The sequence below is a fragment of the Cuculus canorus genome, chromosome 25 (assembly GCF_017976375.1).
Source record: "Cuculus canorus isolate bCucCan1 chromosome 25, bCucCan1.pri, whole genome shotgun sequence".
NCBI lineage: Eukaryota > Metazoa > Chordata > Aves > Cuculiformes > Cuculidae > Cuculus > Cuculus canorus.
In genome coordinates this window covers 4,048,271-4,315,359 of record NC_071425.1, presented here as the reverse complement: position 1 = coordinate 4,315,359, position 267,089 = coordinate 4,048,271, and the positions used below count along the sequence as shown (strand labels likewise).

Below are 267,089 nucleotides of genomic sequence, written 5' to 3'. Positions count from 1 at the left end.
GCAGCTGACGGGCGTCCGTCAGGACTAATAGTGGGTCAATGTTAGGCTGGAAAGTTGGACATGTCACACTGTGCCAGGTTTTACTGAGCAGAAAACCCTCATGAGCTGAGTGGTGAGCCAACGATGGAAAAGCCGTCGGTATGTGGCTGTATCCTGCTAAGGAATCCTGCTGGACTATGGTTTGTAAGAGAGATAAAAGCACCGTTTCAGCTCAAGCTGGTGTTAGTGCACAGCACTGTCCTGTACGCTTGCTGTTAAACTTGAAGCCGGCTCCTTTGCTTAGCGCGGGGTTGCCAACAATGTTAGCAGGGTCTGGCTTAGCTCTTCATAGAATGCTTTGAGTTGGAAGAGACCTTTACAGAGCATGCAGTCCAACTCCTGCAGGAGCAGGGACGTTTTCAACTCCATCAGGATGCTCAAAGCCCCATCCAACCTAACCTTGAATGTTTCCAGGGATGGGGCAGCTGCTATCTCCCTGTGCAACCTGTGCCAGTGCCTCCCCACCCTCGCAATAAAGAAGTCCTTCCTTATATCCTGTCTAAATCGGCTCAAATCTACCAGCCAAGCCAGGATATGGAAGCCCATTTGGTGGAGAGCTACAGGACAGGAGGAAACCCTGCAGTAAGCCCGAGCCTCCTCCTGGAGCTGGCAGAGCTGCTGCCGAGATGCTTCTCAAGCATTTACCAGGCAGGATTTGATAAAGGGCAGACTGATCCAATGCGAATGCAGTGAATCAGGGCAGCTATTTATACTGCTCCTGCAGCGATGCTGGGTCAACCATTTCCCACGAGCTCTTAATTCCTTTGTTCATTTTCTCCTACTCATAAGAACATCTCCAGAAACTTTCTTACAAGATGTGCAAAGGCTTCCACCTCTGCTTGCCCCTTCACACGTTACTGGCTTAGAACACTTTGTAATTCACTGAGGCTCTATTGCTTAAATAATCTTTTGGGGGAAAATCATCAGTGCTGGTGAGAGAAACATCTCAAACCTGTTTGGGTTTAGATAGAGATCAAGAGCTTGGTGCCCAAACTTTCATCAACCAAGCACTGACAGGCTGTCCCTGGGGCTAGAACTGAGTGTGTGTGAGGGGAACCTGCCAAGAATGTTCTATAACCTGTTTCTCATCTTGTGATTATTTGTCACGGCAGGAAACTAGAACTCTTCCTTGGACTGGAGGTCTTGAGCCTACAGGGAACTCCAGAGTCTGATGGTTTCCTTGTCCCTTTATTCAAAGCATCACCTCTAGCCTCGCCTTCTTGATAGTGGTCTGGGGAGCTAAGTTCTGATGTCCAGTGCACCAGAGCGTAGAGCCTGTTTGGATGCCCTTCTGCCTCACCAGGCTTTTGCTTTAGATTAGCAGATGAAGAAAACCTGTTTTCCTTTGTCCCAGGAAGCAAACTCAGTTCTCAGTCCCTAAAAAGGATGCAGACTTCAGATTGTTCAGTGTACCATAGTTCTATGTCCCTGCTCTTGTAGGGGGGTTGAACTGGATGACCTACAAAGGTCCCTTCCAACCCAAAGCATTCTATGAGTCCTTGCTGAGCACAGAAATATTTTTTTTAATTATTTTAATGATTTTTTTTTTTAATTTTCGTATGCTCAGTGACCTGTAGAGAAGTTTGTGCGACATGTCCTTCAGTTCATGCTCCTCTTGAGAGTTGCAAAGGAGGGGGGAAGAAGCCTGAATTGTCTCTCCTCTTTGCCAAGCAACCAGACATGCATCTGTGCAAGTGTGTGCTGGCAATACTAATCACGGAACCGTTGGCAGAGCCTGGCCAGCAAACTCCATTTTACAGTAGCAGCTCATTATTTGGCTGATCACTATGCAGTTTTCTAAAAACCACTGATCCCTTCTTAATCTTAATTTGACTCTGGCAACCAGACCACAGGGGCTGCCGTTTCCCCTGCCCAGTCCCATAGTACACGTAATGCCTTGTGCTGCAGTGCAGGGATAAGAGGAGGGAGAAGGTTTGAAGCTGAAAGACAGGAGATGAAGGTGAGATCTTAGGAAGAAATGTTTTCCTATGAAGGTGGGACTGAGGCTGGCTGAGGAAATTGTGGCTGCCCCACTCCTGGAGGTGTTCAAGGCCAGGTTGGATGGGGCTTGGAGCAACCGGATCCAGTGGGAGATGTCCATGCCCATGGCAGGGGGTTGGAACTGGATGAGCTTTGAAGTCCCTTCTAACCCAAACCATTCTACAATCTCTACATGAACTGTCTGTAACTGATCCTCTAACTCCAAAAGAACAAAGGACAGAGTAGTTGGACCCAGAGCTCACTGCTGGGAGCAACTGGGAGAAAGGGCCCACTGGATCACAGAGGTGAGCATCCCTGATGAGGCGCTTGGGGACGTTGGCTGTTGCAGACCGTGGCGTGGTGTAGAGGTGAAGGAAGAGGTCAGTGCAGCAGCACAGCTTGGTTCAACTGCCTGCAGCATCGACAGAGCCACAAGCATGCACGGACCCTCACCAAACGGAGGGTAACGCTTACCCTGAGAGCAGAGGTTCCTCTCATCCCAGAGCTCAGCGTCACAGCAGTGCCAGGAGGACTGTTTGCACCTTGTGCTTCAAGCTCAGTCCTGCTGCTTGCATTTGGGCCAGACTTCCCTTGGAAAGGCTTGCGGGGATGTATTGCAAAGAGGGCTCAAAACTACCCTACCCTACTGCTGATTGTCATAACCTATCCATGCAAGACCTTACTACCAGGCAGCAGGAGCCGCTCTTCAGTTTCGGTTACAATTTCAAAGCAGTCTGCCGGGCTTGTTCCACTACCTCGATATTAACAAGCTGACTCAGAAAGAAGGAGGAAATTTCATCAGTGTCTTTTGCACATCGTTATCTCTCCTATCTGACTGCCTTTGTGCCTCCTCTTCCCACCGTTCTGTGGAGATAAATCAAGGTCCATGAATATATTCCTGCAGCACAAGGCAATAGCAAGAGACTGGGGGAGGAGGTTCGGCTTACAGAGCCTCCCCAGGCTAGGGAGGTAATAAATATAAGCATGTTTAATTGCCTGCATTAATATTCAGGCCATGAAGTCATCAGCATTTGTATTTATTCATTTATAGAAATGGAACGAGCTTTGCGGAGCGCTGCTGCTGACGGCACAGTCCCTCAAGGCCCTGCCGGAGAGAAGCATTTGCCGTTTTGCATACATACATTTCAATTAATTACGATGAGTTGATTGATTAAATGAAATAAGATGATTAATTAAGTGGCAGTTGTAGAAATCAGCTGGGGTCAGAGTAAACCCATGGAAAAGGCAAGTGGTTCGCTTTCCGTTTGATTCTCACGGCAGATCCGTGGTTCTTTGTCATTTCTTGGATGTGGAGGTTTTGAGCACTTTATTGGAACAGAACATTGATAAAATGAGAAAGAACATTATGACTGAGGCTGCAAAAAAGCAGCACTGCTGTCAGTACCCTGGTATCTTCTCCTGCCTCAGATCTCTGCTCTGAACCAGGCGTTTCTTTCTCCTGTTATCTATTCGCCATGACTGCAAAAGGTTAATTGTGTCGGGCTGAGCTGAGAACAGTGCTGGATTCTGACATTCATCTCTTCCCATCCATACGCACGCAGAAATTGCAGCCCCACCCTGCAATCCCAGCGTTGCTCCAGTCTCGCTTCCGATCACGCTGCTGCGGTGTTACATCAGCCTGCAGACTCCTAAGCCATGGGCTGCTTTCCTCCCTGTGCACCTCCTGGTCTCCTAATCCTCCTCTTCCTCTGAGCACAAAATAGATGAAACCAGTTCTGTGCTTAGAGGGGAGATTGAGATGAGATTTTGGGAAGAAATGTTTTCCTGGGAAGCTGGAGAGGCTCTGGCCCAGGTTACCCAGAGCAGTGGTGGCTGCCCCATCCCTGGAGGGGTTCAAGGCCAGGTTGGATGGGGCTTGGAGCAACCGGATCCAGTGGAGGTTGGAACTGGATGGGCTTTGAGGTCCCTTCCAACCCAAACCATTCCATATTCTGACTCAGTAATAGATGGACGACATTCCTGAGGTAGGGATAGAATCACCTAAAGGATAGGGGCAGCCTAGTGGAGTTGTCTGAGGGTCCAACCTTTCAGTAAAGTATGTTTAAAAAAGCAACCACCAAAGCGGTGATCTGAACTTACAAACTCAGCCTGTACTCGTATCAAATCCCTCCTGGGAGTGAGTCTGTAGTCCAGTGTGCCAAAATGTGGAGATTGCTCTGGTCTGCCTTATTGCCCTTGACATTTTGACCGGAATGCTAAGCTTGCTGTGAAGAGCTAGGAAATGCCAAGTGATCCTTGGGCTGTGAGATACGAGTGAAGTGGATTAAACCACACCCGGGGAGTGCACAAAATCCCACAGGACCTGAGAGTTCAGCTAATACTCCCAGTATTGCTGATAGAGGACAGGAACACTGAAACCATAGAATGGTTTGGGTTGGAAGGGACCTCAAAGCCCATCCAGTTCCACCCCTGCCATGGGCAGGGACACCTCCCACTGGATCCGGTTGCTCCAAGCCCCATCCAACCTTGAACCTCTCCAGGGATGGGGCAGCCACCACTGCTCTGGGCAACCTGGGCCAGGGCCTCCCCATCTTATCATGAAGAATTTCTTCCTAATATCTAATCTACATCTTCCCCCTTCCAATTTAAAGCCATTCCCCTTTGTTCTATCACTTTGTGCCCTTGTAAAAAGTTCCTCCCCAGCTTTCCTGGAGCCCCTTTCAGCGCTGGAAGCTGCTCTAAGGTCTCCACTGGAGACCTTCTCTTCTCCAGTCTGAACAACCCCAACTCTCTCAGCCTGTCCTCACAGCAGGGGGGCTCCAGCCCTTGGATCATCTTTGTAGCCTCCTCTGGACCCATTCTAACATTTCCATCTCCTCCATACGTTGGGGATCACGACAGCTTCTGAGAACCGTGGCTGTCAGCAATGTTTGCAGAATCATCTCTCTACAGCAAAGCTGAGGCGACAGCACCGCTGTTCCCGTGGGCGCAGATGGGTCCGTGTCTCTTCGCGTGTTGTTTCTCTGGGTGGAAAGTACTGGGAGAAAAGCAGTGAAAACCACCCAGCACTCAAAGAGCCCATGAAGTGAATTGTTAGAGTTGGAACCTCAGCAGTGCCCATCTTTGCCTGCAGAGATTTCCTACCGCTAGAGTGGAATAGAAACGTTTTCTTTCTGAATTTGGCATTTTTAATGTAAATGTCAAATTAGTGCTGGCTAATTAGAGACCTAAACCCCAGAATTAAGTCCTAGGATAGGCTGGGTGGAAAGGTAAAAGCCCAGCTTGAGGAACCGCCTAGTGAGCAAACATTAACGATCGGGCACAAACCTAGAGGAGGCAGAGGGCAGTGGAAGAGTGCTTGATAATCTCACAGATAAATATACGGGTAGGCACATTAATATGTAGGTAAACACTGCTGTGTTCTATATACTCAGTAATTATCTCAGAGATCACCGAAGCTGTGTCAGAATTCTCTTTGATTTAGCTCTCATCCAAGATACTGTATAAAACCATTCCGCAGGTCATTCCCGAGTGTCGGATCCAATACCACATCTCTGAGTTTACAGGTAACCATTAGAGGTTGTGCTCTCTGGTTACTGGGTCAGGCACACGGGCGTCTGCACAGTCGAGGAACATCCCTGGGGCTGGTGAGCATCACGGGTACCAGAGAAGGCACGAGCTCTTCTTATCCCAAGAGATTTCAAACGCGCTGTTCAAGACTTGCAGGGGGACTGGTGGTGTCTGACATCTTCGTCACAGACATGGACAGTGAGATTGAGGGCACCCTCAGCAAGTTTGCCAACAACACCAAGCTGTGTGGTGCGGTCATAGAATTACCAGGTTGGAATAGACCTCTTGGATCATCGAGTCCAACCATTCCTGTCTGCTACTAAACAATGTCCCTGAGCACCTCATCCACTCATCTTTTAAACCCCTCCAGGGATGGGGACTCCCCCTCTCCCTGGGCAGCCTCTGGAGCGCCCCATGACCCTTACTGTGAAAATCTTTTCCTGATATCCAGCCTGACCCTCCCCTGGTGGAGTTTGAGGCCATTCCCTCTTGTCCTGTCCTCTGTCACTTGGGAGAAGAGCCCAGCTCCCTCCTCTCCACATCCTCCTTTCAGGCAGCTGTAGAGAGCAATAAGGTCTCCCCTCAGCCTCCTCTTCTCCAGGGTCAACAGATGGAAGGAAGGGATGCCATCCAGAGAGTCCTGGAGAGGTGGAACCATGCAAACCTCAGGAAGTTCAACCATGCCAAGGGCAAGGTCCTTCACCTGGGTTTGGGCAATCCCAAACACTAATACAGCCAGCATGGAGAATGGATTGGGAGCAGCCTTGAGGAGAAGCCCAACAGGAGCCAGCAATGTGCACTTTGCAGCCCAGAAAGCCAACCGTGTCCTGGGCTGCACCCAGAGCAGTGGGACCAGCAGGGTGAGGGAGAGGATTCTGCCCCACTATTCTGCTCTCTGTGAAGGAGTTCTTTGTCAAGACATTAAGAGATAGGATGATGGGGAATGGTTTTCATCTGAAAGAGGGGAGATTGAGATGAGATCTTAGGAAGAAGTGTTTTGCTGTGAGGGTGGGGAGGCCCTGGCCCAGGTTGCCCAGAGCAGTGGTGGCTGCCCCATCCCTGGAGGTGTTCAAGGCCAGGTTGAATGGGGCTTGGAGCAACCTGATCCAGTGGGAGGTGTCCCATGGCAGAGGGTGGAACTGGATGGGCTTCATGATTCTTCATAATGAAGAAGCACTGAGTCTGCTCACACCTGAGTAATTCCTGTGTGGTCTTCACCCAGAGGATGAGAGTGTCTCTGCCAGGACTCTGCCATACAAATCACATCAACAGCAATACCACCTCCTTCTTCTGTGTCTATGCTCAAAACTCCCACATTAACACTTCCACCGCGTATAAATTCCAGCGCTGGAGAATTTGTGGGTGAGGACAGATACGGGATTTGAAGTCAGAGAACACAGGCATGAAAGGAGTTGGCTCCTAAAGGAGAAGACATGCTAACAGGGGAATGGATTGTCAGAGATTATTTTCTCCTGTTACTTGTAGAAATATGTGATAGAGGCAACGATTGCTGTGATTATCCATTTCTCACTTGTGAGCTCACGGGCAGCTGAGCATGAAGCACGCCTGTGTTCTGTGCTGGATCATTTGTTTTCCTGTCTCTGTGTTGATTCTTTCAAATACTGTGGGAATTCAACATTTCCAGTCTATTTACCCTTTCTAAGAGCACTGTATATCTGTCTGTTAAACAGCAGAAGTAGTCAATTTGTACACAGCCAGAGAATGCCCTATCCAAAGGAAATCGGATCATTTAGGCAGGGAGCAAAGGGCAGAGCTGAAATGTGACGTTTCCTGACACAATCCCTTACAAAGTGTGAATCCAAATGGTACTTTGCAAGGCAGGGAGCCCGTGGCCGCTGGAAAACGTGATGGTTTTTCAGATTCCTTCGGTTAAGGGAACCTGGAGATTTGTAGATTTAGAAATGTTTCATTCCAAATCAGCACAGGAAAGAAACGAAGCTGTCAGAGCGAGTCCAGAGGAGGCGGTGAAGATGATCCAAGGGCTGGAGCATCTCTGCTATGAGGACAGGCTGGGAGAGTTGGGGTTGTTCAGCCTGGAGAAGAGAAGGCTCCAGGGAGACCTTAGAGCAGCTTCCAGCACTAAACGGGGCTCCAGGAAAGCTGAGGATCAGGGAGTGCAGGAATAGGGTGAGGGGGAACAGTTTTCAGCTGAAAGAGGGGAGATTGAGATGAGATCTTAGGAAGAAATGTTCTCCTGTGAGGGTGGGGAGGCCCTGAGGTTGCCCAGAGCAGTGGTGGCTGCTCCATCCCTGGAGGGGTTCCAGGCCAGGTTGGATGGGGCTTGGAGCAACCGGATCCGGTGGGAGGTGTCCCTGTCCACGGCATGAGGTTGGAACTGGATGGGCTTTGACTTCCCTTCCAACCCAAACCATTCTGGGATTCTATGAAAATTGCATGAGTGTTCCCTAAAAGGTAGAATGCACAGTAGAGGCAGAGCAACAACTGTGAACACTAAGCACACCAAACAGGAAAGATTGAGGCCCTTTTACTTTTATCTAGAGACCACACAGCTCTAAAGAAATAACAATAATTTTAGGAAATATATGCTCTTTGGCATGCAATAAATTGAAAAGCTGTTGGTTGACATAACAAGACTGTAATTTGCCCAGATATTTCAATAACTCGGCTAATAAAAGCAAAGTTACGTTAGTCATGGAATCATAGAATAGTTTGGGTTGGAAGGGACCTTAAAGATCATCCAGTTCCAACAGGTATCCAGAAGTGTGTGGGCATCTGCTCACACTGTCGATGCTGAAAAATACAGTATTAAATAACAGAGTTTAGAGGTTACAAGGTCATATTGGAGCAAAAGATGTGAGGCTGATGGTTGTGTAGCAAATGATCTCATTTCATTCCTGGAAGGGTGGAGGTCTAAACAGTCTGAAAGTGGATATAAACATTACAAAAGACACTGAAGGCAAATGGATTCTTCTACCGAAAGAACAGTGTGTCTAAAACACAAGATCTGCGATTAAGAGTTTTGTGTGTGATGTCAGAGGGACGACATCCATTTGACGTTCATTCTGGACCCCCGCGGCTGCAGTTGAATTAGAGTTTGAGAGCTGGCGTCGTAAGGAAAGCAGAAAGCTGCTTGATTCATCTCGAGCCGGTCAAACCAGCCGGTAAGAGCCCTGCTGGTGCCCCACCTGCACGAGCTTCCAGGATCATCCTGGGCACGTAGGAAGGGAGCAGAATTTTTGGACTCCCACAGGTGACAGTTTTGAATAGCAACACGTTGTTTGTATGATACCAAAGCTTCTTCCAGCACAGCTGTGCAAGGCTACGAGGAAGCACCGTGCAACCCTTCCCTTTCACACGATGCCATCCTTCTTGGCAAGACCACCTGGGAATTCCAGCTGATAACCAGCAGCTGCACTGGCCCCTGCCTGGTTCAAAACCCCTGGGTGACCACAGAGAACCTTCCTGTCGGTCCCTTATGAATGTTACACGCAGTGAGCTGTGATGGATTTCCTTTTCAGATGGTCCATTTGAAGAGTTTTTAATGTGTTTCACTTCACTGTCAGAAAGCAAAAAGATGTGCTGCGCATCCCAGTGGTCGTCCTGCGGCCCCTCCTTCTGGTGCAGTACGACCCTAACTTCATGGTCAAATTTGGGAAGACTTTACGCCCCTATTGCAGTTCACGAGCTTGAAAGTAAATTGCAACAGAAGAAATGAACTCTTCAAATGCTTTTGATTTCTTTCTATTTGATCATCCATCCTATTTCCTTTCCCCTTGGGTCTTCTGACTGTTAATCTTACAGGTCATGGAACTTTATTAAAATAAAATACCAAGAAGATGCTATTAATGATTAATAAGGGCTTTATATATTTCTTTTCAATAATTTAAGTTCATTATGGTCAATGCTATTACACTGAATACCAGATTAATTAGTGAAGATGGGATTGCTGACAAAAAATGGTCACTGTAACATCATCCTGCCTTGGAAGGTGCCCATTAATTAACACTTAAAAACCAACTTGGAATCATAGTAGAGTTTTATTATAGCTCTTGCCATTCTCACAGATACTGATTAATTCTCTCTCGTCAGCAATGTTACTGGAAGGGCTGTTGCAGAGCAGATGATCCAGTGCTACCTGCACACGGGCGTTTCATCAGCGCTCGCAGGAGGGGTCCGAAGCCCCTCGAAGCCCCATCCCGTCTCCTGGCAGCATCGTCCCACGTGGGGCTCCGGTAACTGCTTGATCCTCACAGGCAGTCAAGCGGAAGAGGATCTCGTGGCCCCAGGCAGCAAGACCACCGAGGCAGGGTTTCGATAGCTCAAGGAACCTTTATCTCATGCGGCTTTTCTTTGACTTAAATCACCATTTTCCATCAGAAGTGAAGATCTCTTGAGGATCCTCCGTTGAGGAAAGCTTTGAAGAAGGGCCTGGGGATGTTGATCGACAGCGACTGACCAGGAGCCAGCAGTGTGCCCAGGGGGCCAAGAAGGCCAACGGCATCTTGGCTTGGATCAGAAACAGTGTGACCAGCAGGGCCAGGGAGGGGGTTCTCCCTCTGTACTCGGCACTGGTGAGACCGCACCTTGAGTACTGTGTTCAGTTCTGGGCCCCTCACCACAAGAAGGATGTTGAGGCTCTGGAGTGTGTCCAGAGAAGAGCAACGAAGCTGCTGAGGGGCTGGAGAACAAGGGTTACGAGGAGCGGCTGAGAGAGCTGGGGGTGTTCAGCCTGGAGAAGAGGAGGCTGAGGGGAGACCTTATTGCTCTCTATAACTGCCTGAAAGGAGGTTGTGGAGAGGAGGGAGCTGGGCTCTTCTCCCCAGTGACAGAGGACAGGACAAGAGGGAATGGCCTGAAGCTCCGCCAGGGGAGGTTCAGGTTGGATATCAGGAAAAGATTTTTCACAGCAAGGGCCATGGGGCGCTGGCAGAGGCTGCCCAGGGAAGGGGTGGATTCGCCATCCCAGAGGGGTTTAAAAGACGGGTGGATGAGATGCTCAGGGACATGGTTTAGTGGTTGATAGGAATGGTTGGACTCAATGATCCAAGAGGTCTTTTCCAACCTGTTGATTCTGTGAGTCCTTAGGAAGCTCACAGTGGTCTTGCACTGACTTTCTTGATGATGGACTTCCAGTTGGTCTCAGAGGGCTTCCAGAGTAACGAGGGCTTATTAAAGCAAACCTTAACATCGCATTCACACCCATTCAGACTAACCAGCAAGAATTGCTTTTTTTTCCCCCCCCCACTATTTTTCCTCTAATTTCCACTGGAGAAATCATTTACATGGCATTTGTGGCCAAACATAAATCCTGTAGGATTCATTGACCATTGCACTGGGTACACAGACAGCGAATGAATCTGAGTGAGCGTGGCAGCTCAAGAGCTGCTCTGACATTAAAATTCACATTCTAGACAAGAGCCAGAAAAATGTTGCCGTACAAGAAACTCTCAAGCGAGTGGGGCCCTGCAGATAAAACCCATCGCTCACATGGAATGTGATTATTCACAGATTGTGCTTAACCTCGACCTCAAAGAAGCTATTACATTTATAAGATATTTTTTTTTAACAAGTATCCAGAACTATTAGAAATGGTTTTCAGCTGAAAGAGGGGAAATTGAGATGAGATCTTAGGAAGAAATGTTTTCCCGTGAGGATGGGGAGCCCCTGGCCCAGGTTGCCCAGAGCAGTGGTGGCTGCCCCATCCCTGGAGGGGTTCAAGACCAGGTTGGATGGTGCTTGGAGCAACCGGATCCAGTGGGAGGTGTCCCTGCCCATGGCAGGGGGTGGAACTGGATGGGTTTGGAGGTCCCTTCCTACCAATGGGAGATCTAAGTTCACTTCACTGGGTAAGACTGCTGATGTATTTTATACTATCGCTCAATATTGGCAACTGGAAACTGGAACCAAAAGATTAATTGAGACACTTCTTTTCTGGACTGCAAGGAAATGGTATTTCTTTTAGTATTTTCCTCCAAAATGCTTCAGTAATTCACTAAAGGTATGATGTCCCTGCCATTTATTACCATTTTCTAGTAGTATCTTTCCTGATGACTCATGTGCTGTGTCTTTATAATCCGATAATAGTTTTCAATTTCCACATTGTGTCAGATTTAATTATATCTCTGGTGTTTAATCCAGTGATTTAAGTCTTTCTCTTTGGAATCTCTATTTTCATTATTATTTAGAGGCAGATTTAGATGTGCGGCGTGTATCATAGATCTTTAATATTGAAGAAAATATACATTATTTTTTATTTGGAGCTTCCTAATAATCAATTGGGCTGTGGATGTCAGCCAGAATTATGGGTTTCTCCTTACAGTATCATCTGACATGTTATTAAAGAGGTTTGGTGGGTTTGCGTCAGGAATACACAATGTCCGTATGACCTTTCATTTACTAGTCCTAATCAGAGGGATCAAACCCCCTCTTTGTTGATTGTTCATAATATCTTGCTGTTTTTCCTGTAAGATAAAAATAATTTTGTGTTACTCTGAACCGTACTGGCAGTCCTTCAGGGTTTCTGGTAGAAGAAAGATACTTTGAAAGCTCGTGCACAGCAAAGATACTCCTGGAAAAAGGCTTGTGGATGCTGTGCAGGTGTTGATGCAGAAGCCTTACAGGCACAACTACAGATGAAGTGCCCGCTTTCCATTGCTCGTCAGTGGAGCGATAGGCTGCAGCCTTTGGGAATTCCTCAAAAAAATGCTCTATTCTAGATGGAAAACTTAAGATTGAGCCCAGAGTTGCCTGGAATTGGATGAGGATAAAATCATAGAATAGAATCCTAGAATAGTTTGAGTTGGAAGGGATCTTAAAGATCATCCAGTTCCAACCCCGCTGCCATGGGCAGGGACACCTCCCACTGGCTCAGGCTGCCCAAGGGCCATCCAACCTGGCCTGGAACCCCTCCAGGGATGGGGCAGCCACAGCTTCCCTGGGCAACATTGGCCAACGTCTCACCACTCTCACGGTGAAGAAATTCCTCCTTATATCCAGTCTAAATCTGCCCCTCATCCTATCCCCACAAGCCTTTGTGAACAGTCCCTCTCCAGCTTTCCTGTAGCCCCTTCAGGTACTGGAAGGTCACTCTAAGGTCTCCTGGGAGTCTTCTCTTCTCCAGACTGAACAACCCCAACTCTCTCAGCCTGTCAATGATGATCCAAATATTTGTAAAGCCGTAGGAATCCTGGGTTTTGAGGTTCTGAGAAAATGAGTGTCACTTGATTTTGCAGTTAGAATGTCTTGCAGCTGTTCTGACTTATTAATAGATGGGTATAGACCTTCTGGGAGCTGTTAATGTGTCCTTCTAATACTTGTGGGCCCTTGTGGGAAGGAGTGGTTGGTATAGGGAACTTCAGAAATGTTATGTTAATGGAAAGGGTCAGAGTTAGATAAAAGACCACCCTAATGTTTGAACGAAGCTCCAGGTTTCTTAGTTTGGAGAGGTTTAAGAGCTTCTCTTTTTCAGAAGAAAAAAACCCTTTTCTTCCTACATTCCCTGTTTTCAGTCTTTCTAGGAAGTACAAATCCTATGGAAACGGGCAGATGTGTTTTTCTTGTGACCTCGCCAGCTTCTGAATCCAATGGGAAGCTTATATGGGTGATGGGATGCTTTGTCAACTTTCTTTTTGGGATCTCTGCATCCCTAAGCAGAGGCAAAATAAGCAGAATGCAGTTAGGATTAAAGGGAAACCTATTTGGGCAGCCTATCAGGGCCCTTCTAATGTCCGATAAGAGTTGGGATATCAACGGTAGTGGACTGACAAAGGGAAAATAAGAGTCAGAGGTTCCCTGTTTGTATCGCTTGCTCCAGGGTGTGTTCTGGGTCAGTGTCTGGGCAGCAGCTCTGGTGCTTTGTGATCCTCTGGCACTGAGGCACCAGCGGCTTGTCCTAATCGACCCGCTTCTAACGTGCGTGAGGAGCTCCTGTGTTGTGTCAGGGGTATAAATCCAAGAAACCCTGCACAAATACAGGGAGAAAAGCCCTCTTTCCCTGTTCGGGGCAGGCACGGTGTTGGGAAACTGCTTGGCAGTGTATCTCCCTTCCCTGGGTGATGTGAGGGGTAGAGCAAGAACGCTGATTTCTACATGTTAATTAGCTACAGCAGCCTGGGCTCAGGGGCTGCGGACAATGGTGCCGTTGTGAATGAATCCAGCACACACAAATGCGCTTTTCTCAGCATGGGAGATAACTTAGCAGCCTTTGCTCATCAGCAGCCAAATGTCCCTCCCGGGCTGTTATCAGCTTTAGAGGGGTGCACTCTGCTCCCTTTGAGGGGAGACCTTATTGAGGGGAGACCTTATTGCTCTCTACAACTGCCTGAAAGGAGGTTGTGGAGAGGAGGGAGCTGGGCTCTTCTCCCAAGGTACAGGGGACAGGACAAGAGGGAATGGCCTGAAGCTCCACCAGGGGAGGGTCAGGCTGGATATCAGGAAAAAATTCTTCACGGAAAGAGTCGTGGGGCACTGGAACAGCTGCCCAGGGAGGGGGTCGAGTCACCTTCCCTGGAGGTGTTTAAGGAACGGGTGGATGAAGTGCTGAGGGACATGGTTTAGGGAGTGTTAGGAATGGTTGGACTCGATGATCCAATGGGTTCTTCCCAACCTGGTGATTCTGTGATTCTGTGTAGGAGGGACCAAAGCAGCTCTGCCTGCCAGCTTTCAGGCTCCCCACTACTCTCAAGAATTAACTATTTATATCCCTTATAAACAGTTATATTCATATAACTATAGCCAGTCTTATACCATGAGGAGACAGAAGCAACACACTGCATCGGGTAAAAGCACTTCAGTGATGAACCCTATGGGTTTCGTGGCCAAGTGCTACGTCTGTCCTTGGGGTGAGCCACAACCTTGAGGCTTCCAAGTCTGCCCAGCTGGGACAGGAGGAGCAGTGCCACCCCAGCGCTTGGTCCATGCTCTAAAGAACGGTGGTGGATGTCCAACTGGAGCTCCGATTTCCCAGACAAGCACACCACTGATCGAGCTAAAATTCACCCATCTCATTCTCGCTCACCGGTGCCTGCTGGAGTCTGGGCACGCAGTCAGAGGACTCAGGAGTAAGAAATGCCAAGGTGTTGCACTAGATGGGGACAGCTGACCCTGGGGACAGAGTTTCTTATCCTGGCTCTGCCATACACATGCTTGTGCCCTGAAATGAGATTTTTCTCTGTGCAACTATTAATTTATTGCCACGTGCTGAAATCCCCCTCCTTTGCGTTAAGCACCTTTGACTTGCCTGCATTCCAGCAGCTCTGAGAAGCTGAAGGACCCATCTCTGTCCCGACACAAAAGGCACCAGAAGAGAACATTCACCCAGATCTATCAAGAAAGATAAGACCTTCAGGGTTCTGTTACCTCAGCTTAAAACTCCTCCAAGTCTCTATACATCTATAAAAGAGAACGGCTTCTGGGGAAGAGACCTGTTTCCGTGTATAGAGCTGCACACGATGACTGATTTACAGGCTTGGGACTGTGAAAATTCCAGAGATCAATACTGCTGCTCAGTAATAGAAGGTAGCAGTACCTAAGGAGGAGGAAGGAATCCATTCACCTCCCAGGTGCTCTTAATAATGGGATATTAATAGTTATGCGACGTTAGTTGGTATAGATGTCCTTTCCTTTCCTAAAGGTAGGATCTTGCCTTTTCTTTAGCAGACCTAATTGGCTTTATTTTTCTGAGATGTGACTATTCCCTCTAGTAAGATCCTGATGAAAAGAGTAATGAGAGAGTTACGTGCGTAGGGTATAAATATATTTTGTGAAGAAGCTAATTTACCCCGAGATACAGTGACTATCCAGAGATCACCTCAACAGGGAAACAAACCTCTGTGGAGATGGGCAGGTAGCTGAGGACATGAGGGCAAGAAGCACCCATCCCTCCACAGCGCTGCGGTTATTGCAGTGAGCCGTGGTGGTGCAGGATGCAGAAGCAGCTGCTCTGCCACTCCTCGCATCTGTGCTTCGCCTCAGTCATCGAGTTATCCCTCTGCTGAACCCATTCAGCCTTGGGATCAGACCACATCCTTCCCACACCGTATCATTCCTACTGGGTCACGGACACCTGCATCCTCCCTCGGAAGCTGCAGCTCCTATAGCAGGCACCATCCCCACAGAAGCAGCTGGTGCAGAGCTCTTCTGGAAGAGAGATGGGCTTTAAGAGAATTATCGAGTTACCGCTCTCGGGAGCAGAACATTCTCTGTCGTGATCCACACTGAAGAGGTTGTCTGTCCCAATCAGCAAAGCTGCTCATCACACCCCATGGAGGTGGAACGCTTTTTAGGCATGACACCTGCACTGGCAGTGTTGCTCATTAATTTTTCTACAGCGCTAATTAGGGGCCTCAAGTCCTCCTCGCTTGCTATGTCTTTCATGTGTCAGTTCCCCTCCTTCCATCTGCTGGGTTTTGTTTCTCTCTTCTGTGCTGAAGCTGCTGCCGAAGCGAGCCTGTGCGTGTCAGGAGCCCCTCAGGTGGCCTTTGTCCCGCAGCGAGCTCTGGATGCAGCCACTCCTGTTCTGTATTTGAGGTGACAATTTGCACCGCGTCCGAAGGGGCAGACAAGGTGTGAAACTACATTCAGGCAGCCTGGAGGGAGCGGAGAGTTTTCACCAGCTTTCACAAGGTCCAGCACTCGCAGTTGACCAAGAGCTCTCCAGGCTGTGATTTAGACTAGAAGGCAGATTTGGTGACCAGGAGTCACACTTTCCGGGATCCTGATTCCCTCCATGGGTGATGCAGCAGTTGGGTACGCTGGGTCCTGCACTTGGGGCACAGCAACCCTGTGCAGCTCCAGACCAGGGGAAGAGTGGCTGGAGAGCTGCATGGAGGAGAAGGACCTGGGGGTAATGGTTGACAGCAACTGACCATGGGCCAGCAGTGTGCCCAGGGGGCCAAGAAGGCCAATGGCATCTTGGCTTGGATCAGAAACGGTGTGACCAGCAGGGCCAGGGAGGGGATTCTCCCTCTGTACTCGGCACTGGTGAGACCGCACCTCGAGTACTGTGTTCAGTTCTGGGCCCCTCACCACAAGAAGGATGTTGAGGCTCTGGAGTGTGTCCAGAGAAGAGCAACGAAGCTGCTGAGGGGCTGGAGAACAAGGGTTACGAGGAGCGGCTGAGAGAGCTGGGGGTGTTCAGCCTGGAGAAGAGGAGGCTGAGGGGAGACCTTATTGCTCTCTACAACTGCCTGAAAGGAGGTTGTGGAGAGGAGGGAGCTGGGCTCTGCTCCCAAGGGACAGAGGACAGGACAAGGGGGAATGGCCTCAAGCTCCACCAGGGGAGGGTCAGGCTGGATATCTGGAAAAGATTTTCACCGCAAGGGTCATGGGGCGCTGGCAGAGGCTGCCCAGGGAGGGGGGGGAGTCCCCTTCCCTGGAAGGGTTTAAAAGATGGGCAGATGAGGTGCTCAGGGACATGGTTTAGTGGTTGATAGGAATGGTTGGACTCGATGATCCAAGAGGTCTTTTCCAACCTGGTGATTCTATGATCTCCTAAGCTAACCCCCATCCCCACCTGACCGTGAGGTTTGCAGTCAGCCCCTGCCCTCCTCGTACACGCCGGATCCTCCTTTTGCTCCCAGATGAAGGCAGAGACATGCACGCCTTCCCTGCTTCTGGAAGTCTGAGGTTAGGTCTGTCTGCGCTTCTCCTGGCTGCAGAAGCAGACGATTTGAATCCCGCACCGTGGGATCCAGCTGCTCCCTGCAGGTGATGCACTCGGGGGTTGGATGAGTTATGTGGTTTTTAATACAAACACATCACGTGGCGCTCTGACCTTGGGGTAGGCAGAGCCACTTACATCCCTCACACAGGTATATCATTGCACTTCATTTATTTCAAAATTACCTGCCATTATCTTCAGAGTCTTCCTCGGACCTGTCCCCGTACAGAGGGGGAATCCACTTCCATTGTCTATTTTTTCATCTACTCCCTTATATATAAAAAAAACCCTCTCCCAAACAGCTCCCAGGCAGGCTGTTAGCTTAGTTGGGAAGAGTAGGGATGCAACAATGGATTTATTTTGTCTATTCTGTGTCCGCAATTCTGCTTAACTCCTACATTTTACTCTTTTGTTTGCCTTTTCTCTCCTTCTTTTGATTTTGCTTCCTGTTTTCTCTTGCTTATCTCTCTGTAGAGAGCAAGAGAGAGGGACTGCTTTGAAAAGTCTGGGTAAATGAACCACTGTAAGAGCCTAAATACTCCTTGTAGTCAAGCAAGCCAGTGGAGAAGTGAGCGCCAGGATATTAAGCCGTGTGCTGAATGGTGACTGCAGAGAGAAACCCTTAAAGTGCTCTAAAGAGGAGGGAATGGGGACACTTGGTTTGCCCAGAATTCCATCCCATTCTGAAGCCATAAGCCTCCAAAGAAGGCTTCAAACAATTGATGCCTGGGTTGTATGTGAATGCGGCAGATGCATATTTTGGGCTCAGCTCAGCGGTGGCAGCACCTTTTGGTTTTCATTACCTTCCAGTGGGCTGCACGTTTCTGTGTTCAGCTCTGCTCCAGCGAGGTCTGCATCTGAGCTCTGGTCCTGCTCACTTTGGCAGAACGCACATTTTTCTGCTGCTGCATGTTTTCTCATTTTAGGGGTTTGTTTTTTTGGCTGTTCTAGAAGCAGCTGGGCACAAATTACTTTCATTCCAATATCATTATTTCCATAGCGCAGGCTTCCAGCTAGTTCGAGCTATACGGAGGAGAGTGGGGGGAATAGCAATGACATTTCCCTTCAGTACGGAAAATCAACAGATTCACAAAACCAGAAGCAGAAGCTTTCAAGAAAGATCCTGTCACTTCAGTGTAATCCCAAATACCAGCTGCTTCTCTGGCACTACAGCTTCACCTGCAGTGCTGAGTGCCTGGAAGATGCCACCTGAATGCGCCTTGCGGAAAGCAGAGGGAAGAGTATTTATAATACCGTTGGCTCTTCATAGAGGGGATTTTGAGTTTCATGTCCTCCTTCCCTTACTCCAGGGCATCATAAAATGGTTTGGGTCTTAAGGGACCTCCAATCCCACCCAGTCCCACCCCCTGCCATGGGCAGGGACACCTCCCACTGAATCCAGTTGCTCCAAGCCCCATCCAACCTGGCCTGGAACCCCTCCAGGGATGGGGCAGCCACCACTGCTCTGGGCAACCTGTTCCAGGGCCTCCCCACGCTCACAGGAAAACATTTCTTCCTAATATCTCATCTCAATCTCCCCTCTTTCAGCTGAAAACCATTCCCCCTCATCCTATATCTGCACACCCCAATAAATTGTGACCACTCCGGACAGAGCCTGGAAAGCGTCGTGCTGTCCCTTCACCTGATCACAGGGATGGTGTCCCTGCCCAAAGCACACCGAAGTGTGGAAGTAAACCTATGTTTGGTCCTACTTTGGAACAGTGCAGTGGTGGGTGCTGCTCCCTCCTCCCCACTCCAAGACAAAGCACAGCAGCAAAATGAATCCTTTTTGCCTAATTTAACGTACTCAGGTGCTTGCCCATACAGCCTTTGCAGTGCTCGAAAAGTACAGTGCCTGCAGCATCGAGGGAGTTAAGGGGCTCGGGCTCCTCTTGCCTGATTTCCCCTCCTCTACAGCTCCAAGTTCTCCTCCCTGCTCCCTCCCACTTAGAGGGCAAAGAAGCACCAGATCCACTGCAGAGGGTGCAGCAGAGGATTGACTGCTTGCCACTAGGTCAGAAGGACGGACTGCGTCCTTCGTTCTTTGCATTTCTCAGTGGCTGTGAAAAGACAGGCTGCTGCGTGAAAACTGTGATTATTGCCGGCTCCCAGCGCCCGCTGCCCTCCCAGCCCGGATTCGCAGGGGTCAGGCCCTTCCCTGCCTTGTGCTTTTGATCTCCAAAGCTTTGCTGCCAGCACTGTCCCACCCACATCTCTGCTCATTTCCAGTGCACTGGGGGAGCCCTTCGTGACTGTCGGTTTGCATTTGGTCCTGAGCCTGTTAACCTTGACCCTCGGCCCCAGTAAGGGCTGTGGCCATCCAACGCGGCTGTGGCCATCCAACGCAGCTGTCTAGGCTTTCGGTACCGTGTGGATCATCCCTGCAGCGGTGTGGTGCTCGTGGGGACAGCTTGGGGCATGCAGGGCAGCACTGGAGCTGTGCCTGTGTCGGATGCTACAAACCCACCCCAGCGCCTCTATTCCCCAGGCGCGGCTCAGCTTCAGGAGCAGCTTCTCCTTGCAGCCTGTGCTGCAGCGAGCTTTTTCTGGAGGGAAAAACTGAGTCCAGAGCTTTCAGAGTGCCTTTTGGCAGCTGCCCTCACCTTTCTCTTCTCTCATGGCACGTATTGCTGAGAATCCTCGGGCTGTAGTAGCCTCCTCTGGGTTTGCCAGCTGCAGCCTCCTGCCCCACCGCGTCTCTCAGTGGGACTTTGTCAGGTTGTTCCCCCTAAGGCAGGCACGAGGAAAGCCCATTAAATGCTCCCAGCAGCACGCAGCAAATGCTCCAAGTGTTTAGAAAGATGCTGGCTACCGCGCAGCGGCAGGTCGGTGTAGGACATGCACTGACCCAGCTGGACCACAATGCTCCATCCTCCTGGAAACCTCTTCTTAGAGGTCAGCACCCCATAATACCTTCAGCTGTCTTCGATTCTGGACCTGGGCCACAAGCAGCAGAAGAAACACTCACATGCCTGGAAGAAAGGAACCTGCTGATGGATACTGAGGATATAAGGTCTTAGCCCCATGGGCTTTAACATCTCTACTCCGCTCTGCCCGAGGAACCCGCTCAGATACTTAATGATAAATGGTCTTAGAGACTGTTTCATTTGCTTGAGTCTCTTGAGAGGTTTTGGTTGCCATTAATTTTGACTGGTTCTTCCAGAGCTGCTGCTGGGCTGTGTGTCTTTACACAGCCACAATCCCTCCCCGAGGGCTGTTTGAGCAGCGAGAGCCTGGGAAGTTCAATGTACAAAGAGAAAATCATGGGAAGTTCAGTGTACAAAGAGAAAATCAGCAGCAAGAGCAGCCCCGCAGCGGCCACCGCAGAGCTAACAGCCAGGGCCGCTGGGGACCGAGTTATCTTTCCACACCAGTGACCCAAGAAAACGGGACAGCTTTGCAGGGAGCCGAGCTTGTCTGCAGCTGAGGACCAGCTCTGCACAAAGAACAGCACAGCACCAGCAGCAGCAGTGTCTCCTCCTAAAGTGAGGGAGAAAAAGGGGATGCAGCCGCAGCCCCTGGCCAGGGATGGGGAGCAGTGGGTGCCTGACGCTTCAATCCTGCTGCTTCCCAGCTCACAGTGTAGGCAAACGGCGTATTCCCTCTCTTGCTGAAGTCCTCTGTTTGGTCTGGTACACTCCTCAGCCACCGCCCCTCCTGCTTATCCCTGCTTTGGTTGAACAGTCTGACACCTGCAGTGCGTCTGCAGGCTTTAGTGGTTTTCTTGCGTGTCTTCAGCCCTCCCTTTGCAGGAGGTGAGGGGAACAGTCACCCAGCTGACATCCCAGGGAGATTTACAGCCACCTCCTGCAGCAACAGCCCATCCCTTCAGGTACCTACGCTCAGCCCAGCTCAGGTTCGACAACTGCGACCCTCTGCTGGGGAGCTCACTATAGGGTGAGCTGACAAGGTAATACAGAGCCACTGGGAGTTTAATCCGTGGATGAGCAACTGTTCTTACATGGACTGACAGATTAAATTCAAAAGCCTAAAAGATGCTGGATGATAGGGGGGGGGGGGGGGAAAGAAAGGGAGATGTGCTTGCCAAATACTGCTGTGCTTACGCGGAAAGAAAGGAGACACAGTGATTATATTACACAGGGATGATAAGAACAAACGCACAGGGGTTAAGAGGACCTGGTAGTGACACACGCGAGCCACTGACTGCTACGGCTCAAGCAGGGATGTGAGTTTGTTCACTAATGTTTGCAAAGGCTCTGGGGACGCTGGAGAGTATAAGTCTCGCGATGCTGCAGGCTGTTGTTGGCGCGATGCCTCGCTCACTTTCTTTCCCCCCAGACTGCAGACAGGCGTTTTCACGCTCTCACAACCCGCGCTCAGCACAACAGCGTTCAGTCACTGCTTGAGCTTTTCTGGCGTAACTCAGCTGCCTCAATTCCCCAAACAGCCTGCGTGATGCAGCTGAAGCCTAAGACTTGGGTGAGAGAGTTGACACAAAATACAAAGTCAAAGGCTATCTTCAATCGCAGCTATTGACACAGTGAGGACGGGGATCAGAGCGGTGGGTTGGACATAGACAACCAGCAAATGCTCCACAGTGTTGAAGGATTCAGGATGGAGAGGTTATTCAAGGCAGGCAATTCAGCTCCAAAAATGCATTTTTCACTGAAGTGTATGTGTGAGTGTATTTCAAGAGCTCCAGAGATACGTTTGGACACAAAGAGAAGGTAGGCAGTGAGATATTTTGAGAGGATGCCTGGTTTGGCTATTAATAATGGTCAAGCACTCTGCATTTTCCAACGCTGTTTATTCATTTTCTGCAGCCCACTGACACAGCCGGATCTGGCAATGGAGCCGATTCTTTTTTCCTTAAAGTGTCTATGTGACATTATTCAAGGCTAACACTGGAGTCAAAGGCATTTAGAGAGGGCAGCAGCAGAAGCAATGAGAGGTGGTGGGAGGAGGTTGTACAGCAGGGGAGGAAGGGCAAAGGAGCGCCTTCCCTCCCGCTGCCACAGCCAACGCAGGGTGCAGACACGCAGAGAATCTTTTTGGTTATCCATACCAGACAAACACAGCACCATGCAACACAATCCGCAGCTGGAAATGGGTGGAGAGCAGGATGTGGATGGTTATTGCAGCCTGCTTTTTCAGAAGCTGGATTCCTCGGAAGCACAGCTGCCCGTGGCGAGGAGCCGCCTGATGAGTAACCAGGCTGTCAGCAGCTGGGACACAAGCTCCCGAATGGCATTTGCTTGTTGAAGGGAACCACAATTCCGAGGGTGCATCTATCTACTGGGATAGACCTCTCCCTTGGGGCCAGATCCACTCTGCTGCATTCAAATGGAGTTCAAGTATCTAAAATAGCATGTAAAGAGGCACCTATCTATTTTCTTCACAGGAGGGGGACTACCGTGGTGTCTCAACAAGTTAAGGCTCCTTCCCAGGGTGCCTTCCCTCCCAGCTCTGGCCCAGACCTGCACCTTCTATAGTGACTTGGTGTCCAGCCTAGCTGAACGCAGCACCACCTCAAACATCCTTTTTTCTCTTCCAAAAGAAGACGGGAAGAATACCTTCTCCTGATCACACTCTGCTGCCAGCAACCCCCCCCCATCTCCCACCCTCCAAATCCAGGACCCCCAAAGCCCTCCGCCCCACGCTGTGTGTGCTGTAGAGCTGCACACAGGCGAAACGGCTGAGCTATGGGTACAGGAGGGGGTTACACACACACAGGATCGCTCCCTTCTCCTTTGTTTCACCCAGACACAGACCTTCCAGCACCTGAATACTCCTCTGCCAAGTGGTTCCTTCACCCCAAGCAATCCGCACAGCAGCAGCCAACCTAGAAGTCTCCACGGTGGGGGGCAATTCGTGCACCCCGAGTTGCAGCTGGGACCTTTGCTCAGCCCTAGAGACTGAGAGAAAGGCTTTGGAAAGGCGGGCTGGCTCCTGCAGCCAGCACCGTGCCCTTGGCTCAGCCAGTTACTGTACAAAATGGACAACACACACACATTATTTACAGCCTGTTTTTCACATGATGGAGCAGCTCTTGGCTCGGTCTTTCCTGATCTCTGTGTCATTCAGTAAGTCCGTCCTGCCAGGCATTTGTGATGCCCGCTTCAGTCCCCGTTTGGAGTTGCTGCGCTTCAAGTTCTTGTGCACCCTGTTGACCGAGGCAAGCGTAGTCACATGAAATACATCCCGTACGCTGTTCTCCGAGACCTTGGAAGAGCATTCCGCATAGGCCACTGCGCCAATCTGTCGTGCCAGTGCACTGCCCTGCAGTCCAGAGAGAGCGGGAGGAAAAGAGGAGAAGGTTAAGACACCAGGAGCATCCTTTCACATCACCGGCAGCCTTGTCTGCCCCATCAGAACACCCTGGCACGGCCGGGAGTGGCTCTCAAAGCGTTTACTCCTCACCTCCTTAGGTGAAGAGCAAGAATCTGTGAGAGCACCAGACCCGAAGGTGGCCTCCCAAGCAGACAGTGCTGAATAATTTGCACCGTCTCCCTAACGCGGTGTCACCCCTGCAGCTGAGGGCCGGGACGACCCCTCTCACCACAAGAGTGATGGAGGACCTGCTCTCCCCGACGCAGAGCCAGGCACAGAGCAGCCCAGAGAGAAGGCACCTCTGCGCCGCACCACAGAGATGGGGTCTCTGGGCCAGCCTGGAGACACTGCTGGGGTTCACGGTGGCCGCAGCGGCTCCTCAGAACCCCCCCAGCTGTGGCTTTTATCCCCCTGGTAGAGTTGCCCCAAAGCAGAACCCGAGCAGGAGAGTCACTCAGAGCAGAAAGAGCTGGACTGAATTCGGAGACGCAGAAGCACAATGTTCCCCTTTAGCCCATCCAACTTGTCAAATCCTGCATCTCCACCACCTTTGGGGAAAGAGTGGTGGAGCAGGGCGTTGTTCAGCGGAGCATTAGGAAGAAGTCAAGGTCTTCCCTGCAAGCATGAGCAGTTCAGATCCCATGAGCTAAACCAAACCATCTTCAGACCAAGACCTGGGCACCGTGCGTTGTTGGTTGCTGAGCTTCCTTGTATCCAGCAGGTCCTGCAGAAAAGTCCCTGTCTCACCTCCCTGAGCCTTATGGAGACGGCTGCTGAAACACACCTGCTCGTGCGTCACAGGGATGAGGCGCTGCTTGGAAAGCTCCCGGAGAGTGTTTAAGTCCGTCCGCATGTCCAGCTTGCAGCCGACCAGCACAATCTTAGCATTGGGGCAGAACTCCTGAGTCTCCCCTTGCCACTGCAGAGGAGACAAGACGGAGAACATGTTCAGGGGCTGCTGGACACCTCAAAAGGCCCAGTGGCACCTTCACATCAAGTTAATTTGGGCAGCAGGAAGCCTGCAGAAGGGTCATAGAATCATAGAATCATAGACTAGTTTGGGATGGAAGGGACCTTAAAGATCATCTAGTTCCAACCCCCTGCCATGGGCAGGGACATCCCACTAAATCAGGCTGCCCAAGGCCCATCCAACGTGGTCATGGTTGGAAAAACAAAGGTAATCACAGGGTTTCAGCTCACTGCCCCCCAACCCTTTTCCAACCAGACCAAGAACCCCATCAAAGATGCTCCCAGCCCTGGAGGGGAAGACAGACCAGGAGAGTTGTGCTATTGGTTCTTACTGGTCAGCGTCATCCAATCAAACATCTCCATGCCCCACTACTGCAGTGGAGCTCACGCTGTGCATCTGACGCACGGCTTCTCCTGCTGCCACCAGCAAATGGCACCTCCCTGTGCCACAGATGAACGATGGTGGCAACCCAGGATCCCAGAGCAAGCTGTCCTGTCCCGCCTCGTCTCTGCAAAGGACGTGGGACTGGAGCAGTTACCATACCAAGACTACAACTGGCGGCCACTGCAACATCACTTTTAGGTCTCTCGTCTCAGACCTGCAGTGCCCGGTGCCGGTTTTGGCCCCATCGCAACCCACTGGAAGAGGGGAAGGGGCACGGGCACTGGTGGTCACCACGCTCAGCAGGGGCTCTCAGCGAGGGCACACGTTAGGAACAGCTCTGGAGACTGTGATGAAGACGGGAAACACAGGGACAGCCAGGTTTCGGTGTTCTGAATATAACATGAGGCTCTAATGGGATCAGGTCTGCAAAGCAGACTTCAGAGGCCAAGTCCGTGCCCTCTGATGTGCGTGGCTTTTCCAAACCGGGGGGTCACAGCTGTTCAGAGGCTGATTAGCTCATTAGGACACTTTAATGACTGCCACAGGCAAGGATGGGAATGGTCAGAGTGCCTCTCGGATAACTTTATGCTCGCTTGTTCCAGATCTGCCCTGCAAACCTGTCAAATCGAAGCTGCAGTCGCCTGCGCTCAGCCACAGGAGACCGCTCCTGGGTATGGATCTGGAAAAATAATGACCACACAGTCTGGTGCACACATCTGGGACTCCAAAGGTCAACCTCATCGTGCGTTTGGAGCCACGGTCAGCAAGGAGCTCTTTGCACAGCACAGAGTTTGTTTACCATTGGGAGCCGCCCGTTAAAGACATTGAGACATTCAGAGCACAGCTACAGCCCAGGAAATAAGGGATTGAAGCCATGGAAGGAGAAGGCCAGGGCAAACATCTACTCCCTTTGCACTAATGGTCCCTTTCAGAGCTCCAAAAATGAATGCCCAATGTGCAGCTAAGTGTCAGCAGGGTAAATAAAACCATCATAGAATCATAAAATCATAGAATCGTTAAGGCTGGAAAAAATCTCTAAGATCATCCAGTCCAACCATCAGCCCAACCCCACCGTGCCGGCTAAAAGATGTCCTGAAGTGCCACGGGCACGCTTTTTTTAACCGCTCCAGGGATGGGGACTCCAGCACTGCCCTGGGCAGCCTGGAGGCTTCACCACTCTTGCGGTAAAGCAATTTTTCCTAATGTCCAATCTAAACCACCCCTGGCATAACTTGAGGCCATTTCCTCTCATCCTATCACGTGTTAATTGGTTGAAGAGACCAGCACCCACCTCACCACAACCTCCACATCCACTATGACCTCCTCCAGGGAAGATCTGTACACCTCCATCAGCGAGTCAACACCCTGCTTGATTTCCTAGTGCTTCTGAAGGAGGAGGCAGATGAGAAATAGAGATTACCCCCGGCTAAAGATGTCACTTGGAATTAGCGATTCCCTGCTACACTACCTGATGGTTAAGTACATACCCGTGGCAATTAGAAGGGGAAAGAAAACCAATCCACATCCCAGTATCCATAATCTCATGGCGAAAGGAAGTGCCAAGAATGGTTGTTTAGCCTGGAGAAGAGTGGGAGACCTCATCATCCTCTGCAGCTCCCGGAAAGGAGGTTGGAGCGAGGTAGGTGCTGGTCTCTTCTCCCAAGTGACAAGGGATAGGACAAGGAATGACCCAAGTTTTGTTCAACCAATATCAGACTAAAGCAACTGTAAAATATTATTTTCCACCAGGAGATGGGCTCAAGTATCTTCACCACGAACCCCTCTTTCCTGCTGCCAGGGATATTTGTCCACCAGGACAAATATATATGTCCACCAGGACATATCCTCAGCACCTGCGGAGCTCTGGGAGATTAAGGTTAACACACAAGAGGAGGAGGATGCAGTTGTTTGGAGCTGGAATTCAAGCACCTTAATTTACCTGGAGGATGAAAATCCTCAAAGGGACTGAGCTATAGGGTTTAACGAACCAGAGGGGACAGGACAAGGGGGAATGGCCTGAAGCTCCGCCAGGGGAGGGTCAGGTTGGATATCAGGAAAAAATTCTTCACAGAAAGAGTCCTCGGGCACTGGAACAGCTGCCCAGGGAGGGGGTCGAGTCGCCTTCCCTGGAGGTGTTTAAGGAACGGGTGGATGAAGTGCTGAGGGACATGGTTTAGGGAGTGTTAGGAATGGTTGGACTCGATGATCCAATGGGTCCTTTCCAACCTGGTGATTCTGTGATCCTGTGACTACCTGTAATGACAGAGGGCTCCCCAGTCTACGGAGAGAGCCTTAACCCTCTTCTCGCCCGACTGACACCTCAGGGAGCCTGAGATTTGCTGCGCTATCAAGACTTGTCAGAATGAAGGCACCACCCCACAAAAACCTGCTTTGTACGAAATGAAGAGCTGCTTGTTTGCATTCTCTCAGATGGTTCCTTCTCTTCAACCGTACATTCAGTACAGGCAGCCCAGGCGGCAGAAGGGCAGCGATAATAAAGATTTCCTCTGCTGAATTAGCATTTTTGCCCGAGGCTTGAATAGGGAGTGTTATTTTCCTCCTTCGCCTGATATCAAAAGCTTCAGCTTCATGGTGTCTTAGGAATTTTCCTCAGCTCCAGAGGCTGCAAGACCGCACCAAAGGAAACAAGGCATCTACTCGGAGGCACTTAAGAAATCCCCTGGGATTTAGGGTTTATTTTAAGTCACCATATCAAAAGACATCGCCTTACAGTACTCAAAGCATCTGCGAGGCTGCACAGGGAAGACTGAGCCGTGTGGACTCACATGAAGAGTGGGCAGCGAGACATAAATAAATCTCAAACCCTGCTAATTATTGACGGGTTCCCATCTCATTAAGGTAGAAGTGATTTGCTTGCGTTATTATTCTGCTGACTCTCAAGCTGAGCAGTGAATTCTTTCAGTCCACATGAAACGCGCTTCCCTCCACCCAGCACGCTTGGTACCCGGGATCCGCTTTGGGAACGAACACTGAGCCATTGACTGAGTTATCTGAAGGGTCTTTGTCCCCTCACCACGACACTTCTGAGGCACAGACCCACTTCTCAGCCCTCCCAACAGCTGAGTAAGAGGCACTTGCTTCAGCACAACATTTGGCCAAGAGAGAGTCGGTGGAGACTCTCTTGGAGAGGCCAAGAGGGCAGTCGGTACAACGTGACTTGTTCAGACAGTCGCCAGTCCAGTCCCAGCAGCCCGGGGCTTCACTGGGATGAACAGCAACAGGAATCACTGTTTCGGAGTGGTTTTCACACCTTGGTGTCTCAGAGAGCTTCACAAACGAGATACCAGCCAAGACTCGCCTCTAGGACAGGGTGCAGCTGCCAATGAGCTCTCTGCAGCTTCGCTGCACAGTGGTGAGAGCTCGCTGGAACCACAGCTCCTGGAATTTCATGGAAGGAAGCAGGGAATGGCCAACACCAAGGGATGCGAGTGGCCAGAAGGCCATTCACCTTCTCCCCTGAGCAGCATTCTGAGTGGCTGGACTTCATCTCAGAGGAAAGCCCTGAATGTGAACCTCTCCCTGGGTGCCGCCTACCGTGTTCAGTTTTGGGTCCCTGACTACAAGAAACACATGGAGGGGCTGGAGCGTGTTCGGAGAAGGGGAACGGAGCTGGGGAAGGGGCTGGAGAACAGGGGTTCTGGGAGCACTCAGGGACTTGGGGTTCTTTAGCCTGGAGAAGAGGGGAGACCACATCACCCTCCACAGCTCCCTGGAAGGAGGTTGGAGCGAGGCGGGTGCTGGTCTCTTCTCCCAAGTAACAAGGGATAGGACGAGAGGAAACGGCCTCAAGTTGTATCAGGAGAGATTTAGATTGGATATTGGGAAAATACTCTTTACTGAAAGAGTGGTGAAGCCCTGGCAGAGGCTGCCATGGGCAGTGGTGTCATCTCCATCCCTGGAAGTGTTAATAAAACCATTTGGCCATGGCACTTCAGGACATGGTTTAGTAGGCACAGTGGTGTTGGTCTGACGGTTGGGTTTTATGACCTTAGAGGTCTTTTCCAACCTTAATAATTCAAAGATTCCACTCCTCCAGAGCGCGGCAGGCAGGGACCTGCTGGCAGGACAGCCAGAGGCGCTCCACAGCCCATCGCCAGCCCTGTGGGGTTCCCCAGGACCGGCCAGACCCGCCAGCTGGCAATATCTCCTTTGCTGAAAGGCACTAACCTGCAGGTAGAAAACTCACAGCCGCTAACACAGAGCGTGGCCGGGACAGACAGCGATCAGGGCCCTACGCGCTACCCAGTCCAGTGGCGCTGTGCCATCTCCTTTTTATTCATTTGTGGGCTTGAAATTCAGTGCCACAGCTCATTATTCTTGTTGTAAAGCTATGGGGAACTGATTACTGTCTTTCTCGCTGTGCAGATGCTGAACTGAGGGGACTTGCCAAAAACCTGAGCTCTCTACTTGCATGGAAACAGGCACCAGGGGCCACCTCTCCACCGCTGCGAGCAATCCATGGCACACTCCCCGGTGGTTGTGTTAATGATAGAGGCACAACGCTTTCCAAGATCTACCAGGAACGCCCTATGTTTCTCTCTGTCCCCACATCTGTATGTGTGCGCACCCCAGAGCTCCACACCATGAGCTACGTTGGGCTCCTTTTAAATGGAAGTACTTTGATTTCTGCTTAGATAAGGGATTGGCGGCAGCCAACCATCCTCATCTGAGCACGCACATTCCAGCTGAGGACACTAAGCCAGAGCTTCTAGCCTTGATGACAGCTTCAAGGAGACCCCGGGGCAGCTCCACGTGGATCCATCCCACCAGCCATGAACTCACCTTCTTGAGCACACTGTCCAGGGTCTCCGGGCGGCTGATGTCAAAGCAGATGAGCACAGCGTCCGAGTCCGGGTAAGCCAAGGGACGGACGTTATCGTAATACGCTGAGCCTGCAGAGAGGAGCGGGAGGAGAGTGGTGAGCAGAAAGTCTCATCCCCCTAAACGCGAAGGCTGGGATCCCCAGTCCTCTGCCAGGCAGAGAGCGCTTTAATTCCAGTAAGAACTGGAGACATTGCCAGATGATGCAGGCTGCTCTGTCAGAGATAAAGGACGTTGACGTGTTACATTTTAGCTTGTCAAGCTTTTGACAAGTGACCAGACGCTATTAGGTTCAGCAGAGTTTGGTTTGCAGAGGATTTAGTCATTTTGTTTGAGCATGAAGTGAGAGGTTTTGTCCTTGTGCTCTTGCATTTATCCTTTTGTGGTGTGGAAATCATAGAATCATGGAATGGGTTGGGTTGGAAGGGACCTCAAAGCCCATCCAGTTCCACCCCCTGCCATGGGCAGGGACACCTCCCACTGGATCCGGTTGTTCCAAGCCCCATCCAACCTGGCCTTGAACCCCTCCAGGGATGGGGCAGCCACCACTGCTCTGGGCAACCTGGCCCAGGGCCTCCCTACCCTCACAGGAAAACATTTCTTCCTAAAATCTCATCTCGATATCCCCTCTTTCAGCTGAAAACCATTCCCCTCATCCTATCCTTGCACTCCCTGATCCAGAGCCCCTCCCCAGCTTTCCTGGAGCCCCTTTCAGCCCTGGAAGGCTGCTATATATAAATAAATGCAGGTTTTGCATCCCTCTACCGCCCTAGTAAGCATGTGGCAAGTCCGAGGCAGCGGAGCTGTGCTGGATCACTGCAGAAAAGGGAGCTGGAAGAGCATCACCCGCCTCCCTCTGCCACTTGCGTACGGATCCCACTCCTTGTCATGCAGTCGCTGCACCACTAAGGGTGGAAAGGTGTGGCTGAGAGAAGGCAGGGAATGCTGCTGCTATATTTTATCCTCTCTTGCTATCTTTCTACAGGAGCGGTTGCTCAAACAGACTGCGAGAATTTAAGATAGGTACGAAAAGCACTGCCTTTTGCTGTGGATTTGTGGTGGAAAAAGTGAGGCTGATTCTTTTTGGTACGTAAAAGATGTGACAGGATTTGGTGAACAAGCTATAAATTGAGGGGAGGATTCTGCCTTCTGCAGGATTTCTGAGGAAGCAGAGCCCAACGTGAATCCTGCCCAACTTCTGTTGCACATACATGGACACAGACGCCCTCAATGCAAATTTCAGGCGTGAAAGCCGCTGTTCCACAATACTTTTATTTGAAGTGCACAACTGTAGGTGCCTCAGCAAACAGTATTGGAGCAACCAGCTCATTGCTACTTAAAACTGCTGGTTTGGGGTTTATATTTGGCTTTACAATGGTTTAAATTTCCTGAAGGGATGAGAAGCAGATGTTTATTTATGAAAAGAGGAAGCAGAGACACCAGAGTCCTTGTGGAATCTGCCTCCTCCAAAAGAAGGATTGTCCACTCCGAGGAAACCGGACGCGTTTCCTGCTCGTGGCCCCTCCGGACTCCTGGACTGGCACTTTCCCACCCCAAGAGGATGTTGGAGCACCCAGCCCGGGTGTCAGGTGGCTCCTTGATGAAGTTCAGCACCTAATGAATTATGGATGATGATGGCTTATGTTTCTGGGAGGATGGGAATCTGCCTGGGAGAAGTGAGAGAGAATAGGCTAATTCTACACAGGGGCTTCGACCCTGTCTTTTGTCTGCTTTTTGTCTGTTCACAAGTGATGTACAGCATGGAGGGGGGGACAGCCCCTGCAGCACAGCTCTGCACGGCGGATGCTTTGCAAACAGCCCAGATCCCTCTGCAAGACACATCCAGGAGAGCAATCCTGGCTGTCAGCATTCCTTCCTCTGCCCAGAGCTCGCATCAGGCAGGCTGAAGGGTGAGATGTGTTGTCTTCCCACACCCTATGCAGCTCCAGAGATTGGCCACCCACTCTCCCCTTAACACCAGCTCACAGCAAGGTATCAGCAACAGCCACCGCTGCAACCTCCACAGTACGGAGCTCAGGGCACGCTCCCACCGGCACACACAGCACCCACGGAGCCTGGAGCACGCCAGAGTCAATGTGCATTTGGATTCACAGCAAAAGCAGCTAGAGATATCTCCTACAGAGAGCAAAGGCACCTGCAACCCCTGCTCCCATCAGTGGGAGCAGCCACAGCCTGGGTCTCTGTCCCTGCAAAGTCAAAGGGAAGAGAAGCACTTGGGATCCAGCACAGAAGGAACAGACTCTGATCTCCCAGCTCTCTTCCTAGAGGGAAAGTCATGTTCCCTGCATGGAAAGGAGCCAGCTCTGGGAACAGGGGATGCAGGCTGCTGCACAAGGAGGCACAGTGAGGGCGACCCCGTGTCCCACGCGAGCAGAGTGCTGACCTCGCCGCAGGCTCAAACCGCATCAGTTCAGGGAAGCGTTGCCCCTCGTGCTCCTGCAGCACAGCAAGGTCACCCCGTTCCCACGGAGGATGAAGCTGCTTTCGAAGGCAGCACCGAGCTCTGTGCTACTTTGAACCGCGTTTTCATTCTTGTGTGTGGTATGGGGTTACTGGATGGGATGCAAGACCCAGCACGCTCGGATTTGCTGCGTCCTTTATGCAAGCAGTGCCCTCTCCCCCTGCACGTAAGGGGATCTGCCTTCAGACAGGGCCCTCAGCAGAGGCTGCAGGAAAGCCTTCCCACACACATCCTCTCCCTGCAGCTCCTCAGCTCTACACAAACAGATAAATCTGCCCCCTCCCATCCCAGGAATGCTCCTTTTGTAGAGGTGGTTTTGGCTCCATTCTGCACAGACACTGCCACAGCAAACTGTATCATAGCAACCTGCTGCTTCTTTCCGCAGTCAGCAGCTCCTCGGAGCAGAGCCTGCAACGCTGCGGCCCCTCTCTCATCCCCCAGAACCACCACCATCCCCACGCCGGTGTCAGGAACCTGCCAGGAATTGTCCTCTCGCCACCTGGGACCACAGGAGGAAACACCCCTATGCTGGCAGGAGGAGACAAAGGAAGGGATGCGCTAGGTCAAGAACCTCATTTTCTTAGAGATCAAAACTGCCTCCGTGTTCATTAACATTCTGCTGCAACCTCAAAGCGCAGGAGCAGCCCTCAGCACCATCGCTGGCAGCTCAGCTCAACAGCTGTCTTAGCAGCGGCCAACAGCCTCGGCTGCAGAAGCCTCTGCCCCACCACGAGAGACCACGAGAGACCACTGAGAGCGATGGTCAGTGCAGGGCAGGAGAGCTGCTGCGCTCCAGACTTAGGCTTTCTTTGGAGAAGTCTCTCCTGAATCAGGAAATTCTCTTTAGGGGATTATCCTTCTTATTTTCGCATCTATTACATTTTTTATTGAGTACGGCAATTCAAACAAAAAAAAGAAATCCAAACCGCAAAAGCCTCAGTTCCCTCAGCTCCAGGTCTTCAGTTTTATTGATTCTGAGCACTTGACCCCTTGCAGACTCTCCAGCAAGACAACCCAGAGACCCGCAGTCTCGCACTTCCGAATGCACGCAGGGCTCGTGTGCCTGCGGATCCAGCCTTCCTCTGCCGCATGAGTCATTCTCCCACTTGGCACCCAGGTCTGCAAGAAACAGGGCCAACGTGCATCTGTTCACGATCGAAGAGAGAAAATTGGAGCAAGCCAAAAAACCCAGCTTAAAAATAAAACCCACTCGGTTGTAGTCTGAAATTCAGGGGCGGATACAGCCCTGAGCAGCTCTTCTCTCTTATCAGCTGGCAGCCCCTCCAAACGCCTGGCACCGTGACTCAGAGATCTGGAGCAGGGGACTGAAATGTGCTGTTTCATCTGTACCAACATAGTGGTAGTGTTCATTTGTTCCTTATTAGCTGTTCGGAGAGATAATGAGCCTCCTCACATGGGCACCTTCCATCCAACAATAGCACATTACAAACCAGGAAAGCAAATACGCATGCAGAGCCATGAGCTGCTCTGCAAGGGGCTCCCACAACCCCAGCCAGCTCTGGCTTGAAACAGAGACAACCGCTGCCAAGACCTAAATTTTTCAGCATCGCACTCGTCTCGCGGAGGGTTCGCTGTAAACTCTTCCCCATAGAGCCAGCAACGCTGCAGCACACGCTGCTTTCTGCAGGGATAGCCAAGGACTTCCTTCGCAGAAGGAAGCAGGAATTCATCCCAGCTTTCTGGGGTGCTGCACGGACAAGATTTATGGGTTCCCACCTCGCACGGGGGTACCAGATGAGCAGCGGCATTTAGAGGTCTCTGTCTTTGCCAGACAAATCTCACCATCCAGTTCAGCCGAGCCTTTGTCTGCAGGACAAAGCAGAACCAAGGTGCAGCTGTCTCAGGAACCGCTCCCCAGGCATGGCGAGAAGCCAGCTCAGCCAGCATCACCCGCTGGGTGATGGGTCCAAACCACCCTTCACCGAGCTTCACGGGCCGTGTAGCCTTCCAGCGCTTCCCAAGACCGGAGCTCGAACCCTTTGAAGCTGCTGCGTACCAGCACACGCGCTTAGCATTTCCTGAGGTTAACCAGGGCTTTCTGGAGCTGAATTCACAGCTCAAAGTGGCTTTTGTTGCAGAGAAATTTATCTGAGCAACTGCTTACTTAAAAGGGAGAGCCTTGGTGTGTAGATGGATGGTTCCGAGCCCCTTTCTTGCCCCGTCAGGCCGGGTAGGGATTCCTCTACACAGCTGTACCAGAGGGCTGGAGTGGGAGAAGGATGCTCACATTCAGTTATCACATGCTCTCCCGCACGAGTGCTCCAGACCTGGCCAATATCACATGAGGTGCCAGCGAATGTAACGGCTTTCACGAGGAATCATTCCTCTGCCAGGGCAGATGATAATGAAGGTGTTCATAATTATTATTTATGTCATAGAAACATAGGATCATAGAATGGTTTGAGTCAGAAAGGACCTCAAAGCCCATCCAGTCCCACCCCCTGCCATGGGCAGGGACACCTCCCACTGGATCCAGTTGCTCCAAGCCCCATCCAACCTGGCCTTGAACCCCTCCAGGGATGGAGCAGCCACCACTGCTCTGGGCAACCTGGGCCAGAGCCTTCCCGACCTTCACGGGAAAACTTCATCTCAATCTCCCTTCTCCGATAAAGACCTCCCTGATAATCTCACACTTTTAAGATGGAAAATGAAATCTCTGTACAACTTGCAGACGCAGCGGGCAGCAAACATCCCACCCAAGCGCTCCTGGAGCAGCAGCGCTGCAGAAAGCTGTGCAGGGAAGGCGTCTGCAACAACCCAGGCTGTGCCAGCTGGTTGCTCCCTACTCTTCCCCTCTCCCAGCTTCGCAGAGGAGATGCTGGGGGTTGGATGCAGCTCTCTCAGGGCAGGGAGCAATTTGCATGAGAAAGACATAGGTCCCTTGTTACAGCCCTGCCATTGTCTCCTCCAGGCCCCAGCAAGGGGAAAGCATAAAAATGTTGGATTAAAACCCTGGCGTGAAATCCCCCCAAGTGGCGGCTGTCCCAGACACCCCAGTTCCCATGGAGAGCTTGCGAAAATCTCGGCTGGTTTTCTGAGATATCCAGGACACTCCAGCGTTTCCTCTGCTGATGCAACAAGAGGGCACGGAGTCATCCTAAAATATTTCCTACTCCTAGAAAAGGGGAAATCAGCCCAAAGAAACAATGGGGCAGTTTCCGGCAGAGGGTGAAGAGGAATTCAGCCTCAGGGAACACTGAAGGGCAGCAGTTAAACAGCCCCAAAGGTCATGCCCAGTCCTTTTCTCCCGCTGGGAACAGACTAGGAAGGAAATTTTTCTTATATAGTCCTTTTACTCCACTTAACTCGACCATAGAATGACCCAGACAGCATCTGTGGGAACGGGCAGGTCACGGATGCAGCACCGGAGCGCCCCAACAAAGCACACACTGGACTCAGATCTCTTGTTTGCAAGGACGAAGCTGCCCGTGCTGACAAAAAATGTCATATAGCTGCTGTGTCCATGACACAACATGGATACGGAGCTGTTGGAACGGGTCCAGAGGAGGCTACAAAGATGATCCGAGGGCTGGAGCACCTTCCCTATGAGGACAGGTTGAGAGAGTCGGGGTTGTTCAGCCTGGAGAAGAGAAGGCTCCCAGAAGACCTTAGAGCAGCTTCCAGTACCTGAAGGAGCTCCAGGAAAGCTGGGAGGGGCTGTTCACAAATGCTTGTGGGGATAGGATGAGGGGGAATGGGGATAAACTGGAGAGGGGCAGATTTAGACTGGACATAAGGAGGAATTTCTTCAGGATGAGAGTGGTGAGGCACTGGCCCAGGTTGCCCAGAGCAGTGGTGGCTGCCCCATCCCTGGAGGGGTTCAAGGCCAGGTTGGATGGGGCTTGGGCAGCCTGAGCCAGTGGGAGGTGTCCCTGCCCATGGCAGCGGGGTTGGAACTGGATGATCTTTAAGGTCCCTTCCAACCCTAACCTATGATTCCATGACACCTCCTGTGCAGCTGGTGGCAGTGCCAGCAGCGGTTCTGCTGGGGTTCTGTGGGAGCATCCTGCTTGCACAGTCACAGAATCCTTTGGTTGGAAAAGACCTTTGAGATCAAGTCCAACTTTACATGTCCACTACTAAACTGTATCCTCATCTACTCATCAACACACCTTCTCCACCAGATCCAAGGACCACCCAGGACCACCCACAACCACCTTCTCCAAGATGATCTCTCACTTAGCAGGAACCACACGGTGAACTCTGCAGCCATGGGTCGTTGTCTTGAAGATTTTGGTTGCCTTTATAAAGGCAGAAGGCAGCGTTTGAAGAGCAATAGCTCAGGGTACCTGGCATATAACAGACCAGAATATACAAATGTCCTCCTCATTCCCTGTGTTGTTAGCGCTGATGGAGACCTGGGAATGAGTGCAGCCTTCCAGCCTGCAATACCTGCACATCGGGGACACAATGATCTGAACCATCACAAGTCCAGAGACAGACTTCATCGTCCCAGTGGGAAATCAGACCCTCTCTCACACGAAAGAAAATCAGAGATATTTTTGTGTTTGAAGACTGACAAACTGCAGCGATATTCCCGAGCACTTCGCAGGTCCCTGCGCAGCCGAGGCTCAGAGGCAGGTTGAGGATCCCTGACCCTTCCTGCCACATTATTGTCTGGAAGGGGAGGATAATGCACATCCCGCTGTTACAAAACCCATGTTTCTGACACTAATACAGCGCTCATTAGAGTCCAGCCCAGAAGAGTGACAAGAAGCAGGAACAGGAATTAGTGTACTGGGGACAGACTTGGGGACACTGGTAACACTGCAGTCTGAAGCCCGGACCCAATAACTCCAGGTGTTACCAAAGAAGTAGCAGTGACGTAAAATCCTAGAATGAGTTGGGTTGGAAGGGACCTCCAAGCCCATCCAGTTCCAACCTCTACCACAGGCAGGGACACCTCCCACTGGATCCGGTTGCTCCAAGCCCCATCCAACCTGGCCTTGAACCGCTCCAGGGATGGGGCAGCCACCACTGCTCGGGGCAACCTGGGCCAGGGGCTCCCCACCCTCACAGGAAAACGTTTCTCCCTAAGATCTCATCTCAGTCTCCCCTCTTGCAGCTGAAAACCATTCCCACTTGTCCTCTCCCTGCACTCCCTGATCCAGAGCCTCTCCCCAGCTTTCCTGGAGCCCCTTTCCATACTGGAAGCTGCTCTAAGGTCTCCTCGCAGCCTTCTCCAGGCTGAACAACCCCAACTCTCTCAGCCTGTCCTCGTACGGGAGGTGCTCCAGCCCTCAGATCATCCCCATGGCCTCCTCTGGACTCCTTCCAACACCTCCGTGTCTTTCGTGTGCTGAGGACTCCAGAGCTGAACGCAGAGCTCCAGATGAGTCAGGGTACAACAGAGCCTCACAATGGGGAAAGCCTCAACTCTCCGACCTCGATGGGCAGCAATGGCAGGATCTGAGAGTTGTCTTGAAACGACACAACACCCTCCCTGCCAGAAAGTGGGCAAAGCAAAGAGGAATGAGGCATCCCACCAAAGCTGGAGGGAGACAGAAAGCAGCAAAGGGAACTGCCAACCACTACTGCAATCTCCCGTCACCCAGCGCTCCGCAGCACACCAAACGCAGCGCGGCCGTGAGCCCCAGGACTTCCGCAGCCTTCTGTCATGGGGGCACCACGATGTCTCTCTTGCTTATGCAACATCACTGCAAACTCCCGAGGTGCAGGAAAGGAGGAAACCGTTCCATGACATCGAACAAGCAGTCGTCTGGAAAATGCATGATTGAAACAACAGCTAATCAGCTTGGGCAATTAATCTCTGCTTCTAAATCTTTGGATGCACATACAAAAATGAGTAAACTACTAAAGAGCCCGGCTGGAATACCTTCAGGACAGACATGGTCAGGATGAAGGGAATGGTATTTGCACGAGCTGAGGTGGCATTTCTGGACCCCCTCTCCAGATCTCATTACTGGAAACCTGTCACTCAGGAGGAAGCTGTTCTGCTGGATTTACCGGCAGAGGAATCTCCAGCTCAGGCAGGCACAAGGTGCTTCTGCCTTGTCCGGATCCTCTGCTCCATCACACGTACGCTGCTTACAGAGGTTCAGAGGAGACTCCTCAGATGAAAACCTCACTCCAGCAATTGGGATGAAGCTCTGGAAGCTCCGTGTAGAAGCGCCTGCTGGCAGCTCTGGTGGAGCATCACTGAGTGTCTGGGGCAGCCCAAGGAGTTCATCCAGGCTTCTCACAAGCATGCTGGAAATCACACCCGTGGCAGCTGACAAAGGAGACAAATGGGAGCCACCAGTCCCTTCCTGGCACCGCTGCCATGTCACAAGGGCAGCTGGCATTGCCCCAGCCTGCCTGTCATCCTTTCTATGGGGCACAACGAGGATTAGGAGCGGCAACAGATTCCCACAGAACAGCCAGCACACGCTCTGGCTTTGGGGAACACATCCGAGGGCTGAACGAACGCAATTATTGTTATGCAATGGTGCACATTTCAGGTTTGCTGTGCAGAAGCAGCAGATCCCTCCCTGATGGTTCAGCTACCAGATAAGGTTTCTCCCCAGAGGGAAGGCTGGGCTTGTACACTTGGGAAATTTCCTTGAGTAGAGATTTTATCATCAGAACACGGAGCAAAAGGAAAGCTGTAGCCATGCTCTCACTGCACGCACGGGGTCTGGGGCACACGCCAACAAGTTCCTAAAGAGCTTTCCCTCCCACAAAGCATCCAGCTGTCCCAGCACTGTTCTGTGGGGTAAGAAGGGGCACCCTTGGTACCACACAGGGTGAGGGTTATTAGAAAGACAAGCCATCACAGGCTGAGGACAGGGCGTGACTGCCCTGCTCCAGGGAGTTTCTGCAGCTCTGTTTATAGAACAGCCTTGATAAGCATCTTCCACTTGTCCTAAACATGCATTAAGGTGGCATCAGGAGGTGCCACAGCACAGCCAGATGGACAGAAGAAACGGGGAGAGCAGAGCAGTGCTGGCCTTGCCCACAGGAGAGAGCGGAACGCTTCCACGACGTGGGGAAAGGGGTCTGCATCAGAGCTGGGAACAAACCCACACCACAGAACGCCCTTCCTCTCATCATCCACAGTTGGCTGATTGTCAGTAATTGCACCGTTCCTACTCAGCACCTCCGTGACTCCCAAGACACCCCATAACCCCCAGAGGCTGAATCCCTCCCTGGATCCACAGCGGGCAAAGGACAGATGCTTGCTGCCCTTTCTGTAGGGAGGTGCAAGGAGAAGCAACCCCCCATCCCTGAGCCACACCACAACTCCTCACCATGCCTGGTCCAGCAAGACAATCCTCCTGGGGACTGCCATGTCATGTCCTGTCCTGTCTTCTCAGGTTCATCCTCCACCCACTCCAGCATAAGCATTTCTGCCGCTGTTTCTGCTGCAACTCTTTAAACTTCCGTCCGACTGGTTCTTGACCTGCCTGAGAATGTGACCCAGCTGCACATATTTTTAGGCTTAACTATGTATTTGTGCTGAGGCAGAACACAAGTATGCTGGTTTCAGGCTCCCAGCCTCAACAGGGAGCATGGGAGGAGCTATTTTGGTACGCAAAGGGCAGCTCCACATTTTTTTTTTCCTCTGCCTCAAAAGGAGGTATCGAACTCTTCCCAAGGCAGAACTTGCACTTTGGAAGAGGCAGCCATGGCAATCCCAGAGTGGCAGGCTGGGAATCCAGGCACAGACAGCCTCAGCATCCATGGAGATGCCAAGGCTGCGCTCGCTCGGCCCCTTTCAGCTCTCTAATCTCATCAACATTCCTCAGCAGTTCCCCTAAAGAAGGATCTGTTATTGCAGACGGTGGGTTCCCACACAGGCCATACCAAGGCAGACTGTTTGCTGAGTGCAGGTGAAGAGGGAGGGGGATTTGCAACTCACAACGTTATTCTTGTCTTGAAAGCACATCTGCTTATAAGACAGAAGCCCCGGCGAAGGACTGGCAGCCGTGCAGTCCCCTGTTGAGAGCTGCAGCACGGAGAGGGGCACGGTGGCACTGCTGAACCTGTGGGCACTGATCTTTGCAGGTCGTTGCAGCCACTGCGGCTCGTAGCCTGCTCTTAGCCGCAGTGCATCCTGCTGGCCCAAAAAGGCCAGAAAAGCTCTCTCCAGATGCTTTCCAAGATGGTAGTGATCACGTCCAAGGCACGATGCCAGGCATGGATTGCCCCTTGAGCCGCTGGCATAGATGGCCCTACCAGAAATGGGCAGCTTCGCTCTTGCTGCTGCAGATCTTGGGTGCAAAGATGCAGATAAATGGTCTCAGGTCACATCAGTGCTCTGCCTGCACGGAGAGGTCGCAGACGCAGAAGGCAGGCAGAATCTCTCAGCATAAAGGTTCACACTCATTTTGGTGTGAACCAAAAGCAAAGAACTGAGCCCAGGCTGCCAGGCACAAAGGAGCTTCCGCCCTATCATAGATGCATGGAATGGTTTGAGTTGGAAGGGACCTTAAAGCCCATCCAGATATACCCCCACCCTGCCATGGGCAGGGACACCTCCCACTGGATCCGGTTGTTCAAACAACAAAACCTTAAACTGGAAAAACAAATACCCCACACTGAGGTACCGGGCAAAGCCTCAGATCTGCCAGCACTGACGCTGAAGCACCCTGGCCTCGCTCAGGCAGCGGCGTTGCCTGAGCCCATCTCTCTCCTGGTTGGTGCCCAGCGCCAGGAAAGGGGCTCTGCGGGGCTGCCAGGGGGGTGGGCAGGAGGAGCAGAGCGCTGGGGTGTGCACAGCGGGTGCAGTGCCTGCATCACAGCAGGAATGCACCAAGAGCGAGTCCTTGGGAAGGAGGTCAGCCAGCGCTGAATGCTCTCACCACCAGAGATCTGCTGAGCACCGCAGCGGCTCCGCTCCAAGCATGAAGCCTCCCAGGGCAGCCAGACCCACAGACACTCCCTGATCCCACAGGGAACACAGCTATTGCACGGCTGAGTAAAGCCTACCTGCCCGGTGCTCACCTGGTTGGTAATCGCATTCCCTTTCACACCTCTGCAGCACGGAAATGAAACTCGCCTACTCTTTGCAAAGCATCGCTAGTGATCACAAAACCATCCGCCCTTCCTCCACCTGGCCTCGAGGAAGGAAGCTCTTCCTGATGAGTCTGGGACACCCGCACTGCAGGTCTGGGAGGAACCAGCCTTTGGGAACAGCACTCCCAAGCCACCAGGCATCCCGTCAAACAGGAGTTTCCTCTGCCACAGGACACCGGCGCTGCACAGAGGAGTTGTTTCTGTGCAGAGCACTTTCAGCCAACAAGGAGTAAAGAATGAATTTGCCAGAACAGAGCCCGAAGAGCAACAAAGCTCCACGGCCTTCATAAGACTCAGGAGTTCAGGTTCGAGGGCACGGCAGCTCCCTGGAGCCAAAGCCCTATCCACCCGCTCCGTCAGGCAGACCGCGCTCCCCTGCTCTCACGCACAAAGATGTCAAACGGCTTTTAAATGAGAAGGGTGGATGAGAAGTCCAAGATGAGTCGGCAAGGAGTGCTCGCAGCCCAGAAAGCCAACCTGGGCTGCATCCAAAGCAGCGTGGCCAGCAGGGCGAGGGAGGGGATTCTGCCCCTCTGTTCCACTCTTATGAGACCCAACCTGGAGTCCTGTGGTCAGTTCTGGAATCAGCACAGGAAGGACATGGAGCTGTTGGAGCAAGTCCAGAGGAGGCCACGGAGATGATCCAAAAGCTGGAGCACCTCCCATATGAGGCCAGGCTGAGAGAGTTGGGGTTGTTCAGTCTGGAGAAGAGAAGGCTCCGCAGAGACCTTAGAGCAGCTTCCAGTACAGAAAGGGGCTCCAGGAAAGCTGGAGAGGAGCTCTGGATCAGGGAGGGGACAGGACAAGGGGGAATGGTTTTCAGCTGAAAGAGGAGATTGAGATGAGATCTTAGGGAGAAATGCTTTCCTGTGAGGGTGGGGAGGCCCTGGCCCAGGTTGCCCAGAGCAGTGGTGGCTGCCCCATCCCTGGAGGGGTTCAAGGCCAGGTTGGATGGGGCTTGGAGCAACCGGATCCAGTGGGAGGTGTCCCTGCCCGTGGCAGGGGGTGGAACTGGATGGGCTTGGAGGTCCCTTCCAACCCAACCCATTCCATGGTTCCATGATTCAAACTTGCTGTCAGCCAGAACCCCCAGATCCCATCCCTGCAGGTGTTCCAGGCCAGGTTGGAATGGGCTTGGAGCAATCTGATCCAGTGGGAGGTGTCCCTGCCCATGGCAGAGGTGGAACTGGATGGGCTTTGAGGGGTACCTTCCAACCCAACCCATTCCATGATTCTATCAATGGAAGCTTTAGACAATGGCATGTAGCACAACGTAGGCTTTCAGGGGGGTAGGACATCCCCCCCTGTGCTGTCAAATGGCACCTGAAGTGATTTCACAACTCAGAGGTTGGACAAACAGAAACAAACATGAAGTGCAACGAGCACCTGCTGAGGAGAGACAAGGGTTCAAGCCCCAACTTCATTCCCTTTTCTCCCAGGCACGTACCTACATCTAAGGCACTTCAGACAGAGCAGTCCTTGCATCTGCTCTGTCTGAGCAGCACAGATTTCATCCTCATGAAGGATTCTTAGTGCTGGAAACTTGCCAGAGTCACCCTCCAGCCTCAGAAAAACTAATCAATGGACAAAGGCTTAAAAGACATTTAAAGGAAATCAGAGGTCCCAATACAATTTGAGAGCCATTTGCTTCTCCATCACTTCTGCCCAGCCTATGGCAATATTTCCTTAACTAGATTTACTGCCTGCCTGCACAGCCCGCGTTTGCCACTTCATGCGAGGGGCTCAGTGTCCCTGCCCATGGCAGGGGGGGTGTGAATTGGATGGGTTTTGAGGTCCCTTCCAACCCAAACCATTCTACGATTTCTAGAGGAGACTTTCAGTCCCAATTATTTATTTAAGAGATGGCAAGGGCAATCTCGACAGGAGGGGAGCACTTTCCCAGCACCTCCCTTCCCCCTCTTGCTGGCATGGAATTTATCACGAACAATAAGCCCCTGCTTGTGAAACTGCTTAAAAGAGACAGGAGGCAGCGCAGGGACAAGGGAAAGTGCACCCCAGTCCCTGCCATTCTGCATGATGAGGGCAATTAGCCACTCTCAATCCCTTCAGCTCAGCTGGTTCAATTCACTATTGTGCAAAAGTTCTTTTATCAAAGCTCCTGTTTACAAGTGTCTCCGAAGGGTAGTGGGAATTCAACAGGGCTCACAGCCTACAGCTAAAAATATCAGTTTGATTACTAGGGAAAATTGCTGTGCATGGCTTTGCAGGACAGTTTGTCGAAGAAGGAGCTCCTGTGTATTTCAAATCAAAGCTATAACAGAAGGGAATTTAGCTGGAAAACTATCTAGTGAACTCTATCCACAACGAAGATGAAGGTCTTACATTTTAAATAAAGAGAAGGGAGAAAAAAATCAAAGTCCGTTTCCTCTTGGCTAGAGAGAAAAACATTAGACAAGCACACCTTTCGTTGAAAAGGGTAAAAATGAAGGTATGACAGCATCAGATGCAGGTATCAGGTACATACATACGGCTTTAAAGGCTTTTTATCATGTCCTTTTCTTTTAACATTGGTAAGATCAAAGCCAAACATTCCAGAGAATTCCTAAAAAGCAGACAACGCATCGACCGTGCTTCTGCACCCTCGAAAGATGAAGCTTTCCCCGTCAAATAGAGATGCTCAGAGCAAAGCCATTCAGTGCCTAGCGAAGATACCCCACCTCATCCCCTTCCACAGGGTGAACAAGCCCATGGTTTGGAAGCCCCCCCCAGTCCCAGGGGTGATCAAACTGCTGGTGGGGACACAGGGTCGACCGCCTCTCACTCTCGGTGCACCCCGATCCAGACTGACCCCATTGGAGCGGCTCCATTGGAACGCTCTGCAGGAAAGGCTCCTGGGTTGACCAGGATGGCTTCTCCATTACCACATCTGAGGGATTTCACTCAGCACCGTCAGCCCAGCACCATCCACCACGCAACAACCACATCGGAGCCACCATTCCATGCTTCAAGCAGAGTTCCCAGTCAAATGCTGAGACCCAGTGCTTCATCCATGCCTCCAGCACCAGAATCCTTGTGGCTCACAGCACACAAAGCCAAAGACCCCTTTTTGTCTCAGGGAATAAAAAGCAGCAAAAGCAACGTCTCCCAGGTGAGGAAGCTCCAGAGCAGACTCAACAAACACCTTTAACGCATTAGAGCTAGTCTAAGACCCAGCAAAGCCACTGCTCCAGGCAGAGCTGAGCTGATCCCACGGCTGTAATTTGATGGATATAAAATTACAGGAAGGAATTCGAGTGTATAAGAGCAAAGAAAGTCCTAAATGTTTTAATTTACTGTTGCTCCTGGACACCAAGAGGACTTCATTTGTGATAAGAACTCCAGAAATTATGGGGAAAGAGCATCCTGTGATGTTCACACACCGACAAAGCACAGCGTTCAGCCGCGCCGCGTGTGCACAGCAGTCCAAGAGGGTTGTCAGAGGTAAATTAAAAGGTGTGCGTGACCTTTGCTGGATGCCAATATTGTTATTAGCTCTGCCTCAAGTACTCCACTCGCACCCCGTGCCTCCACAGAAAGACGGCATCAAGTTTAGGCTGGGGTTCGGTGGGCTGGGACAGCCGTGCCTGCAGCTTCCGCAGCTTCCGCAGCATCACAACCATGGACACAAAACCAAACCAAACCAAGCAGCCCTCCCAGGACTCCAGCTGCTGCTGCAGTGAGGGAAGGGCAGCACTCTCCCACTGCAAGCTCGTCCCCCATGCCAGCTTTTGCTTTTCCTACGCTGCCTATCCTCCTTCCCGCTCCTCCCAGCCTCATTTCGTACCCTAGAGTCGGACCAGTTGTTCCTGAGCCGTGCCCAGGCATGATGGAGCTGCTCCAACAGGAGCGGCACTGGCTGCAGGCACCGGGCCCAGCACCAGCACAGTGGTCCCTGGCAGCAGTGATGCCTCCACAGACCACAGCAATGCCCCCTGGCCCTAGGCGATGCCCCCCACACCTGGAGGGGTAAAATTTGCCCCCCAGACCCCAGCAATGCTCCCAGCACTGGTGGATCCAAGCTATGTCCCCCCAGACCCCAGCGATGCTCCCAGCACCGGTGGATCTGAGCTATGCCCCCCCAGACCCCAGCGATGCTCCCAGCACCGGTGGATCTGAGCTATGCCCCCCCAGATCCCAGCAATGCTCCCAGCACCGGTGCATCCGTGGATCCGAGCTATGCCCCCCCAGACCACAGCAATGCTCCCAGCACCGGTGGATCCATGGATCCGAGCTATGCCCCCCAGACCCCAGCGATGCTCCCAGCACCGGTGGATCTGAGCTATGCCCCCCCAGACCCCAGTGATGCTCCCAGCGCCGGTGGATCCATGGATCCGAGCTATGCCCCCTCAGACCCCAGCGATGCTCCCAGCACCGGTGGATCTGAGCTATGCCCCCCCAGACCCCAGCGATGCTCCCAGCACCGGTGGATCCGTGGATCCGAGCTATGCCCCCCCAGCGATGCCGCGCAGTCCCAGGCAATGCCCCCCACACCGGCAGATCCGAGGCCCCGGCGATGACCCCAGCATCGGTGGATCCAAGCAAACCCCCCTGGACCCAGGTGATCCCCCCACCACCGGGAGATGCTCCCCCCGGAGCTGCGGCCCCGCACCTGCAGTCCCGGGCGATGCCCTCCCCGGAGCCGGCAGATACCCCCACGGGACCGGGAGATGCCCGTCGGTCCCGATCGATGCTTCTGCACTGATGGGACCGGGTGATGCTCCGCTCCCCCAGAGCGGCTGGACCGGGAGATGCCCGTCGGTCCCGATGGATGCCCCTGCACCGGTGATACCGGGCGATGCCCTCCGGTATCGGCAGACCCGATTGATGCCCCTCGGTCCCGGGCTATGCCCTTGCACTGGTGGTACCGGGCGATGCCCCCCCTGTATCGGCACACCTGATCGATGCCCCCCCGTATCGGCAGACCCGATTGATGCCCCCCTGTCCCAGGCTATGCCCCTGCACCGGTGGTCCCGGGCGATGCCCTCCGGTATCGGCAGACCCGATGGATGTCCCCTCGTATTGGCACACCCGATGGATGTCCCCTCGTATCGGCAGACTCGATCGATGCCCCCCCGGTATCGGCAGACCCGATGGATGCCCCCCCGTATGGGCAGACTCGATCGATGCCCCCCGTTATCGGCACACCCGATCGATGCCCCCCGGTCCCGGGCGATGGCCCCAGACCCCGGGAGGGGCTCGCAGGCTACCGGAGCACGGCTGCATCCCAGGCGCTGCGGCGATGGACACCCCCCCCCCCCCCCTTTCCTCCCCAGCTTTAGGGCTATGCCCCCCCCGCCCCCATCCCCAGCGCACCTGAGGTGTCCCACATGTTGAGCTCGGTGCGCTGTTTGTCGATCTCGAAACTGGCCGTGTAGTTCTCGAAGACGGTGGGCACGTAGCTCTGCGGGACGGAGGGGAGAGCAGAGGTGAGCCCCCCGCCCTGCCGAGCCCGCCGCCCCCCCACGCCCCCCGCACACCTCGGGGTAGCAATCCTTGGCGAAGACGTGCAGCAGCGCCGTCTTCCCGCACTGCGTGTCCCCCACCACCACGATCTTGCAGCGAGCCAGGTGCCCCTCCATGGTGCGGGGCCGCCGTCTCCCGCACCGCCGCTTTACCGGGCCGGCCCCGGGCTGGCCGCGCCCCCCGGTCCCGCCGCCGCCAACTGGAGCCCAGGCGAGACGGTGAGGGGCAGGGCTTAGCCCTCGGGACCGCCCCCGGGAGCCGCACCGCCCGGGCATCGCCCGGCATCGGGCACCGACACGCCGGGAGCCGTCCCCGCCGCCCCCTCGGGGCATCCCGCAACCCAGGTTCACCTCTCCCGATACCGGGAGATCCCCCCGCCGCCCCCTCGGGGCATTCCCCCATCCCAGCTTCACCTCTCCCAGTACGGAGAGATTCCCCCACCGACCCCTCGGGGCATCTCCCCCTCGAGGTTCACCTCTCCCGGTACCGGGAGCTGCCCCCGCTGCCTCCTCGGGGCATCCCCCCATCCCAGCTTCGCCTCTTGCGGTACCGGGAGCCGCCACTGCCCGCCCCCTGCCCCCTCGGGGCATCCCCCCACCGGCTTTGCCTCTGCCGGTAACGGTCACAGCGCCGCCGCCCCCTCGGGGCATCCTCTCCCCCTCCTCAGCTTTGCCTCTGCCGGTGCTGGACACAGCCCCACCGGAGCTGCCCCCTCGGGTATTCCTGCTTTCCATTCTCCCCCCAGGATGGACAGGGGATCTATAAATGACAGGCAGTGATTTTAATCAGCAGGATTAACCACAGAATTGTGGAATGGTTTGGGTTAGAAGGAATCTTAAAGCCCATCCAGTCCCACCCCCTGCCATGGGCAGGGACACCTCCCACTGGATCAGACTGCCCGGGGTCCATCCAACCTGGCCTTGAACCCCTCCAGGGATGGGGCAGCCACCACTGCTCTGGGCAACCTGGGCCAGGGCCTCCCCACCCTCACAGCAAAACATTTCTCCCTAAAATCTCATCTCAATCTCTCCTCTTTCAGCTGAAAACCATTCCCCTCATCCTATCCCTGCCCTCCCTGATCCAGAGCCCCTTTCCAGCTTTCCTGGAGCTCCTTTCAGCACTGGAAGCTGCTCTATGGTCTCCACAGAGCCTTCTCCTCTCCAGGCTGAGGATTCAGGGATTGAGAAAGCAAAGCCTCCTCTGCCGCTAGTGTTTTGCTGGTCATACTGCAGAAAGATTTACTGTAATGGGAAACTTTCATTTGTCAGAGACAAGCTGTCTGTCACAAAACACAGTAAAAATAGTGGCAGCGAAGAAAAAGCAAGTCTGGAGGAGTGGAAATTAAAATGTTTTGGCAGTCAAACCAGATTTATTAATGGACTGAGGGGACAGTTTGTTTTTACTGAAATCGCAGTCATTTTTAATATATAAATATTGCTTGCATAAAGTCAGGATGAGTAAAGAACACTGAGATTGTAGAATCACAGAATCATGGAATGGTTTGGGTTGGAAGGGACCTCAAAGCCCATCCGGTTCCACCCCCTGCCATGGGCAGGGACACCTCCCACTGGATCCGGTTGCTCCAAGCCCCATCCAACCTGGCCTTGAACCCATCCAGGGATGGGGCAGCCACCACTGCTCTGGGCAACCTGGGCCAGGGCCTCCCCATCCGCACAGGGAGAGGGGTCTTCTTCCTAAGATCTCATCTCCATCTCCCCTCTTTCAGCTGAAAACCATTCCCCCTCATCCTACCCCTTCATTTCCTGATCAAGAGCCCCTCTCCAGCAGCATAGAAGGGTTTGATGGTGCAAGGCGTGGTGCCGCATGGGTTCCCAGCAGCTCAGAGCACTGCTTTGCTTTCCACCAGCCACACAGCAGCCAGGTGAGCGGGCGCTTTGCAGGGCCGGCTGCCTTTGCATAGGATCATAGAATCACCAGGTTGGAAAGGACCCACTGGATCATAGTGTCCAACCATTCCTCACACTCCCTTAAACCATGTCCCTCAGCACTTCAAGCATGGTCATGGACTAAGCATGGTCATGGACCACACAGCCCTGTGTCTTGGGATGCTCCTCCATGGAAAGAGCCAAACACAGAGCAGGGCTGAAGAGTCGTTCTTAGCGTCTTTGACTGGCCAAACCCCCTCTTGTTCTCATCACCTACCAGGCAGGACCTCAGAGCTGAGCGGAAGAGACTATCCTGGAATCACAGTAGCGTTGCTCGCATCCTCGCCTGGCTTGACTCCTGCGTTAGATGGGGCAGGACGGTGTTGTCAGCCAATTCCTCATTCCATAGTGTTGCGACAAGTCTTGCTGCCGCATCTCCATTCCCCCCAGCCTCGCCTTAAGCAATATGAGTAACTGTCACATGCTTGTTTCCTTTCCCCGTCCCCAGGGAAAGGTGCTTGTGCAGCACTCTGTCGCGTTTTGCAAGCCCTGTCGGCCTTTTCAGCCTTCTTAGATGTGTGCGCGTCACTTGGCTCAGACGTGGAGGAACGGCAAGAGAATTTCATCGTGCTGGTGACTACTGGGTGTGCTGGGTGGCTGTGGGGGTCACCTGGAGCAAGCTGCTCCCCTGGATGATACCTCTCTTCTGAAGGCTTTTTACGCTATTTCTCAATAGGAATTAGGGTGGGGTTTTTGGTTGGTTTTTATTTTGGCTTCCAGACAACAGGTCATTGTGGCTCTGCTCCACAGAAAGCAGGAAACTTTCTGTAGTGAATACTCAGACCCTCACAAAGCACCAGGGCGCATCCTCCTTTCCCTGGGGACAGCGAGCAGCTGGGAGCGCCTTTTGCTGGGAGCCACTTGAGGCACTGTCAGTGCCGAGCCCTGCGTCCCATTTGGTGCAATGCACCTTTTGGCAGGCAACACATGCAAAACACGCCAGGCAACCTCCATCCCGGTGTAAATTTTCAGAGCAGGATGCGGAGGGAGCCGTGCTGTGACTAACACCACGTATGGCGAGGCGACAGATGGCTCCCACACATTTGCTCCTGAAAATTCTTCCCCAGCGGCGGTATCGTCCCTTGCCGATCCATGCTCTCGGAAGGGGGGTTAATTGCTATTATGAATGAACTTTATTCTGTTATACTCGTGTTATTGCCTGCACAAGGAATTAAGAAGAAATCCTCAGGACCTGTACAAAGAAATGAGAAGGATGGTTGGGCTCAATGATCTTAGAGGTCTTTTCCAGCCTTAATGGTTCTGTGAGGACATCCTCAGGTCCTGCGCTAGAGGAATGCGCTGGGAGAATCCGACCATTACCAAAGGACCCACGGCCTGAAACCCAAAGCCTGTGACATCTCCTTCTTGTGCCACCACAAAGCCTCCAAGACTGGTCCTCTGCAGCCAATCATGGGCTCTGGACTGAATTTCAGATGTGATAAAGCAGGAGAATTTACCAAGGGAGGAATCTCCTGTTCTCCACTGTATGGCTGTGACCCCTGCAAGATGCATGCAAGTACCTCATCAGAGGTGCCTGAGTATCACCCTGAGGGCACAGAGTTCATGCCCATCACATGATGCAGCGAGAATTCCTCTGGATTTTACAGTGCGTTCATTGTTAACTTCATATGTATCTTTTCTGAGCCATCTAGCTCAGTCTGCAACACCTTATTTGCACTGGGAAGCTTCTAAACTAGGACAGAAATAAGGGGCAGGCTTTAATTTCTCATGAGATCTATTCTGAAGTGTCTTTTTGGACTTGTCAAATATGTGAAAGAGCTAAAAACTTGCCAGGCAAAACTGCAGAGCATCGCTGACTGTTAACACTCAGCGGTCAAATCATTCAGTGGCAAATGGTGTATTATTTGATGGTTTCCCCTGTAAGACGAGGAGGTGGAGAAGCAGTAGAGTTTGAACGCGGGCAGCAAAAAGATACAGATCAACAGCAATTAGGGAGGTTAAAAGAAAAAAAAAAAATCCCAGCAAAATCCCCTTTCATGTGTCCAGCCTGTTTACATTCCATGCTGGAATAACGCTGAGCTGACTCGCTGCTGGCATTAATGAAGTTTGCACCTCTGGGTGAGCAATTTAATTTATCTCAGCAAGCCAAAGCTCATTATAACAGTCCATAAATGCTATCAGATAAAAGCAGCATCCTTCAGCAGTCTCGGGGATTAAAGCGAGGAGGCATTCAACTGACAAGGCTTGTGCTGGAAAAGACTGCAGTCGGAGCATATGTGTTGTAGGCTGAGGCTGCACAATACCTCAATGACTGCTGCGGGTGTCTCTGTATCGAGAGAGAAATCTGGAGCCTCTGCAATGCTCCTCTGGGTGGAGGTGAGCAGCTCCCTTTCTTCCCTCTCCTTTGGATTCATCAGGCCCAGCACCAGGAGGAGGAACACAGTGGGGTGGGGGGACCTCGCTGAATGCTGTCCTGCAGGGAAAAAGAGGGGCAGGGGCTGGCAGCACAAAGAGAGATCGGTAGAGGAGGAAAAGAAATGTTTGATTCTCTGATTCTGTCCCCTTGGGTGTGGAAATCTCCCTGCCACACACATCCCCCCCTTAATCCACAGCCAGACACTTGAGATGCAGCTTCCGCCACTGCGCTGAGCTTCCCTTCCCCTTGCTTGGGTGGGGCCCGTGCGGCACGCACACGCTTGTTGCCATCACGCACATGGTTGTTGCCATCACGCACATGGTTGTTGCCATCACACACAGGGTTGTTGTCATCACGCACACGCTTGTTGCCATCACGCACAGGGTTGTTGCCATCACGCACACGCTTGTTGCCATCACGCACACGCTTGTTGCCATCATGCACAGGGTTGTTGCCATCACGCACGCGGTTGTTGCCATCATGCACACGGTTGTTGCCATCACACACGCGGTTGTTGCCATCATGCACAGGGTTGTTGCCATCACGCACACGCTTGTTGCCATCACGCACACAGTTGTTGCCATCACACACGCGGTTGTTGCCATCATGCACAGGGTTGTTGCCATCACGCACGCGGTTGTTGCCATCACGCACAGGGTTGTTGCCATCACGCACACACTTGTTGCCATCACACACGCGGTTGTTGCCATCACGCACGCGGTTGTTGCCATCACGCACGCGGTTGTTGCCATCACGCACAGGGTTGTTGCCATCACGCACACGGTTGTTGCCATCACGCATGCGGTTGTTGCCATCACGCACACGGTTGTTGCCATCACGCACGCGGTTGTTGCCATCACACACAGGGTTGTTGCCATCACACATGCAGTTGTTGCCATCACGCACACGGTTGTTGCCATCACGCACATGGTTGTTGCCATCACGCACGCGGTTGTTGCCATCACGGACAGGGTTGTTGCCATCACGCACGCGGTTGTTGCCATCACACACAGGGTTGTTGCCATCACGCACAGGGTTGTTGCCATCACACATGCAGTTGTTGCCATCAAGCACACGGTTGTTGCCATCACGCACAGGGTTGTTGCCATCACACATGCAGTTGTTGCCATCAAGCACACGGTTGTTGCCATCACGCACGCGGTTGTTGCCATCACGCACGCGGTTGTTGCCATCACACACAGGGTTGTTGCCATCACGCACACGGTTGTTGCCATCACGCACAGGGTTGTTGCCATCACGCACACACTTGTTGCCATCACACACGCGGTTGTTGCCATCATGCACACGCTTGTTGCCATCACGCACACGGTTGTTGCCATCATGCACGCGGTTGTTGCCATCACACACGCGGTTGTTGCCATCACGCACACGGTTGTTGCCATCACGCACAGGGTTGTTGCCATCACGCACACGGTTGTTGCCATCACGCACACGGTTGTTGCCATCACACATGCAGTTGTTGCCATCACACACAGGGTTGTTGCCATCACACATGCAGTTGTTGCCATCATGCACGTGGTTGTTGCCATCACGCACGCGGTTGTTGCCATCACACACAGGGTTGTTGCCGTCACGCACAGGGTTGTTGCCATCACACATGCAGTTGTTGCCATCACGCACGCGGTTGTTGCCATCACACACAGGGTTGTTGCCATCACGCACATGGTTGTTGCCATCACACACGCGGTTGTTGCCATCACGCACGCGGTTGTTGCCATCACACACGCGGTTGTTGCCATCACGCACACGGTTGTTGCCATCACACCTTTTCTGCCAGGGCTACTGCTCACCGCCAGCGCCACTCCAGCTCCGGCACACAGCACCAGCCGAGCAAGCCCTGCTGGATGCTCCCTGGCAGAGATGCTCAGTGGAAAAGTTCCTCCAGTCGTACGAGTGATCTCCACCGTTGTGTTTGAAATCACTGCTCAAAATCAATATATTTCCAGTTCTTTTTTCCTCTGGAGGTGGAGAGGACGGGCGTGGTCATCCACTCCATGGATGAAGTGCTGAGGGACATGGTTTGGGGAGTGTTAGGAATGGTTGGACTCGATGGTCCAGTGGGTCTTTTCCAACCTGGTGATTCTATGATTCTATGAGGACTTGCTGGGAACCCAAACCCTTGGGCAGCAGCAGTTTTCAGTGGCACGAAGAACATCTTCCGTTGCAACACACCCCCTGCGCTACTCAGTCCTGTGCTGCATACGACTGCCTGGTTCCATGAAAGCCACCACAGAATCATGGAATGAGTTGGGTTGGAAGGGACCTTAAGTCCATCCAGTCCCAATCCTCTGCCATGGGCACCAACACCTCCCACCGGATCCGGTTGCTCCAAGCCCCATCCAACCTGGCCTTGAGCACCTCCAGGGATGGGGCAGCCACCACCGCTCTGGGCAACCTGCGTTTCACCACCCTCACAGGAAAACATTTCTTCCTACTATAAAATGAACAAATGAAGGGGAAGTTTGTGCATTTTCGTTGAGATAAGACACGCTGACCAAAGAAGCGACGTCTAACGGATGCACAGCGTGCAGATACGCTAAGCCTGTAATTTTGGGACTATAATTGTCGGTAAATTATTGATGCTGTGGTGGAAGGTTGAAGTTAAGGACAAGGATTATCCTTTCCCAGGGCTTCTCCAAGGACTGCAGTAGAGAAGGTGCCTCCCTCTGGAGAAGGAGATGGTGGGATGCTGTTCCATGCACACATGGAAATCAGCCTCTCAGCAGCTGTGCCGCTTGCTTGTGCTGCTTCCTCAGCCTCTGCTCTTTGGATTTGGGCAGGGGAGCAGCCCCAGCTAAGGTGGGGAGCACTGTGGAAATGATTCTCTCTCTGCTGGAAGATTTCTTCAGTTTTCCAGCACCGTGAGGAGGGAACTGAGGTTCACTGCGCGTCACTTATCGCTTGACAGTCGCCTCCATTGTCTCTGTGATCAAAACAGCAGCGCGGGGAACTGCGGCTGTTGAGTGGCAGGTACGTCTGAGGGGCTGTGTCAGATCTCTTCCACCCGCTGCTCTATCTGTCAAATCTAAATGTAATTTACTGTGATACAGGCACGGTGTCATCCAGGAAGAACAGCGTTCCTGCTATGTGTGATGCAGCTGGGAGAGCTCATCTGCGTCTGCCTCCGTGTGCATCCCAGCTCTCTACAGGTAAGGAAAAGGCAGACTGAGGCAGGAGGGATCTTCCCTTTGAGTTCCTGACAAGCGCAGGTAGATGGATCGGGGTCAGCAGTTGTTGTAGATCCAGGATGCTAAAATCTACAGCCCTGAAAAGATCACTGTGGACGCTGGCACCCCATGGGCTCTGACCACAGCCCCTGCGCCGCTCTGGCAGCGTCTCGGGGAGCACCGCCAGCCCCAGCGGGGCACATCCAGGTTGATGGCAGCACCAGGTCAGAGCCTGGGTGAGGAACCTCAGCTCTGAGCACTTTGCCTGCGTGGAGATGCCCCACTGGGAATCAGCGCCTGACCCTGGGCAGGGTCTTGGGCAGCCTTGATGGGGGGGAGAAGGCTTTGGTGGGGTCCTGGTGAGCCCTGGAGCCAAGGCCACGCTCCCACAGGCTGCTGCTGAGCAAACTGCTCCCAGGCTTTCTTGTCTCCTGCCCACTCATTGTTTCGGTGACCGTGAGAGCAGAGAAGAGGGACAGCCCTGTGAGAAAATAAAGGGAGGTAGAACAAAGAGCCAGGCAGGGCGAGCTGGCACTGCTGCTGCTGCTGCTGGCACATCCTCTTCACGCCCTGCCAGAGGTTCAGGGGAGCAGCCGGAGGCTGCGGAAAAGCAGCCGGGGAGCTCAGGGTTATCGGACAGCTGAGCGTCTGGGAGAGAGATAAAGAGAACTGTGTCCTTGGTGGCCTGTGCATACCTCCGGGTGTGAATCAGTGCCGTTCAGAAGGCCAAAGTTCCTCCGCTGCCCGGAGGAAGCCCACGTTTGGAGAGCCTGCTGAGAAATGAGGGTGAGGAGAGAGCACCAAACGCACGGGGAACGCTGGTTGTTTTCTCTGGCTAAGGCTTCTCCTTGCCAGCACACACCAGTGTCCCATCCTGGGTGAGCAGCAGCCAGCTGCTGGGCTGGGCATCGCAGATCGGCGAGCTCAGAGCGTGCCAGCCGTGGATGCCCAGTGCAAACAGGGGCACCGGCACCTCTCCATCAGTTCCCCACAAACAGCAGCTCTTCACCCACACTCAGGAGCAGATCGCGAGCTCAGAGCGTGCCAGCCGTGGATGCCCAGTGCAAACAGGGGCACCGGCACCTCTCCATCAGTTCCCCACAAACAGCAGCTCTTCACCCGCGCTCAGGAGCAGCGGCTCTGCAGCACTGCTCCTCTGATATTCTGCAGCTCAAACACTACCTCAGCAAAACCCGAACTGAACCGGGTAAAGCAAGATTTACAGGGAAAATTGCAGAATCGTGGAATCACTGAGGTTGGAAAAGATCTCTAAGACTATGCAGTCCAACCGTTAGATCAACACCATCGTGCCTACTAAACCACGTCCTGAAGTACCACAACCACATGCCCTGAGCAGCCTCTTCCAGTGATTCACCACACTGTTAGTGAAGAAGTTTTTTCTGATATCCAATCTAAACCTCCTCTGGCACAACTTGAGGCTGTTTCCTCTCATCCTCTCACCTGTTACTTGGGAGAAGAGCCCAGCACCCACCACAATCTCCTTTCTGGGAGCTGCAGAGAGCAATGAGGTCTCCCCTTGCCCTCCTCTTCTCCAGACTAAACAGCCCCAGGTCCCTCAGCCTCTTCCAGAGGTGCTCCAAACCCTTCCCCAGCTCTGTTCCCCTTCTCCAGACGCCCTTCTCCAGCCCCTCAATGTCCTTCTTGGAGTGAGAAGCCCAAAACTGAACACAGATTTTAAGGTGCAGCCCCACCAGGGCTGAGTACTAAACCGATGAGGAAAGGTTGACCCAGGAGGACAAAAGAGACAAAGGCAGCAAGAGCAGCCTGTCTGATCAGACCTGCCACGGTGCAAAAATACCCCGGAATAACCTGCTTTGGACAGCCGGAACGGGCTGGAAGGAGCCTGACTCCCAACCCCCCTACTTTTATCTACTGATCTCTGAGCCTTTGGGAGTTGTCCCCTCCTTCCCATCATGTTTCATTCACCATAAGAGCTCCAACAACAGTGAAAAGAAATCATTGAGAGGACGAATGCCAGGCAAGCTCCTAGGAAGAGCAGTAGAAGAGGATTGTGCTTGGACTTCTTCCTAGTTTGGGACATGGGACATGCATAGACATCAGGGAGGGCCATCTGTATTTCTCAGAGCAAACAAAGGTGTAAAATGACTCTCCAAGCCAGATTGCGGTCCTGCCGCACAACTGGACATGAGCCTTCTCCTTGTTCACGCCGTAGCCATCCAAACATCCATCAATATGCCACACAGCAGAGCCAGACGCTGCGCAGCCCTCTCCGAGTCTCTGCCCTCCTGGCTGCTTTCCTGCTTTTGTGCTCGGCTTCCTGAGCAGCCCCAGCCTGCACAGCTCCGGGGCCAGCGCAGCCTGGAGCTCAGCCCTGCAGGATAAGGCCACATTCATGCAAAACTCCCGCTGGCTGCGGTCCGCAGGCTGCATTCGTGTGACGATCGGGATTGCTGTCACAAACAAAGCCCCTGGAAGCACTGGGGTTTGCTAATCCATGGAGCAGCCAGAGCCTTACATCAGATGCTGTCAGCAGCGCTGGGAGTGCCCTGCCCAACGCAGGCATTGTGCCGGGTTTTGCCTGGCTTGGGAATTCTGGAGCGACACAGAAATTTCCCCAGTGTATGTTTTGATTATCCTTCAGGTGGTCTTTGCTTTCTTTTGGGGGTTGGGGGGGGATGTTTTTCTTTTTTCTTTGTCTTGAGCCATCACCCTGCGATGGGCACAGTTGTGAGGGACAAGGATGTGCTCACCAGAAAGACGGCGAACGAGGCAGGGAGCCGACTATGCCCTTACGCACAAAACTGTGTGTCCAGGAGAGGATAACAAGACCTGTGAAGGGTCTGGAGCACAAGTCTTATGAGAGACAGCTGAAGGAACCAGGGTTATTTAACTTGGAGGAGGCTGATGGGTGACTCTATTGGTCTCTACAATAGCATGAAAGGAGATTGTACTGAGGTGGCGGCTGGTCTTTCCAAGGGATAGGATGAAAGGAAATGGCCTCAAGTTGCACCAGAGGAGGTTTAAATGGGATATGGGGAAAAATTTCTTTGCTGAAAGAGTGGCGAAGCACTGGCAGAGGCTGCCCAGGGCTGTGGTGGAGTCTCCATGCCTAGAGCAGTTCAAACAGTGCGTGGATGTGGCACTTTGGGATATGGTTTAGTCGGCACGGTGGGGTTGGGCTGAGAGCTGGACTGGATGAACTTAGAGGTCTTTTCCAACCTTAATGATCCTGTGATTCTATGCATCTGCAGACGCGGTGGGAAATGTGATACACAGGATACAGCTCCCAGTAATGGATTGATGGAGAGGGCTCCTGCCTGCTGGCAGATGCTTCACAAGCTGGAGGAGAGGCTGGATCCATCGATCCGTCTGCACACCCAACGGAGTTGTTTGTCTGCAGTTCCAGGATAAACGCCTCACTCCTCCCTCTGTCTGCGAGCCAGCCCGTGGCTCAGCCCCGCGACGCTCGGCCGCTGAGGGCTGCGTGCAGAAATGGTCCTGCAACCAACCCATGTGACACCAACCACTCGCGGTTAATTGTGGTGGTAACTCAGCGAGGTGACAGCCAGAGAACAGCCATCTCCAGAGCATCTCGGAGAATGACACGAGCACCGTGTTTGCTTGAAAGGAATCATTTAGCAAAAATATAAAGGGAAAGAAATGGGTGGTGGGGAGGGAGAGACACTGCAGTGTGGCTGGGGGACCCCTGGGACAACAGGCTGTGGGGTGGGGACCTCTGACGGCACTTGGATGTGGGGCAGGGCCCCCCCTAGCACATTAGGCTGTGGGGCAGGGACCCCCCAGACACCAGGATGCAGGGTGGCAGAGCCCTTGGGACACTGGGATGCAGGGTGGGGATTCCCCACACCCAGAGAAACCAAGATGTGGGGTGCATCCTCCCCTGGGACACCGGGATGCGGGGTGCATCTTCCCCCAGGACACTAGGATGCGAGGTGCATCCTCTCTCCCAGGACACTGGGATGTGGGGTGCATCCTCCCAGTGGGACACTGGGATGAGAGCTGTATACCCTCCCCTGGGACACCGGGATGCATCCTCTCCCCAGGACACTGGGATGAGGGGTGCATTCTCCCCCAGTACACGGGGATGCGGGGTGCATCCTCCCGAGGGACACTGGGATGCGGGGTCCATCCTCTCCCGGGATGTGAGTTCATCCTCCCTCAGGATACCGGGATGCGGGTGCATCCTCCCTCAAGACAATGGGATGTGGGTGCATTCTCCCCCAGTACACGGGGATGCGGGGTGCATCCTCCCCAGGGACACTGGGATGCGGGGTCCATCCTCTCCCGGGATGTGAGTTCATTCTCCCTCAGGATACCGGGATGCGGGTGCATCCTCCCTCAAGACAATGGGATGTGGGTGCATCCTCCCCCGGGACACTGGGATGCAGGGTTCATCCTCTCCCAGGATTCGAGTGCATCCTCCCTCAGGACACCGGGATGCATCCTCCCTCAAGACACTGGGATGCGGGTGCATCCTCCCCCGGGACACCGAGATGCGGATGCATCCTCCCTCAAGACACCGGGATGCGGGTGCATCCGCCCCCCGGGGACGCTGGGATGCGGGTGCATCCTCCCTCAAGACTCCGGGATGCGGGTGCATCCACCCCCCCGGGACGCTGGGATGCTGGTGCATCCTCCCCCGGGACACCGGCATGCCCCCTCCCCGGGCCCCGTGATGCATCGCACCGTCCCCCGCGGCCCCGGCTCGGCTCCCCCTGCCCGGCGCCCCCCCGCGGGAGGCGGCCCGTTCCCCGCCCCGCCCCGCCGCCTCCGCTCCTCCCCGCGGCCGCGCCCCGGCTTTTCGCCGCTCCCGTAGCCGCCGCCGCCGCCGCCCCGCTCCGCTCCGCCATGGCCTCTGAGCCGGCCCCGGCCGCCGAGCAGCCCCCCGAGCAGCCCCCCGAGCCGCCCGCCGAGGCCGCCGAGCACCGGGCGCTGGTGCTGACGGGCTTCGGGGGGTACGAGAAGCTGAAGGTGCAGACGCGGCGCTGCGGGTCCCCGGCGCCCGGCGAGGTCTCGGTGCGGGTCCGAGCCTGCGGGCTCAATTTCGCCGATCTGCTGGGGCGGCAGGGGCTCTACGACCGGTTACCGGCGCCGCCCGTCTGCCCCGGCATGGAGTGCGCCGGTACCGTCCGGGCCCTCGGGGACGGCGTCAGCGACCGGCAGGTGAGCCCCGGCCCCGCCGCACTGCGGGGACCGCGCCCTGCGGCTGCCGGCTCCGAGCACCGAGCATCCCCCGGAGGGGACCGGGTCCCCGTGCATCCCCTCCGGTCCCCGAGCATCCCTCCGGGGGGAGGAACCGGGTCTCTGAGCATCCCCCTGGGGAGCCCCACCGGTCCCTGAGCATCCCCTTGGGGAGGGACCGGGTCCCCGAGCATCCCCTGCGGTCCCCGAGCGGAGGAACAGGGTCCACGAGCATCCCCCTGGGGAGGGAGCGGGTCGCCGAGCATCTCCCTCCGGTCCCTGAGCATCCTCTCCGGGGGATACCGGGTCCCCCCCCGTCCGATCCCCGAGCATCCCCTCCGGTCCCCGAGCAGCCCCATGGGGAGGGCACCGGGTCCCGGGCAGCCCCAGCGGTCCCGGGGAGCCTCACGGGTCCCCGAGCATCCCCCCCGGGGGCGGGAATCGGGTCCCGAGCAGCCCTACCGGTCCTCGAGCATCCCCCCGGGGAGAGGAACCGGGTCCTCGAGCATCCCCCGGGGGACCCCGGCACCCGGAGGGACCGGCAGCCTCGACTGCTCCGGTGGGAACGGTCCCCGAGGGGCCCCACCGGGCTCGGAGCCCCAGAGACCAGGAGGGACCGAGACCAGCAGCCTCGGCTGCCCCGGGGGGACCGGGTCCTGGAGACCCCGAGGGAATCGGGTGCCCGAGCATCCCCCGGGGGGACCGGCAGCCTCGGCTGCCCCGAGGGAATCAGAGGGAAGCGAGGGGAGCTGGATCCGTCCCCGCAGTGCGGACAGGGTTCCCCGGTGGGGCCGGTAGAGCCTCGTTCCCTGTCCGGAGCACCGGGATGGATCCCTCTGCGGACAAAGTGCAGAACCCGTCAGCATCATCGTCCAAGCGCCCTGAGGGCCAGGATCTGGAGTCGTGGGGAAAGGCTGGAATCAGAGAATCCCAGAATGGTTTGGGTTGGAAGGGACCTCAAAGCCCATCCAGTTCCACCCCTGCCATGGGCAGGGACACCTCCCACTGGATCAGGGGCTCCAAGCCCCATCCAACCTGGCCTGGAACCCCTCCAGGGATGGGGCAGCCACCACTGCTCTGGACAACCTCTTCCAGGGGCTCCCCACCCTCACGGGAAAACATTTCTCCCTAAAATCTCATCTGTCTCCCTTCTTTCAGCTTAAAAATGTTCCCCTCTCATCCCATCCCTGCCCTCCCTGATCCAGAGCCCCTCCCCAGCTTTCCTGGCGCCCCTTTCACTCCTGGAAGCTGCTCTAAGGTTTCCCTGGAGGAATGGGTCGTGTTCCTTGGGGAATTTGCATCTACAAAGCTTTCTGCTAAGGGGCTGTCAGGCTAAAGTGTAACTGTGCTGCTTCCCCGCACATTTGTGACCAACATCTTAAATGGCGCAAATGTGGAAGGAAGCCACTCCAGAGCCATCCGGAACCACCCGAGATCTGCACGCGAGCAGGATGGGTGCTGGGTTTGTGGCCCATGAGCGTGTAGCTGCTGCATTTCCAGCTCCGGGGACAGAGCGGTTGACTGAGCATCCCTTTGAGTCTCAGGGCTGTTGCGGTTTTGGTGCTTTAAGATGATTCTTGAGTGCACAACTAGAAAAACAAAGCGTCTCAAAAAAAAAAACAACCCTACTGTGTCAGAGATGATTCCCTCCCCTCCTGGAAAACATCTTGGTTTATTCAAGTGTAAATGCCAAACCCCCACACGGAGGAGCCTCTCTGCTCGCTGTCTTGGCTCTGACACTGGTCAGATTGCTGATCGGATTGCCTGGTGTGTTGTCATCTCCTTCGCGATACACAGCAAGAGGGTGTTTCCTGCGCAGTGGGATAAGAGCAGATTTTGGGGGATACCTCAGACTTCAGGCCTGAAGCTTAGATCTGGATTTTTTGCCTAAGGCTGGATGTGCTTTCTCCAGGGTCATGAAGATGATCTGAGGGCTGGAGCACCTCCCACAGGAGGATGGGCTGAGAGAGTTGGGGTTGTTCAGCCTGGAGAAGACAAGGCTCCAGGGAGACCTTGGAGCAGCTTCCAGCACTGAAAGGAGCTCCAGGAAAGCTTGGGAGGGGCTCTTAATCAGGGAGGGCAGAAATAGGACAAGAGGAACGGTTTTCAGCTGAAAGAGGGGAGATGGAGATGAGCTTTTAGGAAGAAGACCCCTCTCCTGTGAGAGTTGGGAGCCCCTGGCCCAGGTTGCCCAGAGCAGTGGTGGCTGCTCCATCCCTGGAGGGGTTCAAGGCCAGGTTGGATGGAGCTTGGAGCAACCGGATCCAGTGGGAGGTGTCCCTGCCCGTGGCAGGGAGTGGAACTGTGTGGGCTTTGAGGTCCCTTCTGACCCAAACCATCCCATAATTCTATGATCCTGTTAAATGTTACCCCAAACTCCTGCCCGTTGGGAGGGTCATCCTTGTAAGGGGCAGCAATAATAATTCACGGTGTACAGGCTCCTGCTGCCAGCTTGGACAAGAAGGGCAGGACATGGCCCCCGTCCCTCTTACCTCAGAGGGGTCTGTTGGCTCAGGCAGACGGCAGTCAGACAGCATGCTGGGTGCAAGCCAGAGCCCGGGCCACCTGCAGCCCCTCGGAAGCTCCTGGTGTTGTGTCCAGGCCCGTGGAGAGCACTGCTGTGCTGTGATACGGCTTGTCCAACATTTGGAGCACAGGCTGTGGGCTCAAACCCAAGCCTGGGGTGCTGCAGACCAGACCTCCACAGAGGGAACAGTGACCGCGTACCTCGTTCTGGCATATGGGCAAGGATGTGATGACTTCTTGGTGGCTCAGGGCTTGTTTCAGACTGCCTTGTCCTCTGTTTGGCTCTAGGTTGGTGATAAGGTAATGGTCCTGGCTAGGTCAGGGCTCTGGCAAGAAGTGGTGAACGTGCCAGCCAATCAGACTTTCCTGATGCCCGAGGGGATGAGCTTCGAGGAAGCGGCTGCTCTTCTTGTCAACTACATCACTGCCTACATGATCCTGTTCGACTTTGGAAACCTCAGACCCAACCAGAGCGTCCTTATCCACATGGCTGCAGGTAAATAGCTCTTGCCACCCCCGCACTGACTCTTGACCTCAACACGCAGCTTCGAAATGGGTGGCACGGGTGAGAGGGCGAGCAGAACAGGGCTGGGCTGGCAGAAGTGCTGGAGATGTGAGCTTCGTGCTGGCCTGGGCACTGGAAATGCTGAACCCCTTTCCCAGCAGCTGGAGTTGGTCTTCCCCAGCCTGTGACACCATCAACCAAGCCTTTGTTCCATACCCTCCTACTGCTGCCATAACCAGCAGGGGTAACGTACCTGTCATAGAGTAACTGAGGTTGGAAAAGACCTCTAAGATCATCCAGTCCAACCATCAGCCCAACCACACCATGCCTGCTAAACCATGTCCCCAAGTGCCACGTCTATATGCTTTTTGAACGTTTCCAGGGATGGAGACTCCAGCACTGCCTTGGGCAGCCTCTTCCAGGGCTTCACTACTCTTTTAGTAAATAAATTGTTCTTAGTATCCAACCTAAACCTCCACTGGCACAACTTGAGGCCATTTCCTCTCATCCTATCTCTTCTTACCTAGGAGAAGAGACCAGCACCCACCTCTCTCCAACCTCCTCTCCAGGAACTGCAGAGAGTGATGAGGTTTCCCCTCAACCTCCTCCAGACTAAACAATCCCAGTTCCCTCAGCCATTCCTCATAACCCCTGTTCTTCAGACCCTTCACCAGGCTTTTCTGTCTGCTGGGGACAGTTTGCTTCTACATCTTTCTCACTGCTGGTTTTCAGGTGGCGTGGGAACTGCTGCCATCCAGCTGTGCAAGACCATAGAAAACGTCACCATTTTTGGCACAGCATCCGCCTCCAAGCACGAGTCGCTCAAGGAAAGAGGAGTCACTCACCCCATTGACTACAGAACCACGGATTATGCAGAGGAGGTCCGGAAAATCTCTCCCAAAGGTACCTTGTGGCAGAGAACTTCTACATCAGTCTTGCATTTCTTGAAGTGCAAAGAAACTTCTAGTTACTTTCCATTCCCTCTAGGTGTTGACATTGTCTTGGATCCCCTTGGAGGAGCCGACACATCCAAAGCATTCAACCTGTTGAAGCCAATGGGCAAAGTCATCACTTATGGTGAGTGGGAGCAGCGTGGTTGAACCCCAGCTGTGGTGTAGGAAGGACCATGTGATGGCAGAGTGGGTGCAGATCTACATGGGAATGCACAGCCAGGAGGGAGCATCGCTGCTGCTGACTGTGTGTTGTAGTTCTCTTATTTTATGAAGTTCTTTAGGACGTTTCTCCTGGTTGAGGCACTGAGAGGAGTGAGATTTGTACCTTGTCCCATGAGCTCTGGTCACAGGCTCCGAGGATTTTCCATCCCATGGTGAAATCTCTTTTTGAGTACGAGCCAGTGCCTGCAGGGGAAGCTGGAATGTCCTCACGGAGGAACGCTGGCACAGCTGCTTTGTCCAGGCTGGGTTAATGCACAGCACTAATAGAGCCTTGCTTTTCTTCCAGAGGATGTGTGGGTGATGAGGTTTGAGGCTACTGAATACTTATCTCTCCATTCTCCAGCCCTGAAACACTGTGATTTTGTCCTGGAGACAAAGCCCTCACACAGCCTCCAGCAGGATTCCAGACACTTGCGGCAGTGTGCTGCTTCTGTTGTCCGAGAGCCGCTGCAGCGTGTGGCTTCCCTGGAGAAGCCTGGCTGTAGGAGAAGGGGAGGTGCTGTCCTGCCTGGATGTGACTTGTAACCCTCTCTTGCCTCCGCTGCTGCCCTCTTAGGAGAGTTGTTCTGTATTTTTTGCATTATATGGGTACCGATAACCCGAATTCTGTGTATCTTGAGGCTGTATCATCAGTGCCTTCCCTTCTTTCTAGGAGTAGCAAACCTGCTCACAGGGCAGAAGAAGAACCTCGTGGCTATGGCTAAAACCTGGTGGAACCAGTTCAGCATCAACGCTTTGCAGCTCCTACACCATAATAAGGCCGTGTGTGGCTACCACCTGGGATATATGAATGAAGAGGTTGAGCTTATCAGCGGTGTTGTAGCCAAGCTGGTTAACCTGTACAGTCAAGGCAAAATCAAGCCCAAAATAGACTCCGTATGGCCCTTTGATCAGGTGAGTCTGAGCTAACGTAGGCTGGAGGAACCCCAAAATTACCAGGCCATTTGTTTTCTGCCCATCGAACTTTAGTGGGGGGCTGAACTGTTGCAAATGTTTAACAACCATCTGCTCTCAGACAACCCTTTTAACGGGGAATAAAGGGCTGGGCTCTTCTGCTCCAGCGCACAGAGCTGAGCGACGCCAGACAGTGTCCCTGTGGGACAGGGCAGGTGCTCAGCGGGGCTCTGTGCACCACAGCAGCCCACGAAGGCACTGGGATGTGCATCAGATGGAGACTGCCCTGAGTCTGCACCCTATAATTATGCAGCTGGAGAGATTGCTGCTGCCCTTCCAGGAGTGAAAAAGAGCCCGGGCGTCGAAGCAGAATGAGAGTGATGAAAGGGAGCTGCAGGTTTTTCAGCGTCTCCTTGTTATTGCATCACTGTGTCCAGGCACGGTCAGGTTGTCCCCTTGGAAACCCTTTGCTGGGAAGCAAAGAACTTGCTGACGGGCAGTTGGTGTTAGCACCTGAGGACTGGGCTGATGTAGATGCTTAAGGAAAACTCTGATTCCAAGCCTGGCCCAGGTGCTGGTTTGCTTAAAAATAATAGGAATAAAAATCTGTGTGTGTATTTTACTCCGCTCTGGTGAGACCTCACCTGGAGCCCTGCGGTCAGTTTTGGAGTCCTCAGCACAGGAAGGACATGGAGCTGTTAGAGTGAGGTCAGAGGAGGCCACAGAGATGATCCGAGGGCTGGAGCACCTCCCGTATGAGGACAGGCTGAGAGAGTTGGGGTTGTTCAGCCTGGAGGACAGAAGGCTCTGGAGAGACCTTAGAGAAGCGTCTAGTACTGAAAGGGGCTCCAGGAATGCTGGGGAGGGGCTCTGGATCAGGGAGGGCAGGGATAGGACAAGTGGGAACGGTTTTCAGCTGAAAGAGGGGAGATTGAGATGAGATCTTAGGAAGAAGACCCCTCTCCCTGCGAGGGTGGTGAGGCCCTGGCCCAGGTTGCCCAGAGCAGTGGTGGCTGCCCCATCCCTGGAGGGGTTCAAGGCCAGGTTGGATGGGGCTTGGAGCAACCGGATCCAGTGGGAGGTGTCCCTGCCCATGGCAGAAGGTGGAACTGGATGGGCTTTGAGGTCCCTTCCAATGCAAACCATTCCATGATTCTGTGATTCTATTGTTCTATGCTTGTGTAGATGGTAGAAACATTGTCCTTCTGGCTGGGTTTCTGCAGTGCTCTCTGGAAAGGAAGCCATGGTGACACACACTTCATCCTTCCACGGTTTGTCTAGCAGAGCATCCTTGCGTCCCTTACAGTTGGCCTGTGTGAATTCCTGAGGTCACTTTCCTGTGGGCAGGTTGGGGTAACTGCTCAACTCTGTCCAAAAAGCATCTGTGCAGAGGCAGCCAAGTGCTTGGAACTTGCTTGGATGGCCCAGGGGGTCCAGGAAAGGCATGACTGCACTTTGTGGAGGGTGTGGGTTTCACAAGATTCCTGTTGCTTCTAGGTGGCCGATGCCATGAGGCAGATGCAAGAGAAGAAGAACATTGGAAAGGTCATCCTGGTTCCTGAAGCACCCAAGGAAGAATCCAAAAAAGAAGAGAACTAAGGAGAAGAGCTTCGTGCAGATTGTGAATTCATGGTTTAACTCCCTGATCTCTTTGGGACCTGGAAATGGACAGATCAGTAGCTTCCATCTTCACCAGTACAAGAGCATCGTGGTTGAAGTTCAGATGAGGTTTGCATGCTGTCGTTGTGACTGACCCTTTGCCAGATATGCCTCCTGCCCTCACTCTGTGTTCTGACACCTCTTTATTTCATACATTTTCCTAACCACTGTTTTTTCCACTGAATTTTCAAACTAACCTTCTTTTTCCCTGGCAGCGCAGCTGAAGCTTCTGGGCAGTTGGTGACTAACGACTGCGTAGTCCATCCCTGTAAAGTCCAAGCGTAACGTATAACAACTGCCAAGTGTCTCCACAGAAGCTGAGCTGTAGCATTTGTGCTGTCGCCTTTGAGAAGCTCGTTCAGCAGGAGAACGGGCCAACCTGAGGAGGTTTCCTCCTCAGCCGAAAGAAAAGCGCGGCTGGTCTAGTTTAATCCTAGCACGGGCTGCTCCTCTGGTCGCGCTAACTTCTCTCTGCTTCCGTAGACCTCTAACACCAGTCAATAGCAACTAGTCACGTTGGCTTTAACTTGTAAGTAACCATCCTGGTGTGCTGGAGTCTGTCGAGTATTGCACTTGGTTTGCAGTCACTTCTCCGTGCAGTCAGCAAATAACCCAACTGGTTGGGCTGTGTCTGAACGCAGAAGAAATTAGGTAACTCGATCGTGTCCATTTTCTGATTAGGTAACTCGATCATGTCCATTTTCTGATTCCAAACTGCGTAGGGAGATCTAAACTGTGTCTGATTTTTAGAGACCATAAGGACTCAACTGTGTCTCAAATGACTGGAACAATTGATGTTGGCTCTGTGCTTTATTAATGTTGGGCTCCAAGTCGGTATTGTTAAGGCTAAACTTCACCCTCGTGTTTATATTTCCAAGGGCTGCAGTGTTGAAGCAGACTTCAGCAAGATGGGAACAACAGAAATCCCTGTGCTTGCTGTGAGCTGGGGAGGTGTTGCAGTTTGGGAATTAACTTGCAAGAGCCGGTCCTGTAAGGCTGTTCTCCAGGAGCCTGGGCTGGCTCGGTCTGGCACGGCACTCCTCAAAACTATCGCCAAGTTAGCAGTGTAGATGGTGAACTGCCCAGCTCTCTGTCAAGCCTCTTGCCCTGGGCATCTTAAGCAGTTTAAATCCTGCTTTTCCCTTCTCCCGTAGGTATCCGCTCCTTAGGTATCTGCTCACACCACCTCTCGCCTCATGGCTCAGTGCTGCAGGAGTCTTGACTCTTCTTCCCCTGAAAATGCAAGTCTTGGAGACCCTTGGGCTCCCTCCCAGCACCCAGGGCTTAGGCGTTGCCGGGGCGGTGCTCCTCTCAGACCAGAACTCTTGTTTTTCTTCCTGTTTTTTTTTTTCCATGCATTTGCAAACGGAGCTATGCAGAGATCCAAGCCCAGTTCCATGAGCACTTGGCTGGTGCCCCACCTCCTGCTGGACCCCGTTTTCAACCCTGTGCGACCGTGGTGCTGTTTGTGCTTGAGGTTTTGTTGTGGGCTGTAGGTGCTGTGGGCTTTTTAGGCTTCGTTTTGGGTTCGAAAAGGTAAACCTGAGGGCACCAAGAAGAGCTACCCATTGCGGAAGAGCTCAGGCTCCAGGAGCAAAACCTTGCGACTTGAAGTCCTGCTTAACCAAAGCCCAAGGAGAGAAGGTGACTGCTGGGCAAAGGGCCTTGTAGATGAAGGCTCTCTGCTGCTGGAGAGCAGCCAAGCGATGTGCAGGACCGGAGGCTTCTTCCTTGGCCAACTCCAGCCTCCAGTGGGGCTCCGCTCTGTCAGTGCAGGTTCTATTTCAGGTGCTTGGGCTCTGTCCCCAGTTCTTTAGAAATGCGTAGGCACAGGCTATATGGGACTCACCTTGGGTACCTTTTAAGTAATTCAAACAACCCCGTTCCCTCGGAGAGCTGGAGCCCTCCTGCAGATCCTTGTCGTTCCATCTCTTGCACTTGAGAGACCTTGAACTTCCTAAAGGTGGTCTGGTGGAACACTCAAGCACAACTTTTTAACCTTTCTGAATCCAAAAATCGTGCCGCTTCTCCTCTCAGCCTGCCCTGTTGTGCTAATTCAGATTAAATCCAACGGTGTCTAATGCTGCTTTACCAGGTCTGGCAACAGAAAGACTGTCTCAGTTGCTGAAATGGGGAGTCTGGACCTGTTCCTCCAAATAACCGCACTTCACCTTGGTGCAAGAGCAGCGCGCTCAACTGGCACACAACCCTGCACACCTTCAGGTTCTGCACACAAGTAGAGAGGGAAAGCTATCAAATTGTGTTTCACAGTAACGTCCTCTCCTTGCTTTACTCTCGGCGAAGCACGTGCTCAGTGCCTTACTTGGATGGCCTTGGATCGGGCAGCGTAGCCGGGCTCTCGCAGTCTGTCCCTCCCGAGGCAGCGTGAAGGAGGAAAGCGGGAGTCTCGCAGCTTCCCGCAGGACACCTCTGATGTGCCGCCTCGCGGCACGCCACAAAAACCAATATCAGTGCCTTCTTCTACGTGCCTGTAAGGACTAGGAAGTCACTGGAGCCTTTTCCATTCTGGCCTTTCAAAGTATTGCCAAAAAACCTGTCGTGAATCTTGCTAGCGCTGTGTTGTGAATGCTGGTGATGTAGTCCGACTTACTGTGAATCAGATGCTCCCTTTCCATGTATTACAGCCTTTCCAGGGCCATCCTGGTGGTTCTGTGGTCCACACTCCAGAGGAGCTGTTGTAGAGCCCTTTTCTGCCCCAGGGCAGCTGCTTGGCTCCAGCCAGCCCTTGAGTGAGGCTTTAGCTGCTGCCCCAGCCTTAGCCCTTGGAAAAATCCAGGCTTTTGACTCTCTTTGTGTAGCTGCTTGTGTTATCTTCTGCCTACACATTCCCAAAGCCCTTATCAGGGCACGAGTGCTAAGCAGTTTGTGTCTGCTAGAGTTTAGCACTGACTGTTCTACGTCCCTTGGTAGCAGCAATGTTTTCTGCAGAGACCAAGATTAAATGTAACTGTGCTCTTCGCTGCCTCACGATCAATGCTTTGCTCTGCATGGTTGGATGTTTTTTTGGGTTTTGGGGTTTATTTTAGGTTTATTTTTAAATAGACAAATATTTTATGGGCCAGTCAGCGTAGAACCTCTCTAAACCAACTTCAAGTGTCTTAACTCAACCAGCAGGTTTGTATACTAAGGACCAAAGCAGGGAGAAAAAAAAAACCAACCAAACAAAAACCCTGGGATAAAAATCATTTCACTCAACATCCTTTTAACTTTTTAGGGCAAAGCTATTGAGGAAATGGGAGATTCCGGTGCTGAAATAGTGTGTTCCAGTGATGAGGACTGCAGTTCAATGTTCATTTTGCCGATTGTCTGATCCAAAGGTTGCGCCGGAGGGGTCCGAGAAAGCGTAAGGAGCTCATGGGTGTCCCTGCCCCTTACCCTGTGCCGTGGGGCGCGGCTCACGCAGGCTGTGTGAGTGCTATTCCTGGGTCAGTCGCCTTCCCAGACTGGTGCTGCTGGTCTTGGACAAAATACAGCTCCTTTGCTATCACCAGGCAGCTTTTGCCGTGTTTGCGCCTCCGGTTCCTCTCCAGCTCGGTTGCGTTGCACGCCAACAGCTGAAGGGGAAGGGAGCAGAGGCAGCCTCGGCTTGCAGAGCGTGACCCCTGCCAAGCACTTGGGATAAGGGAAGGAGTTGAGCTGCCCATTTAATTCCAGACACCTGTATGAAACCAAAATCGATGGAGCGGGGAGAAGTTAAGAAGCGTTGCGAGCCTCGGGCTTTAGTTGGTGCAGGATCCTCGCCCACCTGAGCTGCTGCCATAGGTGTAAAACCACTCTTGTTACCTGATGAAGTCTCCCGTGGGCCAAGCCCTGGTGATGGCAAAGCGTGACTGGCGAGTGGTAGCGCGATGTGAAGTGCGTTAGACTCTCGAGCCTCTTACACCGTGTGGTCTGGTCTGTCTGTTGTGTCGATTTGCAAGTGTGTGACGCGAGTGATGCTCATCCTACACGCACATATCCAAACAAAAAAAAATCTTCGTTTAAGTATATTCCGCTTTGTCTGTGTAACCAAGTGGGACAGAAAGCAAGTCTGCCAGTGCTGTTTACATGACTATAATGTGTAATGCTCCTCTGTCTAATGTTGCCATATGCCTTATGTGTTTCAAATGGTAATTAAAAGCGTAACAAAGCCCTCAGTGGTGCGTGCGTGCTCAATCTTCTGTTGGAATGAACCCTCTGCCCCAGCCCAGCCTCTGAGGTGCTTTTATTGCTTCTCCAGCACTTTTAGGGGTGGACACATTCAGTTTATAAATTCCAGGGCTCCCAGGGCAAGAAGATGCCTCTGCTCTCAAGGACAGCTGTTAATTGTTGCCTTGAGTTCTGTATCACTCTAACGCTCAGTTCTGGGAGGTGGTTATGGTGATTTTTGTTTGCAAAGCCCTTCCAGGCTGCTGCACTTTCCTCAGTGTCCGGGTGTCCTTCAGCCAGTTGAGATTGAAATGGGTGAACAAGGAAGACAAGATGTGAACAACCACTACTGAAATACATAGGAATAAACCTTTATTTGTGTTTCTCCACTAGAGACTTTGCATGCTTGTACATTCCCATGGGAGGCAGCGGGTCCGGGGAGCTGGAAGGGGTTTCTGCTTTCCCTAAGGAAGCAGCCGGTTCCCGGCTGGCCCTGAGGAGGGGCTGCAGCTCAGGGCTGTCTGCTTGAAGACCTAAAAGTCTGAGTCAACAGTTGGATTTAATGGTAGCTCAGCAGTGGCTGAGCTGGAATCTGCCTGGAGCAACCAGAGGGCGAAGAGACTGCTGGAAGATGGGGCTGGACCAGAGCAGCTCCTGCCCCAGTTTGGGTTATGCTGCCAAAAGCCACGCTGGGGTCAGCCTGGAGCTGGTGTTGGAGCGAGCTGCTTAACCGCTTGGTGCGGAGGAGCGGGGAGTTCCAGGGAAGCTCCAATCCATGTTGAGGCTTGCAGAGATGGAGTCGCTGCTGTCACTAACAGGCGGATTTCTGGCTAACTTCTAACAGGCGGATTTCTGGCTAACTTCAGGGAAGCCAGGAGCTCCTTAAACTCCTGCTTTTTCCTGAGCTGGCTGTGCTAAACTGCAGTTCTGTCAGCTGGAAAGGAAAGGGAAGCGAAGGCATGGGCTGCTCCAGCAGGGAGTCTCACGCGATGCCCAGTTTCTTCAGTACTGTGCCAACCTCGCGGAGATACTGGGCATCTGGATAACCATTCCTGCAGGGCAGAGAGGGAAGCGGTGTAAATCCTGCCGCTGGTGCTAAAAGCACGGAGGAGAGCAGCAGTTTATTTTTGCCCAATCCTATCAACAGGGGCTGAGGGGGGAAGCGTTCTGCCCCGGGGGAGCTGCTGAGTGCCACCACGGGGAAAAGTCAGGAACGCTGTAAGTGAAGAGGGCTCAGAATTCTTGGCCATGGGGAATTTACGGGTGTAGGATGGGCACGGGCATTAGCTCCAGCCAAAGGGTGCCATGGCTGGTCTACCACGCCACAGCTGCACTGTGAGCTGAGCCAAAGGGAGACACCAACTCTACTGCTGTGGGAGCCTGGGAGAGCCACCCATGATGCGATTTGTTGAGCTGGAGCCCATAGTTGCTTAAAATTACAAAAAAACAACAATCGGGATGCTTGCGATGAGCTGGGCCATACCTGGCTTTGCCTCCATCCCAGGAGGTTTTGTGTGGGATAAGCCCCCAGGTCACTCTTTCCTCTCCATTGTAGGACTTGATCTGGAATGTTAACCCATACACAAAGGCCTTCTTCAGCAGCATTGCCACCTTCTGCCCTTCCCTGTTGTCAGGCAAGAAGGCACAGAAAGTGCCCCCCTTGTAAGGCTGTCCTGGGCGGGGGTCACCAACCTTAGAACAATAAGAAAACATTTTTATTGAATCACAGAATCATTTAGGTTGGAAAAGACCTTGGAGATCACCAAGTCAAACCATAAACCTAACACTGCCAAGCCCACCACTAAACCACATCCCTGAGCACCTCATCTGCCTGTCTTTTAAATCCCTTCAGGGATGCTGACTTCACCACTGTCCTGGGCAGCCTCTGCCAGTGCCTCAGACCCCTTTAAATGAACAAATTTTTCCTAATATCCACCCTAAACCTCCCCTGGCACAACTTGAGGCCATTTCCTCTCATCCCATCACCTGTTACTCGGGAGAAGGGACCAGCACCCACCTCACCACAACCTCCTTTCCAGCAGCTGCAGAGAGCAGTGAGGTCTCCCCACAGCCTCCTCCAGATCAAACAGCCCCAGGTCCCTCAGCCATTCCCAGAACCCCTGGGCTCCAGACCCTTCTCCAGCCCCACTCCCCTTCTCCGGATGCGCTCCAGCCTCTCAATGTCTTTCTTGGAGTGAAGGACCCAAAACTGAACCCATGTTTCGAGGTTTGGCCTCACCAGTGCTGAGCACAGTGGGACAATCCCTCCTCCTGCTGGCCACACTATCTTAAATACAACGTGTTTAAGAGAGAACTGAAGAGCCTATCTCAGAAAAATGTATTTTAAATCACTAGCATATGTAACCAGCAGCTATTTTAAACGCCAGGCTCAGGGCTGGCTTCTGAGATTCTCTTCCACTTGAAAATACACAGATGACCACAGCCCCATGGGTTGCTTTGAATTAAAACCAGAGATCACACGCTTTTCAAACGGAGGCAAGCTGCTCCCAGATCTGGTGTGGAGCTTTTCATAGAATCATAGAATCACTGGGTTGGAAAAGACCTCTTGGATCATTGAGTCCAACCATTCCTGTCTGCCACTAAACCGTGTCCCTGAGCACCTCATCTACCCATCTCCAGGACTGGTGATTCCCCCCCTCCCTGGACAGCCTCTGCCAGCGCCCCATCACCCTTTCTATGAAAAATTTCTTCCTGGTGTCCAGTCTGACCCTCCCCTGGTGCAGCTTGAGGCCATTCCCCCTTGTCCTGTCCTCAGTCACTGGGGAGAAGAGCCCAGCTCCCTCCTCTCCACAACCTCCTTTCAGGCAGTTGTAGAGAGCAATAAGGTCTCCCCTCAGCCTCCTCTTCTCAAGGCTGAACACCCCTCAGCCGCTTCTCTTGCGACGGCAACACCTCTTCTGCTCTGCACGTGGGGCACGGAGCTGTCGCTGCCCCACTTGAGAGAACCCACAGCGTGTCCTGCAGCAGGACGGGGAAACCCCCCAGGTGGGTACCTACCCCTTGGATGCCATCAGGGATGTTGTAGACCACCTGGAGCGTTAGGTCTCGATAGTAGCCAGGCAGACTCTGAGACAGGGAGGAGACCTTGAATGTCCCGGAGATCATGCGGCTGGAGGCAACCAAGGAGGAGCTGCAGCAAGACGGTTGCGTACTGTCCGCTGCAAAACATGTCCTGCACAAGGCGTGACCGCAAGGAGCCTGGCAGGTCATCCCCCAGCCCTGGCAAACATCACACCTGCCCGGAGGGGTCTTGCCACTTTCCTGCCCAAGGCTGGAGCCTCTTGTCTGTTGGGACGAAAGGTTGGGCTCCTCCTGCGTGTTGCTCCTGCCCGGTGGGAGCAGTGCGCATTCCTGGCCCCCAGACTCAGCTGCCGGTGGCTGTTGGGCTGCAGCCCCCGGTGTCTCCGCAGCTGTAGCCCTGTACAACCAGGTGGGCAGGGAGCGAGGAGCCCCGTCTGCGGCAGGAACCGGCAACCACAGCTCTCCCATTCCTTCGCTGCGACCTCCTCTGCTCTTGTCTCTTGAAAACTGGAATCTGTCGGGCAAAACTTGCTTTAGCCGCGCAACGTCAGGCTCCCCCTTAGATATCTTTGTCTTCAGCTGCTCCTGGGGCTCCCTCAGACCGGCAGGACTGGGCTTATCCACTACACCAGGGCTGAGAGGGCTGCTTCGTCCTCGCACAGCTCCAGAATCAACATGGTCACTGGCCTCCTCCTGCTCCAGTGACTGCTGGAACCTCCAAGGACTGGGGGACCTCTTTTCCTCAGCCTCAGGCAGCTGGAAAGCCTTGAGGGCATCTGCATGGACCGCTTTATCGCTGATGTCCAGGTGCTCCAGGCCCATCTGTAGGGACTCCAGGCTGTCAAGAAGGGCTGCACCCAGCACCGCGTCCTGGCTTCTGCTGGGCTGGATGACACTTGAATGCCCTGTACCCTCTGGTCCTGGAGACAAGGATGAAGACTTCAAGGCATGGAGCCTCCTAGAAGAAAACACGTCAAAGGCCTCGGTCACTCCTTGCAGCATCTCCTTGGGGCAGGCAAGATACAGGTTGTACTTGTCTTTGCTGATTCCAACCTGGAGGGAACTTCCTCGCAGGAGGCTGCACAGCTCGCTCAGGGCACTGTCATCCGGACCATCTACAGCGAGCTCTGAGTAGCTCATACTCTGACACACGAGGTCAGGACACTTCTGCACAAGGGCTTCCACCTTCCGTTTAGCCTGGCAAAGCTCGCTCCTCTCCGCTGCCTGCAGCGTCAGCACGGTGCAATCCCCAGCGCGACGCTCCGAGATCTGCACGCCTCCATCCCTGCAGAGCTCATCAATCACGGAGCAGCAAGTGTCCTTCAGGTAGGACCACTGCAGAGAGTCCAGGCTCATTTCTTCACTCACCCCACCGCCTGCTCTGCCAGGGCTTTGGGGCTTCTCGTTTGCCTTTGTCCTTGGCAGGGAGAAGCTGCTGGAACGGCGCGGCAGAGGCCTGGATTCAGAGGGTTTAGAGTCTAAAGCAGAAGAGGTGCTTGTCTCATCAAAGGCACCAGAGGTGGTAGCAAAGGGATGGTTCTTGATGGGACCTGAGCCTCCAGAGTCCCCAGAATGCTGCCAAGCGCTGTTTTCTTTACTCCCCATGGGAGACAGAGCCTTGTACCCTATAACCCTGGCACCTCCTTTCGCATAGTCCCATTCTTTGGGCTCCTTCTGCTGAGATTCTGCTGCTGACCCACAAAGCACATCTGCCGTGGAGACACGCCGCTGGTACTGCTGGCTCAGCACTATTGGGTTACCTGCACCTGAAGCATCCGTCTCCAACAGGTCCTGTGCCAAAAGCTGTGCCTGTCCCACTGGTGGAGAGCCCCGAGCCAGCAGGACGCCCCAGCTGGATGGAGACCTCTCTGCTTTCAGCGTGCTGAAGTTGGCAGCCAGCTTGAGCTCACCTTTCAGCTCCAGCCTGCCTGGGCTGAGCCTCGCGGCTGAGGTGTCCACAGGAGCTTTGGGTTTGCGCAGCTCTGTGGTGGGGGAGGTTGCTGGGGGCGAGGGAAGGGAGCTGCCGAGCACGTCAGCCGTCTGAGCAGCACCTCTTCTGGTGCCGAAATCCCGAAGGTTCTGCTTGGCCTGGGACACATCAACAACATTTCCAATAAGATAAAGCTGCTTCTCGTCCTCATGGCACAGCAACTGCGGATACAGCTCCTGCAGCTCACGTGTCAGAGCCCCGAGCGCCTGGCTGTCCATAGCCAGTCCTCCTTTGGCGATCTTCTCCTTGCGCAAGCTCACTTCCAGCTGCTGGTAAAGCTGCTGGAGGTCCAGGCGGGCTCGTCGCAAGGCATCCAAATCCCCGGCTGCACCTGCAGGAGGCTGCAGGTACAGTATAGTGATGCCATCGCTGATGACATCCACCACATCCACACCGTGCTGGCGTAGCACATCTTGGTACTTGCCAGCACAGAATTTCTGCATGTACAAGTAAATGTCCGCGTCCATCACTAGGGAGAAGTCCTCCAGCTGCTCCACAGCTTCCTCATCCACTCGGCCCCGACGTGATGGGGCTTCGGCTGCCTTTCCGCACACCTCATCCCAATCTGGCAGCTTTGCTGCCTCTCCTGTAGACTCACCAGCGTCAGGCACTTGCTGGTGATCCTGCATTCTGGTCTCTTTGGCCGCATGGCTGGAACCAGGCAGGAGGACCTCTCCAACATCTTGGCTCCTGAGGTTCAGGCTGCCCAGCAGGGCTCTGCAGAAGGCCTGCAGCTCCGTGAATGGTCCCTTGACTACGCAGCGTGTGTTCTTGGGCTCAAAGTTGAACTGCACATCGCTGTAGCCCTTCTGCAAGTTCCTCAGGAGGGTTTTGCCAGCAGGAAGCTTCCCATAGTCAACTATCACACAAGCGCAAACAAAGATCTGCAAGTAGACAGCACAGAAGTGAGAGCAACAACCAAAAATAACGCCCCTATGAGACACCAGGCAACACACTGGACAACCCCTACATTATTATGGCAGAAGGACCAATATTTTCCCCACGTCACCCTCCCAGCATCCTGATCTTACATCCTGCTGAGAAAGGAGCACAACGCAGGCAGGACTGGAAGATCCAGTGGGGCCAAGCAACTTTTGGAGCGTGTACCCACAGTCAAAAGCTCTGCAAGGAGCCCAAACCCAAGAAATCCACCGTCTCTTCCGCATCTGAAATACGGGTGCCCTCTTGTGAGCTTCAGCTGCAGACCGGCATCACGAGGTCTGTGATGCTAAGCTAACTCCCACACCCTTGGGAAATACAAGCCAGGAAAACACGAGATGCGGCTACGGCTGTACCCTCTTGAAACTGGAGGAAGAGGTAAGAAGTCCCCAGTGCCTCCCAGACATCAGCATGGCTTTCTCCTAAACTCTCCTGAAGCGGAGAGAGGAAAAATACACTCTATGCGCCCAGCTAATGAAACGGTGTCCAGCCAACAACACGGTGTCCAGTTAACGATGGGATAGAGGCACTAATGACACACCGTTGCGTGGCGCAGGTGGCACAGAGACAAATCTTTGTGTGTCACCAAGTGGCCCTGGAGCAAAGTGCCCCTTCGCTGTTCTTCCTTGCTTTGCCAGGCACAAACACCAAACGACCGAGCGTACGGCCTGCCCGGCTGTCCCGGTCTCATTAACACGGACAAAAATAATTCCCTGCTGGAATACGAATAAAAATGGATTTGCTTTATGTTTAATTAAGATTAAAAGAAGAAAGCCAGGTGTCCCTTCCAGGCTGCATCTGCCAGGCACAGAGCCAGTCCTCGGTACCTCATCGGGGCTCAGCTCCACGACGTCGGCCGTCACCTCCAGCGGGTAGTTCTTCCCTCCGATGGACAACACGTGATTCTTTGCCTTCAGGACCCTCTGAGCCACTGGGTGGGAAAAAAACACCCGCATCAGCCCAGCCCCAGGCTGGCAGGAGGAGAGGGAGAAGACGGGATGGGAGGGCAGCGGGGAATGGGGCAAATGAGCAAAGGAGATGGGGCAGGAAGGGATGGGGCAGGAGGGGATGGGGCAGAGGGATGGGGCAGAGGGATGGGGCAGGAGGGGATGGGGCAGGAAGGGATGGGGCAGGAGGGGATGGGGCAGGAGGGGACGGGCCAGGAGGGGATGGGGCAGGAGGGGACGGGCCAGGAAGGGATGGGGCAGGGGGGAATGGGGCAGGGGGGAATGGGGCAGGAGGGGATGGGGCAGGGCGGAATGGGGCAGGGCAGAATGGGGCAGGTGGGCAGGAGGGAATGGGGCAGACAGGCTGGAGGGACAGAGCAGGATCAGGGGATGATGAGGCAGGGGGGGACAGGGAAGGAGGGTGGGATGGGAGGGCAGGGGGCAATGGAGGATTGGGGGGACAACAGGGCGGGAGGGGATGGAGCAGACAGGCTGCAGGGACAGGGCTGGAGGACAGGGAGGAGGGGGACAGGATGGGATAGTGGGGGAGATGAGGCAGGAGGGAACAGGGAGGAGGATGGGATGGGGCAGGAAGGTAGGGGACGATGGAGGAGGTAGGCGGGGGGGACAGGGCAGGAGGGGAGGGGTAGGAGAGGGCAGGGAAGGATGGGGCAGGGGTAATAGGGCAGGAGGTGATGGGGGAGTAGGAGGACAGGGAAGGGCAGGGGGGGAACATCGCAGGAGGGTCCGGGGCAGGGGTGGGAATGGGACAGGGAAGAGACTTGGGCAGGGGAGGGCAGGGGGGGAATAAGGCAGGAGGGGACGGGGCAGGGGAAGGAGGAGGGGGACATGGCAAGAAGGGAGAGGGCAGGGGGGAATGGGGCGGGGGGGGCAGGGGGGGACAGGGGGGTACATGGTGGGAAGGGAATGGGGCGGGGGGGGTACAAGGGGGTATAGGGCAGGAGGGGATGAGACAGGGGGGGCGGTGTGGGTGCGGGGGAGCCGGCAGAGCCCCCGCCCGTTACCTTCCAGCGCCTCGAAGGTGATGAGGGCGCAGGGCGGGGTCCCGGGCAGCACCCGCACCTCGGCGATCTCCCCCCCGCCGTTACGGGAGCGCAGGAAGTGGATGGTGAGCTTGTCAGCCAACCTGTCGGGGGGCAACTCTGCCGGCAGCCCCCGAACCCGCACCGTGCGCCCCCGCATCGCCCGCACCGCCACGGGCTGCGACCGCCCCGCCGCCAAACGAAACCGAAACCGGGGCTGCCCAGCCCCGAAAAGCCCAACCAAGCCCAGCCCAGCCTTGCAGAGCCCTGCCCCGCACAGCCCTGCCCCGCACAGCTCTGCTCTGCACAGCCCAGCCCCGAAAAGCCCAACCAAGCCCAGCCCAGCCTTGCAGAGCCCTGTCCTGCAAAGCCCAGCTCCACACAGCCCTGCCTTAGAGTCCTGTCCTGCAAAGCCCAGCTCCGCACAGCCCTCTCCCGCACAGCCCAGCTCCATACAACCCTGCCCTGCACAGCCCTGCCTTGCAGAGCCCTGTCCTGCAAAGCCCAGCCCTGCCCAGCAAAGCTCTGCTTGGCACAGCCCTGCCCTGCAGAGCCCTGCTTTGCACAGCCCAGCCTCACAAAGTCCTGTCCTGCAAAACTCTGCCCCGCACAGCCCTGTCCCGCAAAGCTCTGCACTGCAGAGCCCTGACCTGCAAAGCCCAGATCCCCACAGCCCTGCCCTGCAAAGCCCAGTCCTGTACAGCCCTGCCCTGTAAAGCCCAGCTCTGCACAGCCCTGCCCTGTAAAGCCCAGCTCTGCACAGCCCTGCCCAGCAAAGCCCAGCTCCGCACAGCTCTGCCCTGCAAAGCCCAGTCCTGTACAGCCCTGCCCTGCAAAGCCCAGTCCTGTACAGCCCTGCCCTGTAAAGCCCAGCTCTGCACAGCCCTGCCCTGTAAAGCCCAGCTCTGCACTGCTCTGCACAGCAAAGCCCAGCTCCGCACAGCCCTGCCCTGCAAAGCCCTGTCCTGCAAAACTCTGCCCAGCAAAGCCCAGTCCCGCACAGCCCTGCCCAGCAAAGCCCAGCCCTGCCCAGCTGGAGGAAGGCATAAATCATTATGTTAAGGGAATGAAATGGCTTAAGCAAAAATAAGAATAATAAGAATCAAATCCTGGCCGGCTTGCAGTCAGAAAGAATATAATTGTAACAGGAGTTTAGCTTGCTTACTCGTTGAAACAAGCAACAAAACAAGTATTGTGCATCTTATCTCTGACTGATCCTCCAAGTGGGGGAAAAGGCCCAAACAAAGAACAAACCTGAGCTCTCCAAGGGGACACTGTGAGGAAGGAGATAAGATAAAGAGCATCAGAGGATTCTGAAAACACAAAGGAACTGCGATGCACATACAGAGGGTGATAAGATGTGATAATGAGTTTTATGTATGTTTTAACCAATGTAATAATAAGTTCTATGTACGTTTAACCAATGTTTCTTGCAATCTATATGAATATGTATGTTTAAAGAGTATAAAAGTTCTGTAACCAGCCTCAATGGACACACATAAGGTGAAATAACTCACTGTGTGTCCGGCATCGTTATTCATTAAAGCAATACCTGCTTAATAATCCAATTGGCATTGATTATTAGGTTTGGCCTTTTTTACATGGCATCACAGCCCTGCCCAGCCCAGCCCCGCACAGCTCATAGAACCATAGATTGTCCGGAGTTGGAAGGGATCCACAAGGCTCATCGAGTCCAGCTCCTGTCCCTACACACAACAACCCCAACATTCGCTCCATGGGTCTGAGGGCACTTCCCAAGTGCTGCTGGAATATTGTCAGGCTTAGGGCTGTGACTGCTGCCCTGGGAGCTGTTCCAGGGCTCCACCACCCTCTGGGGAAGAACCTGTTCTAATGTCCAACCTAATCCTCCCCTGGCATCTTCCTGCCATTCCCTCAGGTCCCGTCACCAGAGAGAAGAGCTCAGCGCCTGCTCCTCCTCCTCTCCGTATGAGGAAGCTGCAGATCATGATGAAGTCTCCCCTCGGTCTCCTCCTCTCCAGGCCAAACAGACCAAGTGCCTTCAGCCACTCCTCACACTCTTCCCCTTTAAACCCTTCCCCAACTCCATGCCCTCCTCTGGACGCTCTCCAGTAGTTTGAGATCCTTTTCATTCATCCTTTGGCACCAAAACTGCACCCAGCGCTCAAGGTGGGGCCGCACCAGCGCAGAGCAGAGCAGGACAATCCCCTCCCTCAATCAGCGAGCATTGCCGTGCTGGATGCACCCCAGGACACGATTACCCCTCTTGGCTGCCACGGCCAAGCTTAGCTCAATGGCCCTGCCCAGCCTGGCTCTGCCCAGCGTGGTGCTCCAGAGCGCAGCCACCAACATCCCCATCCCATCCCCATCCCAGCCTCACACACATCCCATCCTATCCCATCCTCCTCCCAGCAGGACAGACACAGTGCTCTCCAACAATGCTTTAATCGCCGCCGTGGCCAGCAGCCGCACGGATCCCGCTGCGGGCACCGGGCTATCCCATGTCCTGTGTGAACACAGCCACTGCCTGCCACCCCGCCGGGACGTAGGCCAGCGCATCCACCTCTCCCCCGCCGTGGCTGGCCTTCTGGAAGTGGATCTCCAGGGTATCCCGCATGGGCTCCTCGCCCAGCACGTCGGGGATGCCGGTGAGCAGGACGGTGCGCGGGCAGCGCGAGGGCTGGAGCTGAGCACAGTGGGTGAGTGGCAGCAGGACTCACCCTAAGCCGGCAGCGGCTGCTCAGCACCAGGGTTCCTGTCCTCACCTGTAGGCCGGTGATGTCTCCACTCATGCATGGTGATATTTTGAGCTCGTATTTTCCTTTCCCGATAAGCACTGGCATGCATCCCCTGTCGATTAGCCGCTCGGCCACTGCAGACAGAGAGGAAAGCCCTGAGCAGCCCCGGCCCCACCGAGCTCCATGGACGTCACGGCGCTGGCACCAAGGCTTGGCACTGCCCAGCTCACCTGCACCAGCACTGTCCCAGGGGAGATGGGACAGCCTGGGCTCACCTGCCTTCCCCACTCCCCACAGACACAGCTCCATCCGCTCCCAGAAAACACCTTGTGCCCCCTCAAGGCAGCTGCTCCGCGCTCCACGCAGCCCGGCACACCACACCCACCTCCATCGTGCACGAAGGTCAGCACCGCCTGGCTGGAGTCATCCAGGAGCTCGCTACACTCCACCTCGCCACCCCCATTCTTCGTCTTGCTGAAGAAGAGCTCCAGCCTGAGCAGCAGAGTCTCCTCGGGGATGCTCAGGCTGGGCAGGCCGGACAGAAGGATACTCCTGCTGCTCCAAGTCACCCCAATCTGCAGGTGCCACCAGCTGGTCAGTGCCAGGGCCAGCCCCAGGGCTCAGGGAGCTGAGCTGGGCTGCTACCAGCAACCTGGTGTGGTGGAGCTGGACACAGCAAAGCTGGTGCATGCCCAAGGGCAGCTCTGTGGTTCTGGGGAGCAGCCGGCCCACGGGACATACCTCCAGGACAGATGGCAGCAGCAAATCCACCGGCGCTGCCTGCACTCGCATTCTGCACCGCTCCAGCTCCTCCAGCTCCAACCCGTAGCTCAGCTCCACTATGTGCTCCTTCAGTTCCACAATCCTCTGTGCCACTGCAAGCAGCGAGAACCCCCGGCACAGGGGATAAACCCCCGGCACAGGGGATAAACCCCTGGCACGGGGGATAAACCGCCTGCTCTGAGCACACCGCGGGGCGACACGGGGCAGCCAACACTTCAGAGACAGGGCACACCGCGCTGGCAGAGGAGGCAGAGCTTCAAGCCCTGGCCCAAGGAGGGGGTGCAGAGGGTGCTCTGCTCGCTCTTACCCTCCTCCTTCTCAAAGGTGATGAGAGCCGAGCCCCCCAGCAGAGGGTAGCGGATCAGCGGGCTGAGCATCAGCTTGTCCGCGTCCTCCTCATTTGTCACAAGTCCCTTAAACACCATTTTCTTCTCCGGCAAAGCAGGCAGCATCTAGGTTTAGGTACACAGACCTAGAGGAGACTGGACCTCGCACAGGGCCTGTCCCCGCCAATCCACAGACTAGAAACAAGCTCAAAGCAAACAGATTGGAGAGCCTCAGCAGAGCCTCTCCTTAGGGTCTGGCTGCGCGTGGAGTCCCAAAGCCACGGCCGCAGCTTCGGACCCCAGCTTCAGAGCCACCTGTCAGCGGGAGCACAGCCAGTTGCCACACGGTGCTCAGCTGCGTTCGCCTGCAGCCTTTCCAGCCAGGTTCACGCCCCTGAAAGCAGACCTGAGTGCCCACATGTGCTCTGTTACCTTCACTGGATCTGTCCAGAGAACCCTCTTCTTCACTTCTTCCAGTTTCTTTCTCAGCACCTCTTGCTTCTGCCTCAGTTTGTTCCCCTCCTCCTTCGCCAAAACGATGCCCATCTGGAAGGAAAGAAAAGAGGGCAGCAAGGGTGCCAGCGGGATGCGGGGGCTGCAGGACGCTCCCTGGTTCAAGCAGAGCGCTGTTCCTGGACACGGTTCCACCCTGCTCCTCATGTTTGTTTGTGGCTCTTCCTCCACAGCCACAGCACAAGTTCGCTTCTCAGCACCAGCCTAATGTGACATCCCACAACACCTCCACTGGGTCCAGAGCACAGTGGTGTCCGAGCCATGAGCCAAGTGATGCAGCCCCACCACCAACTGCCACCATTCCAAGCCCAGGACAACTCCTCTGACCACCAACCTGGTGGAATTTCTCTTCACCTCTGCTTAAAGACAGTTGTTGCTCGAGGTTTTTACGGAGCAGCTCTCCCTCTTCCCTCAGCTTTTGTGTCCTTTGCTCTAGAGCCTCCTTGGCCTCTTGTAGCTCGGCATGGTCTTTCTCCAGAGCCTTGCACAGTTCCTGTGGGAGGCACCATCAGACACCGAGACCCCATGGATGTTGATACTCCTGGCACGTAGTCCATGAAGGAATCAGAAGCTCGAGCTTCCACCTGCACACAGGGTGGACTCAACCCCTCCTGGACCACCACAGGACACACCTTGCAGCGCTCAATCTCCTGCAGGATGTTCTCAGGAGTCTCCTCTGGGCAGCCGCCCTCTGGGCCCACGGACACGGGACACTGGACAAAGGAGTCCTGGAGGCAACAGGGGTGCTCAGCCGTGCCAGACCCACAGCTCGGGCAACCTTCTGCCCCCGGGGTCTCTGCTGCTCGCAGCGCAGCCTCACGCTGCAGCGCTGCTTCCCTTGCCCAGGTACAGCTCTCCCCAGCCCACCGCGGGATGCCCCCACTCCCCCCGGCCCGGCTCTGCTCCCCGCTCCTCCAGCCCCGCGCTCCTCACCTCATCCGAGTCCATCCCCGCGGCCCCGAGACCGGCCCGGCCGGGACGCCCTTCTCGCCCTCTTCCCTTTCGCTTTCGCTTCGGCGGCCCCGGCCCCGCCCCTCCCGGTGGCTCCGCCCTCCGCCCCCGCAGCAGCCCGGGCCCCGCTACCCGGGCGGTAAAAACCGTTCCCCCCAAGCCCCGCGCGGCGAGAAACCGCAGCCGCGGTAACGGCAACAGCTCAGCTAGAGGAAAGAGACCGCCACCGGGAACGAGCCCCTTCCTCTACCCCTTTCCCTCCTCTCTTCTCCCTCGGGAGTTGCCATGTGTTTGGGAATGAGATTTCCTTTAGGGACAGCGACGTGAGCTCCGTCGCCGGGTGGGGAGGAGGTGCCCACAGCACACCCGGATCACCCCACCTTTCCCAGCTCTTCCAGACCCAAGGAGCAACTCCAGCCACCCCACGCCATCCCAGCCACGCTTCCAGACACCAAAGCAGAGAGGTTTTTAAAGAGCGTTTATTGGAGCCCCCCCTGGACCTTCAGAACCGCAGCTTCTGGAAGAACCACTTGTTCTTGCCCGTCTTGTACCTGGGGGAGAGCAGAGGGGTAGGGTGCTTCACATCTGCAGCCACAGCATCAACTGCCTGCATGCTCCCCACCACCCACAGCAATCCACTCCCTTTCCTCAACCCCGCTGCAACCAGACCCTCTCCAAATGGGAATAGTTCCCCGCTACAACCCAGGCCACAGCCACCTGCCAGACCCCCACATCGCAGACCCCGTGTCCCAGAGCTCCTCCAAACAGGAGCCACAGGCACCACGCCCCACAACAGCCCAGGATCCAGGTGCCCAGCACAGCCCCTGCATCCCAGACCCACTCCACAACAGCCCAGGATCCAGGTGCCCAGCACATCCCCTGCATCCCAGACCCACTCCAAACAGGAGAGCAGCCCGCGGCCACAGGAACCACACTCCACTACAGCCCAGGCCCAGCTGCCCGCCAAAGCCCTTACATCCTAGAACCCCCTGTGCCCACCAAGGCTGCTCAGCTCCCGCTGCCGAGGGAGTTTCTGAACAGAAAGCAGAGTGGGAGCGCAAATCCCGATGTTAACTCCAGAGGAAAGCACCAGAGCTGCCCAGTGAAAGATGGTGGCAGAACTGGGTGAGAAGCTGAGATCAGCTCAGATTCCAGTTCTGGAATCGTCAATATAAGAAGATGGAGCTGTTGGAACGGGTCCAGAGAGGCTACAAAGATGATCAGAGGGCTGGAGCACCTTCCCTACGAGGATGAGAGAGTTGGGGTTGTTCAGCCTGGAGAAGGCTCACAGGAGACCTTAAAGCGACCTTCCGGTACCTGAAGGGGCTACAGGAAAGCTGGAGAGGGACTGTTCAAAAAGGCTTGGAGTGATAGAACAAAAGGGAATGGGTATAAACCGGAGAGGGGCAGATTTAGACTGGACATTAGGAAGAACTTCACTACGAGAGTGGTGAGACGCTGGCCCAGGTTGCCCAGGGAAGCTGTGGCTGCCCCATCTCTGAAGGTGTTCAAGGCCACGTCGGAAGGGCCTTGGGCAGCCTGAGCCAGTGGGAGGTGTCCCTGTCCATGGCAGGGGGTTGGAACTGAATGATCTTTAAGGTCCCTTCCAACCCAAACTATTCTATGATCAACACCCAGCATCTGAAGGGCCCCACCTGGTCTAGCAGGAGCCTGTGGCTTTGGAAGCGGCACCGGAGCCTGTGGCTGTTGGCAGCTATTCCCATCCTAACCCACCAGCACAGAGCAAAGACAGGAACATACACAGCCAAAAGTGTATTCCAAAAGCAGGAGCAGAGATGTCTAACCAGTCTCATCCAGGCTGTGGCACAACCATGCCAAGGCCCAGCCCAAAGACAGGTGCCGGCACTGACAGAGAGACAGGCGTCAAACTCACCTTTCCTCAAATTTCACCTTGGCCTCACGCCTCGCTTTGCGTTTCAGTGCGGGGTCCCTGAACACATCCTTATTGACCACGGTCTTGTCCAGAGGAATGTCAACGGAATACCTGGGCAAGAGAGCAGCAGCGCTCAGCTGAGCTGCAGGGCCACAGCTGGAGGGCAGGCACCCATCCCAACAATGGTCATGGGACTGCAGCTCCCAAAGTCCTCTCACTGCTGGCAACCACCACAGTTGTGGCCCTGTATTTGGTGAGGCCACATCTTGAATCCTGAGTTCAGTTGTGGTTCCCTCACTACAAGACGTTGAAGGGCTGGAGTGTGTCAGGAGGAGAGGAGTAGAGCTGGGGAAGGGGCTGGAGAACAGGAGTTATGAGGAGCAGCTGAGGAACCTGTGGTTGTTCAGCTTGGAGGAGACTCAGGGGACCTCACTACAATCTGCAGCTTCCTCACAAGGAGAAGAGGAGGAGGAACAAGCGACGGGCTCTTCTCTCTGGTGACCAATGACAAAACACAATGGAATGGCAGGAAGATGGGCTGGGAAGGGTTAGGTTGGACATTAGAACAGGTTCTTCCCCCTGAGGGTGGTGGAGCACTGGGACAGCTTCCAGGGAAGCAGCCATGGCCCCAAGCCTGACAATATTCCAACCGCATTTGGCCATGGACTCAGACCTATGGTGTGAATTTTGGGGTTGTTCTGTGCAGGCACAGGAGTTGGACTTGATGATCCTGTGGGTCCTTTCCAACTCAGGACATTCTATGATTCACTGGAGAGCACAGCTTGGCACTGCAACTGCTGTGAGGGAGAGAAGAGCCAGGTGCCGCAACCACCACAAGCACTCACCGGGTAGGCATCAGGTGGTTGTAGTTATAAACCTTGACAAAGGACTTGATCTTGGACCTCTTGGCGATCTTCTTCTTGCCCATGGCAGCAGTCACCTTGCGTGGGTACCGGTCGATACCCGCCACCAGGGCGTGGCTGTAGGGCCTGTCTGAGGTGCCATCATCGATGTTCTGAAAGAGATCAACCGCCACCAGGATGGCACCATGGAGCCCTGGCACAGGAACCACTCTGGGCTCAACGGGTCTGCTCAGGAGAGGCAGCTCGGGCTACTTCATGCTTGGTACCGAAAACACCAGCAAACAAACTCTCTTATGACTCATTCTGGAGTTTTAGAAAGCAAACAACATTTATCAAGCCTGGGCAACCCGAGGGAGTGACCACCATCTATCGTCTGCAGTGAGACAAGAGCTGGGACAGAATGCATTTCCCGCTTACATGCATGTGTATAAATTTCCCCAGATATTTTATGCATATTCCATTACTTTCCAAGGTCTAATTTTAACGTTATTATGAACTTCACAACAGTCGAAACTCTTGCTAATGTGGAGCTTTGGAGCCAGCTTTGCCTAACCTTGCATCTGAGACAGGGAAAGACTGCAAAGAGAGATGATTACAGAAAAAGGCACTGTTCAGCACAGATTATCCTGAAGAGAAGGCATCATCACCTCCAAGGAATGGAGGTCTAAAAAGATGATCTGAGGGCTGGAGCACCTCCCATCTGAGGACAGGCTGAGAGAGTTGGGGTTGTTCATCCTGTAGAAGAGAAGGCTCAGAGGAGACCTTAGAGCGACTTTCCAGTACCTGAAAGGGGCTACAAGAAAGCTGAGGAACTGTTCATAAAGGCTTGTGGTGACAGGACGAGGGGGAACGGGGATAAACTGGAGAGGGACAGATTTAGACTGGACATAAAGAGGAATTTCTTCACTATGAGAGCGGTGAGGCACTGGAACAGGTTGCCTAGGTAAGCAGTGGCTGCCCCATCCCTGGAGGGGTTCCAGGCCAGGTTGGGTGGGCCTTGGGCAGCCTGATCCAGTGGGAGGTGTCCCTGCCCATGGCAGGGGGTTGGAACTAGATGGGCTTTAAGGTCCCTTCCAACCCAAATGATTCTATGACTCTGAATGATCACTGTCTGGGAAAAAAGTTGAAAGAAAACTTGCTCTCAGAAGGACGTTCTTTCTAACTTTCAAAAAACACAATTCCTTAGACGAAAACGAGCTCCACTTTAGCTTATAATACAACGTTCCATTTCTCGCAACAGGAACTCCTCCTTGTAACATGCTCACCTTCACGATGACGGCCTTGCGGCCCGAGTAGCGCCCGGCGAGCACCAGCACCACCTTCCCCGGCTTCATGAACTTCCCCATCCCTGCGGAGACACCGCGCGGCGGTCACGGCCGGGCCCCGGCTCGCCCCCGCCCCACCGCCGCCGCGGATGGCGACGGATCCCGGCCGAGGCCGCGCCCGGAGTCACTCACCGAGCTCCTGCGACGATGGCGCCCACACCGGAAGAGGACGCGGCTGTCGCGCCGATGACGTCACGTCAGCGCCAGGCGCTTCCGAGTCAGGGAGAGGAAGGAGGAGGGTAGCGCGGGTAGAGGGCGGCGCGGCGGGGAGACCCCAACGCGGTCCCGGTCCGGAGCCCTGAGCCCTGCCTGCACCCAGCCCCTGCCCGCAGACCCATAGAGTAGATTGGGTTGGAAGGGATCTTAAAGATCATCCAGTTCCACCCCCTGCCATGGGCAGGGACACCTCCCACTGGCTCAGGCTGCCCAAGGCCCATCCAACCTGGCCTTGAACCCCTCCAGGGATGGGGCAGCCACCACTGCTCTGGGCAACCTGGGCCAGGGCCTCCCCACTCTCATGGTGAAGAAATTCTTACTTATGTCAAACCTAAACCTGTCCCTCTCCAGTTTATCCCCATTCCCCCTCCTCCTATCCTTTGTGAACAGCCTCTCCACAGCTTTCTTGTAACCCTTCAGGAATTGTAAGGTTGCTCTAAGGTCTCCTTGGAGCCTTCTGCAGGCTAAACAAGCCCAGCTCTCTTAGCCTGTCCTCCTAGGGAAGGTGCTCCAGCCCTCGGATCATCCTTGTAGCCTCCTCTGGACCCATTCCAACAGCTCCATCTCCTTTTTACGTTGAGGATTCCAGAACTGGACACAATACTCCAAATGAGGTCTCACAAGAGAGGAACAGAGGGGCAGAATCCCCTCCCTCCCTGCTGGCCACGCTGCTTTGGATGCAGCCCAGGACACGGTTGGTTTCTGGGCTGCGAGCAGATGTTGCTGGCTCATCTTGAGCTTCTCATTGACCAGCACCCCAAGCCCTTCTCCGCAGGGCTGCTCTCAATCACATCATCCCTCATCCCATACTGAAATCGGGGATTGCCCCAACCCAGGTGCAGGACCTTGCACTTGGCCTTGTTGAACTTCCTGAGGTTCTCACAGCCCCACTTCTCCAGCCTGCCCAGGTCCCTCTGGATGACATCCCATTCTTCTGGTGTGGACGCAAGCCCAGACAGTTCCTGGTCCCAAGCAATTCCTGGTCCCCACCAGTCTCCCATCCCAGCTGATTCCCAACCCCAGACAATTTCAGATTCTGGATGGTCCCAATACCCAAAAGTCATCAAATCCAGCAGATTCTGGTCTGATTCCTGGCTCCTGCCCAGTCCCAGCCGATCCTCACCAATTCCTGACCAGTCCCCAATTCCGTCTGATTCCAAACCCCCGTGGGTCCTGGCCGATCCCCGTAGCCCATGGGCTGTGCTGCAGCAGGCATGGGCTGTGCTGTCACACCCAGCGCAGAGCAAGCTCCCATCCCAGCGGGAATTCCAGACAATTCCCACCCTGGTTACAGACAGCAGAACCACAGCACTGAGCCAGCGCTGGGCACAAATGAAAACACAGGAACCAGGGCAGCCTCTTCCCACACAACACTTGCCAAAGCGATTTAATGCGTCCCCCAGTGGAACACCAGGCTGCCAGCGCACCAGCCGCTGCACAGACTCCTGACAGAATTCCAGGACTACCGGACAACACCACTGGTGGAGCGCAGTCCCCACAGTTCTGCAGATCCCACACCCACGTCACTCCCAACCCTGGGATGGCCCAGAAGCAGCCACCCACCTCTCGTAAGGGGCAGTATTCTGAGCACAAATTGAATAACCACACGGACACAGCACAGGAGCTGAGCTGCACATTCCCAGGGGCTTTTCCAGGTGCCTTTCCAAGCCTCTGCCACACTTGGGGCACCAGCCCCACATGAGCCCCACGCCGGCACTGCCAGCGGGGCAGTTCTGCTCCTCCGAGCAGCGTGCAAGGGGCAGGCGAGGTGTGCACAGGGAGCAGCTTTGTAAAACATCGATTTCCAGCATCAAACACCATTAAGATTCCCCTAAAAGCAAATATCGATTTCAAAGAGCCGAAGTTGGTCTATAAAAGCCGGACATCTGGAGCCCCACAGCTACTCACTCATGGAAAAGAGAACAACTACCACAAAACCACATCAAAATGCATCTTTGATGTTCTTCAACTGCCGGACGGCCAGGTCTACAGGGAGGTGGAATTTCAAGTTGCTCAGGCGACTGAGGAGGTTGAGGGCGCCCTCAAAGCCAGTGTTTGCCATGTAGCTCCAGGGCTGGTAGTGGGATTGCACCAGAGCACCCGACTTGCAGATGAGGTTGACCCAGGAGACCAAGCGCTGCTCGTTCAGCGCCAGACACACCAGTGCCTTCAGCTCCGAGTCTGCGCTGCGCTTGAAGGGGTCATGCTCGGCGAGGACAGTGTGGATGGCCGTCAGCAGGCTCTGTTTGGGAGTAACGGCCACTCCTCCTGTCACAGGCAAAGCAAAGGACTGGGAGAGCTTGCGAGCCGGGGATTCCACAAAGGCTTGTCCATTCTTAGCGTTGTAGTACTTTACAAAGAGCTCCCAGGGGTGCATGGCCTGTGGAGATGAGGTGAAGGCAGGAATCAGGCACGCGATGGGTGCCAAAACCAGGCTCATTCCTTGTGAGGAGGCATAGAGCCCATGAGCCATCAGGTCCCGCAAAGCGATGGTCAGCTCCTTCCGCACGGCCAGGGTCAGCTCATCTCTGCCCCCCGAGGGAACGTCCTGCAGGCCAGGGGAACCCAGAGCGTGGTCTTCCTGCTGGTGTCTCACAGCGAGCTGCCTCACCCGCTCCACTGCCAGCTCCAGCTTCCTAATCAAGGGGGAATAGTCCCGGCTGGCTTGGTCCTTCTGCCAGAGGCTGCGAGGAACCTGACCGGTGGCACAACCAAACTGGCTGACAGCAAAGATCTGCAGCACGGCAAGCACACGACGCATGAGGTGCAGACCCGTTTCTCGCATCTTCCTGGCATCTTCTGGGCTCACTGGTCAGGTTAGAAAAGAGAAAAACCCACTCTTGTTAAGGAATCCACAGCTCTACTTCTGCATAACACACACAGAGAATGCAACCATCTGCTCCTCTCATGGGACTGATGCTACTTTTTCTAGTTTCAAAGCACCGACGGCAACCAGAAAAGCAAAAATTTGTCTGGCCTGTTCTCACAATCGGGTAATCTCAGAGAGGAGGAATCCTACAACAGCTTTCCTAGCGGGAACGTATGACCAAAAATACGGAGGAAAGATCACTCTCCAGACATGACGGACTCACACGGGGAATTAGGATTCACCAAAACGTCTGCTAAAGGTGCATCACTAGAAGCCCCTTGTCCCAGCAGGCTGACACACGCTGCTTACACACACTGATGTTATTAATTCAGTGTGTAAGAGCAGCCACACTGGGTGAGACCCAGAGTCTATCCAGGCCAGGATTCCATCTCTGACATGCAGCAGATGCCTCAGAGTACAGGAGGTAAAGGCACTGTAGCATTACTGCTAGTACACTACCCTACCTCCAATAAATTCATGGAATAAGTAGACAAGTCTCAAATTACAAGGAACAACAGACTCACTCGTCTTGCTGTGTCTGCTCACAGAGCTAGGAACTCCAAGAGCATTAATTGTAGCCCAACGCAAACAAGGCTGCTCAGCTCACTTGCTCAGCCTGCAAGTGTCCGCACTTTGCACCAAGTATAGAACGACAGAATGTATGGGTTAGAAGGGACCTTGAAGTTCATCCAGTTCCACCCCCTGCCATGGGCAGGGATACTTCCCACTGGATCTGGTTGCTCCAAGCCCCGCCCAACCTGGCCTTGAACCCCTCCAGGGATGGGGCAGCCACCACTGCTCTGGGCAACCTGGGTCGTGGTCTTATCTTCACAGGAGAATATTTCTTCCTAAGATCTCAACTCAATTTCCCCTCTTTCAGCTGAAAACTGCTCCCCCTTATCCTGTCCCTTTGCTCTCTGATCAAGAGCCCCACCCCACATTTCCTGGAGCCCCTTTCAGTACTGGAAAGGCTGCTCTAACATCTCTGCAGTCCCTTCTGCTCCTGATCTCAGCTGGAGACCAATCCCACCCTCTGTGCCACGCGCTCAGGCTCTGCAAATGCGTGAATGATCCCATGGAGGAAGGGAGAAGGAACTGGATACCAGCCTGCTGCCAGTGGGAGCAGGAAAGCACAGAAACCAACTGCCAGGAAAAAAGCAAAGCAGCCTCATGTGACTGGATGCTGGTTCGTGCTGGCCAAATCTCAAGTGCATGACGGAAGCTTCAAGCCAAGCAGTGCCCACCTCTGTTTCCAGAAGGCCGTGAATTTGGTTTGTAGGAACCATTACCCTCCTTTTTGCCTGCACACTCACAGTGCTCATCTTCTGCCTTGCCAGAGCCTCCAACTTCATCTAGAACAAGAATTTCACACTGTTATTTCACACTGGTGAATTTGTGTCCCAAGTATTAAGGTCAATATTCCTTCGAGCTCTCTGCACCCTTTCATCAGTCTCTCATTCCCCACCACCAGACCATGGATCTGTATTTCCCCTAACCCAGAAACCCTTCCTGCATCTATGACTTCTCACTCAGAACTCTGTCAGGGAATTACAAATTAATCCAATCTGCTCAGCTAAAACTCAGCACTGACCCTGAATGAAGCTGATGAACATTTCGAGGTCCCTTATCTGCGTCTTCAGTTGTTCCACCAGCTGCTCCTTCACCCTGGCTGGGTTCACAATCTGCGCGATGGCAGCATCCACGCGTTGTCGCAGCTCCTCTGGAGAGAGCGTGGCGACATCTTCACTCAAGTCCATGTCCAGCTTATTTATCAGCTCATTTATGATCATCTGCAAAACACAAGTCAGGAGTGTGAGCTGACCACATGGCACAGCTGCCCATCAGCTTCTAAACACATCTGTACTAACTCATTACCCAGGAACAGCCCAACTCTGCTGCACAACCAAAATCACAGGAAAAGACACGGGACAGGTTTACACGAGCTACTGATATGCTACTGCAGTCACTGGTGAGAAATAAGGACCCACCAGCTCCTACAGCTGATAAGAGGCTCACAAATGCTAAGAAGAAACATGAGCAGCAGGATTTTGTGAGCCTTACCCGTTGTCTTTCCATAACCACAGACTGAGGCAGAGAATCATAGCTGCCCTCTTGGTAAGCAAATGTCTCCAGATCATCCAGCTGCGTCTTGAGCTGCAGGATCAGCTCTCTCTGCTTCTCCTTCCGGACCTCAATTTGCTCCTGCTTCTCTCGCTCGCTCTGGAAAAAAAAAGTTACTGGTACATAAGATCAAAGATTTACCATTGTAGCCAGGCCCCAGAGAACAGGATCATGGTACAAGGAGCAAACCCCTCAGTTCACGTACTGAACCAGCAAACACCACACGCCAGGCTGAGAATAAGATTTGCCTGTACATCAAGGAGAGGTACCAGCTACAGCATCTCATCCGACAAAGGAAGAGCCTCTCCAGACCTCCAGCACCCAGCCTGCCTCAAGGCTGGGATCTGAGAAACATTGCTGAAAGCAGCTTAACAATGTGCATGTATCAGAGATCCTTAGAGTCACCACTGTGTCTAGGAGCGGAGCAGGGCTTTGATGCACATCCCTGCAAGCTGGCTGCCAGTCACCACGAGCCTGCAGGCTCCAGTAACCAAGGTTTGTCCAAATCCGCTGGCCTGGCTCTCTCCGGAGCCGGCCATAGCCAGACAGCGAGGCCATGGGTGGCTGCAATGGACACCCTGCTCTGCTCCGCATGGCCTAGGAGAGAGCAGAGCCACCGCCAACACTGACAGGCTTCAGCCAGGCCAGATGCACACACTGACGCTGGGGCACTATCCGAAGGGATACGGAGTTATTCAAGGGGGATGGTGTTCTTCTCATCCAGCAAGGGCTCTGCCAGCAGCGGCGCCCCACCAACCGGGCTCAACACAGCCCACACCCCCTGCACTGCCCTGAGCAGGGGTCTCTCTGTGTATTTGGCAGAGTCTCCCCTTTGTGACCCCCAGAATGGCCCCCCTTCCCCCCTCAGCCAGAATCCCCCATGTCTCATCCTCTCCCGGACCTTCCAGTTCTGGTACCCCCTCCCCAGCACCCTCGGTCCCAGTCTCCCCATACCCTCCTGTCCCACCCGCCGCCACTCCCCAGGACAGGCCCCACACACCTCCTTGTGCCAGTTGCCCAGCACTCGCAAGGCTGGTGCCCGGTGCACCCTTTGGTTCCCATCCTCCCCAATCCCATTTCCCCTGCACCCCCGTCCTGTTTCCCCTGCACTCACTGCTCCTCAGCCCCACATTCTCCCTAGTCCCGGTCCTCCTCCCGTCCCATTCCCGTTCCCCACACTCACTAGGGTGGTCCGCATCCCCCCCCCCCGTTCCCCGCGCTCCTCAGGGTGGTGCCTACACCTTCCCCTCGTTCCTGGCCCCCTGCACACACCCCGTTCCCGTTTCTCGCACTCACTGGGGCGCCTCCTCCCCCCTTCCCATCTCCGCACACCCCGGGGCAGGCTCCAACCCCCCGGTCCCCGCTTGCACTCACCGGCGCGGGCCCCATACCCCCACCCCCGTCCCGTTCCAGTTCCCCACACACCCCGGGGTGCTCTCCACACTCTCCCCGTTCCCGGTCCCCGCACACTCGCCCCTGTCCCGGCCCCCGCACCCCCCTCCCCGTTCCCGTTCCCGTTCCTCGCACTCACCGGGGCGTCCCCCCGTCCCTCCCCGCCCCTTCCCGTCTCCGCACTCCCCGGGGTGGGCCCCAACCGCTCCTGTTCCCGTTCGCACTCCCCGGGGCGGGCCCCAACCGCTCCTGTTCCCGTTCGCACTCACCGGCGCGGGCCCCGCGCACCCGCGGAAGGCGAACTCCTCGAGCTCGCGGAGGAGCCGCCGCTGCTCGGCGGGAGCGGCCCGGGCCACCTGCCGCAACCGGAACTGCACCTGCGCGAAGTGCGAGCCCAGCGCCAGCAGTGCCGCCTGCAGCCGCCGCCGCTCCGCGCGCAACCGCCGCACCGACCCGCCCGACGCCTCCTCTTCTTCCTCCTCCTCCTCTTCCTCCTCCTCCGCCGCCGACACGGCGCCCACCGGTGCCCAGCGCTCCCCCGGGCCCTCCGCTTCCAGCGCTGCCGCTACCGGCACCGCCATCTTGGCCCAGAGAGGAGAGGCGGGGACACGGGACAGAGCGTCCCCCAGCGAAGAGTGGCTACAGCGAGGCGAGAGAGCGCCCCATGCGGCGTGGAGGACCGGGGGCACCGGCTCTCTCGGGGTGTCCCGATGGATCCCAGGGATCTAAGTACATCCCGGGGATCCCGGGGGAGTTCGGTGCATCCCGGCGGATCTCGAGGGTCTCGGTGCATCCCGAGGGTCCCGGGACATCCCGGTGGATCCCGGGAGTCTCGATGCATCCCGAGGGTCCCGGGACATTTCGGTGCATCCCGGGGGTCTCGGTGCATCCCGGTGGATCCCTGGGGTCTTGGTGCATCCCACGGGTCCCGGGACACCCCGGGGTTGGGTCGGTGCATACCGGGGATCCCGGGACATCCCGGAGGGGTTAGTGCATCCAGGAGGTCCGGGTGGAATCCCGGGGGTCTCGGTGGATCCCGGTAGATCCTGGCAGTTTCGGTGCATCCCAGGGGCACTGGTGGATCCCGGGGGGGCTTCAGCGCATCTCTGGGGTCCCGGTGGATCCCGGGGGTCCCGGTAGATCCCGGCTGTCTCGGTGGATCCCGGGGTTCCCGGTGCCTCCCGCGGTGCGGGCTCCGCCGGCGGCGCTGCGGGACACCGAGCCGAGAGGTGCCCCCTCTGCTGCCCCCGCTGCGGCCCCACCGGCAGCCGCGCCCCCGCCCGAAATAGCGCGGGGCGGAGCCGGGGCCGCCATGGCGAGGCGAGAGCGGGCACCGGCGGGACGGGACCGGGCGGGACGGGATGGGGTGGGGTGGGATAGGGATGGGGTGGGATGGGGTAGAATGGGGTGGGATGGGATGGGGTGGGACCGGGTGGGGTAGGGTGGAATGGGATGAGGTGGGATAGGGTGGGATGGGATGGGATAGGGTGGGATGGGATGAGATGGGATGGTGTGGGGTGGGATGGGATGGGACGGGACAGGTAGGATGGAATGGGATGAGATGAGATGAGACGAGACGAGATGGGACGGGATGAGACGGCACGGGATGGGATGGAATGGAATGGGGTGGGATGGGATGGCACAGTTTGGGATGGCATGGGATGGGATGGGACAGGTAGGATGGAATGGGATGAGATGATGAGATGAAACAAGACGGGATGGGATGGGGTGGGATGAGACAGGATGGGATGGGATGGGATGAGACAGGACGGGATGAGACGGGTTGGGACAAGTAGGATGGAATGGGATGAGATGAGATGATGAGATGAAACGAGATGGGATGGGGTGGGAAATGATGGGATGGGGTGGGATGAGACGGGATGGGATGGGATGAAATGAGATGAGAAGGGACGAGTAGGATGGAATGGGATGAGATGAGATGATGAGATGAAATGAGATGGGATGGGATGGGGTGGGATGGGGTGAGATGGAACGGCACAGGACAGGGCAGGACAGAACGGGACAGGACAGGATGGAACAGGGCAGAATGGGATGGGACAGGACAGGACAGAATCAGATGGGATGGGACAGAACAGAACTGGACAGGGCAGAATGGGATGAGATGAGGCAGAAGACAGGGCACAGATGGGATGGGCAGCACCCAGTCAGGGCCTCAGGGCCTGGAGCTGAGGTCCCACTGGGAAGGGCCCTCCCACCCAGTGCCACAGGGGCGTGAGGAGGGGGGCTGCCAGCCAAGCAGGAGCATGATTGGGACACCTCTTGGCATCACCTGGAGTTGGTGGGCACCATAGTGATAGCGCTGCTCCGCTCCATCCCAGGCAACCAGCGAAGACGCTGTGGTACGACCGGCCACGGTACGTCTACCTGGAGTTCTGCGTTGAGGACAGCAGAGATGTCAAGGTCACCATTGAGGACCAGCGGCTGGTGTTTAGGTGAGCCCTGGTGACCAAGACACAGCCCTGAACCCGGGGGCCCTGTGAGACCCGGGGTGCATGACCTCAGCCCCCTCCCACGTTTGGCTGTTGCGGTGTTTTGGCAGTTGCAAAAATGCAGACGGCGTGGAGTTCTACAACGAGATTAACTTGTACGCCAGGATCAACTCCAAGGTGAGGCTTCCGCTCAGCAAACTGTTCTCTGGCAGCTGCCATCAGAGTCAAAGCCACCCTGTGCGGTCCTGAGCAACCCTGCTTAGTGTTGAACAGCTCAAGTTGAATGGCCTCAAGTTGCGCCGGGGGAGGTTTAGATTGGATGTTATTAAAAATGGCTTTACCAAAAGAGTGGTGAAGCCCTGGCAGAGGCTGCCCAGGACAGGGGTGGCATCACCATCCCTGGAGGGGTTCAAAAAACTTGTAGATGTGGCACTTCCAGACACGGTTTAGTTGGCGCGATGGGGTTGGGCTGATGGTTGAACTGGGTGAGCTTAGAGGTCTTTTCCAACCTTAATGATTCTACGAACGCTCCTCGTTTCCCAAGAGCCTGAGTGGTGTGAGCACAAACCTGAGATTCCTGACCGCAGCCCTGGCACTCGCAGTGCTGCCCAGGGTTCAGCGTGGCCCGCAGCCTGCACGTGGCTGAGCTTTAGCCCTGTGCGTGTTCGTAGTGGGTTGCAGAGAGGAGTCCAGCAGACACGGAGATGAGGTACCCCTGATCTCTCGGCAGGACTCGCAGGAGAAGCGCTCTGACCGCTCCATCACGTGCTTTATGAGGAAGTGGAAGGAGAAAGTGGCTTGGCCTCGCATCACCAAGGAGAACATCAAGGTGTGTGTGGTGACCAGCTCCATGCCGAGCTGTCCCCATGAAGCACTCGAGCTCCCAGGGACCAACCTGCCCCCAGGAGAGAGCTCCCAAAGAGCCCAACCTCATTGTCACCACCAGCCCAGCGACCTCCAGGAGGGATGTGGCAACCCTTTCCCTTGCTGTAGGCAGGGTCAGAACCAGCTCCAGCAGGCGTAGGGACCCACTCCCCTTCCCCAGTGCACCCGGTCCCCTCCCCAGTGCACCCACTCCCCTTTCCCAGTGCACCCAGTCCCCTCCCCAGTGCACCCAGTCCCCTCCCCAGCGCAGGAGCGGCTCATCCCACAGCGATCCCTGAGCTGGGAGCAGGGGGCTGCCTGTTCCCGTCCGTGCTGTTCCCTCTCTCAGGGGATGCTCTCTCTGCCCACAGCCGGCTTGGCTTTCTGTAGACTTTGACAACTGGCGAGACTGGGAAGGGGACGAGGAGGTGGAGAGGGCAATGGTGGAGCAGTACGCTGAGGTGAGCGTGGGGGACTGTGGGGTGGGAGCTTGGCATGGGGGAGCCGAGCATTCAGAGCTCCCACCGCCGCTTGTTTCTCCCTCAGATGCTGGAGAAGGTGACAGACAAAGGGCCTCCCCCGGCCATGGATGACCTGGACGTAAGTATGGCCAGAGAGCAGCTTCCATGGACACTGCACTGGCTGCAGCCGCCCCGCCAAGCCGTGCCTGGACTCTGCTGGCTCCGGGCCACCGGTGGCAGCTCCAGCCGGTCCCGGGGCTAAGGGGGATGCTCTCCTTGGGACTATTGGGGATGCTCTCTCCCAGGCTAAGAGGGATGCTCTCTCCGGGGCTGACAGGGATGCTCTTTCCAGGACTAATGGGGATGCTCTCCTCGGAGCTAATGGGGATGCTCTCCTTGGGACTAAAGGGGATGCTCTCCCGGGGGCTGACGGGGATGCTCTTTCCGGGACTAACGGGGATGCTCTCCTCGGGACTAACGGGGTTGCTCTCACCGGGGCTGACAGGGATGCTCTCCCCGGGGCTGACAGGGATGCTCTCCCCGGGACTAACGGGGATGCTCTCCTCGGGACTAACGGGGTTGCTCTCCCCGGGGCTGACAGGGATGCTCTCCCCGGGACTAACGGGGTTGCTCTCCCCGGGGCTGACAGGGATGCTCTCCTCGGGACTAACGGGGTTGCGCTCCCCGGGGCTGACAGGGATGCTCTCCTCGGGACTAACGGGGTTGCTCTCCTCGGGACTAACGGGGATGCTCTCCTCGGGACTGCCCCTTCCCTGGCACCTTCCCCCCGTCACAGGACGACGTTTGAAGCCCGGTCCCCGGAGCCGCCGAGCACCGCGGAGCAGCAAGGGCAGGAGGAAACGGAGCCGCCCCAGCCTGTTCGCAGCGAACGCCGACCCGGGGCGGAGTTGAACCGTCCGCTATCCCCGTGCTGGGAACCCGCGCGGGGTAATAAACGTGAGCTGCTGCCGCCGCTGCCTCTTGTCTGCTCGGGCGCCGCCGCCGCACCGAAAACCGGGAGCCTCCGCCGCCACCGGGCGGCGCCTTGCGGGGAGCGCGCACCCGCGGCCCCGTGTCCCTCCTCGGCCGCCGTCTTCGCCCGTGCCGCGTTCTGCGTGCGGTTATCAGAAACCCCGTGTCCCTCCTCGGTCGCCGTCCCTCTGCGCTCGCTGTTTTGGCAACCACGTGTCTGTCCTCCACCGCCGCCGTTATCACCAGCCCCGTGTCCGCCCCGACAGCCCCGCGTTCGGCCCGCCCGCCCCGTGTGCCCCCGCCCGCCGCCGTCCCTGCCAGCCCCGGTGTGCCCCCGCCATGGTGTTCCAGTGCCAGCGGGACAGCTGGGCCCGGCAGGTAACGGCGGGGCTGACGGGCGGGTACCGGAGGGGGGCAGGCGCTGGCCGGTCCTCACGGCCTCTCCGCTGCAGTTCGCCACCAGGGTGGTGTCGTGCCGGGCGGCGGAGCTGCAGCCCGAGGGCGGCGGGGAGCCCCTGCAGGGGTTCCAAGTGGTGCTGGAGGACACCATCCTCTTCCCTGAGGGCGGAGGGCAGGTACGGGGGACCGGGGCGGGGGGGCAGGTGTGGGCTGGGCAGGGGACCGGGTAGCAGGTATGGGGGGGCCGGTACAGGCCGCGCAGAGCACCATGGGGGTGAGTAGGGGGGACCGGAGGGCGGGGATGGGGGGGATGGGGACAGGCATGGGCTGGGCAGGGGGGCTGGAGAGCAGGTATGGGGGGCACAGGGGCAGGTATGGGCTGGGCAGGGGGTCAGAGGGCAGGTATGGGGGGCACAGGGGCAGGTATGGGCTGGGCAGGGGGTCAGAGGGCAGGTATAGGGGGCACAGGGGCAGGTATGGGCTGGGCAGGGGGTCAGAGGGCAGGTATGGGGGGCACGGGGGCAGGTATGGGCTGGCTAGGAGGCTGAGGGGACAGATATGGGGGTCAAAGGGACAGATATGGGCTGAGGGGACAGATATGGGGGTCACAGGGACAGGTACAGCTTGGGCAGAGGACCACAGGAGAAGGTATAGGGGGGCACGGGGGCAGGTATGGGCTGGCCAGGGAATTGGGGGGTAGGTACAGGGGGCACGGGGGCAGGTACAGGCTGACCAGGGGTAACGGGCGCAGGTACAGGGGGCACGGGGGCAGGTACGGCTAGGTCAGGGAAATGGGGGGCAGGTACAGGGGGCACAGGGGCAGCTGTGGGGGGCATGGGGGCAAGTACAGGCTGGACAGAGAACTGGGGGGTAGGTACGGGGGGCACAGGGGCAGGTATGGGGGGCATGGGGCAGGTACAGGGCAGGTCAGGGAAATGGGGGGCAGGTACGGGAGGCGGATACGGGGGGCATGGGGCAGGTACGAGGGGCACAGGGGCAGATACAGGCAGGTACGGGGGGAACGGGGGCAGGTCGGGGAAATGGGGGGCAGGTACAGGGGGCACAAGGGCAGATACGGGCTTGCCAGGGGGCACAGGGGCAGGTACAGGGCAGGCTGGTGCAGCGGTGTTGACACCCTGTATCCAGTGATGCCCATGTCTGCAGCCGGATGACCGTGGCCTCATCGGCACCGTGCCGGTGCTGCGCGTGAGCCGGCAGGGCTCCGAGGCCGTTCACTTCGTGCAGGCGCCGCTGGAGCCGGGTGCTGAGGTGCTGCTGTCACTGGACTGGGAGCGCCGCTTCGACCACATGCAGCAGCACTCAGGTCTGTGTCCCGGCGCCGCTGAGGGGTGGCTGGCATCACCCGGGCTGTGCAGGGGGGACAGTGCCCACCTCTTCCACTCTGGTTATGGAGAGAGGTGTCCTACAGCTCTGTTCGCAGCATGGCCCGGGCGCTGGGGCAGTCGACACCGCTGGCATCTCCTCTGTAGTAAGCAAACAAACCTGCAGTGAGCAGGCTTGGATGGAGGATCGAGAGAACTGTGACCAGCAGGGCAAGGGAGGGGATGCTGTCCCGCTACTCTGGTCTTGCAAGACCTCACATGGAGTCTTGCGTTCAGTGCTGGAATCCTCAGCACAGGAAGGACGTGGAGCTGTTGGAGCGAGTCCAGAGGAGGCCTGAGAGATGATCCAAGAGCTGGAGAACCTCCCGTATGAGGACAGGTTGAGAGAGTTGGGGTTGTTCAGCCTGGAGAAGAGAAAGCTGCAGGGAGACCTTAGAGCAGCTTCCAGGACTGAAAGGAGCTCTAGGAATGCTGGGGAGGGGCTCTTGGTCAGGGAGTGCAGGGATGAGACAAGAGGGAGTGGTTTTCAGCTGAAAGAGGGGAGATTGAGATGAGATGAGATCTTACGAAGAAGACCCCTCTTCCTGTGAGGGTGGGGAGGCCCTGGCCCAGGTTGCCCAGAGCAGTGGTGGCTGCCTCATCCCTGGAGGGGTTCAAGGCCAGGTTGGATGGGGCTTGGAGCCCCTGATCCAGTGGGAGGTATCCCTGCCCATGGCAGGGGTGGCACTGGATGGGCTTTGAGGTCCCTTCCAACCCAAACCAGTTCACGAGGAGCTCAATCAGTTTGAAAGCCCACAGGTCCCAGGTCCACAAGGCGATGCCAGCTCCTGAGCAGCAGTGTAGTCCCTGTAATGCCAGCACTCGCCTGGGCGTTCACAGAGAACAGCAGCAGGAAAACCACTGTCTGACTGCAAACCTCTTTTCCTGTGTCCAGTGGCACTCAAAACTGTTGCTTGTATGTCTCTTCCAGGCCAGCATCTCATCACTGCTATTGCAGATCAGATGTTTGGATTCAAGACAACCTCATGGTGAGCAGAGAAAAGGTTCCCTTGACCCCAGTCTCACCTTGTTGGGGATGTGCCATCGTGCTGGGCTGCAAGGAGCTGGACGTTGATAGATCAAAAGCAGTTTGCTTGGGCATCTTGCTCATGTTCAGGGGACTGGGAGAGGCAACAGAGAGCTGGACAGAAGCTGTGCGGAATATCTGCTCTTTCTTGTCCACCTCTAAGCGTTCAGAATGCATCTGGTGCTCTGTAAATGACAGGGAGGGGAGGGCAGTGTGCTTTGTTTCAGTCGCCGCGTTCTCAGCAATGGGGTTCTACATTCTACAGCCATCGTGTTCTTCACTGGTGCAGGGAGCTGGGCCGCCAGCGAAGTGTCATTGAGCTGGACACCCCCTCGGTGACAGCGGAACAAATAGAGGCGCTGGAGACGAGCGTGAATGAGAAAATCCGGGAGAGGGTGCCTGTGACAGTGAGGGAGCTGGCTGCAGGTGACCCTGAAATCGAAAGAGTGAGTGATGGGGGAAAGCTGATGATAGTTGTGGGACCAGAATAAGTGTGGGGTGGTTGTCACCCTGTTTGCCACTGTCCTTTTGCCAGGTGAGAAGCCGTGGTTTGCCAGACGACCATGTGGGGCCAGTGCGAGTCATCGACATCGAAGGCGTCGACTCCAGCTTGTGCTGTGGGACTCACGTCTCCAACCTGAGTGACCTGCAGGTGGGGGCTGCACTCGGGAGCCTCGCTCCACGTGCTTGGTCCTAGCACAGCAGAATTCCCTGAGATCCAGGGTCTGAAGGGAGTTGTTCGAACAGTAAAAGGGAAACCTTGTGCTGGGTGAAGCCCAGAAGGGCCACGTACAGCTCGGCAGTCTTTTGTCAGTCAGCAAGGCTTCCTTTCTTTGTAACAGAACACAGCCCTTACCTGAAGCGACAATGTTACCTGAATCGCTGATGCCTGTGCACAGGGCCCGTGGTTTATTGCCGTTTGGCAGCACACTGCTGGGTTGACAGCCTTTTGTTCCCTCTGCTGAAAGCTCTGATAGTTCGGAGTGTTTGCTATGAATGAGAAATCCTCTGCGCAGGGAGGTGGAGATAAAATTCTAGAGCTGCCTCGAGGTGTTTCTGTCTTTTCAGTTACTTTTTGGGGACCGTATCCCAGCAGAGACGTCCGGATGCTCTGCACAGTGCAGCCCATGATGAGCAAATTGTATTAATTCCTCTATATTGCCATTGGGTTTTTATTTGTTGACCTTATGGCTGATTTTAATCAGTTGATTTTCACTGGCAGAGAGTTAGTGCTTGCAACAAGGCAGTAGGAACTGTGCGAGTATAAACAAAGTACTGCTCTTTTCTGACCAGGGTAATTTTCTCTTTAAGGTTATTAAACTCCTTGGCACAGAAAAAGGGAAAAAGAACAAAACCACCTTGGTTTTCCTGGCAGGAAACAGAGTGCTGAAGTCAATCGGACAAAGTCACAGCACCGAGAAGGCTCTGACCACGCTGCTCAAGTAATGCGCTTCCCACTTTGATTGTTTTTTTTACTCTTCCCTCTGACAAATACCCCTTAAGTACATCTACATGGGGCTTGTGTTGATGCCTCTCTTGTTTCTTTAAGGTATCTTTTGTTTGTCCTTCAGAGCGGTGATCCAAACTCTCCTTCTTTCAGAAACGGACCAAGTGAGCACGTCGAGGCTGTGAAGAGACTGCAGAGCTCGGTGAAACAGCTCCAGAAGGTAGGAAGGTGGCTGAGGAGTGAGCAGCTTTAGTCACTATAACTGGGAATCGTAGACATTCATTTCTGTGGATATAACGAACGCTTCTGTCTGGAGGATCACAGCTCTGTGTCCTCTCTGCAGTAGAGTTTATTTGCTTGTCTTTCAGAATAACTTGAACCTCCTTAGAGACATCGCTGTTTTGATAGCCCGGGACTTCAAGAGCAAACCTGTTCAGAGCCAGCTCTTTGTGTTGCACAGGTATGGGGAGGTCAAGGAAAAGGGCATTTTACATGTCTGGTGGCAGTGGCACCTCTCCGACTCCTCTCCAGGTTTGTTTCTCAAGGAAGAATATAAACAAGGTGAACAGAACGTCGAATTGCTTCAGCCTGCTGGCACGTTGTACAAGTAAAGGAATGTATTAGTAATGCAGGCACAGAATTCTTCTGGTTTTATAGCTAAGAACTAAGTGTGCCTGTCTTATTTCTCTTTGATATTTTCAAGTGAAACTGAGGAAGTCTAGATCTTAAAGATAAACCCTTAAATAATTCCTAATGCATCCACAGGAATGCACAGTGAGGATTTAGAGATACAGGGAAAAAAGCTTCCTCTCCATCCGAATGCCCAGGCCTGATCAGGCCTTTGGTTTCTGATGGATATTTTGGACTCCAGAGGAGATTTTTGCTTCTTTCTGATTTGTGTTTTTTTTACCCATCTGTACAGGAAAGAGGGTGACACTGAATTTATGAATATCATCGCTAATGAGATCGGGACAGAGGTGAGTCACTGATGTGATGAACGTGACACTGCTGGCTTTTCCATTCCAGCTGTCACGCAGGCAGGGCCATGCTTCTTTTTGTGCCATGGTCCCCGTTCTGTCCTCCACAACGTGTAATTGAGCATAAAAGGTTAAAAAGCCTTTCTCCCTTTTGCTTTCTTCAAATTTAATCTCTGTCTCAGTGATGCACACGAATGTCTGCATCGTTTGCACACTTGGATGGGTCCTGGTGGGCAGTGTCTGGCCTGGACGAGGAGGACACTGGTTATTCTAGAGCAAGATCCGTCTCTCTGTCTATAGGAAACCCTGCTGTTCCTGACTGTGGGAGATGAGAAAGAAGCAGGACTCTTTCTTCTAGCTGGACCTGTTGAAGCAGTTGAGAATTTAGGCCCCAGGTAACACGTTTTATGGTTTCTTCAAAATTAGCCAGAATTCTGATGTTGCAGCTGATCTGGGCGCAGATCCTGGTTTGCCCTCTGGAGCAGGTTAGGGCAGGCTACTCTCTTCTCGGCAAGCAAGAAGCCTTCATAGAATCAGAGAATGGTTTGGGTTGGAAGGGACCTTAAAGCCTGTCATGGGCAGGGACACCTCCCACTGGATCCGGTTGCTCCAAGCCCCATCCAACCTGGCCTTGAACCCCTCCAGGGATGGGGCAGCCACCACTGCTCTGGGCACCCTGTTCCAGGGCCTCCCCACCCTCACAGCAAAACATTTCTCCCTAAGATCTCATCCCAATCTCCCCTCTTTCAGCTGAAAACCATTCCCCTTATCCTATCCCTGCGCTCAGTCTGTGCTCTTGTTACCGCAGGGTGGCAGAGCTGCTGGGAGGCAAAGGAGCTGGGAAACGAGGCCGCTTTCAGGGCAAGGCAACCAAGATGAGTCAACGAGGAGAAGTACAAGCTCTCCTCCAGGAATTCATCAGCCATCGAAGCCCTGAATTGTAAGAAACTACTCTCAAAGTAGCGCTATCTTCTCTCCTTTGCATAAGCTCTACTAACTTCTGTCCCAGAGAATAAAGACATAAAAGGAGCAGCTGGTGTGGTTGTGCTCTGTGTGAGCTGATTCGGTGCACATGGAAAACGGGAGGAGGGGATTTGCCATCTGCACTTTGCTGCGAGGGCTCCGTAGTTTCCTACACATTCCGAAGTGATTAAAAGTGCTCTGTACTGAACCATTTTGTTGGCTTCATAAAAGCAAACGAGGGGCCCTCTCGTTTGCTGTACACTGTGGCTTTTTACTCTGTACCAGTTGCTGAGTGATTGCTTTGTGAGTGTATTTGTTTATAATAAGCTGGATGCATGTTAAAAAAATCAGAGGACTGGCAAGAAGCTCAGGGTTTGAGTGATATTTGCTGACAAGGGCAGGGAAACTGAATCAAGCTTTTGCTGCTGAAATTTTGTAGGGAGAAGAGGAATGAGATGTGGCAGGGACTGGAGAGATGCTCAGATCAATAACTCACTTAAAAGCCCAAACTAAGGCACCAGTTACAGCCGCCTCAGACAGAACTGGGAGGCAAGATGACAAGATGCTGTTGTCAAGTCTGTGAGCAAAGAAATGCAGAGGCACCACAGGACAAGTCTCTCTCAGCCCTGTCTTAAAACAAAAGGACTGGTTTTTTTTTTTCCTGGCTCCTCAGGGAACTGCAGGTGCGGGAGTTGTGGAGACGTTTGTGCAAACGCACAGAATTTCTTTCTACGATCTCACTTCCATCTCCCCTCTTTCAGCTGAAAACCTTTCCCCTTCATCGTATCCCTGCTCTCCCTGGTCAAGATCCCCCATTCCCAGCTTTCCTGGAGCCCCTTTCGGTATTGGGAGGCTGCTCTCAGGTCTCTTGGCAGCCTTCTTTTCTCTAGGCTGACTTTAGCAGAGGAGCTCGTGTTACTCCAAGGATGCTGCTGGTGGTGGGTATGGGGTGAATGCTGCAGGGACCGAGGCTTTGGGGAGGTGCTGCCTGCACACACGTACAGCCAAGCACGTACCTGCCTCTTCTTACCTATTTTAAACTATCTCACCTTAAGAGAGGATGTTTGCGAGTTACTCATCCAGCTGCTCAGTGTGTGCGGCTTTGAAGTCAGCAGGGTGAGCTGCACCCTCTTTATCTGCTGAGGCAGGAGAGCTGGGGCGCGTTTGCTGGCAGAGCCGAGCTGGCAGCAGCAAAGCAGCTTGACCCCACATCGATGCAGCCGCTTGCTGCACCCCAGGCAAGCCTGGTGCTTGGGCAAGGAGTGCCTGGAGGCTGTGCCCCACCCCAGGTGAGCTGCTCCATCCCAAAATTGAGCTTGTTGTCATAAGCAGAGGTGATGCACGAGCGCATCCCTGTTCCTGGCACAAGGTGCACCCACAAACCTTGGATGAACAGTGCAAAAAGCAACACGGCTGCATCCGACTGCACGCAGGGGTGAAAGGCAACAAGGACCAGGGGAACCTGGTGGTGCTTTTCCCAGTGCTTTGACCATGCCTTGCAGGTGACGGTAGGAGCAGTGCCGCAGGAGAGACATCCTTCATCCACCAGCAGCAACCGCTGCCGTCTCTGACCCCAGGAGCTGAAACCCACCTCACCAGGCAGTGAGAGAGCTCCCCAGCCAAACACACCTTTGGCTTTAATAAAATCCCTCTTCTTTACAGACACACGCACAGGTATATGTACATATAGATATGTGTTATATACGTATACACACAGATGCGGCTGTGTACCGTGTGCTGCATCACGCGGCAGTGACCACTGAGCACCTCGGGTTGGAGGAGCTCCCGCAAGCTCCGTGTTTTATCTCCAAATCACAGTGTCTGCCCGTTCCTGTAACAGAGGCACCTCGCCAGCAGCCCCCCAACACCCAAGAGTGAGCACCCTGCTGTCTCCAGCGCTGCAGGGGAGTGCAGGGGCTTCCCTTTGCTGCTGCCTGGTCCGGAGCTGAGGAGGAGAAGGATGGGAAGAGCAACTGGAAGAGCCCTGGACTCCCTGGGCCATCCGCTGGCCGCAGACAGCCCGATCCTACTACACGACTGGAATTGTGGGTCAGTGCCACGGGAGCGATCCGGCAGCACTGCCAGCTGTTGCGGTCCACTCCCGGTGTGGAGTCAGTCTGTGCAGATTTAACGGGGGGCAAACAGCAGGCTGGGGTGCAGCCATGGTCTGATGAGTGTCCCCAAGCCCAGAGCTGGGGCAACCACCTGCCCGGGAACACCATCCCCTGCAGGGATGCTCCTAGACAGCCTTCTTGTCCTGCGTGGCCAGGAGCTGGGAGACACAGTAGGGGATGAGGCCAACAGTGGCCAGCGGCACGGCAGCGCTCTTGCAGAAGGAGAGGGCGTAGAAGAGCAGCTGCATGTGAGAGGGTGGCTTGAAGGCATCAAAGAGGTGTAGGATGAGGAGGGAGGCGGCGATGCAGCCTAGGCGGAAGGGCAGCCGTCGTTCCTGCTTCCCCCGGCAGCTTTCCAGATACATGTGGGAGTTGAGGGCCAGCCCCAGCCCGAAGAGGATGCCCAGGTTGCGGAGGAGGCTGGCGAAGGGGGTGGTGTCGATGTGGACCCACTCAGGGTGGGCGCACCATGTCTGCGCCTTCTCCAGTGTCCAGAGCAGGTCCACGCCGACTGTCCGCAGCAGCAGGTAGAAGCCCAGGGCGAAGCTGAAGAGGAAGAAGGTGACGCCCAGGTACCAGCGGAGACTGGCGTGGTAGATGCAGTGGACGTGCTGGAAGGTCTTGGCCACGGCCACCCCTGCCGGTAACAAAGTGGAAGAGGACGTGGTGCCAATCAGCTAATGATTGCCTGCCTGAAGGTGGTGGAGCTGAGCAGACCCTGCAGCCCTTGGTGCTCCAGCAGGGGTCATGTGCCAGGGGGCACCTGGGTGCTCCTGCACGCTGCTGGATGTCCCGAAGTCCACCACTACACCCCATTGCTCTCAGACAACCTATTCTGATGAGGACCTTTTCACATCCTAAGCCTGCCCTGCCTTCGGGCCACGCTCACTGTCATAGAATTATAGAATCATGGAATGATTTGAGTTGGAAGGAACCTTCAAATCCATACAATTCCACCCCCTGCCATGGGAAGGGACACCTCCCACTGGATTTGGTTGCTCCAAGCCCCATCCAACCTGGCCTGGAACCCCTCCAAGGATGGGGCAGCCACCACTGCTCTGGGCAACCTGGGCCAGGGCCTCCCCACCCTCACAGGAAAACATTTCTTCCTGAGATCTCATCTCAATCCCCCCTCTTTCAGCTGAAAACCGCTCCCCCTCATCCTCTCCCTGCACTCCCTGATGCAGAGCCCCTCCTCAGCTTTCCTGGAGCCCCTTTCAGTCCTGGAAGCTGCTCTAAGGTCTCCCTGGAGCCTTCTCTTCTCCAGGCTGAACAACCCCAACTGTCTCAGCCTGGCCTCGTGTGGGAGGACACTGTCCCAGATCCCAACAGTGGCTCGCAGTGCTCTGCCTGCCCAGCTGGGACTCACGCCTCAAACGGGATAGGGACAAAGCCACAGACTGATGGCATCCTGCCCGTGACGAGGAGGGCAGTAATTGCAGAACCATGGTCACAGCTTTGTGTCATGACTCCCACACGTCCATCAGGCTGTGAACCCTTCCTGACCAGTGCCGTGCGCGCTGTTTTCCAGCCCAGATCCGATGTACTCACCTGAGATGACCCCCACGATGACCTGATGGGGGAAGTGGGCAGCAATGAAGACTCGGGACAGGCAGACGCAGACCTGAACTGCCCAGAACCCTGTCCAGAGCACCGTCCACAGCACCCTGCGAGGGGCAGGCAGCCACATCAGCGCCACGGCCGGCCCAAAGTGCTGCTGTCACGTACCCCGAACAGTGCCTGTCCACCCGCTGAGCCCAACCGCGTTCCATCCCCACCTCAGGTACCGTATCATAGAATCATAGAATAGTTAGGGGTAGGAGTGACCTCAAAACCCATCCAGTTCCACCCCCTGCTGTGGACAGGGACACCTCCCACTGGCTCAGGCTGCCCAAGGCCCATCCAACCTGGCCTTGAACACCTCCAGGGATGGGGCAGCCACAACTTCCCTGGAAAACTTGAGCCAGTGTCTCACCACTCTCATGGTGAAGAAATTCCTCCTTATGTCCAGTCTAAATCTGCCCCTCTCCAGTTTATACCCATTCCCTCTCATTCTATCCCTCAAAGCCTTCTTGAACAGCCCCTCTCCAGCTTTCCTGGAGCTCCTTCAGGTACTGGAAGGTCACTCTAAGATCTCCTCGGAGCCTTCTCTTCTCCAGGCTGAACAATCCCAACTCTCTCAGCCTGCCCTCGTAGGGAAGGTGCTCCAGCCCTCCGATCATCCTTGTAGCCTCCCCCAGACCCATTCCTACAGTTCCATATCCTTCTTATGTTGAGGATTCCACATTCCCACAGCCCTGTGCCTCAATGGGTGCCCATCAGCTCTGGAGGAACATCTTCCCAGCGTGGCTGATTTTAGTGCCCCCCTTACCAGTATTTGAGTGTCCTCGAGCCCTTCTTCCCCGCGGCAGCAGAAAGCAGGGCTGTCACCATGACGTAGTACACGCCTGCTGCGCCCATGGCGTGGCCGGAGGGGCTCCCTGGGCAAGAAGAGAGCCCCAGGTCAGACCCCTGCTGCTGAGCAGCTGCTCCCTCATGCCCGGGGGACTTCCAGGCTGGCACCCATGTCCCAGGGGCTGTGGCACCGGGCGGCACCCGGCACTTCTCCCTTGGCAGCTGCGGTGCTGCAGGGGCAGTGTGGGAGCATGGCTTTGGTTCCCTGGAGCATCTGCCGGGCAAGAGGGCACTGACCATTCCCAACGGCTCGTGCCGAGAGTGTCGGGGATGCTTGAAGCCCTTTCCTAGTTCCCCTGGAAAACCATGGGCAAAAGACGGGCATCGCCGCTCCAGAACAAGGCAAACCCTTTCCTCCCGGAGCAGCTGCTTGTATTTGGGGGCCGGTGGGCAGAAAGCAGCCCTGGCACGGAGCGAGGCTGCGGCTGAGCACGGGCAGGGGTTTGTGCTGAACCGCCACGTCCGCAGCGAGGGTCAAGGTCTGCTCGGCGCAGGGGCTGCTCTGCCTCCACCCGCTGCAGGCACGGCCGGCATCCCCGGGAGCACAGCTGTGCCGCGGTGTTGGTCTTCTCTCAGGAGTTAGCGAGGGGCATGTGCTGCTGGTGGGCTACCAGCCATGGCCATGGCCATGCCAGCATCCTCCTCCCTGCAGGGACTGAGACCCGGAGATGGGACCTGTGTGCGCAGTGTGCAAACGCCCCCTGCCCCAGCGAGGGTTGGGGGACCTCGCCAGCGTGGGGGAGACCCTATGGGAGTGGGGAGACCCTACCAGGGCCAGTTTCACAGGTGAGCGGGAACTGCTGGATCTCTGGGGCAGAGGTGTTGCTGTAATAATCCGTCTCGTGGACCCACCAGTACGGTCTCTCCCCAAAGAGGATCCTGAAAAGAAAGGAGAATGGGGACTGTAGGGATCCTGGGCACCAGAGCAAGTGTGCACGGCTGCAGTTTCAGCTTTGGCTTTGGAGCTGGAAGAGGCAAACAATCCGTGAGTGGTCCAGGGCATCCCAACAGAACATCCAGCTTGTCACTTGGTCCCAACAGCCAGCACTGCCTGTCTGTGTCCTCATCCCCCATCCCTGAAGGGGAAGAGCAAGAATTTCCTGGAAGCAAGTCAGTGCAGTGAGGAAAAGGAGCGGTGTCTGCTCCTTTCAAGTCTTTTTCCAGCCAAGAACAACTGCCTCATGGTGGCATCAGAGGCAGAGGCCACCCATCCTTGCTATACCTGCAGGTAGCATGGACATCCCAAGGGATTTGAGCTGCACAGAGCCAAGGCAGCCGGCACCCTGCCCGACCACAATGCCGGCTCCTGCTGCAGGGATGCAGGATGCAGCTTGTGCACACGCAGCCCCAAAACTTTGGGATGCTGTGATGTACCTGCGGGGTTCGCACTATGTGGATCCACCATCCCTCCAGCTGCTGGTACCACAGTCTATGGCTCATGGAGATGGCACCATGGTTACCATCTGATGCTGAGCAGTGCCAGGCTGTGATGCCAGGGTGGATCAGCCCCATGGTACAACTGATGCTGCCAATGAGGTCATCCCATGCCTGGAACAGTGGTCGGATCCCTTCTGTGCTCCCCACCACGGCTCCTTTTGTGCCAATGACGCCAGCGGTTACCAGCCATGGATAGGAAGGGAACATCAGGCCATGGGAAACACTCACCTAAAAGACTGGAGGGGATCCAAGCCCTGATCCTGCACATCAGAGCCTGCCAGGATCCCCCACAGCCCCCACGGCGAGGGGCTCCGTGCAGCCCCCACGCAGAACTGCAGCTCTGGGAGATGGTGAAGGACTCTCTTTGCAGAAGGCTCCACCTCTGCCTGGCTACTGGAAAGGGGGGAGCCGTTGCCACACAGCTTGGGAAGGAGCAGCCACGACCACTGCTAAGCTGGGGGCTCAACTCTGGTCTTTGTTTAACACCAGGATCAAGGCTGAGAGCGCACATCTGGCCCGCGTTAGTCCAGCTGTGCCAACACACCCGGAGAGAGCTGTGGCACAGGGCCACTCACCACTTGAAGACGAGGTTGAGCCAGTCGCCGATCACGGCCACCCAGATGAGCCTGATGCCCACCGACTCGCTGAGGTGGAACCAGATAGGGAAGAGGACAAAGAAAGCATTCCTGAGGTCAGCAGCGAAGGAGATGAAGAGAAACAAGTCCTGGGAACCCTGGAAGTGCTCCTGCAGCCAGTGCGTCGCCTGGATGCCCCTGTGATGCAGGAGGTCCATGCTGGCCTCCATCCTCCCTTGCAGCCGCTGCCCCACGGCGCGGCTCGGGCTGTCCCGCGCTCCGCTGCGCCGCCGGTGTTTTATACTCTGGAGGCTCTTGTTTGCTGCAGGCAGGTCGCTTGTCCCAGCACTGATCTTTGGACCCAAAACCACTTTTGCCAAAGGTGCATCACCGGGGGGTTGTTACAAACATGTTTGGAACAGCTTACATAAAAAGGGAAAAACAAGCGGCGAGGAGCGTGGGGTGCTCGGCACCAGCACCTTAACCCTTCCCCACACCATCCCCTCTGGCTGCCTCACTCTGGGGGACCCTGCATGCCACCTCGTGTCACCACGACTGCTCCCACGTTACCGTGGCGTCTACTCTGCTGTCAGAGAGGAGATTGGAGTGCCTGCGCTCCGACAGCGCTGCAGAGCTGCTGCAGCCCCTCGCTGGGGTGGTTCTCCCATCCCTCACCCCACGCACCACCAGAGCATCCCAGGGATGCCCAGAAGCATGGATTGAGTTGTGCGTGGTGTCACATCAGGCTGCCCCCCACCATCAAAGCCTCTAGCTGATGAAAAACCATCCTGCAGCCGTGGTAGTCGCCAGGCTGATTTCATCAGGACTCTGCACAATGGGAAACTTTCCAAGCTGTTTCTGGAGCTCTCTGCAGCTTCAGCAAAGCTTGGAGAGAGAGTCTGGCTGCCAGAGATGTTTTTCTGATCTCCGGCGTGGGCTTAAAGGACCTTTGAAAATTAGGTCCCTGGAAAGCATTCCTCCCCACACAGCTCCCCTGGATTAACCCCTGCACAGAGCTGCTCCATCATAGCCCAACTGCAGGGACAGAGCCAAACACACCACCCCTCTCGCCGCTGCCAGGTCCCTGTTTGGCCTTTCCCTGCCCCGGCCACGCTGCGCTGCAATTGGCACCACAGCTTTATCATCCTGTTCCTCCCCAGGAGGTAACGGTGAATGAGTAACGCAGAGAGCTATTTCCAGGAGCCTGAGGACATAGGGTGAACCTGGCAGGAGAAACCTCCTTCCCTAGCTCTGGCCAGACAGCACGGCTGCTGGCACAGGGATACGCAGTGCCCGACCGGCGCCCAGCGCAGCCGAAGAGCTGCCGAGGCGTTAATGATTAGCAGCCAGTGAAAATGCATCACTTATCTCCCTCCTCGAGAAAGTTCAGGTCAAGATCCTTGAACCGCTACCCATGTGGTGCAGAGCAGGCAGAGGTCGTGTCCAGCGCTCCGTCCTGCAAACAGCAGCATCCTTACCTGCACACAGCCTGGAGACCCACCAGGTCCGACTCAACTGGAGCTCTGTGTTCAGTTCTGGAGTCCTGAGCACAGGAAGGACGTGGAGCTGCTGGAGAGAGTCCAGAGGAGGCCATGGAGATGATCCGAAGGCTGGAGAACCTCCCATGTGAGGACAGGCTGAGAGAGTTGGGATTGTTCAGCCTGGAGAGGAGAGAGCTCCCAGGAGAGCTTAGAGCAACTTCCAGGAGTGAAAGGGGCTCCAGGAATGGTGGGGAGGGGCTCTTGATCAGAGAGTGCAGGGACAGGATGAGGGGAATGGTTTTCAGCTGAAAGAAGGGAGATTGAGATGAGATTTTAGGAAGAAATGTTTTCTTGTGAGGGTGGAGAGCCCCTGGCCCAGGTTGCCCAGAGCAGTGGTGGCTGCTCCATCCCTGGAGGGGTTCAAGGCCAGGTTGGATGGGGCTTGGAGCAACCGGATCCAGTGAGAGGTGTCCCTGCCCATGGCACGGGGTGGAACTGGATGGGCTTTGAGGTCCCTTCCCATGCAAACCGTTCTATGATTCTATAACAGCCAAAGTGACAGCAAACCCTCCCTCCTGTACAGGCTATGGGTCACTCTTGGAGCTGCCAGGCTGAAGAAGGCGGAAGGTATTTGCAAATGCCCGTGCTCTGAAGGCTGTAGGATGGTTGGAGACCTGCCTCCCGCTGCCTCACAAGGTTGGGCTTGCCAGCAGGGATCTGCAGTCATGGATTAGCACCGCACCTGCTCTGCTGGCAGCTTGTCCTCAGCCCCGAGGAGGCTCCTGTCGGGCAGCAGCAGTCGGGATCGCTCCCGGTGTCCTCACTTCACACCAGTGCTGATGCGTGCAGGCAGAGGGAAGCGTGAGCAGAGCCAAAGCCTGACCCTGCTCAGCATCCTTGGCCCAGCCTGCCCTGATCCAACTCCATCCCTGGTGATGGAGCATGGCCACATCACCCTCACCGCGCTGGGATGCAGGAGCACGGCCAGGCAACCCCCAGGGCTGCACGCGGTGAGAGGCAGCACCAGGGGCTCACGACGGTGCCGGTTTTCTCAGCCACCATCCGTGAACTGGAAATGCACATGAAGGAGAGGAAACTCAAGAGCGCTTGGGAGAGAAGCAGTGCAAACACTACAGGATCAGCCCCAGCTGCAGGCACATCCCTGCTGCTCCGCCTTGTCCCTCCCAGCCCAACCTCACTGCACCCAGGGGGGATGGATTCGGGCATCCCAGAGCTCCCAAACTACAGAAGAAAAACCCAACAAAGCAGAAGTTTGCACAGAAATGGAATTACTCTTGCAAAACAAATCCCCCAACAGCTCATTCCAGGGTCCTCAACTGAGAGTGGCTTTGGCCGGCGTGAAGGAATGCGACAGGCTTGGCTTCCCCACCAACAATGTTTCAAAACAGTCAGCAATAAATTCTCCCCCAGAGATTTCACAGCTGAAAACAGGGGCAAAAGGTGTTGGAGGATGGGAACCGGCATTCTCTCATCCCCTTGGGAAAAAATCACCACAGGGAAACGGGCCACAGCAGGGAGAGGATGGAAAACAGGGTTGGAACAGCTACCTCACCCCTCCCAGCATGGCAGAGGCTGGGGTGGGAGCGAGCCCGAAGCGCTGCTGATGGAGCTGTGCTGCCAACGGAGCAGCACCGGCCAGCATCGCTCCCTGTGCACTGGCCAAGCTGTGTGTCCTATAGGGGCATTTTTGGGTTATAGGGTTTGATTCCGCAAAACAGATCCATGGCTGAGCTGCTACCGGAGTCCCCTTGGCAGAGGTTTTCCAGTGCCAGCTCCATGCCCTGTGCTGTGGGTAAATCCGTAGCCCTGAAGCTGCTCCGCAGAGCCAGGGCAGCTCGGAGCTGCTGACTTAGGAACACCATGGGGTTTTTGCATCCTGGCCGGCTTGGCTGCCAGCTCCGGGAGCACCATGCCAGGCTCCGGCTCGTCCCCAGCACCACACAACCGTGCCGGCAGCACCATCAGCCAAGGATGGGAGTTGCAAACTGGTCAGAGTGCCTTTCCCAGGGAGGACCGAGGCCAGGCTGGGGGCAAGTTGTTTCTGCACTGGGCTTTGCGCGCAGCGAGCGCAGGATCAGCTGGGAGCCCAGGAGCTGCGAGCCTGTAGTGGCCACGGCTGGCTCCGGGCCACCATTCCCTGCAATTCCCAAGGCACTGGCTGCAGTTACGGGATGCAGAGCGGACACGGGTGCTGCAGCGTAATGTGCCACGCAGTCTTTCATCCAGAAAGTTCGCAGCCTGCTGCAAGGCGTGGGGCCAGGCAGTGGGCAGCGAGCAGCGTCGCTGCCAGCACAGGAGCTGCTCTCACCTGCGTCAGCACGCGGGCAGAGTCCAGGCGGCGATCACAAACACACTTGCACACAGCAGCAGGCAGGGAACTGACTGACTGCGACCTTCCCGTCTCACAGGGAGCATCTCGGCTGCTCTCCCGAGCCCTGGGAGGTGCGTGGCTCCCACTGTCACCCAGAGACCACCATAGCATAGCACTGAGCTGTGCCCCTCGAGCTGTCCCCTCCTGCCCAACGCCCCTTCCAACTGCATCCAGGAGGGATGCACCTCTGCAGTTAGGGCTTCTCCAGTCTGTCAGAGCCACAGGGCAGACCCAGCTCCCACAGTAAAGGACCAGAGGGGATGGATGCTCGCCATGCCCCCAGCGTGTTGGGCAGCACTTGGCATCTGCCTCCACGTGCCAGCGCCGCGAGGCTGGAGCTGAACCGCCTCACCCTCTGTGTCCCCTGCCCGGCCTGGCGCTGCAGGGATGGGCTCTGGAAGCTGCCAGATCCTGCACCCCAGGGCTGTGCATGTAGCCATGGGGGCAGGAGCAAGGGGCCCTGCACCAGTGGGGGCTGAGCGCACCGGGCAGCAGCCAAGGCCAGAACCGATTAATACAGCTCGGTACAGCCGTTACACATTAACTCCCTTGTTTGTCCCATATTCCCTGTCGGGAGCCTCCTGCCAGCACCCAGGGTCCAAGAGCATGGCTGGTGCGTGCTCATGCAGCCGGGACAGGAGCTGCATTGGCCTCATGGCCCTTGGACCCCCCCAAACACCACAGAGCTGAGCCAGGACCGTTATCGGGCAGTAGCGTCAGCAGTGCCGAGGTTCTGGCCACCAGTCACAGGAGCCGCAGCAGCACCCATGAACTACACAAAAATTCGGTCAGGAAGAGCACCTGAGTGCCAGTTTATTGGGAAGGGTGGACAGAAGGCAGAGCAGCCCGAGGAGAACCCATCCCACAGTCCTGCAGTGAGCTCCGTTCATGGGCTCCTGGTGCAGCCCAGGGCATCATCCCCCATCCCAGTTCCCATCCCCATCTCTGTTCCCATCCCTGTTCCCAGAGGCTGGCATCACCACAGCACCCAGGGTCTCCTGGGTCCCAGCAGCCCTGGAGCTACAGCAGCCCAAGGGCCAGGTGGACATTTCGGGCATCCTGGAGATGCTGGGTGCCCATGGCCCAGTGTCACAGCGGTTCCCACACCACCTGCTCCCTCCACCTTGAGCAGAACCTCAGCGTGGACCATGACTCCAAAGGGACCTGCAGCTTTGTGCAGTGCCCAGCCCTGTGTGGCACCATCACCCTTGAGCATCAACCTACCTTGAGGAGGTAGCAGGAGTCCCAGTCCCAATGGGGAAGAGCAGCTCTGGGCACCCCACAGCCCTTTGAGTGGTCTCTTGGATGGAGTCTCCAAAAATCACTCCTAGGGGCTGTTTCTCAGAGGCTTCGAATCTGCTTTGGGCAGCAACGTGGTGCCAAAACGAGAGCTGAGCTCCTTCAAAAACCTGGCCCTGAGCACACAACAACCTGAGTGTGGGGTGGACAGGTCCTGGTGCAGCAGCAGAGCTGGTCTGCACCCACCACTGCTGCCAGAGCCCCTCTGTGGATGCCCTCCAAGGATGTACCCGGTGGCTGAGCACGGGCAGCCCTCGCTGGAGGGGACGGGGGCAGCGGTGGCCCCAGCCCAGTCAGTGCTCGCCAGATGATGGGGCCACGCTGAGGTTGAGGAAGCCCCCATAGCGGAAGGGAGGCAGTTGGGGGGCACAGGTGGCGGTGGTGGGCAGGCAGGCGAGGGGGTTGTTCTTGCACCCAGCAACATCCTGCTCGCTGCTGAAGTAGACGCTGTCAGGTGAGTCCACTGAGGGGTCCTCGTCAAAATAGTTGTAGGGCCTCAGGAAAAAGCCAACCCCAGTCCCCACTGTTGCCGTGTTGGGGACGTCTTCAGCATGGGGGACGTGTAGGAACCCCACAGAGATCCAGGCAACCAGGTCCTGGGCAGAAGGGGAGCCAAGCACTCCATCAGGCTCAGTCGGACCCTTCCAACCCAACAGCCACCCAGTTTGGCTGTGGGATGGGTGAAGCCACTGGCCAGGACAGCACCTGGAGCGCTCGGCTCCCCTCCACCCAGGGGACCCCAGCTCACCTGGTTGGCGATGGTCTCATTGTTGATGAAGTCAGCGAAGGCGACGGTGGGTGTCCAGGGGTCATTCTGGTTGTAGATGCTGGTGCTGGTGGGCTCCTCTTCCTTGCGCCGGGTGACGGCCAGCTTGTACCTACCAGCACAGGGGGCAGAGGGACTCATCCTGCCAGCACGGGGCTGGTGATGCTGCGTTGCAGCAGCAAATTGGGGCCGGATGCATCCCTTGGGAGGACCTGGTGTGTCTTAGGTCAGGGAGGGAAAGGCTGGTAGGGACCAGTGCAGCAGCTATGGGCAACAACCCCAGCACCTTTGGGCTTGCGGGGGATCGCTTGCTGCCTGTGGCTGCTCCAGCACAGCTGGGAAACACAAACGGATCCAAACGCAGCTGCTGCGGCGGCTGCCCAATGCGCTTCCGTCAGCCAGAGACGTTTTGAACTCCAAAACACAAGCTGCTAAACTTCACCCTGGCAGGGAGCCAGCGCTGTGCTCATCCCAAGCACTTTCCAAGACATTCTGTCCTCGCATGAAGATGGTCAAGACCTGGGGATGCCCGTGTTTCCCTTGGGAGTTTGTTCTCCAGCCTGGTTACCCTCACAGGGAAAAACACATTTGATTGCTCTAAATTAATCTTATCTGGGGTCAGATTCCTGCCTGTAAACTGCTATGAACAAATGTCATTGAGCAATTTTTCCAGGGATTTTCAAAGCCAAAACATATTCATGTTGGCTGTTTAACCCTTCCCTGCAGCCCAGCACAGGCTGAGAACCATAAAATCATGGAATGGTTTGGGTTGGAAGGAACCTTAAAGCCCATCCAGTCCTAAGTGTGTGCCAGGGACACCTCCCACTGGATCCGGTTGCTCGAAGCTCCATCCAACCTGGCCTTGAACCCCTCCAGCGATGGGGCACCACCACTGCTCTGGGCAGCCTGGGCCAGGGCCTCCCCACCCTCATGGGAAAACATTTCTCCCTAAAATCTCATCTCAATCTCCCCTCTTTCAGCTAAAAACCATTCCCGGTCATCCTCCCTCTGCCCTCCCTGATCAACAGCCCCTCCCCAGTTTTCCAGGAGCCCCTTTCACTCCTGGAAGCTGCTCTGAGGTCTCCCTGGAGCCTTCTCCAGGCTGAACAACCTCAACTCTCTCAGCCTTTCCTCATAAGGGAGATCCTCCAACCTTCAAATCATCAACATTTCCATTTGCTGGGAAGCAAGAGCAGCCAGGGACACAGCTGGGAGGAGAAGGGATGAGGGCCACGCACACCCCGGCCCCGGCACCCACCTGCCCCAGCTGATGGACCTCTCCATGGGGCTGCTGATGGGTAGGTGCTCTCCAGCAAAGCTGACGATCTGGATACGGTAGCTGCGTGAATGCCCCCACTTGTTGGACTTGGAGCTGGCAAAGGAGATGTAGCGGGGCATGGGGGCATTGAGTATGAAGGCTGCCTCATCCTCCTTCTGCAGCTCCTTCCTGCGGAGGTACAGCCGCTCAATGGTGTTCTGCATGCTCCAGGGGGCTTTCACAAGCTCATACTCCATGTCCTGGGTCTCCACAGAGTTCAGCTGCCCTGTGAAGCAGAAGGGAAACCCCCCTCAACCTCCGCACCGTAGCCCACAGCAAACCACAGCCACACACAAAGGCATCCAGACCTACCGTCAACATCCAAGTCCACCTTGTAGTGGATGTTATGGAGGTGCATCGTCCCCAGCGTGTGGGGCCCAACCCTATTGCCATAGTTGACCCCTCGGTCGTGGAAAAAGGAGGAGCTGATGTAGCCGGTAGCGTGCATTCGGACCTCCAGGGCCCCATTACCATGGAACATGAAGTCCCAGACGTAGTCATAGTTGATGAGAGTGGAGATGGCACGGATGACCAGTGTATTTTTCCGCAGCCCACCATAGTAGAAGGACTGCGAGTCAGAGAAATGGCGCCGTAGAGGGATGGCAGCGTCGTGTTCAAAAATGCAGAGCGACTTTTGGTTGGTTTGAGGAGCGTCAGAATCCACCAGGTAGTGCCGATCCACGTAGGTCGCCGTGTAGGGGCAGTCGAGGCCCCGGACAAGCTCATAGGCAAACCTGCCCATGCCAAAGCTCCCATCAAGGTAGCGGGTTGACATTCCCCCGGGGCAGTTGGAGCCATACATGGCGACGGCTTCCTGGAGGCTCAGCTCATAGACAATCCTCTCTCCACGGTACCTGATATCAAAGAGACGTGGACCGGAGCTGGGTTTTATACCAAAAGCGATGCTCCAGCCCTGGAAGGTGATGTGGTTATCTCTGACGCTGTAGCGGGGACCCTGGGGCTCATACTGCAGCGGTTGTGGGGGGCCAGGCAGCTGCCGGGGTCTCAGCGAGCCCAGCACTGCATCATCCTGGGGCTTCTCGATCCTGATGACCTCAACCGAGTTGGCCAAAAATTTCTCCTCTAGTTCCCCTGTGCTGGCAAAGTACTGGCCATTGTAGAAAACTTGGCGCAGATGCCAGCGAGAGACCTGGAGGTCCTTGTGGTCCACCAGCACCTCCAGCCCCACCGGTGAGAGGTAGTAACCGGTGCCAGGCACGTTGTGGAAAAGGACAAACCAAGTCATGCGGTCACCAGACTTGAAGCCCGGTGGGGCTGTTACGAGTGGAGCCAGATCAGTCCCGTCAGACTGGCAACACGCCGTGAGGAATCGTGGTGCCTTTCTCAGCTCCTGCTGAATGAGGGTGTTGATATCCATTAACTCCTTGCTGGTAAAAGGTCTGCGGTGGTACGGCAGTTTCCCCCCGTACTTCTGCACCGTGACGTCCCGGTGGTACATCGGCGATGGCAGCGGACCCACCACGTACTCGGTGATGTTGGGGTCTGCCTGGTTCCCAAAGTACAGCACAGCCAACGCCTCCCGGGGCGGGCGAGTCCCCCCACCGTCCAGGAACCGCAGCACCTCTGCCTTGGCGGGGATCTGCACGTCGACGGAGGCGATGCAGTTGTCGGAGGGCTTGGCACGCGAGGCATCCACCAGTTGCACCCCAAGGTTTCTCTGCAGGTACCGCACCACTTGCACCATCTCCTCCGGTGTCAGATCGGCAAAGACCAGGCTCCGGTCATCATCGGTGTCATCCTGCGGCGGGGGCCGGTGCTGGCAGGTGCTGGGGGCTCTTCCTCTGGTCAGCAACACACAGACTAAAGCGAATATCGTGGCTAAAGCCAGAACGAGGAGGATGAGCACCGTTTTCACGTTCATGTCTGCTGAGGCTCTGAGAGCTCCTGCAGGCTCGCAGGGCGGGTTTCCAGCTGCAGAATCCTCCCAACAAACCGCTAACAGAAGGGGATGGGTTTGGGTGGGTTTGGGTTTTGCCTTTCTTTCTCAGCAGGGAACAGCCCAGAGGAGCTCAGAGGGGGATGTTCAGATTTGCCCAGGAATTGCTGAGAACCATAAAAGGCAGCTTTGCTCTGCCTCCCCTGTGGGTCATAATTTTAAGTAAACTTAATGCTTGTACATATGTCCTTCCGTTCTCATCCCACGTGCTACACTGCAGACCTTGGAGACGACACGTCCAGTCTCTTGGGGGAAAAGAAATGCATCTCCCTACACCTCCTTCTCTTAACCCTGCGGAGGCAAACAGCCAGGCAGGCAGCAGAGACCGTAAGGATGATATTCCTCTTTGCAGAGCACTGCTGAGCACAGCACCACGGCCACATTCTGCCTCTACAGCCGGAGCAGAGAGATCGCAGCGTTGCACGCCAGTGATTCCATGCATGGAAATGCACCGGTCCTGCAGCTGGGAGGGAGGGGACAGCTGCTCATCACCACCTCAAGGGTGCTGCACCTCAATGGTTTCAGCCTGGAGAAGAGAACACTCCGAGGAGATCATAGAGTGACCTTCCAGTACCTGAAGGGGCTACAAGAAAGCTGGAGAGGGACTGTTCAAGAAGGCTTGTGGTGATAGGATGAGGGGGAACGGGTATAAACTGGAGAGGGGCAGATTTAAGCTTGATATAAGGAAGAATTTCTTCACCATGAGAGTGGTGAAGCACTGGCCCAGGTTGCCCAGAGCAGTGGTGACTGCCCCATCCCTGGAGGGGTTCCAGGCCAGGTTGGATGAGGTTTGGAGCCCCTGATCCAGTGGGAGGTGTCCCTGCCCATGGCAGGGGATTGGAACTGGATGGGCTTTAAGGTCCTTTCCAACCCGAACTATTCTATGATTCTAAGATCCTGGGCTACGTGCTGGCTGTGAGAAGGGGAATGAGGGCTCCAGAGCCCACCAAGCATCCTGGCAAACAGGCAGCGGCTGAGCAGCGCCGCCCCCACAGCAGCCACGCGGCTCCTGCGCCCCCCTGGCTTCAGCCTGGAAGGGGTCTCCCGTGGGAACTTGGCCAACGTTGGGTTGAGTTGGCCAACGTTGGGTTGAGTTGGCCCACGAGGTTGAGGTTTGGTGGGTTCACGCAGAGGCACTTGTGGGGCCAGTTCTGGCATAGGGACGGCGAGATCCCTCCCTGTAACGGTTCCCTTCATTCCCCTCACCTGCACCCAGAGTGAGGGACTGAGAGCTGCAGTTCAAGAGGGTTCTGGCTCCATTCCCAGCCTCACCCACACAACTTGATGCCAGCATTCTCCTCGATCCCCCTCCAGAGCTCCGAGAATCTCCATCCCGTCCCTCCTGCCCTCCAGCTGGACCATCCCTGTGCCCACACGGGCTCCAAGAGCCTCCCTGCTGGGCTGGTTTGTGGATGTAGGAAACACAGCAAACACCCAGGATCATCCCCCCCAGCAGATAAGAATGAGACACTCAAGAGAGCACTGGGTCGGGTATCATTTTCATTTTAACCTCATTTTAACCTGAGATAGGCACTACACAGCACTTGTTTCTACAGAGGAGGAACAGGAGTTTCTTCTCGCTTTCCTCCTGCAACAGACTCAAATCCAGCAATTAACAGAGATAACATCGGCTTCCATCCGGCATCATGCCAGGAAGGCTATGCCTCCCTTTTAAAGAGCACTATTTTAAAAGCAACAATTAAAAATTAAGTCATTGCACAACTGGAAATGGAGACAATTTCACTAAAACGCTGAAAACCTGAGACACAAGAGTCAAGTCAGGACCTCTGACTGCGTCTCTTAGAACTGTCCTGGAGGTTAAAGCCTGCTCATATTTTGGAAACCATCATAGGTGAAAGGGGGAAAGTTCGGTAAACACGAGGCGGTTTGGGGCAGGCACGCGATGGGGTTGATGTCACACCTCGTGAAGTCCTGCTCACTGGTGAAAAACACGCCGTCGTGTGAGTATATGGAAGGGTCCAGGTCATAGAAGTTGTAGGGTCTCAGGAGAAAGCCCACCGAGTTTCCCACCGTCACAGTGTTGGGAATATCCTCAGAGTGTGGGATGTGAAGGAAACCCGTAGTTATCCAGGCCACCAGGTCCTAGGAAGGGAGGAGCCACAAGACAGTGGTTATTTTGGAAGCCTGCTGGGACTGAAAACTGCTCAGGGGCCATGGGAAGATAGAAGAGAGCAGGAGGGGAGATCTTAAAGCAACTTCCAGGAGTGAAAGAGGCTCCAGGAAAGCTGGGGAGGGGTTCTGGATCAGGGAGTGCAGGGATAGGATGAGGGGGAATGGTTTTCAGCTGAAAGAGGGGAGATTGAGATGAGATCTTAGGAAGAAGACCCCTCTCCCTGTGAGGGTGGGGAGGCCCTGGCCCAGGTTGCCCAGAGCAGTAGTGACTGCCCCATCCCTGGAGGGGTTCCAGGCCAGGTTGGATGGGGCTTGGAGCAACCGGATCCAGTGGGAGGTGTCCCTGCCCATGGCAGGGGGTGGAACTGGATGGGCTTTGAGGTCCCTTCCAACCAAACCATTCTGGGATTCTATGATCTCCACAGGCACCAGCCTGGCCATGTTCCCACACGCAAAGCTCTCCCATCCTAGTAAAGATCCCTTTCCTTCCCCACAGACCTGCTCGCAGCCACAGCCATCGACCCAGCAGAGGGCCCTGGCCCTGACCCCTGCAGACAAGCTCTGGCCTCGCAGATGTTATCCTGATGTTTTGCCAGCATTTTCCATAGACTCACTCAGCTCCTGGAGCAGCTCTGGGGCTCCCACTCAGCCCAGGGCTGGGTATGACAGCTACAGCCCAGAGGACCCCAGCTCACCTCGTTGGCGATGGTCTCATTGTTGATGAAGTCAGCGAAGGCAACAGTGGGTGTCCAGGGGTCGTTCTGGTTGTAGATGCTGGTGCTGGTGGGCTCCTCTTCCTTGCGCCGGGTGACAGCCAGTTGGTACCTGAGGACGAAGAAGAGATGGGAGCAGCCCGTTGAGGCAGGGCAGAAACAAGAGCCAGCTCCCCAGAGAGCCTGCAGAGCACAAACCTACTCCAAGTAACCCCAGCCCAAGGGAGCGTCTGCCCCGGGCCTCCCCATCGAGGAACATCTATGTGATGTCTCCCCAGCCAGCAAGGCTGGAGGTGTCTCAGAACCTGCCATCCCAGTCAGAGCAGCCTGACCTTGCCCAGCTGATGGCCCTCTCCATGGAGCTGGCTTCGGGAATGTGGTCCCCGGCAAAACTGGTGATCTGGATCCTGTAACCACGCTGGTGGCCCCACTTGTTTTTACTGTTGGCCGCGAAGTAGATGTATCTGGGCATCTTCGATTGGAGTCGGAAGGCTGCCTGGTCCTCTGTGTCCAGGACTTTCTTGGTGAGTCGTGGCCGCTCTATCTGCTGCTCTGGGCTCCAGGGAGCCCGCGTCATCTCAAATGCCATGTCATGGGCCACCAAGGAGTTTTTCAACCCTGTGGAGCAAAAGCAAAGTCACTGAGAAGCATCCTTGCAGTGCCCCATTCCCCACCAACACCAGTGCAGTCAGAGTTTGCTCTCCCCATCCTCACATCCCACATTTGTGGTCTGAGTACCAACTCTCGTTCATGTGAGCAGTTGCTGCTCAACAGCAGTGTGACCACACGTTGTGTGTATTTATCTAAGCTCTAAATTTGTCTGACCCGGGCAACACCACCCTGTGGTAGACACCATCATCCATAGGGACTCACCCTCTGTGAGAGACCAGGGGAGCCCCATCCCAGTGCAGAGGAACGGGTTTGCTCCCCAATGCAAACACATCTAAATTAACCCAAGTGTTTGATGGTCCAGGCACTGCACGTGCACCCAAAAGGATGGATCCTGGGTGCTGGGAAGCACTGGGAAGGGCGCAGGGCTCTGAGAACATTTGCACATCACAGAACTGGAGCAGCGCTGCGCAGTTCAGGTCTTTCTACCAATGAGTCACGAGGCAGAGGCTCAGAGCAACAGGAGGGGCACAAGAACAAACAAATCTGGGCACAAGAGCAAATAAATCGAGGGACAATACAGAAACGAGCTGGCTGAGTGCGCTTGAGGCAGAGAAGCCAGTGCTCAGCACCCACTGCCCATCCCAGACGGAGATGCTCCGCTGCCCCACACGAGCTCCCAGCTTGTGCCAAGGCCATTTCAGAGCCGAAATGGCTTTGAGCACCCGGATCCAGTGGGAGGTGTCCCTGCCCATGGCAGGGGGTTGGAACTGGATGGGCTTTGGCATCCCTTCCAACACAAACCATTCCAGAATTCGATGCACATCTGGCCATGCTGGAAGGTTTGAGCAGAACTTTGGCTGTGAGCTCCCAGGGCTCTCATCCAGCTCAGCACCAGAGCTGGAGCCCCACGGAAGAAGATCCACACGTGGCAACCACCACCGTGCTCATTCTCTTCCCTTTTCTGATGTGAATAAAACCTCTAACCCCACTCCTTCCTTCCAGTGACACTCTTGATTTCATCTCCCTCTTTCCCTGTTCTTGCAGTTTTGCAATCCCCCATCCTTACCCAAGTAAGAAACTCATCTGAAACCCACATGGAACGCTAAACTTGTATTTCTCAATTGCAAAGAAATTGGGAAATGTTTAATAGATGGCAGGAGCACACAGAACATGGAATTTCAGCAGGAGCGTGAGGACAGGTTTGTGATATAGATGGTAGGGAAAGACTTAGGAAACGGCAGCCAAGGCTCCTGTGAGCAAAGGATCCCTGATGTCCCTGGCAAAATGCAGCACAGCCCTAAGCTCAGAGCTGGCCACCAGCCCAGCATTCGTCTGCTGTGCCCTTCCGAGAGGGCAGTTGCCGGTTCTACTCGCACACCAGCAGCAGGAGCAGCTCAACAAAGCTGTAGGAAGCAGGAAAGTGAGCTGAAAACCACATCCCAACAAACCAGCTTGATCAACTCTGTCGTTTGGGGCTCAGGGTGGGGCGAAGAGGGAAGAATCCCAAATTCTGAAGAACCCTGGAGGTGTTGAGGCCAAAGGGGCAGCCTCGGGGCTGTCTGCCCAGGCAGGAGGGGAAGGAGCCCTTCCCATTAGGGGCAGGGGCTGAGCCACAGCGGTGCCAGTGCTACCCAGCCCAGGAATCATAGAGCCATAGAATCACCAGGTTGGAAAAGACCTCTTGGATCATCGAGTCCAAACACTCCTGTCTGCCACTAAACCGTGTCCCTGAACACCTCGTCTGCCCGTCTTTTAAATCCCTCCAAGGATGGTGAATCCACCCCCTCCCTGGGCAGCCTCTGCCAGCGCCCCATTACCCTCACTGTGAAAAATCTTTTCCTGATATCCAGTCTGACCCTCCCCTGGTGCAGCTTGAGGCCATTCCCCCTTGTCCTGTCCTCTGTCACTGGGAGAAGAGCCCAGCTCCCTCCTCTCCACAACCTCCTTTCAGGCAGTTGTAGAGAGCAATAAGGTCTCCCCTCAGCCTCCTCTTCTCCAGGCTGAACACCCCCAGCTCTCTCAGCCGCTCCTCGTAACCCTTGTTCTCCAGCCCCTCACCAGCTTCGTTGCTCTTCTCTGGACACACTCCAGAGCCTCAACATCCTTCTTGTGGTGAGGGGCCCAGAACTGAACACAGTACTCGAGGTGCGGTCTCACCAGTGCCGAGTACAGGGGCAGAATCCCCTCCCTGGAAGGCACAACTCTGCGAGGCACTCAGGGGTAACCGCACGGAACAGAAGGGGAACCTCTCAGCTGTGTGACAACAGCTTTTAACTGCTCCAAGAATAGAAGGGAGGCAGCTCTGTGTTATACACCACCCTACCCCAGGCATGGAAAGAAAAAAACCTGTGTAAGGATCAAAAAACGTCAAGTTTTGGGAGTCTAAAAAAATTCAGGAAGGGTACAAAGGAGACAAGACCCAGACCTACCTCCCACGTCCAAATCCACTTTATAGTTGATGGAATGAGTGCGTATCGTACCCAGCGTGTGCTCCCAAACCCTGTTGCCGTATCTCAGGCCATCCCCGTGGAGAAAGGATGAGCTCGCGTACCCCGTGGCCTGGACCTTGCCTTCGATGGCCCCGTTCTGGTAGAAGATGAAGTCCCACACGTAGTCATGATTGCCTACAGTTGCAATGGATCGAACGACCAGAGCAGAGTTGACCAGCCCCCCATAGTAGAGTGACTGCAACTTGGAGTAGTGGCGCCTCAGAGGGGAGCCCAAGTTCTGCTCAAAGACGCAGAGAGAAGCCTTCTTCTTGCTGGGCTTCAGAGTCTCTGGCAGAGAGTATGTGTCCACATACGTGGCTGAATACGGACAGTCGACCCCTCGCACCAAGGGGGAGGTGTAGCGCCCGATGCCAAAGCTCCCATCCATGTACCTCGTGGACATCCCACCAGGGCTGTTGGAGCCATACACTGACAATGCCTCTTGGATGCTGATCTCATAGGCAACCCTCTCCCCCTTGTGTCGGATGTCAAACAGGCGCAGGCCCGTGTTCACACTCATCCCAAAGGCAAAGCTCCAAGCCTGGAAGACGATGTGGTTATTCCTGATGCTGTAGCGGGGACCGTGGGGCTCGTATTGCAAAGGGAACAGCGCAGCCGGAGATGCCCGGGGTTTCATGGACGAGAAGTCCCCATCCTGTGGTGCTTTCCTCACCTTCTCCACTCTGATGCGACCCTGTACGTAGGTGCTTTCCAGCTGAACCATGTCCCTGTAGTACTGCCCGTTGTAGAAGACCCTGCTCACCGCCCACCGGGAGATGTCCAGGCTGCTATGGTCCACCAGCACCTCCAGCCCCACCGGGTGCAAAAAGAACCCACTCACATTCTGAAACACAATGAACCACGACTTACGGTCTCCAGATTGGAACCCATGAGGGGCTGTGGTCTGAAATGCAATGTTGGTGCCGTCATACTCAAACACTTCTTTCAGGAAGGTCGGGGCTGCAGCAAAAGCTGTCATCTTTAAGAACGCTCCCACCCGCTCATACTCACTGTGCAGCATCGGTCTGCGGTGGTACGGCAGTTTCCCCCCGTACTTCTGCACCGTGACGTCCCGGTGGTACATCGGCGTTGGCAGCGGACCCACCACATATTCGGTGATGTTGGGGTCTGCCTGGTTCCCAAAGTACAGCACAGCCAACGCCTCCCGGGGCGGGCGAGTCCCCCCACCGTCCAGGAACCGCAGCACCTCTGCCTTGGCGGGGATCTGCACGTCGACGGAGGCGATGCAGTTGTCGGAGGGCTTGGCACGCGAGGCATCCACCAGTTGCACCCCAAGGTTTCTCTGCAGGTACCGCACCACTTGCACCATCTCCTCGGGCGTCAGATCGGCAAAGACCAGGCTTTGGGTCGTGGACCCTGTCTGCTCCACAATGTGGGGCTGGGATTCACAGCTGGGCGATCGCTTCCCCCTGCTCAGCAGAACGCAGGAGAGAATGAAGACTATCACGCCAGCCCCAGCCAGGAGAACGTAGGGGAGTTTGGGGTGCATCTCTCTGGGACAGCACAGAGGGTTTGGCTGCAGCATCCACAATACGATCCTCACCTGTAGACCACGTTCTTAATTCATTTACCAAGCGTGGGCGTAAAGGCATCGTTTGGGAGGAGGGGAGGGAGCCTGGAGCCTGCATGGGACTCTGAGAGGAGATCACAGGTCCCAGCCAGTCCAGCCTGTTTCCTCCCCACCTCAGACAGACAGAGGAGCCAGGTGGAGAGACGGCGCCTGACTCACTCCCCAAGCTCCTGATGGGTTTCCCTGCTGCGGGGTGACACCACAAAGAGCCCCTGCCTCGGGCTGCGCAAGGGACCTTTGTTTCTCCCACGTCTCCCAGGAAGCTCTGTCCCGTCTCGTGTGGATCACAGGGATGCCGTGGGGACAGGCTTGGCTGGTCCTTCTCCTTCCACACCCTGCGCGCCTGAAGGGCCCGTCTGGGCTGGTGCTGCAGGAGAGCCCCAGACCTGACAGCTCCCTTGAACCTCCATGTGCCTGTTCTACCTGTCGCCTCCAAGTCCCTCCCAACCCTGAAGACCCGGCAGCTCCGGCTGCAGGGAGACTGGCCGAGATGGGTGGAAGCTCCCTGGCCAGAACAGGCAGCACTCGCTGAACCCCTCAGCAACCATGAGCGACAAGCAGCATCGTCAGTGGCCGCACCAAGAAGAGCAGAGGCTGCAGGATGACCAACAGGACACATCTGTCCCCATCCAGCCATCCCAACCCCACTCCAGCAAACATGATCGTTGGACAAGAGCTGTTACGGAGAGGATTAGTTACTGTCAGGAAGTCGTTCACGACTCCTGACCTTCCCTGGTGAGGAGAGCAGTGAGCAGAGAGCTGGAGCCACTCCGTCCTGGTGTGAGGTGGCTGCTCCTGCATGGCCACCAGATCCTGTAGGGCTGCCCCACTGCCCCCAGCCCCGCAGCGATGCGTCCCCAACAGTCGAGGACGGCTTTCCAGAGAGATGCCTGGAAGGGCTGAAACCACTACAGCCCTAGATCAATTCACCGCTTCCAAGCATGTTAATTTAGGAACTTCTGTTTTCATTCTCACTTCCAGCCAGGGAATAATTGCTCTTTTTCCCCCCCTGCAAGTCCCACAGCTGCCTCAGATCAGGAGCCAAGAAACCTGAGTGGGAGATGACCCATTTTTGCTGTGCTGCACTTTTGCCTTTCCTGTGCTCAGAAGGCAGGGAGCCTGCTGGGTGTCTCTGGAGCACCCGCGCCCCGCTGTGAGGGACCGAGCTCCCTCCTTCACGAAGCGGAACAAGTCTGGGATTTTAAACAACTCTTCTCAACAGCATTTTGCAGCAGCCGGGGCTCAGGGCTGCAAACGGAGCAAGGAACCGAGGGGCACGGCAGTCACAGAAAAGGACTTTGCCACCACACAGGAACTGTATTTTAGTGTGTTTTAGAGCCTCGCGTACAGGAAGAGAACTGGTGTCAGCCCTGTTTTTGAACATAATGATGGCATCAGCACCTTTCAAAGCCACACAAACCACTGCAGCACAGGCAGGGATGAGCACACACACGCCAAGGCCGAACACTTGCAGGGATAGGACAAAGGGGAACGGTTTTCAGCTGAAGGAGGGGAGATTGAGATGCGATATTAGGAAGAAATGTTTTGCTGTGAGGGTGGGGAGCCCCTGACCCAGGCTGCCCAGAGCAGTGGTGGCTGCCCCATCCCTGGAGGGGTTCAAGGCCAGGTTGGATGGGGCTTGGAGCAACCGGATCCAGTGGGAGGTGTCCCTGCCCATGGCAGGGGGTGGAACTGGATGGGCTGTGAGGTCCCCTCCAACCCAAACCATTCTATGACTTGCTCTGGACTCAGCCACAGTTTGATGTCCACAGTTCTCCGACGACTCCCCACAATCCAGGAGACAGCACAGGCTACTGGAGCTGCTTTTCTCCTCGGGCTGGTAAGAGTGGAGCCCATTGCCTACCAGTGATCTCTTTAGTCCTTTTAGATGTTCTACCTCTTTAGATGTTCTTTAGTCCTCTTTAGATGTTCTACCTCTAGAGGTAGAACATCTTTTTCCACTTTCTTTCACAGAAGCAGATTTCAATAACAGCATCTACACCAGTCTGCACCCCAGCACCATCACTGCCCTTGCACCCTCCTGGCTGCAGGGAAGCAAAGCTGTCCTTCTAGGCTGAGCATCCGTGCGTCTCCCAGGGCAGATGCCAGCACTTCCCTGGCTCAGCCCACCAGACGGTGCAGAAGGAGCTGCTCCTGGACTTAAATAACTCTCCGCGGGGATCCACTGCCAAAACTGTGACTCTGAGCAGGAATAGAGGAATTCATTGGCTCACTGCAGCACTTTTGCAACCCAGGACTCAGGATCCAACTTAGGAGCATTTCCTCAAAAGAGAAGTGAGGACAGAGCTGCATAAGCCGAGCCCTGCAGAGCGCCAGCCCACCTGCCTCACTCCATGCTGAGCAGTCGAGATACAAAAAGGACTTTCCCACGTTACAAGGAACGCCGGGGCCAGCGTCAGACGCAGCGAGAGCAGGCTCACACCTCCAGCCCTGCAGACAGGGCTGCGTCTCCCTGTCTGCCTGCCCATGCCTATGGAAACACGGACCGTGCCAGATGGAAGGCCTCAAGGAAACACAAACATTATTCAGCCGCTACCTTTCATACTTTCCCTGGGCTGGACACAGAGCTCCAGACAACTCACACTGCCTTCAACTCAATGACCACTACAGACTATTTTATACAGAGAATAAAATCGCAACGAAGAGGTCAGAAGAGGGGAAAAGCAGAGTTCTGGTATCAGTTGTTATTAAACTAGCAGGCAATCCCATCCCTAAGCTCCAGGGTTCACCAGGATATTAACAGAGACAAAGGAAGACCCAAACCTACCTCCCACGTCCAAGTCCACTTTATAGTTGATAGAATGGGTGTGTATCGTACCCAGCGTGTGCTCCCAAACCCTGTTGCCGTATCTCAGGCCATCCCCGTGGAGAAAGGATGAGCTCGCGTACCCCGTGGCCTGGACCTTGCCTTCGATGGCCCCGTTCTGGTAGAAGATGAAGTCCCACACATAGTCGTAGTTGCCCACGGTTGCAATGGACCGAACGACCAGAGCAGAGTTGACCAGCCCCCCATAGTAGAGCGACTGCAAGTTGGAGTAGTGGCGCCTCAGAGGGGAGCCCAAGTTCTGCTCAAAGATGCAGAGGGCATTTTTACTAATTCGAGGGACCTGGGAATGAGCAAGGTAATGCACATCCAGGTAGGTTGCTAAATAGGGGCAGTCGACCCCTCGCACCAAGGGGGAGGTGTAGCGCCCAATGCCAAAGCTCCCATCCATGTACCTCGTGGACATCCCACCAGGGCTGTTGGAGCCATACACTGACAATGCCTCTTGGATGCTGATCTCATAGGCAACCCTCTCCCCCTTGTGTCGGATGTCAAACAGGCGCAGGCCCGTGTTCACACTCATCCCAAAGGCAAAGCTCCAAGCCTGGAAGACAATGTGGTTATTCCTGATGCTGTAGCGGGGACCGTGGGGCTCGTATTGCAAAGGGAACAGCGCAGCCGGAGACGCCCGGGGCTTCATGGACGAGAAGTCCCCATCCTGCGGTGTTTTCCTCACCTTCTCCACGCTGACGCGTCCCTCTACGTAGGCGCTTTCCAGCTGAACCATGTCCCTGTAGTACTGCCCGTTGTAGAAGACCCTGCTCACCGCCCACCGGGAGATGTCCAGGCTGCTATGGTCCACCAGCACCTCCAGCCCCACCGGGTGCAAAAAGAACCCACTCACATTCTGAAATAGAGCGTACCAGGTGATCCGATCTCCAGACTGGAGTCCACGGGGAGCAGCGGTCATGGGTGCTAGACTGGCTCCATCGTACTCCAGCACTTGCTGCATAAAAGATGGAGCTGTGGGGAACACTTGGCTTTTTAAGAACCCTGCAATCTGTTTGTATTCAACAGCTAGAGGTGGTCTGCGGTGGTACGGCACCTTCCCCCTGTACTTCTGCACCGTGACGTCACGGTGGTACACTGGCGATGGCAGCGGACCCACCACATACTCGGTGATGTTGGGGTCTGCCTGGTTCCCAAAGTACAGCACAGCCAACGCCTCCCGGGGCGGGCGAGTCCCCCCACCATCCAGGAACCGCAGCACCTCTGCCTTGGCGGGGATCTGCACGTCGACGGAGGCGATGCAGTTGTCGGAGGGCTTGGCACGCGAGGCATCCACCAGTTGCACCCCAAGGTTTCTCTGCAGGTACTGCACCACTTGCACCATCTCCTCCGGTGTCAGATTGGCAAAGACCAGGCTCCGGTCGTCATCGGTGTCATCCTGCGGCGGGGGCCGGTGCTGGCAGGTGCTGGGGGCTCTTCCTCTGGTCAGCAACACACAGACTAAAGCGAATATCGTGGCTAAAGCCAGAACGAGGAGGATGAGCACCGTTTTCACGTTCATGCTGCTGCTGCTCCTGAGGCATTCACAGCAGCTTTCTGAGTAGGGTTTCTAGCTGCTCTCTCTCTCAGTTTGTGCTGCACTCGATGGATTAGCACGGCAAGTACAAAAGACTGGGAGAGGCGAGGGGAGGAGATCTGAACTTCGTGGTGACCAGAAAGGGCAGATCTCCTCTCTCAGCTGCAGCCTTCTCCGTCTCCTTCCACCAGCAGTGCCCTGAAAGAACTACTGGAGATGCAGGGTCAGTGACTCAGACACGTTTCACGTAATTCTGTTGCTTTTTCAGTCCAACCTTGCTTCCTGAGCCTTCCTTGTAAAAATGAAGATCCTGTCGGCAGCCCGAGGGGGCTGGGACCACTGAGAGGCTCTTGACAAGCCAGGAATTGTTGCCACACTGTAGAATTTCACCTCTTTGCAACTCACCGAGTTTTCTTGTTTATCAGGCTGCTTCCTTGTAAACATTCTCCCTGGCAGCATGATTCCAAGCTTGGAGTCGCTTCTTATTTAGTTTAAATCTTCCACATGGAAGCCCTTGCTGGAAAGACGTTCATCTATTTAGTAGGAGAAAAACTTTAGTAGGCACGGAGAGATGTTTCCCAGAAGGAGATTCAGGCCCCGATGCGCTGCGAACAACCAGCTCTTCGTTTGCACCTCTGAACAGCTACGAACTCATTAACCCCCACCAGAATTCCACTGGAACGAGATCACGCAGCTTTTGTCTCTGCCTCTGATTCAAAGAAACTGAGATGCAGTTTCTGGGAAGGTCCCGCAAGGACCAAACCACTTCCAGCCTGGGGCACCCAAGCACACAGACGATGGCAGCGCCCGACATCACCGTGCTGCCAGGCGACCGCAGCCACCTCCAGAATTCCTACCCAAGGCTGTGGGCGCTTCCCTCTGCCACCCCAATCAAGGGGCTCTCCAGCATCGTTCAAAAGCCTTGGCAGAACAAGGCAGCCAGACAAGAGGACTCAGCGCTCCATCCTGCCACGTTGCAGGTGCCCGGGGTAGACAAGACTGACCGCTTTAGCTACAAACCCTGCCTGTCCCCAAGCTGGTGCTGAGAAGCACAAGGCATCCAAGACAACCAAGGCTGGAGATTCAACCCAACATTTCCACTCCTGCTGCCAGCCTCACCTCACCTCACCCTTGCCTTCCCTTCCTCCTCCCATCAGAGTTTCCTGGTGGGAAACAGCCCCCTCCAGCCTGAGCTCTGCCTCCAGTTGTTGCTCTGCAGCAGGTTTGGCCCTGGGTTCAGCCCCTCTGTGGTCCTCTGGCCACGCTGACCAGACACCACACTGAGAGGCAAAAGGCGTTGTCCCAAGACACGCTCCATTATCACCACCACTGCAGCCTCAGCCTTCTTCAGCCCAGGCTGCAGCTGTGCAGGTCATGGACACTCACGTCCGCTCTGTGCCAGCACACGTCATCCCTGCCTCGCTGGCTGTCGTGCCAGGAAGGCCCGCAGAGCCGCAGCAGTCAGTTCACGAGGCCACTGTGCCAGAGGAGGAGTTCGCTCTGTGGCACAGACACCAGCGATGGGGGGAGACACGGCAGAGGAAAAGAGAGCCGTGGCTACCCCGGGTGCAACAGCTATAGGTGGGAGAGCTACATTGCTGTCATTGACTCTGAACCGGCTTTGGAGGCAGAATCAGATGCCCCCGAGTAGCCCAGAATCAACCTTAAGAGGCCTCAAGCTGAAAAATGGGAGATTGAGATGAGATCTTAGGAAGAAATGTTTTCCTGTGAGGGTGGGGAGGCCCTGGCCCAGGTTGCCCAGAGCAGTGGTGGCTGCCCCATCCCTGGAGGGGTTCAAGGCCAGGCTGGATGGGACTTGGAGCAATCGGATCCAGTAGAAGGTGTCCCTGAAGTTGGAACTGGATTTGCTTTGAAGTCCCTTCCAACCCAAACCCTTCCATGATTCTATGATTCTATAAATTAAGCAAAGAAGTGCTGACTTGCAAGACAATCTTTTCGATCTATAAAGACAACAAGGTTTCATGGATTTCTTGGGGTTAGGCTTGAAAGAAAAATTCCTTTTTGGTGTAAGCATCCGTTGGAGCGCAGAGAGGAAGTGCTGCCGTCTCAGTGAAGGTTTAGGCAGACCCCGGTCATACCTCTCGCCTCCCAGGAATTCAGCAAGCGTTCCGCGGCACCAGGACCTCCACGGCTGAGCCAAGGCTGCTGCAGCAGCTCCTCAGCCTGCACGATGCCCGCGCCAGCATCTCCTTAAAGCAGTACAGAAAGAGTAGGTCCTTTAGTTTTGACTTGGCCTCTTGGTTTTGCATCCCAAGTGCCTAAAAGTCAAGGCACAGGCTGCAATTACAGCCCATCATTTTCTAAGCAGCACGGCAGTAGTTGAAGAGAACTGGACCAGCTCCACAGGCCTCGCTGCCCCACAAATCATAGCTCAGCCTGGAAGATGTCTGAAAATAAAGTGTGGGCACACTCTTGGTTCTGTGCATCTTGGGTGTTTGGAAAAAAAAAAGAGAAACCCCACATCTGTAATGATATAGAATCATGGAATGGTTTGAGTTGGAAGGGACCTTAAAGCTCATCCACTTCCACCCCGTCCTGCCATGGGCAGGGACATCTCCCACTGGATTCAGTTGCTCCAAGCCCCATCCAACCTGGCCTTGAACACCTCTAGGGAGGGGGCAGCCACGACATAGCTGGGCAACCTGGGCCAGGGCATCCCCAACCTCACAGGAAAACATTTCTGCCTAAAGTCTGATCTAAATATTCTCCCTTCCAATTTAAAGCCATTCCCCCTCATCAGATCACTCCATACGTTTGTAAAAAGTACCTCTCCAGCTTTCCTGGAGCCCCTTTGAGTCCTAGAAGCTGCTCTAAAGTCTCCCCAGAGCCTTCTCTTCTCCAGGCCAAACTTCCTCAGCCTGTCCTCACAGCAGAGGTGCTCCAGCCCTCAGATCACCTTGATAAGAGGTCTAGAGAAGGGCTACAACAGTTCCATATCCTTCTTATGACACCCCTGTGACAAACCAACCCACAGCACACACATCGGCTTCTGCAGGATCCAGATGACACAAACGAAGCTTCCTGTGCTGCCTCTACAGGATGTGGCGCTGGATGCCGTGTCTAACGCCACGTTATTTAATTCTGCCCGTTTCTGCTCTACTCTCATGCTGAGGATTTTTGAAGCCTGTTACAAGCAACACAAGAACCAGCCTGCACTCTCTGGGAGCTCTGTTTCGGAATAAACAGAACAGCCCTAAATCCATCTCCATCTTGCAGAAGAACTTTCAGGAAGCAGAGTAATTAACTGAGCCCGCAGAGCCAGGAACCTGTGTCAATACCTTACTGATAAAAAGCACTCAGGGATCTTTAAGTGCCACAGACACCACTGCCTTTCTTGTGTGCCTTCTCCAAAAGAAGCCTGAAGCAGCTTAAAGCTAACCTAGAATTTAAACAATTAAGCGTCTCACTAACGGCAGCACAACAAGTTGTTTATGCCCCATTTGGTGCTTGTAGCTCTTTCCACAACTCAGCTCCACAGCCTGATTAGCCCATCACTCTGTCCCACACCTAATATAGGGAATTCACATCCTTCCACTGTTTATTTTGGCTACACGGGTGGTTTTAGGTATTGCCCATCTTATATTTGCTAAATTGCCCACGTCTCCAAAAGCAAGGAAGGAAGAGAGGAGTCTGCTGGTTTTCAGTCACCAAGGTAGAGGTGGCAAAAAATAGTCTCCGAAATTTATAGAAACCCAAACCAGAAGCAGGCAGCTTCTGGCTCATGGAAACTCGGAGTCAGTGACTGCCAGACAGCTGAGTAAAGAGTACAGTACAGAAAACTTCTCTCCAGCTCTCCTGGCACGTCCAAGTCTTAAATATACGTCAAGCCAGACCTCAGACTTCAGAAAACTCCCACTCCCACTCTCGCCCTTTAGGGCCAGCTTGTGTTAAACAGAAGGGTGGAAATTGCTTGACCCTTACCCATGCTGGCTGTGTTTCTGGCAGTGTTTGCGTCTGCACACAACTGCTGTGCCTTTATTCTCCTCTTGGGAGTTTTAACGGTCACTGCATATAAGCTGGGATATCTTGAGTTAGAGCCCTGTCAGAATGGAGCCGTTCCTGCCAGAGCACAGAGCAGAAACCACTGCACTGAGACTGAGAGGTGAAGATCACGGACAACAAACCCTTCCCTGCTCCTGCGGATGAGCCACACTCTCTGCCAACACCTGCCAACTGCCCTGGATGTTCCATCCTGCCACCGGGCTGCTGGCACCAGCCTCCTAGGAGCTCTGTTTCTTCTGGCTGTGGTGAGGAGGAACCCCTCGTGCTGCACCACATCAAGTCTTGCCAGCAGCACTCTTTCCTCTCAGCTCTGGTCTCAGCCCCAGTGACTTGTTTCCAGCTCAACTCCCACCTTTCCTGGAGCAGCTTGGGCACCAGCAGGACTTTCCCACACAGCAGGAAGCACTGTCGGGCAGGCAGCCCTGCGGGACGCAGGAAACCTCTGTCCGCAAGCGGCTGCTCCTGCTTCTCAGCAGCTGAATGAAGGTTTCGAGGCTGTCCTTGCCAGGCAGGAGCTCTGGGATGTGGCAGCCGCTGCTGGGGCTGGGAATGAGCCCCACCTGCAACAACCCTGGCCAGGAAGGGTGGCCAAGCCCTGGCCAAGCACCAAGCTCTGCCTGTCCCAGGAGCAGGGAACAGGGCACCTGGGAAACACAGGAGCCACTGGAGAGGTCCCTGCTCCCCGGGCTGTGGAGCAGCACGCATGGGAGAAAGCATAAAGATGAGCCCCTGCGGAGAACAGAGGATGCTTTGGCTGGGGGACTGCCAGGCAGCCTGTGATTCCTTTGGCACCACGTGCACGGAGGAGCCAAGGGAATCACGGATCATGCCGTAAACACAGGCACCAGGTGTAGCATCCAGGTGTGCCCTGGTCAGCATTGCAGGCTCCTGCCTGGCAGAGGCACAGGAGCAACCACAGAGCAGGCTGCAGACTCCTTAACGCCACACAAATCTTGTGCCTGTTTTAACCAAGACGGCCCAAGTCCCACACACAGAGCTACAGTGGGACAGACCCCATTAAATTTAAGCCCGTGGGCCTAACAGAAAGCATGTTACAGGAACAGAACCAACCTCCAAAGCACAGTGTAGCAGTATACCACACAGAAAGAAGAACGAGGAGAAGGCAGGGAAGAAACAACTGGATATGAGAACGGCAGGACGAGAACAGACAATAACACGGCACAGCTAAGAGCTCAGTATCACACAGAAGGGGTTACCTTAAAAGAATTCCATGTACCTTATTTTAATTTCTTGACATGGTAAAAGTTTACATACTTTCATCTGGCAGAGAGAGCCAAACAAATTAAAAGGAATCAATACAAAGGAACACAAGGGGAAGTGCTGCTCCCAGACGGCAGCTAGAACGCAGTTGGTTTGTTACTGAATATTTATTAGCGGGAAGACTAAGAGTTGACTTACTACAAACAACAACAGAAGAGCCTATAGCCAGGGCCAGTGGCCCCACACACTCTGGGCAAATCCCTGGGAAACCAGCAAGAGACAACATGGCTCTTAGATGTGGAAGGAGAAGAAACAAAAACAAAGTAAAAAAGAGAAGGGGAGAATTTCATTCCATTTGCCACTGTTGTTACAATGTTAACACAACTATTAAGGCTACTGCACAATATAGGGGTGTAACAGCCCGTTGGGAAAGAGCGAGGTTCCTGAAACAAGTGATTTAAAGTTCCCTGAATAAGGGACTTACGTAGAAATATCTATAAATAAGAAAATTTTGGAGCCTGCAGCGTTCTGGGCCCGCTTGCCACACACAAAAACTGACGCAACAAAACCAGTCATTTCCAAAGGGGTTTGTGATGGACCATGAAACGTTCCGGCGGTTTATAGGAGTCTCCAGGCACACGAGCGTGCCCTATGCAGGGGAGAGACTGCAAGGTCTGCCATGGCAGCAGGTGGGCATCGGCCATCCTCACCCCCAAGCACCAACCCGTGGTGGTCGACCTGCTCTGCCTGGGCAGCGGGGCTCAGCCCGACTGCGTGCAGACTTCCAGGACTTCAGTCCCAGACCTCCCGTCCCTCCTTTCTCTCAGCCTGGGCAAAAAGATCTCATGCTGAAGGGGCACTAGGGCATATGTGAAAGGGATGGTGGGTTTAGCCAAGAAAGCGGCTCTGGTGAAATCGCAAACAGGAGCGGAAACCACCTGAGCTTACAACCAGCCAGGACAGCAAACAGCCCTAGTTTCAAGCTCCACCTTGTGCTCTGCACTGATCTTAGCCAGAGCTGCCCAGGCTGAGAAAGGCAGGGAGGCTCTGCCGAGTCAGGAGAGAGACAGAAAAGGAGGGCAGACCGCTCAGCGGCCCGGAAGGGCAGGTTCCTGTCTTTGCAATGGGTCAGCGCAGAGCACCAGTGGCTGAGGGGCCCAGCTACAGCCAGCAGTGAAGAGAGCAAGCTTCTCCACCACTGCACCACCGCTTGGGCTTGCTCCTGTGCCGAGGACTGCCTGCCCCATTCCCAGAGCCCCCAGGGAAGCCTCCAGCCAAGAAATGGGACAGGACAAGGGCTTGGTCTCTAGAGTTGTTCCTACTCAGATAGGAAGAAAGGCATGAAGGAATGTTCCTGCCTGGCTGGTGCTCTCACTCTGCAGTAGCCTCCAGGGCACCCCAAAGCAGCACAGCCTTCTCATCACCAGTTACTAGAGGGAGGGAGAGCTCCTGAGACCTGAACAAAACCAATCACAAAACTAGGCAAGAATTTCTTTAGAGTTTAACTAAGTATGCGATACTATTTCCAGCCAGTTTCCCATCTCGATAGTCACGTAACAAACCAAGGCAATGACGGTCTTTAGTTGACTGAACAGTTCTCAGTTCAAACGTTGACACTTAATAGAGGGTCTCAGCGTTGCTGCTCCGAGGCCTCTTGATCTTCTCGATGTTTTTAAGGATCATGTCATGCAAAGTCACCTGCAAAAAGGGAGAAGAGGACTCAGACAAGAAGGATAAAGTCATACAGAGTTCAGCTTGCACAAGGAGCGCCAGTCAAAAGAGCAGCACAGCACCACCCTCCACCCCTGCGGGCAACTGCACATCAGGATAAGGGAAGGGCTTCTATCAGCCAGACTCAACAGAAGCCCCTGCACATGATATCAAAGAGGTGGTTTCTTTACAGACCCAAGCAATGGGTCTTGCATGGAAAGTTTAGGATCACAGGCTTCCCATAGAAGGAATATTTTGAGCTAGACTCCTATTAAAAACACCTGCACCTCTGGAAGAGGGTGGAAATAGTTGACTCTTCCTGTTAAAGCCAAAGCAGAGTGGGGACAAGACAGGCTCCCAGCCAGGAGTCGGTGGACTTGCAGGGTAAGAGGAGAGCAGCAGCAGGGCTGAACAGGCTCTCTCCACTGCTGTGCAGGGAGCCGGCATGAGCTTTGGTTTTTCACTTACATATTGATTCCTCAGCTCTGAAATGATCAGGCGCAGACTAATGTACTCCTTCTCATCGATCTCTGTCACTGTGCGGCGGTAGTCCTCCTACAGAGAGCAGATACACACTGAGCTGCCTGAGCTCAGCTCTGCCTCCCATACAATAAGTGAATCAGAATCATGGAATGGTTTGGGTTGGAAGGGACCTCAAAGCCCATCCAGTTCCAACCCCTGCCATGGGCAGGGACACCTCCCACTGGATCAGGGGCTCCAAACCCCATCCAACCTGGCCTTGAACCCCTCCAGTGATGGGGCAGCCACCACTGCTCTGGGCAACCTGGGCCAGGGCCTCCCCACCCTCACAGGAAAAGATTTCTTCCCAAGATCTCATCTCAATCTCCCCTCTTTCCACTGAAAACTGTTCCTCCTCGACCTATCCCTGTACCCCCTCATCAAAAGCCCCTCCCTGGAGCCCCTTTCAATACTGGAAGTTGCTCTAAAGTCTCCCCGGAATGCCCTGTCTTTTACAAAGGGATCCTCCCCTTCAGCTTGCTCTCCTCTAAGGCAGATGTCCTGCATGCCTGTATGATCCCCTCTCCTCCCCCAGAACCCTCAGCTCAAACAGGACAGTGATGGAGTGGCCCAAAGAGCCTCAGGAAGCAGCATCATGAAACGCGTCCATCCCCATTTACTTACCACATGAGGGTACTTAGCTATTTTGGAAACCAATTTTGCTCTTGTGATATAATATCTGGTAGGAAAAGTGAGAGACTGAAGGTCAGAAAAGCAGCACCAAGAGTTTTTTCAGGCCCAAGCTGCCTTAGAAATGCTGGAGGACCTTCCCCAAGCACTTTACATTTCCTAAGAGGTTCCCAAAAAAGAGGTCCATTCTTGCATGCCTACCTAGAAATCTGGTCCAGGTAGGATGCTGCCTCACTCTCCACAGTTCGAAGCTCAGCAACTGTTTCCTCCTGCGAGGAAGACAAGGAATCTATCAGCTTCATGAGACTGCAGCCGGTCTTTGGGGCTCTGAAAGCAACGTGTCTCAGCAGCATCACATCAAGCTCAGCACTGGGTTTTAAAACCATGGTTTCAGCTACTGGATACCACGAAATCAAAGACTCGGAGGAATCAGAGATTCATGCCCCTGGAGCACAGCGCTCCCCTACGGCAGGGACATGGCCAAAAGTGTCTTACCTGAATAGAAACACCAAAGTTGTTTCCATCTTCTATCCTGGGGATAAGCAGCTGCACCCACATTTTGACCTGCAGTGGAAGATCACAAGACTGATCAACAAAGATTCACAGAATGGTTTGGGTTGGAAGGGACCTCCAAGCCCATCCAGTTCTAACGCCTGCCATGGGCAGGGACACCTCCCACTGGATAAGGGGCTCCAAGCCCCATCCAAGTTGGCCTTGAACCCCTCCAGGGATGGGGCAGCCACCACTGGTCTGGGCAACCTGGGCCGAGGCCTCCCCACCCTCACAGCAAAACATTTCTCCCTAAGATCTCATTTCAATCTCCCCTCTTTCAGCTGAAAACCATTCCCCCTGGTCCTATCCCTGCAATTCCTGATAGAGAGCCCCTCCTCAGCTTTCCTGGAGCCCCTTTCAGTCCTGGAAGCTGCTCTAAGGTCTCCCTGGAGCCTTAAATGCCGACCCTGCCATAGAGACTTTTCTGTTTTACCAAAAGCCCCCCAGGCCCCTGCCTTTGCCAAGCAGTTCACGATAAATTCCTGCAGGTCCTGCATGCTACTACAATGCTTCCAAGGAGATCACTTTCCATGTGCCTAGGACACAACACAAGTCAGCACAAACACAGCTTCCCATGGAAAGCTCTGCTGACTGTGACGCAAAACGCAAAAGAGCGAACCCCCAACAGGAGGGGCTTTAAGGCTTTAATGGGCTTTAAGGTCCCTTCCAATCCAAACCATTCTATGATTCTAAAAAAGAAAAAAAGCCTCAAGCAAGGAGCCTTGTAACAAACGTCATCCTCTTCTGAAGGTGAACTACAAAGCTCCCCGAGGGCTCAGAAAAACATTATTTAACTCCAGCCACTTTAGACACCACAGTACAGATCCTGCCTTTCCTCATCTACAGAACACAAAGGGGCATCTCCTTCCACTCAGAGCAGCTTTGCCTCTCCAGGAGCAAAAACATCCTGCTGTTTCTCCTCGCTCCAGCACTCGCACTCACCGTATTACACTTCTCAATAAGCAGCCTGATTTCTGGTTTCACTTTCTCAATGATGTCCACCAGCTGTTGGTTGCTCTTCAGCATCCCATTGGGCATCACGAACACTTTGGTACCTAGCAGCAGAGGAGAAAAACACCTTCCATTAGCAAAGAATCAGAGCAGCTGTACCAGGGGATCCAACCAAAGGGCTTCCTGAGCTTCTTTATCTCCCGCAAAGGCTAGCGGTGGACACTGAGCCAGGCTACAGCTAACCTGTGGGGAAGGGGGGAATCTGACACGGGATAACAGCTGTTACCACAAAGGAAGGAAAACAGAAAACATGGAGCAGAGACGAGAGCTGAAGAGCTCTAGGTTACTGAGCCCGGGCACAAAGAATTGTCCTAATTCAGGTGTATGAGCTGTTTCTGCCCCAGCTTAATCCAAAGCCTGGTATCTTCTTCCTGACAAAGAGAGCTTTCAGCACAGAGCTACAGGAAGACTGGCTGTGTGTGTCAGCAGGCCAAGCTCAAGCAAATACTACTTATGTCTCCCAGAGAAGTTCTAATTATGGTGTAAGAGCTGGAAGCTGACTGCTCCACAACAGAACGTCCGTAGGCCAGGCTCTGAGAGGTGGTGGAGAGACTCCCGCACAAGCAGCAGCTGCTCTCAGGACAGGGCAAGTGGGTCTGACTGCATTTCATAGCCCTAAGGCAAGACACACTAGTTTAGGGGGCAGGCAGCAAGACAAGAGACTTGGGAATTCTTACCCTGAAAGGTCTCCTCACGGTCTTCCAGCTTCCTCTTTTTCATATTTGGCTAAAATATACAAAACGTTTTACTCATAAACTAGTCGTAAGCTATAACAGTGCTGCAAAGGAAATAAGGAAAACTTTAGAGCCTCTGCTACACTCTTGGTTTCTACGAATTCTTCTTTAAACACAAAGGAGGACTGCAGAGCACAGCGTTACCTCCCAGCAGACTTCCCAGGCTCCAGAGACCAATTCCTAAAAGCCTTTAGGAGAGCCATAGCCTGTTGTTGAATGAGAATATCCTACTCCGGCAGAGAGCAAGCCATACAGTTTTAATTAACATATGTAGGGATCACAGCCAAGAGAGAAACCTTACCCCATCCAGTCCATCGTGGCTGTTGGTGAGCAGAATTGGGTCAGGCACTGGGAGGTTCATGTCCGAATGGATCTGAGTGAGATCATGAATATTCAGGATAGGCTCCTGGAAAATAAAGCAGGTTTGTTATTTAATTATGAACAAATTCCATCTCAACAAACACAATGAGAAGACAAAACACTCAGCCCTCCCTTCAATCCAATCATAAAAAAAGGATGAATGAATAAAAAAATGCCTAACAATGGGCCTGGGATGAGACCTCCCTCTACCCAAGAACAGTGTGCCAGCTCCAGGCTGTGATCAAAGCAATCGAGTGTCTGGAGACAGCAGCATCGTGAAGGACAGCCCAAAGCTACCGAATACACAGAACAGATGAATGTGGCGCTCACACAAAGAAAACTGAAAAGGGAAGCACCCCCTCTAGAGCTAAGAGCATTCAAATGCATGCAAGGAATCGCATCATGGCTTTGGTTTGTGTAACAAGGTGAAACGCACAAAAGAGGAGACCCACCAGATCGCTTTAAACATGGGGTTTGAAAACAAAACAAGAGAGGGAGGACAGGGTACACTTTACCTTAAGGAATCCATCCAGTTCTAACAGCTTCTTTGGGAAAAAGTTTGCCACCAGGTCTTCAGCCTGAGAGAGAAAGAACAGACAGTGATGTGAAACAGTGCCGTGAGGTTCCTGCTAGAGGCAAGACCACAAGGAAAATCCAGTGTCCAAAGGCAGGACAGGGAGCATCAGCTCTGTCTGCTGCTGACGGCCACGCTCAGCCCAGCTGAGGAGATGCCAGGGGAGCCATAAGGCTGCACAACTGTGTGCTGCTTGATGACCAACACTCTGGGTGCTCCTCAGCTTCCAGCAGAGGCTCACATCGAACCAGGTCTGTCAGGAGAACACGGCTGAGTGGCCTCTCTCCCATCCTGCCATGTTCTGGGCTGCGGCAGAGGAATACTCACCTCACTCGTGATCCGCTCCCTGAAGGAGTCAACCTGTGGAAGGGAAAAGCAACGGTTTGGAGTGGCAATCGGAAAGCAGAGCTCAGCATAAGCTGAGAAAGTGGAACTTGGCTGCAGCCTGAGTTTTGGATCCCTCTGGGTGCAGCCTTGCTTCTTGCAAAAAACGCTGGGGGGCCCAGAAGCACAGCACAGCACTGGGGTTCCCAGTTTCCCTCTCCAACACCAAGTGCACAGGGGAGTCCCAGCAGCACGAAGGCAGGTGCCGGGCTATGGAAGAGCAAACTGGGGCCTGGCTGTAGGATGGGCTGTGGAGGGATATCATGGAATGGTATGAGTTGGAAGGGACCTAAAAGCCCATCCAGTACCAAGCCTCTGCCATGGGCAGGGACACCTGCCACTCCATCGAGTTGCTCCAGGGCCCATCCAAGCTGACCTTGAACACCTCCAGGGATGGGGCAGCCACCACATCCCTGGGCAACCCGGGCCAGGGCCTCACCGCCTTCAGCATGAAGAATTCCTAGCTAACTTCTAATCTAAATCTTCCTCCTTTCAATTTAAAGCCATTCCTTCTCGTTCTATCACTCCAGACCCGTGCAAAGAGCCCTCCCCAGCTTCCCTCGAGCCCCTTTCCGCACTGGAAGCTGCTTTGAGGTCTCGCTGGAGCCTTCTCTTCTCCAGGCTGAACAACCCCACCTCTCTCAGCCTGTCCTACAGCAGAGGGATGCGCAGCCCGGGCCCGTCCATCGCCAGGAACGGAACGGCCCGGAGGCGGCCTCATTGCAGCCCCGTCCCCGCCCCTCGCGGTGCAGGGGCAGAGCCGAGAGGCGGGGTCAAAGCTGAGGCCCAGCCCGGAGCGGCGGGAACGGGCGGCCCTCCCCGCCCAACGGCCCCCGAGGCGCGGCGAGAAGGAGGGGGCAGCGGGCGCACCTTGAGTTTCACCTCTGGGTCCACCTTAAGCAGCGAGGCCATGGCGGGGCGGGCCGGGAGCGGGGCCGGGTGCGGGGTCTGGCGCGGAGCCGCGCTGCCGCTACCCCTTCCACCGGCGGCGCCGCCACCGGAACTGACGTCACATCGCCCGCGCCCGCCGCCCGCGTGTGGCGCCCTCCTCCTCCCCCCCCCATCAGCGCGCATGCGCCGCCAGGTCCTGGCAGCTCACACTGCGCCCCGGCCCCCGCCACGTCCTGGCAGCTCAGAGCGAGCCCTGCGGGGTGCTATCGCCCTGCCAGGACCCGGGGAGAACGAAAATGGGAGGAAATGAAGTCTCTTGAGAGTCGTTTTGGAGTTGTAGAATGCGAACGTCCTTTATCAGGGCCTGGGCAACACGAGGGAGGGATGTCCGTGAGTGATGTGCAGAGAGACAAGAGCTGAGGACAGAATAGATTGGAAAACACATCGATCATGGAGTCATAGAATAGTTCGGGTTGGAAGGGACCTTAAAGCCCATCCAGTTCCAACCCCTGCCATGGGCAGGGACACCTCCCACTGGCTCAGGCTGCCCAAGGCCCATCCAACGTGGCCTGGAACCCCTCCAGGGATGGGGCAGCCACAGCTTCCCTGGGCAACCTGGGCCAGTGCCTCCCCACTCTCATAGTGAAGAAATTCCTCCTTATGTCAGGCCTAAATCTGCCCCTCTCCAGTTCATACTCATTGTCCTTCATCCTATCCCCACAAGCCTTTGTGAATAGCCCCTCTCCAGCTTTCCTTGAGCCCCTTCAAATACTGGAAGCTGCTCTAAGGTCTCCTTGGAGCCTTCTCTTCTCCAGGCTGAACAACCCCAACTCTCTCAGCCTGTCCTCATATGGGAGGTTCTCCAGCCCTCAGATCATCCTTGTAGCCTCCTCTGGACCCATTCCAACAGCTCCATTTCCTTCTTCTGTTGATTCCAGAACTGGACACAATCCTCCAGATGAGGATTTTCCAAGAGAGGAACAGAGGGGCAGAATCCCCTCCCTCACCCTGCTGGCCACGCGGCTTTGGATGCAGCCCAGGACACAGTTGATAATCATATAAGGTAGATAAACATATAAGGGTGATAAATGGCAATTTTCTAAGCTTGTACATCTTATAGTGATGTATGCTTTGAGGTAAGGTAAATGTTTATCTAAAGGAGGACCAGTTGTGTAAGAAACAGGCATCCTGTAAGATAAGATAAGGAAGCAGGAAAGTCACATTGCTGCACTGGCAGAAAAAGATCATTTCTTTCACAAGTTTGGGCTGCACCCCCCTAAGGTTGAAAGTTTAACAATGAGGGCGTCTTCGAGCCTTCATCTTTGGACCCCCAGGAGCGGTCCTCAGGACCACTCAAAAGACCAACTGCACGTGCAAATGAGGTGTGGAAAGATGTTAAGGATGCCTCAAAAAAGAATGAATATGTAAAACATTTGCAGGACATGAAATGAATCTGCATAGATCTGTGACATAAAAGACGCATGGTTTTCTCGCTTGGTGTGCATGTTTGGAGGAGTGATTCCCTTACACACCCAGTGCTTGCAAAGAAAAGAATATCTGCTTAATAACGACCATCCAGTTGTTACTGAGTGATTAGTCTGTTCAGAGAAGAGCAACGAAGCTGGTGAAGGGGCTGGAGAACAAGTCACATGAGGAGCACCTGAAGGACCTGGGGTGGTGTAGCCTGGAGAAGAGGAGGCTGAGGGGAGACTTTATTGCTCTCTACAGCTGCCTGAAAGGAGGTTGTGGAGAGGAGGGAGCTGGGCTCTTCTCCCAAGTGACAGAGGACAGGACAAGGGGGAATGGCCTCAAGCTGCGACAGGGGAGGATCAGACTGGACATCAGGAAAAGATTTTTCATGGCAAGGGTCATGGGGCTGCCCAGGGAGGTGGTCGAGTCCCCATCCCTGGAGGGGTTTAAAAGACGTGTAGATGAGGTGCTCAGGGACATAGTTTAGTGTCAGATAGGAATGGTTGGACTCAATGATCCAAGCGGTCTTTTCCAACCCAATGATTCTATTATTCTGTGATTATCTCGGAATTGTTACCCAACTGTACCTAGCCTCCCATTTTCGTGAGGAGTGCTAGAACGCAGGAGGTTTGGAAGCTCCGTCCTTTGAATTAAGGGAAAATGTCTTCACCAAAAGGGTTTGCAGGCACTGTCACAGCTGCCCATGGAGCTGGCGGAGTCCCCATCCCCGGAGGTGTTTTCAAGATGGGGAGATGAGGTGCTCTGGGATGGTTCAGTAGTGGGCAGGTACGGTTGGTCTTGATGATATCAAAGATCTTTTCCAACCAAGTGATTCTGTGGTTCTATATTTTCTACTTGATACTGAAAAAACCAGCAAACAAACTCTCTAAGACTTGTTTTGGAGTTTTAGAAAGTAAACAACCTTTATGAAGCCTGGGCAACCCGAGGGAGTGATCTCCATCTATCATCTGCAGTGAGACAAGAGCTGGGACAGAATGGATTTCCCGCTTACATGCATGTGTATAAATTTCCCCAGATATTTTATGCATATTCCATTACTTTCCAAGGTCTAATTTTAATGTTATTATGAACTTCACAACAGTCGAAACTCTTGCTAATGAGGAGCTTTGGAGCCAGCTCTGCCTGACCTTGCATCTGAGACAGGGAAAAACTGTCCGCCCTGCCAGAACCCAGGGGGGACACCACTACCCTGCTAGGAAGAAGCATGGCCAGTAGGGAGGGAGGGGATTCTGCCCTCTGTTCTTCTCTTGGGAGACCTCATCTGGAGGATTGTGTCCAGTTCTGGAATCCTCAACAGAAGGAGATGGAGCTGTTGGAATGGGTCCAGAGGAGGCTACAAGGATGATCCGAGGGCTGGAGCACTTTCCATTTGAGGACAGACTGAGAGAGTTGGGGTTGTTCAGCCTGGAGAAGAGAAGGCTCAGAGGAGACCTTATAGAGACTTTCCAGTACCTGAAGGGGCTACAGGAAAGCTGGGGAGGGGCTGTTCACAAAGTCTTGTGAGGATGGGATGAAGGACAATGGGTATAAACTGGAGAGGGACAGGTTTAGGTTTGACATAAGGAGGAATTTCTTCACCATGAGAGTGGGGAGGCCCTGGCCCAGGGTGCCCAGAGCAGTGGTGGTTGCCCCATCCCTGGAGGTGTTCCAGGCCAGGTTGGATGGGCCTTGGGCAGCCTGAGCCAGTGGGAGGTGTCCCTGCCCATGGCAGGGGGTTGGAACTGGATGGGCTTTAAGGTCCCTTCCAACACAAACTATTCTATGATTGTAGGATCCTCGCCATCTCTTCTGCCTTGCCAGGACCCTCATTGCCTCTATCTCCCTGTCAAGACCCTCATTGCCTCTATTTCCCTGCCAGGACCCGCGTTGCCTCTATCTCCTTGCCAGGACCCGCATTGCCTCTATCTCCCTGCCGGGACCCGCGTTGCCTCTATCTCCCTGTCAGGACCCTCATTGCCTCTATCTCCCTGCCGGGACCCGCGTTGTCTCTATCTCCCTGTCAGGACCCTCATTGCCTCTATCTCCCTGCCGGGACCCGCGTTGTCTCTATCTCCCTGCCGGGACCCGCGTTGTCTCTATCTCCCTGCCAGGACCCTCATTGCCTCTATCTCCCTGCCGGGACCCGCCGTTCCCGCGCGTCGCTTCCTGCCGCGGGGCGGGATGGAGGCCGGCCGGGGCCCGGGCTGCATCACGCAGGTGAGCTTCGTGTGCCAGCGCTGCAGCCAACCGCTCAAGCTCGACACCTCCTTCAAGATCCTCGACCGACTCACCATCCAGGAGCTCACCGGTACCGGCGGGGCGGGCGGGGGGAGCGGGGCGGGGAGCGGGCCGCGGGGCCGCCTAACGCCGCCGCCTGTCCCGCAGCCCCGCTGCTCAGCGCCGCCTCGGCCCGGCCCGCGGACACGCATGAGGAGGAGAGCTCTCTGGCCGAGGTAACGGCGGGCCGGGACCCGCTTTCCCCGGGGACCGTGTCTCGGCCACTCTGTTTCCCCCTTTCCCCGGTGACTGCGTGTCCCTCGGGAACCGTGTGCTGTCCCTCCACTTCACCCGGTAATCCTGTTGCTCCGGTGACCGTCTGTCCCCTTTCTTCTTTCCTCGGTGACCCGTGTGGCCCCCAGTGACCGTGTCCACCCTTGGTAACCATGTCCTCCCCTTCACCTGGTAACCGTGTCCCTCGTTATTCCCGGTGGCCCATGTGTCCCCTTTTCTCTTCCCCTGGTGACCTGTGTGGCCCCCGGTGACCCATGTCCTATCCACCTCGTTTCCTCCTTCCCCAGTGACCGTGTCCACCCGTGGTGACCGTGTCCTGTCCCTCTGCTTCACGTGGTAATCATGTCTATGGTTGCCCTGGTGACTGTGTGAACTCTTTCCTTTTTCCCCCGGTGACCATATCCCATTCTTCCCTCAGTAACCACGTCCTTCGTTGCTTCCATGACCCGTGTGTTCCCTTTCCCCCTTCCGCCGGTGACCCGTGTGTCCCCCTTCCACTGGTGACCTATGTGTCCCCTTTCCCCTCTGATCACGTCCCCCTAGCAGTGACCGTGTCCCCCATCCTCCCCCTTTTCCCTAGTGACACTGTTGTGTTCCCCTCTGCGACGGTGACAGTGTTGTCCTCCCTTTCCCTGCTTACCATGTCTGTGTCCCCGCAGGAAGCCTTCACAGAGAACCGGCAGGATGGCGTCTCCCGGAGGTTCATCCCACCAGCCAGGTACAGCCACCACTGCCCACCCCAGGGGGCCCTGTGGGGGACAGTGCTGCTGTGACCACAAGGAAATGACTTTCAGCTGAAAGAGGGGAGATTGAGATGAGATCTTAGGGAGAAACGTTTTCCTGTGAGGGTGGGGAGGGCCCGGCCCGGGTTGCCCAGAGAAGCGGTGGCTGCCCTATCCCTGCAGGTATTCAAAGCCAGGTTGGATGGGGCTTGGAGCAACTGGATCCAGTGGTGTCCCTGCCTATGGCAGGGGTTGGAACTCGGTGCGCTTTGAGGTCCCTTCCAACCCAACCCATTCTATGATCCGCCCATCCTCCCTCCCCAACCCCCAAACCATTCCTGGAGATAACCCTGGTACCCAGCCTAGCTTCTCTGTCCCCTTGGCACTCAACTCTCTTGAACTTCTTTCCAAGGATGATGTCCACAGAAAGCGCCAACAGTTTCACACTGATTGGAGAGGCATCAGATGGCGGCACGATGGAAAACCTCAGCCGCAGGCTGAAGGCAAGTTGGACACGATCTGGCGAACTCGGGTGCTTTTGGGTGGGATGCTCGTTTGAGAGTCAACTGCAAAGGGTCCCATAGCACTGGCATCCCCAGTTTCCGTGGTGAGTAATTTGGGAAAGCTGGATTGTCATAAATCAAGATTTGCCAGCGAATCCCTTTCGTCAGCTGGAGAAGCACGAGCCACGCTGCTGGAAACCAGCAGCAACGTCGGCTGAGCTGAGGGTGAGCTCTTCTGTCAGGTCACCGGGGACCTCTTCGACATCATGTCGGGGCAGACAGACGTGGATCACCCACTGTGTGAGGAATGCACGGACACGCTGCTGGACCAGCTGGACACACAGCTGAACATCACAGAGAACGAGTGCCAGAACTACAAGTGAGTGACCCAGAGAGTGAGAGCTCAAAGCCTAGAGAGAGAACACAGCCTTGATCCAGCTTTCCATGATCGGCACCAGGCATCCTTGATTTCAGCACTTGGTTTTCTTTGTCTGAATGAGATAAAAAGTGTATTTGGGAGAGTCCTGGGGTACACAGCTTCCCTAAAAGCCCACCAGGACCACAGAGGCCACTTGTACCTGTTGCCTGTGTGGCAGCATTCGTGTGTGGTCAAGGGCTTCTCAGCGATGGTTCCCGACGGGCAGCAAGAGACCCTCGGTCACCATCTCCATGTTCTGTTTGCCTTCTTGGCAGCAGAGTCAGTGGGGAGATGTGGGGATGGACAAGAGGTCCACGTGAGATCAGAGTCCCTGTCTGCACATCTGCTCTCGCACGCAGGCTGTCGCAGTACCAAGCATGGTTGGTGGGTGTCTTCCCTGGATCCCTCTTTTGCAATCGTGTTGCTCTTCTTTAGGAGATGTCTGGAGATACTGGAACAAATGAATGAGGATGATAAGGAGAAACTGCAAACAGAACTGAAGGAACTTGCGCTGGAGGAAGAACAGCTGATTCAGGAGCTGGAGGACGTCGAGAAGAACCGCAAGATCGTGGCTGAAGACTTTGAGAGAGTCAAGGCAGAGGCAGAGCGGTTGGAGCAGGAAGAAGCTCAGTGAGTGAACTGCAACTTCAGTTTGTGGGTAGGGATTTGAGGGGACAAATAAATGCGATCATAATGCAGAGAGACCTATAAATAATGCCCGAGGGCGAGAGGCTGGTTCTTTGTAAAACTGAAGCTGAGTTCACTGAAACAACCTTGTGTGCCCTGTGTCACTTTTCTGTAAAAGCTCACACTTAGTGTTTCTTGTCTTGCTTTTATTCCCAGGTATCAGAAGGAATACTGTGAATTCAAGAGGCAGCAGCTGGAGCTGGACGACGAGCTGAAAAGTGTGGAGAACCAGATGCGCTATGCCCAGATGCAGTTGGATAAATTAAAGAAAACCAACGTGTTCAATGCAACCTTTCACATCTGGTAATGTTGATGCTAGAACACTGGTCAGTTTGCTAGGAATCTGCAACACGGAGCCGTCTTGGTAGCGCTGCGTTGGCAGGAAAGGGGCTGCTCAAGTCCTGGTTACCCACAGCGAAGCTCTTAGGCAGGGCTCCCTGCAGAGGCAGCTGACGGAGGTTTGTGGTGCTGTGCAGGCATCCAAGTAGGCTGCAAAACAGCTCCTTCCTAAACCCTGTTAATAAACCAGGACCACATGTGCCAGCCAGTGGGAAGGCTTTCATGTCAGGCTTCACAGAGCCAAGAGTTTGGGGTGGGGGAGAAGTTTGGTTCAGGATTTTGGGGGCTTGTTTGTTTTTTTTCTAATTATCTCTGTCATAAACAGAGAATGAGGGGTTAGTGTTTATCTACACTGTTAAGCCAGAGCCCCAAACCTTCCACTCGCTCAGCTAGCGGTGTTGTTTCATGCCTGGCAGCATGTGGCCCATCTTTGGTTTGCAGGCTGGAAGCTGCTGCCGCCCTGGTGCACTTATTTCTGATCCCTCTTATCATAGGCACAGTGGTCAGTTTGGCACGATAAATAACTTCAGGCTTGGCCGTCTCCCCAGCGTTCCCGTAGAATGGAATGAGATCAATGCTGCTTGGGGGCAGACTGTGCTGCTGCTGCACGCCCTCGCCAACAAAATGGGCCTGAAGTTTCAAAGGTAGCTGCGATACCGTATGCGTTTCACTGAGGGCCTGCGTGAGGGCAGACTGATCTGCCTGTGAATCCTATCTCCTTTCAGATACCGCCTGGTACCGTACGGCAATCACTCATATTTGGAGTCCCTCACGGACAAATCGAAGGTAAGTGATCCTGCAGGAATCACAGGATGTCGACCTTGAATTCCACAGAGCCTTGGTGACGCTGAGGCATGCATAAGGCAAACTCAGCTCGTTATGCTTTTACAGTACTGGAGAGCCAACTGTCCTGATTGTTCCAACATCCTAGAATCTCGCTCCATGTCCCTTATCGAGCCACTCCTGCCATCCAGCCTGCAGCCCAGAAACCAACCGTGTCCTGGGCTGCATCCGCAGCAGTGGGACCAGCAGGGTGAGGGAGGGGATTCTGCCCCTCTGTTCCACTCCGGTGAGACCCCACCTGGAGTGCTGTGTTCATCTCTGGAGTCCTGAGCACAGGAAGGACATGGAGCTGTTGGAGAGGGTCCCAAGGAGGCCACAGAGATGATCTGAGGGCTGGAGCACCTCCTGTATGAGAACAGGCTGAGAGAGTTGGGGTTTTTCAGCATGGAGAAGGCTCTGCAGAGACCTTAGGGCAGCTTCCAGTGCTGAAAGGGGCTCCAGGAAAGCTGGGGAGGGGCTCTTGATCAGGGAGTGCAGGGACAGGATGAGGGGCAACAGTTTTCGGCTGAAGGAGGGGAGAATGAGATGAGATATTAGGAAGAAATGTTTTGCTGTGAAGATGGTGAGGCCCTGGCCCACGTTGCCCAGAGCAGCGGTGGCTGCCCCATCCCTGGAGGGGTTCAAGGCCAGGTTGGATGGGGCTTGGAGCAACTGGATTCAGTGGGATTCATAGCAGGGGGCTGGAACTCGGTGGGCTTTGAAGTCCTTTCCAACCCAAACCATTCTATGATTCTGATTAAAAACCACAGGACTTTCTCACCGTACCCTGCAGCTGGGCTTGGGAAGGTAGCACTGTTTGGGATGATGGTTGGTGATTACACACCCAAGCCTGCAAGAATAGGCACTTAACCACAAATCATGCTCCAGTATGTGTCCCACACCACTCCTAAAGCACCCAGTGACAAATTTAGGCCTTGCAGAACCCCAAAGAGCTGCAGTGACAATATGTGAATTGGAGAGCTTAGGAAGCCTGAGACAAGTCTCTCTTCCAGGAGCTCCCCTTGTACTGTTCTGGAGGCCTGCGGTTCTTCTGGGACAATAAGTTTGATCACGCGATGGTGGCTTTCCTGGACTGTGTGCAGCAATTCAAAGAAGAAGTGGAAAAAGGCGAAACTCGTTTTTGTTTGCCTTATCGGTGAGTGTTGCTCTAAATGGTATCAAAAGCCTTGTGTGCTGTCATAGACAGTGCCTGCTCTTCCTGTCCTGTCTGTCTGGAATCATCACTGTTCTTTATAACGTGTGGGATGACCACATTTGCTCATAGCTGACTTGAAATCTAGCTGGTTCCTCAGGTGAAGACCTGAGATACGCTGTTTCCTTTAAAACTAAAGTAGGATAATGCAGACATCAGTGTTAAACTTAAGTACTTGATGCCACGTTGGGATTAAATGCTTGCAGTAGCAGTCATAGAATCATGGAATGGTTTGGGTTGGAAGGGACCTCAAAGCCCATACAGTTCTAAACCCCTGCCATGGGTGGCAGGGACACCTCCCACTGGATCTAGTTGCTCCAAGCCCCATCCAACCTGGCCTTGAACACCACCAGGCTCTGGGCAACCTGGGCCAGGGCCTTCCCCCCCCCCCCCCCCCCCCCCCCCCCCCAGGAAAACATTTCTTCCTAAGACCTAATCCATGGCTCTCCTATTTCAGTTTGAAACCATTCCCCCTTGCCCTAACCCTGCACTTCCTATGCACTAATAAAACTTTCTGTGTGATAAAGGATGGACGTGGAAAAAGGAAAGATTGAAGATACCGGTGGCAGTGGTGGCTCTTACTCTATTAAAACACAATTTAACTCTGAGGAGCAATGGACAAAAGCACTCAAATTCATGTTGACAAACCTAAAGTGGGGTCTTGCCTGGGTCTCATCCCAATTCTACAACAAGTAAGCACTTAAAGAACCCGTCCTGGCAGCCGTACAAGTAACCATGTGAAGGACCCGTCCTGGCAGCTGCAGGGCATCTGCGTTCCGTTGGAGAAAGTCAGATTAAGATTTCTCTTAATGTTAACCAGTACAAAATGTTTACACTACCAAAAATCCACAAGACACTTTATTTAAAATACATGTAGTATATGAAAAAGCAATATGTAAAGCTGTCTTGTTGACCTGAACAAAATAAACAGAATCAGCTACCAAATAGCTGCTAAAGTGGTATTTTGAGGGGGGTTGTAGATATATGTATAAATTACCGTTGTTCTGAACACCACTGAGTTTGATTCTGCTCTGTTACAGCTTCACAAAGAGGTTAGAAAAGCAAAATGTTAGAAAGAACTGACAGGAGTTCTGCTTAAAGGGCAACTACTGTCCTAAATAAAGCTTTCTAAGTCCTATCAGCACTTCTCTGTGCTACTGTGCTTCGCAGGGTTGGATACTGTTTGAAATGCTGCTGGCTGTGGTGATAGCAGCTGCTTGTGATCCTCCTGTAGGCTGTTCTTGGACAGAGGCGCAAAAGTGAACAGCAAAACGCTGTTCCACACCGACAGTGCTTTCATCTGGAGTGTGCCGGACACTGCGGAAACAGGCACTGGCCATGCTGAATAAATACCTGCTGTCACAAGGACACCACCAGTGGGATTCTTCCCTTTTCACAACTCTGGGCAGCTCGCTGGCTTTTGCAGGGTGAAAGCAAATGGCCTTGAAGCACTGGGAAGGAAGGGAGATGGTAAAGAGCTGCAGCAGCTGCCCAAGACAACAATTAATCTTTCAAAAGGCAAGAAGTGGTGTAAGCAAGCACAGCCCTGTAATGACTAGGGTGTGAGTGGTTTCCACCACTGTGGCTCCCCCCAAGCAGAACACCACAGACACGAATGCTTTCTTAGAATATGACTCTTCCTAAAGTTTTCTCCTTATTCAAAGCAAATATATTCTGAACTTTGATGCCGTATGATAAAGCTTTTGATGCTGAAAGAGGTGTTTCTGAAGGCTGGATTGCTTCTGCGTGCCTCCCCTCACAGGACTGGTGTATTGCCTAAATGAACAAGCTTTTCCAATGAACACAGAACACACAAAATGGGACAGAAAACCAGGGTTTGAAACCAAAAGTAAAGCCAAATGACGCTGGATGCCCTGTGCAATATCACAGCAGCTTGCTGCCAAGGTGGTAGCAACTGCTTATGGAAGGCAGCTCTCATTTAAGCAGCACAATCCTTCTCTCCGGAGCGTTTGTTCCACTTCTCCTGTAGTGCTGTGTCGGGGTGGTGCTGCCAATGATGTGCTTCAGTACTGCGTAAGAGAACTCTAAGATACTTTGCGATGTGATGCCAGTGACACAGTCCAAGTGCTCCACAACCTTAAAGACAAATAACCCTCACCTGCAGTGCCCAAGAGACATGAGTGACAGACCCCCAAATCTAACGAGAATAACAATGCTCTTGCGCACACTCCAACAGCAATCAAAGCCTCTCAGTAGGGCCTTCTATTTGGTTGGGGTTCTCTTAGTTTGTGATTTTTTACTAAAGAAGCAATGGAAAAGCTCTGATCTGTAAAAGGCTGTTTGTTGTAGCATACCAAGTTGGGCGGGAGTATGTGCTTGAGGGCAGCAAGGCTTTGCAGAGGGATCGGGACAGGCTGGATCAGTGGGCCAAGACCATTGGGATGGGGTTCAACCAGTCCAAGGTCCTTCACTTGGGCCACAACAACCCCATGGCTCCATGCTTGGGGAAGAGCAGCTGCAAAGCTGCCCAGAGGAAAAGGAGCTCAGGGTGCTGGTCAACAGTGGCTGAACATGAGCCAGCAGTGGCCCAGGTGGCCAAGAAGGCCACCAGCATCGTGGCTTGGACCAGCCATCGGGTGGCCAGCAGGAGCAGGGAAGGGATTGTCTCCCTTGTTCAGTGCTGGCAAGGCTGCATCTCAAATCCTGGGTCCAGTTTTGGGCACTCCAAGAAAGAACTTGAGGGCCTGAAGCACTTCCAGAGAAGGGGAACAGAGCTGGGGAAGGGTCTGGAGCCCAGGGGTTCTGCGAGCAGCTGACAGACCTGGGGCTGTTTAGTCTGGAGAAGAGGAGGCTGAGGGGAGACCTCACTGCTCTCTGCAACTGCTGGAAAGGAGGTTGTGGGAAGGTGGGTGCTGGCCCCTTCTCTCCAGTAACAAGGGATAGGACAAGAGGAAGTGGCCTCAAGTTGTGCCAGGGAAGGTTTAGAGTGCACATTAAGAAATATTTCTTCACCAAAAGGGTTGTGAAGCATTGGAACCAGCTGCCCAGGGCAGTGGTGGAGTCTCCATCCCTGGTGGGATTTAAAAGACATGGAGATGTGGCACCAAGGGACACAGTTCAGTGGTGGAGTCAGCAGTGCTCGGTTTATGGTTGTACTCAATGATCTTAAAAGTCTTTTCCAACCTGAACAACTCTGTGATTCTGCATTCAGTAACAGTTGGGGCAAAAAGTTGTCCCATGGGATTGTTCTGCCCCCCGTTAACGAAACAAAGGCCAGGGGTTCGGCCTGGCTGTAAAGCCAAAGTGTGAGGATAAGCTCACATGAGTGCAAGCAGGAGCCTTCCTGTGGGATTGCCTATGTACCCTCAGAACCCTTCCTGCTAAAGAACCTGAACACTGCCACCTCCCTCAGGCTACTCCCAGAACCCACCTCTCTTATTGTGGCACTTAAACGTGTTAGAAACAATGTGAAGGCTATTTACATGTTCAGAAGTGACTGTACCTGTTTCCAGAGCTCAGGGTTTAATATGAATACACTTGTGCTGATGATTCCGACAGCCAAGAGCATGAAATCTTCCTTCACGGTCAAAAACTTTGCTCTGCAGAAGTAAAAAGGTCTTCTGGTGTAAAATGCTGGTGGCTTTAGGACTCCCTGATCAAGGGCCCCTCCCCAGCTTTCCTGGAGCCCCTTTTCAGTACTGGAAGCGGCTCTAAGGTCTCCTCAGAGCCTTCTCCAGGCTGAACAACCCCAACTCTGAGCCTGATCTCATATGGGAGGTGCTCCAGCCCTCTAATCATCTCCGTGGCCTCCTCTGGACTCGCTCTAACACATCCATGCCTTTCCTGTGCTCAAAAGCTTTCCTAGCTTGCCCCTAAAGCAGATGTGGTGAAGCACATCACTTTGCACATCAATAAACAGCACTGAAACCCCCCAAATATATATTTTTTTAAAACATGCCTTAAAAATGGCGTAATGGGAATTATATGCTACTATGTCTTAGGGGCTTTTAGAGTTCTAAATTCAAACAGTTCTTTTAAGCAATAGCCACATGAGCTGCTTACACCTGCAGTTTGCTGGGTGTGGAATTTTCGATGGAAATCTTCAACAAAGTGTCGTAGATAGTATCTCTCATGAGGTAGGAGAAGTCCAGGAGTTCCATGCACATCTGATGTAAAGGTTTTGCAGGAAGCAGGCAGCCGTTATGCCCTAGCACAGAGATCACACATCAGTCAGCCGTACATTTTGAGTCATTAAACTGAGTGAGAAAGCATCATTAGTTGCTGTGAGCGAGGGAGGAAGATTTGTGGAGAGCTGCCTGTTGTTTCTGAACACCATGGTCTTCTTGTGCCGTAGGCTGCTTCTATCTCAGTATCGTTTCACTCATTCTGAAACACAGGTCACCAGACCTGGCCAAAGAAAATGGTAAATGACTGTAGGACAAGTGGCCTCGCGCTGAGTTTTGGGGTTCTCAGCTCTTTCACTGGCGAATCGTGACTGGCTGCCCAACAACGACCCCCAGATTCTATCATAGAACCATAGAATGTCCTGAGCTGGAAGGGACCCATGGGGATCATCAAGTCCAACTCCTGTCCTGTGGACAGGACATTCACTCCATGGGTCTGAGGGCGGTGGCCAAAGGCTTCTGGAATATTGTCAGGCTTAGGGCCGTGACTGCTGCCCTGGGAGCTGTTCCAGTGCTCCACCCTCTGGGGAAAGAATCCGTTCCTAATGTCCAACCTAACCCTCCCCTGGCATCTTCCTGCCATTCCCTCAGGTTCTATCATTGGTCACCAGAGAGAAGAGCTCAGCACCTGCTCCTCCTCCTCTCCGTGTGAGGAAGCTGCAGAGCACTATGAGGTCTCCCCTCAGTCTCCTCCAGGCTGAACAGACCAAGTGATTTCAGCCGCTCCTCACATGCCTTCCGCTCTAAACCCTTCACCAACTCCGTGCCCTCCTCTGGATGCTCTCCAGTAGCTTTGGATCCTTTTCATCCTGTGGCGCCCTACTAGATTCTACTACAGACAAAGGTCTCACCTGAAAAGTGAAGCCCAGGACAATATGAAAAGGTTTGTGTGCCTGCACGGTACACAAAAACTGTAATGTGAGACACTTGGCAGAGATCAGTAATGGCTCTGTTACGCTCTTAAAAACTCTCACCTCCTCTCTCCTATAAATGTTCTTACCTAAAACCTCCAGAAGCAATTCCACGTACACCAAAGGAGTCGACACATTGATCTGGAACTGCAGTGTTTCTAAAACAGCAAGCTCCGATTCCAGCAACTCCTGTTTAGTGTACGAGTATTTTAAGGACTGCAGGAATTTTACAGCGGTGTTATTGTTAACGATCTGGAGAGGGGAAAAAAAAGGACTCATTATCTTCTAGGCAATAAAGTCTGTGCTAAGAACAAAGCACCTCCCTGCTTCACTCTTCCCACCGAATCCAAGGGGGATGCTGCCTGCTACCCTCATCTCAAGCTGGCATGAGAAACCCTGCTTGTCCCTTCTTCCCACGCATTTCCTCTTCTCCGCGGACCTTCCCCAGACAGTGGAAGTCCTCTTAAGCCACTTTTGACAACCACAGCTGCTGCCTGTACTGTTTTCCCTCAGTACTGGCAACATTTCCTAACAAATTGTGACTGGATGAGTGATGATGAACTTGTCCTAAACGGACACTGAAATTCAGGTCCCCATTTCAATACCTTTTACATTTCATAGAATCACAGAATGGTTTGGGTTGGAACGGACCTTAAAGGCCATCCAGTTCCATCCCCTGCCATGGGCAGGGACACTTCCCACGGGATCAGGGTGTTCCAAGCCCCATCCAACCTGGCCATTTTTCACTCTGCTAATAAATGCTGCAGGAAGTGGTTTTTCTGGCTTACATTGTAGTGCAAAGAAAGTTTGCTTGCAAGCTGAATGCAAGACACAAGCCGCAGGACTAACGTATCGTACAGCTGATCTTTCAGAGAGCTCCTGCTGCTCCCCTGTCCTTGCTCACGACTTTTAATGTTCTCGCTGGAAGACTGACAGATTTGTTCTACTCGCTTGATCATAAACCTACAAAAACCACAACTGCTTAGGAAACGGTTTCCTCCTGATAAGAAAAAGGCAGAAAAGCAACTTCATGTGTACTCAGAATACATGGATAGGTGATAATTTGAATTAAATGAGTAGACACAAAGCTCTAGACAGGCAAAACCCCATCACTCATGGTTTGAATGAGTGGTACAGGGGTACATAGTGTACACGGTACATAGTGTGAGGGAAATGAGAGATGCACAGAGCAGTCAGGAGATTTATTACCTTTCAAGTAACTCCACTGCTTGGTACCTTGCTGAGTGGTCCAAGTGCCATTTTTCAGCCAAAAGGAACACAAATTCTGCAAGAGAGGAGCAGCAAACCCTCACCACAGCGTTCCAAAGCCGATCACAGCACTGCAGAGTGCCTCGGGAAGGAGCCTCACCCACTATCCGTGTCTGTTTGAAGCACCCAGCCTCCTCCACCAGCTCACTAAGGCCCTGCTCGTTCTCTGTGGCCAGGCAGATCAGCATGCTCTCGATCACCTCAGCAGCCACCTTGCCGAACACGGGGCCAGGGTCGTGGCCCTGGGCCACTGCCTGCACCTGGGACTCCATCGGGACCTGGTGGATGATCACTGTTGCCAGGGCACCTCCCCACACACTGGTTTTGGGGGGAAGATAGGACTACTGGTAACGGGGGCAGGAGGACAGGGGGAAGCGGGGACCCCCAGTAACAGGGCCAGGAGGACACGAGGAAGTGAGGACCCCCAGTAATAAGGCCAGGAGGGCAAGGAGAAGCAGGGACGCCCAGTAATGGGGCCAGGAGGGCAGGGCCCAGGGGGAAGTGGGGACCCCCAGTAACAGGGCCAGGCAGGAACTGGGGAGCGCTGGTAACAGGGCCGGTTAGGTAGGGTGCACGAGCCAGCGGAAAGAGGGGACTGTCAGTAACAGGACCAGTGGGAAGCGGGGAGCCCCAGTAATAGGGCCAGGCAGGCACAGTGCAGGGGCCAAGGGGAAGCTAGGATCGCCAGTAATGGGGATGATTAAGTGAAGCAAAGGGGCCTGGTGAGCAGCAGGGACTAGCAGTAATGGGGCTACAGGGGTCAAGCAGGGATCCTGGTAACGGTGCCAGGCAGGCAAGGCTTGGGGATCAGGGGGAAGCAGGGAGCCCCGGTAACGAGGCCGGGTGCAGGGGCCTACAGGAAGCTGGGAAGCTCGGTAACAGGGCCAGGCAGGCAGGGCTTAGGAACCAGGGGGCAAGTGGGTAACCCAGGTAATAGGGCCTAGCAGTAAACATGGACCCCCAGTAACAGGGCCAGGCAGGCGAGGCTCAAGGGAGAAGCGGGGACCCTCGGTAACGGGGCCTGGCAGGAAGCCCGAACCCCCGCTGACGAGACCAGGCGGATCCTGCCCCGCCTCTTCACGGCCGCACCCCGGCGTCTTCCGGGTCACGTGCTTCCGGCCCCGCCAATCAGCGCGCGGCTCCTCGGCGCGCGCCACAGCCCCAATCGCTCGACGCCGCTGTCCCAAGCGCGATCCGATTGGCCAGGGACCCCCTCCGGAAGTGACGTCACTTAGTAACGTCCCGTTGCTCAGAGTCTCTACCGGAAGTAGCGCCCCGCGCTACGCGGAAGTGGCCGTGGGGGAAGATGGAGGCGCCGCCGCCGCCGCGGGAGCCGGGCGGGGAGGCGGCGTTCGCGCGGCGCATCGACCCCCAGCGAGAGCCGGGGCTCAGCCCCGAGCAGCGCCGCCTCATGGCGCAGGTGGAGATCGCCCAGCGCCAGCGCGTTCTGCAGCGGCGGCTGCGCAGCCGGAACACGCTGATGGCGGTCGTCGTCGGTGCTGTGGCCTTCGGCATCTGTATCCTGCGGGACCGGGAGGGCTGGGTGGGCCTGACTCATTGCTTCCCTTACCCCACAGCCCCCCCAACCCCTAGCTTTCCTTAACCCCCGCCCCCATTGCCGCTCTCCTCAAGCCCCCTATCACTGCTCTCCTCGAACCCCCATCGCCACTCTCCTTGAACCCCCTTCACCGCTCTCCTCGAACCCCCCTTCGCCACTCTCCTCGAACCCCCTTTCACCGCTCTCCTTGACCCCCCCATCGCTGCTCTCCTCGACGCCCTCCCCAGCTATGCTGTCCTCGCCCCCCCATTGCCACTTTCCTCAACCCACCCTCTGCCTGTGGCCGCTTTCCTTAACTGCCCCCAGACGGCTACACCTTCTACTCGGTGTCGCAGGAGCGGTTTCTGGATGAGCTGGAGCAGGAGGCAGAGGCAGCGCGGGCGCGGGCCCGGGCCCGGGCTGAGGGCGCAGCGAGCTGAGCAGAGAGAGCGCCCAGCCCCGGTTACCCCATGGTTGAACAGCAGCCCTTGTGGGGCAGGATGGACTTGGAGCAGAGGGGAAGCGCCTGGCACCAGGCATGGGGCAGCTGCCTGGGCCTGCAGTGTGGCCTGGGGAAATGGGGCTCCCCTGCAGCAGCCGCCCCTCCTGGAGAGCCAACTGGGGTTTGGCCTAGGGATTCTGCTGGGAAGGGCAGGGGTGCCCACCTGGCCGTCACCTTCCTCAATAAACACCCTGTCTGGAACCCACATCCACGCCTGTTGTTAAAGCAGCTGGTGGGTGCAGTCCAGCTCAGGATCTTGTCACCACACCAGTGTCCGCTGATATGGGGCAGTTTGCTTTTGCTCATCTTGCTCATTTGTGCTCTTATCATGAGCCAAGAGCAAGGACAGTGGCCCCACATGCTGACAGACAGACCCTGCTTGTATTGAATCCATATTTATGAAAATGCTTTCCAGACATTGGTTTATAACAAAGTGCCCCCGCTGCCATTCCTGGGGCACCAGCTCCATCGCCTTATGGGGCTGAGGGAGGCTCTTTGTGCTCCGCAGCCAGCTGAGTCTCAGCTGTGTGGGGTGAGACGAGGGCAGCAGCGAGCGGGGCAGCCCTGGGCTTGGCCCCACGGAGGGAGCGGGGCTGGGGGGCAGCGTGGTAGCAGGGGTGGGGACATCTGGTGGCTGGGGTGCAGTGGGGGTGGTTCTGTACAGGGCAGGGTGCTGGTGGGGCCTGGTTCTACCTGTGTGGCTTCAGTGTGGAGTAAAGCCATGAAGGATGGCAGTGCCTTGCACGCGTCCTTGAGGAAGTGGGCTGGGAATGGTGGGGAAGGGACCTTGAGGCACAACGAGGGAAAAGAGTGGAGGGGAAGTGTGGAACAGGGCTGCCCTCCCTCTGATACAGAGGCAGTGGCACCCAGCCACGGGTGCAGCGGGGGGCCGGGCACCCCTCGCTGTGAGGGTGGTGGCTGCCCCAAGGCTGACGCCGTCCCCCTGAGGGGCGCAGGGGCTCCTCGCCATCCCAGGGCAGTAGGCACTTGGTTGAGGTAGTTCATGAAGTCACTCCTGGCCAGCCGGCTACTGGGGAAAGACGGAGTGGTGAGCTGGGTCCCGCTGGAAGCGCTGCCAGCAACAGGATCAGCCCCCCACCCCTTACCATCCGTCCGAAGTCATCAGCGAAGGTCACCCCTTTGCTCAGCCGCTGCTCCTGCGAGCCCGTGCTGCTGCCGCTCAGCGAGTTACGGCGCATGATGCCTGCTGGGACAGAGCAGCCCTGAGTGGGGGGCTCCGAGCTGCACCCGAGCACCCCCGGGTCCCCATCCCACCGGCTCCCCGGTGCCCTGGGAGGGAGGTGGGACAGCAGGAGCAGCACCTTGGGGCTGCGGCAGCTCCAGGCGCTGGAGGCTGTTGCGGCGGGAGGGGTTGAAGCTGCCCTTGGAGAGGCGTCGCTGGCGGCTGGAGAGCATGGCGGCAGGGGAGACGATGCCCAGTGGCGGCTGCTTCCCCATCCGCAGGTAGAGCTCCTCGATCTCCTTCTTCTGGGCGCTCTGCAGCAGCTGCACTTCGGCCAAGTGCCTGGAGAGGAAATAGGAGGTTGGCAGCTGAGCCACCAGGGAAGGGGAGACTGTCTCCTCCTGCAACCTCTGCCCCACCGCCCTGCTCACTTCTGGCGCAGAATCTGCAGCTCCTCCCAGATCTCTTCGTCCTCGCTCTCGCTGTCATCGCTGCTCAGGTAGGACAAGCTGCGGGAGTAGCTCAGCCACACCTGGCTCAGCACCGCTGGTGGGGTGTTCTCAGTGCCCTCCTCCCCAGGGCCGTCCCGGTCACTCTCAGCTGGCACCACCGTCCCCTCCTCAGCCAGCGCTGCCTCAGGATCCTGCTCAGCCATCCCCAGCACCGAGCCCGAGTCGCTACTTGTGCTGATCCCTGTGTCGGGGGCTGCAGGCAGGGGGGAGCTGCTCGCTGCCGGCTCTGCCCCGCGCTTCTCGCCTTCCACGCTGCCTGGCACTAGGGAGGTTCCAGACGGGTCCTTCGTTGGCATCACTTGGAACCGGCCCAGGATCCGGGGCTTGGCTTCTGCTGAGAACAGAGGCAGTTGATGGGGTTTAGGGTGCAAGGACAACACAGGGCACAGTGACCCCTCCCCACCTCACCTTCGTTGATGGTTGAGAGCCGGATCTTGGGCACGCCGGGCGCTGGCGACTCTGAGATGACGAGTGTGCGGCTGGACTTGGAGCCGGGTGGCACCTGCAGACACCCGAGCACCATCAGCCACCCCACGCTCCCTACTGCTGCTCTGGGGTCCCACCACCTGCTCAGTGCTCCCCGCATCCCAGGCGCTCCTGGTGCCATCCCTGCAGTCACCCGAGTGCCATCAGCCACCGCACCCAGGTCCGCTCTGCTGCTCCTGCCATCCAGAACCCACCCCTGCTCAGCGCTCCCTGCACCCCAGGGACTTCTTGCCCGATGCCAGGGTCCCCAGCACATGTAGCCGCCACCGAGTCCCGCCCTGAGGACCCTCTGCCACCCCCACGCTCACCGTGCTGCTCTCTGGGCTCCCTGGTGTGGATGCGCTCAGCGATGGCGTGGTTGTCCCTGTGGCCTCGCTGCCCGCAGGGCCTGGCACAGGGGCAGAGAATGGCCCAGGTGCCCCGGCAGTGGGGACGTTAGCCCCCGCTGAGCCCGGTGTCCCAGCGCTGGCCGGGTTTGGCTTGGCCATGCTGGCAGGGTCAGGGTAGGTGAAGCGCGGTGGCCCCAGGATCAGGCTCTGCGGCCGCGGCAGCAGCTGCGGGTAGAGGTGCCCTCCGGAGCTGGCGATGGAGGAGACGGCGGGCAGCAGCGTGTGCGCCACGCTCATCACTGCCAGGGAGAAGACGTTGGCCAGGGACAGGAGTGGGGCGGTGGGGGACCAGGGCGAGCTGGTGGCAGTGGGGCTCAGGGGGCTGCTGGGGACGGGGGATGTGGGGAGCGGCAGCAGGGACGCGAGGGTCTGAGGCACGGCTGGTGGGATGGGGCTCCCTGGGGTGCTTGGGGGGGTCTGTGGGAACATCGGTGATGCTGTCAGCCAGGAGGGAGCCGTAGAGACGAGGGGCCAGGTCTGCACGGAGCCTGCGGAGAGAGGAGAGTTGGGAGCAGCCCCAGAGCCCCCTCCAGCTCTGCCCAGGCTGCTCCGAGCCCTGGGCAGTGAGAGACTGGCCAAGTGTGGTGACTGCACCTGGCAGCCCCAGAGGGACGGCTGTGCCTGGCCCTGCCAGGGCTGGTACCTGTGGGGGACCCCGGCACTGCCGGCTGCTGCTCAGGGGCTGGGGCTGCCGGTGGCTCCGTGGGGCTGGCGAGGTCGTTCTCCGACTGGGAGCTGCTCAGCGATGGCAGGACGGGCGACTGGACTGAGAGGCTGGGACTGGCACAGCCCAGGTCTGTGGCACAGGGTGACAGCCGGTGCTCAGCCAGGGCAGGATGTGCCCCTTGGGACCCCTGAGCTCAGCTAGGGCTGTCACCTGCCCTGCATGGGGCTGGGGGGACGGGAAGAGCCCACACTGGGGCAGAGACATACCACTGAGTGAGGACGAGGAGATGGAGCGCGAGAGCTCCGGCAAGCGCAGGTCTGCCTGCTGAAAGGGATTAGGCTGAGCCCAGCACCAGGGCAGAGACCCTGGACAGGCTGAGCCAAGCCCCTGCTGGCTCCCACCGCGTCCCCACCACATGGAGGGACAGGAGCTGGTGGCTCCACCAGGCAGTGGGGCACCACAACCCATCGCAGGAGCAGGCAAGTGACCTGGGGGAGCAGGCACGGGGCTGGGGGTCGCTGCACCCTGGTCTGCTCCCCGCTGGGCTCCCCAGGGCCCGGCTGGACACTCACGGGGCTGCTTGTGCCACGCTCGGCCTCGGGGCTTTCAGGCATCTCGGTGGTGCTGCGCCCATCCTTGCGGAGCAGGGTCTCCACACGGTGGATGATGTCCCGGATGCGGTGGATGAAGCCATCCCGCTCCGACTTGAGGATGAACTCGTTGTGGACCTGGCGGCGGAGAAGCTGGTCAGCACGTGGCATGGCCAAGCAGCCCCCACCCTTGCTACCACCTCGCCCTCACCATGACAGCCGCGATTTCCTCTGGGTTGTCCCCATCCAAGTCAAACTTGAAGGTCACCATCTTGTTGTTGTAGGTCTGCAGCTGGCACTCCACCACCCGGTCGTTGTTGTCGGAGATCTGCGGGTGGCAGGGCTGGCTTAGCCCCAGCGGGCACCCACCCACCCATCCACCCAGCACCCACAGCACTCACGTTGGTGATGCGCAGCCTGGACCGGGCACGGCGCCGCAGCAGCTTCCCAGATGCCCGCTTTGGTGGCAGCTTGGCGCTCTGCTCACCGGCCGAGAGCCCCTCACAGCCATCGCTCATGCCGGAGGCCACGTCTGAGGCGTAGCTGCGGGGAGCCCCAGCGTTGGAGCATCAGCGCAGCCATTCCCATTGCATTCCCCACCTCAGCCCCTGGGATTCCCGCAGCCTCACCTGTCCACCGGGGAGGAGAATCCGCTGGCGGGATGGAGGTTCTCGGTGGGCAGCTGCACCGCGATGCTCTGCAGGAAGAGACGATGTGAGCCGGCGTCACGGCTGCCCCGAGCCCAGCCCCATGGAGCTCCCCTCACCGTGGGGAAGCAGCGTGCAGGGTGGGTGGGTGGTGGGCTGGCGGGGTCCCCTGCTGAGAAGCTGTGATACGCTGGGTCTGGGGAGTCCAGGAAGCCGGAGGAGCTCAGGTAGCCATCTGTCTCGCAGTCGGCTGTGGAGGAGCAGTCATCGAATCACAGAATGGTTTGAGTTGGAAGGGACTTTAAAGATCATCTAATTCCAACCCCACTGCCATAGGCAGGGACACCTCCCACTGGATCAGGGTTGCTCCAAGGCCCATCCAACCTGGCCTTGAACACCTCCAGGGATGGGGCAGCCACGGCTTCGCTGGGCAACCTGGGCCAGGACCTCCCCACCCTCACTGTGAAGAAATTCCTGTCTGGTCTAAATCTGCCCCTCTTCAATCATAGCCTTCACAGTTGCATGAGCGTGGCTGGAGACGAAGCCCCCTCCCTAGCTTGCACCCCCAGGAAAAGGCTTTGGGACTGCGGGCAGGGCATGGCTGGAGGTGAGGAGGAACACAACCACCTCCACCCCGCTTGCCCTGCTGTCCCCCTGCCCGCTGCCTACGCACACGTGGCTGAGGAGCAGCTGGTGTGCCGGTAGGTGAAGTGCTGGTGCTGGTCAGCCTCCGGCTCCTCGGGCTCTGGTGGGAAGGCGCTGCCAAAAACGGAATCCCCGGAGCCAGGGGGAGCTGGGGTAGGTGTGGGGGTGCCAGGCGGCAGCGGGGACTTGAGCTCATCCAGCAACTGCAAGACACCCGGTGGCTGCTCTGGCTCCAGAGGCAACGGCACGTCCTGGGCGCGCTTCAGCTTCTCCCGCTTGCGCTTGATGGCAACCACACGGTCCCGCACCGCCTTGGCCACCAGCTTGTAGTCGGCTTCACAGACGAAGCCCAGGACCACCTGCACAGGAGGGGGTTCGTCATGTCAGGATGCAGGGACCCCACAGTACCCAGGGTCCCTCCGTCTCTGCACCCACCATCTCCTGGGCCACCTCCTCTGCCACGTCCTTGTAGAGCTCAAAGAGGAATTCGATGGCGTTGTTGTCCTTGTACTTGCCGTGCAGCTTCTTGGTGTCATCCATGCGCAGCCAGAGCTTGAGCCCAGACTTGACACCATCGTCCTCCTCGGCCAGCTCCACATGCACCCCCGTGTCCTCCTGGAAGAAGGAGTGCTCCAGCAGGTCCTGGATGGTGTACCTGCAGGGAGCTCAGCTCAGCACAGGGCACGGGGCCGTGAGGGGCTTTGCCACCCAGGCTCCTGCTCCTACCCCACCTCTCATTCTTGTCCATGCGGATGCAGCCCTCGATGATCTCCTTCAGCTCTGGAACTTTCACCTTGTAGAAGCTGCTGGGCTTCAGACCCTGGGGGGGTGACAAGTGTCAGCATCTCTTGTGATGACACCCTGCCACAGCTCTGTGGCTCCAGGGGCTGGACCCAGGCTCTACAGGGCCACGGTGCTGCTGGATGCTCCCCCAGGCACAGCCCCGTCAGCTCCAGGTGACACGTGGGGACAGAGCATCACTAGCCTGGCCACGTGTGGCAGCCGGAATCAGGATGCCCTGGGGCTCCAGGTTTCCACCCCAGCAGGCAGGAGCCGGCCGGGACCAGCTGAGGCAGCCACGGTGCCACGGGCAAGGGTTGGCTGAGCCGACTCCCTCCCGTTCCACCCCATTAACACCCTGGCAGCCAAGGGTGAGGGACACAGGGTCTGGCCAAGCCATGTCCCCCTTGCCCTCAATACGCACCGTGTCCTGGCACAGCGTCCTCACCCTATCCACGCTATTTTTAGCTGCCTGCACAACCTGCATGGCGGCACATGTTGGGGAGCAGCAAGGCCTGACATCTCCCCCAGTGTGGAGAAGAGAAGGCTCCTTGGAGACCTTAGAGCAGCTTCCAGGACTGAAAGGGGCTCCAGGAAAGCTGGGGAGGGGCTCTGGATCAGGGAGGGCAGGGAGAGGATGAGGGGAACAGTTTTGAGCTGAAAGAGGGGAGATTGAGATGAGATCTTAGGGAGAAATGTTTTCCGTGAGGGTGGGGAGGCCCTGGCCCAGGTTGCCCAGAGCAGTGGTGGCTGACCCATCCCTGGAGGGGTTCAAGGCCAGGTTGGATGGGGCTTGGAGCAACCGGATCCAGTGGGAGGTGTCCCTGCCCATGGCAGGGGGTGGAAGTGGATGGCCTTTGAGGTGCCCTCCAGCACCCCCAGGCTCCCTCGCCGCCACTCCCATGCCCATGGCACCAGCTGGCAGTGTCGCACCCAGCCCGGGAGTCAGGGCCGCTCACCGAGGTGACCTTGCGGTAGATCTGGGCAGCGTTCTGGCACTCCGAGTAGGGGTACTCAGAGGTGGCCATCTCCAGCATGCACATCCCAAAGGCGTAGACATCCACAGCCTCGTCGTACTTCTCTTCATACATCTCTGGTGCCATGAACTCGGGGGTACCTGGGGGCAGCAATGGGGCTCAGCACCCCCAGGGCATCGATGCACCCACAGCACCCCGAGGGCAGCCGCGAGCCCAGGCGCACCAGGACCCCACCTATGACACTCTTGGCGAAGGAAGCTCGCTTGAGCGTGGCCAAACCCAGGTCCCCGATCTTGACCGAGCCGGTGGGGCCCGTGATGAAGATGTTGTCGCACTTGAGGTCACGGTGGATGATGGGGGGTGAGCGGGTGTGCAGGAAATGCAGCCCCTTGAGGATCTGCCGGCTCCAGCGCTGCAGCACCTTCAACTTCATCTCCTTGAACCGCTTCAGATAGCTACAGGAGACCCACAGGGCTCAGCCCCACACCTGAGCCCACCCTCCTCCTGCTGTGCTGAGCCCATCTGGACACAGGTGCCCATGCAAAGAGCATCTTGGAGTCAGGGGCTCTCAGTGCCCTCCCTGGCTGGGATCTGCAGAAGCAGGGCAGAAAGGGAGCCCAGGAGCAGCCAAGCTCCCTGAGCCACCCGTGCCAGGAGCCGGCCAGGGTGAGCAACCACTCGGCACTGGAGTGCCCAGGCCACACCACTCCTGGATGCCAGTGGAGCTCCTGGGTCTCCAAACATCCAGCAGTATCCACCCTCACCTCCCTGTCACCACAGGGACCCTATTCCCCACCCTGTGCACCCCAGCCTGGTGGTTCCTTCTCACGTTTTCAGGGTGCCAGACGTCATGAGCTCTGTGACCAACACGATGCAGAGCTGCCCTTTGATGGATGACTTCCAGGAGTCATAGAAGCGGACGATGTTGGGATGCTGCAGCCCCTTCAGCATCTCCACCTCCTCGCTAAACCGCTGCCGCTCCGTCTTGGACAGCTTCCGCGTCTGCAGGAGCCGGTGGGGAGGTGAGAGGGGCACACGGGGTCCCCAGTGAGCACAAGGGAGATGCTCACAAGAGACCCTCATGTCCTCGTCCCCACTCCCTACATAGGAGGCAGCAGGGGCTGCTGTGGCCACAGCGCAGAGCTGGGGTCGGACCTGCTGTCCCCCAGCACAGGGGTTCACGTAGGGCTGGGTCCATCCCACCCATGGTCTCACCCCACCTGGCTGCACCCCACATCCTCACGTTCTACAGCACTACTCTGGACGGAGCCACTCTTCCCTGGTTTGGGGAGGGATGGCCAAAATCTCCCATGACAGACGGTGCAGCAAGAAGCCTGTGTGCTTCCCTGCTGTGCAAGTCACCCTGTGCCAGCGCTGCCCGTCCCTACTTGTGCCCACCACCCCATCACAGGATGGGGCTCCCCAGCCTGCAGCCACCCAGGCCACAGGACTTGTGGGGGCTCTGCAATGGTCACTGCCCACCAGCGCAGCCCCTCTGCCCTTTGGGACAGCCCTACCCTTGTCCAGGGGCACCAGCAGCTCCCAGCACCGAGCACCGGCGTGGCAGGGTGCCGGACAGCCACAATGAGGCCTTTGTTGGGGAGAGCAGGCCAGGGAGGCTCCAGCCCAAGTTTTTCCATGTTCCTCCTGCTCGAGTTAATTAAAGTGGAAACCGAAGCTGAGCGCTGACATGGGTGCTGAGCGGAGCTGAGGCCAGCGAGGAGGATGCCGACCACTTGTCCTGGAGGAACACGGCCCCCATAGTGCAGGAAGAGGGGAGCTGGCAGCCAAAAGGAGCCGTGTCCTGCTGAGCTCCGGACAGGAGCAGAGCAGCATCCTCTGCGACAACTCCACTGCAGCCCCACAGCCCGAAAGGCCCGGCCACTGCAGAGCCTGGGGTTGCCCAGCCAGGACCCCCATCCAGCCCACACTTCTGGGCCAAAGAAACCCGAGCTGCCGCAGGCGGCCACCGCGCTCCCACTGCCAGAGCCGCTCTCAGCTCCTTGGCCGCCAGCCGCCATCCATCAGCTTTCGTAATATTTTCATTGCATCACGGCCGGCCCCACGGCCGGGCTGGAGCCGCTCCATAATCCCCTCTGCTTTTAACACACACTCAGGGACCCAGCTCAGCCCAGATGAGAACTTGAGCCCTGTTGCAACCGGATGAATGGGACCTTTCATACCCGAGGAGGAAAACAGCAACCGAAGCCCCTGCGCAGCCCAGCAGCAAACTGGCCGCCCTGCCCAGTGACACGGCCACCCTCGGACCCCCTGGCCCCTTGCTCCCCACTGAGGAGCCCACAAGCTTTACCGCACCCCACAAACTTGCAGCAGCATGGGGGAACCAACACCGGCTGCAAACGGGGCAAGGAGGGAGTCCTTGGCCACACTCTCTTAGGTCGGCGAGAGCGGATCCTGCTTGGATCAGTCATGCCAGCACCCCTAACCCCAAGCAGAATCCCTGTCGCCTCTCCAGGATGCTTGCAGCAAGGTCTTTGGGATCCAAGCCAGGGCTGCTGGGCTCTCCAAGCACCGTTCCTCCTGTACTACTGGATGAGCCGCCCACCCTGCAGCTGAGATCCTGATGCTCTCCCTCCCCACGGAGCGCTGGCAGTGGGGAGCAGCGCCCAGTCTGGCCCCACAGCAGCCAGAGGAGCTGCGCACGCAGGAATTGGGCACTGGGGAGGGCAGGGCTGCCAGCAGAATCCTCACCGCCCGGCCCCGCACGCAGGGACACTGTGTCCTTCCCTCATGGCACCTCGTGCAGGGCAGAGGAGGACGCTGGGGATGGCGGAGTGGAGCTGGGTGGCAGCGCTCCAGCCTCATCCTGCGAGCCAGGAGCTGGCTGCCAGGGAGCCCGGCACGGCCAACGGTGGGAGCTGAGGCCAGCGCAGGAGAAGGGACGGCAGGCGTGGTGGCCAAGGATGGCTCTTGCCTCTGTGGCAGGAGGCCACAGCCTTAGCACGAGGAAGCACCGGCACTTGGTGCAGCGCCCACAGCCCTCACGGTGCCCCAGCTCCGTGATGCCTCACGCAGGGGGGTCCTGGTGGCAGCCTGGGAAAGCCCGGGAATCGTGCCTGGAAAGGGGGGCACACATGCATTAGAGGGACATTTGTATCGACACCACGGTGGGGTGTGGAGAAGGCACTGGAGGTGGCCTCCCTCCAGCCATCGCCACAGCACCTCCAGCTGCAGGAGGTCCCAAGCTCCCCAGCTCCTGGCACGGTGAGTCTGCTCCGCACTGCTTGGCGAGCCGTGACCTCATGCACCGTCACGAGCATGAACACACATTCCCAAGCCTGTAGGACTCTCGTCAAGCAAATCCCCTGGTTCTCCTTCATTCATCTCCCTGGCAGAGCTCCCCACCTTGTGTGGGGCTGAGCCCTGGCTGCTACCCTAGTGCCTCACCAGGCTCAGTCGCAGCCCAGATCCCAACCCCAGTGCATTTTCATCCCAATGGATATCGGGATGAAAAGTGCCCCTCAGCTGAGGTTACCTGCTCGACCTGGGTGCGGGAGCAGCGCCCGCTGCACTTGCCCACAGGGAGCCCAAGGGGACCCACAGGAAAACCGCTCATAGCCAGGTATTTACAGCTTGATCCCGCTCTGGGCCTCTGGTTTCCTCCCTGCTTCCTCCTTCCCTACTGCCTGCAGCACCTATCAACAGAAATAGTGCCCGGTCTAAAGCTGGAAAGCACAAACAGGTCACAGTGGGGCTGTGGGCAGGAGGTGAAGACAGACGCCGTGTTCAGGACTCGGGGGGCAGCGGCACAGCGGGGACAGGCGGGTCCCCAGAGGGGTCCCACAGGAAAGCAGGGGACAGGCAAAAAAGACCTCCAAGTTGCAAAGCACCGGGGAGGGATGGGAAGGGTAAGGACAGCACAGAGAGCTGGGATTTGGGATTGGGAGCCATCCCAGCAGCTGGATGAGGCTCTCCAGACCAGAACAGGTCAGGACTGAGGTCAGGTATTCATTTAAAATTGAAAGGCAATAAAAAGAGAACTGTGAAAGACACAGGACAAAGCTATTTTTAAAAGGGCAGAACCACAACCATTTTTATTTGCGGTTCCAATCCCGTATTTGTGTCACAGTGTCTGATTCTTTGCATGATTCCTGAAAAAAAACAAACCAAACAAACTTGAAAAAGTCTGCTTCTGTGTGCTCTCAGAACCTCGTGGGACATGGATTTGGGGACAAGAGGCACTGGATAAAGGGCAGTCAGTGGGACATGGATGGATACTGGCTGGGGAAGGGGGGGATCAGGAGCCAGGGCTGTGCAGGACAGGAGCTGCCAGCACCCACCAGCTCTCGAGGGGCTCTCGCTTACAGCTGGGCTGTGCTCCCCTGCAAGGACAGACAGCAGGCAGCAGAGGAGAGCCAGGTCTGCTGGATCTCCCAGACCTGAGATGCTAATGGAATGGTTTCTAGCAGGAGTTCAGTCTCCACACACACGTCCCACCAGCTCTCCATGGCTCCAGCCCATACTGCCCCATCAGGGCGGGCAGTGGGGCTGGTGTGCGCCTGCTGGACTCGCGCCATTGGAGTTTCTTTGCTCCCTGACCCCCTTTCCACCACCTGAGAAGGTGCAGCCTCGTCCCCCATCACCCACCTCGCAAGACACCAAAGCTGCCACAGACACCGCTACCAGCTCTGTGCCAAACAGAGCCCCCGTACCCCTGTCCTGGACTGCAGGATGGGCACCGGGGGCCACATCCAGCCCCATCCATGCGCAGGAGCTGCTTGACCCAGGCAGGGTGCGGACAGAGCAGCGCAGTCCGGCCGTGGGGATGAGCAGGACAGGGAGCTGTGCCGCCAGTCCCGCTATGCGTGCCAGCTGCCAGCGCAGGGGAGCTGGGGAACATCTGCAGCGAGGGGCTGTGACCCACACAGAGGGATGCGGAGCCAGCCAGGCGGGACGCGCTGGGCACGGCTGACTCATCCAGAGAAGGTCCTGGGCTTGCCAAGGAGAGCCCTTCCCTGCCTGCAGCAGGCTGGCGCTTCAGCCACCCGAAGGGATGCGGGACTCGAATGGAGCTCAGGAGCATTTGGATGGAGCTGGGGACGTGCAAGGGAGAGAGCGCTGAGCCACCAGCTGAAGCAATTGTGCAACACGCAAAAGCAGGCGGAGGCCAAAGACTTCACGTCCCTCGCTAAGAGGCCCCAGTCGGCCCCTCCAGAAATCACCCACCGCTATCTCAGGATCGCTTCTCGCACTGCTGGGCTGCAGCCACCCCAAGGACCGAGCCCAGGCAGCCGCCTGCAGCTGCACAAAGGCTTTAGGAACATGACAACAAACTCGTAAGACACGTTTTTCTGTGTAAACAAGGACTTGGACCTCCCAACCACAGCAGCCACCTCAGGGTTAGGAGCCTGTTGGAGACTTTGGACTTCATTGAAACCCCTCCCCAGGGTCTCCAAGGAGAAAACGGAGCCCCACAGCGCGGCCCTTCCTGCGCATCTCTGGGGATGAGATCAAGCCCATCAAAATCAACAAGAAGGAGATGTCGAGCCAACACCTTCACCGCCGCCCTCGGCATCCCGTGGTCAGCATCCTGCTGCCAGGCTGCAGAGCAGCGCAAGGGATGGAGGAACGCAGCAGCAGAGGAGACGGTGATGCTGCTCAGCCACCCGGGAAACCACAGGGCCGGGTGCTCCCAGCACCGAGCCCCTGGCAGCATCGCAGAAACCACGTGCAGGTGCCTGTGGACACCGCTTCAGCCAAGGTCAAGCAGCTGGAGCGCAGCAAGGTCGCACTGTCCCCTGCTCCCGACTGACGCCCAGCTCCAGGCTCACCGCAGCCACGTGCCGAGGGCTATCGGAGCAAACCTCCGAGCTAGCTCCAAGCACTGGCACAGGGATGCGCGTGGTGGCTGGCACAGGAGAGGGCACCGCTGCCCTTTCACTGGGGAAGCCGCAGGCTGGTGGGTGCTGAGAAGGCAGCAGGGTGCTCAGCCCCAGCAGCCGGCCCCGGATCCACCTGTTAACCCCTGGAGCAGGGATTGGCACTGGGAGCGTCCCGAGGTGCTCCGTAGTGCAGGCAGCGGAAAAGCAAATGGAAAACAGCACGTGACAGGCAGGAGAGCCAGGAGCAGCAGGGTTAGCAGGGAGCCTGGGTCGAGGCCAAGAGCCCCGTGCGCTGCCGAGGCACCGGCAGAGATGGGCACAGCAAGGGGATCCCCAGCCCGGTGGCAGAAGGGCACCAACACGCCTGGCAGGGGGACCTGGGGTCCCTGCGCTGGCCGGGATGGGATCCAGCCCTGGAGCGATGCTCTGAGGGTCCGGCAGCGGTGGGCAGAGGGGCTCAGCGCCCAGGGAGTTGCCCATACTGGGGAAACTGGACAGAGAAGGGTCGACCACCGTCGCCCACTCCCTGCGGATGGGCTGGGATGAACAGGGCGCGAGCAGGAATATTGCGGGGGAACGGGAAGAGGTTGGGAGGGACAGGGAGGGGTCTGGGGGGAACGGGCAGAGGGTCTGGGGGGAATGGGCAGAGTTTGGGAGGAACTCGAAGGGGTCTGAGGGAACGGGCAGGGGTCGTAGGGAGTAGGGAGAGGATCCGGGGTGAATGGGCAGGGGTGTGGGGTGAGTGGGCAGAGGGTCTGGGTGAACGAGCGGGGAGGTCTGGGGTGAATGGTCAGAGGTCTGGAGGAGCAGGAAGAGGTTCGGGGCAACGTGCAGAGTTTGGGAGGAACTGAGAGGGATCTGGGGGGACAGGCAGGGGTCCAAGGGGGCTGGCAGGGCCTCGGGGGAGCAGGCAGAGGATCTGGGGTGAAGGGGCAGGGGTCTGGAAGAAGGGGCAGAGGGTCTGGGTGGATGAGCAGGAGTCTGTGGGAGCACGGAGAGGTTCGGGGGATCAGGCAGGGGTTTGGGGCAACACACAGGGTTTGGGAGGAACTGACAGGGGTCTGGGGGAGCAGGCAGGGGCTCGGGGGAGTGGATAGGGGTCTGGGGGAGCAGGCAGGGGCTCGGGGGAGTGGATAGGGGTCTGGGGGAGCAGGCAGGGGCTCGGGCTCGGGGGCAGGGGTCCAGGGGAACAGGCTGAGGTCTGAGGGAGCGGGCAGGGGTCTAAAGGAACAGGCTGGGGTCTAAGGGGACTGGCAGAGGCTCAGGGGAGTGGAGAGGGGTCTGGGGGAGCAGATAGGGGTCTGGGGGAGTGGAGAGGGTCTGGGGGAGCAGATAGGGGTCTGGGGGAGAGGAGAAGGTCTGGGGGAGCAGATAGGGGTCTTGGGGGGCAAATAGGGGTCTGGGGGAGTGGATAGGGGTCTGGGGGGAGCGGATAGGATCTGGGGGAGCAGATAGGTTTGGGGGGAGTGGACAGGGTCTGGGGGGGCAAATAGGGGTCTGGGGGAGTGGAGAAGGTCTGGGGGAGCAGATAGGGGTCTTGGGGGGCAAATAGGGGTCTGGGGGAGTGGATAGGGGTCTGGGGGAGCGGATAGGATCTGGGGGAACGGATAGGGATCTGGGGGAGCGGATAGGATTGGGGGGAGCAGACAGGGTCTGTGGGGGCAAATAGGGGTCTGGGGGAGCGGATTGGGATCTGGGGGAGCAGGCAGCGGTCCGTGTCCGTACCTGCAGCTCGCACCACGCCACCTCCACGGTGGTCTCGGTGTCCAGCCCCTTGTAGACGGTCTTGAAGGACCCGCGCCCGATCTCGATGTCGAACTTGAGGAAGCGGCCGTCGGGCGAGGTAGCGACCGCCCGGGTCTCCACCTCCTCGCTCTCCGTCTCCTCCGGTTCCCGCCGGGCTCCCGGCGGCGGGGACGCCCCGGTCCCCCCGGGCGGTGCCGGGCAGCCCAGCAGCTCCAGCTCGGCCGAGCCGCGGCGGCTGAAGCGGGCGGGGAGGCGGCGCGGGTCCCGCAGCGAGGGGCGGCGCGGGCGGGCGCGGAGCGGGGGGCGCCCGGGGGGGGCCCGGCTCGGGCTCGGGCTGCGGCAGCATCGGGCACCGGCACCGGCTCCCGCCGCCGAGACACCGGCAACGGCACCGGCACGGGCAGCGCCCCGCCCCGCCCCGGCACCGCCCCCCGCGCCCCGCCCCCCGACGGCGCTGCAGGACCGGGCACGGCACTGGCACCGGCACCGGCACCGGGTACCGACACTGACACCGGCACCGGGTACCGACACCGGCACTGGGCACCGACACTGACACCGGCACCGAGCACCGGCACCGGGCACCGGCACCGGGCACCGACACCGGCACCGGGCACCAACACTGACACCGGCACCGGGTACCGACACCGGGCACCGACACCGGCACCGGCACCGGGCACTGACACTGGCACCGGACATTGACACCGGGCACCAACACTGACACCGGCACCGGGTACCGACACCGGGCACTGACACCGGCACCGGGCACTGACACCAGCACCGGGTACCGACACCGGGCACTGACACCGGCACCGGGCACTGGCACTGGCACCGGCACCAGCACCGGGTACCGACACCAACACCGGGCACTGACACCAACACCGGGCACTGACACCGGCACCGGGCACGGGCACTGGCACCGGCACTGGGCACTGACACTGACACCGGCACCAGGTACCGGGCACTGACACCGGCACTGGGCACTGACAACGGGCACCGACACCAACACCAGGCACTGACACCGGCACCGACACCGGCACTGGCACAGGGTACCGGGCACTGACACCGGGCACTGACATGGGGCACCGGACACTGACACTGGGTATCGGGCACTGACACCGGATACCAGCACCAACACTGGGCACTGACACTGAGAACCGGCACCAACACCGGGCACAGGACCTGGCATCAGGCACCGACACTGGGTACCGGGCACAGTACCCAGCACCCGGCACCAGGCACTGACACCAGACCCAGCACCAACACTGGGCACTGACACCAGGTACCAGCACCAACACCAGGCACAGGACCTGGCATCAGGCACTAACACTGGGTACCGGGCACTGACACTGGGCAACGGGCACCAGACCCAGGACCCGGCACCAGGCACTGACACTGGGCACTAACACCAGCACTGGGCACTGACACTGGGCACAGGACCCAACACTGACACCAGGCGATGATACCGGGCATCAGGCACAGGACCCAGCACTGACACCAGGCGCTGACACTGGACCCAGCACCAACACGGGCACTGGCATCTGACCTGGAGCTGGACCCGACACCGGGCACCAGGCACTGACATTGTGAACAGACACCAATACCAGACCTGGCACCAGCACTGGGTACCGACACTGGACCCAGCACTGGACCCAGCACTGTCACCAGGCACCGGGCACCGACTCCAGACCCAGCACCAACACTGGACCCAGCACTGACACTGGGCACCAGCACTCACAAGTGTTGATACCGGGCACCAACACTGAGCTGAGGTGCTGAGGCCGGGCACCGGACCCGGCACCGAGCACTGGTGCTGGGCACCAGACTGGACATGGCACTGGGTGCCAACACCGGGCACTGGGCACCAGCACCGGGCACTGGGCACCAGCACCAGGCACTCACAGGTGCTGATACCAGGCACTGACACCGGGCACAGATGCTGATAGTGGACACAGGGCACCGGGGATGGGTGCTGATATTGGGCACTGGGCACCGACACTGGGCATTGACACTGGGTACCGACACTGGGCACCGACACCAGGCACTGGCACTGGGCACTGACACGGCACCGACACTGGGCACCAACACTGGGCACCAACACTGGGTACCGACACTGGGCACCGACACTGGGCACTGGCACTGGGCACCGGCACTGGCACTGGCACCAGGTACCAGCAGCAGACCCTGGCAGCGGGCAGCCCTCTCCCCATCTTCGTAACTCAGCCCCGGCTGGGGACACCCTGCGCCGCTCCCTCGACCCCCCGAGCGGTGCTGCCACGGGGTGCCGCGGGTTCTGAGCCCTCCCCTCCAGGCACCCCCTTCCACCCACGCCGCTGCCTATGGGGCCGCCGGAACTGAAGCCCAAACTGGATGACACAACTGAAGCCGAGCTGTAGGAAAGTGTCAGGTTTAGACATTTCCTTGGAGCTTCTGGCTCTGGATTCTGGGCAGCACATCCAGGAGCAACCCTGTCCCACCTCCCAGGCTGTGGGATCAGCAGACGGTGCTGTCTGCGCCGTCCCAGCCAGTCGTTCCTCTCCGGGTTCACTGTGGTCCAAAATCCTTAAATGAGGGTCATGCAAACGGGAAGATGTGAAGGTGTGTGTCAGCCCTGCGTGAGCCAAAAGCCTGGACAAGGGCGTGTTGTCTCTCCAGGTTACAGGAGGAGGCTGTTCTGCCCTGCCAGGCTGTTGACACAACTCACAAAGCAATTGAGGCTGATTTCTTTTCCCTAAGGTCAGATTGTTTATGCTCAACGATAATGGAAACATCAAGGAGAGGATCGATGCAGGAGAGCAGCCACATCCTCCTCAACCACTAATGACGGGGGATGATTAGGGCGGTTGGATCCGCAATACGGCCTCATCCTGCACAGCGGCTGCCCCGCAAACCCCTGTCTGGCACAAGCAGGGAGAAGCAGGCTAGGCTGAGCGTCACCGTGCCCATCTCCTGTCCAAAGGCTCTGCTCCTTCCACGTGATCCCACTCATCCAGCTCCCTGGAGGAACCAGGAGGAAGGGCTTTGACCAACATCTTGCAGAGAGATGCCCACCTGCAGCACAGGCTGGTGAGCAGACAGCAGTGAGCGCAGCCTCCCCCAGCTCTGTGCTTCCCGGAGCGAGCGTGGGGCATGGTCCTGGCCAACAGCCACCACCGGCTCCGAGATGCGTGTTCAGCGCCTGCAGCCCAGCGGAGCTCTGCCTGCAGGAGGGGTGGCCTCTCAGCTGGAGCACAGAGCGTCTGTGGCTGCCAGAGACAAAAGCAGATCATAGAATCATGGAACAGCAAGGGTTGGAAGGGAATTTAAAGCCCATCGAGTTCCAACCCCTGATCGCAGGCAGGGACACCTCCCATCACAGAATCACCAGGTTGGAAAGGACCCACTGGATCATCGAGTCCAACCATTCCTAACACTCCCTAAACCATGTCCCTCAGCACTTCATCCACCCGTTCCTTAAACACCTCCAGGGAAGGCGACTCGACCCCCTCCCTGGGCAGCTGTTCCAGTGAATGCGGTTCGGATGCGGTTGCTCAAGGAGAGCTGCAGGGTGCCGTGTTTGCGCTGGCCCCGACGTGGGAGGCTCTTATGTGGTAAGATGCGACAGTTTGAGCACTGTGAAACAACAGACTTTGTTGGGACGCAGCTGCCTCAGACCTGCCCGCTTCCCAGCAGACCCCTTGCACCCCTGACCCCCCCCCAGCTGCCTCCGATGCCACATCTCTTGGGCTTTCCCACTCCTGTTGAACTCTTTCCTCAGGCTCTTCACAGGCTGTGCAAAGTAAGGAGCTCACACAGGAGCCGGGCAATCCCTGTCCCAGCCCAGGAGGGCAGGAGGAGGGGTGCAAAGAGCTGTCCTGTGGCTTCTACCACTCCTCCAGAGCTCATGACAGTAAAAGCTTTTGCTGACGGAACACTTGTCAGGTTGAAAATGTGTGTGCGCAGCCCAGAAGGCCAATTGTATCCTGGGCTGCATCCAAAGCAGCGTGGCCAGGAGGGCGAGGGAGGGGATTCTGCCCCTCTGCTCCTCTCTTGGGAGACCTCATCTGGAGTTCTGTGTCCAGTTCTGGAATCCTCAACATAAGAAGGAGATGGAGCTGTTGGAATGGGTCCAGAGGAGGCTATAAGGATGATCTGAGGGCTGGAGACCTTCCCTACGAGGACAGGCTGAGAGAGTTGGGGTTGTTCAGCCTGGAGAAGAGAAGGCTCAGAGGAGACCTTAGAGTGACTTTCCAGTACTCTACAGGAAAGGCTATAGGAAAGCTGGAGAGGGGCTGTTCACAAAGGCTTGTGGGGATAGGACGAGGGGCAATGGGTATAAACCAGAGAGGAGCAGATTTAGTCTTGTTAGAAGGAAGAATTTCTTCACCCTGAGAGTGGTGAGACACTGGCCCAGGTTGCCCAGGGAAGCTGTGGCTGCCCCATCCCTGGAGGTGTTCAAGGCCACGTTGGATGGGGCTTGGAGCAACCGGATCCAGTGGGAGGCGTCCCTGCCCATGGCAGGGGTTGGAACTGGATGGGCTTTAAAGTTGCTTGCAACCCAAATTATTCTCTGATCATATGAAAAACTTCCCTGCTTAAAAAGTAGTTGCTTTTATTTTTATCCTGTCCTGACTGCAGCTCCCAGCAGAGCTGGGGATTTTGGTCTTTCCTGGCTGAAAAATCCTCAGCCTGATCCACGGGATGGGCAGCACCACGTCTTGTTCTGCAGCGGCCAAAGTGGAGGTAAATCTGGCAACAGCGGAGGCTGCTGGAGGAGTGGTCCCAGCACCATCCAGCTCTGAATTAAACAGGAATTAAACGTGTCCTGTGACAGGCACAAGCTCCAGCGGTGCTGAGCTCAGCTGGCATCAGCCCAGGGACCCCAAGGAGACCAACACAGCCCCAGCTCCTCGCTCTCTCCACACAGCACAGAGCAGAACAGCTGCAGGATAGACCCGGCACAGCCGCGATGGGCATCCCAGGGCAGCCAGTCCCGAGCTGGGCAGTGACACCGAACCCGAGCAGCGACATCGCTCCCAAAACGCTACCCAAGCCCCCGCGAGCCAGGTCTGCAGCCACCCCCACGCTGGGGTCCCTGCCAGGGGCCCAGGGATCAGGACACAGCCCCGGCTGGCTGGGAGCCCCAGCGCTTTGGAGAGACGCGGAGCCAGGCAGGGATCTCGGCTTGGTCTCTGGCAGGCTCGTGTCCACTTATCGAGCGTTTTCATCATGAAACGAGATGCCTGAGACAATCTCAGAGGAACAGAAGAGTTCCAGTGAGGCCCCAGCAGATGGGAGTGGAAACGAGGGGTGAAGTTTGCTGCAACTGCTGCCCTCCTGCGCCTGGTCAATGGGCTGAGAAGCTCCTCTACCACCCTACAAACACCATCCCACACTGTGAGCTTGGCAGAGATGCGGGTCCCCCTGATCCTGGCCTGGGACACCAAACTGGAGCCAGCTTGGCTCAAAATCAGAAGGTTCCTGCTCCGCAATCAGCTGCCCATTGCAGCGCTCCGAGGTGCCCGCAGCTCCCCGACTGTTATCAGGGTGGCATTCCTGAGCCGCGGGCGCCAGCCCCAGCCCTGCTCTTTGAGGAACCGCCGCAATCAAGCAACACAACCCATTTCTCACTCACATTTGGCTACTGGGAAGAGAACAGGGAACTCTGTAATCGCTTCCCTCAGGATTAGATCACGAATCAAAGCCCTGCTCAGCTCCTTGCTCCAGCAAGCACTGCCAGGAATGGCTCGTTCTGATCCCAGAACTCAGGGTGGGAGCACGGAGGGGCCAGGATGGGTCTGAATGCAGGCGTTCCCTGCAGAGGGAGGATGAGCAGCTTGGGCTATGAGGGATGGGATGCCCATCCTGGGAACAATCAGGGCAGAGGAGCGCTCTGTAGCGTCCCAGGGCTGGTTTCATGGTTGGCTTCATCACTCCATGCCCACAGGATCTCCCAGCCTCCTCCTTGCCCCAACACATGCCGAGTTCAAGGAGGAGGAGATACCACCCAAACCTCAGTTGTGGCTTTAACTCCAGGCTGATAACTGGCGGATTCCTTTAGCCCAGAGTCACAGATGTAGCGCCTGCGACTTTATCCCAACATATAAATCTAATGCAATGACATAACTCTTGCTCCCAACCAGACACATTAAATAAACCTTCCGTCAGTGCTTCTGCTTCCGTGGCCAGCGGGATCTGAGTGTGCACGGCCTGATAACGCCTTATCTCAGCACCAGCCCCTTGTGCTTTGCCTCACCCTGGCCAGCGAGCCCTAATCGCCGTGGCCAGACACCGCAACAGCCTTGGAGCGGCCACGGGCTGCAGACAGGCGCTGCGCTGGCCCCTGTGCCGGGCTGTGGGGCCAGGCTCGGACACACCTCCAGGTGCCAGAGCTGGATCCATGCCCATGCTGGCATGCCTGGAAATGCAGATGGGTTTGGGATTGTTTTCTAAACTCCTTAAGGGCAAACCCCGAGGAGAAGGGATCGGTGCCACTGCAGGAGTGGGGTGGGTGACTCCATCCCCTGTGGCCAACAGTGCAGCGGGGCCAGAGAAGCGGCAGGTGAGGAGCTGCCCAGACGGGGTTCAGCCATCCTCCTCGGTGAGCACAGGCTTCCTCTGCCCTTCGCTTCACTCTCAGAGCGACTGCAGCTCTCACGCTGTGACTGAAGCTTCTGGAAGAGAATCATGGAATGGTTTAAGGTGGAAGGGACCTCAAAGCCCATCCAGTTCCAACCCCTTGCCATGGGCAGGGACACTTGCCACTGGATCCGGTTGCTCCAAGCCCCATCCAACCTGGCCTTGAACCCCTCCAGGGATGGGGCAGCCACCACTGCTCTGGGCAACCTGGGCCAGGGCCTCCCCACCCTCACAGGGAAAACATTTCTGCCTAAGATCTCACCTCAATCTCCCCTCTTTCAGCTGGAAACCATTCCCCTCATCCTATCCCTGCACTCCCTGATCCAGAGCCCCTCCCCAGCTTTCCTGGAGCCCCTTTCAGTCCTGGAAGCTGCTCTAAGGTCTCCTCAGAGCCTTCTCTTCTCCAGGCTGAACAACCCCAACTCTCTCAGTCTTTTCTCCTACGGAAGGTGCTCCAGCCCTCAGATCATCTCCGTGGCCTTCTCTGGACTGTGTGAATGCGCCCATTCACAGGAACATCACGGCTAGAGACTATCACACTCTCTCCCCCTGAACAGTCCTATTCTTTCCTCTCTGCCCCACAGCCCAGAGCTTCCACGCCAGAGCAGCTTCGCACAGCACCTCTGAGCTGGCTCTGGTGTCCTCAAATTGCGATTGCATCACCAAATGCTATGAGGCACTGAATAAAGAGAAGGAAGACAAGTTGAGAGGACATCAAGAAGCGTTGTTTTATCTACTGACAGGAGCTTGCACCACCGTGAGACATAAATTGCCCCATCCCCCACAGAGAAAATGGCCAGGCAACATCCGCACCCTCCAGGGTGGGAGTACCCCCTGGCAGCAGCTCTTCCAGCCCCAGGACCCATCCCCAGGCAATCAGCATGCGGGAATTCAGTCCCACAAGGACCCCCCAGGCCCAGCTGGATGCAACCTTTCCTAACCAGCCAAGAGGGTGCGGAAAAAGGAATGTTACACCGTGTCTATTCTGCAAGCGTGGGACATACTCTTCCTTCTCCTCTCATTAAGTAAGCAGTTAAGTAGGAAGCTGAAAAAGAGCAGGGAATCACTGCCAGGAGCACTTTGGAAAGAAAAAGGCTGATTTTAGGCTTATCTAATGTCACATCAGCTATTTCCTCAGAAGAGAGCAAATTTAATTAGGAACAGAGACCACTCAAGGACAGCCAGGTTGCAAACAGCACATGGAACTCGAACACAATGCCGAGAGGTCTGCGTCACGCCTATGGAGAGCAAGGAACACAAACATCCCAGGCCTGGCTGCTAAAGGCTTGTTACTCAGGATCAAGCGCAGACACCATCAGGCACAGAACAGCCAACACAGAAACACTCTCTCCCCGGTGAGATGATGTGTGGTGGCACCGAGGCCAAGACAGCTCTTTGCGTCCCCAGCACGTCCATCCCCAGCAGCTGCCCTCTCCATCATACAATCCTTGAGGTTGCAAAAGACTTCTAAGCTCACCCAGTCCAACTGTCAGCCCACCCCCATGCTGACTAAATCATGTCCTGAAGTGCTACGGTCCAACGCTTTTTGAACACCTCCAGGGTTGGAGACTCCACCACTCTTTCAGTAAAGAATTTTTCCCCAATAGCCAATCTGAACCTCCCCTGGCACAACTTGAGGCCATTTCCTCATCCCATCACTTGCTATTTGGGAGCCCAGCACCCACCTGGATACAACCTCCTTTCAGGGAGCTGCAGAGAGCAATGAGGTCCCCCATCAACCTCCTCTTCCCAGACTAAACAACCCCAGGTCCCTCAGCCACTCCTCATAATAAGACTCAGTTTCTACACCCTTAAACAAGTCTGTTGCCCTTCTCTGGACACACTCCAGCAGCTCAAGATCTTTCCATCCTCTGTCTCCAGACCTGGCAGCTCGGGTGGGGACTCAGCCCGGTGTCAGAACAGGTTACCGGAGAGCAGAGGATGTGAGGCCAACCTTGGCCACCCCGGGCTGTGGCAGCACTGGCAGGCTCACCGCAGGCTACACCGTCCCATTTGCTCACACGAGTCTCAGGGTTCGTAAGGATGATGGTCTCCAGAAAGTATCAGAGACCACGTTAGCCCAGTTCGTTAGTGACTCGGCACGAGCGCACTAGTGCCTCTCTCCAGCAGAGAAACGCTGGCACATGGGAACTCCTCCACAGCACCGCAGCCATTGGCGTAGAGTGCAACCCTGATCTCCAGCCTCCAGCTGCAACTCCAAAGCGACATGCCCAGATCCATTCTACCAAGTTCAGGTCAATGGGTTACCGCTAAAAAAAAGGAAATAGTGACATTTCACAGCTCCACAACCTCAACCTGGACTCCAGCATTTTGTCCACACTAAAAATTGCCGACTGTTGATGAGGGCTGTCAGCAGCACTGCGGCTGGACCAGTGATGAGTGTCCTCCAGAGGCCGGACCAGCAGGACAAGCTGCTCCGCTCTGGCTGGGGACAGATGGCTAAAACCTGCCAGGATCCTGAGAACAACTACATTGGGTCTGATCGAAGGTCACCCCAGTGCAGTAGCCTCCCTCTGCCTGCAAGCACTGAATGCTCGAGCAAAGAACGGAAGAGGCGTCATCCTTCCCCGCCACAGCTGCCCAGCTTACCCTGGTCAGTGATTCCCGATTTATTGAGTCAAAAACTGTCCTGGGGTCACAGTTCCAGACAAGTTGGTTGTACTTCATATAACCTGGCCCAGGTTGCCCAGAGCAGCGGTGGCTGCCCCATCCCCGGAGGGGTTCCAGGCCAGGTTGGATGTGGCTTGGAGCAACTGGATCCAGTGGGAGGTGTCCCTGCCCATGGCACGGGTTGGAACTGGATGGGCTTTGAGGTCCTTTCCAACCCATTCTACAATTGAATATCAGCACTGAGAATCTACTAACTCAGCCATAGCCTCCAAAAGCCGCTGCTGTGCAGAGCAACACCTCTGCAACAAATCCATCTCCTTCCAGAGGATTGCACAGGGAAAATAAAAGTGAATGTTGCTATAAGGATGGGCCCGCACAGTTTGTGGCTCTGGCATGTAAAAAAAAGCACTTTTTCACTTTTTCGGTGTGGGGCTCGGCAGGCGCACTCTCACCGGCACATTGCCGTGTTCACCTGGTACAGCAAGGAAGGAAGTCAGGCTAAGGAATTGTGGCTGAAGGGTAAGAATCTGGTATGCTGGTTTTGTTTCTGATGGAAAAATACAGATAGACGAAAACACTCAGGCTGGTGTATAAATACATCTTGTTTTAACTACTTCAGATCAGTTCCTGGGCATCCAGCTCCATCAGGCTGCACAGCCTACTCCACAGCAAGGACGTACCACTCTTCCATCGGGGTCTTCTACAGAGCCCAGCTGTGACAGACAGGTCCTTGTGCTTGCTTTCACCCTGCCTGGCAACGCAGTGGGGACTGCAGAGCCCCAGTGTGCGGCTGGCAGGAGGGAAGGAGGTGCCCTTTGAGGCCAAGCCCCACCAGCCAGCTGAGACTGCTCCATCGCCTTCAGAGGAGCAGGGATCGGCAAAAGGAGCAGTCCCGTTATTTCATTTCCTAGTTGTCCCTCTCAGAACTGCCTAGAGCAGCTTTAGCCTCTCAAACATGATCAACAAGAAGAAAAGACAGACAGGGGATCTCTGAATATTTCTAAGAAGTCATGTCTTTAGAAGGCTTTGCAGGTTCTCCGTGTCCCAGGAAATCCCAAGCGTGCAGCTGCTTGCAGTTATGGCTTGAATCCAGGCCAGGATAGCGAACCTTCACAGCCAGAACTGCCTTGGCAGCCAAGGAAGATGGGAAGGGGCTCCTATCAGAAGAACTTCACACCTCGGCCATCGTCCAGCGTGATAATTTCAGCTTTGTGTTCTTGTTGCAAAGCTTGCAGGGCACGGAGCAGCATAGTTTCATCCAAGCCATGGAACTCTAGAAAAGGACAGAGATCTCCATCAATGGGAAAAGTAAAACTCACGTGAGAAAACAAAAGGGCTTACAAGGGCCAGGGACTGGTGGCAGCGAAGCAGAGGGCTCTGAGGAGCACCTTTCAGACTCTGGTGCCATAACGCTACAGCAAATCCAGAGTCACGGCTACCCCGACAGGCTCATCACTACATTCCTGCATCAGGAATAAAGCCTGAAGGTCAACAGACAGAAAGGAATGAGTCACGGCGGTCTCAGAGGCAGCGCAGACGCTCGGCATAACAACAAACCACCCCGCACCTCAGGCCAGACACAGAGCTGGGCACGAGGGCGGCTGGCGGCTTAAAACGCAAACAGTGATAACAAAGGGAGACGTTCAGGCAAAGGAGTAAAAAAGCCTTCAGCACTGTCAAATGCTGCTCTGATTGCTATGAATTAGCATAAGCAATTTTAACATAGTTAATCTACTAAACTCTAATCTGAGAATCAACTGTTTATGCGCTCAAATCAAGCATGCTCCGAAAACCCACTCCAGAACACACCACTACCTTCATTCTCTGTGTCATCTCCACTGGCTAATTCATACAGCGTGAATACGGAGTTAGTCAAGCCGTTCTTCGATACCTGGAAACATAAAAGCAATACAGCAAATCTCACCTGTGTGATTTAACAGCATAATCTCTCATACATCTCAGCGCAAGCGAAATGGAACGCAGACAGCACTCAATGAGTGAAAATATCCTGGAAAAGCTCTGGGACACTGGGGAGTCAAGAAATGACACCTAAGAAAACTAAGATGATTCCTTTCCCTGCCCCTCTGCTCTTTCTGCCCATGTGTTTTGTAATAAGGACTTGTGCTGTATGAAGGCAACGCAGCAACGCTGCTCTGGCCTCACTAGGGAGCAGCTGCAGCAGGAACGGATGACTGTGCATCCACAGCTCAAACTTCAGCTTAGAGCAAAGCTGTTAACACCTCTACGCTTCTCTGCAACAGACAGAAATGGAAGCAGAAGTTAAAAGCCATGAGGAAGCAAGAGCAGGACACTCCAGTGGTCTGTTTGACCAGCAGCACCTGAATTCCCGGTTACAGAAAACCCAGCGTGCAGGGAGACAGTGCGTGCGTTCTCACCCACTGATAGATGAGCTTCCCCCACTCTTCTGGTCTTCTCCACATGATCAGAAAACTGGTTTTGTTCTTATCTAACCATTCCAGGTTCCCTAAAATCAACAGCAAAAAGATATTTAATCAGAGCACAAACGCACAGTGACAAGGAGACCCACAGATTTCAAGGCATGTGCTTGACATGATGCCCTGGGACCTGCCCTGCCCTCCCCATCAGCAACTGAAACATCTCTATGCGTGCAGGAAATAATTTCCCTCTCCAGCCCCATTTTTCCTCCCACCCTGGCTGGGAAGCGGTGTGGCTCCCACAGTGGGACGGACCCACCCATGGCTCCCACCCTTCCTCCCCGCTCACTACGGCTCAGGCACCAGCCATGGGATAGACAGACAGACAGATGGACCCACCGTTCTTACGGAGCTCTTCCAGCACCACCTGGATGGCTTCTAGTGGCAGCTTCCCTGGGCAGGGGTTAAGGAGGCGCTCACTGGGTGAGGGGGGAAGAGGGGCCGGGGTGGTGGTCAGGGGGCACCAGGCAGAGAGGGGAGGACATGGGGACAGGGGCAACGAGAGAGCATCAGGGGGCATCAGAGTTAAGGGGAGGACAAGGGATCGAGGAGAAGACAGCATGGGCGAACGAGGTCAGGAGCAGGGTAGGGTTGTAGACACAATAGATGGAGAGGGGCAGGGGCACAGAGGCACTGGGAGGGCAGCAGGGACACTAGGTGGGTTGAGGGGAGAGAGCACAGGTGCACCAGGAGGAGCAGGAGAGGAGGGAGCATGGGGACACCAGGAGGAGCAGGAGGGGAGAAGGCACAGGGGCATCAGGAGGAGCAGGAGGGGAGGGAGCATGGGGACACCAGGAGGAGCAGGAGGGGAGAGGGGCAGGGGCATCAGCAGGAGCAGGAGGGGAGAAGGCACGGGAGCATCAGGAGGAGCAGAAGGGGAAAGGGCAAGGGGGCATCAGGGGAAGCAGGAGGGCAGAGAGCACAGGGGACACCAGGGGGAGCAGGAGGGGAGAGGGCACGGGGGCACCAGGAGGAGCAGGAGGGGAGAGAGAATGGGGGCACCAAGAAAGATGGAGCAGCGGCATTGAGGGGGACGATTCAGGGGGCATGGGAAGAAGGGTGGGGGAGAAGGAGTGTTGGGTGGGGCAGCAAAGAGAGAGGGGTCACCGGACAGGAGTGGTGGCACCAAGGAAGGGCATGGCGGGAGAGCGTAAGAGGGCACCGGGCAGGGGGTGACACGGGGGCGCCCGAAGGATACGCTGCAGGCGGTGGTTGGCGAAGAGCGGGCTCTCCTGGGCCTCCCGCACCGTCATAGCGGGCAGCCGGTGCCGCTGGCTGTAGGCGAGGGCCAAGGCACACCAGGCCGAGAGCTGCTTCTGCCGGGTCTCCCCGTTGGGCTGCAACCTGCGGGGCTCGGTCAGCGCCGGGAACAGGGCCGGGCGGCTCCGTGGGGGCATCAGCACCCAGATCTACTCCCTCCAGTCCTGCCGCCCCCACTCCTGCTCCTGGTCCTCCCGATCCCGGTGCTCCGGTCCCGCACCCCAGCTCTCCTCTCAGTCTCCGGTCCTGTTCCCCGCATCCCCGCTCCTCCCGGTCCCGCTCCCCCTGATCCTGCTCCCCCGTCCCAGTCTCGGTCTCCTACTCACGTGAAGAAGGGCGGGAAGTTGTACTGCCAGGGCCACGCGAAGCTCATCGCCGCCACCGGAACCGCCGCGCGCGCGCCCCTTCCGGCCCGCCCTCACCAAGCCCCGCCCCCCGCACAGCCCAATCAGCAGGCCACGCCTCCTAGAAGCCCCGCCCACCACACTGAGCCCACTCCATCGAGGCTGCGCTCCTCTGAGACAGGCCCCGCCCCCTTTAGGCCCCGCCCGCCCCCCAGCCACACCCCTCGGGTCCGCCTTCACCAAGCTGAACCCGGCACCAAAGCCACGCCCCCAGTCCGACCGCGCCCTTTCCACAGGACACGCCCCTCACTAAGCCACGCCCAATCAAAGCCCTGCCCCAAACCTCGCCCCTCACCAAGCCCCTCGCCGAGCCCCACTTCCTCAGATTCCCATCACTGCATGAAGTCCTGCCCCTTCGCCAAGCCCCACCCATCATCAACCCAATCCTTCACCCAGACAACCCCACATAGCCCCGCCCTCTATTCAAGCTCCGCCCTCACTTAGCCCCGCCCCTCGGATTTCATCACTGTCTGAAGGCCTTCCCCATCCTTGTGAGGCCACGCCCCCTCATAGGTCTGCCCCTCACAGCCCTATGTCACAGCTTCATCCTCAGAAAGCCTCGCCCCTTGGACCCCCACCAGTCACGAAGCCCCGGCCCTCATAGCCCACTGTCCCACCTCCTGAAGCCCCGCCCATCTCAATCCCGCCCCTCGAGGCTCCGCCCCCTCATGGCCCTGCTGCTTCCTCCCACAGCCCCACCTCCCGATGCCCCGCCCCCTCAGTTGTGCCCTCCAGGCCCCTCTAAGCCCCGCCCCCTGTAGAACCCGCCCCTCTAAGCTCCGCCCCTTCAAAGGCCTCCACAGATCTCCATCCCTCCCTGAAGCCTGGCCCGCCCCCCGTGAGGCCCCGCCCCTCGAAGTCCCGCCCCATCAGTTATGAAGCCCCACCTCCCAATGCCCACCCCTCAGAGCACTGCCCCTCAAAGCCACGCCCCCCCGCCCGGTGCCCCCTGCTCCTCATACAGCGGTGCGGGCTCAGTGCCTACAGCAGGAGAACCAGCACCAGGCGTGGGGTGAGAAACATTTAATCCCCAGCCATGGGGCCGGTAGTGGGACAGGGTGGGAGGCACCACTGGCAGCCAGTAAACCCCAGGACCCCCCCCCAGCCCCAGGGAGGTGGGAGTTGTGGGACAGCACCGAGGACCCATAGGGCCACCACTGGCCACTTTGTGCTAGCCGCAGCCTGTGAGGGGGCCCAGGCCATGGCGCTAGGGCTGTGCCTTTCCATCCTTGCTACGCCAGATGACCAGAGTGACCAGGAAGGGGATAAGGCAGATGGGGGCGATGATCATGGCCAGCAGCACATCCTCGGGAGGGTCAAAGTAGGCCTGGTGTTCCAGGGTGCAGTTGTGGAAGTAGCGATGGTGGCTCTGGAAGATGTACTGCTCGGCCAGCGCGTTGGGGTAACCGTAGCGCAGGCGGTCAGCCCAGTCCTCCAGGCAGGCCTGCAGCAAGCTGTAGGGTCTGTGGAGAGAGCCGTGGGGAGGGGGACATGGGCACGGGGCTCCTGGCAGCTGTAGGACACCAGAGGTACGGCCCTGTGTCCCCCCAGCTCAGGACAGAGTCATGGAATCACCAGGTTGGAAAAGACCTCTTGGATCATTGAGTCCAACCATTCCTGTCTGACACTAAACCATGTCCCTGAGCACCTCATCTGCCCATCTTTTAAACCCCTCCAGGGATGGGGACTCCACACCCTCCCTGGGCAGTGTCTGTCAGGGCCTGATCACCCTTTCTGTGAAAATTTTTTTCCTGGTGTCCAGCCTGACCCTCCCCTGGTGCAACTTGAGGCCATTCCCCCTTGTCCTGTCCTCTGTCCCTTGGGAGAAGAGCCCAGCTCCCTCCTCTCCACAACCTCCTTTCAGGCAGTTGGAGAGAGCAATAAGGTCTCCCCTCAGCCTCCTCTTCTCCAGGCTGAACACCCCCAGCTCTCTCAGCCGCTCCTCGTAACCCTTGTTCTCCAGCCCCTCACCAGCTTCGTTGCTCTTCTCTGGACACACTCCAGAGCCTCAACATCCCTCTTGTAGTGAGGGGCCCAGAATTGACCTCTCCAGGTCACCCACCTCCCCAGGTTACTCAGGGGTTGCCCTACACCACAGCCAGCCCCACACACGCAGGTGCTGGGTCACTCTCTCCAGGAGCCGGTGGCTATCGGCACAGCCAGTTCTGCCTCCCTCAGATGCTCTCTACCACCCTTGGAGCTTGCTCCATGGGGATCATAGAATCTCTAGGCTGGAAAAGACCATCAAGCCCAATTGTACCTGCCCACTACTAAATCATATCCTTAAGCACTTCATCTACCCATATTTTAGACCCCTCCATGGATGTGAATTCCTCCACCTCCCTGGGCAGCCTCTGCCAGGGCCTGAGAACACTTTTGGTGAAGAAATTTTTCCTAATGTTTAATCTGAAGCTGCCCTGAGGGCAACTTGAGGACATTTTCTCTCATTATCACCTGTCGCTTGGGAGAAGAGACCAACACCCACCTCACTACAACCTCCTTTCAATCAGCTGTAAACAGCGATGAGGTCTCCCCTCAGCCTCCTCCTCTCCAGGCTCAACAGGTCCCTCAGCCACTCCTCGGAGGACTTGTTCTTGGATGGATGGGGCAATGGCTGCCTCAAAGGGTCCCCATATGCCACTTCCCCAGCCGGAGATGTCCCTGGAGCCGCTCAGAGCCACCTGACCCATGCTGCCACATGACTGTCCATCCCACTGCCCCGGCCTTACCTGCTGATGACTTTCCACTCACAGAGCTCCGACGCTGTCACGTTACTCATGAGGTCAACGAAGAACTCCCAGCACTTCTCCGTGATGTTGCTGTACATCTCCTCTGCAGGGGAACAACGCAGACACTGTGTCCCTGCTGGTCCATGCGGGGCTGCCTGGCACCCAGAGGTGTCCCCAGGTGTGGTGGGGTGGGGGACTGGGACCCCCAGCAGCCCCAGGGTGATGCCCAAATGCAAGACAGGCTGCTGCCAGCTGCCCCCATTGTGGCCGGTGCCGGGGGGGGGTGTCTGCGGCACAGCCCAGCTATTTTGGGGACAGACAGAGAGCATGTGGCCAGGAGAAAAGGGTCAGAGCAGAGCTGACCCCGTCCAGGTCATGGTCAGCCCTTGCCAAACCCCAGCACTCACCGATGAGTTGGACGGTCCAGTTGATCTTGGCCACGGGTGGGCTCGTCCTGCCATCCTGGCCAAATCCTTTGGTCTCAGTGCCCGCATGGCAGAGCCCGGTCCCCAGGAACGCTGCAGAGGGGAGGGGATAGGGTCAGCAGGAGCTGACAGGGCTGCTCTGGCAGGAGAAAACTTGTTTTGGGTGTCCCTTGGGGGCCTCTGCAGCTGGCATTTGGGGTGCAGGCAACCACGCTGTCTAGCATGCAGTGGGGCCAGGGCATCCAGCCCCCGGTATGGGCAGGGGCTGTGGGGCAGGGGCCAGCCAGGCTGTGGGCAGCTGCACAAGGCTTCCTTGGGGCTGTCTGGGAGCTGCGAACCCTGGGCCGTGGAGCTCAGCACCGGAGCGAGCCATGCCCCATGCTCCTGGGGAGCCAGCGTAGGGGCCACCCTATCGCCCTGGGCAGCTGCGTTGCAGCCGGACAGGGCTGGGGCAGGAAGAGGAAGCATTGGCCGCAGCCCAGTACTGCCGGAGAGCCCCTCCACCCACCATCTGCCCCACACCCAGCACAGCCTGTCCTGGGTGTGCAGCATATCCCTCTTCTACCCTGCCAGCCGCTCGCCCGCTGGACCGAGGGAACTGTCCTGGCAATCTTCCACCCTCAGCCAAGGGTTCATGGCATGGGCAGCGATACCAGTCACATGGTGGGCTATGACTGGGCCACTCATGGGGAGTTCCGGCATGGCCAGAGACCGGCCATGGGGTGCTCCTGGGCTGGCACAGTGGCTGCGGTGAGGGCAGCCCACCCTGTCCGCATCTCTGTCCCCAACGGCCCCATCCACCCCGGGGGCGTCACGGTTCCTAACCCAGCCTACGGCTTCGCAGGGCTCCCCAACCACTCTTGTGGCTCATCCTCAAGAAGATTGGGGACGAGTGTGACAGAGGACACCCCACAGTGCCTGTTGCCTGCCTGCCACCACCCCAACCACCCTCGGTGCTGCCAAGCTGGCCCCATGCTGGGGTGGGCAGTTGGCCAGGCTGTGCGAGACCCCAGCCCCGGGCCCCACGGGTGGGAGGGCAGCATGGTGTGAGGCACAGAACCTCCTGCTGCCGGCATCCGCAGCCCCGCTCCCTGCGCACTTACCCCAGAGCAGCAGGAGCCCTTGGAAGAGCCGGCCAGAGCCCTTCTGCGCCCGCGGTGCCATCCTGCCAAAGCCTGCCGGCTAACGAGCGGGACAAGGATTTCAATGGAAATAACAGGAAGCAACTCCTTTCCTCTGACAGGGGCAGTTTGACTACAGGAGACGTGTGAAAAATGAGATTGCTCAGCACTGCTTTAAAGCAGCTCTCCCGGCAGGACCCTGCTGCCACCCAGCACGGTGCTGGCTTCCGTGGGCATCACTCCCGCACCCCGGCACCCCACGCCTCACCCGGCAACCCAGAGGCTCCGCTTCCCTCGCAGCACGTCCAGTTTTACGAGGCCGCTATTTGTTTACTTGTGTATTTCTCTTTAATCCTGTCTGGGCTGGGTTGTGAAATCCCTCGTCTCCTGCGTGGAGGGCAGGCAGCCCGGCAGCCGGGGGGAGTGGACCGAGAAGTGTAACGTCCCCCCCGGACAGACGCTACCGCCTGGGCATAGAGGTGGCAAGAGGACACACAGCCCCAAACCCACAGCTCTCGGATCTCCTGGGCACCTGGGCGGTGGTGGTGGCATGATCTGCCCATGAATGCGAAGCCAACACAGCAGGGAGGAAAGGGCAGAGACTTGGCCAACGTCTCTGGTCTTCAGCTGCGACGCCTTCCTTCTGCACCACCCAGCCTGGCGCCTGCCCGGAGCCCCTCACTCCTGGCACAGCTCCCACTGATGGGACCCACATCTCCCTGCAGAGCAGCACTGCCAAGAAGGATCTCAGCCCCGTGGGTTTGCGATGTTCCCACTCGAGGACAGGGTTGAGGCCAAGCGAGCTCATTTCACCTCTGACCCAGAGCAGAAGGCGAGCCCAAAGCTTTCCCTTTAACAGCCACCCACGGGACGTGCAGAGCGTGAATCGGAGCGTGATGAAGCACAGCTCGGAGGGACCCTCCCTGCTGCCGAAAGGCAATTTTGCCGGGCTTCACGCTCCCCGGCAAACATCCTGGCAGAGCTGCCTGACCCACCCTGAGCTGCGGCAGCCACCGCTCCGGGGCACCATGGGACCTTTGGTGGGCGAGCAGCCACATCTGGAAGCCATCAGGTCCCTGCTCTCTGGGGGCTACAGGGCTGGAGCCCCCAGTCTTTGTTGGAGCAGCTGGAGCCTCTGGCTGGGCGGTGGGAGCCTCTGCCAGGGAGACACCCAGTGATCTCAGCACAGCCCCGGCGCTGGGATGGCCTCTCCCCTCCTGGGGCGTCCAGAGGGGATGCAGAGGGATGGGATGGACAGGGATGGGATGGTTACTGCCGGCCAAGGCTTGGAGCTCCCTCCCAGGATGGCATCTCAGGTGCCAATGAAGAGGCTCAGCCCATGCAGGATCAGAACCCCCGTGCCTGGGACCCTTCTCCCGATGCTTTCCCATCCCATCCAGAGTCCTGTGCCAAGCCTCCCTCCATGCCATGAGACACCCAGAGCCCCTGTCCCCCTCTGCCCTGTCCTCCTCACCCTCAGCCCACTCGTCCTGCTCACGAATTCCCAGGGCTGGGAGGGAAGGGGGCTGTTGGCAGCTCCCTGCGGTCACAGGGGCAGCAGCACACAGCGGTTTGAGCCCCTTTCTGGGCTCCGCGGAGCGTGAGGGCAGCCACGAGAGGCACAAGGCAGCCGAGCCCCACGGCTGCCACCACGGCCATCCCAGGGGACAGCCCACCCAGCACAGGCAGCTCGGTCCCCGTGCAGTTGCTGAAGTATTCGGTGTGGACCTGCAGGAAGAACGCGTCGAGGACATCACCAGTCCAGGGGCAGGAGAGCAGCTGGGCCAGCAGCTGGGTGCAGCCGGAGAGCTCACTGTAGGGGCTGTGGAGAGGATGCTGTGAGGCTGGTTTGCCAGCACAGGGACACCTCCACCACACGGCCCTGCTCCAAGCATGGATTAGACACCACCAGGGCTGACACCGCCTCACCTGCTGATCTGTTCCCAGCGACAGCGGCTGCTCTCAGGGATGGCCATGAGGGTGGCGTGGAAGGGGACCCAGCAGTAGAGGGAGATCCAGTCCTGGTAGGTGTCCTGGCAGTGGGCCGGCCCCTCCAGAACCTCTGGCAGCTCTGTGTAGCACCGTCCAGACCATGGGATGCTGCCCTGCTCCCAGCTCTCCCCCCATGGCATGGTTTGGGGGGGAGGGGGGCTGCTTGGGGTCACCCCTGGGGAACTCGCTCAGCTCTGCCCAGCGTGGACCAGGAGCTCCGTATGTGGTCCTGGGGGTCCCATGCTGGGGACTCATGGGCTCAGCCAAGGTGGGACCGGGGTTCTTGCAGGCCGCAGCAGAGACAACGCCAGGCACACCGAGCCTGGAGGTGGATGGGGAGGACAGGAGGGCAGCTCTACTCACCGTCCTCATCCAGGTACAGGTAGAGACCTGGAAGGACAGATGGCACTGTTGGTGCTGGCAGGACCTGCAGGACCATGCAGGGCTCTGTCCCCAAGGGGTGCAGATGTCACCTTCACCAGCAGCAGAGCCCATAGCCACGGTGACACTGTGGCAGTCGGAGACAGAGCCATGCTGGGACAATGGCACCAGCGTCTTACCTTCATCCTCGAGGTCCCCATACTCAGCATCCCCGTGCCCTGCAGCAAGGAGACATGGGGGGCCAGGGCTGCACTGCGGGGGCTGGGATAGTCCCAGTGCCCGGCTGGTGTCATTATAGCCCCAGTGCCGAGTGCCGAACTGGTGTTGGGACAGATCCAGTACCCAACTGGTGCTGGTTGGGACAGCCCCAGTGCCCAGCTGGCATCAGGGCTTGATTCAGGGTGGTCCCACTATGCCGGGACCCCTTCTCCCTCCCCATCCTGAGCACAGCAGAGATGATGGGGCTGAGGAAAGGGAGCAGGAGGCTCCTGGCTCTGCCTCAGCCCTTGCAACTGGGGCAGAGTGGTTTGTGAGTAAAGACCAATCCCGTGGGCAGGGAAGCACCAGACAAATCCTGCCCAGAGCATCCCGTAAGGGAAGGCCAGGAGGGGCCAGGGGAGCTGCCCGTGGGCTGGGATGGAGGGGACAGACGGGCCGTGGACCAGACCCTGTGCCAGAACCCCGGTGGCCTCCGTGCAGCCCCAGTGGCCGAGGGCTGCCCTTACCCCGCTGGAGCAGAGGGAGGAGCAGAAGGCAGTGAAGCCGCATCCCGAGGAGCATCCTCCACCGCCGGGACCGCTGCGGTGGGGCTGGGGCTGCTCCTTGGGATTTATCCCGGTGCCGAGCCCGGGATAGGGGCGGGGATACACACACACATAGGCTCCCGCCTCGCCTGACTCAGCACAGTTCCATCGGGATGCGGGATGCGGGATGCGGGCACCGGTTGCCCTGTTCGTCCCCTGCGGTCACCCGGGCGGGGACGGAGGGGGAAGGACGGGCCCCCCGGGCAGGAAAGCCGCCGCCGCCAGCCCCTTCCTGCCCGGCGCCGCGAGGGGACGGGCGCTGCCCCAAAGGCTCCCCACGGGACCGGCTCGGGGAGAGCCCGCGGGAGACGGAACCGGGCACCGGGCTGGGGGCCGCCGGGTGTGCCCATTCCCCGCCGCTGGGCGGGGCTCTGCGGGCTCAAACGGGGCCGCCCGGATCGTGCGGGGGCACAGAGCGCCCCGCCGGGGGCAGACCCGGGCGGCCCCGGTTCGGCCGGTACCGCGCCGGGAGAGGGGCGGGGCTTCGACTGGGGGCGGGGCTTCAGTTTGAAAGGGGCGTGTCCTCGGCGAAGGGCCATGACGCGTGGGTGTGGTCATAGGCGGGGTTTAGGGGCAGGGGGCGTGGTCTAGGAGCGGAGGGGGCGGGACCACGGGAGGGATCGGCACTGGGTGGAGACATTGGTTGAGGGGGAGGGGCTATGGGGCGGCCATGGGGCGTAGTCACCTGACGGGGCGTGACCACGGGGCGTGGCCATGTGGCAGGGCCAACGGGCGGGGCCGGGGCCATGGAACAGTGGGCGGGGTGATGATATGGTGGGCGGGGCCCATGGGACGAAGGGGCGGGGCAACAGGGCGGGGCCACAGTAGGGCGACGGGGCCATGAGTCAGTGGGCGGGACAATGAGTCAGTGGGCGGGGTTATGTGACGAGGGGGCGGGGCCACGTCCCGAGGGGGCGGGGCCACGTGGCGGGGGTTCCGCGCTGTAACGGAGCGCGGGGCGGTCCCGGGGTGGCCCCGGATCGCGGGGCGGGGCGGTTCCCGGTGCAGTCGCGGCTGCGCAGGGCTCGCCGCTTCCCCCCGCCGCGATGGCCGAGGAGTGAGTGCGGGCCGGGCCGGGGGCGGGGCTGGCGGCGGGGGCCGGGGGTCCCCGGGGTTCCCGGGTACCGCCTGGGCCTGCGGGGCTGCCGCACCCGGGAGGCGGCTGGGGGACCCTCGGATCTTGTCCTGCTGTCTTTGGGGGTCCCCGTTCCCCCTGTTCCCCGGGAGGGATCCTTGTCCCGTTCCCCCTGTTTCCCAGGACGGGGGTCTCCGTTCCCCCTGTCCCCCGGGAGGGGTCCTTGTCCCCGTGGGGGTCCCGTTCCCTCTGTCCCCCGGGACCAAGTCTTTGTCCCATTCCCTGTGCCCCGTGGGGGTCCCGTTCCCGCTGCCCCAGGGCTCCCGGTGCCCCCGGGGGGTCCCGGTGCCCCGGGTGGGGGTCCCTGTGCCATCCCCGGAGGGTCCCTTTGCTCCTGCCTCATATGGTCCTGTTCCTGCTCCTCCCTAGGGGTCCCTGTGCCCCATGGGGTCCCATCCCTGCAGCCCCCCAGATAGACTCATAGAATCTCTACGTTGGAAAAGATCATCGAGTCCAACCATTCTGATCTGCCACTAAACCATGTCCCCGAGCACCTAGATGTCCCTGTGCCCCGATGGGGCTCTCCTCTGTGTGCCTAGGAGGTCCCTTCCCCCCTATGGGACCTGGGGGGATCCCTTCTGTGGACCCGAGCATCCCATTCCCGCTGCCCCGGAGTTCCCGTGCCACTGCCCGGGTGGGTATCTCTGTCCTCGAGGGGTGTAAGGCTGAGGGCAGGAGCAGCTGGGGCTCATTCTGTGCCCATCATTCCCTGGAGCGCTCCTTTCCCTGTTGTTCCAAACCCAGGACCAGCGCACGGTTGTGCAGCCGCTTTCTGCTGTTTCAAGTCTGTGATGCGGTTAAAATCCACAGGGATTTTTCTGGTAGCACTTGTTTACGGGATTAAGCTCTCAGTTATTTGATATTTATTCTTTCTGTCTGTTTACAGCAAAATGGAAATGGCCACTTCTCCAACCTCCAAGTGCATTATATACTGGAAAAGAAAAGTCAAGTCTGAATACATGCGTCTCCGGCAGCTCAAGAGGTTCCAGGCAAACATGGGAGCAAAGGTAACGCTGTTGTGGTGGGAGCTCCAGCTGAGCGGGTGCCTCCAAGAGGCTTTGCTTTATCTTCTGGTGTTGGAGCAGCTGTCAGATGGGCTCTTCATCCTCCAAACCACAAAGCTGTGTTTTGGTTGCAAGCTGGATGGGTCAGAAGAGATCCGTCTGCTCCTCGTGCTCTGTTACCAACCTGAGCTGTGCAGCCAGTGCCGGTCGTTGAGTCAGACAGGGAAACATATCTTGGGCTGCATCCAAAGCAGGGAGACCAGCAGGGTGAGGGGGGGAGTTCTGCCCTTCTACTCCATGCTCATGAGACCTCACTTGCAGCCCTGCATCCAGTTCTGGAGTCCTCAGCACAGGAAGGACATGGATCTGTTGGAGCGAGTCCAGAGGAGACCACGGAGATGATCTGAGGGCTGCAGAACTTCTGCTATGAGGACAGGCTGAGAGAGTTGGTGTTGTTCAGCCTGGAGAGGAGAAGGCTTTGAGGAGACTTTCAAGCAGCTTCTAGTAGTGAAAGGGGCTCCAGGAAAGCTGGGGAGAGGCTCTTGATCAGGGAGTGCAGGGACAGGACGAGGAGGAATGGTTTTCAGCTGAAAGAGGGGAGATTGGGATGAGATCTTAGGAAGAAATGTTTCCCTGTGAGGGTGGGGAGGCTCTGGCCCATGTTACCCAGAGCAGTGGTGGCTGCCCCATCCCTGGAGGGGTTCCAGGCCAGGTTGGATGGGGCTTGGAGCAACCGGATCCAGTGGGAGGTGTCCCTACCCTTGGCAGGGGGTGGAACTGGATGGGCTGTGAGGTCCCTTCCAACCCAAACCATTCCATCATTCTATGATTTTTCAGAATTGGTTCTAACCCTTACTGGATTCAGAGTGAGCGTGGTGAGGCAGTCACACAGGTTGCCCAGGAAAGTCATGGCTTTGAGATCCCTTCCATGCCAAACCATTCTATGAAACATTCCACCTCGCACAGATTTTGATACTTGAAGCAAAATCTCAGTTTTTAGTGTTCTCAACATGTTCTCTTCATTTTTGAGTGCTCCCATCTCTCCTTTCAGGCTCTGTTTGTGGCCAACTTTGCAAAGGTTCATGAGAAAACTAGAATCCTGAATGAAGACTGGAAGAAGCTTCGCGTCCAGCCAGTGCAGCTGATGAAGCCGGTCAGCGGACACCCCTTCCTGAAGCAGGTTTGGAGAGGAAAAGGGCACGGCAGCAGCGCGGGTGGGCTGGAACCAGGGCTTTTTGGTTTGTGCTGGCCTGTGTTGCTCTTGGGCTGTGCCTCACATCCTTCTGGGATGCAGGAACAAGAAGAAAACCCCAAATCCAAAGGCTTTTCTTGTGAAGAGTGACCGCAGGGCCGCACGGTGTTTGTGCTGAAGCGCGGTTTCCCTCTGGCTGTAGCTGCCTCCTGGCACCGGTTCCTCACTCCCCTTCTCTTTTTACTTCTTTCTATTCCAAGTGTACCGTTGAGAGTATTTTCCCGGGATTCCCAAGCCAGACACTGTATATGAGGACCCTGAACACGGTGGCACTGGTGCCCATCATGTACTCCTGGTCCCCCCTCCAACAGAATTTCATGGTAAGGGAGCAGGCTCGGGCTGCAAGATCTTGGCACAGTTGGCGTGTGATTGTTCCGTGACTCTGGAGTGATTGTGCTGCCTTCAGCCCACTTGTTTTGAGCAACGTCTGCGTGAGAGATGACGGAAAGCATTGTTTTAGTTGCTTGTTTTGTTGAATCCTACAAAGCAGCTTTGTATCCACGCTGCCTTACCCAGCCGGTCTCTCCTTTGCTCCCGATTCCTTGGCAAGGCCACCTTTATTTCGCAGGATTAAAGGAGTAAGGATGAGTTTGGGGACTTTTTTGTTTTTTTTTCTTAAGATTTTTCTTCCCTTTTAAATGAAGAGGCTTTTTTTCTTAGGCAGATCCTTTCTGTTGTGGCTCGATTAACCTGCTGGTCTCATTGTAAGGATGCTGCTGAGGATCATAGAATCATGGAATGGTTTGGGTTGGAAGGGACCTTAAAGCCCATCCAGTTCCAACCCCTGCCATGAGCAGGGACACCTCCCACTGGATCAGGGGCTCCAAGCCCCATCCAACCTGGCCTTGAACCCCTCCAGGGATGGGGCTGCAGGTTTAGATTGGATATCAGGAAAAATTTCTTCACTGGCAGAGGCTGCCCAGGGCATGTGGTGGAGTCTTCATCCCTGGAGGGCTTAAAAAAATGTGTGGATGTGGCACTTCAGGACATGGTTTAGCCGGCACGGGTTGAGCTGAAGTTTGGACTGGATGAGCTTAGAGGTCTTTTCCAACCTCAACTGTTCTATGATTTATCTCTTTTCAGGTGGAGGATGAAACTGTTCTGTGCAATATCCCTTACATGGGAGATGAGGTGAAGGAAGAAGATGAAACTTTCATTGAAGAACTAATTAATAACTATGATGGGAAGGTTCACGGAGAGGAAGGTAATGTGGGCACAGTCAGCGCTATCCACTCCATCTCTTCCCAATAACATATTAAAGGAGTTAGGAAGTCAAGAGGTGGCAGCAGTAGCCAGCTTTTCTGTGCAGCTTTTAGAGTGGAAAACAAGGAACGTCCTTGCTGTTCTGCCTTAGAATTGTAGAGTTATGGAATGGTTGAGGTTGGAAGGGACGTCAAAGCCCATCCAATTCCAAGCACTGCCATGGGCAGGGACACCTCCCACTGGATCCCGTTGCTCCAAGCCCCATCCAACCTGGCCTTGAACCCCTCCAGGGATGGAGCAGCCACCATTGCTCTGGGCAACCTGGGCCAGGGCCTCCCCACCTTCACGGGAAAACATTTCTTTCTCTGATCTCATCTAGGTCTCCTCGTTTTCAGCTGAAAACCGTTCCCCCTCGTCCTGTCCCTGCACTCCCTGATCAAGACCCCCTCCCAGCTTGCCAGGACGCAGTCCTGCATTTTGATATCTTGCTCTATTCTTGGCCTGCGGTGCTTTGGAGCTGATGCTTTTGTTCACAGGGGTTCACCGGCATGCTCTGGGATGCTGAAAAATATGCTAGAGGTTAGGAGGAGCTCAGCAACCTCATTTTATCGTGAGCTTAGCCAAGGCTTTAATCAGCCTTCAGAAATAAAAAGCCAGAGTTTCCCTCTAGCGCTGCCTACCCTGTCATAAAACTCTTGTCTGGAAGGAGGAAGCCAGTGGGAAACTGGTATAGCCTGTCCTCACGTTGTTGAGACACTGCTCTTAAGACTCTAGAATTGAAATCCCACCAGTCCCTACGGAATTGCAAGGGAGGTTCTGGCTGCTGATGGTGTCGCATGTGATTTGCACCACAAGGGCCATGAAAGATGATAGCTGACATCTCTCTGTGTCTCAGAAATGATTTCAGGGTCTGTCCTCATCAGCGATGCCGTGTTCCTGGAGCTGGTGAACGCCCTCAATCAGTATTCGGATGAGGAAGAGGAAGGGCACAATGATTCGGAGGTGAAACAGGAGGAAGGGAAAGAGGAGCTGCCAGTCACAAGGAAAAGAAAGCGAATTGTGGCAGAAGGTGGGTTTGGCCACAGAAACAGAGGCTGTGGTGGTCACGTTTTCATCCTGCCCTGCTTAGGTTGTAGATGGCTACTGCTCTCCTGCCATCGCTGGTTTGGTTATTGATGTGTCACTGAGCACGGTAGCCAGCTTGGCAAGTTCTGGTAGTTGAAAGCAGAGCGGGAGGGGAACGGATTGTTCTCACTGTCTTCTTAGATAAGATAAGGAGTCATCAGCTTAAAGCTGGTGAAGAATTTAGATGAATCGTGAAAAACCGTTTGATGGTAACATTAGCAAAACGGTGGGGTACGGTCAGAGGAGGCTGTGGGACCTCTGCTCTCAGAGGTTTAAAAGTGCCGTCCTAGCAGGCATCTGTTGGCGAGTTTGGTAGATCCAGTTCTGCTGTAGGGAGAATGCACCTTGTCAAATCCCTTCCAGACCCATTTTCCATGTATTAGTGTTCCTTTGCCCTCTCCTACGCCACCAGGAGTTCTCAGACCTCTGGTCTGTGGGATTTTCATGTGTCCTGCATGACCTTGGGAATGCTGACTGGTACTTTTGTCTTTGGTTTATAGTGATGCGGGCAGCACAAATACCAGGACCTTTCATAGATATAGAAATGCATTGTCTGCAAATCCTATCTTTGTGAAAATAAACAATGATAATCCTTAAGAAATCGTTAGCGCTTCCATTACGCTGCTCTGAAAGTGGGAAAGTGTACCTGGAAATGGCTTAGCATGACTGCAGGAGAAAAGCTTTATCCGTTGTATTTGGGGTTGTATTTCTATCTCTTAAAATACATTCCTGAACACCTCCTGAAATTGTTGTCTGTAGAAGAAGGTGAGACAAGTTCATGTCCAGCCTAACTGAGAAATTCTCTCTTTTCTTCCTCTCAGGTAACAAGAAGTGTTCAAAGAAGCGTTTTCCAAATGACATGATCTTCACTGCTATTTCTTCCATGTTTCCCGAATACGGCTTCCCAGATGACATGAAAGAGAGGTAGGAGATCTCTATTTGACTCTCACTTTTGTTAGCAACAGCTGAAATCTGTGTTTCGGAGAACAGCACTGTGCTCTGCCCAGAAAACAGAGCTCAGCTGGCTGAGGCGCTGTGAGCAAAGCGGAGTTTGAGCGTTAAACTATGGTTTTAGCCTCAAGGTATCTCGGCCGGAGTGCTACTGGCCCAAATAGAATCATGGAATGGTTTGGCTTGGAAGGAACCTCAAAGCCCATCCAGTCCCACCCCCTGCCATGGGCATGGACACCTCCCACTGGATCCGGTTGCTCCAAGCCCCATCCAACCTGGCCTTGAACCCCTCCAGGGATGGGGCAGCCACCACTGCTCTGGGCAACCCGGGCCAGGGCCTCCCCACCCTCACAGCAAAACACTTCTCCCTAAAATCTCATCTCAGTCTCCCCTCTTTCAGCTCAAAAGTGTTCCCCTCGTCCTGTCCCTGCACTCCCTGATCCAGAGCCCCTCCCCAGCTTTCCTGGAGCCCCTTTCACTACTGGAAGCTGATCTAAAGTCTCCTTCAAGCCTTCTTTTCTCCACACTGGGGGATATAGTCGTGTAAAATGTCCTGAATTAGGAAATCGGGCACATCTGTGGGTGTTCCCATTTGTTGCACAGGTACAGAGAACTCACAGAAGTGTCGGACCCCAACGTGCTGCCGCCGCAGTGCACTCCTAACATAGACGGGCCGTGCGCCAAGTCTGTCCAGCGAGAACAGTCCCTGCACTCCTTCCACACCCTCTTCTGCCGCCGCTGCTTCAAATACGACTGTTTTCTGCATCGTAAGTACAGTCTCAGCCAAATGCTTCCCTTAAAGCCCTTTTCTCCTCCTTTTTCCTCAGTGCTTCAGCCCTCAGCATGCCCTGCTTAGTGTCTGCGCCGCAGTCTTTGGAGGGTGGTGCGTTCCCGGAGTTTGCAGTGGAGCATTAGGAGCTGGCAGGTGCCCAGATAACGACGGCTCTGCTCATTTCCTCAAACGGATTAAACCGACCTGCGTGGCCGTCCCTCTTTCTCACCATTGTTCAGCACGCCGCGTTCCAGCCTCCTGGTAGTTTGTGCCAGGAACGCTGCTTCCACCAGACTTCGCTCATGCTTTGCAAAACCTCATCAGGGAAAGGCAGGAATGTTTCACTTTCAAAGTCTGGACATGCCCCTTTGTTTTGTTGTTGTACAGCTTTATCTTAGGCATGTTCCTGCGGTTTGTGCTGCCAAAGCCTTTGGGATACTGGTTAACTGCTGGACTGCCTGCTTCCCAGGTTCTAAGGGCTCCTTTGGAAAGTCACAGGACTCTTCGCAGTGAATTATGTATTAAAAGCTAGAATATTAACATCTCATGGTCTTTTTATTTCAGTCTGAAAGCTGATCTTTTTCCGACAGCCGCTCCATCCCTAGTGTTTCCAAGGTCCTGCCGCCTCCTTCCCTGCTGCCAAGAGAGCTCTCGGACATTTGTGCTCTCTGCCATGAGCTCCCGTTTGCCCTCCTTGAGCTCCTGCTGCCCTCGTCCTTTGCAGCGTGGGGGGAGACTCATGGAAGATGCTAATAATAAAGAGAATTATTATTTTTTCAGCTTTCCATGCCACTCCTAATGTGTACAAACGAAAGAACAGAGAGACCAAGATTGAGCCAGATCCTTGTGGACCGGACTGTTTCCTCTGGCTGGTATGTGTCTGCATTGCTGCTTTTGAAACCCTGAGGGAAGTGGCCGGACCTGCCCTGTTCTGCAGAGCCCTGTGGGTCCTCTTCACAACTTTAATGACTGGATCTGTGGGAGCGAGTCCAGAGGAGGCCGTGGAGATGATCCAAGGGCTGCAGGACTTCCTGTAGGAGGACAGACAGAGAGAGATGGGATCATTCAGCCTGGAGAAGAGAAGGCTGCGGGGAGACCTTAGAGCAGCTTCCAGGACTGAAAGGAGCTCCAGGAAAGCTGGAGAGGGGCTTTGGATCAGGGAGTGCAGGGACAGAACAAGAGGGAATGGTTTTCAGCTGAAAATGGGGAGATTGAGATGAGATATCAGGAAGAAATGTTTTGCTGTGAGGGTGGGGAGGCCCTGGCCCAGGTTGCCCAGAGCAGTGGTGGCTGCACCATCCCTGGAGGGATTCCAGGCCAGGTTGGATGGGGCTTGGAGCAACCGGATCCAGTGGGAGGTGTCCCTGCCCACGGCATGAGGTTGGAACTGGCTGGGCTTTGAGGTTCCATCCAACCCAAACCATTCCACGATTCTATGGTTTTTCAGAATTGGTTCTAACCCTCACTGGATTCGGGGGAGCCTGGATCCAAACACAAAACTTACCAGGTGTGTATTTTAGTAAATCTCAAATGAAGATTGATTTCTTAGCGGATGGGAAACTGAGGTGCCAAATGATTTCTCTGAACTCAGTGCAGCATTGGAAAAATGAAACCCAGGTTAAAAAATGCTGCAGAAGGAATTTAGCCCGTGTAGGGAAGGCTCGGGCTGTTTTAAAAATGATCTTTTGGCGATGCAGCCTAGCTGGGCTCCCAGGGATGGGAGCTGCAAACTGGAGGAGCTGGCTGCAAGCAGCTGGGTGCGCTTGGTGGTGTCTGAGCTGCTCAACAGGATGAGATCCAGGGTATCCCTGGGCTGGAGCAGAGAGAGAGGCCAGGAGAAGTCCATGGCCAGGGCAAGAAGCAGGGCAACCAACTGGAGGGCCAGGGATCTTATTCCAACTGGGCAGCGATGCCGAAGGAAGCAAAGTGGAAATGTGCAGTGCAGGCAGCTGGCAGGGCCTTGGCACACGCTGAAATGACCACACATGGTAGGTTTTTCCACCTTCTCTTGGTGACTGCAGGGCAGGGCTGGTCCCAGCACCTCTGGAAGAAGCTTTCTATGTTCCCTAGTCATCTTCTTCTCCTTTTCTTCTGCTCTGGTTGCAGGAAGGAGCCAAGGAGTTTGCTGCGCTGCATAACCCCAGGTCCAAGTGCTCCGGGCGGCGCCGCCGGAGGCATCATGTAGTGGGCACTTCCTGCTCCAACACCCCGGCTTCCACTGTTTCGGAGACAAAGGAGGGTGACAGCGACCGGGACACGGGCAACGAGTGGGCCTCCAGCTCCTCGGGTACGATGCCCCCCGTGACTTCCCCTCTCCTGTGAGTGGTGAGGAGAGGTGGCACCTCACAGCTGGGCTCTCGCTGCCGTTCCTCTGTGTCCACCACAGGGGTGTGGGGTTCGGAGCCAGAACACAGCAGCGTTTCCAGCTGGGCTTACACAAACACAAGGGACACCAGGCTCTGCCCTGGCCGCTGTGGGATTCGTTGTCATAAAATCATGGAATGGTTTGGCTTGGAAGGGACTTCAAAGCCCATCCAGTTCCAGCTCCCTGCCATGGGCAGGGACGCTCTGCTGGATCCAGTTGCTCAAAGCTCCATCCAACCTGGCCTTGAACACCTCCAGGGATGGGGCATCTCCCAGGAAAGAGGAATGTTGCCAGGCAAAGCAGGAGCTTTGCTGGGACCTGTAAAGCCAAGAGCCCTCGGCTCTGAGCACCTCTCCTGGCTGTGTACAAGGCAGATGCTCCGGGCAGGGCAGTGCCTGTGCCATGGTGCCTTCTGCACGGCTCTCTGCTGTGGCGCAGGTCAGGGGAGCTGCCAGGGGCGAGTGCGTCCTCGGTGCCACAGACGAGCGCTGAGCTGCTCCTGCCGCACCAGGGCTGGGGTGCAATGAGCTCTGTTAGGGCAGAGGGTTTCTGTATGTCTGGGGCCTGTCTTGGGAGTGAGAGGAGAGAGCAGCTTCCGTATCCTCAGGCCTCTGGTGCAGTTGCTGTTGTTGGGACTCTGTTGGGACTCTGGCATGAGGTTCAACAAGGCCAAATGCCGGGTCCTGCATTTGGGGCACAGCAACCCTGTGCAATGCTACAGACTGGGGGAAGAGTGCCTGGAGAGCTGTATGGAGGAGGAGGACCTGGGGGTAATGGTTGACAGCGACTGACCATGAGCCAGCAGTGTGCCCAGGTGGCCAAGAAGGCCAATGGCATCTTGGCTTGGATCAGAAACGGTGTGACCAGCAGGGCCAGGGAGGGGATTCTCCCTCTGTACTCGGCACTGGTGAGACCGCACCTCGAGTACTGTGTTCAGTCCTGGGCCCCTCACCACAAGAAGGATGTTGAGGCTCTGGAGTGTGTCCAGAGAAGAGCAACGAAGCTGGTGAGGGGCTGGAGAACAAGGGTTACGAGGAGCGGCTGAGAGAGCTGGGGGTGTTCAGCCTGGAGAAGAGGAGGCTGAGGGGAGACCTTATTGCTCTCTACAACTGCCTGAAAGGAGGTTGTGGAGAGGAGGGAGCTGGGCTCTTCTCCCCAGGGACAGAGGACAGGACAAGGGGGAATGGCCTCAAGCTGCACCAGGGGAGGGTCAGGCTGGATATCAGAAAAAAATTCTTCACGGAAAGAGTCATGGGGCACTGGAACAGCTGCCCAGGGAGGGGGTTGAGTCGCCTTCCCTGGAGGTGTTTAAGGAACGGGTGGATGAAGTGCTGAGGGACATGGTTTAGGGAGTGTTAGGAATGGTTGGACTCAATGATCCAGTGGGTCCTTTCCAACCTGGTGATTCTATGATTCTGTCCTGGGCCAGCCCTTGAAGGAGAGGGTGGCACGGTGGCTCTGGTCCTGCTTGTGAGGGGAGCACCACCACCATCCCAGCTGGCGCTGGGCTTCCTGGAGGTAGGAGCACATGGCAGGGGCTGGAGCTGGGGTGAAACAAGGTGTCAGGCACTGCTGGAGGAGCACTGCCCTTGGAAGCTGTGATGAGGAGGGTGTATTCTTGGTGAGCCACTGGAACAGGTTGCCAAGGGAAGTTGTGGCTGCTCCATCCCTGGAGGTGCTCAAGGCCAGGTTGGATGACTCTTGGACAGCCTGAGCCAGTGAGATGTCCCTGCCCATGGCATGGGGGTTGGAACTGGATGATCTTTAAGATCCCTTCCAACCCAAACTATTCTATGAATCTATGATTCTCCCGTGTTGTGTTCGGCCTAACATCTGCTGTTCCTGCCAGAGGCAAATTCCCGCTGCCAGACCCCCACCAAGCAGAAGCTGAGCCCAGCCTCCTCCCAGCTCTTTGTGGTGGAGACACCGCAGGAGCCCGTCGAGTGGACGGGAGCCGAGGAATCACTCTTCCGCGTCTTCCACGGGACCTACTTCAACAACTTCTGCTCCATCGCCAGGCTGCTAGGAACAAAGACGTGCAAGCAGGTGGGTGTCCGGAGAGCGCCCAGCCCCACGGCACGGGGGAGACTGTGGTCACCGCCTGCCTGCTGGTTTGTCTTCTCTGCCCCAAACCGCCTCGAGGGATGCGTTGCATCAACACTTTGTGGACCCTGGGGTGTTATCCTGCACTACTGCTGCTGTTGGAGAAGGAGCCCTGCTCATGCCTGGTGCTTTTCGCTTTCTCCACTCGTTTCCCAAGCAAGAGAAGTGATGACAGCCATGGTCAGCGAAACTGGGGGCAGGACTGCCTGCTTTACTGGTCCAGAGACTGGGATTCCCACTGTGTGTGCTTCCTCGCTTTCTCTCTATTTGTGCTTTAGATGAAAACAACTCAAATACACTGAACTTTATCCTTTTTCCTGCTGTTGTTTTGGTAGGTCTTTCAGTTTGCAGTGAAAGAATCGCTTATAACCAAACTGCCAACAAACGAATTAATGAATCCATCCCAGAAGAAGAAAAGGAAGCACAGGCAAGTGTTGGACAAGTTGTTTTGTTTTTAAAATGCAACCAGATCCACTGCTTTATGTGCCAAAGCTTTCCCGGTAATCCCCATCTGGCTCCCATCTGTGTACACATCCCGCTGTCGTGGGGGTGCTGGCAGGGCGCTGGCCCCTGCTCTGCCGCGGTGCTGGGAGGCTCAGCCCCAGCAGGGGGAGGGCAGGATGGACCCTGGCTGGAGTGCTGCGCTGCTGCCAATACCGCTGTCCTCCCAGCAGCCTTAGCCTCGGCTCCCTGACTTATAACCTCCTTTTTGTGTGCCATTCCCAGTGCGTTCTGGCTCTGGCATATGCCTTAAATAACTTCTGCTGTAGCTGCGCTGTTCTCATCTTTCTCTGCTTTATGACTGGCTGATGGTTATTAATGCATGAAGCTGCCAGACGGGCTTGCTGGCGGCGTCTCTCTCCCGGTGCAGTGCTGACCTGCGATGCTGAGCCATTGTGGCCGCTCTTTGTGACAAAGAGGAGGCTGAGGAGAGACCTTATTGCTCTCTATAACTGCCTGAAAGGAGGTTGTGGAGAGGAGGGAGCTGGGCTCTTCTCCCAAGTGACAGAGGACAGGACAAGGGGGAATGGCCTCAAGCTCCGTCAGGGGAGGTTCAGGTTGGATATCAGGAAAAAATTCTTCACAGAAAGAGTCATGGGGCACTGGAACAGCTGCCCAGGGAGGGGGTCGAGTCGCCTTCCCTGGAGGTGTTTAAGGAACGGGTGGATGAAGTGCTGAGGGACATGGTTTAGGGAGTGTTAGGAATGGTTGGACTCGATGATCCAGTGGGTCCTTTCCAACCTGGTGACTCTATGATTCTATGAAGACTGGCAAATCCCCTCTAACCCTCTCTGTTTCTCTTCAGGCTGTGGGCTGCGCACTGCAGGAAGATTCAGCTGAAGAAAGGTAACGTTTGCTGGCTGTGTCACGCGAGGTGTGAGGCCGCTTGCCTACAGGAGTGGAGTTTTCTATCTCTGACTGGTGCAGCGGGATGGTCAGATCCTGCTCTCCAGCCCAGCAGCAACGCAGAGGGAGAGCGGTTCCTCAAAACTGGGCTCCTTGGAGTGCCGTGGGTCAGCTCTGCTCTGGCTGCGCCGTGGCAATCGCTGCTGTGCCAGTGCTCTCTGTGAGGCTCTCCGTGCACTGTGGTCTTGCTCCAGCTGGAGGGGAGGCAGAGGTTCGGCGAGCAGATCAGACGTGTGCCCTGTGTTTGTAGTCACAGCCACGCCATCAGTGGGTGCTGGGTGCTGCTGGGCTCCCTGCCCTCTGCAGGCAAACAAGGAGCTTGCACCTTCTCTGCTCCAAAGTGCTGGGTGTGCTGCTTTTAAGCGTTTCTGCAACGTGTGACTTCTAATCCGGGCATTTCTTTTGTCCTAGATAATTCGCCTACCCAGGTGTACAACTACCAGCCCTGCGACCACCCTGAGCATCCTTGCGACAGCTCCTGCCCTTGCATCATGACTCAGAATTTTTGCGAGAAGTTCTGCCAGTGCAACCCTGACTGTAAGGAGAAACCTGGGACTATCAGGCAGGGAAGCAGCCGGCTTTCCTGACACAGAGCTGAGGGAGGGTGCAGAGCTGGGACGTGCTGGAAGTCTGCTTTATTCCTGCATTCACTGCTCATTCCAGCCATAGCAGATTGATTAGCAGTCTCCTAAAGTCCAAGGGGAAACTGTTCCATGCTGCCCTATGGCTCTCAGCTGCTGGGATAGCATAGAATCATGGAATAGTTTGGTTTGGAAGGGACCTCAAAGATCATCTAGTGCCAAACCCCTGCCGTGGGCAGGGACACCTCCCACTGGATCAGGGGCTCCAAACCCCATCCAACCTGGCCTGGAACACCTCCAGGGATGGGGCAGCCACCACTGCTCTGGGCAACCTGGGCCAGTGTCTCACCACTCTCATCATGAAGAAATTCCTCCTTATGTCCAGTCTAAATCTGCCCCTCTCCAGTTTATCCCCGTTCCCCCTCGTCCTATCCCCACAAGCCTTTGTAAACAGTCCCTCTCCAGCTTTCCTGGAGCCCCTTTCAGGTACTGGAAGGTCACTATAAGGTCTCCTCTGAGGCTTCTCTTCTCCAGGCTGAACAACCCCAACTCTCTCAGCCTGTCCTCATAGGGAAGGTGCTCCAGCCCTTGGATCATCTTTGTAGCTTCCTCTGGACCCCTTCCAACAGCTCCATAGCCTTATGTTGAGGATTCCAGAACTGGACACAGTACTCCAGATGAGGTTCTCATAGGAGAATGCATGTGTGTATCCAGTATCACAGTCCACGGGTGACGCTGGTGGTTCTCCAAGAGCAGTATACATGCCCAGCTGTTTGTGTGGGAGTTGGGCCACTGCTCTTCCATGGTTATTTCCCCTCTATGGGCTTCCATTCCCAGCTCTGCAATGGAGAAAACTGCATGCGTCCACATCAGTGGGGTTTCCGAGGGTGGATTCGTTAGAGTTTATGACACAGCTTGAGGCTGGAAGGACTACAAGGTCACTGTTTGTTTTCAAATTGCACATAATTAGTCCCAAGAGGCAGATCAGCATCTCCAGTCATGCAGGTGGGAAGGACCCTGTGCATAGTCTGTGCTCTGCTGGGTGTGAGCAGTGCTCGGAGATCCCGTGCACAGAGTATCTTGGGATACAGGTTGCCCAGAGACACGGTGGCTGCCCCATCCCTGGGGCCAGGATGGATGGGGCTTGGAGCAACCAGATCCAGTGGGAGGTATCCCTGCCCTTGGCAGAGGGTTAGAACTGGGTGGGCTTTAAGATCCCTTCCAACCCAAACTATTCCATGATTCTGTGATTTTCTTCCAGCTCCTGAGTGTCTGGGCTGCCTCACATTTACTTTGTCTTATTTTGCTTCTAGTGAGTGCTGGTCCTGGTGACTTTGGGGGGCAGGAAGGGCACTTTAAGGGGGCTCCTGTCTCTGCTGCCCAGTGCAGGGTGGGTGCAGAGCTCTTCATTAGCACAAAGGCACCTTCCTTATCTTAGCAAGGTGATGGGCAGGCAGCGTGGCCCCTGCTTCAGTGCCTGCCAGGGTGAGACCTGACTCCAGAGGAGCCTCTGTGGGGCAGGGACACACTGCGTGACCCCTCTATTCTCTACAAAACTTCATAGTGCAAAACATGGACTGTGTTGCTGCAGGTCAAAACCGCTTCCCAGGCTGTCGCTGCAAAACTCAGTGCAACACCAAGCAGTGCCCGTGCTACCTGGCTGTGCGGGAGTGTGATCCGGACCTCTGCCTGACCTGCGGGGCTTCGGAGCACTGGGACTGCAAGGTGGTCTCCTGCAAGAACTGCAGCATCCAGCGAGGCCTCAAAAAGGTATGGAGAGCTTCTGGCTCTGGATTGCTGGCAGAAGGTGAATAAACGGAGCTCCTGCTGCCTGGGAGAAGGGATGGGAGCCACCCGCAGTGAGGATGTTGGGGAGAGAAGCTCTTCTGTCCCTGGCTTCTATAGCACTTGATGTGGAGCATGGGTTCTGGGTGTGAAAATCAGGAGATGGGGGTTCCCTGAGGAAGGATGGGAGCAAGGGAGTGGAAAAAGTGACTCCAGCTATAAATTAGGTCTTGAATTCTGCTGATCAAGGCGAGGGGACTGCAGGTAAAAGAGACAAAACTTCAGAGAAAGATGCCAATTAGTGGGTGTTGAGTAACGTGCAGCTCCGGCCTCCTGGTGCTACAACTTGTGAGTGTGCAGGGAGCCATGTGTCACCCTCAACCCACAGATGCTGGATGCACATGGGCAGCCTTTGCTCCCTGACCCTGTGGTGCAGGGGTTTGGACAGAGTAGCCTGCACAGCACAGCCGGGCACTGTCCCAGCACCAGCCAGTGCAGCTGTGCTGGAGGTGCAGAGCCCTTTGCTGTCGCTGCCTGGCCCGCCCAAGGAACAGGGTGTTATCGGAGCGCTGGACCTGCCAACTGTAATCATTTTCTTTTCACCTGGGCTTCAGCATTTGTTGCTGGCGCCGTCGGATGTTGCCGGCTGGGGGACTTTCATCAAGGAATCTGTGCAGAAGAATGAGTTCATCTCCGAGTACTGTGGTGAGGTCAGTGTTGGGGCTGCGTGTTAAGGAAGATGTGTTTAGTGCCGGGGCTTCCTCCGGCTGGGGGGACAACATCCTTTCCCCAGCTCAGCTTTGTCCATGGGCTCCCCCTGACCAGGCTTAGAGGTTGAACCTTTTAGGGACCCATCTCAGCACCTCTAGGCCCTCTGCTGTGGAGCCCAGCTCTTGATTCTGTTCCCTCCCCGGGAGCCTGGCAAGCTCCCACCCGCTGCAGTGCGATGTTGTTTCCAGGAGGGAGGTGGGTGCTGCAAAGGTGGGTCCCTGCCCCATAGAGGCTCCTCCTGAGCCGGGTCTCACCCTGGCAGGCACTGAAATAGGGGCCACGCTGCCTGCCCGCCACCCTGCTAATGTAAGGAGGGTGTCTTTGTGCTAATGAAGAGCTCTACGCCCACTCTGTGCTGGGCAGCAGAGAAAAGAGCCCCCCAGAATGCCTTCCTGCCCCCTTCACTGTCCCCTCGGGCTGAGTCTCTCAAGGTGTTCTCCTTCTCCAGCTTATTTCCCAGGACGAGGCTGACCGTCGCGGGAAGGTCTACGACAAATATATGTCCAGCTTCCTCTTCAACCTCAACAATGGTAACGCCTGGGCTGCAAGAGGCAGAGGAGACTTGGGCTCTCTGACAGGGGGATGTCACCTCAGCAGCAGGTCTTTCACGCTGCGGTTTTCTTTTTGTTTTTATGTTCTTAATAGATTTTGTTGTTGATGCCACCCGCAAAGGCAATAAAATCCGCTTTGCCAATCACTCAGTGAACCCCAACTGCTATGCCAAAGGTGAGAGATCCCTGCCTGCTTGGGTCTCGGTAAGGGAAGGCTCTCGAGGGTCCTGCTCAGCTCTGGGATTGCAGCGGATTCTCTGGGGTCATAGAATCATAGAATGGTTTGGGTTGGAAGGGACCTTAAAGGTCATCCAGTTCCAACCCCACTGCCATGAGCAGGGACACCTCCCACTGGCTCAGGCTGCCCAAGGCCCATCCAACCTGGTCTTGAACCCCTCCAGGGATGGGGCAGCCAGAGCTTCCTTGGGCAGCCTGGGCCAGGGCCTCCCCACCCTCGTTGTGAAGAATAGTGGTCCCACTGAGGCTATTGGAGCAGCAGAACTTGAAAGACCTGGACAAAGTCTCCTCCTTTCTGCAGGAGATGATGTTCATGCTGGTGAGGGCCCTGCTCAGCTCTGTGGTGGCCTTGGCCTTGCGAGCAGCAGTCGCTGCTAGAGAGTGGCTGGAAGCTCCCTGGGGAATGCTCTGCTCCTACTCGACACGAGCTCGGCTGCCGTGGCCCCCCGGGGATCAGCTGCTGGCCAGATGGGGTGAAAGGCTGCAAGACTTCATGGCCTGAGTTGGAGCCGCACATCTCTGATGTTGTCTCTCTGGTTGCAGTTGTGATGGTGAATGGAGACCACCGGATAGGGATCTTCGCCAAGAGGGCCATCCAGGCGGGAGAAGAGCTCTTCTTTGATTACAGGTACCCTGGGGAGCAGCCAGCAGGCGACGGGGGTGCAAGGCTGACCCTGGTTTTTTGTGTGCATGTGTGTGGGGAGTGCGCTAGGTCATTACAGCAGCCGTGACTTTCCTGTCTTGTAGGTACAGCCAGGCAGACGCCCTGAAGTATGTTGGCATAGAGAGGGAGACTGATATCATCTAGGTTCCATGCGGGACAGTCCCCCGCGCACCTTGCTGCTGCACCTTGTAAGCAATGCCATGTTTGCTTCACGCTGACATGACCTGCTGCTGTTCCTGTTGCTCTGTGTGTGTCACAAGTGCTGTTTTCCATCCAGACGTCCAGAGAGAAATTTGGGGCAGGAATTGTGAGCGACTGCTGCTGCTGCTGCAGTGGCAGCTTTGCCAGCTGGGGGAGACTTGCTTTACCGGGTGGTCTCCTCAGGCTGGAAGGAGTGGAGCCTGTGGACCAAGGCAGCTGGGGCTTGAAGAAGTGGTTCAGGAGGAGGGATAAATTCTCAGTCTATTTTCTTCTTGCTGCTGGAAGAATGCAAGCAAGCGAGGTCCCACCTGCACCGAGATGTGAGCACGGCTGGGATGGAGGAGCTGGTGCTCCCCTCCAGCCTTGTCCCCTGGGATAAGCTCTGGTCTCTTCTTGCTGCTTGTTTTGTCCTGTCGACAAGGACAGCAGCAGGATTGGAAGCCATAAAGATGCAGCGGACCACAAATTGCTGTTGCTGAGGCTCTGCCCCAGCGGGCTGGGGGACGGCAACCGCCTGGGGATGGGGAGAGCAACACTATGCAAGATGTCACTTTGGGGAGGGACACCGCTGAGCTGGATAGAGACAGTGTCCAGCGTGCTGCTGCGAGCACAAGAGGGGCCCAGAGGCAGCAGGAAGCTCTTCCAGCCTGCGGTGTGGCTGGGATGCGGGTGGATTGGCTCGTGCCGTCCTCGGCTGGTGTGGGGGTGCTTCTGCCAGGCAGCTTTGGGGCCGCAGGGAGGCTCCCACTGACTGCACCCAGAGCAGGGGTGAGGCTTCGGCCACCCTGACCTCACAATTCCAGAGCTTATTCCTCCACCCTCCTCTGCCGGGACAGTCCCTTTTGGAGTGGCACGGGCTCTGTGGGAGGTGTTGGGGCAGGTCCCCTTGCACAGGACCTATTGAATGTTGCTGGGCTGAGGTTTGAAGGAAACCTACCTAGGGGTTTCTGACCTCCTGGCCCTGGGGATAAAGGGGGAATGTTCTCTGAGCAGGGTGAGGTTTGGCCTTAGCACCCCATGCAAAAAGACAAAGAAAAAAAGCACTTTAAATTAATCCTTGTCAGCCAGCAGCCGAGCTCCTTGTCTGCTTTGGGGATGGAGGGACCACAGGCGTCCTGGATGGCTGCTCCTTTGCAAAGGTATTGCTCCAGGCCTGGGATGTCTGGATGGGGACTCTTCCCCTGAGCAAGGCCTGGGGTGATCTGAGGGATGGGACCGTCCCTTAGGAGCCACACATGCTGCCATCCGGGTGCCCAGCCTGGTGCTGGAGGGCAAGGAGCTGGATGCCCAGTGCTGGGCTCTTGGGAGGGCAGGAGGAGCCCAGCTGAGCCCTGATGAGGCCCTGTGGGGCCTGGAGCCCCTCATCCTCTTTAGGGGGAGCAGTGTTTGTCTGGAGCTGCCATCCAGAGGTGAGCAGCGCTGGAGCCCTTGCCCTGCTCCTTCGGGGAATCGCAGGGTTCCAGGGCGCAGCCTCCTCTCAGCTATGTCATCCACGAATGCAGAGAGGTGCTGGGGCTGCCCCGGGAGCTGAGCCCTCCCTGGCACAGCCCTGTGCCATGCCTGGCAGGCGAGGCTGTCTGTCCATCCTTCCTGCTGTCCGAGATGCCCTCCTAGGGCTTGGAGGGGTTTGGGTCTGTCTGGAGCAGCGCTTGTACCCTGGCACCTGCCTGCGCCCCCCTCCTTGTTGCCCCTGTTCCCCCCAGCCCTGCCCTCAGCTCAGCGTCCTCTGCCACTTTGGCCATATCTGCACTATGCCAGGCTTGTGTCTGTGGTTTGTTGACAGTGAATAATAATGCACTTTAAAAATAATGTGGCTTGTAGCCTTTGTTATAATAAAGTGGTAGCAAACATCATTGTGTGGCTTGTTGGCCTCTGGTGGCCTGGGGAGCAGTGGGGAGAGGTCCCTTCCCTGTTTTTCCTGGGCTCAGCCCGGCTGCCCACACCACGGCAGTTGGCATCCTGGAGCCCAGTGTGGCCAGCTGCCCCATCCTGGCTGTGGCCAACTGCCTGCTCCAGCTCGGGGCTCGGAGGTGGCAGAGATGTATTAGCAGGACAGCAGGACCTGCTCGTGTCCGTACAAGCCTAGCGGTGCGCTGAGCTCATCCAGTTCTCTCCATCCTACATTTAAGCGGAAAGAGGGGAAGTTGAGACGAGATATCAGGAAGAAATGTTTTGCTGTGAGGGTGGGGAGGCACTGGAACAGGTTGCCCAGAGCAGTGGTGGCTGCCCCATCCCTGGAGGGGTTCAAGGCCAGGTTGGATGGGGCTTGGAGCAACCGGATCCAGTGGGAGGTGTCCCTATGCATGGCAGGAGGTGGGACTGGATGGGCTTTGCGGTTCCTTCCAATCCAAACTATTCCATGATTCTGCATCCCGGAGTAGGAATTCCTGTTGTCTGCACTGGTGCCACACTTGAATCACAGAATCACCAGGTTGGAAAGGACCCACTGGATCATCGAGTCCAACCATTCCTAACACTCCCTAAACCATGTCCCTCAGCACTTCATCCACCCGTTCCTTAAACACCTCCAGGGAAGGTGACTCCACCCCCTCCCTGGGCAGCTGTTCCAGTGCCCCATGACTCTTTCCGTGAAGAATTTTTTTCTGATATCCAACCTGAACCTCCCCTGGTGCAGCTTGAGGCCATTCCCTCTTGTCCTGTCCTCTGTCCCTTGGGAGAAGAGCCCAGCTCCCTCCTCTCCACAACCTCCTTTCAGGCAGTTGTAGAGAGCAATAAGGTCTCCCCTCAGCCTCCTCTTCTCCAGGCTGAACACCCCCAGCTCTCTCAGCCGCTCCTCGTAACCCTTGTTCTCCAGCCCCTCACCAGCTTCGTTGCTCTTCTCTGGACACACTCCAGAGCCTCAACATCCTTCTTGTGGTGAGGGGCCCAGAACTGAACACAGTATTCGAGGTGTGGTCTCACCAGTGCCGAGTACAGAGGGAGAATCCCCTCCCTGGCCCTGCTGGTGACCCCATGTCTGATCCAAGCCAAGATGCCGTTGGCCTTCTTGGCCCCCTGGGCACACTGCTGGCTCATGGTCAGTCGCTGTCAACCATTACCCCCAGGTCCTTCTCCTCTGTGCAGCTCTCCAGCCACTCTTCCTGCAGCCACTCTTCCAGTCTGTAGCGCTGCAAACTTGGGTGCAGGTTGAGCTGTGGTAGAGGCAGAGAGCTGCCCCTGCTCTGAGGTGAGGGCTTGGGAGCGTCAAACGCTGTCGTTCTGCCTTTATTGGAGTATCCACATCTCATTCAACAAAAACAGGCTTTTTAAAAATAAAGTGCCCAGTGGAGCTAGGCCTTTGGGTAGATAAATGCATTTCTGTAACGTCGTCGTACCACAATACAGCGAGTGAACAGGAGCTTTCCCTGGGCTGGAGGTAATCTGCAGGACCGACACTTCGTACAGAGAAGTAGCAAACTACAGACCACGTACCACGACACGCGGAACGTAAACACCTGGCAGGAGCTTCCGTTTGGTTTTTTATACAAACCGATTGAATAAAAAAATCCGAGTGGTAATAGAATATCCAGCAACAACAACAAAAAAAACCCAAACAAACCAAAACCAATGGTAGAAAGGATTTCGTACCTGATTGTGTGAAAGCAGCATCTTGGCAAAGTGCAGTGGCATCATGCGCGGCAGCCGTCGCCGGCACGGGTAGGGTATTGCTCGGCGTGCCCCAGGCTGTGCCCCAGGGCTGGGTATTGCATGGACTTTGGCTAAGCGAGCAAAGCAGCGGGCAATCTACGCGCGGGCATCGCTAACGGGGCAGTGGCAGCAGCTCCCGGCACGCTCCCGTGTGGAAGGGAGGGTGAGCTGCCCCAGTTGTGGGGTTCCCCGCTGGAGGCAGGGTAGAATTTGGCAGCTGGTGGGAGGCAGCAGCCTGGACCCTGGCACGGAGGCTACTGGGGTGCCTGGGGCAAGCGAGACTGGGGCTCAGTGGGTCACAGCCGCCTTCCGGGGCCGTCTCGGTGGCGGCAGCGGGGAGGAGCTGGCGGTCAGTGCACCCCAGGCTGGTTCGGAGGCGGGTGTTGGCAGTTGAGGTGTTCTCGGCCCTTTGGTCCCGCGACGCTCGCTCGTACCCGGGTGGCTCCCAGGGCTGCGGGGGCTGCGAGCCCATCCCACCCCCCGTGGCCGTGCTAGTCCCCTTTGTCCTCCTCCAGGATCTGGGGCAGGTTCTGGTCCTTGCGTGCTGACAGCGGTTTGGCGGCGCTGCCGTAGTCCTGGATGGCTTTGGGCTCGTTGGTGTGGTAAGAACCTTTGTAACGGTGGTGGTAGAAGTAGAGCAGCACCAGAAGCGCGCCCAGCAGCAGGAGCAGGAAGGTGATGACTGCAAGGGAGAGGTGGTGGTGAGGGGTTGGGGGCCACGGGGCCAGGGGACATGCAGGGGTAACACTGTCACTTACACCCGATGATGATTGCGATCCACCCGTCATCGTGCACGTGGGGGAACTCTGTGGAGAAAGCGGGTGGCAGACGCTGGGTTGCAGCGGTGCAACCAGATGCTTGCTGGAAGGGCTTCCTCCCCACTGGGGTCCCACCACAGCACCTACCTGTGCCCATGTACCAGGGGTCCATCTCAGGTGGGATGAGGATGGTGGTGAGGGGGAGCATGGAGGCACAACTCGACTCCACCAGCTCCCCTCGGATGCTGTAGGGCCGTACGACGCCGGTGGGGCGGAAGATGGCTTTGAGGGGGACGAGGGTGTTGAACTTCACACCCGAGAGGCAGCCTGCGAAGCCGGGCGTGTTGTAACGCTGGATCTCAGGGTCGATCGCACCAGTCTCTGCAGGAGCACAGAAGAAGGCTCATCCCCCAAGGACCATGCTGGGCAGAGGGGACCCCAGCACCTCTGGGGATTCCAGCGTGGGAGGGAGTCTCCGAGGGTAGGATCAAGCTCACCCATCACGCGCCCCAGGTACAGGTTTTTGGGTGAGTCCAGCTTGCTGTCCACAAAGAGGGAGAACTGCTGCTCCATGACGGGGAGATAATCCACCTAGGAGGCAGACGCACGGCATCAGGAGGCCCCTCCATCTCCTGCCACCCTGGCTGTGCTCCCCTCCAGCCTGACCCACTACCCCCATCGGAGGGGATACCCTGCTCCCATACCTGGGTGTACAACGTGCGGTGCAGGCGGGTGATGTTGACGCGGTGGGGCCTCCCGTCCGTCACCGGTTTGGTGGTGAGGGCGAAGACATATGGGCTGGTGCCCAGCTGGTAACGCAGCTGCAGGCTCCCTGCGGGCAGAGCGGGGCTGTCAGCGGTGCCAGGGCTCTCGGGGGGAGCTCACCCCCTCTGCAGGGCTGGCGACTGGCATTGGGGTGAAAAAGTGTGGGAAGGATATGGATCTGTTAGAGTGAGGCTGGAGGAGGCGAAGGAGGTGATCCAAGGGCTGGAACATCTCCCATCCAAGGACAGGCTGAGGTTGTTCAGCCTGGAGAAGAGAAGGCTTGAAGGAGATCTTAGAGCAGCTTCCAAGACTGAAAGGGGCTCCAGGAAAGCTGGGGAGGGGCTTTTGATCAGGGAGGGCAGTGATAGGATGAGGGGAAATGGTTTTCAGCTGAAAGAGGAGAGATTGAGATGAGATTTTAGGGAGAAATGTTTTCCTGTGAGGGTGGGGAGGCCCTGGCCCAGGTTGCCCAGAGCAGTGGTGGCTGCCCCATCCCTGGAGGGGTTCAAGGCCAGGTTGGATGGGGCTTGGAGCAACCGGATCCAGTGGGAGGTGTCCATGCCCATGGCAGGGGGTGGGACTGGATGGGCTTTGAGGTCCCTTCCAACTCAAACCATTCTATGATGAGAGGCATCGTGTGCAGCCTCAGTGCTCAGGGAAAACCCCGCAGACTCTGGGTGAGCCATAGGGTGAAGAGCCCTGCTCTCACCATCGTCCTTGATGAGCACGGCCATGTAGTCCTTGACAAAGGTGCTGACGTAGAGCAGCACAGCGGGTGCCGAGGTGGTGCTGAAGCTGAAGCTGACCTCCTCACTGGTGAGGTTGTAGCCGGGCAGGGGCTGCCAGGGGCTGCTGACGATGCTGGCGAACTCGCGGGCAGCATACAGTGACATGGGCAGGATGTTGTACCGCACCCAGGCTCCCTCCTCAAAGTACCCACCGATGTCTACAAGAGGAGTCATAGAGTCACTGGGTTGGAAAAGACCTCTTGGATCATCGAGTCCAACCATTCCTGTCTGTCACTAACCCACGTCCCTGAGCACCTCGTCTACCCGTCTTTTAAACCCCTCCAGCGATGGTGACTCCACCACCTCCCTGGGCAGCCTCTGCCAGCGGCCCATGACCCTTGCTGTGAAAAATCTTTTCCTGATATCCAGTCTGACCCTCCCCTGGTGGAGCTTGAGACCATTCCCCCTTGTCCTGTCCCCTGTCACTGGGGAGAAGAGCCCAGCGCCCTCCTCTCCACAACCTCCTTTCAGGTACTTGTAGAGAGCAACGAGTTCAGGTTGGAAAAGACCTTTGAGATCATCAAGCCCAACCACCCCTGTCCCCTACTAAATCATATCCCTAAGTACTTCATCTTCCTGTCTTTTAAACACCTCTGGCGATGGGGACTCCGCCACCTCCCTGGGCAGCTGTTATAGTGCTTGAGAATCCCTTCAGTGAAGAAGTTTGTCCTAATGTCCAATCGGAACCTGCCCTGGCACAGGTTGAGGCCCATGAGATGATGGGAGCATTGGCTCCTCTTGCCCATCCCTGCCCTGGAAAGGGCTTTACCGCTCACCGTGGTTGCAGAAAGGCCCCTCGAAGGCTGAGATGCTGCAGTTGCAGCTGTAGTGGCTGTAGCGCTCGACGCAGAGCCCGCTGTTCTGGCAGGGCACTGGTGGGTCCAGGCAGTGGCCGGTGCAGTTGACCCGCACGCCCTCCGTCTCGTTGGCCTTGCCTTCCAGGTTGAGCGTCACCCCATTCATCCGCAGCCCCCGCAGGCACCCCAGGAACGGGCGCATCTTGTGCTCCGCCGCGCCTGTGGTGGGACCATGGCTCAGCGCCCTGCAGCACTCGGGGACCAGGAGATGCAGGGACGTGGCCGGGGGCTCTCACCGACATAGAGGGGTCTATCGAATTCCAGGTGGACAAAGCTCTGCGGAGGAGCCTGCCGCACCACCCAGGGCAGCTTGTCCACCCGCAGCCGCGCCAGCTTGACGTTGAGCTCAGCCTTCACCTGGTGCCACTCGTCATCGTTCCAGGGCATTACCGAACGTACCGTCAGGTTCTCGTCCCCGTTCCCAATGTCGTAGGCAAACACCACATCCCTGGTGGCTGCAGGGACACGGTGTCAGGAGGAGCCCCGGGTCTCACCCCACCGTGCTCCCACATCTCTCGCCCGCCCCTACTGTTGAGTTCAACGCGGATGTAGTTTCGAGTGCCGGGATTCTCCAGGAAGACACCAGATAGGGCAGTGGTCTTGAAGTAGAAGGAGATGTCGAGGCTGTGGTTGGCCTGGAAAGTGGGGAAGAGCAGGGCTGCGCCCCTGTTGAAGGAGACTGTGTTCCAGGTGTTGCCTGTGGGGAGCAGGAGGGGTGGTGAGGGATAGGCATGGACTCTCCACAGGCATTACGCCCCCATGGGCATGAGCCCTCATGGACATGGGACCCCCATTGGCACAGGACCCCTGTGGGCATGGGTCCTCTGCAGGCAGGGGAGCCACCGTGGGTCTGGTCACTCACGGTCTCCATAGCACCGTAGGGGCCCCAGCAGGAACTGGGCTTCGGAACCAGTTCGGTTGGTGTCTCCAACCACAACTTGGGTGACGGGCAGGTGGTCCACGAAGGTCAGCAGACCCTTGTCCGTCCTCCTGCAAATGGTGCAAGCATTGTAGGATCTATGAGGGACTTTGCCAGCCTGCAACCCAGCCTGAGACCCCTCAAGCCTGTGTCCCCGTGTGCCCACAGCCCTATCCTGCAGCCCCCGTTGTCTCACCACAGCGCGTGGTCAGCGTCGCAGTTGCAGAAGTAGTTGGGGTCAGCGCAGTTCTTCTCCAACCCGCAGGCGCAGCGCTGGATGCCCGGCCGTGAACCCCCCCAATAGTAGTGCCTCTCGTCGTGCCGGCCCATCCAGAAGCTGAAGGGCAACCCAGCTGCGGGCACAGGGAAGGGTGAGAACGTGGTTTCACCCTACGGTCCCCTGGCACAGCCCCCCAGCACAGCCCTACTCCGCCCGGTGCTCACAAGGGGTGTTGAGCAGGCGGGAGTTGTAGCAGTGGAACTCAATGCGCTGCTCGCAGTACTCGGAGGCGTTTGCCAGGGCTGAGACCTCTGCCCAAGAGGCGTTCCAGTACTCCACAGCCCCCAGGTAGGGCTGATCCACGCTGGAGCCCGTCACTCGTGTGGCATAGTGCCGGTTGTGCCGGATGATGGTCCAAGCCCGGTCCTCTGTGGAAGCGGAGGGGATGTTAGGGCTGGTCCTCATGGACACCCCAACTCCATCCATCCAGCTTTGGCCCCAGGGCTGGTCCTGGGGGCACCAGGCAGAGGGACTCCCTCTCCCTCCTGCCTCCCCCACCTCGGATGTCACAGTACACCGTGAAGGGCTTGAGCGGCCCACTGCCGTCCGGGTCGATGGTGTAGTTCCCTGAGGTTTTCCCGCTGACTCGGTAAGCATCGCATGATTCCTTGTAAAGGGCTGGAAACAGGGCTGGGGTTCAGCGGGAGGAGGCACAGGTCCCCATCCTGCTCCCCACCAGCCAGGCTCTGGGCTCACATTTGTGGCAGGTCTCGCCCTTGTAGCCCGTCAGGTCACAGATGCACATGAAGTCATCCCAGGACTGGATGCAGCGGCTGTCGTGCTCGCACAGGTTTGGGGTGCACCTGAGGGCATAGAAGGCTCCTGTCCCGGCACTGGCACAGCCCCCCCAGCCCCTGCCTGCTGCCAGACGGCGCCTGTGTCCTGACCGGTACCTGTCCGTGATGCCGCAGACGTTGAAGAACACGTTGAAGTACTGCGCCTGCCGGTGATGCACCAGCAGCTCCACGTCCACAGGCTGCATGTCCACGTTCAGCATCTGCAGGCAGCCGTGGAAGGCCGTCTGGTTCGACCGGCAGCCGGTGACCGAGGCCGGTTTGGGGCAGCCTGAAAGGCACAGTGGGGTGAGCGGCTCTCGGGCACCCATTGGCCCCAGTCCTCGTCTTGTTGCCCACCTCCAAAGAAGTACTGGCTGCCAGTGCGGAGCTGGAAGGGGTGCGCCACCCGGAACTCAGCACCATCGTCATCGTCGATGGTCACCACGGCCGAGCCATCCCGCGCCACCAGCTGCACCGAGTGCCAGAAGCCATCGTTCAAGCGATGCCCTAAGCGGGGAGAGGAGGGTGCGTGGGGAGGCATCGCTGCTCAACCGGACCCCAGCCCCGTCCCGGCTCCCCAGCCCACCTGCAGCAAACTCCAGCTTCTTCTTGCCAGGTTGGGCAATAGAGACATTGATCTGCCCCTCGCTCAGCACCACCTCGAGGGAGCCCAGGTTGTCAGAGAAGCTGGTGTAGAGCAGGAGCCCAGCAGTGTCCCAGGAGCGGAATCGGAAGCTGACGGAAAGGCGATTCCTCCGTGGGATGCCTGGCACCCTCACATAGTTGTTGATGCCAGCAAAAGTGATGGGGGTGGTCAGCTGGTCCTGGCAGTAGTGACCCACTCTGCCCTGAGGGTGACCATGGGAGGTGGTGAAGAGGATGCTCTGGTGGCAGGGAGACACCCCATCCCCCCAAGTCCCCACAACCCCATCCCTGACTGTCCCTGTTCGATCCCATTGCCTGCGGGTGCCCCGGGCCAGGGACGACCTCATACGGTCAATGTGGTGCCGCTTGGATGAGCAGAGCCACTGCCCAACCTCGTGTCACCCCACCGAGGGGGAGGGAAACTTGGCCCCAGGGCAGGGGTCACCCCTCAGCAGGGCTGAGGACTTGGGTATCCTACAGAAAAGAGGTCCCCCCCCAGCAGGGACAGGACCCCAGGGGAAGGGGCTGCCCCCTGGGCCTGGACCTCAAAGCGGATGTTGGGTCTCCGGTGCCGGGCCAGGTCGGCGATGTTGACCCCGTTGAAGATGATGTTCTCCACGCAGCCCCGGAAGTTTTGCCGGTAGGTGAGGTGCTGTTTGTCCTGATCGATCACCCCACCAAAGAAGAGCTGGGAGGCAAAGGGAGGAGGTCAGCCCTTCACCAGAGGACGCCACAAGTCAGGATCTTGGCAACTCTCCACCGGCTGCACCCACCTCAGTGTCCAGATCGAGTTGGTTGAAGGTGCCATGGCAGCGGAAGCGCTTGACTTCCCCATCCAGCGTCAGGTTGACGTGGTGGCCGAGGCGCTCGATGTGCAGCGAGTGCCAGTGCTGGTCATCCAGGAGGCTGCCCACTGCCACCGTCGTGTGGCCCTCGCTGGCGTGCAGCGGGCTGCTGCCTGGGGAGGGGCAGCCTCAGCTGGTGCCCCTTGTCCCCATGTCCCCCCAACCTCCTGGTCCCAACTCACCTAAGCTGATGTGCAGGAAGAGCTGGGCTTGCTTGAGCTCCACCGTGATGTAGTCGCCCTGCGAGCCCTCCCCATGCATCAGCACCCCCTCCTGCTCCAATGTCTTGAAGTTGAAGGAGATATCATCCTCGAAGGTGCTGATCTTCTTGGCCCGGAAGCGGTAGGAGATGGCATCGTCCCCATCAAAGTAGAGCACGTGGGACCCTAGGGAGAGCAGAACAGCCCCAGCCACGTCGGTGCCCGCAGCAGCAGGGACCCCGGCACAGGCAACGCTCCTTTCTGCTGTGGTTTATGCCAGAGCTAGTGACTGCAGACTGCTTGGACATAACCCCTCCTGGAAAAGGGTTTTCCAAGTCAGGGGGTCTCCCTGATGAAGGGCTGCTGGAGCCCCCAGACCAGGTACTCACGGTAAGGGCAGCCATAGAGCCCAAGGCGCAGTCCGATCTTTCCACGTGGGTTCCAGGCCACTGGGATGATGCGGATGTAGCGCGCAAGGATGGGGTAGTGCAGGTCATGCCGCACCACCCCACTCTCGTTCACGTTCCCGAAGAACGTCTGAGGATGAAGGGATACCATCAACACCTCACTCTGGGCTGGGGGTCTCTACTCCCTGCTAAAGGACACCTCCCTCGCCCCCCGCAGGGACTCCCCCAGCGGAGCCTACCCAGTTGCTGCCCTGCTGGAAGAAGGGTTTCCAGCTGGTTGGGTGATCTCCGTAGAGCACAATGTAGCGTGTCAGCCAGTCATAAGTGTTGAACGTCCCCTGCGTGGCCACCGCGTTGATCCGGTGCTTTTGCATCAGGTCAATCTGGAGCCAGGGCTGCTTGTCCCGGGGGTCGGGGGACCAGCCGCTGGTGCCTGAGGGGGGGGAATGGCTCAGCTGGCCCCACAGCCTGGCACCCAGCAGCTCCGGGCTGAGCAGGGGCTGCTTGCTCAGCCCCCACAACGCTCTGGGTGGGAGCTGAAGGTCTGCAGGGCTCTCCCCCACTCCTGGGGATGCTAAGGGCACTGCACTGGGCACCTGAGAACCCCTCAGCGCCACACAAGGCAAGGGCACCCCCTGCCCATGCCTCCCTGACCCATCTGCACCCCAGTCCAGGGAAGGACTCACTGTGGAGCCGGGCAAAGCTGGCCGAGTAGAAGATGTTGTATCTGGAGGAGGCACCAATGGACGAGGAGTAGAGGGAAGAGACGAGCTCATCATAGCAGGGTCCTGCGGGGAGAGTGGGGCCAGGCTCGGGGCTCTGAACTGGGCAGTGTCCTCACAGCAGCACCCCTAGCTCGACCCTGTAGGCTCTGCAGGATCTGGAGAACCGGGGGACCCTATGGACCCTGAGGATCCTGCAACCCCTTTAGACCCTATGGACTCTGGGGACTATGTGGGCTTTGGGGGTTCTGGGAACTCCGGGGGATGTAGGGACACTGTGGGCTCTGGAGACCCTGCAGGTTCTGGGGGCTTTAGGGACCTCGTGGACTCTGAGAACTCTGTGGCCTCTGCAGGCTCTGGGGACCCTATGGGCTCTGGGGACCTTGGTGGTTCTGGGGACCCTGCAGACGCTATGGGATCTGGGGACACTGGTGGCTCTGGGGACCCTGGGGGGTTTGGGAACCCTGTGGACCCCATGGGCTCTGGGGGTTCTGCAGACCCTGTGGGCTCTGGGGACCCTGTGGGGTCTGGGGACCCTGTGGACCTCTTGGCCCCTGTGGGCTCTGGGGATCCCGGGGTCCCCGCATCCCCTGCCCCCCCCCCCTCCCGGGGCGCGGCTGCTCTCGCCCTCCCCGCACTGCAGCGGAGCGGACACACCCCTGCGGGCCCCGCACCGGCCGCCTCTGCGCTGACGCGGGCACCGAGACCCCCCGTCCAGACCCTCGCGGCACCTGAGGAGGAGGCTCCGGCGGGGCCGCTGTCCCGAGCCCCTCGCAGGGTCCCCCCGGAGGGACGTTTGCTGCATCCCCGGCCCTCCCTGCAGGGCCACGGACAGCCGCGCTGCGCCCGTGCTGCATCACCCCTTGCCTGCATCCCCGCCTGCATCACCCCCTGCCTGCATCCCATACCAGCATCACCGCCTGCCAACATCCCTTGCCTGCATCTCCCCCTGCCCGCATCCCTGCCTGCATCCCAGCCCGCATTCCTGCCTGCATCCCAGCCCGCACTCCTGCTTGCATCCCTGCCTGCATCCCTGCCAGCATCCCCTGCCAGCATCACCCCCTGCCTGCATCCCCTCCCGTCTCCCTCATCCCGTGCCTCCCTCATCCCGCGCCTGCATCGCCCCCGTCTCCATCACCTGCCGTTTCCATCCCCGCAGCCAACGGTTCCCGGGCATCCCCGGTCCCGGGGGAGGGGGCTCAGAGGGGCCCTGACTTGGCCTGACGGTACGGATGTGGGGCTGCGAGGAGGGGGCCCGGGATATCCCTGAGCATCCCTGAGCATCTCTGGGCACCTCTGAGCATCCCTGAGCATCCTTGAGAATTCCTGAGCATCTTTGAGAATCCCTGAGCATCCCTGAGCATCTTTGAGCATCCCTGGGCATCCCGGAGTCCCGGAGGCTCCTGCGGGTGGGGGGGCTGCGGTGGGGATGCTTCGGTCCAAGCGTGGGGGGATCCCGTCCGCCCGTGTCCGGCTGTGACCTTGGAGGCGTCGCTCACCGGGATGCCGAGAGATTGCCCAGGGGATGGAGAACGGGGGATATCCGGGAGAACCGGGCGGTGCTGGGGCTGCTCGGGGTGGGGGGCTGGGGTGCGGAGCCGGTGCGGCGGGCAGCGTTCCGCAGTGCGGAGAGGGCTCTCCCGGGGATTGCAGCTCCACTTACGTGCGAGGCAGCCGGGACTGAGGTTGAGGAGAGCGGTGCAGGCGCTGAGCAGGAGCCCGAGGAGGCGGCGAGCGCCCATCCTGGAGCGCCCCGAGCGCCGCCGCTCCCGGTGCCGCAGCCGCGCGGCGGAGCGGGACCGGCGGCTCCGCCCACGGGACGGGGGAGGGGGGGGTGGGGGAACCGGGCTGGGAGCAGCGCAGAGCCCCGGGGCCCCCTCCCCGGCTCCCCCCGGTTCCCCCACCCCGGGACCAGCACCAGGTGCCGGTGTTTGCCCGGAGTTGCAGCCAAACCGTGAGCTCGGAGTGGGGTGTGTGGGGCGGAGCGGGGGCACAGGCAGGGCGGGGGGGTAGGGGGGTGGACACGAGTGGGGCTGAGCGGGGCGTTGGGCATCACGACTTCCCACGCAGCCCCCAGCCCTGTCCCAAGCTCCCACCAGGCTGCGCGATGTGATGCTCATACGTGTGGTCCCCTGCAGATGTGACCCCCTCAGATGTGACACCACCAACCCTCAAGATAGGACCTTCCAGATGTGACCCCCTGAGATGTGACCCCACACGATGTTATGTCGCTCCCAAGATGTGACCCCTCACAGACGTGACCCCCCCCAGTGACTCCCCAGATATGACCCTCCTCCCAATGTGACACCCCGGCAGATGTGACCCACCCACCGTAACCCCCCTGATGTTACACCATCCCCAATATGTGACTCCCCAGATGTGCCCCCATCTTCTGTTGTGACCCACTCACTATAACCCCCTGACGTTACACCACGCCCAACACATGACTCTCCAGATGTGCCCCCCTCTTCCATTGTGGTCCCCCAATGTGACTCCCTGAGATGTGACCCTACGAGATGTTACATCACTCCAAGATGTGACCCCTCACAGCTGTGACCCCCCCATTGACTCCCCAGATGTGACCCTCCTCGCAATGTGACTCCCTGGCGGATGTGACCCACCCGCTGTGACCCCTCTGATGTTACACCACCCCCAAGATGCCACTCTCCAGATGTTCCCCCCTTTCCAATATAACCCCCCAATGCAACCCCCTCAGATGTGACCCCACATGATGTGACATCATTCCTGACCCCTCAGAGATGTGACCCCCCCCATTGACTCCCCAGATGTGACCCTCCTCTCAATGTGACTCCGTGGCAGATGCGACCCACCAGCTGTGACCCCCCTGATGCTACACCACCCCAATATGTGACTCCCTAAATCTGACCCCCCCCTTCTGATGTGACCCCCCTTGCAGATGCGACCCACCCACTGTAACCCCCCTGGTGTTACACCTCCCCCAAGATGTGCTGCACTGATGTGTCCGGAGCAGACAGGATGCTCCCCTCTCGGTGTGACCCCCCCGCAGATGTGGCTTAGGCACCCAGCGCCCGCAGCAGAGGGGGGGTTGGAGCGCGCCCGCCGGCCCCCCCGCAGCAGATGTGGCAGCAGTTTGTAATCAAGCCACAGATTAAGACCTGCGGGTTTTGGGGTCGCCTGTGTCTCCAGTGGTGCAGAAGATGGGATTTAGCCTCTCTCTATTCACAAACATCCCCAGACAACCACGGAGGGGATGGGAAGGGAGGGGGGGGCTGGTAGCCATGTGGCCTACATACGCTGCCTGCCCCACAGACCCCACGGTGCTCTGTGTGCCCCCCTCCCAGGATGCAGCCCTGAGGGCTGGAATCATAGAATCATAGAATCACCAGGTTGGAAAAGACCTTTTGGATCAGGGTCCAACCATTCCTGTCTGCCACTAAACCATGTCCCTAAGCACCTCTTCTACCTGTCTTTTAAACCTCTCTAGGGATGGGGACTCCACCCCCTCCCTGGGCAGCCTCTGCCAGCGCCCCATGACCCTTGCTGTGAAAATCTTTTCCTGATATCCAGTCTGACCGTTCCCTGGTGCAGCTTGAGGCCATTCCCCCTTGTCCTGTCCTCTGTCACTGGGGAGAAGAGCCCAGCTCCCTCCTCTCCACAGCCTCCTTTCAGGCAGTTGTAGAGAGCAATAAGGTCTCTCCTCAGCCTCCTCTTCTCCAGGCTGAACACCCCCAGCTCTCTCAGCCGCTCCTCGTAACCCTTGTTCTCCAGCCCCCTCACCAGCTTCGTTGCTCTTCTCTGGACACACTCCAGAGCCTCAACATCCTTCTTGTGGTGAGGGGCCCAGAACTGAACACAGTACTCGAGGTGCGGTCTCACCAGTGCTGAGTCCAGGGGCAGAATCCCCTCCCTGGCCCTGCTGGTGACCCCATTTCTGATCCAAGCCAAGATGCCATTGGCCTTCTTGGCCCCCTGGGCACACTGCTGGCTCATGGTCAGTCGCTGTCGACCAACACCCCCAGGTCCTTCTCCTCCGTGCAGCTCTCCAGCCGCTCTTCCCCCAGTCTGTAGCTGCACAGGGTGGTTGTGCCCCAAGTACAGGACCCGGCATTTGGCCGTGTTGAACCTCGTCCCATTGGTCTCAGCCCAGCGGTCCAGGCTGCTCAGATCCCTGGACATGGAGATGCACTGGGGACCACTGGGTCCAAGCAGGCTCTGGGTGCTGGGCAGGAGCTTGGTGTGGCTGTGCCTGGTGAGGTGCTGCCCAGCATGCCAGGCACCTGGGTGGCACCAGGCAGGGGAGCACGGCTGTCACCTGCAGGCAGAGGGTGCTGAGGCTGCTTCCTGCATGAGCAGAGCCAAGGCTGGGGCTCACAGGCGAAAGAGAGAACTGAAAGCCCCAGGTGCAGCCAGTGGTGCACCAGGATTCTGCTACCGGGAGCAGGAGCCACGTGCCAGGGCCATGGGCACTGGTCCTCTTCTCCCCCAGACCCTCGCAGCACCTGGGATCCGTCCCCAGGAGATCCAGACTCCCCAGGGGTGATGTCTGCTGTGGCCAGAGACCCACGTCCCATCCCTGTGCTGGGTCTGGTCTGTGATGGTCCCAACTGGGCCACACAGGGTCCCTGCTCTGCACCCAGAGCTGAGCACAGGGCCAGCATTTGCCCCAGCACCCTCTTCCCTCCCATTCCCCCAGGAGGCAGGATGGCACCTCCAGAGCAAAGGTCCACAGCCAGTGTCCTTGTGCTGCAGAAAGAGCTGGGGAGAGGGACAAAGCCTTCAGAAAAGAGCCCTGGTGACCCCCAGGGGCCAAGGGGCCAGATGCTCTCCATAGAATCACCATGTTGGAAAGAACCCACTGGATCATCGAGTCCAACCATTCCTAACACTCCCTAAACCATGTCCCTCAGCACTTCATCCACCCGTTCCTTAAACACCTCCAGGGAAGGCGACTCGACCCCCTCCCTGGGCAGCTGTTCCAGTGCCCAATGACTCTTTCCATGAAGAATTTTTTTCTGATATCCAGTCTGACCCTCCCCTGGCGCAGCTTGAGGCCATTCCCCCTTGTCCTGTCCTCTGTCACTTGGGAGAAGAGCCCAGCTCCCTCCTCTCCACAACCTCCTTTCAGGCAGTTGTAGAGAGCAATAAGGTCTCCCCTCAGCCTCCTCTTCTCCAGGCTGAACACCCCCAGCTCTCTCAGCCGCTCCTCGTAACCCTTGTTCTCCAGCCCCTCACCAGCTTCGTTGCTCTTCTCTGGACACACTCCAGAGCCTCAACATCCTTCTTGTGGTGAGGGGTCCAGAACTGAACACAGTACTCGAGGTGCGGTCTCACCAGTGCCGAGTACAGAGGGAGAAAATGCTCCCTCCAGGCTGCAGGTCCACAGCCCCACGACACGGATCCTGCTGGTCCCCTCGCCCGGCTGGAGGCAGCGGGAGGGCGAGGGCAGAGCAGGGATAAGCCACAGCGAAGACGGCTGTCGGGAAGAGAAAAGGGAATTGAAGGATTACAGCAGAAAGCCCCTTAAAGCCAGGGATCAATTTGCTTCCCCCTGCGGAGAAGAAAGTGGGGCGTGTGCCCCACGGGAATTAATCTGCCCCTTAATGAGAAGCTGGGAATTTTGTTGTCAACAACCACCAACACGCCTGCCCAGCGCCAGGGGTATTGGGTGGGGGGAGTGAGGATGTGAGGTTGAGGGGTGCAGGAGCATGGGCGTGCAGGGCAGGGCTGGGACTCCTGGGAGAGGTGGACACTTAGGACCAGCAACCACCAAATTCCCTGGAAGCACCGTGTTTTCCCGTCAGGATGAGCCATTCCTGGAACCAATGCAGCTCTTCTGCTCCCAGAGGACCAGCATCCTCCCTGTGTCCGGCACAGCGCCAGCCCTGAGAAGCCCACGCGCCTCTCTTTGGCTCTGCTCCCTCCAGCCTCCACTCAGGACCCATGGACACAACTCCTGCCGTGGGGCAGGAGCTGCAAACAGCCCCGGGGTGGGCTGGGGTCTCCTGAATGCACTGGGTGCCCTCAGCTGGACCCCACATCCCCTAATTGGGTGGCCCCAGCTTTGTCCCCCATCCCGGTGTGACACAGGCTGAGCAGAGCTGCTATTTCTGTCCTCAGCACACAGATGCAAGCCTACTACAAAGTAGAAAACACAGGACGGGCTCCGGAGCAAGGTGGTATATGCCTCCTCGCCTTCCTCTCGTGGGGCTGGGCTTGTGCTCTGCACCGCTCTCGGTATCGGGAGCAGCGCATGTGGTCAAACCACAGGGTGTAGAACACAGAGACACTAACACCTCCAGACCCTTCAGCCAGGGGAAAGGTCCTGCTGCGCGATGCAGGAGGAGGTGAGGGGCCGTGGGGAGGGGGTTTGCTGGGGGCTGGGCTGGGACCCCCTTGTCTGGCTTTCTTTGTTGCTTTTAATTGGTTCTCTAGTGAGTTGGGTGGGTTTGGGCTGAAAGGCAAAGCTCCTGGGGATGCAGAGCAGCACCCAGTGCTCCAAGCCCCAGGTGCATGGAGCAGGGAACAGGCTGGGGGAGCTTCTGGGGAGTCAACAGGGAGTCAACTGGGTGCCCCAGTGCTGGGTTTAGATCCCACCTGTGGCCTGAAAGCCAAGGGGGATCAGGCTCAGCCACCAGGGTCCGCTGACAGGAGCCAGAGTTAAACTGCTGTGTGAGGCTGCCCTGAGCCAGAGCTGTGCTGAAGCCCGATCTTCATGGCAATGGGGTCTTGGCTCTCCAAGTGCCGGTCTGCAGTGCTGTTCCTCCACCCTGGAGCAGGACTGAGAAGCTGGGAGCCAGGAGCACCATGCACAGCTGCATGCAATGTGTGTGTGGCAGTGGGAAGCCCCAGGACCTCCCTGGCTGGGAGCAGGACCAGGCAGTGTGGGGCTGCGCTGGCACCAGGGTCCCCAGGGCCATACATGGGTGGGTGGATGCTCCGGGCAGGTCCCCACATGCACTTTTGGGATGCAGGCATGGAGTCGTGGGGTCCAGCAGCATGGGGAGACTGAGGCTGGCTGAGCAGCTCTGCTACAGCGGGACATGGTGCTATGGGACCACGTCATGGGACGTGGTGCTATGCCGGGGACGCCGCAGTCACGGTCACGTCTCCCCACCGGCTCTGCACCACAGGCGGCTGCTCAGGAAGCGTGTGGTCACTCTCATAATGACTGAGCACAGCGGACTTGCTGTGTTGGAGTGGGTGTGAGACAGAAACCACATGGGGCTCACCACGGTGGGGCTGGGCGGAGGAGGCTGCCCTGGGTGCTGCACCCCTTGCTCATCCTCCCTCTGCACAGGCGACTCCCAGCTCTGCTGTGACAGAGCTGACCCTCACCACCGACTTCTACCCATGGGATGACGGGTACACGTGGGAGAACCTGCTGCCTGAGCTCTGCGAGAAGCAGGTGGTGCAGGGCTTTGCCCGCACCTACCAGCCAGCCGTCTACTTGCTGCTCTTGCTGCTGGGCACCGTAGGCAACGGGCTGGTGCTGCTCACGCACACTCGCTACCGCCGGGCACACAGCATCACCGATGTCTGCCTCCTGCACCTCGCCTTGTCCGACCTCCTGCTGCTCCTGACGCTGCCCTTCGCCATCACCGACACGCTGCAGGGCTGGTCCCCGGGCACGGCAGCCTGCAAGGCGCTGCAGGGCGTCTACGCACTCAACTTCTACAGCGGCTTCCTCTTCCTCACCTGCATAAGCGTGGACCGCTACGTGGCCATCGTGCGGGTGCCGGCTGCTTGCCGCCTGCGCCCGCGGGCTCGCCGCAACGGCTGGCTGACGGCAGGGCTGGCCTGGCTGCTGGCACTGCTGCTGGCACTGCCCCAGTTTGTCTACGGTCAAGCAGAACAGCACCAGGACCTTCGGCTCTGCCGTGTCGTCTTTCCCCAGGGGGTCTCGCGGGCGGCTCAAGGGGCCACCAACCTGGTGCAGGTGGTCCTGGGCTTTGCACTGCCCTTCCTGGTAATGGTGAGCTGCTACGCGGCTGTGGCTCGGACGCTGCTGGCAGCTCGTGGTGCTCAGCCCCATCGGGCGCTGCGGGTGCTGTTGGCCCTCGTGCTGGTGTTTGTGGCTCTGCAGTTGCCCCACAGCCTGATGGTGCTGCTGGATGCGGCCGAGCTGCTGGCCAGCTGGGAGCTGAGCTGTGCCCAGAGCCGCCGCAAGGATCTGGCACTGCTGGTGACCGGCGGGCTGGCTTACCTGCGCTGCTGCCTCAACCCCTTGCTCTACGCCTTCTTGGGCCAGCGCTTCCGCCAGGAATTGTGGCTGCTGGCAAGCGATGCTGGATGCGTGGGACCCCTCGAGCCACGCTGTCCCGGCTGCTCCAGTCCCCGTCAGCGGACTTTGCTCTCCACCTGCCAGGATGTGGTGTAGGGATGTGGTGCCCACAATCGGGGCAGCCACCAGCACCCGGCAACTTGGCCCCTCCGTGCCTCCCTGGGGAGAGAGACTCGGTGCATGGACCTGTCCTGGGCCTTGGGCAGAGCAGTCTGCCAGGGGTAGCGCCAAACAACCCGCGCGGTGCCCACAGCGCACGGGCAGAGCAGCTCTGCAGCACCCACGCTCCCTGCTAAGAGCAGCACCACGACGGGAGGGGACCCTGCGATGTCACGCATGCTTCGGGGGACCCTGCAATGACACCTGTGCTCTAGGGGACCATGCATTGTCACACATGCCCTGGAGGACCCTGCAATGTCACCTGTGCTCTCGGGGGACCATGCATTGTCACACATGCCCTGGAGGACCCTGCAATGACACTTGTGCTCTAGGGGACCATCCATTGTCACACATGCCCTGCAGGACCCTGCAATGTCACCTGTGCTCTAGGGGGACCATCCATTGTCACACATGTCCTGGAGGACCCTGCAATGTCACCTGTGCTCTAGGGGACCATGCAATGTCACCCGTACCCCAGGGGCTGTGCGGTGCAGGTGAGCACGGGATGAGGGATGCTCACAGCAGGGCCCGGGCAAGCAGCTGCTTCCCATCCCTCCCAATAAACCCAGTCGAGTCCCGGAGAGTGAGTGCTGCCTCGGGGCGGGCGGGTGTTGCCGGGGGAGGTTGAGGGGCGGGGAGGGGGAAGCCCCGAGCCCGCCCGTGAGTGGCCGAGGGTGCCTGCAGGCGGCAGCAGAACCGCGTCCTGCACCCTGCCTGTCCCCTGCCTGTCCCCTGCCTGCACCCTGCCTGTCCCCTGCCTGTCCCCTGCCTGTCCCCTGCCTGCACCCTGCCTGTCCCCTGCCTGCACCCTGCCTGCACCCTGCCTGTCCCCCTGCCTGTCCCCTGCCTGCACCCTGCCTGTCCCCCTGCCTGTCCCCTGCCTGCACCCTGCCTGCACCCTGTCTGTCCCCTGCCTGCACCCTGCCTGCACCCTGCCTGTCCCCTGCCTGTCCCCCTGCCTGTCCCCTGCCTGCACCCTGCCTGTCCCCTGCCTGTCCCCCTGCCTGTCCCCTGCCTGTCCCCTGCCTGTCCCCCTGCCTGTCCCCTGCCTGTCCCCTGCCTGCACCCTGCCTGCACCCTGCCTGTCCCCTGCCTGTCCCCTGCCTGCACCCTGCCTGTCCCCTGCCTGCACCCTGCCTGCACCCTGCCTGCACCCTGCCTGTCCCCCTGCCTGTCCCCTGCCTGCACCCTGCCTGTCCCCCTGCCTGTCCCCTGCCTGTCCCCTGCCTGCACCCTGCCTGCACCCTGCCTGTCCCCCTGCCTGTCCCCTGCCTGTCCCCTGCCTGTCCCCCTGACTGTCCCCCTGCGTGTCCCCTGCCTTCACCCTTAGTCCCAATGACAGTAATGCCAGAGTTGACACAGAGCCATGCCAGGGCTGGCTGGCCCCATAGCAATGCCAGGGTTGGTTCCAGAGCTATGCCAGGGCTGGCTGCCCCATGGCAATGCCAGGGTTGGTCCCAGAGCTGTGCCAGGGCTGGCTGCCCCATGGCAATGCCAGGGTTGGTCCCAGAGCTGTGCCAGGGCTGGCTGCCCCATGGCAATGCCAGGGTTGGTCCCAGAGCCATGCCAGGGCTGGCTGGCCCCATGGCAATGCCAGGGTTGGTCCCAGAGCCATGCCAGGGCTGGCTGGCCCCATGGCAATGCCAGGGTTGGTCCCAGAGCCATGCCAGGGCTGGCTGGCCCCATGGTAATGCCCGGGTTGGTCCCAGAGCCATGACAGGGCTGGCTGGCCCCATGGCAATGCCAGGGTTGGTCCCAGAGCTGTGCCAGGGCTGTTTGGTCCCATGGCAATGCCAGGGTTGGTCCCAGAGCTGTGCCAGGGCTGTTTGGCCCCATGGCAATGCCAGGGTTGGTCCCAGAGCTGTGCCAGGGCTGTTTGGTCCCATGGCAATGCCAGAGTTGGTCCCAGAGCCGTGCCAGGGCTGGCTGGCCCCATAGCAATGCCAGGGTTGGTCCCAGAGCTATGCCAGGACTGGCTGGCCCCATGGCAATGCCAGGGTTGGTCCCAGAGCCGTGCCACTGTCTCCACACATCCCTCAGCCTGGTGCCCATGCCCGGTGCCCACGCCCCAGCCGCTCTGCCCGTGTGCCCTGGCTGCCCCACCAGCCCCACAGCAGCGCTCAGCGCCCGGCACAGGCCCAGTGCTGGCTGCGTGGGCGGTGAGCTGGCAGCCAGCGCTTCCTGCGTGCGCATCCCAGCACCACGGGCTCCTAGAGCCGGGGTTGACCCAACAGCTGTATCCCGAGCCAGGACTGCAGCTGCTGTGCTTAACCCCTTCTGGGATCTGCCAGCGGGGCTGGGGCCTGGGCGCTGCCACGGAAACCAGGGCTTGAGGATGCTGAGCTGCACAGCTTCGTTACAGCAATGGCTGTGACCCCACCAGGGTGCCAGGAGGACCAGCACACCAGGGCTCCCCAGTCCCACTGCCCTCGTGCCTGCAGAGCCCTTGCCTGCTCCTGGCACCCTCCTGCTGCCCAACCTGGGCGCCCGTGGTGCTGCGCACCGGCACATGGCCCTGCACTGCACCAGTTTGATCCACCAGGGCTGCGGCACAGCAGGGCAGCACGTGGCACTGAGGCCGCGGGGATGCTTGACACCATGACCAGGAAAAGATCAGGGCGACTAGAATCGGCGCACTCTGCCAGGCATGGGGCTGGTGCCTGGTGCTGGTGCCCATGCCAGGTGCATATGGTGCCCAGTGCCCGGTGCCCGGTGCCGGTGCCCTGGATGGTGCTCAGTGCTGGTGCCCGGCAGTACACGGTGCTCGGTGCAGGCAGTACACGTGCTCGGTGACTACACTGGGTGCCTGGTACCAGTGCCCATACTGGGCACAGGCAGTACTCGGTGCTCATTGCCAGTGCCCACACTGGGCGCCTGGTGCCAGTGCCCACACCGAGCACAGGCAGAGCCTGATGCCTTTGCCCATACAGGGCTCAGGCAGTACCCGGTGCCCGGTGCCCACACCGGGTACCCAGTGGGGTGCAGACGCTGTGCAGTGCCCCGTGCCTGGTGCCTTTGCCCACACTGGGTGCCTGGTGTCCAGTGCTAGTGCCCATACCGGGTGCAGGCAGTACCCAGTGCCCGGTGCCTTTGCCCACAATGGACGCCGGTGCCCCGTGCCCGGTGCCTTTGCCCACATTGGGTGCCAGTGCCCGGTGCCTTTGCCCACATTGGGTGCCGGTGCCTGGTGCCTTTGCCCACAATGGGTGCCAGTGCCCCGTGCCCAGTGCCTTTGCCCACATTGGGTGCCGGTGCCCTGTGCCCGGTGCCTTTGCCCTCACTGGGTGCCAGTGCCCGGTGCCTTTGCCCACAATGGGTGCCAGTGCCCGGTGCCCGGTGCCTTTGCCCACAATGGGTGCCGGTGCCCCGTGCCTGGTGCCTTTGCCCACATTGGGTGCCGGTGCCCGGTGCCTTTGCCCACAATGGGTGCCAGTGCCCGGTGCCCGGTGCCTTTGCCCACATTGGGTGCCGGTGCCCCGTGCCTGGTGCCTTTGCCCACAATGGACGCCGGTGCCCCGTGCCCGGTGCCTTTGCCCACATTGGGTGCCGGTGCCCCGTGCCCGGTGCCTTTGCCCTCACTGGGTGCCACTGCCCCGCTCCCGCCTCCGGTAGCTCCGTTCCCGGTGCTTTGCCCTCACTGGCTGCCGGTGCCCGGTACTTTGCCCTCACTGGGTGCCGCTGCCCCGCTCCCGTCTCCGGTAGCTCCGTTCCCGGTGCCGCCCCCGCCCGGTGACGCACGGACGGCCGCTCTGGCTCCACCCCGGGCGGCGATTGGCGGCGCTCGGCGGCTCCCGGTGACGCTCCCTGCCCGCCCGGGGCGGTGGCGGGGCCGGTGGCGGTGTCCGGTGCGCGGTGCGGGCGGGTCCCGTCCCGTCCCGGTGCCGCGCGGTGCCGGCGGGGCGATGCCGTTCCCGGGCGGGCTGTGGTGGCTGCTGTGCTGCCGGCAGGGCTTCACGCTGCTGCGGCGGGACTACGGCGAGACCGACCGGGAAGCGGAGGCCGACGACGACGAGGAGGAGGTGTCCTTCGAGCTCCGAGCCCAGGGGGACCAGGTGGGACCGGGCACCGGCGCTCCTCCTGCCCGGGCGCGTCCCGGGGCTGCCCTCGGCGCAGGGTGCGGGGGAGCCTGCGGGGAACCGGGGCTGCGGGAGCAGAGCGGGGTCCGGGCTGGAGAGCGGTGCGGGGTCGGTGGGTGCTGGGATGCAGCCGGAGCCCGAGCAATGGGCATTGCCGGGAGATGCCCTGCCCGGTGCCTGCCCTGCCCGGTGCCTGCCTGCTCCTCGGGGCAGGGGCCGTGGGGCTGGCGGGACCGGATTCCCACACCGTGGGGCTGGTGGTAGCAGATTCCCGCACCGTGGGGGCTGGCGGTACCAGATTCCCACCCAAAAAGGGCTGGTGGTAGCAGATTCCCGCACCGTGGGGCTGGTGGTACCAGATTCCCACCCAACAGAGGCTGGTGGTACCGGATTCCTGCGCCACAGTACTGGTGATACCGGATTCCCGTGCTGTGGGGGCAGCCGGTACTGGATCCCACACCATGAGGCTGTTGCTATTGGGTCGTGCACCTCGGGGGCAGCTGGGACTGCCGGAGCGTGGGGCAGCCAATACCAGATCCTGAAGTGGGACCCTACCTGCCCTGCGCTCTTGTGGAGGTCAGGTTGGCCATGGTGCGGAGGGTCCCCATGGGACAGGTTCCTCCGGCCATGCAGACCTGCCGGAGCAGGCCGAGGCTGTTCCCGGCACGCAGCGCCCCAGGAGCACGTGCCAGGCGCGGGGAGCACGCTTGGATCTCCCCACTCTGGCTGCTTCCTCTGTTTAGGGAAGCGGAGCAACGGAAACCGGCGCTTCCTCCGGCTGGGCTGCGTGTGGGATGGCTGATAAGGTGGAGTGGTGTGGGGAACCCCGGTTCCTTGGGGTTCCTCCTGCCCATCGAGCTGCCTCCTGCACCCACAGCCACAGGGCTGCGTCCCTGCCCGGATGGGACGCAGGAGGTGGTGACAGCGCCGTCCCGCTAGCTGCAGCCCCTCTCCCCATGCACAACGTGGGGTCTGCAGCACGACCAGGCGACGCAGGGCTGCGAGTGGCTCTGAGACCCCCTGTGCCATCTTCTGGAAGCGGTGCCAGCCCTGTGGGACAGCAGGAACAGCGGCAGGGTTGGAGCTAGGATCTCCAGGCACTGGTGGTGGTGCCAAGGGCATGGACGCAGCAGGAGCTGTCTTTGAGCTTCTTGAGTCCCATGGGTTCTGCTGGTTCCAGAGGTTCTGGCTGGCGTGGGTGGCCGTGACGCCAGCTCCCTGCGGAGCCCTTTGCTGGGGAGAGTCCTCGGAAACCCGCAGCGCTAACCGCCTCTTCCTGGGAGCGTGGGAGCGGCTGCCCTGGCCCTGCCGCTGCGGCTCCTCTCCAGTTTATTTATATCCCTGCGAAGGAGCCGGACACCACCGCCACCTCCTCCTCCCGTGGCTGAGGAGCTGGGCACTGTCTCCGTGCCCGCAGACACGTGGGACCACATGGAGCCCTCCCCGGCAGCGGGACGGTCACTGCAGGATCTGGCCCCGTGCATGGGCGCTGGTGCTGTGTGACAGGTGCCCTTAATGCCATGGGTCAGCGGCGCCTGGCGCTGCGGCGCAGCCGTACCTGCAGCGGCTCTCTGCTCCCTGCCACTATTTTTAGCAGCCGTGTCTTTTTCTTGGTGTTCCATGGCGCGCTCCAGCCTGTCGTGCCTCCGGCTGCCCTGTTAGGCTGCAGCTGGTGGGAATGCCCGCACATAGAATCACGGAATGGTTTGGTTTGGAAGGGATCTTAAAGCCCATCCAGTTCCAGCCCCTCTGCCATAGGCAGGGACACCTCCCACTGGATCCCGTTGCTCCAAGCCCCATCCAACCTTGCATTGAACACCTCCAGGGATGGAGCAGCCACATCTCCCGGCACTGCCGCATCCCCGCACCGCGGCATGCCCTGCCAGAGCCAGTGCCTGCCCGTGCCTGGGCCCTGCCTCGTGTCCCAGCACGTGTGCCGTGGTCACCACGTGAACGCCACCGTCTACGTCAAGTTGTGCTGCACAAGGAGGAACCGGCCTCCGTCCCGCTGCGGGGCCAGGGACATCCCTGCGCCGCGTCCCACCGCCTCGGGCAGGAAGTCAGCGGCCCCATTACAATTGGACTTTGTGCCGTAAGCGTATTACTCAGCACTGACCTTGTGCAATTCTGCACGGTATTCAGCGTGCTGGGTCAGCTGAGGACACGCAGCCAGCACGCCCAGAGGCTGCCCCCGCGCCCCCGGGGTGCCCCAGCTGCGGCCCCGGTGGCATCGGGGGTCTCTGCTCCATGGTGGCAGGATGCAAGCCTGTGCCTTTGTGCCCAGAGTTGGGGTGGTGAGGAGGCAAGCAGTCATCAGGGGACGATTTGGGGTGCCAGGCACATGGGGCTGAGATGTCTTTTCCCTCCCCAGGGTCCCCTGGAGGTGAGCCTGAGCCAGCCCACCCGCAGCAGCAGCGGCTCCGAGCGGTGAGTGACCCCTGCATAGCGCCCAGTGGGCATTACATCATGTCCCCTGCGTGGTGCCCACTGGGCATCATGTCACGTCCCCTGCGTGGTGCCCACTGGGCATCGCGTCACGTCCCCTGCTTGGTGCTGGGGGAGCGGGGGGCCTGGCACGCTGGGGGGAGGATGCACTGGTGCCAACTTGTGCTGTAGCATCCTGCCCACAGGACTGGCACCGTGCTGTGCCAGTCTATGGGTTAGAGCCGAGGATGGTGGAGCAGGACTGCCACGCTCCATCCTTATCCCTTGTTCATCCTCAGGCGTGGCTCCATCCTTCTGCCATGCTGGATAGCTTGGCTGCCACAAGCTTTGCCAAAGGGGACCGTGTGTGGCTCCTCCCGTGCCAGGAGGCTGGGAGGCTCTGCTGTGCCATGTCCACCGCAGAGGCTGTGCCCTGCGGCCGCCTGTGTGCCCAGGGAGACACGGGGTGCCGGGGCACAGGGGCCTGCTTGCTCACCGTCCTTCCAGTGCTGACGCCGCTGCCAACATTCCTTCCTGGTTGTTCATTTTCCGAATTCCTTGGCAGGGTTGCGACTGCAAACAGCTTATTTTTAGCCAGGGTCATCTGCACCCGATGGCTTTGCTGCGTTCCCACCGTGGGGTTGTGGGGTGCCTGGAGCCCCTCAAGACCCAGTTCGCCCCAATCTCTGGGCTGGTTCCCTGCTTGGGAGCTGTGGGAAGTCGCCGGGAGCACCTGGGCTCAGCCCCGTGTTGTCCCCAGGTCCTTGCTCGTCGCTGAGGAGATGCGCAGCCTCATCGTGGAGAAGGGTCCAGGGCCAGTGGAGGATGATCCCGACACTCTCATGAAAGGTGGGAACAGCCCGGCTGGGGCACAGATGGGGCTGGCAGGATTGTGCCCCAACTGGATCCCATCCCAGAGGGGCAGAGACACCGGATGGGCAGAACTTACCCAGAGCTGGTGGAGCAGATGGTGCCAGCGGCAGGGGCTGAGGCTGAGGTTTCCCCACCCCAGGCTGGCTGCAGCGGGAGGTACGGGGCAGCGTGAAGACCTCCTGGATCCGGCCTCGGAAATACTGGTTCGTGCTGACGCCCGACTCCCTGGACTATTACAGCAGCAAGGAGAAGGGCGCCCGGCGGCTGGGCTCCCTCGTTCTCACCAGCCTCTGCTCTGTGCTCTGGCCAGACAAGCAGACCTACAAGGAGACAGGTAGGGTGCCTGCACCCCTTGGTTGAGCTTTGGCCCCTCGTGCCCTACTACATCGCCCTCCCAGCCCCAAGAGGACTGTGTCACCCAGCGAAGGGGCTGTGCCATGTCCTGGGGCACCCAGAGGCCCGTCTGGAGCTGGGATCCTTGGGGTGATGGCATCGGTGGGCAGCGGTTGAGCCTTTTGTCCCTCGCAGGTTACTGGAGCGTGAAGGTGTTCGGCAGGAAGCATTGCTACCATCTGTACACGGAGCACCTGAACGAGGCTGTGCGCTGGGTGTGTGCCGTCCAGAAGGTCATTAGCAGCAAAGCTCCCGTCCAGACGCCCACCCAGCTGCTCATGCGCGACATCGAGGTGAGCCTGCGGCACAGGGCTGCGATGGGTGGTCGAGACCCCATGGTCTCGGGTGCCTGTGCTGGGCACTCAGCCCCTCTGCAGCTGCTGCCATCGCTTCACCCTTCCAGGAGCACTGTGGCAACCCCGAGGTCCTGGAGCAGATCTATCGCTGCAACCCGATCCTGCGTTACACCAGCAGCCCCCTCTACGCTTCCCTCCTGCCCTTCCCCTACGGCAGCCTGGACCAAAGCGGTGAGGGGCTGGCGGGGGGTCCCATGCTCAGGGCTGCTGGGGTCCTGTGCCCCGGGCTGGTGGGAGCGATAGCCGGGCAGGTCTGGGCACTGCATGGCATGGGAAGGTGCTGGTCTGGGCTCTATCCGGCCCAGGGTGCAGCGCCTGGCTGCTGGTAGGGGGATCTTCAGGAAGCCCACAGGGCTGTTAACCCCTGTTCTATCCCGTAGCCCCTGGAATCCGCAGCTACACCACACTGCGCGACGAGGCAGTGAAGCTCTTCAACTCGCTGCAGCAGTTGGAATTGGAGCAGGACCCAGTGCCGCTGATGCAGGGCATCCTGCAGACCTGCCTGGACCTGCCGCCACTCGTGGACGAGATCTACTGCCAATTGGTGAAGCAGACCACGGAGCCGCCGGCGCCGGGCGGGCAGGGCGACCTGCACTACTGGCAGCTGCTCACTTGCATGAGCTGCACTTTCTTGCCCTCCCCACCCGTCCTGCGCTTCCTGCGCTTCCACCTGGACAGGCGAGTGCTGGCAGAGCCCCTGGCTGCGGGCAGGGAGCTCAGCGAGTGCTGGGTCCCCCATGGGGTCAGTGCCACCGTGACCCTCCTGGCATCTTTTGCAGGACAGAGTGCCGGTTTCCCACCTCGGAGATGGCCAAGTACGCCTGCTTTATCCGGGCGGCGCTGGAGAAGACGAAGGGGCGGGAGTGCGTGCCCTCCCTGGAGGAGATCCTGGTGCTGATGCGGAGGCAGGAGATGATTTGCACCGTGCACTGCCCGGGAGCGCCTGCCTGCAGTGTGGCCATCAGCTCCCACACCACGGCCGAGGAGGTGAGGGGCAGGATCCGTGCCAGGCAGGGGGCTCAGGACTCTTCAGCACATGGGGGTGGGGGAAGTGGGGGCTCCTGGGGGTTTCTCCCAGCTGAGCCGTGGTAGAGAGGGGCTGAGGGTCACCTGCCTTTGCCCACCATGACCTGTCTGTGTCCCTTTGCAGCCCTGAGCACCGCGGCCAGGGACGCGCGGTCACCGTCGGTTGCCTTTGTCTCGCCCCAGGTGGCCCGGGAGCTGGTGTCGCGCCTGGGGCTCTCCCAGAGCCCCAACCTCTTTGCGCTCTACGAGCAGTCCCGGCGGCGGGAGCAGCCGGTGGGCAGCACCACGCTGCTGGCCGACGTCCTCACCAGGTTTGAAAAGTAAATGTCCCGCTCTGCTGCCTATGGGAAGAGGGACTCGGGGGGCATTGGTGGGAGGGGACAGTGCGGGGACACCTCTGTGCCCCTGCCTGGTGTTGATGGGGACAATTCCTTCTGTTGCAGCCTGGCTGGGGAGCAGCAAGAGCAGGACCCGCCGTGCCGGCTCTGCTTCAAACACTACGGCTTCCTGGACACCGACAACGTCCCACGCGACAGCCTGGAGTTCGCACTGCTCTTCGAGCAGGTGAGAGCCATGCTGGGGTGGTCGTGCTGGTGTTGGCCATGGCTGTGCCGTGCTGGGGTGGCTGTGCCATGCCATGCTGGGGTGGTCGTGCTGGTGTTGGCCATGGCTGTGCTGTGCTGGGGTGGCTGTGCCATGCCATGCTGGGGTGGTCATGATAGTGTTGGCGTGGCTGTGCCGTGCTGGGATGGCTGTGCCATGCCATGCTGGGGTGGTCATGATAGTGTTGGCCATGGCTGTGCCGTGCTGGGGTGGCTCTGCCATGCCATGTTGGGGTGGCCATGCTGGGGTGGCTGTGCTGGGGTGACCATGCTGGGGTGACCACACGACACTATGCTAGGGTGATCGTGCCATGCCAAAGTGGCCATGCCAGGGTGGCTGTGCAATGGCTGTGCCAGCGTGGCAGCGTTGTGCTGTGCCGACGGGGCTTTGCTGGGGCAGCCGTGTCATGCCATGCAGGGATGGCTGTGCCTTGCAAGGGTGACTGTGCCATGCTGGGGTGGCTGTGTCGAGGTGGCCATGCCTTGCCAACTCACCCCCCCCTCCTGCAGGCGCACGAGATGGTGCTGCGGGGTTACGTGCCCACGTCGGAAGAGACGCTGCAGACGCTGGCGGCGCTGCGCCTGCAGAGCCTCAACAGCGACTTCTCCACCCACGCTCCCTTCCCGCGCCTGGAGGAACTCTTCCCACCCCACGTGCTGCACGCCCGCTTGCCTCCCCCTCGCCGCCGGCCACCCTCCAAGTGCCGGGGAGCCCGGCTGCGTGCGGGGCTGCTGGCTGGCGGGCTCTGGGGACAAGCGTTGGCCAAGCAGCGGGCGGAGCGGGACCAGCGCCTGCGAGGCCGCCTGCGCGAGGAGGGGGCCAGCACCATGGCTGCGATCGTGGAGAAGTGGAAGCTGCTCCAGGGCATGGGTCGGCCCGAGGCCATGGCTGCCTACGTGGCACTGGTGCGGGAGTGGCCCGGCTTCGGTTCCACGCTCTTCGATGTTGGCCTGCGTGCGGTGAGGCTCCGGCAGGGCAGGGGCGGTGGGCAGCCCTGGCCCCCAGCAGCCCTGACAGCCCTCTCCCCGCAGAGCCCGGTTGGCGCCGGGCCCCAGCGGCTCTGGCTGGGCGTCGGGGCCAAGGCCATCTCACTCTACAAGCCAGGAGAGCCTGAGCCTTTGGATACCTTCTGCTATGGCCGCATCTCCTCCTTCGGCGCCTCCGACAGCAGCACCTTTCGCCTCTCTGTGGAGGACCAGGACTTGCTCTTCGAGACCTCCCAGGTATGGCACAGCCATCCCTCCCGCTTCCCTGCCACCGGTGCCGCGCGGTGCCCGGGTTTGATCCCGCGTGTCCCCTCTGCCCTGCAGGTGGACGAGATCGCCCAGCTCCTCAGCACGTACCTCGCCTCCGCGGGCGCCCGGCAGCTGCCCCGGCCCCAGGAACCGGCCAGCAGCCCCCCTGCCCCGAATCCCACCATGCCACCGCCAGCGCTCTGCCCTGCAGCCGGGCCCTGGCAGCACCAGCCGCCCACGGGCTCCTTCCGCAGCTAGCCCAGTGGCCAGCGTGGCCACACAGGGTGCTCCCAAGGGCCGGCGTGGGGAGGGCGGCTGGCCCGGCAGCGAGCGCAGGGCTGTGCTGGTCCCCAGCTGCTCCCTGGAGCAGAGGGATGGGGAGCTTAGGGCTTGCGCTCCCTGCACCACCGGTGCCTTTCTGGTCATTTCCTTAATTTATTTCGAGACGCCTGTACCCACGTCTCCAGCACTTTCCCTGGAGGGCAGCGGGGTCCCCCACACTGCCCCCCAGGCTTGTCCCCATCCCCTGGTCCTCTATACCCCCGGTGCCTTCGCCTCCAGCACTCGCACTGCCTGGCAACCCTGCCCTCTCCCCCCTGGCTCCTGCTGCCCCGGGGGAGCTCTGCTGGAGCAGAGGGTGCTGGGCAGTGGTGCTGTGCCATCGTCTGTCCGTCCGCTAAAACCCATCCCTCCTGGAAAGCTGCGGGCAGCTTTTGGCTGAGCCACCTCGGGGGCCGTTGAACTCTCGGAGTGGCCGTGCCGTGCTGCTTTGCGGTGGCCCCATGGCGGGGCCCATGGTGCCGGGGTGGGCGCTGGTACGGTTGGGGCTTGGCCCCTCAATGTTGCCTCTGTAAAGTTTGTCTGTTCTGTCTTGGGGAGGGGAGGGGGGGGTTGGCTGGTTGTTTTTCTAAATAAATGCACAAAGGAAAGGCTGAGCCTCCTGTCTCGGAGCAGCGGGAGGCGAAGATGGGCCAGATTCCCCCGCAGCGGGGCCTGGGACAGGCAGCAGCGGCACAGCATGTCCTTGGGGACAGGAAGCGGGAGCCAGGCTGCTCGCTGTGCCCTTTGGCATTTCACCAAGAGCGCGGGCAGTGCTCCGGCTCCGCGGCACCCCCTGGCACTGGCCGCCCCGGCAGCGGGTGCCTCCGTGGGGCCGATGCCAGAGAGGGTGTGGGAGCCGGCACTGCCATGGTGGGCTGGTATTTTTAGCCTTCTGCTCCATGCCACAGGGTCAGAGGAAAAGGCTAATTCTCACCTTGGGCTGCCTGGGCTTGGGCCAGGGCCAGCGCTGCCCCACACCCCTGTCCCTCACAGCCTGACTCATGTGGGGCAGGACCGGAGCTGCTCTGTCCATCTCCATCAACACCAGCCAGTCCTTCCTGGCGGTGCCATCCCCTGCCAGGGATCCAGAGCGGTGAGGGCACCTCAGCCCCTCCTGCACGGGCCTCCCAGTTCCTGCAGGCACCTGCATGCTCTGCGGGCAGGGCAGTGCTGGCTCCTGTTCCTGGTCAGCTGCGCCAGCAGGTCCTGCCAGTATTTCTGGCTCTGCCACAGCAGTCGCCCAGTGCCGCCCAAGCCCAGACAGCACGCTGCCGGCTGGGGCAGGGCGAGCCCCAGGCACCACCGGGACGTGCAGGTGAGCTGTGGCCCCAGTTCAGTGCTCCCGCCAAACTGGGATGGCATCAGGATGCGGCAGCGCAGCAGGGCTGGCCAGCTGGGCAAGGTGAACACTAGCCCTGGCAGCGTCTGCGGGTGCTTCCTTGCCCAGCTGCTTGCACCAGGAGCCGTGGAGGCAGCGTCAGTGCAAGAACAGCCTTTATTAAAGCAAAATAACCTACAAAAATATAGATACAGCCTGTGCCCCAGGCCTGATCTGGCAAAGGAGGAACAGGGCTTCTGCCCAGGGCAAGGACTAGCCCAGCCACACACAGCCTTTTGGCCACAGGGGCTGCGTGCACCCAACGTTTTGGGCCAGGCCCCGTTCCAAGCCCCTGGGTTTGCTCTCTTCCCTCCTCCGAGCGAGCATTGCTCCCACGGGCAGAGGTACCAGCACAGTGCGGAGCTGCCCAGTCCCACCCTGGGCCAGGGCAGGTGGTGGAGCGGAGGCTGTTCCCCCGCCAAGGGATTTTCAGGGGCAGTGCTGCTCCCTGCAGAGCCGCTTCCGCTGAGGAGCGCAGCGTGGGTGTGCAGCTGGGGCGATGACCGCACTGCAGCCGGGCAGCGCTGAGGGGTGCTAAACGTGGGCACGGCAGAGACAATCTCTGCCAGCGTGCGTGGAGGCAGCCGTGGGACCCTCCTGTCCGTGGGCAGGGCTCTCACTGCTCCTGCGTGCCCCAGGAGATGTAGTCAGGGCGCGTGGCCGCGTGGTACTCGTCGATCAGCTGCTGCACGATCTCCCGGGAGTTGTCCAGCTCGTCAAAGTTGTCCTTGAAGATGTCCTCCTTGCGGAACTGCTCCAGGAAGGCCTCCCGCTTGCGCAGCTTGTCATACTGCCGGCACGTCCGCTCAAACAGCTGGAGAGCAGCGCAGCGGTCAGATCTCCCCAGGGATCCCGCGGGATAGGGAGGTTCCAACCGCCCCAGGCTGCTGCCCGGGAGGAGGCAGGCAGTGCAGGCACTGCACCCAGCCAGCACGCAGGATCAGCTCATGCTTCTGAGGCTGCCTTTGGTCAGGGAGAGGAAATCCTGCAGCCTCCTCCAGGGAAAACGGCACCAGGAGTGCAGCAGGACTGATAGGACCCCAGACCTGAGCCCAGCTGAGAGCTGCCCACCCTCCCCTGGCTTTGTGAAAGCCTTGGAGGGGTTTGTGAGTGGAAGGATGTCAGCAACTCACCGAGGAGATGTTGGTGTGGTTGGCCATCATGAGGCCGCTGACGCGGTGTGCGGACGGCAGGTAGGGAGACTTGCGTGACAAAGCCACCTGGATGCTGGCAGGACCCCAAGGGATGAAGTTGGCCAGTTTCCTCTCCCGGATCCGCTGCAGACTCTTGTGAACCTGGTGGGATAAGAGCAGCAAGGGGTAGCAGGGCAAAGCAGCCTGGTCCCAGCAGAGCGTGGAGCTGCTCCTCAGGAAGGTGGAGTTCAGCAAACAGCAGGCAGGGAGGTTCCTCATGGCCTTTCCACGAGGTCAGAGCCCCAACAGGAGCAGCTTGGAGCCAGTTCTCCAGCACCGCTCAGCCTCACCCCAGCATCCCCCTGTAGAAAGACACGACCGCCGCCTTCCTTGGCAGGCCATGTTGTTTCCATCCGCATCAGGAACTCACCTGCGTGGGATCCACCTCTCCCTGGATGATGTTGAGGATGGCGATGTAGCAGTGGTTGGTCTGCCTGTCTCGCCCTGTGGACACCATCACGTTTTTAGGCTGCAGCAACCTTCTCATCACATCCAGGACTGTGGTTTTCCTCACGCTGGCCACCTGCAAACGGCAGCCGGGATCAGAGGGAGCAGGAGCGCTGTTCCCTTTCCTCCCACTGCCCTGCACGCACACAAACGCACACAGGAGTGGAGGGCAGCTGGATGGAGAATCCCTCATCCTGGGGATGGAGCCACATGCAAAGCCGCATGCAGGACAGGGAAATCCCAAAGTCACACAGCAGGCACAGCCAGACTGAGAGCCAGAGCGTTGCCAGAGGCTCCAAGACAAGGGGACCAAGCTGCAGCTCCAGCAGCCCAGCAGGGGCTGGGATGAAGCTCAGCTGAGACCAGAGTGACAGCGACACATTTCATGTTGCTGTCAAACTTGTTCCGTTCCTCTGTCAAGGTGAGGGGCAGAGCTGGAGGACAGGAGAAGGGTCATTCCCCACAGCAACCCCTTCCCACCTCACCCTGCACCCAGCCCGTGGGCAGTTCAGCCACTGCAGTCCCCACGGGCTGTCACTGGCTTTGCGTGGCTGCTGCCTGCCACAGGGCCACAGCCAGGACTGGCGCCAGCGTGCCCGTGGCAAGGAGAGCTCAGGGCATGGTAGCCCCCCTCCAGGCACTGGCTGAGCCCTCCCCACACTCCTCCTAGGAGGACACATCACACGCTCGATACCCTTTTCAGAGCCAGCAGTTTTTCAGATTTGCTTCTCTGAGTAACATCCTGAGGAAATGCACACAACGAGAGGAGAAGAGCAGCTGTGAGCTCCCAGCAGAACCGAGAGGCAGCCAGCGCAGGTGAGCACCTCTCGAAACAGAGCTGCCCTGCTCTCACCGGCAGCGCTGAGGGGACATTGGCTTGAGGGGACATGCACCAGCGGGAGTGAACAACGCAGCCAAGGGTGGCAATCCCCTCGGAGGATATAGACCAAGCCCTCAGAAGTGGCTGGTGCCTGGAGCCCACCGTCACTCTTGGCATGACAATGATTATCAGTGTTCTGACCCAAACAGCCCGGGCACGGCCACTTCGCTGGGCTCGCGCTATTGTTTCATCAGATCAGATGCTGTCGACTCTCCCAGAGCTGCCGCAGCCATCCTGATGCATACGGCAGGAAGACCAGCACAAGCACAACTGCCTGCTCATGTCTGATTCATATCACACGCGGCTCTCACGTGGTGTGGGCGCACGGGCCCAGGATTTGGAACAGGCAGTTACAGCTCACACCAAGAACGCGGGACCGACGGATGTTACGAGGAGAGCGTGGCAGCTCCTCCTGCCCTTGGGGAAGAGGAGGAATGCCTGGCAGCTCTGCCTTACCGACTGGTCGGTGGTGAGCGGCGTGTAGCCTGTCATGAGGAAGTGCAGCCGAGGGGTTGGGATCAGGGAGGCGATCAGCCCGATCAGGTCGTTGTTCATGTACCCGGGATACCTGAGTGTGGTGGTGCTGGCAGACATGATGGTAGAGACCTGCGGGAGAGGATGGGGTCAGTGTCTGCCTCACTGTGTGGCCCAGGAGCACAGTCAAAACCTGTTTCATGCAGATATGCCAGGGAGAAGCTGGGGTGCCCATGGAGGCTGTCACAGGAAGGGCAGGGGACCCTCATTCCTAGCTTCAGCGTGCCCACCAGCTGGCCCTGCCCACAGAGCAGGCTCAGACCAAATTGAGACAGTGGGGAAGCCCCACTCTGGCTTCTCCAGAGGAAAGAAAGAGCCATTCTCACCAGCTGATTGATCTGAGAGAACGATGGGTTCTGAATATGGAGCCGGTCTGTCGCGATCCGATTCAAGGCTGTGTTGTCCAGAACCACCTGCAAGAGAAAATCCAGCTTTGTGAAGAGCCTCGGAGGCAGCCTGAGGAAGGGCAGCCCCAGCCACACGTCTGAAGGCCCCGGATTGCCCAGCGCAGGCCCTGAGCGCCGCAGCCTGGCAGAGCCCTCTGCGGCAGGTGGCAGACACTTGAAACCGCGAGCTGACTCATCTCTGGAGCGTAACCGACACTGTCAATGGAAGCTCTTTCCTCTCGTCTTGGCTGAGCTCCCCAGCGCTCTCCTAAAGAGCACTGCCTCTGGGCCACCCCCTGACAGTAACCTGCCGCCCTAGCAGCTCCGGCGTGGCTGCTCGTGCCCTGCCACGTGTGGAGAGAAGCTGGGAAGGACAAGCAGTGCCTCAGTTAGGATGCTGCTGGGGCTTGTGGGTGCTGAAAGCGATGCTGGACTCCAGTTCAAGAGGAATGCACAGCTACAAAGAGGAAGCACAGATGGTCCTTGCTGCCATGGGAAGAATCTGCTGGATCCCAGAGGCAGACACACGAAGCCGGACAGCCCAGCAGGGGTTGGCGCAGAGACCTTGTCCCTAAAGTCACCACATCAGCTCAGTCCTCTGGACGAGGTGCACTTGCTGCACCAAGAGCTTCACTCACACAATGCTCATGGCTGCAGTGCTCATCCCACACCAAGACAGTGCTCAGGCAGCAAATCTGTGGTTCTGAGCAGGTGGGGACAGGGCTGCCGCGCGAGAGGTGGCTGCACTGCCAGCCTGACCTGCAGCAGGACTCTTACCACGCAGTCAGCGTTCTGAGTCAGCCTCTTCAGTGTCAGCAGAGAGTTGTACGGCTGCACTACAACGTCGCTCATCTCATCCTGGTTTGGGAAAACCGAGTAGGTCTCCACCAGCTTCTTAGGATACCTGGTGAGAGAACGCAGCCACCTGAAGGGTTAACAGCACCGAGCCAGCACGCTCTCCTCCCACAAACTCCCTTTGCAGTCTCCAGGGCTCAGGACAGCAGTGAGTCACCAGCTCTGCTCACCAAAGTCGGCTCCCAGGGAAGAAGAGGATTTGTCCCAGCAGTGCCTACCCTAGCAGCACAGGAGCGGGCTGCCAGACAGAGCTACAGGCAAGGCTGAGCCCTGCAGGCTGATTAAGCAGTTGCTAACAAGTGTTTTCAAGAGGCTGCAAGCTGAAACAGGCAGGGGTGGCAGTGCAGAGACCCACAGCTAGAGCCTCCCACCCCCCCTCGCACAGACAGGGGGTCAGAAAGCAGCTGCCTGATAAGAATGGCTGAGGGAAGGCAGAGTTTAGACAGCTTCGACTCCAGTTTTGGAGCCTCTCAAGTCCCCAGGGGTATCAGGAGCCATCCATTCCCCGGGCAGTGCGCCAGGGATTGCACAAGACACTGTTTGGGTGGGGGCGGTGGCTCTGCGTCAGCGCTTGCCAGTTCCTCGCTCTGGCAGGGTGCCCAGGCTGGGCAAGACTCCACGGGAGGGAAGGGGCCGAGGCTGAACGCTTACCTGTCATTCAGTCGCTCCAGGAGGTAGGAACCCAGCCCGGAGCCTGTTCCACCAGCAATGGAATGGCAAAGCACAAATCCCTGGAAGGAAGCAGAATGCAGGCAGTTCAAGGTCCAGCTCGGCCCCAGAGCCAGCAAAGCCTCACCAGCCAAGGCAAGAACTCCCCACCGTGATAACTAAGAGCACAGAGCTGACACCTGCAGACTAAGCAGAGAGGAGCCCTGGCTCCTCCAGACTGCAGCGGCAGCCACGCGCTCATTGGGCCACTCTGGCCAGTATGGGTGGAATCCACATCTCTGCAAACACTACAAAGTGCAACTGCAGCTCAGGAGCCTCTTGGATTCTTCCCACCCAAGAAGAGACTTCCGAAGAGTGCCAACCTCATCTTCAGTGTTCAGTTGGTCACACAGAAGTACACATTCTCAGCCCTGTCGCCAGGCCCCCCATGCCATTCCCCTCCTTCTTTAGTGCCCGAGGCCAAGCTCCCTGCACCCGACTCCCGGGCAGCTCCCAGCGGCTCCAGGTCCCACAATGGGTACTGGGATCTTCTGTCGACTTATTTTACAAAGCCATTTCCCTTCCCCTGTTGCCATGTGACAGCCTGACACAAACACCAGGGAGCTCTGTCCATCTATGCACAGGAAACAGGTTTGTAGGGATGTAAACCACACAGCTTGTGGCCAAGGTCCTGCCAGAGGCACGCAGCAAAACAGCCGAAGAGCTGTCGGTACCCCCAGTGCCCCTTTAACTGCAGCTGCCTGCGCTCATTCCATGGATATCAAAGCACTCGGCAACTTTGGATCTAAACAGCTTCCTGCTGGCAGCCTGTGGCTCCCACTACAGAGAAGCAGGAGGTTCCCTGCTCCAACACTGCCCTACTTGCCTGCGAAGGTCTGCGCTGGGGGAACAAGCAGTGTGCACCCCGCTTCGGCTGGAGCGGGGAAAGAGCCGTGGGAGGGAGGTGGAACAGGGAAAGGAAAACGCACCATAATGCCTGGAACTCTTCCCGTGGACTGTATCCTGTGGGAAGAGCCTGATGCAAGCAGCATTTGGGGCAGAAAAGTGTTCCATTGAGGGAGAAGGCTTCTAGGGAAGCCTGGCAGATGCAGTAGAGACGTGAAAGACCTCCTTTTCCTTGTGCCTCTCCCTGCGTGTTCTCTGTGTGGCACCCAGGAGCACGCAAGGGGGTCTGCGTACACTTAAGGGCTGAGTTTGACCTTATAAAACAGCAGCCGAGCTCTGAAAACACCAAGCAGGACAACTGGAGCCAAATCTCCTGGTTTACTTACTTCCAAACTGTCACTCCCATCAGCCTCTCTGTCTATTATGTCAAAAATATCTTCGTGGATTTTTTCTCCCTGCAAGAGATCAGACCAGGATTTGTTCTTTACCCACAGGAAACAGAGAAGAGCTGCCCAAGCCCTCTGTGAAGCCAAGGTGGATTGGCTCAGGGTGTCACAGTGTCAGGCAAAACTCTCTGCAGAATGATGAGGCATTTATTCATAGAATCATGGAATGGTTTGCATTGGAAGAGATCTTAAAGCCCATCCAGTTCCACCCCGTGCCATGGGCAGGGACACCTCCCACTGGATCCGGTTGCTCCAAGCCCCATCCAATCTGGCCTTGAACCCCTCCAGGGATGGGGCAGCCACCACTGCTCTGGGTAACCTGGGTCAGGGCCTCCCCACCCTCACAGGAAAACATTTCTGCCTAAGATCTCATCTCAATCTCCCCTCTTCAAGCTGAAAACTGTTCCCTCTCGTTCTGTCCCTGCACAACCTGGGCCAGGGCCTCCCCACCTACACAGCCTCATACCCAACAAGCTGACTGATGTTTGCCCACGCCAGAGCCGTTACCTGTGAGAAGCCACTGGCCCAGTTGTTGCCTGCTCCCCCTCCATGCTCAGACAGGTAGATGTTTTCTGGGTTGTAGAGGTTGGCATAAGGGGAGTTCAGGATGGAGTGGATGACGCGGGGCTCCAGGTCCAGCAGCACGGCTCGCGGGATGTAGTGTTCATCGTCTGCCTTTAACAAGGAACAGTAAGATCACGATGCGGTCATGGCTCAGAGCTGCTTCTTACTGCAAGACACACTGCTGGCGCGTGTGTCACACCTGGGCTGCGGGAGAGGACGGCACAGGCAGTGCAGGCAGGGACGAAGGGAAATTCCTTATCTACAGCCTATCCATAACGCAGGAACTTTAGGCGCCCCTCGGGCATATCCTGAATGCTAGGCAGGTGGAGGTGGGCAGCTCTGGTTATGTCAGGCGCTATCTATGGCAGCCTCAGCCTCGTGTTTCTGCCTCCACAACACATCCATTTCTAGAAACAGGAGCGCAGGCTGCAGAGCCCTGGCAGCGTGCTGCCTAGGAGCGCTCGGATGAGGCTGCCACTCAAACCAGCCCGGGGCCAGTGTTAGCCCCCAGGTCCCCAAACAGGAGGTGGCCAGAGAGAGACGAAGCATCCTCAGGCAGCCCTGCCTTCCTTCATCCCAGCGTGGACCATCCCAGGCACGAGGGAAGGCACCCGCTCCTCTATGCCCCAGAGCAGGCTGGGGCAGCGCCTGGAAGTACCTGGTAGAAGAAGACATCCTTGCGGTCAGTGCCCTCGGTAGCAAACTCCTCCACGATACCCTCGGGGCTGATGCCGTGCTCCGCGCAGAGCTGTTTCCAGAACTCGAACCCGACTGCGGGGAAAATGATCAGCGGGGACAGGTCTGGGTCCAGGGCCGGGCAGGGCTGGTCCAGTACTAGTCCCCCATACTGGGGCCCAGACCGAGCCTGGAACACCCCATGTCTGGCAGCCTCAGCCCCATCTCAACCAGACCCCACTCCCTCTCATTTGGACCACGCCCCTCGATCAAGCCCCACCCATACACAATCAGACCCCACCCCCCCAACACACACCACCTCCTCAATCAGCCCTTTCCCCTCTTGGTCAAGCTCCGCCCACTCATAGCCAGGCCCTGCCCATTCATAAACAGAGCTGCCTATGCACATCCAACCCCCACCTGTTCATAAACAGACTCCGCCCATTCACAGCCAGGCCCCGCCCATTTACAACCACACCCTGCTCGTTCATGAACAAACCCACCCATTCTTAAGATTGCCTGCCCATTCATAAACAAACCCCGCCTATTCATAAACAAACCCCGCCCACTCATAAGCAAGCACCGCCCACTCATAAGCAAGCACCGCCCATGCATTAAACAGAGCCGCCCATTCAGACTTCTCCCACTCACAAAGAACCCCGCCCATTCACAATCAAGCACCGCCCATTCATAACTGGACCCCGCCCCCTCATAATCAAACCCCGCCCATTCACAATCAAGCACCGCCCATTCATAACCGGACCCCGCCCATTCATATTCAAACCCCGCCCATTCACAATCAAGCACCGCCCATTCATAACCAGACCCCGCCCATCCACAGACCCCGCCCATTCATAATCAACCCCCACCCATTCACAGGCAGGTCAGCCCATTCATCGCCAAGCCACGCCCCCTAACAGCCCCCCCTACGGCCCTCAAGCATCCCGGCCCCCCCCGCCCCTTGTCGCCCTCGCCCGGCGCCCCGGCCCGCTCACTCTGGTTGCCGCACTGGCCCAGCTGCAGGGTGATGATCTCCCGCGGCATGGCGGCCTAGGCCCAGTTCCGCCCCGCTCCTCCGCCCGCCACTCCCGCCTCGGCGCCAACCGCCCCGCGCCTGCGCGCCGCGCACTTCCGGCTCCCCTGCCCCCCCCGCCACACCGCGGCTTTTGCGCATGCGTCAGGATGGCGGCGCCCGCTTGCCTTCCTTACGGCTAAACAGGGTGGCGCCATGTTGGCAGCAGCCGGAAGACCCGCGCACGGGGCGGCCGGATGTTGATGCCGCGGGGCGGCCATGGCGGCGGCGGCGGGGCCGGGAGAGCGGCAGCGGCGGGTGCAGGCGCTGAGCGTGGCGCTGCGGGCCCGCCTGGGACCGTACGAGCCGCTGCTGAGCGCCGTGCAGGCCGCGCTCGTCTGGGAGCGGCCGGGGCGCAGCGCGCTGTGCTGGGCGGCGGCGCACGGGCTCTTCTGGTGAGCGGGCGGCGGGGCGGGGGAGGCCGGGGGCACCGGGGCCGGTAGGGGGTGTTCCTGATGGCGGCAGGCGCGTCCCACCCGGGCCCTGGGCTGCGGCGGAGCGGCCGTGGGTGCGCGAACCATCGCGTCGTTCGGTACCGTGGAGCCACCGACTTCGTTCCGCCCGCGCCGCTCGGTACCGTGGGAGCCGCCGGCTCCGTTCCACACCTCCCCCCCGCCACTCGGTACTGTGGGAGCCGCCGGCTCCGTTCCACCCCCACCCCCCCGGCTCGGTACCGTGGGAGCCGCCGGCTCCGTTCCAACCTTCCCCTGCCGCTCGGTACCGTGGGATCTACCGCCCTCCCCGCCACTCAGTACGGCAGGAGCCGCCGGTTCTCCTCCCCTCCCACTCCTCGCCCACCCGCTCGGTTCCCCCACCTCGCTGCTCGGTAGTGCAGGGGCTGCCGGCTCTGCTCTCCGCCCCACACCACTCGGTACGGCGGGAGTCGCTGGCTCTGCTTTACCGCGCCCCTCGGTTCTCTAGGAGCCACCGGCTCGGTTCCACACACGCACGGCTCGCCCTCCGACCCCCGTCACTGGGTAACGCGGGAGACACCAACTCGATTCCATCCCTTCACCCCTACTCCCTCTGCTTGGTAGCACGGGAGCCACCGGCTCGGTCCCTCCCACCCCACTTCGGCCCGGGGGGCTGCACAAGGGTTTGTGAGCCCGGAGCTCGGTCCACGTGGTGGGAGGGAGCTTGGGTGGGTGCAGGATCATGGCCCCGGTAAGCTGGTCCCCGGGGAGGAGTGTGCCTGCTGCCTTGGGGATGAAACATGGGGCTCACCGGCAGCCTCAGGCTGTTCCACACGCAGTGGGATGGTCAGGGATGAAGCACGGGGCTCACCGGCCATTCCATTCACAGCAGGATGGTCAAGGATGAAGCACGGGGCTCACTGGCTGTTCCACGCACAGCAGGATGGTCAGGGATGAAGCACGGGGCTCACTGGGCATTCCACACACAGCAGGATGGTCAGAGATGAAGCACGGGGCTCACTGGGCATTCCACACACAGCAGGATGGTCAGGGATGAAGCATGGGGCTCACTGGCTGTTCCACGCACAGCAGGATGGTCAGGGATGAAGCACGGGGCTCACTGGGCATTCCACACACAGCAGGATGGTCAGGGATGAAGCACGGGGCTCACTGGCTGTTCCACGCACAGCAGGATGGTCAGGGATGAAGCACGGGGCTCACTGGGCATTCCACACACAGCAGGATGGTCAGGGATGAAGCACGGGGCTCACCGGCTGTTCCACACACAGCAGGATGGTCAGGGATGAAGCACGGGGCTCACCGGCTGTTCCAAACACAGCAGGATAGTCAGGGATGAAGCATTGGCGCACACCGCATCTGATTGTGTCACCCCTCTGTGTGCACTGCCCGGGTCGAGTCGGTACCGATTTGTTTTTCTTTCCCGCAGGTTTTTCGCTCTAACCTCTCTCCGCTTGCTGTTCCTGGTTGCGTTTACCCTGATGATTGCAGTTTGTGTGGATCAGTGGAAGAACAAAATCTGGCCTGAAATTGGAGGTAAGTTGTGACATTTGAGTTGATACCAGCAAACCAAGCCCTGATTTTAGCCCTAGAAGCACAGAGGCTTTGCACCGCCGGGAGCTCAGTGCTTAAAATCCCAGAGGTTCGGCTTTGTGAGTCTAGAAGCAGGGTGGAAAATCCTAACCAGCATAAACACGAGAAAAGGTTTTCAAGCTAGAAATACTGGTATTTGTCTCATAATCTCAAAGGATCTGGTGCATGTGAACTGTTGCAGCTTTTGAAGCACTGATTCACCTTCCAAGCACTCAGTACAAGAGCCAGAAATTGAGGCATGTGTGGAATACATCTGGATTTTTCCTCAGCATCTGTAACAAACCAGCTTTGTGTTTGAGGATGGAGATGGGTCCCAGCCTTGCTGTTGCATAGAGATTTTCAAAGGCGAGTCATCTTAACGACAGTTTGTGAAGTTGGTCTCAAGCTGTCAGTACACAAAGCTGTTCTGTTTTTCATTTGCAATATTAAAACTCTCCTGAACGCTGCCATTCTTAAAAACAGGAAAGTTTGGGTTGGAAAGTACCTTAAAGTCCATCCAATTCCACCCCTCTGCAATGGGCAGAAACACCTCCCACTGGATCCGGTTGCTCCAAGCCCCATCCAACCTGGCCTTGAACCCCTCCAGGGATTGGGCAGCCACTGCTGCTCTGGACAACCTGTTCCACGGCCTCCCCACCCTCAGCATAAAAAATTTCTTCCTAATATCTAGTCTAAACCAGTCCTTTTTTAGTTTAAGACCATAACTTCCTTGTCCTATTGCTACAGGCCCTGCTAAAAGTTTTCCCCTATCTCCCTTATAAGCCCCCTTTCGTTACTGGAAGCTGCTTTAAGGTCTCCTCAGAGTCTTCTCTTCTGCAGGCTGAACAACTCCAGCTCTCTCAGCCTGTCCTCACAAAGGAGGTGTTCCAGGGCTTTGATCATTCTTCTGGCCTCCTCTGGATAGGTCCATGTCCTTCTTGTGATGAGGACTCCAGAGCTTGATGTGGTATTCTAGGTGAGGTCTCACCAAAGCAGAGTAGAGGGGCAGAATCCTCTCCCTCGCTCTGCTGGCCACAATTCTTTTGATGCAGCCCAGGTTACATTTGGCCTTCTGGGCTTCTTGGCAGCTTTGTGTGGGCGGGTTGGTTTGAGAGCAGCGCGTCTGGTTTGTGTGTGCTCAGAAGTAGTTTCTAAACAAACCAGCTGTACAGCTCCTGCTTCCAGCTCCAGCCTGTGTTTCCATAGTTCTTGGGAAGGCATTGGAGGTCTCCTCAGTGTCCAGAAGCAACTTGGCTCAGGCTCTGTAGTCAAAGTGACGAGGAAGTGTCTGCCTAACCCCCATATGACCTTGATTTTGATTTGTCAGGGTGACTGGTAGATCCCTGGGCCACTTTTCAACTCCTAGCCTGAGTGAGAGTGAGATTTAAGTCAAAAGGCTTAAATCTTGGATACCTCTCGAAGAAAACTCTTCTTCCCTCGCTGTCTGGGTGTGAGCAGGGGAAGGAGGGAGATGGAATTCCGGTCACTGTAACTGGAGCAGCCTCCCAGACAGCATCCAAAAAATACTGAGGAGCAACAAGGAGGCTCCTGCGATTTTGTGCTGTCACACATACACGTTCAAAATGTGATATGGAACTATGCGTCTCCGGTTCTTAACCGCAGTTAATGTCCGTTCCAGACATTCCCCATTAAAGATTCACTTAAACCCCAAGAGCTACCTGTTGTCGTGGCAAATTCCTTGCAACTAATCTCATGTCTGTTCTTAATATTTTAGTGGCAAGACCTGATGAATTAGACAATGAGAGGTAGGACGCTAATTGGATCCTCTGCTGTTTGGCGCTTTGCTGTGATGCTGTGTCGTTGTGCTTGTAACGTTGGCTGCTTTGAGCGAGGAAGGAAGAGGAAGAGGGAGCTTCGTAGTGGAGGGAGGATGGAGCCCCGGACTCTGCCAAGGCCCTCTGACAAATTTTTGACTTGCCCAAGTCTTTGTTATCTGGACCTTTCCCTCATACCCACCTCTGATAACGCTTGCTTGAGTGTGGTAAAACTTCCCCTGCCTCTTCCCCCTGCACCCTTAAGTGAGAGATGGTACCTTAAAAGCATTTCGTTTTGTCTGGGCTTCCAGTAGCACAAACCCAATATTTTTTGAGAATAAAAATTCCAGAATTTCATGTCTTCTGGGACTCCCTAGGCAATGTTTAACCAGCTCATCCCAGGAGTCGTTACTGCATAGTTCTGATCTGACTGCAGCCTTAATGAATGGCTGAGAAGCACTGGGTGTTGTCTCACACCTTCCTCTCTCTGGACACACCTTTCTGCCTGCCTGTGCTGGAACTCAGCTCCAGATTAAGTCACTTGAGCTGTTGCCAGGTGACTTTTTTTCTTTTACAAGAGGCCCAGGTACAAAAGGAGTTGCTCTTCCTAACCCTCAGGTGCTCTGACTGGCAGCTAAGAACCACTAATAGAACTTGCCAAAGGCAGTGCCTCCGAAGTAACTGAATACATTGAGTTACAAGGCAGCCTGTAAACCTTGTGCTGAATTCTCGAGGTTTGCAGTTGACCAAATCAATGCGGAAAAAGCAAACAGTTTTGTCTGATTTGCTTCTATGCTGCCCTTTCCTTCCAGTAGCATGGAAAGCAGTCTAAACCGAAAGACTGCGTGACTGAAATTTCTAACACCAGCACCTGGTGGGGAGGAGAAGGCAGTATTGAGATAAGTGTTTGTAAGAGTTGACGTTGCACAGATGTGGGGGCAGTAATGTCTGTTCCCAAATTCTTCCTTTCCGTGCAGCTGGGGATATGTTCACCCTCGGTTGCTCGGGGTGCCAGAGCTCTGTCACCACTTGGCTGAAGGATGGGTGGCTGGGACCAACTTCTTCAGCAATCTCTTCATTTTCAAGAGGCAAAACCCTGGAAAGGTAAGAACGTACAGGGTGCAGCAAACAAACTGTTTGGTGTGGAGCCTCTGCTTAGCGCCAGTGTCCTTCGGTGGTGGCATCTGGCACTGGCTGATGGCACTGGAACATGGGAGGTTCCTACAGCCCCATGGCTTTGAAGTTGGGGGAGGGATGGGAAGCTCAGGCGGGATAGTCAGGTTGCAGAGGAGGGAGGAGAAAAGGAGTGGCAGCGTGTTGATTGCCATGGTGAAGGGAAAATGCAGCTGCTCCTTCTGGAAGCTTTTTATAGCCTCTGCAAAATTCCTCTCCCTCATTGGATTTTAGCAGTTTGAGAAAGTGTGTCAAGTTGCTTTTTTTTTCTTTTTTTATCTTTTTCTGAGGCTTAGACCTCAAAACCTGTAACACTGGTGCTGTCCTTGTCCTTTCCACTTCCAAGAGCTCTGTCTTTAGCTTTTTCCTTGCTTTTCTTCCTTGTAGCGCACCTGCTTTGGGAAGCTTCTCATATTCCAAGGCAGAGGCCGTTGCTCAGAAGCCAGATCCTTCCTCTGTCTGTTCTTGTCCTAGAGTTGGGTGGTGGAACACTTGGAAGGCTTTGCTGTCATTAGAGTTATGACTTGACCTAGAATTCACAGGAAACAAGATAATCAGGAGCTGAGTGAATCCACTGCTCTAGCCCTGGAAACTCACTGTGTCCCATGTCTTCAGTTCTGCCTTCTAGCGTGTGGAGTCTTTACTTTCCTGGCTGTCCTGGGCCGCTATATCCCTGGACTCATCCTCTCCTACTTGATGTGTAAGTAGATCTCTGTGCTGATACAGACCTACAAGTGAAAGGGGTGGAGATGGGTGGGAGCTGAGTGTTGGAGGGATGGGGCTCTTCTGCTGAAAAGGAAAGCGTATGTGAATGGCATTAACATTTAAAATAATACATTCTACCTGGAATGTGGTGGTTCTTGGCCAGGACTGGAAAGTCTCTAGTCTAAAGAGAACATGTTTCAGTGCTTTGTAACTGTAGATCTGAGTGCTGTTAGCTATCAATTTTTGGCCTCTCAATTTTGTTGAACTGGCAGAGTTGATCGCACCAATTCTGACCGCCTCCCACGGCATTGTTGTACTCAGATCTTGCACGCTGTGTCTGTTACACTGCATTGCACAATAGGCAAGGTGTTTGCCAAGCAGTATCCTGAACAACCTCCTAATCGGCATTCCCACTTGCCTCAGTGCTCTTCGTCCTGCTGTGGCCCCTTGCTGTCTACCACAGACTGGGGCAGCGCATGTACATGAAGCTGGAGCCAGCTCTGCAGCGGCTGGATTTCAGCGTTCGAGGCTACATGATATCAAAGCAGCGGGGGAAACAACGTAAGTTTCTGTGCTCTCTTCCTGACCCTCTACCTGAAACAGCCTGCAAACCAAGCTCCGGATTGTGGTGTGGGCCAGGGCTGCGCGTACAGCGTGGCCGTCCAGCGCCCTTGGCAAATGCTTGCAAACCGCTTTGGGAAGGGAGCGAGACAGCTCTGCCTCTGTGGGTGTCTGCTGGTTAGCTGCTGGCGCGAGCTTTTCACGATGCTGAGCTGCTTCATTTCTCAGCTGCTGGAACTGTGTGTTCCATATTGCACTGAAAAAAAAGAGGAGGGACTCAGTGCAAGAGAGCTGCTAAACATGTTCATCTTGGCAAAAGATCTGCAGCAGCCCCAGTCAGAAATGATCAGGTTGCTCATGCTGCATTCTGTTCTATCCAAGCTTGCCAGTTTAGGGGTTTCTTCCTCGGCTTAAGGCTGGTCCCGTACAGGCCCCTGTCCTAGCAGCAATAATAAGCTTTGACTCTGGTTTCTGACAGTGCGTCGCCAGCATCAAGAGGCTGAGGATGATGGGAGTGACAGTGAAGAAGAGCTCGCTGCGTTCTGTCCCAAGGTAATAAAGCATATCTGAAATAGAATCATTAAGGTTGGAAAAGACCTCTTAAGAGCAAGTCCAACCATCAGCCCAACCCCACCATCCCTACTAAACAAAGTCCCAAAGTGCTGCATCTACTCACTTTTTAAACACCCCCAAGGATGGAGACTCCACTACTGCCCTGGACAGCCTCTTCCTGTGTTTCACTACTCTTTCAGAAAAGATTTTTTTCCTGATATCCAATCTAAACTTCCCCTGGCACAACTCGAGGCCATAGAAATAGAAAAGCTTGGCTGAATAGAACAAACTCACTGCAGTGCGTGGACAGGCAGCATGTGGCTCCGTATCCAGCACAGTGCAGCTGAGTTGTGATGGAAAATTGGATGAGGATATTCTTTTGGATAGGTCTTTGCTGTTCTCTCTCACTCAAATATGCCCAGTGCTGCTTGTGCCAACTGCAGTCTCTTAGGCTAGGTGGTAAAGTTTGAAATGAGCCTTGGATACCAACCTCTGTGAGGGCTGGGTTTAACTGGCAGCCACCGGATCGTGTGTTTTGTTTTGAGGTGCAGGACTAAACTTCCCAGTGCTGATATTTTCAATCTTTTCTCCTGTTTCCAAGCTGGATGATTCGGTGGTCGCCAAGGAACTGACTATCTCTGACTCGGAGCATTCGGACGCTGAGGTTTCCTACACTGAAAATGGAATGTTTAACCTCTCGAGGGGCCAGACTCCCCTGACAGAGGGATCGGAAGGTGAGAAGAAATGGGCAGTTTCCGGGAGGTGTGGAATGCTGAGCAGGTGCCAGTGGGAGGGAGGATGCATTCGCTGCCTCTCTGTCCTCGAGGTGTAGCTGTTTGATGTCTGCCTTGCTGGCTAAGATAAGATGCAGTGACCTGTTTTTTCAGAACTGAACTTCCTTCTGAATTCCTGCAGTGCTTTAATAGGGCACTGGCAGCGGCTCTTCACAGGCAGATCCAGCTCTGCCAGTCTTGGGCTGTCGGAATACTGGTTGCAGGGCAAAGGCTGAGAGGAGGTGGGAGGGGGTGCCTTCCTCTGGAAAAGGTGCCTGGTTCAGTGTCTCCATCCCACGCGAGGGAACTGGGAAATCCATGGGCATTCAAGATAGCTGTGTGAGAGGAGAGGAACAAGTGATTGCTCCGTGAGGTGACAGGAGATGGGAAGGTGATGGCCTAGTTTCTGTGTTTCTCTGCCTGCAGGGTGTTTGGCACGTGCGCTGTGTTTCCTCATAGAGTGGTTTGGGTTGGAAGGGACCTTATAGCCCATGCAGTTCCACCTCCCTGACGTGGGCAGGGCTACCTCTCTCTGGATCTGGTTGCTCAAGGCCCCATCCAACCTGGCCTTGAACACCTCCAGGGATGGGGCAGTCACCACTTGTCTGGGCGGCCTGTGCCACTGCCTCACCATTTAAAGCACTTCCTCCTCTTCCAGACCTGGATGGCCACAGTGACCCTGAAGAATCATTTGCCAGGGATCTCCCCGACTTCCCTTCCATAAACCCGGAAGCAACTTGCATAGATGACGAAGATGACACCAGCATTGGGATTCCAAGCCTGGCCTTCCGCCCACATGCAACAGAAGATCTGCATCTCTCTTATGACCCAGAAGAATCCGGCGCAGCGCTGCCCTCTGTCCAGAATCTGACAAACAACATAGCTGGATTTGTCACCAGGGGGATGATCCAGCTGGCACTGTCGGGAGCCTCTCAGCCAGGCTCCTCACGCAGCGACCACCCCCAGAGAGGTGCAAAAACTTACCTGAGAACGGCCAGCTCGGACTTGGACACTGATGTGGAAGGAGATGACTTTGAATTGCTGGATCAGTCTGAGCTGAACCAGCTGGATCCTGCTGGCTCACGGGGCCAGTAAGCAGTCCCACCACTTTCCGCTGGTTTTCTATTGCACATCGTGGAGGGAGAATCCTGGAAGGAAAAGCCTTGCACAGTTCTCTAGATCATCTCCTGTGTGGGTATGAGTGACGTGACAGCCAGTCCTGGCTGGGAGCACCACTGTGACTTGTGACTCTGTAGCCTTGCTTGGATTTAAACTCGTAGGGAAAGGATGTTGGTGTGAGCGCTCCACAATCGCCCCGGCACTGCCTGCGGGATGCTGCTTGCTCTGAAACTTCTCACCTCAGACAATAAATGTGGTGTCTGCAGCTCCACAGCCGCCACTCAGCCAAGAACAATCCTAAAGCCAACCTTCTGGGGCTGATGCGTGTCCGGGTGAATGGGACTGGTTTCCCCTCAGACTTGGTGTCTGGGACTTCATGCTGTTCTGTCTTTATGACAACCATTCTCCGCTCCTACAATGTGCACAGAATCCAAGTCTTCTTTCCCAGCAATATCCAGGTCCGGGTAGAAACAAACCTTTTGCTCCTATTGTGGACACGGCCACGGTGTTTGTATTTGCGATGACCACTCATCCCTGGTTCTGGCTTCCTAGTGATGCTGTTTTGTAAGAGACACGACGGCAATAAGACACCTCCTGTGATTGCCTGCAGAGAACATTTGCGTGTGCGGCTGCTCTTGTGTTGCTTTCCTAAAATCCGGACTAACAGTTTGCTAACAATTCCTTGTGGTCCTCCGGCACAGTTGGGTGAGGACCCTGGCAGTGCCACACTTCTGAGGCTGCTTCTGGGAAAGAGCTGGGGCTTCCCTGGCAGAGGGAAACGATGGAGCTGCTCTGTCCTGCCGAGTTTGTCCTGGGGACAGGGAGAACCCGACGCTTCCCAGCCTGGTGCAACCAAAGCTGTTTGGTGGGCACCTAGCAAGGACACCACCAGAGCCCACCAGGACCCCACAGAATTCCTTTGGGGGCTCCCAAGATCCCCCTGTACATCCTCTAGAGCCCCCTAGGACCCTTCTAGAGCCTCCCAGGACTGCGCGTGTGCGGGGAACAGGGCTGGTGGCGCTGTGTGTGGGGAGGGGGAGGCAGGACCCTTCTGGGGACCCTGGGGACCCCCTGAACTCTCTAGAGTCACCAGGACCTCTCTAGGGACTCCCAGGACTAGGCATGCATGAGGAACGGGGCTGGTGGCTCTGCACATGTGTGGGGGTGGAAACAGGGAGCCAGGACCTTGAGAACCCCTTTAGGGATCCCCCGGACCCCT

The 267,089-nt window shown here is 57.0% G+C and overlaps 24 protein-coding genes across 40 annotated transcripts; 8 read left to right on the top strand and 16 right to left on the bottom strand.

Moving 5' to 3' along the window:
- Window positions 1–21,948: 21,948 nt before the first annotated feature.
- On the bottom strand, window positions 21,949–46,831 carry RND2 (Rho family GTPase 2). 2 transcript variants are annotated; one of them, XM_054088577.1, is made up of 5 exons: window positions 46,677–46,831; window positions 46,513–46,600; window positions 29,640–29,749; window positions 24,267–24,401; window positions 21,949–23,431 (listed from the first exon to the last, which is right to left on the bottom strand). In XM_054088577.1, the coding sequence occupies exons 1-5, from the start codon at window positions 46,776–46,778 to the stop codon at window positions 23,183–23,185; spliced, it is 684 nt and encodes a 227-aa protein (XP_053944552.1). In that variant the 5' UTR covers window positions 46,779–46,831; the 3' UTR covers window positions 21,949–23,182. The 2 variants fall into 2 exon arrangements, with proteins under 2 accessions (XP_053944552.1, XP_053944553.1); XM_054088578.1 differs by lacking the exons at window positions 46,513–46,600; window positions 46,677–46,831 and adding an exon at window positions 39,432–40,058.
- A 12,134-nt stretch (window positions 46,832–58,965) lies between these two features.
- VAT1 (vesicle amine transport 1) lies at window positions 58,966–70,269 on the top strand. Its single transcript, XM_054088169.1, has 6 exons — window positions 58,966–59,339; window positions 62,172–62,379; window positions 63,121–63,291; window positions 63,376–63,465; window positions 64,216–64,457; window positions 65,955–70,269. Exons 1-6 carry the CDS (start codon window positions 59,025–59,027, stop codon window positions 66,054–66,056), a joined length of 1,128 nt encoding a protein of 375 aa, XP_053944144.1. The 5' UTR covers window positions 58,966–59,024; the 3' UTR covers window positions 66,057–70,269.
- An 845-nt stretch (window positions 70,270–71,114) lies between these two features.
- On the bottom strand, window positions 71,115–78,543 carry LOC128854502 (uncharacterized). Its single transcript, XM_054088158.1, has 5 exons — window positions 78,209–78,543; window positions 77,064–77,167; window positions 73,284–76,181; window positions 71,749–71,957; window positions 71,115–71,317 (listed from the first exon to the last, which is right to left on the bottom strand). The coding sequence occupies exons 1-5, from the start codon at window positions 78,384–78,386 to the stop codon at window positions 71,248–71,250; spliced, it is 3,459 nt and encodes a 1,152-aa protein (XP_053944133.1). The 5' UTR covers window positions 78,387–78,543; the 3' UTR covers window positions 71,115–71,247.
- A 2,077-nt stretch (window positions 78,544–80,620) lies between these two features.
- Window positions 80,621–83,589, bottom strand: IFI35 (interferon induced protein 35). 2 transcript variants are annotated; one of them, XM_054088165.1, is made up of 9 exons: window positions 83,499–83,589; window positions 83,198–83,293; window positions 82,900–83,058; window positions 82,485–82,598; window positions 82,034–82,178; window positions 81,685–81,818; window positions 81,329–81,518; window positions 80,971–81,077; window positions 80,621–80,891 (listed from the first exon to the last, which is right to left on the bottom strand). In XM_054088165.1, exons 1-9 carry the CDS (start codon window positions 83,511–83,513, stop codon window positions 80,700–80,702), a joined length of 1,152 nt encoding a protein of 383 aa, XP_053944140.1. In that variant the 5' UTR covers window positions 83,514–83,589; the 3' UTR covers window positions 80,621–80,699. The 2 variants fall into 2 exon arrangements, with proteins under 2 accessions (XP_053944140.1, XP_053944141.1); XM_054088166.1 differs by lacking the exon at window positions 83,198–83,293 and having other exon boundaries at window positions 83,499–83,573.
- Window positions 83,590–83,979: 390 nt separating this feature from the next.
- RPL27 (ribosomal protein L27) lies at window positions 83,980–87,808 on the bottom strand. The gene is made up of 5 exons (XM_009555373.2): window positions 87,731–87,808; window positions 87,539–87,621; window positions 86,256–86,425; window positions 85,411–85,521; window positions 83,980–84,067 (listed from the first exon to the last, which is right to left on the bottom strand). The coding sequence occupies exons 2-5, from the start codon at window positions 87,617–87,619 to the stop codon at window positions 84,019–84,021; spliced, it is 411 nt and encodes a 136-aa protein (XP_009553668.1). The 5' UTR covers window positions 87,620–87,621; window positions 87,731–87,808; the 3' UTR covers window positions 83,980–84,018.
- A 99-nt stretch (window positions 87,809–87,907) lies between these two features.
- Window positions 87,908–95,221, bottom strand: RUNDC1 (RUN domain containing 1). The gene is made up of 5 exons (XM_054088162.1): window positions 94,466–95,221; window positions 92,745–92,903; window positions 92,275–92,473; window positions 91,928–92,035; window positions 87,908–90,622 (listed from the first exon to the last, which is right to left on the bottom strand). The coding sequence occupies exons 1-5, from the start codon at window positions 94,775–94,777 to the stop codon at window positions 89,757–89,759; spliced, it is 1,644 nt and encodes a 547-aa protein (XP_053944137.1). The 5' UTR covers window positions 94,778–95,221; the 3' UTR covers window positions 87,908–89,756.
- On the top strand, window positions 94,861–105,204 carry AARSD1 (alanyl-tRNA synthetase domain containing 1). Its single transcript, XM_054088022.1, has 18 exons — window positions 94,861–94,977; window positions 95,188–95,516; window positions 96,536–96,649; window positions 96,757–96,823; window positions 97,377–97,475; window positions 97,882–97,971; window positions 98,057–98,110; window positions 99,396–99,518; window positions 100,507–100,666; window positions 101,656–101,713; window positions 102,041–102,197; window positions 102,287–102,403; window positions 103,063–103,193; window positions 103,352–103,418; window positions 103,567–103,658; window positions 104,121–104,175; window positions 104,476–104,570; window positions 104,984–105,204. The coding sequence occupies exons 1-18, from the start codon at window positions 94,861–94,863 to the stop codon at window positions 105,117–105,119; spliced, it is 2,061 nt and encodes a 686-aa protein (XP_053943997.1). The 3' UTR covers window positions 105,120–105,204.
- Window positions 105,205–106,757: 1,553 nt separating this feature from the next.
- Window positions 106,758–112,031, bottom strand: G6PC1 (glucose-6-phosphatase catalytic subunit 1). The gene is made up of 5 exons (XM_009555375.2): window positions 111,719–112,031; window positions 110,476–110,585; window positions 109,624–109,732; window positions 108,804–108,919; window positions 106,758–107,889 (listed from the first exon to the last, which is right to left on the bottom strand). Exons 1-5 carry the CDS (start codon window positions 111,946–111,948, stop codon window positions 107,378–107,380), a joined length of 1,077 nt encoding a protein of 358 aa, XP_009553670.2. The 5' UTR covers window positions 111,949–112,031; the 3' UTR covers window positions 106,758–107,377.
- A 4,332-nt stretch (window positions 112,032–116,363) lies between these two features.
- LOC104054460 (membrane primary amine oxidase) lies at window positions 116,364–121,000 on the bottom strand. Of its 2 annotated transcripts, XM_054088160.1 has the most exons (4): window positions 119,287–120,998; window positions 118,915–119,200; window positions 117,639–117,768; window positions 116,364–117,486 (listed from the first exon to the last, which is right to left on the bottom strand). In XM_054088160.1, exons 1-4 carry the CDS (start codon window positions 120,854–120,856, stop codon window positions 117,184–117,186), a joined length of 2,289 nt encoding a protein of 762 aa, XP_053944135.1. In that variant the 5' UTR covers window positions 120,857–120,998; the 3' UTR covers window positions 116,364–117,183. The 2 variants fall into 2 exon arrangements, with proteins under 2 accessions (XP_053944135.1, XP_053944136.1); XM_054088161.1 differs by lacking the exons at window positions 116,364–117,486; window positions 117,639–117,768 and adding an exon at window positions 117,775–118,216 and having other exon boundaries at window positions 119,287–121,000.
- Window positions 121,001–122,423: 1,423 nt separating this feature from the next.
- Window positions 122,424–133,897, bottom strand: AOC3 (amine oxidase copper containing 3). 2 transcript variants are annotated; one of them, XM_054088159.1, is made up of 4 exons: window positions 131,258–133,897; window positions 124,110–124,395; window positions 123,760–123,889; window positions 122,424–123,034 (listed from the first exon to the last, which is right to left on the bottom strand). In XM_054088159.1, the coding sequence occupies exons 1-4, from the start codon at window positions 132,822–132,824 to the stop codon at window positions 122,750–122,752; spliced, it is 2,268 nt and encodes a 755-aa protein (XP_053944134.1). In that variant the 5' UTR covers window positions 132,825–133,897; the 3' UTR covers window positions 122,424–122,749. The 2 variants fall into 2 exon arrangements, with proteins under 2 accessions (XP_053944134.1, XP_009553753.2); XM_009555458.2 differs by lacking the exon at window positions 131,258–133,897 and adding an exon at window positions 126,819–128,724.
- A 5,670-nt stretch (window positions 133,898–139,567) lies between these two features.
- Window positions 139,568–145,583, bottom strand: PSME3 (proteasome activator subunit 3). 2 transcript variants are annotated; one of them, XM_054088167.1, is made up of 11 exons: window positions 145,428–145,583; window positions 144,501–144,533; window positions 144,115–144,177; window positions 143,541–143,645; window positions 143,183–143,231; window positions 142,437–142,549; window positions 141,438–141,506; window positions 141,144–141,211; window positions 140,937–140,991; window positions 140,262–140,348; window positions 139,568–139,781 (listed from the first exon to the last, which is right to left on the bottom strand). In XM_054088167.1, exons 1-11 carry the CDS (start codon window positions 145,467–145,469, stop codon window positions 139,701–139,703), a joined length of 765 nt encoding a protein of 254 aa, XP_053944142.1. In that variant the 5' UTR covers window positions 145,470–145,583; the 3' UTR covers window positions 139,568–139,700. The 2 variants fall into 2 exon arrangements, with proteins under 2 accessions (XP_053944142.1, XP_053944143.1); XM_054088168.1 differs by lacking the exon at window positions 145,428–145,583 and adding an exon at window positions 145,194–145,276.
- A 3,364-nt stretch (window positions 145,584–148,947) lies between these two features.
- Window positions 148,948–155,785, top strand: BECN1 (beclin 1). 2 transcript variants are annotated; one of them, XM_054088164.1, is made up of 11 exons: window positions 148,948–149,226; window positions 149,304–149,371; window positions 150,089–150,147; window positions 150,564–150,654; window positions 150,897–151,033; window positions 151,508–151,702; window positions 151,916–152,062; window positions 152,593–152,742; window positions 152,824–152,884; window positions 153,934–154,076; window positions 154,591–154,822. In XM_054088164.1, exons 1-11 carry the CDS (start codon window positions 149,100–149,102, stop codon window positions 154,685–154,687), a joined length of 1,275 nt encoding a protein of 424 aa, XP_053944139.1. In that variant the 5' UTR covers window positions 148,948–149,099; the 3' UTR covers window positions 154,688–154,822. The 2 variants fall into 2 exon arrangements, with proteins under 2 accessions (XP_053944139.1, XP_053944138.1); XM_054088163.1 differs by having other exon boundaries at window positions 148,950–149,226; window positions 154,661–155,785.
- Window positions 155,786–155,829: 44 nt separating this feature from the next.
- On the bottom strand, window positions 155,830–161,488 carry CNTD1 (cyclin N-terminal domain containing 1). Its single transcript, XM_009555377.2, has 7 exons — window positions 160,559–161,488; window positions 160,399–160,474; window positions 159,978–160,152; window positions 159,279–159,441; window positions 158,157–158,301; window positions 157,597–157,693; window positions 155,830–156,230 (listed from the first exon to the last, which is right to left on the bottom strand). The coding sequence occupies exons 1-7, from the start codon at window positions 160,728–160,730 to the stop codon at window positions 156,069–156,071; spliced, it is 990 nt and encodes a 329-aa protein (XP_009553672.2). The 5' UTR covers window positions 160,731–161,488; the 3' UTR covers window positions 155,830–156,068.
- A 234-nt stretch (window positions 161,489–161,722) lies between these two features.
- On the top strand, window positions 161,723–162,620 carry LOC128854500 (cytochrome c oxidase assembly factor 3 homolog, mitochondrial). Its single transcript, XM_054088084.1, has 2 exons — window positions 161,723–161,975; window positions 162,323–162,620. Exons 1-2 carry the CDS (start codon window positions 161,765–161,767, stop codon window positions 162,433–162,435), a joined length of 324 nt encoding a protein of 107 aa, XP_053944059.1. The 5' UTR covers window positions 161,723–161,764; the 3' UTR covers window positions 162,436–162,620.
- A 223-nt stretch (window positions 162,621–162,843) lies between these two features.
- Window positions 162,844–177,658, bottom strand: WNK4 (WNK lysine deficient protein kinase 4). Its single transcript, XM_054088021.1, is given in 20 exon segments — window positions 162,844–163,524; window positions 163,604–163,701; window positions 163,820–164,022; window positions 164,112–164,523; window positions 164,601–164,694; window positions 164,987–165,555; window positions 165,711–165,863; window positions 166,001–166,058; window positions 166,307–166,462; window positions 166,536–166,652; window positions 166,726–166,867; window positions 166,954–167,021; window positions 167,091–167,221; window positions 167,645–167,975; window positions 168,052–168,271; window positions 168,348–168,436; window positions 169,356–169,513; window positions 169,608–169,828; window positions 170,203–170,375; window positions 176,942–177,658. Coding segments are annotated over 20 exon segments (4,434 nt in total). The 3' UTR covers window positions 162,844–163,200.
- A 7,494-nt stretch (window positions 177,659–185,152) lies between these two features.
- VPS25 (vacuolar protein sorting 25 homolog) lies at window positions 185,153–190,379 on the bottom strand. Its single transcript, XM_054088083.1, has 6 exons — window positions 190,251–190,379; window positions 189,863–190,008; window positions 189,004–189,057; window positions 188,605–188,693; window positions 188,024–188,099; window positions 185,153–187,481 (listed from the first exon to the last, which is right to left on the bottom strand). The coding sequence occupies exons 1-6, from the start codon at window positions 190,295–190,297 to the stop codon at window positions 187,369–187,371; spliced, it is 525 nt and encodes a 174-aa protein (XP_053944058.1). The 5' UTR covers window positions 190,298–190,379; the 3' UTR covers window positions 185,153–187,368.
- A 951-nt stretch (window positions 190,380–191,330) lies between these two features.
- Window positions 191,331–195,003, bottom strand: RAMP2 (receptor activity modifying protein 2). 3 transcript variants are annotated; one of them, XM_054088082.1, is made up of 5 exons: window positions 194,872–194,999; window positions 194,586–194,664; window positions 193,465–193,575; window positions 193,058–193,160; window positions 191,331–191,791 (listed from the first exon to the last, which is right to left on the bottom strand). In XM_054088082.1, exons 2-5 carry the CDS (start codon window positions 194,644–194,646, stop codon window positions 191,536–191,538), a joined length of 531 nt encoding a protein of 176 aa, XP_053944057.1. In that variant the 5' UTR covers window positions 194,647–194,664; window positions 194,872–194,999; the 3' UTR covers window positions 191,331–191,535. The 3 variants fall into 3 exon arrangements, with proteins under 3 accessions (XP_053944057.1, XP_053944056.1, XP_009553673.2); XM_054088081.1 differs by having other exon boundaries at window positions 191,332–191,791; window positions 194,586–194,736; window positions 194,872–195,003; XM_009555378.2 differs by lacking the exon at window positions 194,872–194,999 and having other exon boundaries at window positions 191,332–191,791; window positions 194,586–194,855.
- Window positions 195,004–195,194: 191 nt separating this feature from the next.
- On the bottom strand, window positions 195,195–198,229 carry LOC104054467 (receptor activity-modifying protein 1-like). Of its 6 annotated transcripts, none has more exons than XM_054088079.1 (4): window positions 197,702–198,229; window positions 196,959–197,103; window positions 196,533–196,674; window positions 195,429–196,425 (listed from the first exon to the last, which is right to left on the bottom strand). In XM_054088079.1, the coding sequence occupies exons 2-4, from the start codon at window positions 197,032–197,034 to the stop codon at window positions 196,098–196,100; spliced, it is 546 nt and encodes a 181-aa protein (XP_053944054.1). In that variant the 5' UTR covers window positions 197,035–197,103; window positions 197,702–198,229; the 3' UTR covers window positions 195,429–196,097. The 6 variants fall into 6 exon arrangements, with proteins under 6 accessions (XP_053944051.1, XP_053944050.1, XP_053944049.1 ...); XM_054088078.1 differs by having other exon boundaries at window positions 196,959–196,985; XM_054088077.1 differs by lacking the exon at window positions 197,702–198,229 and adding an exon at window positions 197,156–197,675 and having other exon boundaries at window positions 196,959–197,022.
- A 471-nt stretch (window positions 198,230–198,700) lies between these two features.
- Window positions 198,701–217,741, top strand: EZH1 (enhancer of zeste 1 polycomb repressive complex 2 subunit). The gene is made up of 20 exons (XM_054088073.1): window positions 198,701–198,836; window positions 199,801–199,921; window positions 200,970–201,098; window positions 201,371–201,490; window positions 202,254–202,374; window positions 203,269–203,442; window positions 204,320–204,422; window positions 205,053–205,216; window positions 206,002–206,093; window positions 207,328–207,508; window positions 209,436–209,632; window positions 210,025–210,116; window positions 210,996–211,036; window positions 211,508–211,633; window positions 213,269–213,447; window positions 214,077–214,172; window positions 214,682–214,763; window positions 214,879–214,959; window positions 215,565–215,649; window positions 215,769–217,741. Exons 1-20 carry the CDS (start codon window positions 198,826–198,828, stop codon window positions 215,827–215,829), a joined length of 2,256 nt encoding a protein of 751 aa, XP_053944048.1. The 5' UTR covers window positions 198,701–198,825; the 3' UTR covers window positions 215,830–217,741.
- A 1,331-nt stretch (window positions 217,742–219,072) lies between these two features.
- Window positions 219,073–229,303, bottom strand: CNTNAP1 (contactin associated protein 1). The gene is made up of 24 exons (XM_054088682.1): window positions 229,160–229,303; window positions 227,461–227,562; window positions 227,014–227,207; window positions 226,757–226,904; window positions 226,350–226,553; window positions 226,096–226,280; window positions 225,867–226,010; window positions 225,264–225,525; window positions 225,035–225,184; window positions 224,795–224,966; window positions 224,598–224,704; window positions 224,400–224,519; window positions 224,066–224,269; window positions 223,818–223,974; window positions 223,565–223,692; window positions 223,232–223,399; window positions 222,939–223,157; window positions 222,622–222,861; window positions 221,767–222,003; window positions 220,997–221,124; window positions 220,790–220,883; window positions 220,440–220,673; window positions 220,293–220,340; window positions 219,073–220,216 (listed from the first exon to the last, which is right to left on the bottom strand). The coding sequence occupies exons 1-24, from the start codon at window positions 229,236–229,238 to the stop codon at window positions 220,026–220,028; spliced, it is 3,915 nt and encodes a 1,304-aa protein (XP_053944657.1). The 5' UTR covers window positions 229,239–229,303; the 3' UTR covers window positions 219,073–220,025.
- A 3,906-nt stretch (window positions 229,304–233,209) lies between these two features.
- On the top strand, window positions 233,210–236,089 carry CCR10 (C-C motif chemokine receptor 10). The gene is made up of 2 exons (XM_009555466.2): window positions 233,210–233,822; window positions 234,776–236,089. The coding sequence occupies exons 1-2, from the start codon at window positions 233,811–233,813 to the stop codon at window positions 235,853–235,855; spliced, it is 1,092 nt and encodes a 363-aa protein (XP_009553761.1). The 5' UTR covers window positions 233,210–233,810; the 3' UTR covers window positions 235,856–236,089.
- Window positions 236,090–239,684: 3,595 nt separating this feature from the next.
- PLEKHH3 (pleckstrin homology, MyTH4 and FERM domain containing H3) lies at window positions 239,685–247,801 on the top strand. 4 transcript variants are annotated; one of them, XM_054088140.1, is made up of 13 exons: window positions 239,685–239,970; window positions 242,366–242,421; window positions 243,179–243,267; window positions 243,431–243,625; window positions 243,820–243,977; window positions 244,088–244,211; window positions 244,421–244,718; window positions 244,820–245,027; window positions 245,250–245,386; window positions 245,510–245,630; window positions 246,179–246,628; window positions 246,770–246,892; window positions 246,980–247,801. In XM_054088140.1, exons 1-13 carry the CDS (start codon window positions 239,821–239,823, stop codon window positions 247,160–247,162), a joined length of 2,292 nt encoding a protein of 763 aa, XP_053944115.1. In that variant the 5' UTR covers window positions 239,685–239,820; the 3' UTR covers window positions 247,163–247,801. The 4 variants fall into 4 exon arrangements, with proteins under 4 accessions (XP_053944115.1, XP_053944114.1, XP_053944113.1 ...); XM_054088139.1 differs by having other exon boundaries at window positions 246,701–246,892; window positions 246,980–247,800; XM_054088138.1 differs by having other exon boundaries at window positions 245,250–245,377; window positions 246,179–246,892.
- A 910-nt stretch (window positions 247,802–248,711) lies between these two features.
- TUBG1 (tubulin gamma 1) lies at window positions 248,712–257,289 on the bottom strand. Its single transcript, XM_054088141.1, has 11 exons — window positions 257,133–257,289; window positions 256,121–256,233; window positions 255,406–255,573; window positions 254,839–254,907; window positions 253,550–253,629; window positions 252,821–252,947; window positions 251,984–252,070; window positions 251,580–251,729; window positions 250,167–250,319; window positions 249,737–249,898; window positions 248,712–249,417 (listed from the first exon to the last, which is right to left on the bottom strand). The coding sequence occupies exons 1-11, from the start codon at window positions 257,179–257,181 to the stop codon at window positions 249,220–249,222; spliced, it is 1,356 nt and encodes a 451-aa protein (XP_053944116.1). The 5' UTR covers window positions 257,182–257,289; the 3' UTR covers window positions 248,712–249,219.
- A 32-nt stretch (window positions 257,290–257,321) lies between these two features.
- On the top strand, window positions 257,322–266,887 carry RETREG3 (reticulophagy regulator family member 3). The gene is made up of 9 exons (XM_054088142.1): window positions 257,322–257,604; window positions 259,070–259,176; window positions 260,948–260,978; window positions 261,965–262,091; window positions 262,776–262,860; window positions 263,289–263,426; window positions 263,905–263,978; window positions 264,580–264,712; window positions 265,410–266,887. Exons 1-9 carry the CDS (start codon window positions 257,429–257,431, stop codon window positions 265,844–265,846), a joined length of 1,308 nt encoding a protein of 435 aa, XP_053944117.1. The 5' UTR covers window positions 257,322–257,428; the 3' UTR covers window positions 265,847–266,887.
- The last annotated feature ends 202 nt before the right edge of the window (window positions 266,888–267,089 follow it).

Bases quoted from the DNA above. Each gene is read 5' to 3' on its own strand.
- RND2 (XM_054088577.1), bottom strand. From the start codon at position 46,778: ATGGAGGGGCACCTGGCTCGCTGCAAGATCGTGGTGGTGGGGGACACG. The intron at 46,601-46,676 runs GTGTGCGGGGGG...TCCGTCCCGCAG, and splicing joins CCAAGGATTGCTACCCCGAG to AGCTACGTGCCCACCGTCTT. The intron at 23,432-24,266 runs GTGTGTTTCAGC...TCTGGACTGCAG, and splicing joins TCCCTGTGACGCACGAGCAG to GGCAGTGCACTGGCACGACA.
- VAT1 (XM_054088169.1), top strand. From the start codon at position 59,025: ATGGCCTCTGAGCCGGCCCCGGCCGCCGAGCAGCCCCCCGAGCAGCCC. The intron at 63,292-63,375 runs GTACCTTGTGGC...CATTCCCTCTAG, and splicing joins CCGGAAAATCTCTCCCAAAG to GTGTTGACATTGTCTTGGAT. The intron at 63,466-64,215 runs GTGAGTGGGAGC...CCTTCTTTCTAG, and splicing joins GGGCAAAGTCATCACTTATG to GAGTAGCAAACCTGCTCACA.
- LOC128854502 (XM_054088158.1), bottom strand. From the start codon at position 78,386: ATGCGGGGGCGCACGGTGCGGGTTCGGGGGCTGCCGGCAGAGTTGCCC. The intron at 77,168-78,208 runs GTAACGGGCGGG...TTTCCCACCCAG, and splicing joins CACCTTCGAGGCGCTGGAAG to TGGCTCAGAGGGTCCTGAAG. The intron at 71,958-73,283 runs GTAGGTACCCAC...TATTGTTCTAAG, and splicing joins TCCCTGATGGCATCCAAGGG to GTTGGTGACCCCCGCCCAGG.
- IFI35 (XM_054088165.1), bottom strand. The intron at 83,059-83,197 runs GTGTGTCCTGTG...TGCCTCCCACAG, and splicing joins AGGAGATTGAGCGCTGCAAG to GAACTGTGCAAGGCTCTGGA. The intron at 81,819-82,033 runs GTAAGAGCGAGC...CGCTGCTTGCAG, and splicing joins CACCTTTGAGAAGGAGGAGG to TGGCACAGAGGATTGTGGAA.
- RPL27 (XM_009555373.2), bottom strand. From the start codon at position 87,619: ATGGGGAAGTTCATGAAGCCGGGGAAGGTGGTGCTGGTGCTCGCCGGG. The intron at 86,426-87,538 runs GTGAGCATGTTA...GATCTCTTTCAG, and splicing joins GCAAGGCCGTCATCGTGAAG to AACATCGATGATGGCACCTC. The intron at 85,522-86,255 runs GTGAGTGCTTGT...TCTCTTGCCCAG, and splicing joins AACCACCTGATGCCTACCCG to GTATTCCGTTGACATTCCTC.
- RUNDC1 (XM_054088162.1), bottom strand. From the start codon at position 94,777: ATGGCGGTGCCGGTAGCGGCAGCGCTGGAAGCGGAGGGCCCGGGGGAG. The intron at 92,474-92,744 runs GTAAGGCTCACA...TGTGTTTTGCAG, and splicing joins TGGTTATGGAAAGACAACGG to ATGATCATAAATGAGCTGAT. The intron at 90,623-91,927 runs GTGGGCACTGCT...TAACCTGACCAG, and splicing joins ACGGCCTTCTGGAAACAGAG to TGAGCCCAGAAGATGCCAGG.
- AARSD1 (XM_054088022.1), top strand. From the start codon at position 94,861: ATGCGGCGTGGAGGACCGGGGGCACCGGCTCTCTCGGGGTGTCCCGAT. The intron at 101,714-102,040 runs GTGAGCAGAGAA...TCACTGGTGCAG, and splicing joins GGATTCAAGACAACCTCATG to GGAGCTGGGCCGCCAGCGAA. The intron at 103,419-103,566 runs GTAGGAAGGTGG...CTTGTCTTTCAG, and splicing joins CGGTGAAACAGCTCCAGAAG to AATAACTTGAACCTCCTTAG.
- G6PC1 (XM_009555375.2), bottom strand. From the start codon at position 111,948: ATGGAGGCCAGCATGGACCTCCTGCATCACAGGGGCATCCAGGCGACG. The intron at 110,586-111,718 runs GTGAGTGGCCCT...CTTTCTTTTCAG, and splicing joins CTCAACCTCGTCTTCAAGTG to GATCCTCTTTGGGGAGAGAC. The intron at 109,733-110,475 runs GTAGGGTCTCCC...CTTCTTGCCCAG, and splicing joins CACCTGTGAAACTGGCCCTG to GGAGCCCCTCCGGCCACGCC.
- LOC104054460 (XM_054088160.1), bottom strand. From the start codon at position 120,856: ATGAACGTGAAAACGGTGCTCATCCTCCTCGTTCTGGCTTTAGCCACG. The intron at 117,769-118,914 runs GTGGGTGCCGGG...CTGTGCTGGTAG, and splicing joins AGGTCCATCAGCTGGGGCAG to GTACAAGCTGGCCGTCACCC. The intron at 117,487-117,638 runs GTGAGCTGGGGT...CCTTCTGCCCAG, and splicing joins ATGAGACCATCGCCAACCAG to GACCTGGTTGCCTGGATCTC.
- AOC3 (XM_009555458.2), bottom strand. From the start codon at position 128,424: ATGCTGCAGCCAAACCCTCTGTGCTGTCCCAGAGAGATGCACCCCAAA. The intron at 124,396-126,818 runs GTAGGTCTGGGT...TTTGCTCCACAG, and splicing joins AGTGGATTTGGACGTGGGAG to GGTTGAAAAACTCCTTGGTG. The intron at 123,890-124,109 runs GTCAGGCTGCTC...CTTCGTCCTCAG, and splicing joins AGGGCCATCAGCTGGGCAAG to GTACCAACTGGCTGTCACCC.
- PSME3 (XM_054088167.1), bottom strand. From the start codon at position 145,469: ATGGCCTCGCTGCTTAAGGTGGACCCAGAGGTGAAACTCAAG. The intron at 144,534-145,427 runs GTGCGCCCGCTG...TCCCTTCCACAG, and splicing joins ACCCAGAGGTGAAACTCAAG to GTTGACTCCTTCAGGGAGCG. The intron at 140,992-141,143 runs GTAGGCATGCAA...TTTTCCTACCAG, and splicing joins TACCTGGACCAGATTTCTAG to ATATTATATCACAAGAGCAA.
- BECN1 (XM_054088163.1), top strand. From the start codon at position 149,100: ATGGAGGCCGGCCGGGGCCCGGGCTGCATCACGCAGGTGAGCTTCGTG. The intron at 151,034-151,507 runs GTGAGTGACCCA...GCTCTTCTTTAG, and splicing joins AACGAGTGCCAGAACTACAA to GAGATGTCTGGAGATACTGG. The intron at 154,077-154,660 runs GTGAGTGTTGCT...TGTGTGATAAAG, and splicing joins CGTTTTTGTTTGCCTTATCG to GATGGACGTGGAAAAAGGAA.
- CNTD1 (XM_009555377.2), bottom strand. From the start codon at position 160,730: ATGGAGTCCCAGGTGCAGGCAGTGGCCCAGGGCCACGACCCTGGCCCC. The intron at 159,442-159,977 runs GTAAGCCAGAAA...TCCCCTCTCCAG, and splicing joins AACTTTCTTTGCACTACAAT to ATCGTTAACAATAACACCGC. The intron at 156,231-157,596 runs GTACAGTCACTT...TTTGTCTTTAAG, and splicing joins ACCCTGAGCTCTGGAAACAG to GTTGTGGAGCACTTGGACTG.
- LOC128854500 (XM_054088084.1), top strand. From the start codon at position 161,765: ATGGAGGCGCCGCCGCCGCCGCGGGAGCCGGGCGGGGAGGCGGCGTTC. The intron at 161,976-162,322 runs GTATCCTGCGGG...AACTGCCCCCAG, and splicing joins TGCTGTGGCCTTCGGCATCT to ACGGCTACACCTTCTACTCG.
- VPS25 (XM_054088083.1), bottom strand. From the start codon at position 190,297: ATGAGCTTCGCGTGGCCCTGGCAGTACAACTTCCCGCCCTTCTTCAC. The intron at 188,694-189,003 runs GTGGGTCCATCT...TGTTGATTTTAG, and splicing joins GGAAGAGCTCCGTAAGAACG to GGAACCTGGAATGGTTAGAT. The intron at 188,100-188,604 runs GTGAGAACGCAC...TTATGTTTCCAG, and splicing joins GGAAGCTCATCTATCAGTGG to GTATCGAAGAACGGCTTGAC.
- RAMP2 (XM_054088081.1), bottom strand. From the start codon at position 194,646: ATGGCACCGCGGGCGCAGAAGGGCTCTGGCCGGCTCTTCCAAGGGCTC. The intron at 193,576-194,585 runs GTAAGTGCGCAG...TCCCCTCTGCAG, and splicing joins AGGGCTCCTGCTGCTCTGGG to CGTTCCTGGGGACCGGGCTC. The intron at 193,161-193,464 runs GTGAGTGCTGGG...GTTCCCCTGCAG, and splicing joins CTGGACCGTCCAACTCATCG to AGGAGATGTACAGCAACATC.
- LOC104054467 (XM_054088076.1), bottom strand. From the start codon at position 196,357: ATGTCCTCGACGCGTTCTTCCTGCAGGTCCACACCGAATACTTCAGCA.
- EZH1 (XM_054088073.1), top strand. The intron at 209,633-210,024 runs GTGGGTGTCCGG...TTGTTTTGGTAG, and splicing joins GAACAAAGACGTGCAAGCAG to GTCTTTCAGTTTGCAGTGAA. The intron at 214,173-214,681 runs GTCAGTGTTGGG...CTCCTTCTCCAG, and splicing joins TCTCCGAGTACTGTGGTGAG to CTTATTTCCCAGGACGAGGC.
- CNTNAP1 (XM_054088682.1), bottom strand. From the start codon at position 229,238: ATGGGCGCTCGCCGCCTCCTCGGGCTCCTGCTCAGCGCCTGCACCGCT. The intron at 221,125-221,766 runs GTGAGAGCAGGG...CTCTGCCCGCAG, and splicing joins CGTGCTCATCAAGGACGATG to GGAGCCTGCAGCTGCGTTAC. The intron at 220,884-220,996 runs GTATGGGAGCAG...TCTGCCTCCTAG, and splicing joins ACCGCACGTTGTACACCCAG to GTGGATTATCTCCCCGTCAT.
- PLEKHH3 (XM_054088137.1), top strand. From the start codon at position 239,821: ATGCCGTTCCCGGGCGGGCTGTGGTGGCTGCTGTGCTGCCGGCAGGGC. The intron at 243,978-244,087 runs GTGAGCCTGCGG...TCACCCTTCCAG, and splicing joins TGCTCATGCGCGACATCGAG to GAGCACTGTGGCAACCCCGA. The intron at 244,719-244,819 runs GCGAGTGCTGGC...CATCTTTTGCAG, and splicing joins CTGCGCTTCCACCTGGACAG to GACAGAGTGCCGGTTTCCCA.
- TUBG1 (XM_054088141.1), bottom strand. From the start codon at position 257,181: ATGCCGCGGGAGATCATCACCCTGCAGCTGGGCCAGTGCGGCAACCAG. The intron at 252,071-252,820 runs GTAAGAGTCCTG...TTTCTCTTGCAG, and splicing joins CTCAGAACGCTGACTGCGTG to GTGGTTCTGGACAACACAGC. The intron at 250,320-251,579 runs GTAAGGCAGAGC...TGCCGTTTGCAG, and splicing joins CGCTCACCACCGACCAGTCG to GTGGCCAGCGTGAGGAAAAC.
- RETREG3 (XM_054088142.1), top strand. From the start codon at position 257,429: ATGGCGGCGGCGGCGGGGCCGGGAGAGCGGCAGCGGCGGGTGCAGGCG. The intron at 257,605-259,069 runs GTGAGCGGGCGG...TCTTTCCCGCAG, and splicing joins GCGGCGCACGGGCTCTTCTG to GTTTTTCGCTCTAACCTCTC. The intron at 262,092-262,775 runs GTAAGAACGTAC...CCATGTCTTCAG, and splicing joins AGAGGCAAAACCCTGGAAAG to TTCTGCCTTCTAGCGTGTGG.